General features: G+C 51.3%; 5 protein-coding genes across 6 annotated transcripts; 2 read left to right on the forward strand and 3 right to left on the reverse strand.

Moving 5' to 3' along the window:
- The first annotated feature begins 4461 nt into the window (after positions 1 to 4461).
- On the forward strand, positions 4462 to 19151 carry DBH (dopamine beta-hydroxylase). The gene is given in 13 exon segments (XM_009821994.2): positions 4462 to 4530; positions 4533 to 4895; positions 7212 to 7358; positions 8793 to 9050; positions 10467 to 10643; positions 11089 to 11191; positions 12724 to 12890; positions 13625 to 13768; positions 13883 to 13921; positions 14842 to 14901; positions 15528 to 15655; positions 16261 to 16420; positions 19017 to 19151. Coding segments are annotated over 13 exon segments (1950 nt in total).
- A 3039-nt stretch (positions 19152 to 22190) lies between these two features.
- On the reverse strand, positions 22191 to 46488 carry SARDH (sarcosine dehydrogenase). The gene is made up of 20 exons (XM_059828857.1): positions 46173 to 46488; positions 45397 to 45575; positions 44694 to 44873; positions 43966 to 44089; positions 43694 to 43794; positions 42146 to 42250; positions 41546 to 41675; positions 39205 to 39291; positions 38987 to 39077; positions 36781 to 36922; positions 35050 to 35133; positions 34139 to 34252; positions 33453 to 33591; positions 32732 to 32845; positions 31037 to 31184; positions 30578 to 30671; positions 25461 to 25623; positions 24966 to 25134; positions 24405 to 24540; positions 22191 to 22369 (listed from the first exon to the last, which is right to left on the reverse strand). The coding sequence occupies exons 1-20, from the start codon at positions 46486 to 46488 to the stop codon at positions 22244 to 22246; spliced, it is 2742 nt and encodes a 913-aa protein (XP_059684840.1). The 3' UTR covers positions 22191 to 22243.
- A 4432-nt stretch (positions 46489 to 50920) lies between these two features.
- Positions 50921 to 202821, reverse strand: VAV2 (vav guanine nucleotide exchange factor 2). Of its 2 annotated transcripts, XM_059828640.1 has the most exons (30): positions 202618 to 202821; positions 167907 to 168023; positions 104602 to 104660; positions 90322 to 90390; positions 80956 to 81058; positions 79308 to 79322; positions 78533 to 78631; positions 76966 to 77034; positions 76244 to 76344; positions 72609 to 72708; positions 70947 to 71042; positions 70395 to 70463; positions 67610 to 67696; positions 65700 to 65785; positions 65308 to 65440; positions 64585 to 64599; positions 64032 to 64141; positions 63318 to 63419; positions 63124 to 63212; positions 61728 to 61744; positions 61352 to 61373; positions 59932 to 60059; positions 59673 to 59747; positions 58988 to 59040; positions 58158 to 58274; positions 57963 to 58050; positions 57745 to 57868; positions 56655 to 56741; positions 54433 to 54587; positions 50921 to 53763 (listed from the first exon to the last, which is right to left on the reverse strand). In XM_059828640.1, exons 1-30 carry the CDS (start codon positions 202819 to 202821, stop codon positions 53716 to 53718), a joined length of 2637 nt encoding a protein of 878 aa, XP_059684623.1. In that variant the 3' UTR covers positions 50921 to 53715. The 2 variants fall into 2 exon arrangements, with proteins under 2 accessions (XP_059684623.1, XP_059684622.1); XM_059828639.1 differs by lacking the exons at positions 56655 to 56741; positions 64585 to 64599; positions 79308 to 79322.
- A 7154-nt stretch (positions 202822 to 209975) lies between these two features.
- Positions 209976 to 211466, forward strand: BRD3OS (BRD3 opposite strand). Its single transcript, XM_059828835.1, has one exon. The coding sequence runs from the start codon at positions 210552 to 210554 to the stop codon at positions 210819 to 210821; it is 270 nt and encodes an 89-aa protein (XP_059684818.1). The 5' UTR covers positions 209976 to 210551; the 3' UTR covers positions 210822 to 211466.
- Positions 211467 to 220002: 8536 nt separating this feature from the next.
- On the reverse strand, positions 220003 to 239586 carry BRD3 (bromodomain containing 3). Its single transcript, XM_059828678.1, has 11 exons — positions 239329 to 239586; positions 237050 to 237187; positions 235919 to 236066; positions 234171 to 234385; positions 232123 to 232494; positions 225530 to 225658; positions 224922 to 225113; positions 223845 to 224080; positions 223024 to 223316; positions 220988 to 221116; positions 220003 to 220230 (listed from the first exon to the last, which is right to left on the reverse strand). Exons 1-11 carry the CDS (start codon positions 239527 to 239529, stop codon positions 220115 to 220117), a joined length of 2169 nt encoding a protein of 722 aa, XP_059684661.1. The 5' UTR covers positions 239530 to 239586; the 3' UTR covers positions 220003 to 220114.
- Between the last annotated feature and the right edge of the window lie 8806 nt (positions 239587 to 248392).

A 248392-nucleotide genomic window follows, 5' to 3' on the forward strand; every position in this document is an offset into this window, starting at 1 on the left:
TGTATCCGGGGTTGTTAGTGGCAATGAAAGGCCATGGTAGTTTTAGCACGTCATGGGGACATGCAGCTTTGCAGAGGATGGGGCTGCTGCCGGGCTTCGTACGGCATCCAGCACAGCCGAGCTGGCGCCTGGGGGACACATCTGAGCACTGGCCATTAAAAATAGCCCTTCTCCGGGGGCTGAAGGCATGCTCCAGGTATGCCCTGTGCATTACTGCACCCTTAGCTCTTTTCTGCCAGGGGGTTTGGCAGGCTCTGCCTGGAGCAGGGCAGGGAGGTGTGCGGGGACACCTGAGTTTCATCTCCAGCACAGGATGCTCCCACGCTAGCACCAGTGCAATCGTGCCGGTGTTAGCTCCGGCAACAGCTCGCAGGTGGGCAGAAAGCCATTGCCTCTGCTCTGCCTTTGAGGAAAGGGGCTGAACCCACAGCTCCCATCCCGCAGCCCTCCCGGTGCTCCTCCCGGCAGCTGGCCCGCGGGAAGCCGCTCTCCGTCAGCCCCGAGCGGTCAGAGTTTCGGAGTCAGGAAACTGGCATTTCTATATCTCATTGAAGTCTTAAAATAAACAGCCGGAGCAATGAGTGGAAAGCTGGATCCTCGCTCCTCGCCTGGATTTATGAGCAACTGGGGAGAGACTGAATGGGGGAGAGAGAGATATACATAATTTTTTTCTCATTAAATAAATTCTCACCGCTTATCTTCAAAGTTCAGCTGTTTTCAAGCTGACCTGCCCGTGTTATGCTGTTCCACCGCAAATTCCTTCTGTACAGAAAAGCTCAGGAGCTCCACTTGCACACGCCAGCAACCTGGGGTTTCATCTCTAATAGATGGAGGCAGAACTTGTTAGCTAAGGACCCCCTCCCGCCCCCCGGTGAGGATCATTTGCCTTCCTGCCATGCTGGCAGCTCAGCTTCTTTCCCCTTACAATGAGGAAACAAAGCCAAGAGAGGAGGGGAAGTGGGTGAATCTGTGCTTGGAGGAGGTTAGAAATGGGGCAAGGCAAAAATCTGTTCCCAGGGGCTTTCGTAACGCAGCCAGACGTCTTACCCAAGCAGCCAGGGCTGGAGGACGAGGGACATCCATCCGAATCAGATCTCGGAGCACAGCCGGTCCAGGAACGAGCCCAGGAGCCCCAGGCAAAGGGGGTGGATGCTGCCTCCTCCTTTGGGAAGATGAGCGGAGCTGTGGATCGGTTGAGCTGTGGAGGTGCAGACCCAGCCCGGGGCACCGCGGGGGTTCGGGTCACACCTCCTGCGAGTACGGCCCCAGGAGCTGTCAGGGTGGGAGCCTTCCCAGGCAGCTCTAATGACCTCCCACACGTTAAACTATCTGCACGTGTGCTTTTAAAGCTGACACCAGCAGCAGCAGGAGGGCTGGTGTGGGGCCGGACTGTGCACTGGGGCCACTGCTCCCACCGGGCGCAGGATGGGGCTGAGGGCTGTGCTGGTCTGGGAGAGCCCAGCTCTCCGGCTTTCTCTCTGCTTTGGCCTTTTGCCTGATAAAGCTGAACGAGACACCAAAACCTCTAACCAGCAGGTCACCCCCGACAAGGAGAGACACTCCCGATCAATTGCTGCGTTCCTGGGTAATGGTTGTGTCTTAGGACAGTAAAACCTCATTGAATTTAACATAGAGATGCACACATTGATGATTCATTAAAACACCCGGGCACTGAGCTGAATCTATTTCCTCTCATTACACAGGACAAGGAAACATGGATCTGCCTCCGTGACATTGCTGCAAGGACCACGAGTGAAACCCAAGACCCAGAGGGGACCGGAGGGGACTCCGCACCGAAGGCATCTGAGAGCATCGCTTGTCACGTGAACCAGCATTAATAAAACAAGACCACAAACTCCGAGACTAACGCAAGGCAGTGTGTGTGTATCAAAGAGCTTCAGGCGGTTCATTATAATTCCAATTAATGCAGAAAAGTTAATAACCAAAAGAGAATACATCAGACTTTAAACAAATTAGAAGCGGGAGGGGGAGAGACAAAAGGTATCTTTAAACTGGAACCAAAGTCCCAGCTGCTACAAAAGCAAAGAAATAACAAATATTTAACACCTCCAAAGGTCCAGGCAGGCAGGACCTTCAATGGGAGCCAAACCAGGGTGGGAGAGGAGCTGGGCTTTGCATGGGGATCTTTATTTTTGCTTAAATGCTGTGCTGGGTTTGGAAGGTCTGGAAATAAATCAGAGGAGGAGAGGAGAGGAGAGGAGAGGAGAGGAGAGGAGAGGAGAGGAGAGGAGAGGAGAGGAGAGGAGAGGAGAGGAGAGGAGAGGAGAGGAGAGGAGAGGAGAGGAGAGGAGAGGAGAGGAGAGGAGAGGAGAGGAGAGGAGAGGAGAGGAGAGGAGAGGAGAGGAGAGGAGAGGAGAGGAGAGGAGAGGTTTCATTTCTGGCTGTTTGAGGGAAATCAGTATTTTCTCTGGCATTTAGCTTTGCAGGGGAAATATTTCAAACACCGTCAATATTACTTAATGCCTGGGAGCTCAGACAAGCCCCTGCTCACGATCAGGGCTCCTTTGTGCTAATTGCATCGTTCGAAAGCAGGACAGCAAATCTCAAAGCCTGCAGCCTTTCCCATTTGAAAGAGGAGCACATCCCAGGTGCTGGCCAGCCGGTGCTAAACTCTGTACCACACCGATGAGAAACTCCCCGAAGGAAAACGCAAGCAGAGAGGGACATTCATCCACACTTGGGTCACCACGTCCTCAGCAGTGGTGGGACCGGAGACTCCGGGGCAGCACCGCTGGACTCTTGTTTCTCCCAGGTGCTCTCAGGGGTGAGATCCGGGCAATGCCACCACTGCAAAGCCCCCGGGCTGCCGGGGCAAGGGGGCCATTCCCTGGCGCTGCTGGATGGGGGAGAAGAGCAGCCTGGAGCGGCTGGGGCAGGAGGCTGAGAAGGACTGAGTCCTGTTCCCACGACAGTTATTAACCAAAAATGTAATTTTCCACCTGGAAAAGCAATTGAGTCCCTGAGGTGCCCTCCACAGGCAACACATCCCCGTGGGTTATTTTGGAGGAGGATAGGAGCAGGAGTTCGCACTCTCCAGCGACACTCGCTCGCTGCAGTCCCCGGTAGCTGCCTCCTCCAGCCATCGCGGCTGAGTCCGTTCCTGCTCCCCGCGTCCTCCCATGCACTCCGATGAACGATACAGTGCGCTGCTAATAACCTGCCTTTCATTCTGATTTTCTTCCCCGATTTCGCTGAGCATTAACAAGCTGGGGTGACTCTGCTCTGGTTTGTACCCTTTCTGTCCCCGGCTGCTGGGAGCCTGTGGGGCTGTCTCCAGTGCTGGGGTGTGCAGGAAAAGACCCCGTGAGATGCCAGGACCCCAGCTCAGCACTGCCAGGCCGACTCTACCCTGCTAAAATAAACTCTTGCAGCATTTTCCTGGAGGTGTGATCACGATTACATGCAAAACTATTATTAACAGGTTAAAACATGGTTGGAGGCTGAGATGGGAGGAGAACAGCCATCTCCCACACCGTCTCCGGCTGAGCTATCGGGCTGGCTCACTGGAGCCGAAGGCACTGTTGCCACCACCCAAAACACAGGAAGGACATGTCCTCTCCTGGGACCCTCCCTCTGGACCTGCTCTGACACCTCCGAGAGCTCCAGCAAACGACACCGCAGTCGGTTCAGGGAGGTTAATTTTAAATCCAGCAGCGACTAAAGGGCCACGGGGCTCCGGGTCGCTTGACTCGGCTCAGCTTTTGGCAGCATCTCATGCAAACATGTCCCTAGGGAGGCCAGCCTCCAAAAATAAATAAACCCAGAACCAGCTTCCCGGGCTCCGTGCCATTGGCAGGACCTCTGGGAGGGAACGTGCAGCCGGACGGGTCCCCAGGGTGCAGCCCAGACCACGGCACAGCCCGAGCAGCGCACTGCAACAGGGTGGGGGGCAGCTGAGGGGTCCCCAGGGTGCGCTTGGGCCAGCTGATCTGCAAGCCACCGACCTGTGTGGTTACTCAGAGGAGCAAAAAGAAAACAGGGATGCACAGAGTGATCCCCCACCCTGCACCCAGCAGAGCGTGGGCAGGGAGCGGGACCAGGACTCTGTCCATCAGGCAGCTGACCCTGGGATTTGATCTCCCCCTTGTCTGGCCACCTTTTGGGTGGTAAGTGATGCCAGGCTGGGGACTTGGGGGGCTGTGGCTGGGATTGCTCCTGGGGCTAACCCGGAGCTTTCGCCCTGCAGAGCTGGGCGAGGGGCATCGCAAACAGGGCAGTGCGTGTCCATGCAGGGCTCAGCAAGAGCAGCTTGCGAGTAAACAGCCCTTTCCAGCCACTAAGGGAGATTTAAGAGTGAATAACATCAGCCCAGTCAAATTCAATTGCTATTGATAATGTCCATGTGCAATTAGAGCCAATTAAGGGGAGGCAGCGAATGACAAGTGTTTGGCCAGGAGGTGGGGGGGGGTCAATACAACAATCCAATTTCCCAACAACCAAATGCAATTAAAGAGTAGCGCTTACCCGGCTTGCCCAGGAGGGCCAGCGCATAAATGGGCAAAGCCAGGCGCGCGGGTGCTGTCCTGCCCAGCATGCAGACCTCCGGGAGCAAGCCCTGCCCCTGCCCTAGCTTCAAGCTGCGGGAAGTGGCATCCATGTACTTCACCATGATCGCGGTGTTCCTGGTCATCTTGGTGGTGGCCCTGCAGGGCTCGGCACCCCGTGGGAGTGATTTTCCCTATAAGGTGCCCCTTGATCCCCAGGGGTTGCTTGAGCTCTCCTGGAACGTCAGCTATCCCGAGCAAGCCGTGCATTTCCAGCTCCTCGTCAGGGACCTGAAGTTTGGGCTCCTCTTCGGGATGTCGGACAGGGGTGAGTTCGAGAACGCGGACCTGGCTGTGCTCTGGAGCGACGGACACAATTCCTATTTTGGGGTGAGTTGCTTGTGTGTTTGCATGGCTGCTTTTGGGGTTACCTCCCCGCGTGTGAATCTGGCTCGTGGTTTGAATGAGTGGGTCTGGTCCGGGGCACGGGGCACGCTGGACCGCTCCCACTGCTGAGGTGGAAGGGGTCCAAAAGGGCTTGGGGGTTTCTGTCCCAGAGGGAGCCACAGATCAGATCTACACTATGGGTTTGGCGTAGGATCTTAAACCCGAAGAGTAAAGAATAAATACAGTAGCACATCAGCAAGGCTGAGTGGAACCAAAACCTGGATGTCTCTGCTATGCTTAGCTGCATAGAGCTCCCGCAGGCGGTTGTACAGACCAGCTCACACACACACATATGCAGGACGCATCAACAACTCAGTTCACTTGTGCGCTGCTGTCAGTCACGTTAAAAACTAACCACCGCTCCCGTTAATGACTTTGAGACAGTGCAAAAGTTAGCAGCCCGAAAGGCTGCTCCTGCCAGCACCAAGAACCCAGCTGCGAGTCGCGTTCGACGCTATCGCAGAGATCAACGGGAGACGGGAAAACACAACCTGACGGCTGCCTGCCAGCGGCGCGGTGTTATCGGAAATTAAACATGCAAATATATTTAGGCGGTATGTAAACGCCTGGTGGTAGCAGCCGGGGAGGGAACTCATTTCTAATTTTGCCGTTTGATTTTGCTACTGCAAATCGCTCTCTTTTCTGACGCAGTCCGTTTGTCCAGGTTCTTGTTTGGTTTGTCTTTCCACCGGGGCTGCAGTTACAGTAACTACCCCTGTGCTCTCCGGCAGCTACCTATCCTCAGCCCACCACGTTAGGCTTATTGCAATTGTGCTCGGCTGCAGAAAGCGATTCACATTTTTCCCCATGTGAGGCTTTCCAGTAAGTTAAATTTTACCTCTCTGCTTACTTCAAATTAACCATTAAATACATTCTTTCACAATCAGCCGCAATGTGATCTGCAGTGTAATGAAAGGATGAAAAGGAGGGCTTATTATCTGTACTGTTTGCCTGCTAATTACCAGCCATTCAGGATGTGTGGTGGCCCAAATGCTACAGTATTTCACAGCATCATGTTAAAAAGACATAAAGGATCATTTCTGATTTGCCTTCATGTGCTCACTGAAAGACAAAGGGCGTTGAATTAAACACCGGGCAGCGTTGGGGCTTTCTCTTTCAGTTGGTGCTGAACAGCATCCTGCAAGGAGATTTATAGAAATCTCTCCAGTCCTGGTTTTCTCTCTCCCAGCAGCCTTTCTTCTGGATAAGTATGTCAGCTGTTAAAAAGATCCAAATTTGCTTAACCCCCCATGTACTACGAGATTAATTTGCACACCATACTCCTATGAAAACAAATGTCATGCTAGCTTCATGTAGCTGATTTTACTCTCCCCCTCTAAGAACAATATGTTCTCAAAATATCGCTCTATACTTCTGGCTGAAGTGATGCCAAGATGCTTTATTCTATTTCTTCTGTTTTTTTCCCCAAGATAAGAGAACCGGTGCCACTTGTGTACGTACAGCAAGGTACTTCTTAGGTGCCTTTTCTCAATAAACAAAAGATATCAACGGGAGATGCAAAAGATCAAGAAAACAACACTGTTCAAATCCAAATTATTGCAGGATTTTATACTCCAAACCTTCAAATTCTTAAGCACAGGAGTAACCTACTGCTTTGCTTCTCAGCGTGGCTTTGTCACCATCGTCAACAGTGAGCAGTTTTTGGGAGGCCTTTCTGGGCTGCCGAAACAATCTGGTCACAACAAATTAAGGATTTTGAAGAGGGGGAGAGATTTCTAGGGCTGACACTACAGCTCAGCAAGGGTCTGATCTTAAATTGCAAGCAGCAGGTTTGTCGCAAGGGTCTTGGAGAGCACATCACACCCCCCCCAAGAAGGTCCCCTCAGCCAAATACACCCAAAACACAGCATGGACCGATGCAACACTTTCATATGTCCCTGTGGGCTTTCCTCCCCCCGCATCCTTTCCCCAGTCGCATCTCAACTTGTAAAGGTCTTTCTGCAGACTCTTAATGCTGGGTCACGTATTTCACAGGTCTGCCTGTGCCGAGCACCAAGGGTCTCACGGCAGGGGCCACGCTGGCATGGCTGTGCCCACGGGCTGATGGAGGCGGGCACGGGGCAACCAAAAATACAGGCTCCCTCCACCTCCAGGACACGGAGGGTGAACCAACCAGAGAGTGAACAGAAGGAGGACCTCATGACCCGCGGTACTGCTGGAGGTCACCGCCGTGGGCTCCTCGGGCTGAGTGGGGCCAGTGGAGCCTGCCAGCTTAGCAGGGTGCTCTTCCTCCCGCAGGATGCCTGGAGTGATGCCAAGGGGCAGCTCCACATGGACTCGCAGCAGGACTACCAGCTCCTCAGAGCTCGAAGGGCTCCTGAGGGGCTCTACCTCCTCTTCAGAAGAGCCTTCAGCACCTGTGACCCCAAGGACTACCTTATAGAGGTATGGCATCACCCTCAGCCTGCTATAGCACTCCCCAGCCCCGTCCCAGAGCTCCAAACCCCAACCTGCATGGTTATACCTGACCGGTGTTTTTTTGGGGGGACAGCATCAGGTATTTGCACTGTCTAGGGCAGAAAGGAAGCATGCTATGGATGTCAGCCCTGGGACATGAGTAATGTTTGGCATGATCTATTTACAACCGCTTATGAACCTCTATAAAGTGTAGATTTTAGCTCGTTTGCATCATCCACTCCTATTAAACACGTTAGGTCTATATAAATACCCTCCTGCATCATTCCGGTTTGCAGTCTGGAGCCAACTGTTTGGAGTGTTACAAAGAGATGTTGGTGTTGGTCAATGGGAGGCAAAGAGGAGGGTTTTGGCAGGAGCCAGAGCAAAGGGACAGCAAATAGAGTCACAGCAGTGTGCTTGTGTGTGGTTCGGTCAAATCTCTCTGGGTCTGCATTCACCGCTCCTCCACGAGAGGGGACTTGGGGTAACCTTCCCAGCAGGGATGTTGAAGAGCTTCGGGGTCTCAGCCATGGACCCAGGGTGTGGCCAGGAATCACACAAGACTCATTTCAGATGAAAGCCTTTGGTGGGCAGAATATTTTAAAGCCAGTGTGGGCACAATATTTTAAAGCCAGTGTGGGCACAGAGAGTCCTCGATTTTTTGTTGCTAGTTTTCAAAAGCTTGTCTTGAGGTGAGAAACGTCTACTGTCTGCCAAAACATGGAGAGCCCTGGAGGAAAAAAAAATCTGTGTGTGAACCAGGAAAAGACTTGCAGGTCTTTATTCTCTGATCCTTTAAGAGAAAATTATTCTCTTTTCCTTTCTTCCTTATCGCCTGTGCAGAGCTCACTGGGTTCAGCAGCACCTTCCTTGCTTGCAGTAGACTTTTAGCAGAGCTTCTCCCGCCAAAAGAAACAGGGAGAAAGGGAGGATTTCAGGGAGAAGTTAACTTTCTTTTGTTCCTCCCCAGGCTGTTGCCCATGGCCATTGCTGGGGTTGGGCTGCGGGGTGGGATGAACCCTGAACTGACATGGTTGTCCCAGCCCAGAGCTCAGGAGGGATGAGGGGCTCTGAAGAAGCAGAGAGGAGACGTTACCCTTATGGGCAGGGCAGAGGTGTGAGGGCAATAGCATTTACTTCTTAAGTTCAAAACCGATGCCATCTAGGGAAAACACTTTAGACTCTCCCAACTGGTAGAGAACCCTCTGTGATCATGTCAGCCAAAGAAATGCCAAAGAAATCTACAGTCTTTCTGGGACAGACCAGCAAAGTGAGCTACTGGTGAAGTCAGGGTGTCTTCCCATGTGGGGATGGGTCAAAAGGCCCATTCCTGGATTTACGCCACCAATACTGGTGCTAATAGTCCATGCAGTTCACGTTCCTGCATGAAAAACTACCTGATACACTTTGCTCTCACTTCAGGATGGCACCGTGCATCTTATCTACGGGATCCTGGAGAAACCGGTCCACTCCCTCCAAGCCATCAACATCTCTGCCATCCACAGGGGACTGCAGAGGGTGCAGCTGCTAAAGCCCAACATCACCATCCCTGAACTGCCCAGTGACATGAAGACCATGGAGATAACAGCCCCTGATGTTGTTATTCCCAGCCAGGAGACGACCTACTGGTGTTACATGGCAAAGCTCCCAGACGGCTTCCCCAAACATCACATTATCATGGTAAGAGGCAGAACAGGGTTGCTTTCCCTGGTGCAAATCAGCAATCGTGTTCACGTTCAGCCATTCTGCAAAGTCTACCTCTTCCCTGCCCTTTCACAGGGAAGCTTTCAGACCCATACATCTATCCCAACATGGTACCAAAACATCTCCCAGAGCCATCCCACCAGCCAGTAGCATCCTCATGTCTCCTAGAGAACCCGAAATCAGAAGTTTCTCAGCAGGAGAGAGAAGGGTGGTGACTTTCCACCCGGCACATGGAGCAAGTACTAGGGCAGGCTTAGAGCTGACCCCCTACAGAAGGCAGAGCTGTAGCCATCAAGGACAGACCGGTGGCAGAATTATGGCACACCATGAGCCATGAGGAATATATAAACACAGGGAAAAAAAAGGAACAAGGCTGGCGAGAGCAGGGCAGAGCAAGCCAGGATATGAACTGGCTGCTAAAAGGTTAGGCATACTCCACAAAAAAAAAGGGTTACAAACATGGGTTACCACTTGTGTGCATTGCCCCAGCGTGTTGCACAGGATTGGGTCACCTCCCCTATAGCAGAGGCAGAAGCCTGCAGGCAGCCTAGTGCCGGGGAAAGGCAGGCGTAACGCCAGTCTGACTGCCCGTCATGAGCTGCTGGGAGAGCATCGTCCCGGCAGGCGCGGAGGTGGCTCGGCAGATGACCTGGCACACCCAGAGTCAAAACCACACCACAGGGAGAGGGAAAACCTGACACACGAGCCGAAGCGAGCGCTTAGTGATTTATAGGGGAGAGACAGCGTTGCAAAGGAAAACTCAGGAGGAGGATTTTCTCTCCAACAGATGGTGTGAAATGAATCATCTGTGTGTAAGTAAAAAGTGCGTAACTCCTGATACCTTCCCGCTGCTGCAGATCATTTCTACAGCTGGCACTTTTAGCCAGAGCTGCTCCTCAGGCTCGTTTGAAGTCACTCAACCCCAAATCCCCCTCCTTGTGCCCCAAGCAGCTGTTGGCTAAGAACGAAACCCAATAGCTGCAGGCAGAGCTGCTGCAACATGGCCAGGACCCTCCTTAGGAAAAAGCAATGTCCCCAGGGTCACCTCAGCCCTGCAAAACTGGCAAAGGACTCGATCACACCAAAACAGACCAAGATTTTCTGCTGATCAGGTGCATCTGTTGCTGGAGAAGGGCTGAGATGTTTCTCTGTGGGTTCTGGTGGAGTCTGGGTTGGTCCCAAAGCCAACCAAGAGCTTTTGGCCCTTGGTGCCTCACGCCCAGAGCAACCTTCCCTCCCCATCACATGGCAGAAACTGTCTCCCATTCAGTAACGGATAGCAGACATACCTGCCTTGGGCTCCTTGTGGAGCCTGCACAGACAGCAGCCCCCAGGGATGGGCTCTCAGCCAACGGTCTTAATGTGTCCTCCTTCTTGGGCACTGCTTTGCAGTACGAGCCAGTGATCACGGCAGGCAACGAGGCCCTGGTCCACCACATGGAAGTCTTCCAGTGTGCTGCCGAGTTTGACAGCTTCCCCCATTACAACGGGCCCTGTGACTCCAAGATGAAGCCAGACCGGCTCAACTATTGCAGGCACGTGCTTGCAGCGTGGGCCATGGGAGCGCAGGTGGGTGCAAGATGGGACCCACCACCCTGGGTGAAAGCTTTGCTCCTAGGCGCTTTCCTGCTGCCTCCCAACCCTTCCCGATCCCATCTTGGGATCGCCCCATGCGGGCTGCCCCTACCCCAGTCTCTGCTGGGGTTTGTGTCCAGCCCTGTCTGAGCTCCCCCCACATGTGTCTGAGCTTCCACCTCACCCCAGCCCACCTCCTCGGTGCTACACATCAGTGTGATGCCCCTACTCAGTGGATATGTCATTGCATGTGCATGCCGGCATGTGAGAAGCCTTTGGAAGCAAGACCAGCTCACCAAGCACAACCAAGAGCACAAGTCATGTCCTTCAGCCCACGGTGGGGGTCAGGATTATGCCCAGACATTTCCCTTAGGCTTTTCAGCCGTGTCCCCAGGAAAGCCACCCCACCGCTCCCCTAACACTCTCCCTCTGCTTCCAGGCTTTCTACTACCCTGAAGAAGCAGGTCTTGCCTTCGGTGGCCCAGGCTCTTCCAGATATCTGCGCCTCGAGATTCATTACCACAATCCCCTGGTGTTCAAAGGTGAGTGGGTGCGTGGCGATGCCCCGTGCCTCCCCAGCGAGGCAGTGGCAGGAGAGCTGGGTGAATGCCAGGCACTGCCACCCTGCCCAGGAGGGCTCTTTCAGTAGAAAACTTGGCCAAAATCATAGCCCTGTTTGCAACTTTCCGGAGACCTCATGGTCCAGCTGTCCTAGCGGGAGGAATACATTAAATCCCCACCATGCTGCTGCTTTTCTGGTCTCAGCAAAGTCATCCTCACCAGAGGCTGGACCCCGTCCTCGTGCATGCCCAGCGGTGGGGAGGGATGCTCGGGGAAGGGAGCCTGGCTGAGCCTGCAGCTCCCCAGGAGGAAAGCTGCCCCTACACATCATTCCTGCACGGCCACGGCCCAAGGCAACCCTGATATTTAGTTGGGCTGTCACAGGGTGTCCCCCAATTTCTTTGCAAGGTTGTGGTGGTGGGTCTGAGCTCAGATCCAAGAGCAGCAGCGGTGCCGAAGTCACCAGAGAGACAGCACCAGCCTGCCTGGGCATGGGGGAATTTAGATGTTGTTTTACTGGTACTCCTGCTTCAATAACATTGTCAGGAGACACATTTAAAAAAAAAAGGATTCCAAACAACCCAGTTTCTTCATTTACATAAAAACAAGTAGCTTCTTGACTACCCAAGTATATTTTTAGGAGACCGGAGCATATGTACTGTAGATCAATCATAGCACATTCGGCAACTCGAGAAGAAACACGTCTATAAATACAGAGCTCACGTCTTTCGTAATTTCTCTGCTTTTGCATGTTAACCAATAGTGTCTCCCCCGTCATTCTTATCCCTGGGTGGGCTCCAGCCCAGAGACAGAGGGTTCAAAGCCAGCCTGAACCCCTCCTGACCTACTGAACCTGCCCTTTCCCTTTGCTCGCAAAGCCGGGTGGCAAATGAGAGCCAGAGCTTGGCTTTGCATCTCAGCAGAGCTCACTGCTGCCTCTGCCTGCCCCGTGGCCAGCATCTGCCAGGGGCACACCATGGGCACAGGGGCTTCTCCAGCTCCCACCAGCTCCTTGGGGGAGGTTAAAGGGAGCAAGCTCAAATGCGAGAGGCCAGAAGCTTTCCAAATGCAAGGAGTACTCGCTCCATATGCGTTTCTCCTCCTGGCAGGCCCCCAATAACAGCATGGTCTTAGTTATTCGGACGTATCAGTTAAAGATGCAATGAGCCCTATTTCTGAGGGAGATCTCCAAAGCACCCCATGATCTGTCCTCCTGCTTTGTCCTCTCCAAATGCACTACTTACCTCTCTTGGGAGCAATTCAACCTCAGGTTGGTGACCTCTCTAAGGGGACCAGGCATGTGTGTTTGGGGCCGCTCAGTGAAGACTTGCATGAAAATATCTAGGATTTTAAAACAGTAAGAACTTAACACATGAAGAAAACTGCAAGTGAGAGGCTGGAGTGCCTCTCCCCACACCCACTGCAGCACAGCATCATTTTTCATGCCTGACCTTGTCCCGGCAGCCATCACTTCTCCCGCGGTGGCTTGCAGCCTCATCCTCTTGCCCACCAGGTCGCCACGACTCCTCAGGGATCCGCCTCTACTACACAGCCACCCTGCGACGCTACGATGCTGGCATTATGGAGCTGGGCTTGGTCTACACGCCGGTGATGGCCATTCCCCCAGGAGAGGATGCTTTCATCCTCACGGGGTATTGCACTGACAAATGTACCCGGCTGGTGAGTGCCCATCCTCTCCGCCCCGGCTTCACCTCAGAGAAGAGAGGTTGTAAATGGCTTTTGCCAGGTTCCAGGCAGCAGTGATACAGCACCGAGCTTCGGGCTCCCAATTCCCAGTTTTGAACTCCCCGAACCCCTTACCACAAGGCTGTGCTGGAAAGAAAAAAATCTGCTGTGTACAATAAACAGCGAGCAGCTGGTTGGGATGCGCTGAATCCCCCTCGAAGCAGCTCTCCTGGGGAGCCATCTGCTCAGGCTGCCTGGGGTACCATTCCCATAAAACTTACTGCTGAGCTGGCTGTGCCCCAGCGGTGCTTTCCCCCACGGAGATGGGAAGATTGGCCTCTGCTTCCAAGGAGCTCATCAAGAGCTCTCTCAATTATGGTTTCAAAATGCCCACCTCGCTCTCAGGGAAGTTTTAGTGGTTATTTTTGTAGGGCCTACCCAAAAGGAATCATTTGTGTCACTACTTAATGAATGCAAGGAGGCAAGCGGCATCTGTCTCAGTTGCTCCTGCTGACTTAGGGCATGGCAGCACATAAATTGGATTTGGCAGCAGACCGAGCATCTGTCCCTCTGCAGGGAGCTCACGCTGCCCCAAGGGTACAGAAATCCCCAAACCCCCACATGGGAGCCAGCGCAGGGACAGGCAGTCCTGAGCATGCAGCAAGGGGATGCGCGGGAGGGGAGCAGGACGGGGTCAGGCATGGAGGCTTGAGCCGTCCTTCCCCCAGGCTCTGCCCACTGCCGGCATCCGCATCTTCGCCTCCCAGCTCCACACTCACCTGGCAGGAAGAAAAGTGGTGACAGTGCTTTCCCGGGACGGGAGAGAACGGCAGGTTGTGAACGCCGATGGTCACTACAGCCCTCACTTCCAGGTACAGGGGTCTGCAGGGGTAGTGGGGGGGTCCTGGCTGGATGTCACCTGTGGGGCTGCCCCGAGCACAGCACCACGGCGTTGCTCTGATGTGGCCCCTTTCCTTCTCTACCAGGAGATCCGCATGCTGAAGGAGGTGGTTGCAGTTTTTCCGGTGAGTGGCTCTAAAGACCATGGTGGCTTCCAAATACTGTAAGACCTTCCCCTGACCCCGCAGCCCTGAGACCCCCGGCTCCTTTACCTCATCCCCTCCACCACCGGCAGCCCCTGCCCACACACAGGCACCCACTGCCATCTGGGACCTCCCGGGGGCTGCAGGAGGACACGCTCCCCGTGGTCCCCAGGTCGTATCTGCCACCTCTGCACAGATGCACTGGGGACACCGGGGCGCATCTCATATGGCACAAAACCAGTGTGTGGGCAACCGAACCATGCTGGGAGCTAAATTAAGCACTTAATTTAGCTGGGCTTCCTCTAGCAGAGGGAGGCTCCTCGGGGGGTGAGGGCAAACTGTGCACGCACTGGAGGTGCCCTCTCCCTCCTTGCTTGATGGAAGGAGAGGAAGAGATTCGGCAGCAAATGTGGTAGGAGTGGGTGGTAGAACAGAGGCTGAGCATGCCCCGGGGCTGTACGGGTGAGGAAGGACCCGGCTGCAAAGCGAAGGGCACCTACGGGAGCCGTCATGCCCCAGGAGGCTGCTCAAAAGCCTCAGCACCTATTGAAACCATACTCAGGGGTGTCCCGCAGGCCCTGGCACCAACCATGGAAGGGAGGCAGTTGTGCCCAAGTTGGACACAGGTTTGGCAATTCAAAATGTTGCCTAAGTGCATTTTTTTTAGGTGCTTCAGCCCTGCAGAGATTCGTAAAAAGTGAGGAAAGCAGGAAACACCGTCCCTGGGATACGGCCCTAGGGAATCTCCCCAGGGGATGAAAGTTTAGCAAGTGCTCCTGCCACACGGCTACAGGGAGCAGAGATCTGCTACGTTACAAACTCCCCAATCCCCAAATTTGCTGATCGGAGAGGGGAAACTCTGCACTCTCACACCTACACGTGTCTGTGTTCGAACCCTCCAGGGCGATGAGCTCATCACAACCTGCACATACAACACGGAGGACCGGAGCCGAGCCACCGTGGTGAGTGCAGGGGCGAGCTCACCCGCCCGCGTGGGGCTGGCATGTGTTTGCACCCCAGGGTTGGGGGGCACCCACAAAATGGGCATCTGCCTGAACCCGGGCTGAATCACAGCCAGAAACCAGAGGGAGGGTGGCTCTGCCTGCAGCGGGGATGTTAAGGTGCTAATTGAGAAGTAGCATGTGTCACTCTAATTCCCATCACAAACTGTTCCACTGGGGATTAACTGTAATTAAAGAGAAGTGGCATTTTTTGACAGTGCATGTTATTTTCTTACATAGACAGCAAAAAAAGAGCCTGTCAGAGGTACCATCAACAGGGACAAAGCTAAATATAGCAGAGGGATTATAGGAAATCTACGTTTTGATGTAAATCACACGATCTAGCCTGAAAGTCTGTCCTTGCATAAAGGGCGGATGGGCAGATGAGCAGGATGCTGCCCATCCCGTGCACCTGAAGGGGTGGGTGTATATATATGCATGTGTGTGTGCACATATGCATGTGCATGGGTGCACATACAGGTGGGAGCTTTGTGCCTTTACAGCCCCTCTGCCCTCCCCGCTGCCTGTGCAGCCCTGGCAGGGCAGTGCCGGAGCCCGTTGCCAGCACGTTTGTTTCTGTGCCGCAGGGCGGGTTTGGCATCCTGGAGGAGATGTGCGTGAACTATGTGCACTACTACCCCCAGACGCAGCTGGAGCTGTGCAAAAGTGCTGTGGATCCGGGCTACCTGCACCGGTACTTCAACCTCGTGAACAGGTACAGTGCTCCTGCACAGCGCTGCTGAGGGGAGAGGGACCGTTGCAGAGCCCTTTGCTAGTAACACCAGAAAAAAAGTTCAAAAAGTGGGGTTGGAGGCGCTGGCTGTGAGGTGGGTACGCGGGGGCACTCAGGCGGTGCGGGTTGCAGGAGCTGTGGCTGCGTGCCCTCCCCTGCCCCAGAGCAGGCAGCCAAACCCAGGGCTTTAAGGATGGCTGTGTAGTGAGAACCGCCGGGAAGGGAGAGCATTCCCAGAGAGGGACTTCCCAGGAAGAGTCAGTGCATGGCCAAGTGCTTACGTGCAAGATACTTCTTATAACCCAAGGCAGACGCCAAGCATCCCTGCCAGAGAAGCAGGCTGCAGCTCATTCACCCGCGATGAGAGGGGCGAGATGCTGACCTTGCACAGGGTGTCCTACTCACAGGCAGTCCGGCTGGCCCCAAATCTTCCCCCACAGGTGCCAGCTGCTCTAGGCTCTCCCTGCTCCCAGCGCTGACTTCGGAGCCATTCCAGGCCGAACTTTAGGCAGGGAGCAATTAGACAGATCCAGTGCTGAAAGGGGACAGCACTGCTGCATTTCAGCGTGGCATTTCTCCTGCCCCAGGTTTAACGACGAGGAGGTCTGCACATGCCCGCAGGTCTCTGTCCAGCAGCAGTTTTTCTCTGTCCCCTGGAACACGTTCAACAGAGACGTGCTGAAATCCCTCTACGGCTTTGCTCCGATCTCGATGCATTGCAATAAATCCTCAGCCGTCCGGTTCCCGGTAGGTACAGCTTCCCAACCAAAGCTTCACAGCAAAACTCCCGGACGTAGGTATAAAGCAGCTCAGCAGAACTGTGCCGCAGGGTGACCCCGATGAGATGGACCAGGTCTCCAGTGCTCAGGACGCGGCTGCACCCGGCGGGCTCAGGGCAGGGAGCTGGAGCTGCCTGGGGAACCCCGGCGTCAGCAGGAGACTGAGCCCAGCCCAACCTGGTGCTTACAACAATCCGGCACAAGCCCGCTGTGGATGTGCTCGGCCAGATTCCGTTAGGAGACGTGCTTTCATAAAGCCATTTTAAGGCTGCTTTCCCTGAGTGTTAAAGCAGGGCTAGCTCCAGAACCGAGGAGAAACATGAGGTGGTTTTTTAGGATTTTGGCAAAGTACGTCAGGTCCCAGCAGAGCGAGCTCATTACGCACGGCATCTGTGCAGTCTCCAAACACAGTGATCCAGCAAAACGTGAAGGATAAAGGGCCATGAGATCTTCAAAGAAAAACCAGGCCCAGCCATAATAGTCGTGACGATGATGGTGATGAAGATTTAAAACCACTGATGGTCCCTATCACCATCAGCTCCTGACACTGTTTATAAGTGTAATAAGCTCACACGATACGTTCTTTCTGGATCCAGCGTTATCCGCTGCAGCGCCAGAGGATGCCAAGCTGATTGCAGGGAAGACCATCAGCTTTCTGCCCCGGTAAAACCCCTTTAGCAAAGTCTGCTCTGGAGGGGGAAGAAAGCTTTCCAATTCCCTGGAACTGGAGAGCCAGCACCTCTCGGCCATGCAGAGAGAGAAGTGGTGTAGAAGTTTTGCGCAGCAGCAGAATTATGAATTAAGCCTCTTAATTACGGCCCAAGCAACTCTATTGATTTCAGAGAGGTCTGGGGAGCAGTCAGGAAGAGACATGAGCGGAGCAGAGCCGACGCCGGCATAAAGTGGGTCATGAGCATCACAGCGAGGGCGAAGGAGCCGAGGTGCCCCTCCTGCTTTGCTGGTGTTTTCAGAGCGAGCCCAATTTTAAGACATCTCATTTATTCCACACTGTTTCCGCCAAGAGAAAAGCACCGGCTTCTAATTAAGCTCGTGTTTTTGCAGTTCAGCGATCCCAAACCTGACGAGATTTCTGGAATGACTGAGTGCTGTTAATTATTGAGCAAAATCTCAAAGTAACACTTGTGAGCGGCTGCGGGGACGTCGCTGCCCCCAAGTCCCCTGCGCCTCCAAGGGCTCGCAGTGAAGTCTCTATACTCTCTATGTTCAGATTTCCACTCAAAAGCATTGAAAACAACAACTATTGAGACACTCCAAATCCCTTTGATCTACCCCAAAAGCAGGGTGCTGGCGAGGCGCGAGCACAGGGTTTGGGATGGGTCCGCAGGGCAGACTGCCGCAGCAGATGGGCTCAGGGCTGGGGCTGAGCCCTGGAGCAGGCACATCCTAAAGATGCTTAACAGCTCGCTAAAGCTAGAAGGTTACAGGAAAACAATCGTTTCTCCAGCTGGCGTTCCCCTGCAATGCTGTCCCCTCTTCGGTTGCTCCCCGTGTGCTGTGGGACGGTCCCTCCATCGCCCTCCAATTTTCCCCAGGGTTTTCCTGGTGCCGGTGCAGGCTCTGACCCGTTTCACTTGACATATTACCAGGAATTTTATCTGAAAACATAAATTCAACTTTCATCTTCTTGCTGATGACTCACGGCTCTACCTCTCCTCTCCAGACCTCCCTCCTCCTGCTCACGCTGCAGCTCAGCCTCTAGCTGACGTTTCCGCATGAGCGCGCAGCCGACAGCCAAACCGTTGCATCGCCGAACCAGAGCTCAGCCCGGACTGAGCCCCCCTTCGCCCTCGCAGCCCCTGCTCGTATCTCACCCAGCCACTAACCCAGACCAAAATGTCACATCTGAGCTAGATCCTGCCCGGCGGGCTCAGCCCTCGGCACTGTCTGACCGTGGCAGATTGCTCCTTGCAGGGAGCGTCCCCAAGACAAGGTGTCCCCATGCATGCACGGAGCTGGGGGCTTTGTCCTGGCCACGGTCACCTTGAGCCCCGATGGCCGTGACAGCTCTGCCCCACGGCACCTCGTCCAGGCTGCTGTGGCTCTCTTGTTTAGCAGCAACTAACTGCACATGAAATCCATGCTGCCATGCTGCAAATTCTGCCTCTAACCCTCTCATTTAGCAGCAACTGCACATGAAATCCATGCTGGCACACTGCAAATCTTTCCTCCAACCAACCTTCTTGCCAATACCTGGTAGAGAGCATTTTTCAGGGCTGGGCTGAGAGCACGGTGGGTCAGTGGGACTCCCTGGTTTGAGTTGTCTCCATCTGATTTGGTGGGTAACACTTTTTGGGGCAGAAACTCCCTAATTGCGGTGGGTTTGTGCAATGTGGTGCACCACAGATGTCTGCGCCTCTACGGGGATGCGTAAGTGCTTCTGCAATACAAATAATTAGTAACGTCTCATAAGAAAACATCCTGATTTGGGCTAAAACCACTTCAAATATTAAAGATCATTTCATTTTTACAAGTGGGGAGAAACACGGAGTCTCCAAGTACCCGTAAAGCCCGACTTGGTCTCATGGTGCCAATCTCTCTTGCAGGGCGAGTGGGAGAAGCAGCCGCTTCCCACCATCACCGAGAGGCTGCGGGAGCCCATCCCTCGCTGCTCACCCACCCCGGAGCCTCGGCCTGCCGCCCCTGTCCCCCTCAACCTGGGCAAGCTCGGGAGGGACTGACCCGATGCCTGCTCCCTCCACCACGACGGGAAGCACCTCCAGGCAGGAGCATCCGCAGGGAACGTCATCCTGTCGCTCTCCTGGCATCCCTGCCCACACAGCGATGCCGGCCGGTGCCCTGGCCTCTGTCTCCGGAGGGGGTTAGGGCTCACGAACTAGAGTTCAGAAAGTACTCTTGAGATGGAAAGCGCTATATTTAGTGCATTATTAGCAATCCTGGCTCTGAGTAATGCTGCTTTCCGCCCCCAGAATAATAATGTGGAGGTTTGCTATTGTGTCGAACCCAGCGCAGCCCCAGGGAGCGGGGAAGAAGCCTGTTTTCCCACAGGGAAACTGAGGCACGGAGCAAAGACCTGCGTCAAAGCAGTGTACAAGCCTTCCCAGTGCCCCACGGTCCTGTCTAGCTCGGGGAAGCTCTGCAGGCGCTTTCCCACGCCGGCACCCGCGGCGGGGATGGAGGAGGGAGGGATGCCGCGACGCCCACCCGGCGCTCGCCTCCCCGCTGCAGGGACTGCAGCTCCCCGCCGCACTCCTCCTCCCACTCCCCCGCGCTGCGGATTATTCGTCTTGATGCCACCAGATGCCAATGGCCGGGAACAAATGATACCTCTGCGATGGGGTTTGGAAAGGGGGAGGGATGGGGGGGAGGGACACGGGGGGGAAAGACAAATCTTTTGGCAGAAAAATGATTCCATTAAATACCTAAATGTAAAAAAAAAAAAAAAAAAAAGAAAAACTCGCCTTTTGCTGTTGAGCTCCGAAGGGAAAATACTCAGGAGGAGCAGAGGAAGGGCTGGTGGTGCTGCCCAAGAGCCCGTCCATCCCAGCCGGGCGCCTGCCCCTCGCTGCCCTGGGGCGGGTGGGATCCAGGGCAGGGTGGCAGCCGAAACCTGCCCTCCCGGCCTCCTTGGGTTTAAGGGAAAATCTCAGGTCAGAGCACTGCGGATCAGAAAGGCTTTTTTGAAGCAGAACATTATCTTCGCAGGCACGCAGCGGATCCTGGCTCAGTGGGGAGGCAGCGTGCTCCTTGTGCATCTTCCCCTTTACCAGCTCCTTCATTTATCCCCAGGACAAATGGACAGGGCTGCGGCCACCCCCTCCTGTGCCCTCCTCCTGGGCAGCATCAGGGAGTGCAATCACCTCCTATTTGGAGAAAATATCACCCCAACCTTCTTTTTTAATGTTTCCAGTAAAATCAAAGCATTTGAGAGTTCAAACTCTTGCCCGTGGTGCTTGTTCCATGAGGCTAAGGAATTGAAATCAGCTCTAAAGAGAGTATAAACGAAGCAAACCTAGTCGAGGGAAATAAAGTGAAAAGCATGCAGTGTGATTATTTCTTCAGGCGGGTGAAAGCTTCAGCAGAGATCAGGCCCTTGCTGCGCTGCTGAAGATGGAGCCCAGCAAGGGACCAGAGCAAGGAGTGATTATGGGAACGGGCTGGGAGCAGCAGCCCCTTCCCCTCAGCAGCGGGGGGTTCACAGGCTGCGTGCATGCGATGAAAAACCTTCCCCGGCACCTCCGAGACCGGCTGTGTGCTGCTGGAGGCTGCGGGGCTGGCAGCACACAGCTCAGCCTCTGTGTGCATGTCCCTCTCCGTCAGGAGCCGAAAGGAGCCACCTCCAAGGTGGCCTTCGGGAAGATGCCAACAGAGCAGACGGGACCGTGGAGCTGCCGGGGGCCAAAGGCAGCCCTGGTGTCAGTGCCCCAGTCAGTGAGCTTACACCACAGTGCTGAGCTGGTCCTGCCGGGACCGGGAGCAGCCCAGAGGACACACAAAGACAAACTGTACCAGCAAAGCAGCTGAGGGCCAAATCACGCTCATCAAACTCTTTTTCCTTCTCCTCCAAATTCAGAGGCTACACACACACACACGCAGCAAGGACCCAGATTCCAACGGCGCTTGCCTTCCGGAGTTTCTTTTATTCTCTGGGGCACAACACGAGGATCTCCCCCCAGTTAAGCATCAAGGGGCTGCACGGCACCACCGTGTTTTCCTCGTTTCAAACCCAGGGGCTGACACAGGCTGCCAGCGCTCCCTGGGCACCCACACGCTCCCGTCGCCACCGCCAAAAACTGGGACTTGCCTTTACTCTCGCTCTCCCACAAATGGACAAGGTCATCGTTCAGGTCTGGGGAGGATTGACCCTCCCCGCCTTCCGCACAGCCATCGCACACTGAGGCAGCCTTTGAGCACCACGAACAAAATCAAAGCAGGCACTGAACATTTCGCACCCCAGGGTTGATTTTTTTAAGGGGCCTCAAGGTGCCAGTGAGGGCGACAGAAGTTGGTGCTTAAAATCCCTCTGAACTTTGGAGCCACAGTGAAGCATTTCGCCGAAGCAGGACCTGAAGCTCCGGCTGTGACCAGGGTGAGACGGGATGGAGGGACGAACCTGTGCTTGCAGAGGTGGGAGGAACATGCCTGGAAACCCCCTGGGTAAAGCCAACGATCTCACGGTGCAGAAGCACCCTGCAGCAGGCAGAGCACCCACAGCATGAGCCTGGGCAATGGCCCTGGGCACCCTGCCCCTTCCCTCCACGGCCCCCACGAGTGCTCCCACCCCAGCACCGGGTCCCCAGGGCACAGCCAGGACGAGGTGACACCCATCAGAGCAGGGACAGATGCAGCAAAGGACCAGAGAGACAGCAGGTTTGGAGACTACAGCTGTTATTAACAGCAGAGTTAGTTTAAAAAATTCATTTCCAGGCAGCGTGAAACTACATTTTCGGGGGAAGGGTTTCCAGCAAAGTCAAAAATTGAAACCACTTCATTTGCAGTCGAGCAAAACGCTGTTTTCAGGCCAATTAACCCATGGAAAAGAATTATTGCTGTAGTGGTACTGCTTCATTTAGAAAACAGAGCAACAAAACCTTTGGACTTTTTGGAATATCTTCCTCCTTTTCCCCTCTAATTTAATCCAAATTTTCTTGCTAAGTTTGCTGCAGATGTTTGCCCAGCTCTCCCAGCAGACCCTGGAGCCAGCTGGGGCACCCAGGGGCCAGGAATTTGGCCGGCAGCTCCTAATGGCATCTCCCTTCTCCCCATCCCAGCGTCCGCAGCACCCACTCGCCGGCCCCACGCTGCCGCACTCTCAGTAAAAGCCCTTCACTCGCTTGTTGTCGGGGTCGAACGGGGACTTGGTGTGTGCTCGGGCAGGGTAGGTCACTCCCATCCGCTCCAGCTGGTAGCTGCCACTCTTCACAAAATCCAGCGAGACCTGCAAGGCAGAGCCATGGCAAAACCCCTGTTAGGTGCTGCGAGCTGCGAGGCACCGGTGGGGCACCAGCCCCCTGCCAGCATCCCAGCTCCGTCCCTGGGCAAGCTCCCACACCGCCCCGCAGATCTGCTTTCCACAGAAAACCCGGCTCTGCCACCCCAGGAGGATGCACGGAGAAGACAAAAATAGATTTTTAAAAGCACTCAGCTAAAAAAAATAAAAAGAATGCAGTATTTAATTTCTTTGGAGGTGGGTTTGTTTTTTTCCTGTGGATTTTTTCAATGGCACCCGGTGCGAGGTGCACTTACAGCCAGGCGGTGGGAGCTCATGGCCAGGGGGGCCAGAGCAACCAGGCTGGGTGGGGGGATGGCCCACCCAAACGGGGTCAGCCCTGGCTGCAGGAGGGGACCAGGGTGGCAGCCAGGATGGTTTTTTGTGTGTTTTTATCAGCTGGAAATTGTCAGTGATTCAGCAACAGCATTTTTGTTTCTCTCCTCTCCGCCTCACCCCTTGCACCTCTTCTGCTCCTCTGGCTCTCTAGCCCTGATGCCGCAGAGACATCCCCACCCTGGACCCCCCTTCCCAGAGCCGGGGAGCATCACAACGGGTTGGCTGCAGGGCTGTATCCATGGGAAGAAAACTAAAGGGCCACATGCAACGCAGCAAGGCCCTGAGCAGCCGTGCTGGGCACCCCGCTGCCGGGGAGCTGGGAAGAGGGGGGCTCTGCATTCCCTCCTCCAAGAGCTCGGGGATTGTGTGGGGTCTGGGTCCAGCACCAAGCCCCCGATGGGGACAACATGGGGCAGGGTCCCGGTGCAGGTCCCCCAAGGGATCTGCCCTCCCTGCACAGCAAAGCTCCCCCCTCCTTCCGCAATTACTACCCAAACCAAGTGGGAGTTATCCCAGGGAGTGCAGAGATGAGGGCTGCACGTTAACATCTGCTTAACGAGCGCTGCTTCCTGGCTGCAGCCAGCCGGAGCGGCTACGCAAAGGAGCTGGCAGGGCTGGGGACCCCATGTTGCAACCACCCATATGTGGTTCCTCTCCCCATAGCTGCCATTTCGGCCTCCCCGACGCCCAGCAGGCAGCTGCCTGCTGCCAGCCCCGCTGCGTGCTGCGGCGGCAGAGCTTTCCCTGCAGCAGGTTTGCGAGCGGGGAGAGTGGCGTGATGGATGCACCCGGCGGGGATGCACTCAGCACCGTTCTGCTGCATCGGTGCCTCGCTGGAGGCAGGAGGGGACTGTCCCCCCCGCCACCTCCATCCTGCTGCCTCCATCATGCTGCCTGGGGCAGGCGGGGGTGGCCGGGAGAGTGGGATGTAACAGGGAGGAGAGAGAGAGTGGAAAAGGGGGAAAGGAAAGTCTAGGGGGGAACGTTCACCATGGGGAGAAAAGGTGGTCCCCAGGGGCTGAGGGGACAACTGGAACACAAAACCACTTGACTTGGGAGTCTTGTGCTGATGCAGGATTAAAAGTCAAGGCAAGCAAGAGGATGAAAGCACGAGCATATGCACTGCTCTTGGTTTGCAATGGGGAGGGTCCCTGGGGACGTCATCCACGGCCCTCTGTCCCCACACGGGTTCCCTGGCCTCTGCCTACAGCACGCTCCTTAATGAGGGCATCTGATTTACTATCCAGGAGTCCTCCAGGGTTAATTAAGAGCCTGCTGCGCTCCTATTGGCCATTGCTCCCTATAACATAAGTTAATTCACTGCTGCAATTAAATACTCGATTGCAATTAACATCCGAGGCAGCACTTGAGCCGGAGAGCATTGCTGGGACCACGCAGAGCGACAGCCGGTGAGATCGACCTCGCCGCTGACCCGTGGCATCCCTCACCCTCCAGCCTCCCGCGGGGGAAGCACGAGGGGGGCTGCTCTGTCTCGCTCCCCAGAGGACAGCAGGTTTGCAACAGGTTTGTGCATATGGCTTCAAAACCAAACAAGCGCTACGCTCCCCTCCTGGCAAGCCTCCGCTGCGGGGAAGGAGGTGCAGCCGTCCCCGGGGGCTGGCGGTGGCGGGGGTTCTGTACTCACCGGGCCCCCCGTGGGGTCACAGATGTAGCCATAGGCGATGGTTTTGTCGATGGCAAATCCAAAGTCTGCCCGACGGATGTGGCCGACCACCTCACCGTCCCGCCAGACCGCCTCCAGGCCGAACATCGGCACCTTCCTGCGAGGCGAGGGCAGAACTGCCGTCAGCAAAGCCCCATGTTGGGACCCCATGGGGGAGAGGGGCTTGGGGGGGCTTGGGGGCTCCCACAGGTTCATTATCCTCCCTGCACTGATCCCAGGTGCTGGCAAAGCCCCTCCAGCCCGATTTGCAAAACCTCCCGCTGCTCTGGGTGAAACAAGATAAACCCACTCCCTGTCACACCATTTCCAGCTCCCATTAAACATTCAGCAGGGAATTTGCAGTGGGATTTAAATTAGAGACGGAATTAGAGCATGGAAAACAGCCGAGCCAGCTTGCAACTGAGCTCCACGTGTGCGCCCGGGCGCAGGGGTGGATGGGGATGTCTGAAGGTGCTCGTCCCAGGACGGCCATCGGCATTGGGTGCTGCCCGGCGCTGAGCGGAGCCCGGCAGTGGTACTCACTCCTCGGTGGTGAAGCAGACGAGGCGGCGGAAGATGCCCTTGGCTTTTTGAGCCTCCACAGCCTCCCGGCCCAGGAAGGGGATGCCGGACTTGAGCTTGCAGGTAAAGGCTAAGCCTGCTTCCAGCGGGGTATCGTCAGGGCGCAGGTCTGCGTGCCAGTGCCTGTACCCTGCAAAGAGCAAGCATGGGTCACCCAGCCTCTCCCTGCCGTGGCAGCAAGCCCAGGGTGAGGAGCATCAGGAGACCAAGACATCACTCCTGCCTCTTGGACATCCCTGTTGCCATCGATTCACTTGGCCCTGGACAAAGTACCCTCAAGCGGAGCCTGTATTGGGGAAGTCTCAGCAAGGAGTGCTGGGGGTGGTAGCATCTCTGCTAGTAGCTGCCAGACCTCCAGGCACACTAACCCACCCTCGAAGCTGAGAATAACTCATTTGCCCTGGTCCCTTGGCTGGAGGGAAAGCAATGAGTGCTGCTGTAAGGAAAGCAAGAAACCTTTCTCAATGCTGAGGCTGTCAATGGCTCTGTAGCCGGCATTGGTAATGCCGTGCCGGGCACCCGCCTGCATCACCGCCTGGTAAACCTTCACGCAGTCCGCCTTGGGCACGTGCAGCTCCCAGCCCATCTCGCCGACGAACGACAACCTCATGGCACGGACCTGTGAAATGCAAGAGGCCAGACATCCTTGCGGACAGAGCCGGGATATGCAGCACAGGAGAGGCTGCAGAGCCACACGAGGTCATGGCATGGGGAAAGCTGTCTGGCCTGGGAACTTTGTGCAAACGCCCTGCTTTGGTGGAAGGCACTTCTTTGCTCTCCCTAGCGCACAAAGCCAGGGTCAGGCTGAATTTCTCATCTCTGGACAGCCCAAGCTCAGCACCTCAAACCCAGCTATGGTCAGCGCCCAGGAGGGATGGCCAGCGGGCGGAGGGGGCTGCGTTCAGCATCCTCTGGCCACCGATCCCGGGGCTGTCGCACCAGCCGGGCTGGGGTTAGACGTGAAGCTCCGGCTCCAGCCGGGCTTTTGTCTCCCTCTGCTGATCCACCAACGCCAGAAGAAAGCTCACAGGCACCCCCAGCCCTGCGTCTCCCCAAATCTGCCCATCAGACGGGGAGGCTGGTCCTCACAGGACTGTCCTCCTTCATGGCACTTCGTCCCCCGGGGATGTCCCCCACTTGGGATGGTGCTCCCACGGCAGAGGCACCCAGAGGCCCTACGCTCCCGGGCAAGGGCTGAGCCTGGCGTCCCAACCCGCGTCCCGCTCACCCCAGGGGGATGCTCAGGGGTCCCCCAGCAGAGGCTGTGCCCCAAAGTGTTACTCTCTGCTGCCAAGTTAACTCCACACTGAATGCATGAAGCTCCAAAAAGGAACGAGCAGATCAGCACCGGAGACGCAGTGCTTGTTAGGGGAAGCCTCATCCTTGGAGATGTGCCTGCCTGCCTGCACTCCTGGGGGCACAGACCCCCCGGCCGTGCTGGGACTGCCCTGCCCATGTCCCCCCCACTTCTCACCCAGGCAGCCTTGGCTGCATCCTCCTGTTGTCCCTACTGAAACAGTCTGCATTCCCAAAGCTTTCCAGGCCAGTTGGGGCCACCCCAGCTCAGGCACCTTCCCTGGAGAGACCCCTTGAGCCTGAGCTGCATTTCCCTCTGCTTCATCTCTTTGGATTTCTCTGCTTCCTCCCCCACAAAAACCCCTCTGGTTCATCCCTTCGGATGCACATCAACTGCAATTGCATAGCTTGCTTTGGGAGAGAGATTACTCAAGAGTTTCAAGCCAGATTGTGATCTGCAGTCTTAATAAAGCAGTTTTCAGCTAGGAAGAGACTTCCAGGCTGGTTCTGTTGCCCAAGCACGCTCCGCAGCTTTGGGGCTTCTTGCCCATGCTGGCTCTGGATGTCGTTGAGGCAGAAGCTGCATCTTGCCGTTTGCTGAGCTCTTACTACAACCAGGAGCTGGTCTCAGCTGTGCTCTCTAATCCCGGGTACAAAAAACAACGGACCACAGCAGCCGCTGCCCAAAACAGCAGCGACAGGCACGAGAAGTACCAAAGGGATGCCCGGGCTCTCCACTGCAAGGACAGCCAGCGGGCGATGGCTGAGAACCCCAAATCCATCCTTGCTCTCCCCAGCACCGCCGTGCTCTGCGGGCACTGCAAAAATAATGCCCTCAAGCAGAGCTCAAGGCAGCTTTTAAGACACCTTAATCTTTACAATAGGAGTTGAGAGGAGGAAGGAATGCCATAGGTGTTGGGAATTTATTTTGAGCCTCCTCACAAGAAGCCGTGCTGGGGAGCCATCCCTCCTTCGGTCCCCGCCACAGCCCCGCAGCGAAGCACAAAGGCTGGCAATCGCTTTTTGAGGTGCACAGACACAAGGGGTGTGGAGAAGCTTTTCGCTCCACACAAAGGTGTCATCTAATTAGGGAACAGCCAGAGATCAAGCCGCTGCAGCCAGCTACTATCTTCATAGCGGCAGGAGATGCTCTGGGGATTGACAGGCAACTTCCCAGCTCATTAACCCTGCCTGCTACTCAGCAGCCAGCGCTGCAGCTGAAGTGCACTTTACTTTCAGGAGCAAGTTACTACTGGGAGAAACTTCCCCTCAAATCACCCCTGCTCCAGGGGAGCGAGCATCCCGGCAAGAGTGGTGAGGCAGAGTGATGCACCATAGAAAACAGGGATTCTCAGGAAAATTAGGGTGCCAGTCTTTGCACAGGCAGGGATTGGGTTTGCACCCAGACGTGCAGACCCCAAGCAGGGGTGGGCACCCCACCACGGAGGCCAAGGGGGATGTCAAGGGCTGGACTCAGCCGCTCCTGCCAGCTTTCTGAATTCCCCTAGGAACAGGTTTTTCTGTTAGATTTCAACTGGAGCTATGAAATAGCATCAATTCCTGGGTCTTTGAGCAGCAATTCAAAAGCATTTTAAGTATTCTAGAAAATGAAAACCTGAGCTTTACCCTGTATCCAGCAGTGAAATTCAAAGGGGCACCTTTCTCTGCTGTTCAATACAATGAGAGACGCTATATATAAACTCACAAACCAATCCATAATTTCCAGAGTCATTAGCTCTGCTGGAACTCTCCTTTCACTCCAGCTGATTTTGTTCAACTACTGAGTTAATGCATGAAAATCTCAGTGATAACTTTTTAAAGATGTTGGGTTCAGTTTAATCCCCCTGGAAGGCGATAATATCAGTGAAGGCTTCAGCCCGCTGTCCTGAGAAACCCTCCTGCTCTAATTTTGGCGTGGGATGGAGACCCCCGTGCTCGTCGTGCAGTGGGGTGAAAGAGACCTCCCGAAGGGTGGCCCCGGCAGCAGGCAGGGAGTCCCCCCCTTGCACACCCAAGCTTTTTTCTTACAGTCAGGTCATTTACACCCAAAAGAGCCACGACATTTCTACCAGCTATTTCTTCCGCGCAGGACTGGGTTATTTTTTATAAACTTGAAGCAAAATGCAAATAAACTAATCACACTCTTGAAGATGGGAACATTTATACACCTTTCCCAGGGGATAAGTAGATTATTACGAGATGTTATCAGTTCACCACAGGCACGACAGGGGAGGACATGGGGAGGGTTATAACTCACCGGTGGAGACTAAAATGCAACGTATTGGACAACCTGCAGCAGTGGGTTGGCCTTTGGGTCCCCTGTGCCACTGTCATCCCCTCCCAAGGGACACTGGACACACCATGGGTTTTTGGCACCTGGGGCACAGGGCACACTGATGGCGATGGTTTGGAGGATTAATCTGAGTTGGGCAAAATCTGTGGCTTAGTTAAACCGCCCTAAACCCTGGCTAGGCTCTTGCTCTCAAATCAAGAAGCCTTAATTTGATTTAGCAGCAATCCCTTCAGCAGCCAGCTGTATTCGAATTAAAGCCACTTGAATTCTGAATGAAAAGTGGCCATGCGCGTCTTAACCCAATTTCACTAATATCCAGCCTGCCTCCAGCTCCCTGTTTTCCTGCTGCCTTTTTCAAGATTTACCACTGCACATTCACCCCCTTCGTCTCCCATCAGACACCGTCCCGAGAGCCAGCGCAAACGCTCGGCACAGTCCCTCCTGCCAGCCGGCTCCTCCGGGCAGGAGAGGGATGCTCTGGGACCGGTGCCTGCCCAGACTTCCCATGGGAAGGATGGGGTACAAAGTCAACCCTCTCTTCCAAAGGGGTGTTTTTGCAAAAGCAGGAATACTTCATATGAGGTAAATATCAATAAGAAACTGAGGCAGAGCTTCTGGAGCAAACCTTACAAAAGCTTTTTCCCCGTACCAAAACTTGCCAGCAGCAGGTTTGCCCAGAATGTTTCTCTTTTGACAAAACGACACTTCATGGCCACCAAATCTTCACTTTAGGGTGTTTCAAGCAAGCTAAATCAGCAGCTTCACGCATGACAAAACTCCCCAAAGAACTGTCATCACCCCTTTTCCCCAGGGATAACTTCAGACCACGTTGATCTCTGCCGTGTGAGGCAGGGGAGAGATTTAAGGCACTTTTCTCACTGCCCTGCACCAGGCAAGACAGAGTGGTCCAACCAAGCAGACAGCACTGCAAAACCTCACCGCAGACCCCAGGGACTGATCCGCCTCTTTGCAACACAGCAAAGGACACCAAACCGCTTTAGGCTGAGCCTTCCTTCCTCGACACCTCCGAGCAATGCCATACAATGTGTTAAATCCATCGCTGTGGGTCCTGGCAGAGGGACCAGCCTGGGCGAGGTGCATCTCTCCCGTGGCTTGCTGAGGACTGCCGCACTCAGGACAGTTTGCACATGCCTGCCCTGTGCTCTGCAGGCAGGCAGCAAAGGCCAAGCGAGCTCACCTCCATCTGCAAAATGCCGCACCGGCACTGCCTCCCCAGGCAATGATTCGTGGGTGCAGGAGCCAGCCAGCACCCCCCACCCATGACTCCCCACCAGGCACCCAAGTCGGGCAGCGGTGCTGGTTTCCACCACCGCCCCGAAGGGCTTCTCATCCCCTCGCTGCGACACTGAGGGGCTTAGCCCGAGGTGTTAGTGCGGAGCGTTACCACTTCTGCATTTTTCTTGCATAACCGCTGACGCGAGCCCTGAAGTCTGGGCAAACGCAGGGTGATCTGCGCTTGTACAGAAAGCTTAAGGCTGTCTGACTTCTCCTGTGATCAAATACACCGGCTCCGCAGGCTGCCCAGCCCTTGCTGCCAGTACTTGACATGCTTTACATTAAATCGTCCCTATGAGTAGGGGAAGAAGGAGGGGATCTAGAGTGTCAAATAAATCTCTTTATCACCACTGCTCACCCCTAATCTGTGGGAGGTGTCTCTTGTTCCTCTGACAGCATTGCAAAGCCATAAGTCACCATGTCCCTTCCCCAAGCCCTCAGTCTGGGCTAGACACTGCTGGGGGGGCTGAGAGAGCAGGTTGGCACCTGGCAAGAAAATGGGGAGGAAAACACCCCAATTTTTGGCCTTTTCCAACAAAAAAAACCAACAAAACCTCCCAGCTGCCCCTTGCAGCAATGTGGAGGCAGACGGGTTCCCTAGCAGAGGATGCTCGGCTGCGCAGGCTGGCGGGCGGTCACCCCAGTGAACAGACCTCCCCGGGGAGCTGGAGGGCCGGACCCATCCTACCGTGCATCCTGCGACTGCGGCGAGTTTGTGGGTGGAGAAGGGGAATGCCTCATTGCTGAGGTCGGTGTCGAGCACTTCTTGGAGGACGACGCGGCTGTGGGGAAACAGCAAAGCGGCCGCGGTGAGAGGACGTAGCTCGCCAGCGTGCTCGGAGGGTTATCACTAGAACTTGCTTTCTCATCTTGTTGGCAAGACAGACCTCCCCCTCTGAAGGGGAGCTGACGTGGGTGATATGCCATGCTGTGAGAGCCTCGAAAGGAATGCCAATTCCCCAGCAAACAGAGCATCGCTCTAGCCACACCATCACCTGGTGCTGGGGGCTCACACCCACCCCTGCCCGACACGGGGACCTGGCCTGCATCTGAGGCATCCCTCCATCCATCCCTCCATCCTTCCTTCCATCCCGTTCTCCACGGTCAGGGTGCAAGGAGGGGGCCGCCACGCTCTTCCTGCACTCACCTCAGCGGGCCCTGGATGCTCATCATACCCAGCTCCTCTGAGCAGTCGAGGAGTTTGCACTGGAGCTTCATGTCCTCCAGCACGGCGGTGATGTGCGACCAGTTGTGCTGAGCCACGGCCCCGCCGATAGCCAGGTAGTAGCCGTCCCCTGGAAGACACCCCCCCGGCAGCCTTTCAGGCTCGAGAGCATCGGGCTGGGGACAATGCCCAGCTCAACTCGGGGCTGGTTTTGCTCTCCAGAGGCTGAGCTGCAGCCCTGAGCCCTCCAGCTTTCACAGCCCAGGGGCGACCACCAAGAAATGGGGGGGGGGGGTGTGTAAGCAGTGCTGGGGCAACGGAGGGCTTTGGGGCTCTGCTAACATCCACACTGTCTTTTAGTTGTGGTGCTCAGCACAGTGAAAACCAAATGACCATTAAAACCTGAAAGAATAAAAGGTAGAAGAAGCTATTCAAGCCCTGGAGATGCCTGTGCGTGAGCATCATGGGAGGAGAAAAAACTCTTTATCCCTTGAGACCAACAGCAAAAGCGTCTGCTCTTTTGTCCCGGAACAGAGCGGATGCCAAAGCATGGAGGGAGCCGGGAACTACAGGAGGGAGCAGGGAAGGGTGCAGCGACCAGGCCATAACCAGTGCAGGGGCTGCACTGTGTACAAGGAGGAATTTCATCTCATCAGTAATCCTGGGTGGAAAAATCCCTAGGGAAGGGGTTTGAGAGCTGATTAATATGTAATCAATCTTCCCTCTGTCTTTTCTGCCACTACAAAATTGCTCTCTGATAATCTGTCATAACGATAATAAGTGCAGCCACCTACTGTAATTGGAAAAATAGACTTCGCTGCGATTAAACTCCTCCATCGCCCGACAAACCCTGCAGCTCTGCCACCCGCTTCCCGTCACCCTTCTGCCCATGGCAAGCGCCCCAGACGAGAGGGATACAGGATTTGCCCACGGGGAGGGAAGAGCTCACTGGCACCCGACCACCCCAGGGCAAAGGCGAGATTGCACCCACAACACCCACCACCCCGGGGCCGGCGCTGGGGGCTGCACCACCGCAGGGCTGGTCCCTTCCGAGCAGCAAATCTGAAGGTGGCACTGCATGGGGACGGCCACCCAAGTGCAAACCTCCCTGCTGGTGGCAGCCCCGGTGCCACTGGGCATGGCGCTTGGCAGTGCTGCCGGGGAGCAGCTCGGTGCCCTCCTCTGCTGCTGCTGCTGCCTAATGCCACCTCTGCCCTCCGGGCTGGCTGCTCTGCTCCATTTCAATTCCTCTTTATTGCAGTTGATAAGGACTGGGGGAGATGGCAGAGCCGCCAGCCTGGGCTGGACAAACCCAATAACAGCGATGAGCAGTGCAGCGCCCCGGGGACAAGGGGGATAATCAGGTTACAGGCACCGAGGGACAGAGGTGGAAAAAGCCAGGTGGCTGCCATTAGGTAAATGCAATCACCCCCACGCCTGCGGCCCCCCCGAGCGTGGCAGGGATGGAGCAGATGCTGGCGGGCCTTGGATGAATCTGCCGCCACGGCTTCCCAGGACTGGAAAGGTCTTTGCGTGCATTGACGCAGCTGAAAAAGGCAGTGGGAGAGGCTGAGAGCCGAACTGCGGGAGGGTAAACCCAGCCAGCGATCCCCCCCAGCCCCACAGGGGCTGCAGAAATGGGCCCAACTCCAGCATCCCTGTGCTCAGGGCTTTTACCTTCAAAGGCAGGGGCCAGAGGGGAGCCCGGGTCCCCGGGGCTGATCCGGCTGACGGTCAGGTCGCTCTCCACACCACCCCGCTTGTTCAGCATGCAGGTGTACACGGTCGAGCCTGGGGAAGGAGATGGGCACCGCTGCCCATCAGCCGGCCCCGGCACAGAGCCGCGGCCCCGGCAGAGGGAGGTGGGTACCAGGAAAATTAGTCCTCATCGCTACATCAGCTGCCACTGCCTGGGTATGCCCTGATGGACCCAGGATGTGCCAGCACCAGGAGGGAGACAGGAGCTGGGCGTTTTCCCCCGGAGATCTGCGTGGGGAGCTGAAGCTGCATCCTCGGAAATGCCATAAGCTGCCTCCCAGCCCCAGAGAAGAGGGCAGCTTCTCCCCGTGCGAACCGCGGCTGGCGAGGGTTGTGCTTGATTTACCCATCGCATCTCCAGCTGTGAGCCACAGCTGGAGCGAGTGGGCCAGACCCCCCCTCCCTCACCCCCCAGCTCAGAGCACATTTGCCCCTGTGTAAATGAGAGCAGAATCCAGCCTCCGGTGAGGAGAGGGAAAGCAGTCGCTCTCACACGCTTCCCATACCCTCTGCAAAAGCAGCATTTAAAAGAAAAGCCCGTTTGGGTCCCCCACGGTTTGTTTTGGTGTAAGATGTGATTTCCCAGGGCAGCGCTCGGCAGAGGCAGCGCGCAGCCGAAATAAGGGGGCTGAGCCGGTACCTGGTGCTTTGCTCACATCGGCAGTAAACAGCCAGTTCGCCGCTTTTGTTGCTTCAGGCCCAACCAGGTAGAATTTCCCAAAATAAGACATGTCGAAGAGAGCCAGGGCATTTCTGCACGTTAAGCATTCATTCTTGATCTAAAATTAAAACAAACACACGGCTGAAGTTGAGGCATATTGTCACTCCACAAAGGGAGGCACATATTAGAACCATTTATGTCATGAGAAACAACACCAGGAGACTCGCCTGGTGCCTTTAAAGGCTGCAAGGCTTCAAAACACTCCTGAAAAATCAGGTATTAAACGGAGTAAGTCTGACAGGCCTTCCTGTATGCTCAATCCCATTCTTTACGCCACTAACACAGTGACAATCAACAATAATACTTAAATTTTATGAAATTGTGTGTTTTCCCTAAGGCAGTCTCAACTCTTTCATTTGGGAAAGCAGCAGTAAAATCCCTGTGGCCTCTCCACCGAGGTTTCCAAGCATGGGCCACAGATTTCTCTTAATCTTTTTGGAACATTTTTCCCAGTTTTGGGCAAAACTCGCTGCTTCACCTCCTTCTGAGCCTCACCAACTCCACCCAAAGTGGCGGTGTGGCACGGGCTCTGCTGCCTCTAATCCCCCGGCTCCAAATGTGCCCAGCGGTTTTGGCGGGGGGGGGGGCTGCCCCTGTGCACTCACGATGTCATGGTGGGGGGGGAAGTCGAAGGTGTACTCGTCCCCCAGCAGCCGGTTGTAGGTGTAGTCCCTGTGGCGCTCCTGGCCGTACGCGCCGTAGTAGTCGTAATCCAGGACCTGGGGGGGGAAGCGGGAGGTTGGGGGCAGTGAGGAAGACAATGTGAGGCTGAAGCCAAGGGGCTGCTCCCAGCCGCATTCCCCCCATGCCAGGAGAGGAGTGGGTCCACGCAGGACCTGGCTGTGCTGATGGGTCCCCACCCCAGCATCTCTGCCCATGGTGATGGGTCCCCACCCCAGCATCCCTGCCCATGGTGATGGGTCCCCACCCCAGCATCTCTGCCCATGGTGATGGGTCCCCACCCCGGCATCTCTGCCCATGGTGATGGGTCCCCACCCCAGCATCCCTGCCCATGGTGACAGGTCCCCACCCCAGCATCTCTGCCCATGGTGACGGGTCCCCACCCCAGCATCTCTGCCCATGGTGACGGGTCCCCACCCCAGCATCCCTGCCCATGGTGATGGGTCCCCACCCCAGCATCTCTGCCCATGGTGATGGGTCCCCACCCCAGCATCCCTGCCTATGATGATGGTTCCCCACCCCAGCATCCCTGCTCGCTGCTCTCTTCAATGTATAGAAATGAGATCAGCGCCTGTCATTTGGGGACATTGCAGGCAGATGCTACCTGTTGCAGAGGGACAGGCAGACAGATACACACAACACACACACACACAGATCACCCTCTTACCTCTGTTACAGTGAATTAAAGCCCAACAGCTTTTATGGACCCATTTTGGGGACATGCAACTGCTTGCAGTATATTGCACACCCTGCACACGCAGGACGCATCCTACGCACGCTGGGCATGGCCGGTACCCTCTGGCTGAACGCCCCCCGAAACGCGTGCCGTGCTTACCGGGGCTGCTCCCCCGGGGCTGAACCAGCCCGGCCTCTCCCATCCATGCCGCTCCTGGAAAACGCAGCCCTGCCGCAGCAGCTCCTATGCCAGGGAAGCCAGAGAAATGGGAACAAATGGTTAAAAAAGAGCCTTTTCGCTGCTTTTTGAGCAGCACCCAGGCTGCCCTCCTGGAGCGCATGCTCAAGACCAGGCTTGTGACCCCCTTGGCTTTGGACATCAACAGCCAAAATGAGCTCTGCAGTTTGTCTTTTAAAACGGTGGCAAACCCCAGCTGCCTGCAAATTGCCTGATAGTTTTGTCCCCCCAAGAAAGCTATTTGCCTCAACAGCAGCCGACGGGCAGGAGTCCGGCAGCCCAGCTGTGCACCCCACCAAAGCTTGCACTACGGTGCAGGAATTACTGACCGGGAGATGCTAAATCCAGAGAGCAAGATTCCCCCCAATGTTTACAAGAGTAATTATATAACAACATTTAAGATTTATATGGCAACCTCATTCCTCCTCTGTGCTCTCAGGAAAATCTCTCTGCACGCAATTAATTAGGGATCCATTAAGATATTTTTGTTTGGTGCCTCGGTTCGGAAAAGAATAGATTTTGTTGAACATTTCAGAAATGATTCAGTGCCTATTTATAAAACACAGCACACGTTCTGGAGCTGCATGTATAAATACCAGGCTGTCAGTCAAATGGGCATCACTTATTAGACATGCTATTAAAAAATAAATTGCATCCTCAGTGACAGAAAACAACTGAGCTGTCAACCAAACACTGGGGGATGGCAGGGAGGGATGTCTGTTTTACTGCTTGAGCCTCTGCTCTTCATCGGAAGAGGACTGGTGTGATCTGAATTCGCGACGAGCAGAAACGGGCGTGAGAAATGTGGCTGCTGCTTGCTGGGGCTGGGGCTGGCAGTGACGGGGTGGGACAAGGCACCAGCCCTGGGTCACCCCGAGTACCTCGGGAGCGGTGGGTGATTTTGGGGGCTCTGAGCCACGGCTGCTGCAATGCTGCTTGTGCAGCAAACTGCTGGAAACTGGATTTTTTTTCTCAAGTGCTGCATCTTGAAAGCATTCACCTATGGAGATTTGTGCAAGGAAGCAGCTGGCGAAGGTGGGAGCAGGGAGGAGCCCTGGCTGGCAGCTACAGGGAGCAAAACCAGCGGGGACTTAGGGAGTGCCGGCAAAACCACCTCCAGGGAGGCACAGCTGCTCCCCACTCTTCCCGCATCCCTCCCCGTGCCCCAGCCTCGCTCTGCATTGCGAGACGCTGTTTTGGGGAGGAAAAGCTGCTGCTGAGCTGCGAGCGAGGCATCGTGAGCCCGGGGGCAGGAGATCATCCAGCATCCCACAGCCCTCGCAACTGCCCCCGAGCCGGGCTGGCAGTGAACGGAAGAAGCCTCTGAGCCCTTCCCTCCACTTTTCCCTTGCCCAGCGACTATCACTGGGCTCTTAAGCCATATCTGCTAAGTTAAATACTACGGGAATGCTTGGCAGCTCTACCATTAAACTGTCCGTGGCCTCAGCACCCTCGCAGCGTGCACCTGGCGAGCTTTGGGATTTGGCAGGGATCTTCCCAGGATGGATGGATGGGATTAAGGATGTGGCACGCTTCTTTGGGGACCGATACGGCTGCAGCCACGCCTTGATACCTCTTTTTTGCTGCAAGGATGGTGTGAGGGTCTCCCACCGCTCCTCACATGGCAGCCTGGGTCGGGGTGCGGGTCCTCACCTCATGCAGGGGATCCTTCCTCACGTTGCGCCCCGCCAGCGGCTCGTCGTGGGGGAAGACAACGGAGTAGTTCTTGGCGTACGACTCATGGCTCCGCTCCCGGATCCAGCGGTTGTTGTCGGTGAGAGAGTGGTGAAACCTCCTGGAAGGCAGGGAGAGGGCAGCATCCGGATAAGCCCACCAGCTCACGGGGTGCCTCCTTCCCCGGGCATGGCCCTCTTGGCCAGATCCAGATATGGGTGCAGCTGTGGTGTAAAATTGCTATTCCTGCACCTGCTTCACGGGTAGGAGAGCAGAGGAACCAAGCGGGACTTGGTGCTGGCCATGCTGCAGCACTGCCCATCGGAGCTGGGCGCTTGCCGCAGCCCCCCCCGAGCTCCCCAGCACTGCTCCAGGCACATCTACCCCAGAGCAACTGGGAGCAGAATACAGCCCTGCTGGCGGAAAAAAAAGTAGAAAAAGAGGAGACTTGAGGTTAATTCTGCTCCACTTCAGCATGGGACCAGCCTCAGAGCACGCCTCGTGCAGTTTAAATGCAGCCCTGATGAGGGAAAGAGCCCTGGACATTCCTTACATTTTTCATCCAATTCTCCCTAGGCTGAAATATAAATAAAACCCAAAGCATTTTAAATTTGTTTGACATATTTTCATCTTTCAAACAGAAAATCTCCTTGAAGGAATGTGCCAGCTCAGCACACGCTCGGGTTGTTATTACCAGAGACCTATAACTCACAGAGAGCAGCCCCAGGTGCCGGTGGCACCTTTCCCATCCTCCGGCTTCGGCAGGCAGGGGAGCACGGCTCTCCGAATTACCAGCGGCTCCTCTCCAGCCCAAAGCCCCCAGGTCTGGAGAAAGGGAGACAGGCAGCAGGCAAAAGGCAAGACAAAATGTCACTTATAGTGCCTTTTACAATAATACTTTCAGCTTCCCTCCCTGCTGCCTGGGTGCGGAGGAGAGGCAGTGCACCGGGGCCGAGCCCTGCAGTGGTGCAAGCAATGCAAGCAATGCTTCTCAAAAGCAGCCGCGGGCTGGCTGCGAGGGCAGCTGCCTCTTCTGCTGGCACGGGACAGGCAGCAGGTGACACATGGCATGTCACCAGCACCCCCGGCCGCCCCGTCACCCCCAGCCCCTTCACCGACACGCTGAATTTTTGACAGCAGCAAGAGGAGCAACAGCTGCCAGATGAAATATTTGCAAGCGAGTGTTTTGAGAGGATAAATATTTAAATGTGCGGAAAAGGGAGTTATTTAAAGAGGACCTTAGTAATCGTCACTGAAAGAAAAAAATAGGACTGACACCAGCTTGATGATGGGGCAGACGGGATATGGGGGATGCTCAGGTAATCCAGATGCAAGGGTTGGAAAGTCCCCAGCCACTCTCTGAGCGGGGCTGGGGTCCCACGGCGCAGGTCAGCCCCGCGATGGCTGCGGTTGTGCCAACCCGCCCGTCTGACGGCGCAGCAGTGCCTGCCCAGCCCGGGGGTTTCTCCTTCCCGGGCTTGGCCCATCGCTGGCCCGGCTGCAGGGCTGGTGGAGGAAGGCTGTTGGAGGCATCTCCCGCTGACCTCTGCAGGCACCAGCACCCACTCCCCTCTCCTCCCAGCCCGAGTCAATGGGGTGTTTACCAGCTTCGCCACTAAAGCAACATGATTTTAAAAGCTTTGTCCCTGACAAGGTGGTTGCTGTCACTAGCAGCCCTGTAAGAAAGCCCAAACCCAATCAAATATAATCAAGCAAGTCAAAAGCAATTACAGAGCCAACATCTGCACAGTCAAAACTCCTGGCCCGTGTTGTGCTGCAGATGGGGGGGAAAGCTAATCCTTCTCCTGTTGAAATCATCACCCCCGATTATTAACTTAGAGGATTAGGCACGGCACTAATTGAACAACAACAAAACCCAAATGTAATTACCCTGTCCTTTCCCGTCACCGCAATCTCCTCGTGTCTGATGGAAGCTGTTTGCGTGGAAGTGGAATGAGGCAAATGAGATAAACCCCACGTGTAAATTCATTAAAGCCATTGAGTGTAATTGATTCCAGCTCCTCGGAGGGACACAGGCTGCGGCACAGATGCTGCCTGGACACCCACTCCCGATCCAGCATCCAGCCCCACCTCAAAACCCATCCCCAAGGACCACCCAAGGATGAGGACTATCAGTGAAGGAGCCCACAGCCTGCGGGGACCTGGGGCAGCCGGGGTGACTTGCCTGATGTCGTAGCCATACATGTCCTTCTCTGGCCGCCCGTGGATGATCCAGTGAGCCAGCTCCCTCCCGCAGCCGCCTCCCAGCATCATCCCTGGGGGAAGAGGCAAGGAGCCAGATGAGGCCAGGAGGCCAAGAACGGCTGCGGGCGCTGTGCTCTGCCCAGGATACGATGCCCGCATTGGGACGCCCGAGGTGTGATCCTTTCAGGTCTCTCTTACCGGCGCTGTTGAAGCCACAGCCGAGGAAGAAGCCTCGGACTTCTGGGGCTTCTCCCATGAGCGGCTTGTGGTCGGCCGTGAACGACTCTGCAAGACAGAGAGGGGCATGTGCCATCAAGGCCAGGGCAGGCATTTTGGGGACACATGATGCACTTTAGGAGCAGGGTTCCTACAACTTCCCATGCTGACCTTGTCCTGCTCCCAGAGAGCCAGAGTTGGACAAACACTGAGCACTTCCCCGCATCTCAGCTCAGGCATCCCCCACCTGCGCCTCTCCAGCAGCGCCCAGGTAGCAGAGGGAAGGCTTCCCTGGTACTGGGATGCCCAGCATCATGCAGGGGTCTTGCGCAGGCTCCTGAAGCAAATATAGGTACGTATATAGACATGTATTTGCTTCAGAAGCTTGCACGAGCATCCACATACGCATGCACACACACATACATGCACACCGCACTGCCGGTGGCAGAGGCAGGTGCTGGTGGCACAAGGCAGCTCCTTTGCAGCCCTGCGAATTGCACAGGCTGTCCCTGCACCCTGGAGACCCCGGGCTCGGGTTAACTGTGCCCTCCATGCCCCGGGGAGCTCGGCATGCACGCCAGCACTGCAGGGGGAGGACCTCAGTGTTAAGGTTTAGATTGAAAATTCGTGAAGCAGAACAAATCCCCAACGAGAAGGTGCACGAGGCACTGCAGCGGCTGAAGCAGCCTCTTTCTTTCTCCCACTCCCCCAGTCAAGGGAGCTGCACAGACCAATTCATTGCCTCTTCAACATCTGGGCCATATTTCATTTTTATGACTATTTTTCACCTTCATTGATTTCTGCTGGGAAATTTCATGACTTTAAGCTACTTTATTCAGCTGAGGGATTGCTGCTGATGTCGCCCAAGGCTCCTGTGCTAACGATGTCTCATGCTGCCAGCTCCTGCTCCCCACAGGGCTGTCAGCCACAGTCCCTCTGCAAATCCCTGCTACGGAGGACAGAGCAAACCACCCTGAGAGGTGTGTAATCCTCCCCCGTTTCATGGTGGTTCATCCATCCGTGTGAAAGGAGAGAGGGAAGACAGAGTTCAGTCTGGTCCTTCCCCTGCCCAGCAATGCCCAGCTTGTTTCCCAAGATCTCTGTGCTCAGGAGAAGGAAAGAGGGAAGTCAGAAGATTCTTTCACGCCAGTATATCCGTACTGATAAGCCAGGCTACAAATTCACTGAGTTAATGGAGCAACACCCAACGCACCTCCCCTTCACCAGTGGTGCACACCAGCCCTGCTGACTTTGCACTGGGACGGATGCTGAGTGCTCACACGGGACCTTGGCCCGCTCGGCAGCAGGGTTGGATCAGCAGCCGGAGCAGAAACAACTTAAACCACCCCGATTTGGTCTGCTTTCATCCCCTGTGCCTGAAGCACAGCGCCGTAGCTGTTCTGGTGGTGAAATATTTACCGCGCAGCAGAAGGGACAAGTGTTTGCTGTTTGCTTCAGCCCAGCGTGACTCGGCTGTCGCAAGCAAACCAGCTGCTGGTTTAAATCAAGAAGTAGAAAAGGAGGAGCACTGACCCCTTGGAAATTACATTACTGTACTACAACTACTAGACATAGATCTATAAGAAGCCAGCTCCCCACCGGAGGCCACCAGCTCTGCTTACACCACGGTTTAACCAAACCCACCGTACCCAGGGCCAAGACCTCCGCCTTGTACATGTCATGTTTTACCTGCCGCGGGGCAGGAGATGTGCCCTACTTTCCCCTTGTACAGCAGCACCGCTCCCTCCCCGAGGGCCTCGAGGGTTTCCCTTTAAGTGCTTCAGCAAAAAGGAAGTTTTAACAATTTTTTTCTTTAGCATATGGTGGATTTCAAGGCCAAACTAAGTGTGCAGGGCTCGGGTTCGATGGCTGGCATGACCTCCAGCTGCCGCTGCAGCAACGCTATGGCCTTTAACGCCACACCAGACAGCCTGAGATGTAAATCTGGGTAAATCTAATGTCATCAACCCAGAAGCAAGTAGTAAAAACAATAATATAAGATAACACTTAGTATAATAATGGCCACTGCTTGAAAAAAAAATCTGCCCCTTAATTCCCCAGTCCAGCGGCCACAACATCGGCTGTAAATCTGTGCTAGCCACTCCCCAGCTTGGACCAAGGCAATAAGCTCCCCGGGTGTTTCTCCACCTAGGCTAAGCCTGGAATGCCACCCCTCGGAAGATGACACCATTGCAGCCAGACCGCTGGCGCTTTCTCTGCGTTCAGAGAATTTTTCTCCTCCCCAGGTTATGAAGTTTCCCCTTGCCTCCAGCGAGACCCTTGGAGGAACGCAGCCGTGGTGGTGCCACCGCCGCCTCATTACCTGGCCCGCAGACGGTGGATTTAATGCCCGTTTTCTCCAGCACTGGCACTCTGTTGATGGCACCTTCAATGTGTTGCATGAAAACATCCCAGTCCAGGTCAAAGAGGCCAAAAGCAAATTTTTCAGATACCTAAAGGTGGGAAACAGGAATTGGGACACAAAATAGAGTACAGCTGAGGGTGTAAGAACTTCTTAGCTCTGGCAGCCTTGGTGGCCCTCGGAAATGGAGGCTGCTTTGCAGACTCTGGCTTCTTTGGGTTTTCATGAACAGCCCAGCCAAGCCAAAGGTCTGGGGCAGAGCCCGAATTAAGACACCTGCACCCGGATAAAGGGATGATGCAGCAGGGCAGGGACCGCACGGTGGCCTTTAAATCCCCCCAGCCCAGCCTTTTCATCTCATTCCTCTTGCCTCGGCATCTCGTATCTATGCCACAGACAGACCCAAAGGGAAGGTGCTGTCCTGTGCTTTCCCCACCGGCTGCGCAGAGGTTGGTACCCGCAGGAGCCGGGGGCTGAGGTACACAAGCCTGCACCCACCCCTCGGAGACGGGTTCCCTGGAAACCTTTCCTTCTCCCGGAAAACCTCCTGGCACCACTCACCTCCTCCCAGAAGATGGGGTTTGACTCATATCCACCCACAGAAAGGGCATCGCCTTGGAGACGGAGATACACCGAGGCGTCATGATCGCGAACGTTTGGCATGTTCTGAAAAAACAGGGAGGGGGAGCGGAGGGGTGAGAGGGGACCGAGAGCCGTGGGGAGAGTCCGACTCCGCCCCAGCTGCACCCTGGCAAAGCTGAGCGGGATGAGCTGGGGATCTGGGGCACAGGGTCGGCGCCTGCAGCAGTGACCCACCAAGGATGGGAGCAGCGGTGGCTCCGTGGATGTTTCCACAGCCCTGAAGCTTGGGTGCCCGCGTGCCCCAAGAGGAAGGCACCCAGGTGATGCTCCAGCAAACCTGGCCAAACCACAGGCAAAGCGGCTTACGCAGGCAGCGATGCTGCGGGCAGTGCGCCCGTTCACCAGGCCTGAGCCCAGGCACCCGAGCTGGAAGCCGAGTCTTGCACAAATCCTGCCTAATTAGCAGCTGGCAAACCAAGGCTGCGGGCAGGAGCTGTGCTGCGGGTGCATTTGCACAGGCGGCAGGGCAGCAGCACCTCGGCTCTCCGGCTGCTCCTCCGTGGCACAGGCAGCACTGGGGATGCTCAGGGGAATAGGAGCAGCCGCTGCGGTTGATCCCAGCTCGGGAAGCATCACGCATCTGCTACCAACCTCCGCAGGAGGATGCAACAGCACAACACGTGGGCAGCAGCGCGCAAAGAACAAGGGATTTGTTCTCGTGAATAATGGATAGAGAAACATTTAGATAGCACGGAAGTGATGGTGTAGGACCTACTGCACTTCATGTTGACAAATGGAATTAAGTGGATTGAATGGGAGGCAATGGGGTCTGCAAGCCACAGCCTCTTCTCTGAAAAGTCTCTTTCTCACTGTGTTTGTATGGCAAAATGGAGTTACTGGGTTATAAATGTAATCGTTGACACCAGCACTTTTTAAAATGAGGCATCTTGGACTGAAAAGTCAGACACAGACTGTGTCAGTGGGCTGGAAACTAAATAATGTGTCACCCTCAAAGCCCTGGTGCCTGAGTGAATGAAGTCTCCTTTGACCCCTGAAAAAGTCTCCGCAGCCGGATGGCAGGAACAGATTTCTTGGGAGACTTTAGAAATGCTTGGGGAGCTACACGTCTGCCTGCCAGGGACTGGGGCTTGTTCAGAAAGTGTTTGGCATCTTTATTAACGCTGCTATCAGACACTAAACACACCAGAGACCCTATAATTCTACCGAGATAAAAAAAAAAGAAGAAAATTATGCTGCTAGTCACAACATTGTTAAATATTAAATACGACTCTATTAAAGGTAGTCTGATAGTCCTGCTAGGAGAAGAAGCTGCGGGGTGTGCACTTCCCCAGCTGCAGAGCCTGACCTGGCAGCACAGGCTTGCGCTGAAGGCAGGAATGGGGGGGGTCCCGCAGGTCTGGGGGTCCTGGGGGGGTCTTTCCCACCTCGCCCTGCTGCCTGCAGGGGGGCCGGAGCCAGCGCTGTCCTCCAGAGCAGAGGAGCTGATCTGCAGCTGCGCGGACTGACCTGAATGCCCTCGATGCGCTCGGTCACCACGTAGGCGTGATGCATCCCCACCAGCGGCACGTGCACGCCCGCCAGCCGGCCCAGGGCTCGCGCCCAGACGCCTGCGGAGAGAGCAGCCCTGCGCTGAGCACCTCTCCATCCTCCAGAGACCTGTGGTGGTCTGGGGGTGACAGCCAGATGGGGGGACAAGGACTGATGCAGACACTCCGGCTCACGGGATGTGGCCACAGCCCCGGTCCCACACCTTCCCCACCGTTCTTTGCGTGCTGTACCTGCACAGTTGACCACGCAGGGAGTCTGGATGGTCCCGTGGGCTGTCTCCACCGCATACACCCTCTTCACCCCGAAATCATCGGCTCTGACCTGGATGCCAGTGACCGGGCAATTCTCAATGATCTGGTGGCAGAGGAAGAGCAGCAGAGTCATGGCAGGGGCACAAGGGCAGTGGGACAACCCGGCTCGCCTGACATCTACCCCCCAAATCTGGGAAAGGTTGAATCCAAGCGGCGGTCTGGCACTGGCCATCTCCCTTTCCCAACAGCTATTACTGTTACCGCCGGTAATAACATCCCTCCCTTAACTGCAGGGTTAAACCACTGCCCTGTGCACCTGCAGCTGAAGAGGATGCTTATTATTTACACGCACATGAGCGAAGCAATGCTCCAAGGACGGGCTGGTAGTTCCTGCCTTGAGGAGTAGACTGTGTTACCTGACCCTAAAACCTCTGCTCTCCCGAGTAACCTGCCTTGGGCACTGCCTCGTCTTGCTCCTAAAGGTCTTTTTTTCATCCTGTATTTTCCCTGCATCTCGTGGTTCCTACCAGCTTTGTTGCTCTGACCCAACAGCCATCAAAGCCAAACAGGACAACACCCTTCTTGGGCAAAGACCTTATGCTGCAGGAGCAGCTCTGCTCCAGTGGGAAAGGAGGAGATGGGAAAGGCAGATGAAATCTCCTCCAACGTCAACAGGCATTAATAAGTTAGTACTAATTAGGAACTACCGTAGCGCCTCTGGCAGTTGCTGCTCTGGCAAGAGTCGAGCAGGTACCAGCTGGATCCATGGTGCCGTCCTTGGGGACATACAGCGTGCCGTACAGGTCATCGATGTTCATCAGCGGGTACAGATCCTTGGTCTGCGACGGAGTCAGGACGTAGGACTCCACGCCGTACACCTTTCCCAGCTGCCAACCGGACAAGAAAACCGGGAGCTCAAGCAGGCAACAAAACCTTTGCTCATCACTTGCTGCTGGAGGAGGAGGAGACCCCCAGAACACGTTTAGCTCCCAGATGAGGCAACTGCTACCCCAAGGCAAGCCCAAAATCCAGCGCAGGGTGGGATGGTTTGCACAGATTTCAGGGAATATGGTCCTATATTCCCATGCAAGCTGCCTGCACAGCTGGAAAAATGATGCTACCACCATCTGAAAGGGCAAAAATCCATGGCTGGATTTGATTTTGCCTACTTTGCCAGCATTTTGCCTGATTTCAGCAGCCTTACAGATGCCAGGAGGCTGCCCTGGAAGCATGACCCAGGCCATTCGCAGCTCTCTGGGTGGGAAGACAGGGATGGACGGACCATTCGGAGACCCGGGGGCTCCGCTGCCCTGGGACCCCCCCAGCCCTGCTCCCGTGGGCAGGAGGTAAACACCACCTCCTGCAGCCCACCCGGCCGGGGAGGGGGGACACGGAGGGGCTTCTCCCTACCGACATGAGCCTCTTGTACTCGTCGAGGCGCTGCTTGTTGGAGGCGATGAAGAGCCCCCCGTTCTCCACCCAGCCCGTGTGCAGCCCCGTCTCCGCCGGCAGCTCCCGGCTGACCACGTCCCGCGTGTGCGCCAGCAGCTCCACCTCCACGTCGCTGGGACGCAGCTGCCACAGCAGACCTGGGAGGGGGACACACACACACACACACGACACAGCCCACGGGTGGGACAGGCGGCTCCGCCACCCCTCCGCTGCGGGGTGCGGAGGGGGCCCCGCCGTCCCACGCGTGGCGGGTGTCACCCTGGCAGGGCTTTTGCTCCATCTCGTGGCGACGTGGGAGTGCTACAAATCATCCGTTTCTATTTTCCTTGGGCATGAAATGAATGGGAAAAAAGGGTTTCTGGAGCAGGCTACTCCAAAAGAGACAAAACCCCCAAAAAGCTTCTTGAATTAACCTCTCCTAGCTCCCCGCTCCCTGCCAAAGGAGCTTAAAGAAGAAAAAAAAAAAAGGTGTGGAAATAAACTGTTCCCCTTTCCCGTGACCACATAAAACTTTTTTTAAAAAAAAAGAAAATTTGGGGGATGTTTCCTTAACAAAAAGTTATGCCCAAAGGAAAAACAGAAACCCTGAAATTCTCCCCATTTAAAGCCAAAACTCTCCGACACAGGCCAGAGCCAGCCTGCGCAACGGATCTGCTCCATGGGCAATGCCATGGGCACCCCCGCGCCCGCCGCCCCCACCCCAGGGAGCACCCACGCTGTGCCCACCGCCTCACCGGCCGTGTGCCAGGTGGTGCCCGAGGTCAGGCGGTCCCTCTCCAGCAGCACGACGCTGGTGACACCCTGCTTGGCCAGGTGATAGGTGGTCTGGCAGCCCAGGCTGCCCCCCCCGACCACCACCACCTCGGCCGAGGATGGCGGGGGCCGGCTGGGCTCCCCGCTCCCGGAGCCTTCCTCCTTCAGCGTCTTCTGGTACGGGACGCTCTTCTTCGCCGTGGGGCCCGTCGCGCTGCTGAAGGACCGGGGGCTTCTCCATGGGGCTGGCAGGCGGCGGGGGGCAGCCGCCCGCAAGGCACAGCTCATGTAGGACATCTCCGCCTGCAAATCCCAAAAACACCTCGCTGGCACAGGTGGGGGACCCCCCCGGCCAGCCCGGCTGCTCGCCACTGTTTTGGTGGCAGCAGCATCTCTGGGTGCTGTGCAAGGGGCTGGAGCGAGCCCCGGGGCACATCCCTGAGCGGGCTGCTGGGACCCCCTTCCAGCGGGGAAATGGGATCCCCACTGCACGCGTGTGCACTCCCAAACACCCTTCGGAGGGGCCCCGCTTATAAAAGGGGCTTGGAAACACACAGGGCACGGCAACGCCTGTGCTCGCTCAGGCCTGCAGAAGCCACTTTTTCTTTTTTTTCCTTGTATTCAGGAGCTGTTTGGCCACAATGAAGGCGCAAGGTTTGCTCCCTATCAAGAGGGCGGTGCAATGGCTGCTGGTGGGGGACGGGGACAGATCCTGCCTGCAGATGCCCCAGCCCCTCCGCCCAGGGCTCATGGTCGGGGACACGGCTCAGAGTTTGCTCCGAGCACATGGTTTCGGGTGCAGCGGGGTCTCACAAGCCAGCACCAGCCCCCTCCCACACGAGCCACAGGCTGTGGCTGGGGGCTGTCCCAGAGCTCACCCCACTGAGACCCCCCGCTCACTGCCATGTGGTCTCCAAAACACCCACTGTTCCCCCACCGTCCCCCGCAGCCCAGCAAAGCTGCAAACTCCCGCTCGGGAAATCCCGCGACACCCGCAGCAGTTTCTCGGACAGTCCGCAGCAGATTCCCACCGCCCGCAGCCGCCACTCGCTGGGCTCCACTCACCGACAAGGCTCGCTCCGGGCTGGCTTTCCCTGCTGCGATGGCCGTGGGGCCCCTGCCTTCCTCTGATGCTCTTCTCCTCCTCCTCCTCTTCCGTGCACTGCCGTCCCTTCGGCCCCTGCTGCAAAAAACATTAACCAGCGCTGGAGGCGAGCAGAGCCAGCCCAGGCGGCTGGGAAATAGGGGCTTACCTCCCTCTTACCCCTTCTCGTTGCTCTGCTACTTCCCGACGATGAAGAAAACTCAGGCAGAACGGAGAAATTCGAAATAGGGAGGAAAATTCTGCTTTTCTCCCCGGCTCAGTGCCCGGCAGAGAACAAACAGCCCAGCTGGGGCCAGCGGGGGCTCGCAGCCTCCCGGGCTCGCTCGGCGCTGGCTGGAGCCGTCAGCTGGATGCCAGAAAGCAAACACGGCGAGGAAAGGCACCATCTGACCCTCCTGCCGGAGTTCCCAGCAGTTACTTTTTAAGAGCAGAATTAAAATAAATTTACACATTTCCTAAGCCAGACCCGACAGCTCAAAGCGAAGGTGGGAACACTGAAAAAATTTAATTTAGAGGGGGTAGGAAAGTAAACGTTTGATTTAAATCTCCCAACCTGAAGGTTTATTGTTCCTCCTGCCCAGGACTCACCCCTGAAATTAAGGCCTGTTTGGGCAGGATACGCAGGTGACGCAAGTTCTTTAAAGGCGGCTCTGAAGGGCCTGATTCAGATATCTCGGAGAAGCAGGGCTCGGGGTGGAGCCAGGGTTTGGCTGGGGTTGGGGTCCGAGCAGCATCGCGGTCCCCACCATGTCCCCATGGTGGTTCAAGGCAGCCCCTGGTCCCACAGAGCCCCGAGCAGCCCAGGGATGGTGTTTTGGGGGGCTTTTAGCATTCAACAGCACCGTGACCCCGGGAAGTGCCCCCCGCCGCTCCCCACCGCCCCATGCCATGTTGAACACACCGCGGTACCCAGTCTGCATCCAAATTCCCCCAGTTTGGGAAGGGTTTGGATAGAAGCAGAGGGGTTCGCTTGTTCCAGCATTAGCCAGTGTCTCAGACAGCATTTCTCCCAAAGATAAAATCAGTTTCTAAGTTTTAAAAAGAGCCCCAATTCCTCCAGACTTCTCCGCGGACTAATTGCTCAAAATCACCAAAGAGATGCAAACAAGTCTGAACTCCTGTTTGCAGTGGGGTGTTTCTGTTTGACAGGCCAGAACCATTTCATCAGCGTGTACTAATTACAAATACGACCTTTGGGTTAGACCAGACCTAAGACAATATAAGTCCAAGTACGCATTCAGCAGCCCAAGCCGTTCTCCAAGCTCAGGACTGACAATGGAGAAAGCAGCCGCAACTTCAGTCCCTCCAAGCCCCGGGCCCTGACGCAGCTCCAAAGCAGGAATGAGGGTGGTTATTTTTATTCATGGTCAACCCAATGTAGAGGGAGCCTATGCCAGTTCCATCTTTTCCCTGTAATTCTTAGATTAATTATAAAATAAAAGGGCATAGCGGTTTGTGTGCGCCAGCTGGAGTTTTCTAGGTCACAGAAAACATTACGGCTAATGCAGGAATGAACTAGCCAGGCGTGCTGCAAAACTGCAGCTGATCATTGCGTGCATGAGGCTGCAAGTGTGTGCCATCGCCATCGCTGCTGGGTCCCGCACAGGCACACGTCCCGAGCTGGCTTCGCTCACCCCTGCACTGCAGTCTGAATTTGGTCTTGGGAAAGCATTACCGGTACATGCTCCAAAACCAAAAGCAGGCTCGATCCTTCACAGTCCTGCTGGGCAGAGCTTTTCTGAGCTCTGATCTTGGCAACCCCCTGCCTCAGTTTCCCCATCCCGATTGCACAGCGGTTTGAACCCTTGTTTTGGGGTCCACCAAGCTGGGCGGCATGGGAGCTTGCACCCAGCCAACGTGCCTGCTCGCGGCATGGACCGGCTGAGGTGGCGGAGGGAGGTGGCCACGTCCCGGCCGGCCACAGGCCAGCGGGGCCACGGGGCGTGCGCCAGGCCCAGCCACAGGGACGTCGCAGGGCGGCTGTCATACTCTGCGGCACGGAGCAGGACCTGCTGTTTGCAGAGGGCAGCCAGCAAATGCAATCACCTCCAGCACCGTGTTTGCTCAGAGCAGAGGCAGCGCCCTGGCGAGCCCAGCTAATGCGGGAGATTATGTCAGCAGCTGCTATGCTGGGGAAAAAATAATAATAAAAAAAGAAAAAGAAAACCTGTGCCTGGTGCATCCCCCCTCCTGGGGCAGGCCAGGATCCGTGCAGGGCTGGAGCCAACTGTGCTGGCCCTGGCTGGAGATTTATTCTCCTGTTAATGCCTCTAGGAATGCTGCTCCCGGTCTGGTTACAGCACCTGGCCGTGGCTGGGCATAGTGAATAAATGCCCCGTTTATCCCCGAAGCGTCAGACCTCGCCTTGGTGCAAACCCCAGGGGCAGCTTTGGGCCTTCAGCTGAGCAAAGCCGGCTGTCGAGGCACCCACCCAGCCGGGGCTGCAACGCTGCCGCCTCCAAGCACCCCCCGAGGGTCCGATGTCACAGGCTGCCACCGAGGAGCCAGCCCCTGGGGTGGCAGGGATGTCCCCACAAGCAGGACCTTGCATGGAAGCAGATTTTTGCATTTACCTGTTCTTGCAGCCTTCAGTCGGTTCCAGGCTCTAGAGCTGCATTTTTGCAGCCCAGCTGCGCCGTGGGCATCTGACGGCAATGCCTGACCCACTCGGCACCAGGATGATGCTCGTCACCGGTGGGAGAGCACCCAGGTACCAAAACCCAGGTATTTCATACGTGGTGCATGCTGGAGAGCTTCCCTTAGACTGAACAGCAACAACGGGGAAAGGGTTTGTCCCAGGCAGGGGTCATCACCTCGCCCAAGGCTACATATCCAGCTGAGCAGCATCTTTCCAAATCAGCATCCCAAAGTTAGTGCCCAGCTCATGTCCTGCTTCTCTGAGTAAAACGCCTCTGCTCATTGCTACAGCCCCTTTCAGCTGACCCTGTGAAAGCTGAAGCGAGGAGAAAGCACTGGGGGCTCCAAGAGCACAAAAAATTTAATATTATTAATTAAATGACACGGCAACTCACAGTGACATCTCATGTCCCTGCTCTGGGGCGAACCCTCCAGCCATCCCTCAGGTCTTTTATAAGCAACTGTGCAATTTCTTTTATTGCTCTGGAAAACGCTGCTGCCTGCAGGGCTGAGTGGGATTCTGGAATATGATACTCGGGAGTGACTAAAAGCCGTGGAAAATCACGCTCCTTCTCTCACCCCGCAGCAATTCGGCTCCGGCAGGGCGAGGAGCCCCAGGAAAGCCGCCCGGCAGGAGCGCGGGACAACTGCGCGGGAGGCAGCTGCTCCAGAAACAAGGAGAAGGAACTCGACAGGCGAGCAGTCGGCTTCAGCGGCGCCTCACTGCAAAGAGCCGTGTCTGGCACTGCAGGAAGGACTTACTCTGAGTTTTGGAAGGGGTACGAAAACTTACCGTTCATGGCAGTGATCGGAAAGGATCCGTCCCCGTGAGCACGCGTCTCCCCTGGACTGGCCAAGCCAGCCCTCCGGCCCCAGCACAGCCAAGGGGGCTTCAGTAACAAGAAGCCCGACACAAGCCCGAGCCTGAGCCGCAGTAAAAACCATGGCTGGAAAAAAACCTATCAGCAAAATTACACTTTATTTTTTCGTTGTGGAATTTACTTTGATGTATTGTAACTTAAAAAGGTCTGGAAAAACCACATGCAAAAGGGTTTCTAAGTAGCAGCTAAAGTTTCTATTCCAGCATTACAAGCTATTCCAAATGATTTCCAAATTCCCAACTATAAACTATTCCATAAACAAACAGTTTTATCTTTAAACCCCCTCCACCCTACCCCAGTTAGTGCAGTGCAAAGGAAAAACCCAAGGAATTTACATATTATTTTCCAACGTATCCCATTCCAATTTTGAATGATCTGCGATGAACTAAAATATATATACAATTTTCTCGCCATCATAAAAAAACATTTCCCTTTCTTATTCACAGATATATATTGTGGCAAATGGCTGAATAATTACTTACAAACAAACCAATCTTTTTAACAAGTTTCTTACAACAGTAAACACAAGAGGGAGAGCTCTCCGGAGGAAGGGGGATTTGGCAGGGCCGGGAGGGGAGCGCAGGCAGCGATGGAGGTCAGGGATCCCTTTGGGGCGTAAGGGAGAGACGGTGCCACGGTCCCCGTCACAGAGTGCATGCTCTTCCAGCGAGGATGCCCTTGCTGCCTTACAAAATGGGCCACGTTAAACAGGAGGGTTGCGTAAGGCTTTAGAATCTGAGGCGCAACACGAGCCATCGTGAGTTTGTCTCGGGTGTGTGCGTGCGTGTGTCTCGTCCACCTTAAATACACCCTCAGCTCCGGGAACCGGAGCAGGGCCCTTTGCTTGGCGCAGGAGGAGCAGGGCATCGCCAGCTCCCTGCTGGCTGCTTCCCCTCGAGTGTACCCCGAGCTGAGCACCGAGGGGCTGGCCGGGAGAGGTTAGCACCAAACAGTACCTCGGGAAAGCCCCAAGCCCCTTCCGCGTCCCCGTCACCTTGCAGAGCAAGACCCCAGTGGGCACCCATCCCACTCCCCCCATGGCATCGAGAGCAGAGGCACTCGCAGGGCTCCGGGAGCAACAGGCAGGGAAGTAGGGTGGCTCTGGGCTTGTCACTGAGCAACAACACTTCATTTCCAGGTTAATATTTTTCCCGTTTCCTTGAGAGCTCCAAACTCTCCCATTTAACATCCCGAGCAGGGCACCACTGCTCCGTTTGCAGCAAGGCTTCGGATGCAGCTGTGGTACCCCCGTGCCAGGGACCGAGGGCATCAGCACCGCTCACCCACCCAATGCTGGCATCTCCCAGATGCCAAGAGCCCACACCGGGAACACAGTGCCCCACAGCAGGACCACCCCAAGACCCAGGGGAACAACATGAGGGCATGGAAGCACCAGCTCAAAACACCACTTATTCAGAGAGGCTGGAGGGCATTTCCCGGGCCTCAGAAATCAGATAGAGGAAAGTTGTTCCCTGGCACGTATTTGCTCCCACACATGTATTTGTTCGTATTTGCACTTTGGAAGGAAATTCTGGAGAGCAAAGCCAGTGCCTGGCAGAAGACGATGGCTGCGATTTCCACCCGGCAGCTCTGCCTACCAACTACGGGGGCTGCACTTTGGAAAGAACTCAGACGGACGGTGCTCAGGACGCAGCGGCAAGCGGACCTTTACTTGACAGCAGCAGCAGTAACAGCCTGTGGGAGGAAGAGAGGGGGCAACGCTCACAGCCCCCAAAAGTGCACACAGCTGGGGAAGTAGAGATGCTTTCACAACTTAGCGAGAGAAATCAGGTCTTCATACCGTAGCCCTCATTCAGGTGGGTTCGCTCCCCCGAACTCAGTGAGGTGGCACATGTCACCACTGCCAGAAAGATCAGCCTGGCTCGGGGGAGTCCTACCCGCAGCAGGACCAAGCTGGGAGTGAGGGCAGGACAGACCCATGGACACATGCTCCTGTCCACTCCTCTGCATGTACCTGGTGCCTTGGTGGCCTCCAAAACCCTCGCGTGGCAAAGCGAGTCTCCAGTCCGACAACACACCGAGACCTTCTGCTCACCAGTGGTACCAGTCGGCACCCTGGGCTGACCCCTCCACCCGCAGCAAGGCTGGTGGGATCAACGGTGGTTGTAAAGAAAATGGGCTTGGGATGCCAAAGCAGCTCTTTTCCGTCCTGTCTGACCTGGAGGTCCACTTCCAGCCTACATCTGATGGTCACAACACGCTCCTGGTGTCACAGCTGGCATCCTTCAGAAACGAGCAACAGCCGTTTCCTCCTCCCGGGTCGGGCGTCCCCGCTCTGCCCCCTCGCCCCGGCCGCAGCGCGGTGCTGCCGGACACTGCTGCGTGGCTGCCAGGGAAACTGCCGAAATCCTGACCCGGGCAGCCCGCCCGAGCGGTGTGGTGGGGGGTCCGCATTGTCCCCTCGGGGCTCAGTCACCCCCTCCCCTTAGAAACCCCCAAATTCTCACCTTGGCACACCCGCGCACCAGCCCAGGCACAAACCTTCAGCCTAACCCTCCCGCCACCATCACCACGGTGGCTTTTAAAACACCTTTACTAAAAGGGGATTGGACCCCATCCTCTGGTGGGCACCGCTCAGAGTCTCTCAGCTCTGTCCATGCACGGGAGTGCGGCTTTCCCGGGACTCTTCTGCAGCTGCTACACGAACGTTATCCGACAGACCATCAATCTTCTATACACGTAACAGGAGCGAGGCCACCGGCGGCCCCGACGCACAGGCGCACACACACTGTACAGAGGAACGGATTGCTAAAGAGTCTGCAAGAGCAGTCCTGGGAGGCGTCCGGCCGCGTCTCACGGGGAGCCGCGGGCGTCGGGTGTGCACGGTCTGCAGCGGCTCGCTCTGGGCGCTCGACGACTTTCCATCAGACATCCCCACAGTCATTGCACCCCCTCCTCTTCCACGTATGTCGAGGGAAACCAGCCAACCTGTCGGGGAAGCGGAGAGGTGAGCTGGAGACCGGGAAGCTGGAGGGACCTTCTGTCCCGCCACCGGGTCTATTCCCCCCCCCGGCCACGCGCTGTTCCCAGTGAGCCATTTGTACGGTGCCGGATGCACCCGCATCCCAACGCACGGTGGTGACAGGGACGTGGAGCCGCTGTTACCCTAATTTGGGATGGCACTAGCAACTACACATTGCTTTGGACACGTGAGTTGTCTGCATATATAAAGGATCAGGGCATGAAGAACCTGTCCCGAGGGCTACAAACTCTGTGGGACATCAGGTCAAGCCATCAGCCCGCTGCTTTTCCCCGGGATGCCGAGCCTTTCACCTGCAGAGCCGCCCCTGCACAAATCCCCCACGTGCATGTTTAAGGAAGAGCAGACTCGGACATGGCCTGAGCTGGCGTGTGCGCCTGCCCACCACATACACTGGGTGTCGCGTGTCACTGTCACACAGCACCGATTGGCAACACAGCGGTGGCTCTCATGAGATGACAGCCCATCCACGAGCCAGAAAAGAGCAAGAGGGAGTGGGATGTGTTCCCCTGCCCTTCGCTGTCCTGACAGCAGGCTGCGCTCCGGCTGGGCAGGTTGAGAGCACGGAGGACCTTGCACTGCAGAAATGGGACCGGACATTATCTGGATGCACTCACTCTTCCGTTAGTTTCCCCCTTCCACCATCCCTGGTCCCCGCCAATCCTGCTGTAGATCTTCACCACGTCACCCTCTCGCAGTGAGAGCTCCCGCATGTCCCGCGCCGCAAAGTTGTATCGTGCCACTGCTGTCCCTATGACCCGTGGGGTGAACACTGCAAGGGGAGAAAGCAGAGGGAGTCGGGAGCTGCCCCGCCGTGTGGGACCGGCCAAAGCCTGGGGAAAGCTTGGTGAGGTTCAACCTGGGTTTTCCACCACGGTGCTGGCTCCCATTGCAACGCCACGACCCGTATCAGCTCGGATGGCGGGGCTGGCCTCATCCGAACTGCTCAGCCCCACACGGACTGGGGCGGTCAGGGGTACACTGGATTCCTGCTGGGCTTTGAACAGCTCCATGGGCTTGGGAAGCCCCTCTCTGCTGACGGGGAGAGTCCAGGAGGGGTTTGGTGGGGATTGCTGGGGTGAGGGGCACTTTTGTGGTAAAAGAAAAGATTTCACAGGAATACACAATCATTAACAATGAAATCACGGAAAAATCCCGTTCCACTATCAGTATCAGGTCTGGCTGCCACACAGCTCCCAGCACCTGATGGGACCACCTTGTCAAAAGATTTCACAAATCAACTTGTATTTAAACTACTTCAAAAAATTGAGTTATTGGGACTGGATTCTCCTAGAGGTGCTGAGCAAAACCTGTAAGTTTTGCCGTGAGGAGGAACAAGCTGCTGACGCGGTATCCTCCCTGCTCCTGTCCCTGCCAGGGAGCAGCCAGGGAAAACTTGGTCCCATTACAGACCAAAAGCTGCAAAAGCGCCCTGCAAACCCTACTGCTGACTAACACCTTGTGATAAGAAGCATGGCCCCCTGAGCCGCCCCGGGACCCGGCCTCCGCCAGCACCGGCACGGCCCCAGCACCGCGGATCTCCATCGCTTCAGGCAGGGGATGCTCGGGGAAGGCACAAGGAGGAGCAGCAGCGAGGGGGGAAAGGCAGGGGCAGGGCTCAGCTTCCCCGCCCCGGCACCTGGGCAGGGGGAAGGAGGGTTGGAGAGCAATGGTGGGAGGGATGGGATGGGCAGAGAAGGAGAAAAATGCACCTCCTCTGAAGTTTGAAAAATAAACCCCACCCCGAAGGGACGTCGTGTTTCGGTGAAGCTGCCCTTTTTGTCCCAGAAGTTTCGAGGATTACTTTCAATTTTAAAAGTCTGCAAACCAAGGTTGAACTAAGTTTGAGGAAAAGCTTTGCCCAGGTTTTCAGCTCTCGGGATGGAAGGAAATGAGGATGGCGATGGAGACGGTCCAGACACACAACGTGCAATTACTGGAGGGCTCGTCCGTCCTCGCCAGGCAGCCAGGCTGGAGAACGGAGCGAGAATCATGGCAGCTTTGAAATCTTTCATCAGGAGCTTGCTCAGAGCCCGCTGCTGCACAAGTTACTTTCTGCAGTACTTTCTACGCAGTTAAAGGATCCCAGATTCCCAGAATTATGTTCTAATACCCTGAAAAGTTAAGTGTTCTTCCCAAACACGGCAGTAAGGAAAGCAGGCATGGCTTTGCCAATGATTTTCCCTGTCCAGCCTAAAGAAAATGCTGAATGGTAAAAGCTTAAACGGGAAGACATGAACTGGCACGGTTTTGCTCTGATCCCTGCCAAACAGACACCGGTCTGTAACACATTTAAATCGATGGGGTTCAAACGCCAGAGCACCACTGCACTCTCTGCACAAAACAGATTAGACAGCGCAGGGTTCCCCGCTCCTCAGCAAGGGGCTCCTGAGCAGCCTCAGATACCAGAGCTCAAAAACTGCCAGACATCGAGATGTTCTCCTTGTACAGCAAGGAGAAACGGTCTGGAAGACAGTGTGATGCCAATGCTCATTCGGTGAAACACATGGGATAAGCAGGTCGAGCTTGAAGTACATCATGAGATCCCAATGCGCTAGATTCATTTTTTTGTTAATTTTAGCCCCCTTTCTCAAATAGTGACAACTCCATCTCCTCCCTGCCGTGATTTTGGGGAGAGGGGGGAGTGCGTTTTGCTTCCAGCCAAGCCACGGTTAATTGACGTATTTCCAGACTGTGCCCCAGGGCAGCTCTGGGGACCCCCTGAACTGCCTGCGGTGACGGAGGGACAGCGGGGACCCCGCAGGTCCCGCTGGCGATGGCTTTCAAGCTGGGGATGCTGCAGCCTGGGGAAGGCGGCAGGTCTCTCCGGCACTGGTACCTGACCAGAAGGGACTTGAGGAGCTCTGAGAAGAAAAGTTGAGGCCCTGAGGACTGAGAAAAGAAAAGTTGTAGGAAGCACAGGAGGCTGCAAAGAGGTTAGAGAGAAACAGAAAGAGGCAGAACAGGCATTAAAAAGGAAATTAAAAAAACCCAAAACTATAATGCACAACGCTTTAAAAGCCAACGAAGAAATACAGGGCAAAGCATGCAGAAGGTTTTGCACAGGGGCTCAGAACTGGGACAACCAGCGGCAGGTCCACCCGCAGCCCCACAGCCAGTGTAGGGGCTCGAAAGTCATCCTGGGGTTGTATTTTACTGGAAAAGGTATTTAATCAACATTTAAAAACTACCTTCCTTTGGTATTCTTTTTAAAATATACCACGGAAAAAGTTTTTAAAGAATGCATTTTTCCCCACAAAGTAGTTATTTCTGCACTCAGGCTTTTAGACAAAACGGAACACTTTGCACTAATGCACGTTTTTCTTTCTGTTTCTTTTGTTTTTTTATTTTTATTTGAGGCACAGACTTACCATTTCTCCCATCACCTCCATTAAAGGAGTCCCACTGGGATACAAACCATCACAAGAAACACTGGAACTGGATCCATTAAAACACAGGCACAAAAACTCACGTGCGCAGGTAAGACACGATATATCCCGCTAACAGAGCATCACATCTCCGCTCACTACCCAGAGGCGGACAGCCTGCCCCTGCAGCCGCAGGACTGGGGGGTGGCAAACCACCCCCGAGCACAGGGTGCAAAACCGCAGGAGGAAAAGCAGCCTCCCCCTGCAAAAACTCTCCCTGGGAGGCTGCACCGGCTCCGCGGAGCCGCACGAGCTCGGGGGAGCAGCAGCAGGCAGCCCCAGCTCGGCCGGACCCCCCCGACCCCTGCCACCTCCTGCGAGACCCGTCCTCAAAATGCCACCAGCTGAGCAGGAGACTCATTTGCAAATCGGGGGGCTCAAGCCCTACAGCAAAGCTATAAACCCCTTTATCCAGAGGGTGCTCCTACACCTTGCTGAAAGGGTGAGATTTTCCATCAGGGGTTTAACAGCGCCCGCTCGCGCGGCTGAGCTGGGTTTTACCTGGAGAGCGGGTGAAGGTCCTGGAGGTAGAGCGCTCCCGAGATTTATAGGGGTATTTCAGCGTCGTGTCCAGCTGCTTGAAGCTCTCCTTCAGCGAGTGGCTCTGGTAGTATTCGACCAGCTCCTGCGGAGGACAGAGGGGCACCCGGCTGTCTCCGCTGTCCTCTGCGTGACTTGCAGGGACAGTGCGCACGCTCAAAGGGGCTACAAAAACCCACCAGCAAGCTTTCGAACTTCTTGGCTTCCGTGATGTGAATCCAGTTGTCCTTCTCCACCACCTTGATGTGCTTCACCTCCTCGTTGAACCTGCAAACGGCAGCAAAGGCACTCAAGAAAACGTAGCCGCGTGCTCCAGCCCCATTTTGCCCTCCGCGTGTGAGTAATACTAAATTACTAAATTAAGTATTACTCACTTAATGCTGATGGCAAAGCGCTCAGCCTCGGCCGGCCGCTCCCGGATCAGGTAGGTGCCGCTGACGTGAGACTTCAGCAGGTTGTCCGTCTGCTGCCGCTCCATGTTCCCTGCGAACCTAGAGCCCACAGATTAACGAATTAACTAAAAATTAATGCATATCTTTAAAACAGGCACATTTTAGACAAAAAGATACATCTTTTTTAAAGGGATGAAGGTTGGGCAAGTAGAGAAGCAGGTCTCATCCAAAACTTCATGAGCAGAAAGGGAAGTGCCCAGAGATATACAAGAAGCTGCTCAGCCACTGAACAGAGAGAATGAGGGATGCAGAGTACAATCTCTTCCCTTTAAAGTCTCTTATGTTTCCAGGGCACCTAGAAAATCCCACTAACTGGGAATTGGTCCCCAGGTGAACAAGGCTTCAGCAAGAGCTGGGGAGTGGGGATAATTTAGACTCATGAATTTGCAAACCTGGATGGAGCTGGAGGGAAGGAGCAGGAGGCAAGCCAAGTGCAACCTCTCCCACCAAGGCAGGAATTCCTTCCTTCCTCCCAAAACAGTTTTCTGGGCACAGAAAACACAGAAAATGGGAAGAGAAACCAGCGCCCCTCCTTTTGCCTCTGACCTTCGCCATCAGCAAAAAAAATCCCCTCTGATGCTGCCAGGGCTGCACCAGGTTTCAACACCCAAATGCCACTGCAGCACCGCTAACCTGCACTCATAATTCAGTATTAGAGGGGATTCCTGACAAAGTAACAATTAAAAGGCAAAGTCGATATATTTTCCGGCCAGAGGAAGGCACACTGCCGAGCGGCAGGCAGGGCGACTCACCACGGGTACGCCGTGTAGTCTATCTCGCGCGAAGGCGGCCGGCTGTTGGGAGGCTGCAAAGAGAGCATTGCTTATTACTGGTGAGCCAGCGTCTCATCAGGCTATAGATCACGTGCGAGATACTCCTCTCCACGGGAGGGTTATCGTCTGCCAAGCCGTTTCTGAATTATTGGCTTCGGCGGCGGAGAGCAGTGTTGTAGCTGAGCACTTCTCTCTCAGCCTCCCAGCTGTGATGAGCATGCTGCATTTTTTCATTTACCGGAGAGTTTTTTAATTGGGAAGTGGCTGACAGTGTTACAAATCAGAGTGAAAAAACCCAAAAGTGCAGTTTTCCTGTACTGTGACTGATCTCAACCGCTCTGCTCCCGAATCAGCCTCGCAGAGGAGGAATGGGGTCCAGACCTGGTCACGCCAACCCCAACCTTGGGAACAGGGCTGAGACCAATCTGACCAGACATTTGCAACCATGGGATGATGGATCCACTTCCTCGCTAATTCAGCCACTGTAAAAGGCCTCATTCAAGGTCCAGGGACTTACTGGAAGGACCAAGGTCTAAAGCAGAAGGCTGAGAAGAGTGACCGGCACCGCCGGAGCAGCACATCCCATGACAGCCCCCAGCGCCCGCCCCAGCGCTCCTGCAGCACCCGCAGGTGCTCCCGGCTCCATCTCCTCTTCGGCACTTACCCTCGCATCAACTGGGCAGGGCTTCACCGACGAGCTGGGAAAATAACCTGACTTCTTCGTCTGCAGCAACCGCCCCTGCAAAGCCAAGCTGGGTATCAGACTGGGGCGCACGTTGGGGAGCAACGTTTTTGCCGTGCAGGGATGGGGATGGTCACCGCTGCAGCTCCGGGGCTCCGGGAAAGCCCACAAATAAAAGGGACGATGCAGAAGTCAGTTGTTTAAAACTTCCCGGGAATTTCCCAAGGGGAATCGCTCTCACCTCCCACCACGGCGAGTCGGGGTCCCCCCTCAGCAGCTCGATCACGTCCCCAATTTGAAACGTCAGCACCGGCTTTCCGGGGGGGGCTGGGTTTCCGTGGTAATTCTGAACTGCCACCATTTTAGGACCTGGAACAGATGCAAAACAGTTTCAGCACCTTGTCCCAGTTAAGAAAAAGCAAAACAAAAATACCCCCCTCAAAGTCTGTTGTTCCTTATCCTGCGAACCACAAACCCAACGGCACCGGCAGGCAGGATTTGGGGTAGAAAGCATGAAAGCAGAAAGGAACAGTGCCCACAGAGAATGCTCTTGGCTCCTGCTGTTACATGGATGGCTGAGTTCACTGAGCAAAAATAAACCCATGAAGGACCGAGCCAAGCCAAAGCTCCGACTCCCACCCCTGCACCTGGACTTGAACCTCGCCGAGGCAGACCGGCTCTCGTTAGGTGATGCCCGGTCAGCACCAAACCCCGCCGGGTTCAGTGGTGACACCCGCGATTGCCAAAGGGACGAGCAAACACTCGGCTTCCGCTGAATTTCAGCTGGACCTGGGACCCAAACGCCCCTGAAGCTCATAGTCAAAGTCCAGCTCTCGCCAACAACTGCACGTTAAATAAGCTTCCCCAACCGCACTAAACCCACAGTGTTTATCTGCAAAATGCTTTCCCACCTCTGCCTCTCCCTGCCCAGCGAGAGCATTCTGTGCGTTCTTTTTTTAACCACCAATTTGATTCAGGTTTCTTTTTGCCAGGCTTGGCTTTCCTTTTAACAGAAAAAGTACAAACACAAATTGTTCCTTCTCCTTCGAGCCAGCGCATGGGCAGGGCAGGCCCAGCACTCTTCAAGGCTAGTTTTAAGCAAAGGAAAATAAAGAAATATTGTGACAACGGTCACGACTAATGGCCCCATCAGAGGGCAGCGCCTGGAGCTGCACATCCCCGCAGCGCGCCAGACACATGTCGGCGGGAAGATGCTCCCCATCAGCAACAAGCCTCCCAGCCAGGACGCCTTTGGTCTGCCCTGAAGGACAATCTGGCCCAAGGAAATTCGCCAGGCTCGCCTCCAGTACTGGTGTGGCATGCAGAAGCTTTAGCCGCACGGCAGAGCAGGCCAGGGGCACGAAGGCACCCAAAGAAACGACGGGGTGCTGGCGGCTGCAGCGGGCGAGGGCTGAGCCCAGGGAGGAGCCGGGTCTTCCCGCAGGAGACCCGAGTGCTGCTTTGGGGAGCAGGGACAGGAGAGACCTCGGTGCCCCACTGCTTGCTGTGAGGGTGGCACAGGACCCTTCTGCAGCTACTAATGCTGCTGTCTGGTTTTGGAAGGAGCTTCTCCCTCCCACGTGCTCAATGTTAGGGACACCTGCAGCCACAATCAAGACACCATCTCTACTTGCCCTTCTGCAATACAGTCATGCCCTTACCAGGTCCGGCACTCAGCGAATCCTGCAAAGAGAAAGGAAAAAGTCTCCATGAGGACATGGCGGTCTGGGCTCCCTCCACGAGCACCTGCCTGAAGCCACCGCGACAAGAAACCCTCTCCTGAAACCTCCCTGGCACCTGGTGCTCGCCCCAGCTGGGTGCTGGCACCTCCCGCGGGCCATGGTGCTGCCCAGACCGGGCCAGTTTTAGGCTGGAGGAGAGGCCATCAGTCTCTAGTCCTGGCCCCCAAGTTACTGGGACCCCCCCCGAGGCCGGTACTGGCTCTCCCCATGAGCTGCCCACACCTGGACCGGGCAAGGATACAGGCTCTGCCCAAAGCAGAGGGGGATGCGGGAAAAGGGCCATCAAACAACGTACCTGGTCTGCTGAAGAACCTGCAAGAGAAATGTTGAAATAAGCGGTTAATTTAACAGGCAACAAACCCCGTTTTCTGTTTCTCTTGACGCTGTGAGTACCAATAAACCAGCATCAGTGCTTGAACTTGATGGAGGGAGCACAAAGCAGAGGCTGGGGTCACTCGAATCACTGCTCTGCACCGGGTGGGCAAGACCCAGGGAGGGACTGGAGCCCAACAAGGACATTTTCTCACTTACACGAAGTTCCATGATTTTGTTTCTTCCTCCCTGCGCTGGTTTTGGCTGGGATAGTTAATTTTCTTATAGTAGCTAGTATGGGGCCGAGTTTTGGATTTGTGCTGGAAAGAGTGTTGATACCCAGGGATGTTGTCCTTACTGCTGAGCAGCGCTTACACGGCACCAAGGGCTTTCTGCTCCTCACCCCCCCACAGCGAGCAGGCTGGGGGTGCCCAAGGAGTTGGGAGGGGACACAGCCGGGACAGCTGACCCCAAGTGACCAAAGGGATATTCCATAGCATATGATGCCATGCTCAGCATATACAGCTGGGGGAAGAAGAAGGAAGCGGGGGACATGTTCGGAGTGATGGTGTTTGTCTTCCCAAGTACCTGTTATGTGTGATGGAGCCCTGCTTTCCTGGAGATGGGAACACCTGCCTGCCGATGGGAAGGAGCGAATGAATTCCATGTTTTGCTTTGCTTGCGTGTGCGGCTTTTGCTTTACCTATTAAACTGTCCTTACCTCAACCCATGAGTTTTCTCACTTTTACCCTTCTGATTCTCTCCCCCATCCCAGCGGGGGGGAGCGAGTGAAAGGCTGTGTGGTGCTTAGTTGTCAGCTGGGGTTAAACCACAACACTCCCTCCACTCCCCACCCAAAACCTCCCCAAAGCCACCTATGACACTCCCCTGCACCAAGCAGCATCAGGGCTCTGACTGGAGCGAGGAGAGGTGAGTCACAGGTTTGCCCAATTTAGATCAAGGATGCAGATTTTTGCAGCGCTGTGGGGCATTTGGGATCCAGAGATAAGGTTTCTCCTCATCAGAAACATGATTCCTGGCACGGACCCTCCTGCTTTCACTAACCAACATCTGTTGATGAAGAAATCCTCACCCCTCTTAAATGACCTCCCAGCACGAGGGCTGGGTGCATCCCACCTAGTCCACAGAGCTGCTGAGATCCTCTGACACACACGGGATTCAGCTCATTGTTTTGGAGGGTTTTGGTTGGTTTTTAAACCACCAGCCACTGTGAATTACAGCCCTGGGAGGTGGGTGGGAGCGTACTCAGATTTTGTTATGCATCAACAAACATCAGTGCTTTATAGAGCCCATCTTTCAGATCATTCACATGCATCCACCTCCTTGGCACAAGCCGCTAACACTGTGAAATAACTCACCCATCTTGCAGGGAGGAATGATCTCCAAGCACTCCTTATGAGCACCCGCTCCACATTTGGGGCAAAGATAGCCCTGGTAGAAGGTTCCTCTGTGCCAAAAAAGAAGTCAGAAAGTCCTAATTCAGCCCCAGCTTTGAGATTTTTCTTTCCGTGTTTTAATGCAGATGCAGAAAAGCTGGAAGGATGTTGCTCACCTCAGGAACATCCTGCAGGCTTTGCAGTTGGTAGTCTTTTCAAATGTGTACATCTGAAAGTTATGGTGATTTGCATTGGCTTTCTCTGGCTTTATGTTGGACCTAAGGGAAAGGACCGGGGGGTTATCAACCTGTCCCTGTGAGCCACGCTGCACTCGTGACCTGTCACGGCAGCTGCGGTTTGCATTTCAGTCAAAGTTTGGAAATCACATGGACAGATAAGAAATCAAGTGTGGAAGCAGACTCGGGGCTTGACTGCTGCAGCAGAGAGAGGATTTTGCCCATCAACCTTCCCCTGGGACAACACTCGCGGATTTGGCCCTTGCCCGAGTCAATCAACAGCCCAGACCTGCCCGCGCGGGGCCAACCCCTGCTCTGCTCAGGACCAGGTCCCCGCAGCAGCAGCCCTCCTCCTGCAACGCCTTCCTCCAGCCCCAGCTCAGTGCTTCACGCATGGCCTGACACCACGGCAATCACTGCAGGCGTCACGTCAGAGATGCACCACGCGGATGTTGCTGCAGACGCTGGGGGTAGAGGATTTCCCGCTGCACCCAAGCTCCCTTTGCGCAGGGACCCGTCCAGCAAGCCCATGTGAGCTTCCCCATCACAGGCTTTGCTGTCGGAGCTGGTCTCCAGTAGCCTGGCCGGTCCAAGACGCTGTCCCCCCGTGCTTGGCGACTGCACGCCAGGGCTAGAACAGCCACTCGTGCTCACATTGCCATTTCAAACTGCTCCATCCACTTCCTCTTCATTTCCTCTGTCTTGCAGAAGAACTGGAAGCCCTGCTTTCCCTGAAGGTGAATTAGGTAGAAGCCGTACGACCACTGCAAGAGAAAACGAGAGAGCTGATCGGACTGCTGTGCTCCCAACGCCTGAGCAGCAAAATGTGCCGCGCTTTTGTTCACGTATCTTAATAACTGCTCTCGGTGCCTGTCCCCTTCCCTGCTTCTGAAGGACTGCTGAACCTTTGCAAAGCTAACAGCAGGGAAGGAGGAAGAAGAGCTCCGTGTTTCCCTAACACATCACAACTAACGATGCCTGAATCAGCTGGGCGCCGTGCACCAGGGCCAAATAGGTTTTTATGGTGGCAGACGAGAGAACCCGGATTTTTCTGCTCCAGTGGATCCCCCCCAACCATTATATCTCTCCCTGACAGCAACTGACAGCCCAGGAGGAACATCTGACCTGCCCAGTGCACATATGCTCCGCCTGTCTCGTTACAACATTGCACGGAAAAACACGAGAGAAAATTGTGTGCTTTGCTTACCATTTTTCCATGAGACTAGAAAGCATAGGAGAGCAAAGTGGAAATACAGTTCATTAAAACACAAAGCTAGCAGCATTTCTTCAGCATCCAAGTGGTAAAATTGGCTATTCTTACCCAAATGTCACTTATCCCATCTGTACAACACCCCTTCCCCTTGCATGTAAGTGGATTAAGCTAACGGGTCTCTGCTAAACGGATAGCTGGGAGGTTTTCCTTCACGGCTGCAGACGAAGCCCCAAACCACTGAAAAAATGATGTTCCCTCAGTGGCAACCGTGTTCCGAGCGCTGATTTTGGCAGGCTGGTTGGCAACACTCATGCTGCCTTTGCAGGCTCCTCCGCCCCGCGACTCGTGGGAGCGAGAGCATCCGGACGGACCTTCCCTCCCTGCCCTCCTCTCCGCCCCGTCTGGCGTTTGCTCCCTGATGGTCCCGCACTGCTGGCAGGCCAGAAAGCAGGGAGCAGCTTCCTCTCTCCTAACCCAAATCATCCCAGCGTCTTCAGGGCTGTTTTGCAAGGATGGAGGTCAAGGATCAAGCCCAGCCCCACATTAATGAACATTTCCCAACTCTCCGTAAGGCTGTTCTGAAATCTGAGCATTTATTTTCCAGCATTTTGCAAGCTCTGTTTCTATTTTAAAAGGCTAATGGGAATGTAATACCCAAGGATTGGCCCAAACAGCTCAAAAATGCTCTCCAGCAGAGCTAATCCCTGGTCCACCAACCTTCTTAATGTCCTTGTTGTTCATAGGGTCATCAGTCATCTTGTGGAAGAGCAGCTCAATGATTTCTTTCAGCTCATAATTGTATCCTTTCCTTTTGCAGACGATCACCACTTTATCAAATAAAAATAAATACCTGCCCAAAGCAAGCAAATAAACAAGCAACCCAGTCAAACATCTCATTAAGGTCCCCATTCAAGGGAAAGTATTTGGAAAGCTCTGCAGAGCTTCCCAGCCAGCGCAGCTCAATGCTCTAACCGCGCTGCAATTTCACACTGACGGTGATTTCTGTCAGCGCAACTCTAGGCAATCACTGGATAAATGAGCACAAGGGGAATCGCCAAACAAAGGCACATTTATTTTGGGAAAACTTCTGAGCGCCGTGGCTCACTCACCTGTCCTGCTTGGTGTGGTTGACTATGGAGCGGACCTTCAGCTCGCCATCGATCTTCGGCCTCCCGAACTCCTCCAGCTTCACTTGCTGCAGAAAGCAAAGCAGAGCTAAGATCCACAGCCAGGGCTGGGACGATGCTTTGGAGGCTGAAACCCAAACCTGCCCGGATCGCACAGCGTGCGGGCGGCATCCCCACCAGCCCTGCCTCGAGCTGCAGAAGCTCCTGGGAGAAGCATCGCCAAGGAGAGCCCACGCACGAGCACGGTGCCGGCACCAGGAACGGGACCATGGGAGGTCCCTGGGGCTCCAGCACCAGCATCCCAGGGCAAGGCTCAGGAGTCAAAGCATTTTTGCAAGGTTTGGGATCCAGAAAGCAAAACCCCCACAACATAAGCTATCTTCCAGGGGTTTCTACAAAACCAGAACCAAGGCTATTGTAGTTTTGATTCCCATCCTGAACCAAGACTGGAGATCTTGGGGAGGCTGGCACCCAACCCAAGGGTTTGGTCAGTTTGTCTTTCTGCTCAAAAGCCCTTGCGAACGTTGCTCGGTGCAGCACAGCTGCTGAGCCACGGGAATCAATACCCTTGCACAGTTCTTACAGGAATAAAAAATACTGTGAAGCACCACCGCAGGTCAGGAAAATAAATATTTTACACAGCTGTGTGTATAGTCTGTAATAATTTCATTGCCGTGCCATGTGGGCTCTGTATACACAACACCAACCACTCCACAACGTCCCGCACGGTGCAATGAAAGGAAACACGGAGCAGAACGTGCGTGGGATTGATCTGCAGACAGGAGTGACTGCTTTGCTAACATCTCATCTTCCGCTTGTCAAACTTGCTCTCTGGCTGCTGAAAGGAGGAGGAGTGGCTGCTTAATGCCCCCATTTACATTCCCCTTTTTAAGGAGCATGACGTCTGATTGTGCGCACAGATCAGGATTATCCTGGCTGCTTCCATCAAAACCTGTGAGCCACAACGGCCCATAACCCACCGGAGAATTTTTGCAGGTTTCTCTTAAAAATTAAGGATTTTGTCTCTGTCTGTTAAATAACCATCAATTAAAAGTTCATTGTTTTCAAATGAAGTCGAGGCTTAAACCCCCCAAACCCAGCACCCCTCCGGGAAGCCCTCGGGGTGAGCAGCCCCCCCAGCACCTCCCTCCATCAGCCCTTTTGAAGCATCTCAGGTGTCAGCCCCCAAATTGCATTACCCCAGCGTAAAGCGTGACAGCAGAGCAGCTGCGCCCGCAGCTGACCAGCCCTCCCCTCCCTCCCACCCCCCAGCAAATGTGGGAAAAAGCTCGTTAGCTTGAAGCTCTGCCACTGAATATTAAATTAATGAGCTGCTTTGGGGCTAAAGCGAGTGATGGGTTGCACAGGGTGGGCTGATGCACAGGAAAGGGACCAAGTGGTCGATATCTCTGGAGTTTGAAGGATGAGATTCTCCTTAAAATATCTGGTTGAGATTTTGGGAATTAGATGCATATTACATCTGCCCTTCTCCTCCAAGCGGGCCTTGGGACATTTCAAGTGCCAGAACATTTAGTTAACTTCTCTGTCCTCTTAACAGCAAAAGAAAACCCACTTTAAATAGCAGACAGGAAATTAAATAGCAGATTTGGGGAATTCTTGGGTCCCCCCTACACTAGTAACATGAGAAAAAGTTGGAGAAACGATTTCAGTGTAACACCACCACCAAAAGCCACCCTCCATCACAGCCAGACGGGGTTTGTAATGTAGCAACCACTTCTGGACCATCAGCAAAACCAGCCAGCGATCAGGGAGTGCCCGAACGCACAGGGATCCTTCTCGGGTAGCACATCAGATTCGGTAGTAATCGCACAGAAAAAGCAGATATGTTAATAATAAATTAAAGTAGGGAGTGAGAGGATTTTCCAACTTACCAGATTTTCTATAGAGCTCTGAAATTCACTTATTTTCTTTAAAGTCTCTTTGTCCCTCTTTACTTCATTTATGTACATGGCCAAGTCCTTAAAAGAAAAGTGAGTATGGATTTTTATTTTCCAGATAAAACTAGTACCTTCCCAAGGCAGAGAAGACACAACCCCGGCTCCCCGAAGCCGTGCTCCCCTCCGCTCTCCGGAGTCGGACCAGGATTCAGGCAGCAGCCCGGGCCAGGGGGAGCACAGGCTTTTTGTGCTTGCACTGCTGAAACCAGGCAGGTGCTGCAATTTTTATCATTTCCCAGAAGAGGGCAATGCATGAATCCAGTGCAGCACAGCAAACCAGACCTGGCTTTTACCTGGAGAGAGCCCAGGCCAGCAGCCAGGCATCCCCTGCCTTTGCGCCTCTGCCCCGGCAGCATCCTTCCCTCCCAGCTTTCATCACCGTAATTCCCTTCATCCCCGCCCCAGATCCAGAAGCTGCGAGCCAGTCTCTGCTGTCAAAACATCCACGTCTGTAAAACAATTGCTTTGGAGACCCAGCTGCACCTTAGCTGGGAACAGCACTTGACCTGGTTCTGCCCCCACTTGCTTCCAGCTGACCTCCCTGGGTGCTCCGGATCGCACCTGAGCTGGTGCAAGCGCTGGGATGCTCACGCTCTGTCCTCTCAGGGGACAGCCCGCGAGAGCGTCCCCGTCTCCAATATCTCCCACCACACAAAGGCTACCGTGTAAAATAAGGAGACACTCGATGGAGCTTGTTCTGCCCTGAAAAACTCCTTGCTGACCCAAATTTTGACCCATCAAAGAGAAAGAACCCTATCCCTTCCACTAAAACAACGTCTTACACCCTTGGGAGCGTATTTTCTGTGCCTGTTTGCTTCTTCTCTGCTCCCTGCCTCCTTGTCCTCAACAATAGCTCTTGTCAACTTGGATTAAATCTGAACATGGGATTTTTTTAAGACATCCCCTCTGGGTCAGACCTTCCTCAGCTTCCCAACATAAGAAGGGTTAATCACAGATGATAATCACAAATCTACGTGACAATACTTATAACATCGCAAAATACCCCAGCGGCCGGTGGCAGGGATGGTGATGAAGAATGACAAAACCAAAAGCCTTATGAAGTGGCATCTTCCATCACGCTTGAGCATTTGCTCCCTGCTGCTGAATAGGCCGTGTCCTACGCAAACGGGAAACACAATCCCGGGATCAACTGCGACTTGAAACAGCGACAACAACGTGCAAACTGGGGCTGCGGCATTTAACTGGGGATTTGCTTTGCCCCCACCATCGCCCGGGGGCTCGGTTCTGCGCACGCAGGTGGAGGGTCGGTACCTGCACCAAATACCCTCATGTGCAATTTTTTGGTGCAAATTGTGTCCCTGCTTTGTGCAAACAACTACCTGTGCAAAATAAAAGGGAGACGAATCCCTTTGGGAAACATAGCCCTGGCTGTAGATATTCACCCCCCTGCACAGCTCTCGCCCCAGACGGCAGCAACATCCGCCGCCCACCCACGGCAGACAGAAAGGCTGGATTCGCGATGAAAAACATTACTTGTAAGATAAGCCTTGGTTTACAGATCAATTAAAAACAAACTACACGCCTTCCTACGCCCCTGCTGAGCCCAGCGCAGTCTGAACTGCACCTGCGCTCTCCTGGCCGTGGGGCAATGAAACAGAGAAACCTGACTGATGGCTATGGGCAGCTTCCTGCAAAAAGTGCTGAGTCTGCAGTGTAGCCGGAGCATATATACATTTATTTATTAGCAGTGGTATTGGTGGGTGCCGTATTATGAGGCATAAGCAGGGTTTAACAACCGCCACCAGGTTTAGCGTTCATTTGAGACCACGGCGATGTGTTGTACAGCAGTATGCTGTGAATGCAACGTCCTTCAAACAACCTTAACTTTAAAGTGACCTACATATTGGCTCTGGATCCCCGGGCTTGCAGGGATAATGGCTGAAAAGGTCACCCAACTTACGTAAGTACTAGGAACCGTGGTGTCATTACAAAAGCTGTGGCTCAGAGGTAGAAAACAAAGTGACCTAAGAACACGGGAGCGAGCCCAGGGATGAATCCTGCAGTGCTCCCCAGAGAGAAAACCTGGGTTTAACGATCATCCTCAAGTCAGATTCTGCTGATGATGGTCCCGCTGTGTGAGTGTACGGGGGAGGATGTATCCAAGTCAGAAAACATTGAGATGATTTATTTTTTGTTGCTGATGGTTTTCCTGAGATCTTGGGGGTTTCAGCTGAAAGCTCAAAAAAACTTTAAACCGAGCAAAATTTTGACACCAGAAGTCTTCATTTGTGGAAAGAGAATTTTCTCCTTAATAAAAAAAAAAATACTTGGATAAAAGGATTCCCAAGCAGCGCCTGGATAACAGCGTGCAGGCAATGCTCCGCACAGACACAGGCTCCCATTTCTGCAATACTCCCCGACGTGCTGATACGGCTGGAGTTCCTCCAGCTCCCCCCTAGCAAAAACAAGAGCCAAATCTGGCACGGCCTCTTTGCACACAATAGCAATTAGTGAAAAGTCATAACACGTCAACAAATACCAGCTTCCCCAGCTGCTTAAGGAGGAAGGTAACAGCGATGCCTACAGATCTGCTGCAAAGCAACCTCATCAGATGGCAATCAATACACACATGCATGTCCAAAAGGAGGAGCTGCTGCTTTCCTTCGGGCTGTTGGATGGTTTTTCTATCTAAGTTTTGGTTTTACAGAAGCAGAGAGGTCCCGCGCTCTGTTGCACCATCGCTCTCATCCCCCCCTACCTGCATCGCCTCCAGAGCCTCCTTCAGCTGTTGCTTCTCTGGTCGGTCTGATGAATGGCTGAGCAGCTCCTGAAACGAAAAAATAAAAATAAAGAGTTTGGGTGTGCTAGGAAAGCTGCCCACACCCTGCCTGCAGCAGGCAGGCTACGACCCGCGGGCAATGGCTGCCAGGGTGGTGGCAGCGACGGCGGGGCGGGCGGCTGCCGCCGTAGGACGGGGAACACGCCAAGCGGCTGGTGCTCGAGAGATCTGTTACACGGAGTTGACGGGAGGAATTTCACACATAATCAGATTATATGCAAGCTTATTTTATATTCATTAACTGCCTCTTGTGGCTAACAAGTGCAGAATTACCCTAGGTCACTGTACTTTAAGAGACGGCACAAATATTATATTGTGTTAAGTAGCTCTAGTAATTATTTCATCTGAAGGGCTGGGCGGGGGGAACCCCTCGCTCTGCATTTGGCAATGATTCACTCTCCGCTGTAAAAGCCGAAAGATGCTGCAGCGAGGATGGCAGCTGGAGAGAAGTGCCAATGCTGAAACACTTACTTTTAACAGGAGATGATATTTCAAAACTCTTTGCATTGGAACCACCAGCAGATCTTGCAATTTAAATTTCCCGTCCTGAACCTTCAGTGTGCATTCCTATTAAAGAAATCAATACAGCAGTGGTGAAGGGGGGAAAACAACAGCTGCCCCACAGAAAAAGCCTCCAACGTCCCCCGGCTGTTACGTTTTGCTTCTGCAAACTCAGTTCGGATGAGAAATGGCTCGTGGTCCCTGCAAGCACCCAGCTGCTGCCAGGGCCCCCACTGCAGAGGTTATCAAGGAATAAACCACAGGGCCTGGACCCTAAAATACAGACATTCTCATGCAACTGAGCTCCTCCAGCTTAATGAGATCCTGCTCATTAGGGGAGCACACGAACGCTCTCAGACCTCGGGAAACGCATTAGCTTAACTCACCTCCTCGACGGTTTGAACTAATGCTTTTTATTTGCGAGGGGCTGGCAGCAAGCACGCAGCCAGTTGCTGTGGCTTCGCTGATAAGCGTTAAATCATTAAGATGAGCTAATGCGATCGCAGGAAGTTTTGCGAGTGCTACCTTCGCCCAGACCCATTTAGATACGTGGCTCTGCTGCGCTGGCTGAGACCCCCAGTGTGCCCCCCCGGAAGATGAGCGGAGCTGCCACGAGGGAGGGAGAGAAAGGAAAAGGATGGGAGCAACAGGATGTTACAGCAACTGGCTTGATGCAAGATTTTAAAAATTATTAAATGCAGTTTTGTCCCTGAATTGGGTTGCTACTTTTGCACGGAAAATCAAAGAGCGTTTGCGAAAAACGAGGTAACGTGCACAGACAGCCCAGCAAATTCACATTAGCATCAAGACCAAAGCAGGAATTAAAGCTGGGTAAAAACAGCAGCTCAAACAATGCATCCCTTCTGGGGCTCCTTTGATTTACTTAATATCTGGATCAGCCCCTATTTACACTAAGCCTTTACGCTGGGGACAGGGGGGTAATCCGGGTGTTCGCCTGGGGACTTGGCCTCGCCCCTGACCGTCCCTGATGCCGCCTGTGACCTTGGAAAGCCACGCGGCTCCTGGCTTGGGGTGCTCCGTGCCTTTGGGTCTCCCTGCACGACTCAAAGAGGAATTTGTCCACAACCAGTCCCGCTCGAACAAAGTCACCGGGCTTGTTTTAACTTGGATAAACTCGGGGGAGGAAGGACAGAGAGCGTGTCTGGCGGGGAGATGAAGGGGCAAGCAGGGGATCAGGACAAGCTAACCCCCAGCTGCGCTCCCTCTCCGGGCAGCACAGACTCACCCCCACATCTCTCCCCTCTCTTGCTAAATCCAACATTCCCCACACGCCCTCAGCTCCTGCAAGTCCTTCCAAAACCCGTGACGAGGCTCAAGTTGTGCCAGGGGAGGTTCAGATTGGATATTAGGGAAAATTTCTTTACTGAGAGAGTGGTGAGACACTGGAATAAACTGCCCAGGGAGGTGGTGGAGTCACCATCACTGGAGGTGTTCAAGGAACGTGTGGACGTGGCACTGCAGGACATGGTTTAGTGGGCATGGTGGGGTTTGCTGGTTGATGGTTGGACTCGATGATCTTACAGGTCTTTTCCAACCTTAGGGATTCTGTGATTCTGTGATTCTGTGAGGCGGGTGGGCAGCGCTCGGCACCAATACCCCCTGCCCACTCACCTCCACCTTCTGCCTGACGTCCTCCCTGTTGGCCAGGAGATGGTTGAGTGTGTTCTGGGCGTACTCCATGTGGCTGCAGTATTTGCCATAAATCAGCAGCCTGCAGAGGGGGAAGTCACAGATTTAATCGGAAACACTTGCTGGCAGTTATAACCTGTTATAAAAGATATATATACTTATACACAGTGAAAGGACAAGGCAAACAGCTATTCCCCCATATAACTGCTTAGCAAAGTATTAACACTCTTTTACTGCACGGCTTTTTAACATATAAATCTTTTGAAGTTTCCAGAGCTGGAGCTCGTGGGGGTGATTCAGCTCACGATGAGCCGAAGGGGCTGTGGCCAGAGGAGCCTGTTTTTGGAGGTACGATGGCTCATCCCTCCGCTCCCGAGTGCAATATATTTAATCACCGCTTCCCAAGAGCTGTGCTTTCAAAGCACCGCGATAATAAAGAGAAATCCAGCTCCACACTGAAAGACTTTCCCAGAGCAGGTTACAAAGTGGCTCTACAAGAGGTACCCGCATCCCAGGTATGACAGCCCAAATATGAAAAGAAACAGCGAAGAGCTGGGACCCCATCCCTGCCCAAGCTGCCGGTCACTGCCGGCGCTACCGGGGAATGGCTCTGACCCCAGCGAGGGTCTGCAGATCAACTAAAACACGAGGAGGGGGCGAGCACTGAACCCCTACAATCCAACACTAAGCTCCTCGGCTGCGAGTTGGCTTTTTCTTGCAACTACACCATCGCCATAACCCCTCGATGTCTCGATAGGCGCCGTGCCGCCGCCACGATGGCCACATGCCAGTTTTTCGGCTATGCCACGTTAGCACCAGGGCTTGTGAAGGCAGAGCAGGGATGCACTTCAAGACCAAACAACAACAAAACCCCATTTCCTGACAGCATTTCCGAATGCAGCTCACTCAAGCCCATGTATTAATCTCCCAAAAAGCCTTCATTTCCCGAGTCACAGCTGCTCAGAGCCCAAAAAATGATTGCCATCACCGTGGCTGATGTGTCCCCCTCTCTCTGAGGGTTTCTGGATATTTCACCAAGTAAGGAAGGCGGCAAGAAACTCTTGATGCTTGAAATATGCCTAGATTGGACATGGGCGATGACAATTTGCACCTCATCAGAGAACGAGAGGCTTCAAATCACCTTAAAACCCAAGGACACATTTTAGAAAGCTCGTTGCTCCTTGCAGGATGGGCCACCAGGACCTAGAGGTCAAGAGCACGTGTAATTTGGGAAAAGAAGGTTGTCACAGCCTTTGGAAACACAGTGAAGCTCTGTATGGACACCCCGGGGCTATAAATTCAAACACCTGACACAAACAGAACAGTTTTGCTGTGGATTCCCCCTTTTTCCTCCACTTCCACTCATTAATCCTGCATGACAGGTTTGGGTTCCCCCTGCTTCTTTGTCGTTAACTGCATTGTTGCTCAGACACATATTCCATCACATGCTGCAACTCATCCATTATTACGGGGCCTCGTCTCTCGATGGAGACGATCTGGGAGCACCTGACCCGGTGTCGCTCCGTAAATGTGGGACTCTCAGACCCTGGCAGGGAATTGAATAGAGAGATTTATGGGAGCTGCAGTCCCTGGCGAAGCAGCAGCCAATACAGATTATTCTTCTGCCTTCTCCCCTTGACAACTTCTGAAAATGCACAATAATATCTACCTTGCCAGCACTCGGAGAGTTTCAAAGATGCTTCAGAAGCATAAATTCAAACCTTTGGCTTTCAGAGAAAGATATTTACAAACTATTTCCTTCAAAATAAAAAAGAAACAACCCGCAAAAAAAGCCCTGCAAAGCAGAGGAACAATACATCATTTTGCCAGGATGTCTCTGAAGATGGGTAGGGAAGCAAGAGCTATTTGTCATGGATACATTTGATGGAGGAAGGTCTTACATACAGGGACCAAGCCGGGACTCTGGAGGTCCCTTCTTGGTGGGGCAACACCGTCTCCCCCAGGTGAGCTCACTTTCTCCTCCTGCACCCCCGTTTCCTTGCTGTAAAATGTGGTATCATTGTCTTTCCTGAGGTAGGAAAGAACCCTGCCTATTTAGATCAGGTTGCTCCAAACTCTTCATCCCTGACAGCCCAGTTTTAGGGTCTTCTCCAAACCAAAACTCCCCTCGAGCAGCAGTTCCCCATGACACTGAGGTCCCCGAGACCCCCATGGGCTGAACACAGCTTCGGAGCTGCTGCCGCGACCTCGCAGCCATCGGTCTGGCTCCTTCATTCGCCTCTCAGGAAGGCTTTTAGGTCCTTTAAAAAGCTGCTTGCAAACTCCCTTAGGAACCGGGCCGGTTCGTTCACCCGTCTGCATGAAACCCATCAGCTACAAGCGCTCTGCTGCGCTCCCACCAGCAAATTAACAGAAGCAAACATTTATTTAAAGGCTGTCAGCCCCAAAACGAGCCTCGTGCTCCAGCACAGCCAGGCAGATCTCCCAGGGGAGCAGTGCCACCTCCACGACTCCTCCCGTGTCCCTTTTGTGCTGCCCGCGTACACAGCTCTATCCCGAGCACAGTCAGCAGCAGCTCGGCTCAGGATCGCTGCCCGGGGATGGCACTGCCATGCACGGAGCCAAGCCAGGAATTAGGAGATCAAAACCACCTAAGTGAATTTTATGAGTATTTTTAAATTATTTGCATTCTTCTTTGGAAACTTTTTTTTTATTTAATCCAGAAAAGATTCCCTTTCGAAAAAGAGGCGCTGTGAATGATGGAATATCTGACCTTACGGTGTATTATTAATGCAGATGGTATTTCTGGAGTTATTGACTTCTGAATGGCATTTCTGTGTCTAGACACTGGTTTAATCACAGTGAAATAACACCCTGGCATGATTCCACAATGAATCAGGCCTTTGATTAGTATTAAGGATATTAAAGGCTTTTATTAACCTTATCTTTGCGTTCTGGGGACTCCTGCTTGCAGCTGCCAAAACACAGAATCTATTATGTTTGCGAAAGCAACTTTTACATTCATTCATCAGGCAATAGGTGCGGGACGACAGCAGTGCCAAATACGCGATTTTTTTTGAGTGAGCAATCACTTTGATCTAACCAGAGCGAAGTCTCCCCTGCAAAGAAGTCATCCCACCACATCACAGGCCCTCTAAGCCCCGCTGCTGCTTGCAGGAGAAGACTACACTAAACCCTTGAAGGCGAGTGAGGTTTTACTCCATTCTGGCTCGCCACAATCATAGCGTTCCCATCTTTAGCCCCTCTGATACACCCCTGTAAACGCATTTTATGTTCACCCTGGAAAACAGCCGGTCCCATACGGTAGGCTGTGAGCCCAGCAAAATTCGGCGGCAGACCAGGGCTTGCAGGAACAAGCACCCACCGGAGCCACACGGATTTAGCCAGGTCAGTCAGAGCGGAGATATCCCAGCCTCTGCCCCTGGGTGACCTGACACAGTTATGGCTGGATTTGGTTGCTTAAGCATCGGCATCGAGCGATGCTTCGGCTGCCTGAGAGCATCCAGCTGCGGAGGATGCAAAACTGGTCCGCTGCAGCAGGCATTTCTGTTCCAAATTCTGAGATGGGCCCTCCAAAAGTTAACCCATGGCTGTTAAAACTGGAGCTGCCTGAAGACTCAGTCTCCTTTACTTACCTCTCTTTGAATTCCAGAAACACTTTTGCCAGGCTGCTTCCTCCAGACATCATAGAGACGTCGATGGCTCTCAGGAAACTGAAGTGTACTTTAATTAGGTCCTGAAACGAAGAAACAATCAATACTTTAAACACATCCAAAGCGATTGGGCAAACGGAGCCTAAAGAAATGCACATTCACTACTTAATCAGGCAGTCATTTTCTCTTCTTTTTTTTCTCTTTTTAGTTGTTTTTAAGTCATTCTAGTGAGATGCAGCCCTAAACGGCCAGGAGTGCAAAGGTGTAATTCCGCCAGGAGGTTGTACAGTGATAAATGCCCCAGGATTTCCAGGTCTATTAAAGTCCTTTTTTGCAGGTCTGGAGGGAGTGGAGGAGATGGGCAGGCTCCGACCCAGACCCCGTGCGAGCCAGCATAGAAAGAAATCCCTTCATCGCGGCGTACCCAAACCATCTCTAAGTACAGCTCAAATACACAGCCCCAGCCTGGAACAACCTCCGTATAAAACTGTTTTCTTACCTAGAGTTCATGTAATCCCCAACTCTAAAACTGAGTGTTAAAGAATACCTCCTAAACCCGTTCAAGCACCGCAGCACATGAAGGACTGAACCTCTACAGGTGAATGCACAAATCTAAATGACATCTGAGTCTTCCCTTAAGCAGGAAGGTGGCTGAGCTGCCGTGAAAAGAACAAAGATTTAAGCCATAACGTCTATGCCGTTACCTCCAAATTGATAAAAATAGCTTCCATGTCTTGGGGAGTCAGTACCAGCCTCAGAGGGTTCATATAGTTCTGCAAGAGGTAAATGGAAAAGGGATTGAAATACCGGAGAGGAGCGAGCAAGGTTTTTTGTGCAAGGGAGGTATTTTTCCCTGCTTCACCAGTTGCATTGACCTGGGCAGGGCAAAGCCAGGGTTTAATGAATTTAAGCACTTGCAAAGGCAGACGAATGACAACACAATTCTCAAGACCGGGCTCTGCCAGGGACCCAAGCGGGAGCCAGGAACCCCCGTGGGTGCATCTTCCCCCGAGCTCCCCTTGGCCCCCGCGGCACTTCCAGGCGCGGGAAAGTGCATGACCCCCACGGTTGGTGGGCACAGACCCCTCTCCTGCTAAATCTACAGGGAGAGGGATTTAAACGCACACGGTTTCTTCACCTCGCTGCAGTTGGGAAGAGCTCTGAAGCATCTTTTCAGCTCCTCGGTTATCTCACTAGAATTTTGCCCTTGAAAAAGCACCGACGATGTGATTACATTGGAAATGCCTTTCTGAACAAATACATATTAATAGAAACAGCTACACGACTTGTAACTACAAAAAACCCCCTGATGCAATGCACCAAAGACAGGACCCTCTACCCGTAACACGCCGTCAGAACCTACTAAGCCTTTGCAAGCCTTTTTAACGGATATCAAAGCGATAACTTAACTCTTCCTTTAGACTGAAGCAGAAGGGCCGTGGCTGTTTCCGAGGAACAAGGGCTATTTACATAAATGACATGTATGCCGGGACATTTTTATAGAAAACGGGAAATGTTATTCTACCGTGCCCGTTTCACTCACAGCTTCTTTGCGGAAACTTTCAGCAGAGAGAGGCAAATAATTGCAAAAGGGGAGGAAACAAAAGCGTTAGGGTGATTAGAAATGGCAGCTTGATTTTCACTATTGTTCTTCATTCCTGCTGCTTTCCTCGGAGCACAAACCACCTCCAGGCTCCAGCCGTATCCACGACTCCACTGTCTTGCAGAGGTGTTCGTTTTTATTTTTATTTAAAAGAAAGGCACAACAATAATTTATCAAAACTAATTAAAACCCATGAATTCAAGCAGCAAAATGTTACTTTTAATCCAATTAGTTTCAATGACAAGTCAGCACAGCTTCAGCACTTTTGAAAAAAACGCCCAGAATAAAGAAATTATTCTGTAGCAATCAAAGTGATAAGATATCTGCAAATACGGCTCTTATCAGCGAGACCGGCCTGGCTGAGCGAGGAGAGGGCGTCTCTTACCCTGGGGTAAGGGGGACACAGCAGGATGGTTTTCAGCCTATTTCCAATACGCAGCGATCAGAAAAAATATGTTGTTTGGCTCCTACCGTTACAGGCTGCACATTTGTGCTTGTCAGTACGGGTTTTCTGGATCCCCCTTCTCCCCAATTTTACATGTGAATGCATCGATCCTGCCTCATCACATCTGCCAGCTCTCGCAGCAAGAACTAATACAGTGAGATTAACGCAGGCTCAAGTGATGATGTGGAAGGTGATGGAAGAGAAAAGATGGCTCAGTTCTTACCTTTTCTATATCTTCAAGTGTTTTGTAGTATTTCGCCTCAGTTTCTTGGATTTCTAGCAAACAGCAATTTCTTTTGTCATCTTCTGTCATTCCCATTTTCTAGAAAAAGGAAAAATAACGTATGGTCAGATACTCTTAAGAGTGGTCCAGCAACCTGCTTGTGTGGAGCGGAGCTCCAGTTCAGCCTTCGGTGACAGCAAACTCAGAACAAGCACAAGTTTGGGAAGTCAGGGGAGTACTGTTACTGGTTTATGTTAAAGGAAACTATTTTTATCCAAAAAAATTAGGAAGGAGCCCTGGCTGTACTATTCAGTATGTTTCAACATGGCAAGCATTACATTTTTTGCATTTATTATAGCTACATCACCAAAGACTATCAGCTAAAGAATAAATGAGAGATAAATGCTGGTTTTCCTCATTTTGTTTGCTTAAGATGAAACTCACAACAGAGACTAAGTGGGTCATAAATAATACGTTAGACTTCTACAAATCCCCTGCCAGGGTTGTCAATTCTCATGATTTTAGGTGGAATCTGGTAACACATGCTTTTCTCAAAGCCCCAACTCCTGGAGTCACTTCTCTTGCTCTTACATCTGTAAAGTGGAGCTGAAAACACGTGTCGGGAGGTGCTGCAGTCGCTGAACTGGGGAGGTGATTCAGTGATGAGGTTTTAATGATCATGCACAGGAACGGACACCCTCTGTACACCCCCTTTAACTCACAGCTCAGACCTATCAGCTGGATGGAAACCAATATTTTAATCAATGCATCTTACCTGCATATATCTAATCTGAAGCATGCAGAAATACAAGAAAGCAATTAGCATTACACACTTGCTATTGCAACAAACCTTAAAAAAAATAATCCAGTATTTAGACAGATAGGTGAGTGCTTATATTAATAATAGACTCTTTTGCTCAGGGACACGGAGGAAAGGGAGTCAGAGCCATCGACTCCATCACTGCTCAGTGCTGCTCAAGAAAACATAAAACATTGTGGAGGGAACAGTGAAAAATTGCCAATTCCGCTGACCAAAATCCTGCACTACCCGGCTGCGGGGTACCCACATGGTGGGAGCTTTCCCCCATTTTTGCCTTTTATACAAGAAATTCCTACCAAAACCTTCCCAAGGGGCAGTTCTTGGGCCAACTGGCTTCTGCAACTGATGGCAACACAGTAAAAAGACTGGTGGCCAACAAGCTGGGCTGACTTCGGCATTGCTACCGGTGTCCGTAAACAGCTCCAAGCACTTTGGCAGGATCAGTGGGAATATTTTGTGCCCAACTCCTTGGTTGAGGCAGTTTTTCGGTGTGCAGGGAGCTCCTCAGGCTGCAGAAATCACCACGTGGGAATTGTTGCCACACGGCTCGGCTCATTTGCCGGGCTCCGTGAGGTGAAGCCCTGCCTCGTCTGGCACAGCCACACGCTCCGCTCCGGGGATTTAATTGATCAGTGAACTTATCCATTGATCCTGCTTTGGTACGGAGAGGTATGTACTCTTTGCAACCAGGAGACAGTAATTAGAGCCTGAACAAAGCCTGGGGGTGGCAGATATCAGAGGATGGGAGAAAATTTGGAAGGTCACACTCTGGTGGAAAGGTCTTTTCCAGCTCTGTGTCAGCAGAAGCCAGGGCAGCCCATCTCCCCAGCGCTGGGGACATAGGTAGCGAGGGCAGCTGTGAGCACATCTGGGGAGATGCAAGGGTCACCAGCGCCTTCCTGGCTCATCCATGGAGCACGATACTTGCACCAGAGCCCTTGGAGTTAATGCAACTCCCTCCACGAGGCTGTGCGTGCTGCACAGCCGGGTTTCCCCATCACTGAAAGGCTTTTACAGATGATGAATGGGGTTGGCTGCTTGTCCCTAAAGCCACACGGGTCCCCGCTGCCCCAGAAAGCTCCACTGTAAACATCTACCTGCTCCGAGACACCCAGGCAGGAGCAGCAACAGGCACAAACAAGAGCTGAATCCTCCACGCACAGATCTGTCAGTGCTCGCCCCGATCTAAAAATACTCGAGGCAGACACGGCACATCTGGCTGATGGAGCAGGCAGAGCCGCCGTGCTCCCCCCTCCCCAGAAAGGGCTGAAGGGACACACGCTGCCTTGGCTCAGCAGCAAATTGCTATTTTTAGCTTATCTTTTAGGGCTTATTAGCTCTTCCTTTCCCTTCCGCCTCCTTAAACTCCTTCAGATGACAGAATGGGCTGGGAAACTCCTCGGAGAACCCCCTCCAGCCCAGCGCCATCCCAGCTTGGCTTACTTTTACCTCTCTCGAGGCAGCTCAGTTTCGAGGAAGGATGCAAAGCGATTCGCTTCCCCGCAGCATCACCTGTCATTGGCGGATACTTATTTATGTAGTTGAATCCTCTCCCTTCCCCTCCCATCAAGGTGTAGCTTTAAAAATGCATAGAAATTGTTACCATGGGCTGCTGAACTTCCACTCTGATGATATCTTCATAGATATCATCACCTTCATCTTCACAGGGGACGCAGTCATAAATATCCTCCCCCAGATCATGTTCGCTGGAACGAGAAGGAGAGCGATTTAGCGATAATAAAGAGGGTACGTTCACTGTCACTTGATCAGGCAAACCAACAACTGCTCTGGCACCAAGGAGGGAGGATAACCACGACAATAAGAAAATCCTCCTGGCCCACAGCATTGACATGTTCAGTCCACGTTCTCTGTTTGCATTAGGAGTCTCTGGTTTTCCTGGATCGGTACCCGCTGCACATCTCTTTCCGCTCGCTGGAGGCTGGAAAAGGCGAAACGCCGCTCGACACGAGCGGGGATGGCAGCCAAGAAGCCGCTCCGAGCCCCGTGCCAGGCACGCCTGTGATGCCCAGCCTGCCACGGTCTGCCAGCTCTGCCCCTGCGGATTTTTTGCTCAGCGCTAATCGGCCCGGCCGAGACGGAGCCACCGGCCAAGCGCCCCGGTGGGACCATCTGAGCCACCGCATGCGACCAGGTCCAGCTCCACCTGCCTCCCGAGATGCCCGCAGCCTCCTGTTCATCTCCTCCCTCTCCTCTTTAGGACAAGGAGCAGCTCTCGCGTCAGTGACTTTAACTATATTATAGCCGGAGAATAAATTTTAACGGGTTGGATTTTGGCATGTTTAAGGCACTGCACTCACTCTTGGTCTGCTTTTGCTTTTTCTCACAAAAAGGCTTCCCTCGCGGCAAAGAAATCATCCCCATTCCCCCCATTAGGGCTGCAAACTGCTGGAGGAGCTCATGTCCATTCAAAGCAGTGAGCAATACTAAATAATCACTCGATGGCTGCATGCAGCAGGTAGAAGCATCCCAGCCCTCCCGCCACGGGCACCGCCTCCAGATTTAAAAGTTCTGGATCCAGTTTCTCGGGGTGATGCACCGACTCCCATAAAGCACAATCCCTGCCCTGATGGGCAGCTGGCTGATTTTTAACCTCACATTTCGCAGAGGAGGAGGAGACTCTCCTGATCACCATAAGGCAATCTTGCCAGACGCTCAGCTCGGTGATGCTCAGCCCCAACGCCGAGCAGAGCCCAGTAATAATATTTACATCAGAGATAAATTAAGCAGCAAAAAAGTCACGTTTTCAGAACTGCCTGTATCACTTAGGGATGCCCCTGCAAGCACAGGCTTTAAAAGGCATCACCAAGGCGTAAGTGCCCAACTTGTATTTAAAGGTGATGGTGCTAGGTACTTAATTGTCGTCTGAGCCTTTACAACCCCCCTCAGGGGCTCCTAAGTCTTAGAACACTTTTGAAAATTCAACCCATAATAAATACCAATTAACAATAATAATTTTAGTGCTTAGATCTACAGGTGCTGATTGCTAATGGCTCCCACTGAAGTCAACCCCGTGGGATCAGGACAGCGTGAAACGCTGGAATATCAAAGAGCGTTCGCATATTTTACGAGCTGTCTCTTTCAACGTGGGTATTAATTACATACAAATATATTTAGGTGTAAAACCATGCTCAAACTGTAACACTTGACATCTCTATATTATACAGCATGGAGCAGCAGAGCACATCTGTTTGCAAAACTGGGCTTTATTTCTTTTCTAAATGCAGTTCTTTCTATTTTTAAAAACAGATTTATTTAATAAAAGTTTGGGGATTTTAAATAAATACACTGGCATGATGTATCCATCCCATTCTTCCAGAGTGATGCATTGCAGCTGCTGTAATAATGCCCACTAATAGCTGGTGATCCATCTTCCCCTTCCCAAGCGTCGCCGTCACCGTTATTATCTGTACCAATATTTATATTCTCAGCTCCGCTCCTTATCCAGAGCGAGCAACTCCTGGTTCCTGATTAATCTTCCCTTCCCGCCTGCACCTCTCGGATTGCTGGCTGTCTCTCCATACATCATTTCCCTGGCTCGCGGGTCGTTAGGAAACGTATGGTTGGGTTTATGTCACAAGCACGAGCCTGGCTGGGTATGATATGACCACGGCAAGTGCCGCGGTGATGCTGCTGCCGGAGCAGAGCTCGCTTTGTGTGATGGCTGCTCATCACCATCAACGAGAGAGCTCAGCAACTGTTTTGGGCTACGTGCAGAAAGAGAAGACAGCATCTTGAGGTGTCCCTGGGAAGCCCCGCATCCTCAGCATCACGTGGACCTCCTCTCCTGCACACAAGCACAACCAGGCACCACGTCCAAGCCCCAGACCCCAGCATCGCCTCTCCCCAGCCTCCTGCTGCGCGGGGGACCTAGCCTGGACAAGCCCTCCTTTTCTCCCCCACCGAGGAGCCCCGAGCTCCGGACCACGGCCGGGCACGCAGCAGGACATCACTGTGACAAACCCAGGCGGCAGCGTGGGATGCTGAAGGGGCTTTGCTAAATCACGGGCTCCCTGGACCAAGCCTGGAGAAGGAGGGGTGCCCCACGGACCCTGCCCAGCCTGGCCCTACCCAGAGCTCCTCTGGGCCCCCCAGGAAAGGGGCAGGAACACCTACCAAGGGCAAACACAGCGTATTTGCTCACAGAACTGCCAAGAGCCATCTGACACGAACACTGTACCCATCACGGCAGCCACATCCTGATGGTGCCTTGCCACTCTCATTGCTCTAACCAAGGGGCCAAGCCCCCGCTGCTCCGCTCGTTCCTGCTCATCAGCACCGGTACAAGCCCTTCCCATCTCCGTTTTCTGGCCTGAGGCAAAAAAAAAGGGACAACTCCCTTGTTCTGAGGCCATCTGGAAAGACACCTCCATTTCAGAGCTCAGGGGAGAGGCACTATTGATGCTCAAACCCGACAGCCGTGGTGGTATTAAAACAACAATACCTTTGTCCAGCAGACCCTTATTTATTACAGCCCATTCCTAGTACGTCTCTGAGAAACACCAGCGGCTGCCAGTTCTATGGAGAGCAGCAAAACGTGCAGATCAGCCTCTCCCGGAGCAGCCCAGAGGCGGCCGAGCTTTGCGGGTGCGTGTACGGCTGTTGACGCCGCTGCTTTGCACACATTGATTTTCATCAGTCTCCGCATTTTGTCTGTCAGAGTTGAAAATACATACTCTCCCCATCATTAAAAAAGAGAACAGGCATCGGGATGATTTTAGCAGTGGCAGCCTAAGAACACACTAAATTCCAAATGCCATAAGGGGAGGGAAAGCAGGGCAGTTATTTGCCGTGTTTAGCACAGTCCCCTGCTGTGGGAGGCAATAAATTCAGCATCCCAAGCAAGTCACGCGTAGACTGAACAACTTGAGCAAGGAAGGCCAGATCCTCACCTCTGTCTTTGCAGAAAAAAGCGATTTACTCCTTCGATAAAAGCAGCAGAGTCTGCGAGTTACCCGTGGGTATCGGAGCCTACAATCTACTGCCTGGATTAGGAGATTTGTTGACAGCTCTGGGTTTAGGAAAGGGATTTTATCCGCCCTTCAGACTTAACGCTGGCATTTGGAATTGCTGTTATTAGGATGGATGTAACCAGCTTTGGGCTGGCAGCATCTTGCCTAGCCAGGAAAGCCCATTCAAGGCAAGGAGAATAAAGCTTTTCATATCTAAGGCATTTTCAGGCAAAACCAGTGCTTTTGGCTGAGCTCCTCCTCCCTGGCAATGCCCGCTCCATGCAAATGCCCTCCCAAGCAGGCAGCAGCCATGCCAAGGAGCAGCTCTCTTGACAGAGGGACCGATACCAGGCTGCTGCCTCGGAGTAAGGGACGAACAGGGACATGGAAGGAGCGAGTTGGGGAAGGGTGGGGGGGTCCCTCAGGGACGCCGGGCACCTCCGCATGCAGCAGTTGCCTAAAGCGCAGCCGAATTTTAAACATATCTTCCCAAATAGGATGCCAAAGTTGAGTTAGTTTGAGGAAGAACCTCAGTGCCCTGGGGGAAGGCACTGGTCCCACGGTTCCCACCGCTGGGAACCAGCCTTCCAGAGCTCAGTGCTGGGCCAAAACAGAGGGCACAGTCTGCATTTGGCCTTTGGGAGAAGATGAGCTCCCGACTGGGCTGCCCGCACCAGGGGACGGGCGCAGACGGCCCGCGATGCCCTGGTAAATAGTCTATAGCAGGTCTGCTGTGCTAAGGGGATGCTGCACATCGCCTTTGCAACCGACACCGTGGATGAGGAGGGCAAGTGGGGAAGCTCTGAGGGACTCAAGGGCCACTGAAGGACCTCTTCATCCATAAAAGCTGCTCCGGGAAGTTGAGGAGTTTATACCAGACTCAAGAATTCAAGGACAAGCCCAAGCGAGGCCCTCAGGGCAAACCCATCACACCAAAACCCTGTCCAAACCACGGTGCGGCTTTCACTCCGCTGATGAAAGAGCCAGAACCACCAGGAAGAGCAAAAGAAAGAGGAGAAGGAGGGAGAAGGAACTAAAATAAGACAACCAAAAGACAAACCCAAATTTCCAGCCCTGTGGCCAAGGTTAAGAGCCAGAAGACCTCAGAGCCACCGCTGGGTCCGGGCTGGAAGTGCATTTGCAGGGTCCGTGAGACAGCTGCCCAGCAGCTGCGAGGCTCCAGTTCGCCCCAGTAATCCTCCACTTTCTCATTCTTACTCTGCACTTACAGCTATAAATAGACGGTTCATCCGACCAACCCCCTCATTCACGGTCTCCGTCAGACGAGGACAAGCAGAGTCCTATATTTGCAGCACATCTGGCAGGCTTAGGTTTCAGGGTGAAGGAGTGCAAGATGTGCAGTGCAGAGTCGAGATCTTGCAGGGTTTTAATTAGCCAGATTGTACTTGGACGGAGACACGCGTCTGGAAATAGCAAGAGAGGCCTTTTGCCATCTATTCTACTTAGGTCGTACGTTCCCCATTCAAAGTGGAACATTATAATTCCAAGAATGAGCCTCACACTGTTATAGCAACTAACATGATCCTAGAGATGGCACACGCAGGACATATAAAAATCTTTACTGGTGACAAAGAAGAAAAGACACGTTTACAAGTGCTATGGCTCCAGCGCCTTGTACCACGGAGCCATTTATTTAACTGGCTAGCGTGCGTGGTTCTTCCAACACAGCAAAAATAATGAGAAAAGTGGCAGCTAACTTATCATCTCACCTCGGCTCCTCTATTCATTACGTTTTTTAATGCACCGGAGAATTTCTGCTGATCATATCACTATTTTGGAAGATATGAGGATGCAGTGCTGGTGACAGCAGTGAAAGAAGTACGAGAAACTTCAGTGAGAAGCTCTTGGCAGGAGACAGGTTGTTGGCAGAGTCTGTGCCCAAACGAGTTGCATCACTTGAGAAATTGAGGCTAGGCAGGAGACCTTCTGCAACTCCCCTTCTCTACGATGAAAGGTTCAGAAATACACCACTATCCCCAATAATTTTGTCGGGGATAAATCCCCAGCAAGCTCGAAACAAGACCAGGGGACACCGACCTGTGGGATGAAGCCCCCCCGGGTTTGGTGGGGAGCTGCTTTGCTTAAAACACTTTCTTTTGTCCTTTTTGCAACACTACAACTCCTCCCCTCAAAGCAATTCACTTTTAAAGGAAAAAAGGAGGTAAAAGTTATGCAAATTAAATGTTCCGTGGCAAATCACTCACAGCACTTCTGCCTGACTCTGAATTCTTCAAATAGCTACCAAACAACCCAAAACCCACCCTACATGTAATCCACCTGAGCCTGCCGGGCTTCGTGCCCGCGCAGAGGGACAGTGCCATGAAGTGGAGAAGGTTCATGATAAAGAAGGTTCTGGTGCTGTGAAGAGCACCAGGATTAATCGCTCTCATAAATTTAATGAGACAAAATAGCTGGAGAGAGCTTAAGTGGCAGCAGAGAAAATTTAGGTTAAACGTTAAGTATAACTTCCGAAGTACCAGCATGGTTTGGGGCAGCTGAAACGGCCATCAGGAGAGATGGAAAAGCGTTCGGCAGGGAAGATGCTCAGCAGTAAGGTGGATAACTGCCGACTGCATCAGCGCCCAGCAGCCATAGCCGTGCGGGAGGCAGCGGCTCACATCCCTGCAGACCCATGGGAGCTTCATCAGGACAAGGGTCGCTTTGATTTTTGGGGGCAGGTTCCAGCGAACACACCCACATTTTGCTGTTGCAAACCCTGCTCGTTTCCTGGGCAAACTCCCCCAAAACCAGCTGCTGCTTGAGGGTCTGGCACTAGGGCACGCTGAAATAAATCAGGCCGCAGAGGACAAACGTCCCTTTAACGCTCCTCCCAGTATCGATCAGGCACCACTTGCAAACCGGCCAGCCCTCGCCATCTGCCCGGGCTCTCCGCAGGCTGCCATCTGGCCAACGGCAAAGCAAACCGAGGGGCCGGCGGGCTGAGGAGAGGGCATTTGAGAACTTTCTAGCTCCCCTGATACCCTTTTAGTTTCCCCTCCCCTTTCCATCACCAATTGTTCTTTTGGGTTTTGGGGTTTGCCTTTTTTTTTTTTTTTTTTTTTTTTTTTAAATAAATAGCTGTTTCCAGGCAATTATCTGCCTTGTTCTGCTGGATGGCTGACCCAGCGCTGGGGGGCTGCATGCAGCCCAGCATAATCTCTGCAATACCCCAAAGGTGAACGCACAATGGGTTCACCAAGGCATGAGCATCCTTTCTACACACCAGCTCCCCGCGGCCACCTCGTGCTGCAGGCAGACAGCTTGTTTCTGCAGCTCACGTAAACGGCCCTCATGGTGCTGCTATTGATCCGCTCCCAGCTCCGGCGCTGGCTTTTGTCCCCGGCTGCTGCGGCTCCTCTGCGCCGGGAGAGACCTCGCTGCCCGCCGGGACAAAGGCGCTCACTCTTTAGGGCATCATGGGGACAACGGGGACAAAGCCCAGTTCCTTCTGCTTCCCAAATCTGCACCTCCATCACAAATACGCTTATATTGTGAATGTTTTGCAGAACAGGAATTCACCCAAAATCTCAGATGGGGGCCACTGAACCGCTCCGTTTAAGTACTTCAGGTTGAAATGAAGCATTTTGACATTCTCCAAAAATCCCCACTTTTACCAACCCCCAAAATGTCTTGTTAGAACCAGCTCAATATTTATCCTGCGCTTTTTATCCCAGCAGCACAATGACCAAAGAGAGCTCCCTTTGGGAGACTCCTCTCTCCCGGGGGGTGACTTGGCGGTGCTGAGCCCACCGGGGTTGTCCCTCCTCACCTCACCCCGGCCCTCCGAGGCCAGCGGGGACAGCAGGCTGGGCCCTTGCAGCAGCACGTTTCATAGTGGTTTTACGGACAGGACCGTGCATCCCTCCAAAATGATCCAAAGGCAAAAATAATCATTCGGATGCAGCAAGTTAACGTGGAAAAAACCACCCAGAGATGGAGGGGTCTCTCTTGCAAAAGGGAGGATTTGCTGCGTCTGGTCGGGCTGTTCGGTAGCGGTTCCTTCCTCGTGTTGGGTCACTTCACCGCTTGCTGTAAAAATCATTTCTTTGCCTTCAATAAAGCATTTTGGATGCACTCGGATCTTCCCAAGGCTGCTGGATCATCAGCAATATTCAATGCAAAGATGCTGGATGGAGTGAATCATTCCCAGCTCGTGAATGACGCCCTTGTTCAGCTGTTTGGAGATCGGCAGCAGCTAAGAAAGAGCTTTCTCATGCGGCCCCGCCGTTTGCCAGCGTCCAGCATCGGTGCCCAGTATGCACCATTGTGACCAGCAAATTTCCAATGAAAGTTTCCTTGTCAAGCACGGAGAGACGTTCCTTGTCAAAGGGAGAAAGGGGGACTATTGCCGATGTGTCTCCAGGCAGTGGCAACACTCGTGCTAAGGGACTCTCCGGGGCATTTCTGGGGTTTTTACAGTAACGGGTGAATTACGTCTCCATTTCGTAGGTTGTCATTCCTGCACAACCTGGCTGCACCAGGAGGGCAGACCTGGATGCAGGAATTTGTGCAATATCCCCGTGCTGATCTACACATGCCTTTCCCCAGTGGTCCCAACTACAGATGCAAAGAAGAGGATTTTGCAAAGAATGGGAAAAAAGGGAAAGTTAAAAGTTGGAGACAATCTGGGACAGAACAGGGCAACCAAGAAGAAATAAACCTCTAAGCCATCTGAGCACAGGACTTGGGCATCTCTGCCCCTCTCATAGAGGGACCAACTCGCAGCCATGAGCAAAGGTCTGAGGAACAGTTTGGGAAGCTTCCACCCGGACACCCTGCGGAAGCTGCACCGCTGGCAGCAGAGCAGTTAAAGCTGGGACCCCATCTTCAACACCAAATAACCCCCTCTGAGTGCACCGCGCCGAAACCCCGATTTCTAGGAGAGGGCTGCCATCCCCACCGGCGCTTGTGTGCGAGTTCACCCACAAACCTTTCTCCAATTAAAAGCATGCCTATGTGTGAGAATCAGGAATTTTAAAACCCAATATTAAAGGGATTTTGTGAACTTTGGGGGGGGGGGAATGTTATTCTTGAAAGGATCCCTTTATAAGTCAAAATTTTATTAAACTGTAGCTGCTGGGAGCAAACCGCGAGCGGGGGATTCCAGGGTACTCCGTTCCCTTGACTAGTAATTTATGATTTACTTTTGTAATAACTGAAGCCATAAGGAACTCATTGGATTAAGGAGTCTTATTATTTATGTTGTGGAACAATAATATTTAACTGTATAAAGCCACATATCCACCCATACAGACTTTCCCTCCATATGAAACAGACTGCACTTCATAAGTAAAACCCTGGCCGTCGGGAACGCTGCCATCGAATTCCGATAGCGCCCACGTTTCACCATACACATTGCAGTTCAAGGTTGCTTTTAAAAGCCCGTTATATCATCACCACGGGCAGCAAAACACAGACACCAGAGACCCAGATCAATATAGACACAGAAACCCCAGCAGCATCACCCCGCATCCCACCACGCCACCAGTGGCAGGCAGGATGGGTCACCTGCGAGGGACTGCTCTGGTCCAAAATCACTCATGGGGGATGCAGACCCATGTGCCAGCACCCACAAGGCCACAAAAACGCCGCGGGAGGGGTCCAGTGCTGAGTTAGCAATGGGTATCCCAGTCCCAGCGAGCAGCTCAGCTTCAGTCGGCTCGGAGGAGGAATTGCATCCCAGGGTTTTGCAGCTAACAATGGGATTTAGCAGGCGGAGGGGTTCCCCGAGGGCTTGGCCCCCCGCACCCCTCGCTGAGCCACCCATAAACTCAACCTGATTAAAAGTATTATCTCCCAGGGCTCTACATGGGAAAAGACAGACTATTGTCAGAGCACAAAAATCTCCTGGCAAGTTGATCAAAGCAGCCGGGCCGGCTCTCCGAGCCCCGCCGTCAAATGTTATCCGACTTCGCTGAACTACATTGCAACTTTTCCCTCTTCACGTCCCCTCCCCGTCAGATGGCGAGGCCACTTACTCCGCCAGCTCCTCCAAGCTCCGATACACGTCGTCATCGTTTTCCGTGGTCTCCTCCGATGGGAAGGGCCTGGGGAAGGAGAGGAATGACAGCGTTAGTGGTGTACCTCACCCCTCGCAGCAGATCCCCTGCAGCCCCAGCTGAACTCAGCCCAGCCCCGAGCATCCCGTTGAGCAGAGGGTGTTTCGGAACAAGATATTCATTGCAAATACGTCTTTTTCCTATTGAGGCATTAGCTCCCAGGAGGACATCATCTCCGCTGCTTCCCGAGGGCAGCGCTGGCACGGCAGGACAAGAAACCAGGTGGTGAGGCCGGTTCACCGCAGGGCACCATCCGAGCACCGAAGCGAGGAGCTGCATCGTCTAACAGCATCTCTGAGACCCCGTGTCTGAGCCGCCGCTCCCCGCTGTGCTGCTGCTGCACAAACAACTCAGCAGAAATCCAATTCAAGTCCGGTGTTGGACTCGTTGGGACAGAGAAAGACTCTCTTCTCCACCCGGGATGGAGCCTTTCTACCTGCGAGCTCCTGCCCCGCTCGGCTGGGGCACGGCTGGGGCACACCAAGCTGCTTCCCACCGGTGTCTCCCACCGCTGCAAGCAGCCGATCCCACCAGACCGAATGAGTCCTTACGAACCCTGGGCTTCCTCATGTTAACAACTTTGTGATAGCTGAAAAAAGTTAAAACCCTGGGGAGGAGGGAAAGGACACCAAAAGGGCAAAAGGAAGGGGGGAGAAAGCAGATTAAAAGAGAAAGGGAGGGAGTGGGGGGAATACAAGAATTCCTTGGCTCATTCCGAAGTAATAACCAAATAATGTATGAAGGAGATGAAAAATACTGCTTTAATTAAACCCAATGTATTATTGCTGGCACGGGGCCACAGTGGGCTACGGCTCTGCTGGGGCTGGATGCACCTTGCGACTATGGCTGGGTCGGGCTGGGGCTCCCCGCGGCCACAGCAAGCCTCGCTCCAGCCAGAGCGCAGGGAACACGGGCTGCGGCAGGGCAGCTCGGGCCGTCCCTGCGGGCATCGCAGCGAAGGCAGCCGGGCGTCCCCAGGCTCAGTGTCGCACGGGATGGGATGCTGATGCTGCGGGGGAGCAAAACTGGATACACGTGAACTTTTAACTGCCCCCAAGAGCAATTTCCTCCTCTTCCCTTCCACCCTCCCTGTTTCACAATAGATCGCCTCTCCTGCAAGATTTAATACATGGCCTGGCTAGCCCCTGAATTTACTATTTTTGGATTCTGTCTCTAGCACTAATTTGCCTTCCCTCCTCTGCTATATTTCACCTTTCCTTTGGTGAGCAGCTTCAGACCAAGTGTTTTGAAACAGTGCTCAAACCTGCAGCGAGTTCAATTAAAACCACGACCAGGTGGTGACCCCAGGCACAAAGCGGGACGATTTCGTGCTCCACCATCTATCAGGGCTGCTGTGCCTCTGCTCGAGATGCAAACCCACGGGAACCACGGAGCACCCAAGGTTGGTATGTCTAACCATGCCCATGTGCAAAGCGGCAACGTGGGAGGGAGGAGAGCGATGGGTGGGAAGAGCAGATGGGGCTGTGCCGGCTCTCATAGTCTCATTGCAAGGCAGGTGCCATTGGGCGATCATCCCAACGCCCCAACATCTGGCACAAACAGCTGCCCACGCGTTTGCGAGATGTGCGGGGAAGCCCATTTTGGAGAGAAGCTTCAAAGCATAAAGGTGCAGTGAGAGACCACGAGGGACCCAGGATCTTTACAAATCGTGCACGTCTGCATGCGTTTCCTCTCCTTTCTGTCCCCTGGGGATTAGTGACAAACACAAAAGCCACCGGCTCCTCCTGCACATGGCCAAGCCCATCATGGGAACCGGTCTCGGACTTCAGCCCCAACGGGCGAGGGGGTACGGCAGCTGCTGCCGCAGGGCTACACCATCCCGCACAGCTCCAGCAAGAAAGGAGAAATCGGAGGTGACCCCTGTTAAACACCACTTGTTAAAATAATCAGGTAAAAAAATCCACCACAAGGCACGACCTCCTTTCTTTTACATGCACCTTCTGCTCTTAATCTCTATTTCCTTCTCCAGTGCTCACCATGCCAGAAAGAAAGAAGTGAAAGAGCCACAAAGAATATTAAAATCACAAGCACACATTTCCAACCATAAATCTGAGCTTGAGGTGTAATCAGTTCCTCTGATAAACCCTTCCATGTAAGACAAGGAGACAGCAAAGAGAAAAATATTTTCTAATGAGAGTTTCATGGAGATGCCAGCTCCGTCAGCCCTCTCAGCTTCACCTTGACCGTCGGCAAAGCACCGGAGTGAAAGTCAGGGCAGGGGAGGAATTAATAAGCTGTATCTCCGCAATAGCAGCTAATGGCGAAACAAGGATGCACAGAACGCAATTAGAAGGAAAGTCACACCGAGGAGAGGATTACTAAATAGACCATCTAAAATCTGGAGCTGAAGGACAGCGTTTTGGAGGAAGCGTTGGGTTTGCCCTTTGTTCGTGCCTCTCTCGCCAGCTTCCCATGCCACAAGCGGCTCCAGAGAGGCTCCCCGTGTCCCCATGTCACCGCTGCGGGAGCAGAGCTGCCATCTCCCCACAGCTCCTCTCCCCTTCTCCAAAACAGGGTGCCAACCCCAGACTGCAGGAGAAGTCACCCAGGGCTGGGACCGTGCCATGGGCAGCTCTCGGCTAAACGGTCCTTGCTCTTCCCCAAAAGCCCTATGTGCAACAACAAAATTTAATTTAGCCCTACTAGTTATGGCTGTTATTTTAAATATCTCCCTACTTTTGGCTTCAGTTCCCTTATGTATCCATTTACATTCTTTTTCTTCGCTGAACACAGGAAAAATTAATCCTCCAGCAATGAGCTGATGAGGATAAACCTCCAGCAGCCAGCTATAGAAAAACATATTAAACACTTTTCTACCTAGACGTGCACTGGCACCGGGGGTCAGGGCAGTGCTGGCCGGAGACGCAGGGTGAACTGCCCACTCCAGCCCTGTCCCATCAATTATTCCCCATGTTGCTGGTTTTGCCACTTCCCATCAGATCACCTTCATGGCTCTCTGCCACGGGCCGAGCTCCTCTCGGGGCAACGTTTTCCACTTGAGTTGGCTACAGAAACAGACGTGATGTGGTGGGGAGAGGCTGGGGGAGGAGAGCCCTGCTCTCGCTCCTGCCCCACCAGATCCATGTCAAGCCAACTCTAAGAAAAGCCAGTTGGGTGAACTTTTAACCCAGTGTTTCTCAGCGGGTTTTCCCTTGTGCACGTCCCGGTCCAGCACAGGGCTTGCATTTAGATGTCTTCATGGAGATTTATCAACTTGGCCCCAACCACGCAGGGAGAAGCATCTCCATCTGTTTGGGTGACAGTGCTGCATGTTCCCCAGCCATGAGCTCCCCAAGAGCAAACGCATTGTTCGGGACCAGTTTGTATGTCGTTATTTTTTTTTTTTAAAAGAGCAGAAACATTGGAAGTCCAGGGGTCTAAAAGCTACTGATTCCCTGGGAAATTCTTACAGATCTCCAGGTGCACTGCAACTTCATACATAGTATTAAATGCTATAGCTGGGAATGCCCAACAGTAATGAGTGAAGTAATTTGTGTCCACTGAAACGGGTCCACCAACGGGTTTGCAGAGATCCCAGTTCCTTTGAAAACGTCTCTTATTTAATAACATTAGTTAAGCACCAGACTTTGTTTTTTACTCCACTGTCATGAAGAACCACCTGCTGAGCCATTTATCCTCCCAGCCCGTGCCTGAGCTGCAGCAAGCTCGATCCCGCTCAGATGAAGAGCAAAAGCCCCAGCAACATCAAACACCGCTGGAACAGGCTCTTAGAGATAATAAACCTCCCAGAGTAGACTTCTTCACAGACAAACCCCACAGCATTCAACAGCATCACTTCCAGAGATCAAAGGAGAGAACGAAAGTAGGATCGATCTGATGTGTTTGTGTCAGAGCCTAAAGGAGAAGGAAAGACCAAGTAATTTGTTACGGAGTTTAGAGAGAGCTTCTCCTCTTGAGGACGAGACTTACAGCAGATGATCGTTCTCGACATGCGATGCAAAGCACCCCCTTGATCTTACAAAACATTCAGGCTATACTTTCTGGGCTGGGGAGCTTGCACACGCACAGCACGCAGCACCCCGCTAATGCAACGCGCTCTCGCAAGGAAAGGCAGAAGCAGTCCACAGCCAGAGTACATCACACGGCGATAATCAATTAATATTTCCCCCTTCCCCTGCTCTCAGTGGTCACTCGGGTTGCCCCATGATCCATGCCACGCCGTATCCTCATCAGCCGCCCCTGCATGCTCCCCTGCAGCGATCCTCTCTGCAGGGAGAAGGTGCAGCTCGATGCATGCCTGGCTGTTCCCTCCTCTGAATTATTTAATGGGAAGAGCCAGGTAGGCTGCAATTCTAACAGCAATAAGCAGGAAGATTTATTTATTTATGAACATATTGGAGCATCTGGGTGCTTTGTCCTAGCAACTGAAGCCAGCTGTTCTCCTCTGCAGTACCGTCACAGAGAATGCAGAGGGTCAGGGATGGGTCAGCTTTAGCCTGAGAATTTTGTACAGTAGCATCTTAGCCTCAAATCCATGTGTGACAGAGCAGGGAGGATCCGACATGATTTATTTTCTATTCTCCCTGTCTCCATTCTGATTTCGTGGGGCCAAGCACCAGCCCTGGGAACAGTAAGCCTGGTGAGAAGCACGCAGGGTGGAAACGTCCCGCTCACCGCTCCCCGTCCCAAGGAGCTGTTCCCATCTCTCGGTGGAGACTGTCGGGCGGATCTGCAAGGAGGTTTTCATGACTTGTGCAAACCCCCACAGGAGGGTGTTTGGTGGCTCATCCCTTACCGGGAGCGGGACTCCAGCCTCCCAACGCCAGCATGATAATCTCCCCGCCCCGTTTTCCTAAGTCCAGTGATCACACTTCAGTGTTTTAAAAAGCAGGTGGAGTATGTGACACCCGGGAAACCTGAGCTGCTCCCATCTGCTGCCCCTTCTGCGAGGGATTTCTTCATAACCGGAAAGGACCAGAGCCTCAAGCTGCGGCAAAGGAGCTTCTACAGCTCTGCTGGGATGGACAGGGCTGTGCTGAGCCTTCCTGGCTCAGGATCTGGCAGAAAAACGTTTCCATAGCATGGTATCTACAGACCGTAATTACACCTTGCAGTAACTCACAAAACCCATGGCTGGGTATGCAGATCCACCAAGAACCCTGTTTTGAAGAAAGCATCGTGGCAATACAAAGAAAACCCACGTGAGTCTGCGATTTCACCAAGATTTTGGACTTCAGGCTGTGCTTTCCGTGCGAGTTTGGGTGGGGGGCTGGCAGCGGGCTTCAGCTCCCGTGCTTCCAGATGAGCCCATCTGTCCCGCTGCTGAGGTTTAACACTGCTTCAATCCCAAAATGTATTTCTCCATGGGAAGCGCTCAGACCTCAGCTGTTCGTAAGATGTCATTTTGATAGCTGCAACCTTGCCCCCTTTTTTTTAAACTTCTCTTTTTCTCCAGGATGGCAAACCACTCCCTGAGCATGGGATCACCCTGTCCCCATGGGTCCCCCACCAGCCATCAGTTCTGGCACCCCAGAGCCATAGCGGGTCCCCTGGGCATGCCATCACGAACGCAGCACTCCTGGACCCGTCTAAAGAAAACCACGTGGTTCTGCAAGACGTTTACACGCAACTGAAAATGCATTCATCATTGGCTTCAGTGGGATTAGGCAGATTAAAGCAGCATTTAATTTACTGATGTACCAAGAGGTGGCTGGGAGCTGACCAGGCGCGAGCAAAGAGGTGACCTTGAGCTGCTTCTTCAGCCCTGCTCTCGACCCGGGCAGCACCTCCAAGCTTTGGTTCCCATCTGTGAAATGGGAACAAGCGTCACGGAATGATTTTGGTAAAGTGCTGCGAGATGGATGAAAACCACACTATGAATGCCCAAGAGTCGTTTTTATACAGCAGAATGGAATCAATTCTCTCCCTGCAGAACAAGACACATTGGAGCATACCAAAAGCTGCTGAATTTAATTAAAATCATACTATTGTGTTACATTACTCATCTCTGGAAAGAAGCACCTCATGCTGTGCCAGATTTTAGACACGTCCTCTGAAAAATTATGATTTGCTTTTGTTTGTGGTCTGGAACTTGCAAAAATTCTCACAGGATTAATTCTGATAGAAATTCAGTGGGGAGACAGCAAGCTACATCATCAGATAACACAAAGATGATGATTTTGCAGAAGAGCACTTACAGCATTTAGCACAGTGCCCAAGGGTTAGCTGCATGCCCTGCTTTATCTCTAGCTCAAATCTGAACCAAGTATTTCTGGAGACTATGAGACAAAAAAATAACAGCTCGTATAATTTTATGTTTCAACACATTATCGCATTTTTAAAAAATTCTCATGTACCAATGCTTCGCTCAAGAAAGCAGTATGATTTTCTCCTCACTTCAGCTCCACGTTGACAATAACAGATGGATGAAATCAAAAGGGGAATCCAGAGACATCTTTCTCGAAAAGAAAGGAAGAAAACACCCCTCTGGGGTAACAGCACAACCAATCACTAGGAAATTATTTGGCCCAGGTCTCTGAGTCGGAAAACAACTAGATTGGAAAACGCCGTGGCTGAAAATCAATGGCAAGCGTAGTGAGCAGGGAGACTGGCAGCCTTCCCTCCTGGTGGGACATCCCGGTGGCCCTGGTTCCACCAGGAATGCATGAGCAGCAGGTCGAGGAGGAGGGAAGATGCTCTTGCAGCTCAGACACCGGCTTGAAACTGCAGCAGTGCCCTGCCGAGCCCAGCACCGGGGCAGGGGGTTTGCACCCACCACGGGGGCAGACGGCCAGAGCCCTCGCCCCGGCGAGCCACTGCAACCAACCCAAGCAGACGGCACCCATCACCCGGAGGACATAAAAATAAATCACAGCCAGGACGTAAAGACCTGGGACGCACCCCACGGTATTTAACAGCATCCCCACAAGGCTCTGCAATTGCCCAACTCTGGAAAACGCTCTGTTAAAAACAAAAACCTTGAAACTTCCCTGGTTTTAACTTGTAGCAAAGCAGCACAAGGAAAACTTTTAGCAGTCTGAGCAGCAGTTTCTCTGGTGCACCTGAGCAGCTGTAGTCCTATGAGACGCATGCCAATAAAAACAAGTATCTGCCTAAATATATATTTCTGCCCGCTTCCAGAGCAGCACCAGCACTGCGGGCTGTTCGCAGGAAAGCACCACCAGCGTGTCCCAGCCCAGCGGGGTCTGGCTGGGCAACATAAGCCAGACCTAAACGGACCACCTGGGCTGAGCCGCACTTTCTGTGGTCCACGAGGAATAAAAAGACGTGCACTTCCCCCTCCCCGGTGGGGCACAAAGAGACATGGTTTTTCCTAGAGCACCTGAGTACACCTCTCTCCAGGCACAGCCCATGGTGGTGTCCCCAGCCCTGAGCTCCCCGTCCCCCAGCACTGGGAGCCCCCTACCTCCAAGCCCCCCGTTTTGGACCAGCCACGCCTGAAGCCCTTCTCCAAACCTGGGGTGAGGACCGCATTTCAGAGAGACCTTGCCAGCACCTTTTCCCATCAACCTCTGCATTGACCCTGAACGGGAGAGAAAGCCTTATGCCTTGCTGCTGCACCCAAAGGGGAGACGGTGCGAGGGTGGCCGGTGATACAAGAGGGAACCCCAAGGGAAGCACTACACGGGCAAAGTCGATGAGCAACGACAAGGCAGGTGCATCCCAAAAACCAGCAAGCCCCACGTGTGACCATTAAGCAGAGCTGTGCACATCAGAACTGTATCTTCTTTATGCAAAGCTGCTGGTGGGGAGGGGGCGAGAGAAACTGCCTTTGCTTTCATTAGCAGATGCTTACGGGGTGACCTCAGCATCTCCCAAGCCTACAAAGCAGCCGCACAGGAAAACATGTCAATGATATTTTTCAGACTCTCTTAGGAGCAAGTCTGTGAGGATACATACGTGCCAAAATAAATGTGTTAAAAACGTTTTTAGCTGGAAAGGAACTGCTTTTAGCCAAGGATCCTGCTTATTGACAAAGGAAGAAGCTTTACAGTCACTTCTAAAGAAGGTTTGTCCGTGTCATAGGAAACCACCGCCACTCGAACTCCGCTTGCGAGGTCTGCGGCTGAACCTCTGTGGCTTTGTGCTGGTCAGGAGCGGTGGTCAGTCCCAGGACCGGTCCCAGTTCCAGACTCCCTGGAGCACCGGAGAGCACTGCATAGCAACCATACGCGTTTCTAGACACAGATTCCTTCCACAGTCTTCTCCATCCATTCTACAGCAACACTTAAAGCACGTACAACGGATACACAGTGGCAGTAAAAAAAAATAATGGGCAGAGTGCAATTACAGAGAGTGCATTGGCAATGAATAAAACAGTCCTTGTAAAACCAACCTTACAGGAGAAGAGGTCCCGTAACTACCTCCTCACCAGAAGACACTTGAGGACTTAATCATTAACGACTTTAATTGCTTGCCATTTTCACACACGGCTGGATCCGCCTCCTGTGTTGAGCTACCATCCCCAGGGGCGGGAGGAGCAGAGACCGAATCTGATCAGCATGAAGCCTCCATCATGCTGGAGAATCTTTGCAAATCCCGTAAAAGATTTCCCCTTGTCTCCCTTCTCCAGGACAGCAAGGGGAACGTCTCCACAACCAGCTACGCTAGGGCTTGTGCCATCCCATCTTTTGCAAGGAGTGGGTTTTGCTGGCAGGATCACAAAGTCTCCTCCACCAGGTCACCCCCACCGCAAACATAAGGGTACCCCCACAGCGCAGTGGGGCTCAGTCAGACTGGAAGTGGATTAAAGTCACGAAACCTGGACAAAACCGGGTTTAATTCTGAATTGGTAGATGGAGCGCGGAGGAGTTTCCAGGTCAAACACAGTGAATGACACGCACTGGGAGCAGAGAGACATGCACCTTTTGCAGGGCAGGGGCTCAAGGCTGCCCGCGCAGGTCCAGCTCCCTTTGCCCCCCTCCCGCGGGCAGGCAGGCAGGGCACCGCCGCGCTGAGGAACGCTGCTCGCTCAGCGCAGTATGACAACCCCTCGAGCGGCGCAGGCGGGACGCTTGTGACTCTCCCTTCCCATCCCTCCTCCCTCTCACCCCCCCACACATCCTGATATTACTGGCAAGCCGTTAGGTACAGAAACTCCAGGGATGATAACGCTGCAGACCTCATTTTGAGCACGTCACTCTGTTTTAATAGTTTACCTGGGCAAAGCTGAGCAATGCTGAACCTCGTCGGCAAGGCACGGGGTTTGCAGGCAAAGCAGGGTGGGAGGAAAGTCTCCTCTGGGTTAAATCCCCACTGATGGGAGGACGCTGGTACAGACCCTTTAGCTGCCTTGAACTTGACCGGAGCCAGCTCCAACCTGGGCTAATCCCAGCGTTGAGACTCTCTCTTCCCAAGTCATCATCTGCGTTGTAGAGATGGGCAAACTGGAGACACGATGGCCTGGACGGTGGTCTGCACTCAACAGGGTGCCGGTGGGCACCCTGGCCCTGACATCCACTCGGCACGGGATCTGCAGGGGAGGGGTGGGCACCCAGCGGGTCAGACAAGCACCAGGACCGACGCCAGCCCCTACCCTGGAAAGCCAGGAGGGTTTCTCTCCTCTACTGACATGTCCAGCCTCCTGTAAGCAAAACAGCAAATCCCGGCTCCCAACGTATGGGACTTCCAGGGGATTCCCAGGCATCGGAAGCACCGTCACCTCTCGCTGAGATCAAAGCTGCCCTGCAGCCACAGCCAAGGGCTTGTCCTCCACTGCCAGCAAATCTGCTTTGCCACCTCAGGGCATCGATGCGTGGAGGTGAAACGCCAAGAGAATCATTTTGTCTTCTATTTATTCATTTCTTTAAATGCAAGGTAAACTTCAGCCCAGGGCAAGGGGCTGGCATAGCTGTGTTTGCCTGGAGGTAAACCTAATGTCACTTATTCTTCCAACAAGCCTGGACTGGCCACCGACCTGAGGGGCTCCTGCCTTGGCCCCCAGGATGGGGAAAACACAACCATCCCCTTCCCTTCACCGCCCGGAAAAAGCACCACCGCTGCTCCCACAGGAGAAAACCTCCTCTTGACAAATAGGATTCACCCCTCCTCCCCATTTGCAAATTTTTTTAAATCTATTTTATTAACTGCAGTGCCTTCCAAGGAAAGTCACTGAGAGGTTCAGTTCATATATAAAGGATTTACTTAGATTAAAAGTCTCAGTAAAAGGCCTTTGAACACGCTAACTCCTTCCCGTTTTCAGACGGTTTCACTGTGCACACATTAAAAATGCATGCAGGCAGCATGAGCCAATATTCCTTAACCTCCTGCTTTGCTTGCAAAACTCTGCTTCCAGGAAAAACATATATCTCGGGGAGATGAAAAAACACATGTCCCCTCTGCTCACAGCTCACATTCAGCCCGCGGAGCTCACTCGCACGAGGTGGACGACGGCTGGAGCCCAGAGGACACCGGGATCTACCATGGGCAATGGAGAATAACCTGGGCTGCAGCAGGAATGTCTTAAGGAGAAAAAAGTTGGTTTAATGGGACCTGCAGCAAGAAGTCCTGTCGTCCTCCAGAGAGCTAAGAGTTTACTCGAGAAAACTTGGAAAGGGAATGAAAACTCATGCTCCAGAGCGCAGGAGAACCTTTGCACACTATCCTTGTAAGACCGTGCTGCTTCTGTCTGCTTCAAGATCCTCGCGCCTGACTTGGAAGCATTTAGTGCCAGCCCCCATGAGAAATGGGGTAATGGACTTAATGGGCCCTGAGTCAGGTCTGCCGTGGAAACTCCGGGCGTCCTGGCTGTAAAATAAAGGCTCCTTGTTCAGAGACAACCACGGGTGGGCAAGGAGCACGGTGGTAACTTCTCACCGCGGCTGCTGACAGTCCTCCAGGCAGATGGAGGAGAGGGTAAGGAACAATAACAGTTAAAAAAAAATAAAAAAACCTCTTCTCCTTAGCTGATGGGCAACGCTACACAATGAGGATCTTTTCTTTGTCCCCACATACAGCCTGTAAAATGACACACGGCTGAAAACCCCAGGAAAAGGGTATTATCACATTACCGCAGACCCTGCGCTCCCAAACGAGATCAAAAGGCAGCGCTGCCGGAGGCTGCCTGTGCCCACGCCAGCAGGCAGGTCTTGTCTCCAGCAAGCCAGGTGAACAGAGGCATTTCTACCTCCCCGTTTCTGAGAGGGGAAAATCAGACCTACAAAACGAAGGGATTTGCCCAGGGCTGTGTACGGCACCTGGGACAGAGCCGAGATCCAAACGTAGTTTTGTGCATCCGCTTTCCCCTCAGCACATGTCTTTAGCCACAAAACCATCTTTCCTCTGAATGCCTTAAATTAAAGAAGGAAAATGTGCCTTTTTCTAGGAGGCACCAATAAGCCTCTTATCATCCAGGGGCTTGCTACGCACGGGGCACTATCCAAAAAATAACCCAGTGTGGCGGCGGTGGTCCTTGCAGCTACACGCTTCTTTAATTAGCAGGGAAACATCATCTATGCTGTTTGCACAAACAGCCTCGTGCAAGAGAGAAATCTATTTTTGCAATGCACCGTGCTGGAGGGGGACACTGTTTTCTGCAGGACTTCTGAAACCTGCAACTAGGACTCGAACAGAGCAGGAGGAGGGAAGACGCAGCACGCGCTGTAGCTACAGCTGCAATAGATTAAGCCCAGCCTTAGCAATGGGCTGCAAACAAAACATTGCATTCAAGATCATTTTTTGCCGTGTTTTGCTGCTTGTAGCTTGTTCCTTGGAAGAAACACTCTGTCATCTCAACATAGCTAGCCTGATAGCTATCTGGTTTACTCTATGAAACAGGTTTTCTCTGACAAGGTTCATGTATCCAGAAATTATTAGACAGAAAGACTATTTTTATTTTTCACTGAATAGCATACAAGATTGATTTTTATTTTTCTACCCTACATGCCATGAAATTTATTTAAGGACAAGTAATAGGCTTGCGGATTTATTTCATTCTTAATTTGCGTGATCCTGAAGTCTTAGACCCCAAAATAGGGGTTGGAGCAGAGCCACATTCATGCTATGGGGCTGAAAACCATACAATCCATATACAATCCTAATTGCACTGTATTTACCATGTTTTTAAGCACTGTGCCTAAGCCAACAAGACTTTTCCCATTTATTTCAATGGCAGCATCTTCACTGGGGGAGAGGAGGGTAGGGACCCCAACCGTCGGTGGGGACCCCAGCGAGCTGCCGGGCAGCGGTGGCCGATGTGGCCAGTCCATTCACGGAGCCAGAGCTGCCCCTGGTTCCCACAGCTTAAATTAATTCATCTGAGATTAGTTTCTGTCATTGAGGTTTTTGTGATGGTGTAGCAAGAAATCATCTCATTAAAAGGAAAAAACGTCCAGCAATGGACAAAGCGAGGGCTCTCCGCCTGCAGGGGATGGGGGGGTGGAAAGGGACATCCCGGGGGGTGTTTTCCAGCTAAGGGGAGGAAGAGCATTTTCTGTTCTTGCAGAGTTGGCAATGGGGAGGAGGAGCAGGGTTAATACGCAGGAAAACAGAGTTAGAAGCAAAGACCCACTAAGCTCTGCGCTATTCTTGTGTAATTATGGTGCCAAAGGCTTCCAAGATAAGGGATTTTAGTGGGAACCGTAAATGCTGGTTGTAAAATGAATGAGAAAAAGCCGCGTATCCACAAGAATAGCAAAGCCTCCCTGCTCCTGGCTCCCAACTACCGCCCAAGCCGCCCACCCCTGGCAGCGGGGACCTCAACAGAAACACCAGTGATTCAGCCAAAGCCTTCCCCGAGGAGGGCCAGCTCATTCATCCTCCGAACGGACACCAGGACCTCCCTGCCTAGGGAAGGGCTTTGCCAGGCGTGACACCTCGCGTCCTCTTCCAGCAATGCCCCGAGACTTAAACCCAGCCCTGGCAAAGGTACCGCAGCTTGTGCACATGGGTCCAAACGCCTCGGATGCTCTTTTCCCTTAAAATAATAACCACTGCAGGCTTCTCCAGGACTCAGGGCTATTCTTAACAATAAATAGTCCTTAACTTACAGCGCGTCTTTTTTCCTCAAACCGTCATCCCCTGAATCTCCCCCCAGTCCTGGTGGGATCTGTCAGATTTGTGTTTAACAGATGGGAAGGCTCCGAGTTTGTTTTACACGTGAAAAGCTGTTCCCCTCCAGCAATATCAGTGCAGTTAAAGCAGTGGAAATAAGTTCAAGCAGTGGAAATCGTGGGGTGTGGTGGCGGGGCATGGGCCGCAGGGCTAGAAGTAAAGCAGGCGCCCCATCCAGCCCGCACCCCCCCACCCGGGCTGGCGCTGGCCCCGGGATGCAGCCGCAGACCACTGCCATGCTACACCCTGACCAGAATAGCAGCAAGACACGTTCTGCGGAGGAAAAAAAGAAAAAGCGTTCTATAGCTGGGGAAAAACCACAACCCCCCAAAAAGAGGAGGTAAGGGACTTCAGGCTGAGAACTCTTCCCAGTTCTACCTGTGGTCCTAATGAGAAGATGTTGCCAGATTAATAATAAAAATGCACACTAACAAGAAAACCAACTGCAAACCAATTTTGTAGGGAATTGAACAAAGACCAGGATAACAGCTCTGCTTAATAGGGTTGTCTGCTGTTTTTAATTCCTTCTCCATTGCTCCTTCAATTAGCGGAGGAGGAGCAGCCCCAGCAGCCAGACAGCCCACCCTGGGTGCCAGGGCCAGGTCACTTATTAACCCCCATTACCCACTCAGCGCTGATGTGCCTTTGTCAAAGCCAGGAAGGAATTTCCCAGCTGTTAGTGGCTTAAAAACCACCTGGGTGCTTCTGCACAGCCCGGGGAGTGGGGCAGCTGAGGGGTGGGGACAGTGGGGTGACACCACAGCTCCGCGGGCAGGACAAAAGGGACGGGCATCGCTGCCTTTCCCGGGGTCCCGGTCCTCAGCTGCACAGCCCCTGCAGAGGGGACCTGAGCAAAACCTCCGGCAAGAGACGCTAAACCCCACCCTGCCACCCTCCCCAGCAGACATACTGCACACAACCTGTTACATTTTCACTTATTTTACTTGTAAACTACTCCTGAGCAGCTGGTGAGGTGCTTTTACATGTACCCTGCCTACATCCCAAAGGCATCCTTGATGTCTGTTTAACCCTAATATATCCCAACCATATTAATGCTTCTAAAGAGTCTGATGTGATGACATACTAGGAATATGGATACGGAGAGAGAAAAACATGATTTAAAGCATCATATTGAAAGGATCTTACCTAATTCCTTTGGTTTGAGCAATACTGTGGAAGGAGAGTCTGGATACTGCAGAGATCACCTGGAAATGAGAGAAAAAGATGCTGGTGTGCTTACTGAAGACAGAGGAAGGTTTGGTGGGAACTCGGGGACCCACAGCCCAGTATTTGCACCTGAACACCCACTGAAATGGATGTGCTCTAGTCCCCCCATCAGTGCCACAGTACGTCACCATCAGAGCTTGGAGGACACTATCAGCACAAACACCGCTCTTGGTTTTACCAATGAGCACAAAAGACATTTAACCCTCAGCTATAAAGATCCCCATTCAACAGCATCATCTGAGGAAACTTCATCCCACCGCTCATATAATACATCCAGACCTGCTCCAATAGGTTTTATGCAACACTGAGAACCATTGAAAAAAGCCTCTTTGTATTTTATTACTCCTTTCGTCTCTCCCCACACAAAATGATCTTATTGAGGCAAACTTGCCAAGACCAAATGGTTTTGACTTCTTGCATTTCAATAAAGATGCATCATCAGTTTGTCAGAGGTGAGTGCAGACCATCGCCCTTTTCTGGTGGAAAACAGCCAGTAGTGATTCAATAACAAAATATTTTCATCAGCATCGTAATGAGGAACAGTAAAGCCACCAGCTTTTTCTGAAAACTCCCATTTTTGATGGATGTTTTAATTGCTACGCCGAATTTTCAATGAAGAGAAACAAAGAATGGGTTTAGTCGCTTATAGATATAAAACATGTTTTACTCTTGCTCATAGTCATCATTTCAAAGCTAGATTGAAAAAACAAACCTATTATTTTTGGACTAGTTTCCCGTCCACTGGAATGAATAGAGATGCCTGCGTCCAGGACACAGATAAAGGACTTTTTGAGCCGTTCCTGCTGTCCACGGCCCCCAACCCCAGCTCTCCTCCAGGCATACAAACCCAAACACAGTGGGGGCTGTTGCTGCCTGGAGGTGCCCCGTACCCAACCCGGCCGGGAGGCACCCGTTAGCGCTGCTTTCTTTAGGGACCACGTGCTCCCCCCCGCTGAGGGATGCTTCCCTGGCTTGTTCAGCCACCTTCGCATCAGTCACCCCAGAGAACACGTGCCCTAAGCGAGTAAGTGCCTGACTTCTCTCCTGGGACTGCTGTTGGTGCTTGAAGCCCCTCTCCCTCCCACGTTATTATCCCAGAACGTCAATCAGAGTCGCATCGCGGATCCTCATGCAAATCCTTCCCGCTGCAAGAGGCACAGGCAGGCACCAGGCTCGGTTTTGGGCGGATGCACGCACGGGGCTCCGTGGGACTGCCCTGGAGCCCGAGCTCCTCCTGCCGCGGCAGATCCTGCTCCAAACCCTCTCTTCTCCTCCGCGCTTCCGCAACTTTCATCCCTCTAATTTTTCTTTTCTTTTACCATCGCCACCAATTCCAGCCCAGCTGTCGGCCGCCAGTGCCCCACGCGTGGACCCGAAGCCAGGGCAGCAACAAAGGAGCTGCCACAGTTTGGCACTTAGCCGTTGACTTTCACCCGGAGAACAAAGATACTGAATTATTCAACAAGGCCTTCGAGACTCCACGAACGTCAAAACTTGGCCAAGTTTCTCCCTGATATAAAATGCCACTAGCGGGAGTCCAATGCAGAAAGGAGCTCCAGAGCAAGAGGGAATTTTCCTCGCACCTCGGAAGCCTTTATTATCCCCAAGCAATGCTTCTAGCAAAAAAGGGCTTTACCAAAGCATCCTTCCACATCTTTTTTTTAATACGTTGCCTCTGACAGTTTCCTCTAAGCAGAGGACATGGATAAGGGTGTGGGGGTTTTTTTATTAGACAAAGCATTACTTTTGCAACCGCTGTCATGAGAATATTTTGGCCTATTTCTCACTCTGAAGAGCCCATCTGGATAGCTACCAGACCACCACCCCTGGCACGGCTGGTTTTACAGGGATGCCCTGGAGCCACTGATCACACACCATAATTACTGTGCAACTAGAAGAGAAACTGTAAACTTTCTCAAGCAGAAAATTAGTGCCACAAATGTAAACGCAGCAAAGTTCCTCATTTTACTGCAATCTAACCAAAAAGCAGCACGGGGAAACGTTGGTCGCTTCTGGAAAAGCTGCTTGAGCCACGTGCTCTCCTGCCAGTGAGCTGTAAGCTCCCAGCGCCAGCCGGCGAGATTCCCACCTCCGTTTCGGGGAGGTGTCACGCAAGCCTGGCTCTCCGAGTCCCTCTCACACCCCTACCTCTGGCCGGTCTCTCGTTTGCTCTGGTTTTGAGAAGCGTCAAGCAAAGACGTGGCTTCTGGTAATGTCACGCTTCAATGAGCAAATCTGCTCCGGAGAAAGCGAAAGGGGCTGAGCCGCCTTGGCAGGAGAAGGCAGCCCTTCCTGCGAGCTCCACGCGAGCCACGTCCGTCCCAGCGCTCTAAAGTGCACGCTGTCATTTCAGTCTGCATTTTTAAATGAGGTTGGCTTTGCCTTTAGAAATGACATGAGCAGCAACAGGAAAAAGCAGGTTAAAACATAACCGGGAGTCAATGAAATGAGGTCTTACTCCCAAAATTGTCAGCAACTTTAAAGACTACTCTGGTCCTGTTATTAAATCTCTGTACCGCAGTCTCCCACCTATAAGCTTCTCCCCAGGTTGGGAGAGGGGGTGGGACTGAGTCCATTAGCATCCATGAAAGGCTCCAGGGCTCGTCAAGGCAGAGCCGCAGCGCAGAACATCGCTGCCGGCGAGCGGTACCTGCAAACGCCGAGCCCAAACGGGGTGCGGAGGCTGGCGAGCCCGCTGGCACCCCTGGTCTTAAAATAGTCCAAGGAAAGTCCTAGACTGATTGAATGAGTCTCTTCTGCGGTCTATTATTAGGCTTCTAAAGCACAAAAATCAGTTTATGAATCAGACGGTTATACCGCAGGGTTTGACTTCCAGGGAAATTTAAGAGAAAAGCGCACTGTTCTCTACGCCAACAATTTTTGCTTTGTTCTTTTATGAAAAGCCCCAAGCGCTGAACATCCTGGCACATCAAAGCCCGGGACCTGGTTCCAGCAACGAGCCAGCATGCACAGACGTGCTCGTCTACGCTTAGGCTCCCAAATCGATGCTCAGGTACGTAAGCAAAGCGACCCACTTTGAGGGATCAGGTACAAAAAGCCTCCCCAAAGCTTGGCATCTCCAAAAACAACACCGCAGGGTAACTGTCCCAATATCAGGGAGTATTTTTCCAACAGCAACTCCTGCTGAGGCAGTAGCCAAGGGCAAGAAAAGCCAAGTGCAACCCCAGCTCCTCTTACAGCTCCTGCGCGCCAGCCCCCAGCCAGGGAAGTGCTTAAGCACGCATTTAAGGATAAGTAATCCTCTCAATTTCAACAGGATTAAACAACATTCTTAAAAGTAAGTCAATCCTTAAGTGTTTGCTAAACTGTGTCTCATTTTCCCTGCAAGGCAGCTTCTTATTTGCAGAGAAACCTAATAATATTTCCTGCCACTCCCAGCTATCATTTTCTATTAGGCCAGGCGGGATCCGCGTCGGTACGCACCCACGCAGCAGTTGGCACAAGGGGTCCCTGATCTCATCTGAGGCTTTTCGTCGCTTCTGCAATACGAGGACATATTAATACAACTAATACAGATATGAGGCTAAGTGGAATTACAGTTCAGTGGTTATTTATACCTTCCCTTTCTTTTATGGCAGCCTGGAAATGCAGACGCTTTGTTTCCCAAGGCAGATGGTATAACCAAAAAAGATTTCTTGCCGTGGGCTATCAGTTCCCTTCAGATTTATGCTGATGATTTCACAAGCTCAGATCTTTGGGTTTCCCCTCTTAAAACTAACCCACTGCTCAAAACTGGGAGCTGCCAGAACTGAGGCTGCCGCATCCTGGACGTGCTCCTGGAGCACGCCGGGACCCACAAGCAATAGCTTCCGACTTTGCTGGTCCCTTGAACCGTGCTTGAAAAGGCTCCAGCGACCAAAACCGCGCCGTGCCACCGCACCAGCTGGGGTAGCGCTGGGGGCTCTCCCGGCCCCGTCCCGGGGGAAATCACCCTGCTCAGCACTGGCAGACGAGAGGATTAGCAAAGTCATTTGAAGATGCTGCTTGGGAAAACTATACTTTTATCTGTGCGTTTGTCTTCTGGGAGAAGGAGGGCTGCGGGCTGAAACCACAGGGGCTTATGCAGATTATTATCACTTCTTCACCCATTTCTCAGCGCAATTTCCTCAAAAAAACCTCCATTCAGCATGCAAACACTACCATAAAAGCTATATGTAACGTCCCGCTGACAATAAGATGCCAGAAACAGAGCTATAAAGGTATGCGGTGCAGGTGATGAGCAGATAGACTTTCTCTACAGTCGCCCCGCAAAGGGTCAGTGGGAAATTTCTGGTAGTTTCACCGTGAAAAGTGAGGGATGCCCTTCGCATTCCTGACATTCCAGTTTGCCTTGTATTTTTACACATGAGCTAAATCCAACCACCCAGCTATCATTTACCGACCAGCACGGGGTGAGATCACTGCTGGGAATCAACAGAACCAGAAACGGAGCACGAGGGCCGTGCACGTGATTTCAAGACTGAGCATCAGAGGTCTCGTGCAGACCCTGATTTAAAAAGACACCAAGTTCTGCACTTCTTAGGAAAGAGAAAGAAAAGAAAAAAAAAAAATCAAGTCTTAAACTGGGTTCCTCATATTCACTGTTCACTTTGCAAGAAGCTCGGCTGAGTCAATAAATGGGATTTTGGAGAAGAAAAAAAAAAACACCAAAAAACCCCAAACCTAAAACCCCCACACCAACACCATATGAAATCCACCACTATTCTTCTTCTTACTACCAACGCTTTCTTTTAGGAACTACGGATTTAAAAATAAACTAAAGCAAAACAAAAAATAAATTATTATGCTTACTGCTCTTCTGTTTCCTCCAGCATTGTTTACTGCTGATGGTATCTCTGTGCATCTAGAAAACTCTCAAATAAACTCCCTCCTTATTTGAAAAAACAAACTGCCCCAGCTGGGCTGGAGAAGACTTTGCATAGGAGGAACTCCCCGGCTCTCTGCGCTCCGTGAGCGTGCCTGCGCAGCCCGAGCGAGCCGCAGGGGTTCCAGCCAGGCTCGCAGCCCGGGCCGAGCCCCAGCAAGGTCGTGCATTCCCAAAACAAACGAATATTTGCTTCTAAGCAAATCAGGAGCTCTGCACAGCGGCGATAAGTCTGGGCAGAGACCTCGATGTTGCCACCTCTGCACGTATCCTTCTGGGAGGGAAGGTGGTTTCAGAGCCTGAAATTACACGGAGTAATTTTCTGGTTTGCCCCTAAAATCATGAAGGGCAAAAAAGATCCAAATATCCCCAGTGTCTCTGTGGGCAGGATCCTGACCCCAAATTCAGAGACAAGCTGGCTAAGTTATTTCAGAGTCAGATAATGGGGTCCAATAGTGAAAAAACTGATGTGAAGAGGCCCAGGGACAAGGCTGCTAAAATAAAAGCATCGATGACAGCAAGTAGGATTTGCCCCAGCTGCCTCCAGTCTGTGGTGCTGGAGAACCCCGTATGTTCTCCCACCGTTGCACTGGCGCACGTGGCAGTGGGTGCTGAGGTGGCCGCTCAGCTCGTGTTTGCTCTTCTCCACCTGCGGAGGAGCATCCCTGCCCGCCCGGGGCATTTCCCAGCGCTTTCCACCCAGCTGCACACACACACCGGGCTGTGCGCAACCAGCATCTGATACTTGCAAACCAACGTGTCACCACCACTTTCCAGCCTCCCATCTCCTCCGTTTGCATATGCCTCTCCCACGATTCGTACCTCGGCTAGACCAGCCCTGGGAAAGTCAGTGTAGCCAAGCCCTGAGTGTGAGAGCCAACACAAAACACAACCTGCTCGTTCTGGATCAATTATTTGTGCTCCGTGCATGCTATTGCCTAGTGCATAAATCTGCAAGACCTTATAGCATGCGTGCAGCGAGCACAGCACACGTTAAACCTACAGCTGCCTTCCAGCCCTCTCCTCGGAGACCACGCAACCAGGGCTGCTGCCGCTACAGCATCCCACAGATGTTGCTGGGAATTCCTTAAATCAACATCTCCCGATACAACCTGGTACCCGAGAAGAGCATCGCTGCACATGGCTACGGCAGGAGAGCGGCAGCCCCTGGCCAGGCAGGAGGAAATCAGACTGCGGTGATTCATTTCCTTAGGATGCCAAGGGCAGACAGAGCCGCGTTATGGGATCAAATCAGTTTGAGTTTCCTACACCCAGGGCTCTCTCCTCTCAGCTGGATCTCATCCACCCAGCTGGCTGCTGAGGATGAGGGCTATGAAATAATAATCCGTTTGGACAACTCTGTTGAGCCTTTCCAGTGCCTGCCTGAACAGTTTCCCCCGCGGCTTCTCTCCGCCCGCCCGGGGATGCCACGGCTTCGCCTCCTATTCCCACTCGTGCCAGGCGGAAAGGCAACGTGCCGGGGAAGCGTGGTGTTCGCTGGCATGCAGCGTTTGGAGAGACGCCAGCTGAGCGTATTTCAGCTGATACATATTTGATAAGGATTTTAAATCAAAGCCAGGGAAGTTCTCCCCTGACGATGTGTCCAGGCTTCTCTCGCTGTATTTCACTACAAGGACCACGCAACAGACGGGGAACTCCATGATGGAGGTATGGTAAAGGCTCTTCCCTCCTCCAACAAATACCCATTCCAGGGATCCTTGACTGCCACTCCCTTTTGAGTTATTGAAATATCAGCAACTTGTGACATTGCTATGGAGCTACAGATGAGCTTTAGAGCACCCATCAAATCACAGGAGATGGAAGAACCAGAAATGTAAAACAAAACCCATTTGCCAGAGGAGATGGGGAACAACAAAACTGCCCAGCTTCCAGCACCCCTCTGCGTTTGCTGCTCCCTTGGCTTCAAAGATGTGTGCGCAGCATTAAGTGCTGTTCTCAGGGAAGCAGTAAATATCGTCCTAAAGCCCAAACAGTGGTTCGGTGGAGAGCTGGCCGGGGACGCCAGGACCGCGTGCCTCACCGGGGCTGGGCTGGACTTCCAGTCTGCAAACTGGACACAGGAAAACCAGGTACAAGCTGGATTTTGCTTCTGAAATGCAGCAAGGAAGGCTGGACGTACAGGCTCCTTCCTTTTCTAAAGGGATCCTTGGTCATGGAAGTGGCAAAGGGTTAAAATAATCTCAAGTGAACATCTGACACAGATTGTCCCCGAGATCTCTTAGCCACAGTTCAGCGCGCTGTGTCAGGCTGCGTTATGGTTACTGCTGCGTTACAGGGACAAGCGATTACATCTCTCAAGATAATGAGGTTAAGCCCTCTAACGAGAGCCCATCATCAGAGATGCACTTTCCGGGCAAAAGCATCGTTACCAAACCCAAAAACTCCTCTGAGAAAGCCTGAGGAACAGGCACCAAAGTTTTGCATTATTTCCTTACGAGGCAGCTGGGGAGGGAGCGACCCCCCAGCAAGGCTGCCTCCACAGCAGCATCTACCACCGAAAAGCTGGAGTACGTATGGCAATTTTTACAGATCTGACTAAAAAGGTGTAAAACGCATCCCCAGCCAGCCTGGCAGTCCTCGCCGCGTTTGGGCACCAGAAGTGTTTCCCATGCCCACGGCTCTGCTCCCCAGGGCCCCAGCACCGAGCCCCACCGGCGGCATGGGGCAGGGGTGAGCCTCACCGTGCTGGGGAGGGAGCTCAGAGCATCCATGTCCCAGACCAGAAATCCTTTGCAGTTGCAATCTGTAGCTGCCATGTCCTCAGGGGACCCTTGCAAATCCATATTTGATAAGCACTGGATTACACTTCTGTATAATGAGGGTGTAAGTGAGCTCGAACCCCCTCACCGTCCCCGAGGCTTCAAGAGGGCGAAAGGGGCAACGCAGCCGGGGGAGCACCCGTACCGCCCGCAAGTGCCACCCTGCTAGTGCTGGGAAGCATCACCTGCCATAACTGCAAACACAATGAAAGCCCAAAGCTCCCTGGGGAGCAGGAGGAGTCAGGCAAAAATTGGTCTGATGCAGAATGGTCATCCCCAAACAGAAGAGAGAAAATCCCCAAGGGAGCAGAGAGGGAGCGAAGGGGAGAAGCAGATTTTTCTCCTGGCTCCTGTGCTCCCCATGGTGCCGTGGGCACTGCCAGCAGCTCTCCACGGAGCAACCTCCACCTACAGATCAATCACAGATGAGAAATTACATTAGAAAAGAGGAAAGGAATAGGACCCTGGGAAAAGAAAAGAAAGGGAGTTTCTGGACCTGATCCTCAGCTGCTGTAAAATCACCCCCACTCCTGTCAGCTGCTCTGATTTACAGCCCGGACTCTGCCTGTATCAGGGCTCTGATAACTCGGGATGTTCCAGCGCTATGCGCAGCTCCTCCGTTTCCAGAGCACCGCTGCGCCGTGAAGCCCATTAGCTGTAATGTGCTGCTCTAAGCACCACTGCCATTACGCTGTATGTGTTCGGCTGGTCTTTTTAAAACAAAGTTATTAACCCTAGCATTATTTTGCATTAAACCCATGATTTGGTCACGTTACGTGTTGGGGATGCAAATATTAAGTCACTGGCAAAGCCTCTGCTGATTTCCAGTGGGAACAGGACTTGTATCATTTCAACACGTTTATTTTGAGCTCTTTGGGGCCGGCATAAGATCTGCAATCAGCAGTCACTGCAAAACCAGCAACATCCCCTGACAAGGAGGAGAAAAGAGTAACTCAGGTGGATTTATAGCTACTGCTAGAAAGGCTCTGCACTGAATCACACCATCATAAGCTTCCCAGATGCACACATGTCCTCTCCCATATTTAAGACACCAATCTGTCTTTTCTTATTACAGAGCAGCTGAGTATCAGAGGGAACATTGTCACACGTCTCTTAGGGGACCCTAAGCCCCGACGTCTGCGCGTAAGGAGGTGTCTGTGCACCTCCAACCCCTTTGTGATACGGATGTCCCCATCCCACAGCAAACACACCGAGCCAGCACCAAGGCAGAGCGGCGTTCCTCACCTCCCCAGGACACGGAGATGATGCAAAGGCAAGAGAGGGCAGAAGCAAAGCAACCCGACACGCAGAAGCACCAAGACCTGCAAACAAGCCTGACCGTGGTCTCGCTGCGCTGCTCCCCACGCCGCCCACGACTCCCGAGCGCAGAAATTAATGCCCTGAAACTATAGTGCTTTCTTTATGCTGCTGAGTTGCTTTAATACAACAGCAATAAATACTTATTCTGCTACTTAACGGCCTCTCTCCTCCGACACGGATGCTGAGCTGCTGTCTCGTTCGGTTACTTTTGCTATCACTATCTGATAGCCTGGCAATGACTAGAGTGAGGAGCTGGCTTTGATGGGACTTTAAAAGCCTGGGGGGGGGGCACCCAAGCAGTTTCTCAAGTGAGCTAACACCAAAGCCAACAGACGCAAACTGAGAAAGTGCCTGCTGCTGCACTTCCAGCTGAATACGGGAACAGAGGTTTCCTCTGATGGCCCCGGAACGCTCAAAAGCAGCAAGCTCAGCCCTTAGGGAGAGCTCAGCAGCACCCAAGGGTGCTGATGAGAGCTCAGGGCACAGGGCGAGAGGATGGTGAGGGCTACGCTCAGCAAAGCCACTAGTTTGGAGGAAACTCAATAGCACGGTAGGTGCCACCGCACGGCATGCCACAGACACCCTGGGCTTGGAGAAAACGCAGACACAAAGCCAAGGCGAGCGCATGGCCTGGAGGAAGCTCTGGGTGAAATGAAGCAACTGGTTTCCTGTAAATGGCGGGGATTCACGGGGCGCGGATGAGCTGTGCCTCCTGCAAACACACCCAGCTGCCTGCGAGCTGCCGTGCGCGTCCCTCCTGCCTGGGAACAGCCGTCCCCTGCTCCCGCTCCAGGGCCAGGGCGAACCTACCCCATACCAGGGTTCGGAGAGACGCTGCCTCTGCAAGCATCTTCTCTGCCAGGCGGGAGAAGACAACAGCAGAGACAGGGAAATCGCATCTTTATGCTGGGAGTCAGCAAGAAATACCCGGTGCTATTGCAAAGGTCCTGGCTAAGGATGGGTCAAACGATGAGCTTGCCCATGGCAGCAGACTACGAGAGGGTCCCCAGGACCTCTGGGAACTGCCGTGCACATCTAGTCCTCCAATACCCAGCACTGCTACTAAAAAGAAAAATATTGAAGTGCTCAGTGGGAGCTGCAGGGGTGAGTGGCCATGCACACCTCCTCCTCCTGCAAAATGCCTCCCTGCATCTCCACTGCATTCCCCGGCTCAGCTTGGCCCCGTCAATTTGCACAGAACTTGCAAATAATGGGAAATAAGACAACTGTTAAGCACTGGTGTAAGAAAGGAAGGAAAATGAAAAGCCTTGATATCCAAAACCTATTTATGGAAGAGCTTGTTAGCACCTCTGAACGCTGATTTGGAAATGAGTCATTAGCCTGTGCCACAGCTTTGGGGTTTAAGGTAACACCAGCCAATCTCACATTTCTGCATGATATGGAACAGCATTAATTAAATATTAAGCTAAACTATTTCAGCACCGGTGTGCAGCAGTGCGTGAAACTGAAACCAAGGATCAGAGGGACGTGTGATTAAACACCAGGCTGGCTGGATGCTCCGTCTCTCCATGGCACTCCACGAATGAAAGGCAGAAAGCACGTTCTTCGGTTGTCAAAGCCGGCCATCGAACACCCCTACGGGACAGACCACAGGAGATCCAGCCCCAACTGATTCTAACAGAGGAATTGTCCTGTCTTAGGTTTCAGAAGGTGGAGGAGAAGGATGCAATGTTTTGCATATGTCGATGTTGAGATTTTAACTTTATTCCCACACTTGCACATTTCTGTGTCTCACAGGACCTTCTGGAGAGCTGTCCTCGTGTTTCTCTCCCTCTGGAAGTACCTCTCCGTGTCTTCCTGGGGCTCCAAGATGCCACCACTGCCCGGGGGTGCTGCGTCACCTCCCCAGCTTTGCCCAGCACCATGACCCTCATTTCTCATGCAACCCCAGTGCATCCCAGCATACACTGGCTTTGGTGACCTGTGAAGCACAAGTCAGGCAAATTTTGCCTTTGCTTAGAGCAAGAATCGAATATATTTGGGCAAAGGGAGCCAGCAGGGAGAAGAAATGAAGAGCTTAACTTTTATTGCAGCTGGGATTTCAGCATCCTCCCGACGGATACCCAGAGACAAGGAGGATTCCTAGAAACGCCTGAGCACGGGGAGTCCGAGCTGAGGGCTGGCTGCCTTCCTCCAGACCAAGGATATTGCAAAATTGCCTCTTTAGAAACAACGCAGCTGTAACTGGAGCGGGTTCATTTGCATCACTTTGCAATAGTTACAAAGGCTGGCGTGTCCTTCGGGGAACAAAGGTAAGGAAGCCAGGGAACTGTGCTTTCCTGGAAATTAGAGGGTGGGGAAAAAACCCACAAACAAACTGGCCACAGCAGGAGTTTGGTTCAGGTCCCTGGAGCAGACACTCAGGTTAAGCGCACAGGCACCGAGCAAACCTCCCCGGCCAGCTGCGACGGCTCCATCGCCACCGGCACAGCACCGGCACGCGCCGGAGCTCCTCGCCTCCATGCGGCTCTCCGCTCCATCCGGCCAAGCTGGCTCCTTCCCCCTGCCCCCAGTTAACATTGCAGCGGATCCCTAATGACCCTGCAGAGATGCCGAGAGCTGAGCAGCAGAGGATGGAGCCGAGAGCGGCGCGGCGGGGAGGCAGGGTGCTGGGCACGGCCGCACGCTCCCCTTCCCCAGTCAGGCACCACAGCGAAGACACATCGACTGGGGAGCTCTGCCATTAGCTTACCCCGAAAGCACAGAAGAGGAATCAATCGGCCTTTAAAGAAGAAAGGAAAAAAGACTTGCTGGCTGGATGTACAGGGGGCACACGAGGCCAGGACAGCCCTTTTCTCCCCAGACTGGACCCAGTGTCGGAAATGGCAGAGAGCAGGTTTGTCCCGATGCGTCTCCTTGCTGCACAGCCCTCCCCGTGTTCGGACAAGGTGCATGATGTACTACAAGAGATAAACACCTGCCTTCGGTTTTTGTAAGCAAGTACACATGCAACATTACTAATATTCCCAACACACCCAACTTCCCACTGATGCATCTTAGAGTCCAGGATATCCGCGGTGCAGGCTGACCTTGGGACAGCAGATGAGGCTCCTGCAGCATTCCTGTAACGTTACAGTCACACAGTTATCACCGAGCAATAACAAGGTGCCCAAACGAAACGCAGCAGCTCTGCCCAGTTTTGGTCCAGGGAAAGCAGCCTTCAGAAAGCACGGCCGTACCATCCTGCATCAAGTCCCCCAAAGGAGTAGGGAGAAATGCAATTAACACTTCTACAAAAAATTGTGCCTAAAAGCAAGACCAGGGAACTCAACCAAGTCCCAAGTCCTCAAGTGCCAGTTTGAGCAGTCACTCTTTTGAGTATTTTCCCGCAGTTTACTCACTCCTCCCTTCTAAAATCTTCCTGCTTTTTCCAGAAGAAGGATCCTTGCATAAGCCTAGCTGCTCAGAGGCCAGAAAACACCCTTCTGCTCTGCAAAGACATCCGCCGCCCAGCTTGTACCACGGGTTTACAGCACTTTGCAAGGAATCTGCTGCTGAACGGACGCCCTTTCTCCCCGCTGCCCCGCCGCCTTCTCTGGGGAGAAGCGACAAGCAGGAAGGAAAATTCTGAAGGAATTAGCTGGAGCGTGGCAAGACGTGAAACACGTAGGAGGACGTGGGTGCTCACAGCCCTGACCTCAGCTTGTGCAAACTGGTAGAGCCTCCGCTGAAAGCCACCAAGCTGTGCTGACTTACACCTGCTGAGCATGCGGCCCGTCGTGCTTCGAGAGGAGCGAGAACAGAGGAGGAAGGGGAAAAAAACCCTTAAACACTAATTAGCTTAAAACGCTGGTAAATAGATTTACACAGGCGGTCTGCAAAGCCCTGACCGCAGCGGCTAATTGGGGCACGCGGGGCTGCAGGCAGAGTTCAGCTTGCATCACCTCGTGTCATCACGTGGGACTGAGCCGCCACAAAGACACATTGTGCCAAAGTATTTGAGCACAGGGAAGAGAACACCAGCAGAATCATTTCCATGCAAGGCAAGGAGAAATGTCGCCGGCTGATAGCAGCGTTCATTGTGCTTTTGTGCTTCCAGGTGGTCCGAACCCCGGCCCTGCTGCTCTGGATCTCTACAGGGTTCGGAGAACCTAGAAAAGCATCTCTGTCTTGCCCCCAGGGCTCGGAGCCTACCTTGTGCTAGGCAGGGTGGTTGTAATTATCATATCTGTGCTATGCATGGATATAATAATCAGGAAAATTCAGGGGAAATGGTCCCGCAGCTGACTCCTGATTCCAGAGCACTGAAGCAAGTATCAGAAATGACAGGATGGTCAAGCCACCACGCTACAAAAAGCGGCTCCAGGCAGAGAGGTGTTTGTCTCACACCATGGAGAACACCAGGACAGGCTGAACTTTGGCCAGAAACTAGTTCCTTCTGCTAAACATTGGCATTCACAGAATCACAGAATAATAGGGGTTGGAAGGGACCTCCTCCCCAACTTGCAGGGTGCCTGCTCCACAACCTCATCCCCTCCTCGTGCTTAAGGGCTCAGGGACCTTCTCTGACCCCGGTGTATAACTCGTGATGCCCAAAGTCATGCACCTAAGCAAAATCCCTCAACCTATGACTCAGAAAGAGGCACCCCAGCTTTCCCGGGGGGTAAAGCCCCCATCAGAGGTGGCTGTTCCTACAGGGACTATTTGCACCCTGCCTGCAAGCATTGCTTAGCACAGGCAGAGCACGGCAAACAAGCAGCACACCTTAATTCGGGCTGGGAGAAGGTGAGACAGGCACGTGGCTCTGCTCACAGCATGCCAACTGGGGTGTCTTCACGAGGTGTCCCCAGACCCGAAGTTTTGCTCTGGACTGGGCTCTAAATGAAAAAGCTGCAAGCCAGACAAACACGCAGGCGCACGGTAGCAGAGCGACGCTGTTTCGGCTGTTTAACCAGCTCTGCCTTCAGGTACCCGCCTGAGTTCCAGCCAAGGGGATTGCAGAGGGCTCCCGCAGCCCCGGGGGGACGGCGGCTCTGCACAGCGGGCTGCAAGGAGAGGTTCTCCCGCGAAAGCATCCTCCCTCCCCCAGTATTGATTGGATTTGTCGAAACAGATGGAAAAACCAGCTAGTCAGATGCAAAACATGGATATCCAAACCTGCTTCCGAGAAACTGGCTTAAGTCTGTATTAAGTTTAATCCCTTTTGATCAAGGCCTTAGATGTAAGCAGAAAATATTACAGATTTTCACATACCTTTAAGTTCCCATTTCCGCTCTGCTCTGAAATGGGGTTGGGCGGTCAGAGAAAAACATATGGAGCACAAAAAGAGAGGTTTAGGAACATTTTGCGTGTGCAGGAGAAATTGGAAGCATCCATATGAAACCAATCCACTCGCACAATGGTAATTTACCTACTGAAGAGAGGGGGCTTGAAATTCTCCTTGGCTTATTTCCTTCATCTTTATTCCAGCTGCTAAAGAAAAAAATGCAGCAGTATAAAAAAAAAAAAACAACACTACAGAAAGTGCTAAAAAGCCAGCTCTTTGCATTTTGCAGAGCCCCCTGACTTCTGGCATGGCCACGGCATCCAGACACGTGTTTCTCCAATGAAGTTTAAACCCCTTCCAGCCCCAGAGCAGTAGCGCAGACAGGAGATGCCCACGCCAGGAGCTGGACACGTGGGAGCAGTTACAAAGCCCATCTGCAGACCAGCAGACCACAGACAGGTTTTTCCCTCCCTGCCACATTGCAGGATTTTGGCTCGGAGGGTCAGACCACAGCCTCGCCATCCCACCGAATAAAAATACGGGATCTTGCTTCGAGCTCGAGGCACTTGCAGGCTAATGCTCCAGAGGCTGCCGTGGTCCATCCAAGCCCCTGATGGCAGCGGAAGCTTTTCCATTGATTTCTCAGGCTTTGAGCCCTGGACGCATCTTGCAGCTGCACTGTAATTGCAACCCGGGGCGGGGGGGCTCCGCTCGGGCAGGGTACCTGCAAAGCACCCGGCTGCCCCAGGGAGCTTCACGGAAGCAAAGCTCCTCATAAAGCCCTTCTGCAGCAGCTAAACCATCACAAGCTGTTTGAGACTTAGCTGTGTTTTACAAATTGGTAGAAAACTCGTTTAAGCTCAAAGAAATACCTGTAATACCAAAGTCCACAAAAAGAGGTAGGAAGCAATAGGAGCTTTTCAAGCGGACCGTAAAAGGCAGCTTTTTGAATTTGGTTGGGAATTGCTGCCTTGATTTGTTCAACGCTGGAACTGAACGTTTGCAGGGATGCGGGAGCTTTCCCACCAAGGTTGCTTTCCCCACAGCTACACAGAGTCGGGGTTTGTAGCAGGAATCCCATTCGGGCTGACAGACCTGTGGGCAGCTCCAAGCTTTCCACGCAAGCACGCATCCACCTGGATGAAACATTTTCACTTTCACAGCTTTAAGTTTTAAGAAAAAGAGGGAAAAAAGCCCAGAAGAGAAGGAAGCTGCAGAAGAACTCGATGTGCTGGGGAAAAAACCAGCCGACAACCTCCCGAGCCACGCACTCCGGGAACACGCAACCTGCCGGCTTCAGCCCCGGGTGCTGATGCGGGAGAGGGCTGAGCACCTCGAAACCCAACCCAACGTCAAGCAGAAACAGAAAGGGAGAAAAGTAGGAAGTGAAGAACAGGAAAGCAAGGATAAAGTTTATTTCATTAGCTCTAATCTTCTCCTAGGCTCCAGAGAGGAGGCAAGCACCTTGTAAACTTCGGGGGTTTATTATTATTACAAGGTGGCTTGCCAAGCAGAATTCCCCGAAGCCACCCAGTTCTCGCCTGCCTCCTCGCCCGGGATCGGCACTAACACGCCTGTTAAACATCTTCAGCTCTCCAGCCGCTGGCGACACTTGGACTCGCAGCCGAAGCCCATCACGTTACCAGGGGCTGCTCCATGACCCTGAAAACTGCTCTTCAAGCTGAGATATCTCCCAGTGCCACCGAGCTCCTGGCTTCACCTCAGATGATGTGTAAATACAAGGTCCTGGTTTCATACATAACTAATAACCTTTGAAAAGATCACCTCGAGCACTCTGCAACAGTTCAAGTGTAGGGCACAGGGAAGCAAACTTCCCCCTTTCTAGACTCATGAAATATTAATTCAGGTTACGACTTGTTTTGAGGCGAGAGCACCCGCCCCTTGATCCTGAAAGCATTGCCTTCACTGAGCTTGAAAAGGCTCACAATTCTATGCTTAGGCACAGAAGAAAACAGGGAATCATTTACCCAGCGCTGATACCGCTCTGCGAATCTCTGCAAGGCTCCAGCAAGTCTGGAAAATCAGACACATGAACTTCAGCCCTCCAGTACTGCAAATCTGGCTGCTACTATCTCCCCTTTCCAAAGTTTCTCTAAGGAAAGGAAGGAGCGATGCAGGATGCCGCTCACGGAGGTGGGCAGGAAAACATGCCCGTCACTCCCTCCTCCCATCCAGAGGGCATGGAAAACTTCACATCAGAAACAACTGCCTAATTTTTCCAGGCTCTTGAGAATCAATTAAAAGCACCACGAGCACAGGCGTTTCTAATACAGAGCTGTCCGGTTCCAAGCTAAAGCCATCACAAGGAATTTACTGCACTTGAAATAGAAAAAAAAAAACATCCAAAGGTGCAGGATGCTCTGCTCTGGTTGAACCTTTAGATGCTCCACACCTAGCGATAAGGAGAAATCTCTCGCAGGTGTGTGCCTGCCTGTTTCTAGCTACTGACTTACTGATTTCCCCCGTCTTGCACACCTAAACTGGAGAGATGTGCCAACAGCACACTGCTGGCCTGACCCGTCAGTCGGCGTGAGCCGGCCGCACATCTCCATCGCTTCTGGTATGTCTCAAAAGCGTCACCTCTGGGTTTCCCTGCAGACGTGGGAAACAGCTGTGTTAAATTCCCCATTCCTAGAAGAACAGGCAGCCACCAGTAACTAAACCGAGCTGTTCAGAAGCGCAAAGCCCGGGAGGAGGCGAGGTGGCCGCTCTGCGCACCGCATCCCTGCCGCCCTGCGACGCGAGGGAGAGCGGAAGAAATACCTCACCGAAAAACACGCGACTTGGCTGACGTTTCTAGCACCAGCAGCAAGGCAAGCAGAAATGCACCGTTCTCTTCTACCTTCTCAACGTAAAACATGATTTTTTTTTTTTTCCTAAACCATTTTGCATTCATGGCGCTGAAACCAAACCAGGATGACTCCAAGCAGTTCACAGCAGCGAGGAGAAATTCCCAGCTCCTGATGCGAGGTCAGTGATGACACCTTCTTCTGTTGGTTTGCATCATTCGGGGGGCGGGGGGGAGGGGGAATTACAAATGTTTAAATCCTTATTCTGTAAGCCTGAGAGCCACAAGCAGGGGCCAGAGCTGAGTATCAGAGGAAGGAACGTGCTCCCGCTTTTGGTGCTTTTCTTTTCCCCATTGCACAATTCCTGCCCAACTTCCCAGGAACTTTAAGAACCATTCTGAAAGAAAGAGGCTAACCTGGGAAAGGACAGCTTACAAATACTACCAAGAGCTTCTCTCTTTGCAATTATTAGATGGTTTACACAAATGAAGGCTCTTAAGACTGTGCAGTGCAGTAGGAGAGCCAGGACGGCTGTGTGCAGTAAGGATGCTACTCCTCCTCCTCCTCCCTGCCCTCCCCAAAATGAGATAAAAGGATTCTTTTTTATTTTTGTATATATTCTGCTTTGCTCCTGAAGAGTTGCTGGTGAAACACTTTGCAGAAATAAATGTTATTTTAGAAACAAAAAAGGGTTTTCCATCAACAATATTCTGACTGCAGAAATAACCCTCGGTTCCCCTCTGATGTGTTACTCAAAGGATGGTTCTCAAAACAGCAAACACCGACTTCCCCAAAACCACAAGTAACTAGAAGCTTCAGCAGAGGTTTTCAAACACGAGTTGCTATTCGGAGCACCCTCCCACCCCCCGGCAGACCGTGCTGGGCTCTGCAGAAGAGCCCCGCGCAGCCCTGGGGAGGGTCGCACCGCACGCGCCACCCGTGCCACTGGATAAAGACCTCTGACACTTACAGCCACATTTTTTTCCATGGCTTAACGCCATTATGTCAATTAATCTATTTACACCTGCAGAAAGGCAGGAGCCTGGGGCTGATGGAGAAGCAATTCACATGGTAGCTTTGCAGACTCGGATAGTCAGAAACTACCTCCCTTCCTCACACATTGTAACGGCGGATAAATATACCCATAAAGTGCTTCGATTTGACCGAGTACATTAAATTTAGTCTCTGCTCTGCCTCTGCAGACAGCATATTTACTGCTGTGTGGCTGACTGAAACATGCATCACTCACAGCATACTGCAAACTGGCATATAAAAGAACTGCAGTAAAAGATATCCAAAATATTGGCTCCCTTTGCGGGGTGTGCACGGTCACAGCTCACAAATTACAGGGCGGAAGGGAAGCTGGATGGATTTCCACGGTCACTACTGTACAGAGGGCGAGACAAGATGATCTAAGGGTCCCTTCAGACCTAACAAATCCATACAGCTGTAAAAAAAAAAAAAATCATAGATTAGATCTTGGCTGACTCCAAGAAAAAAAGGAAAGAAAGAGTCAGGCATGATGTTTTCAGTCAATGATTTAAGGAATGTAAATAGCTTTGTCAAAGATGCTCAGGCAGATTCCCCAGCTGGATCCTCCACCATGAGCTCAGCTTCACTCTCAGGACCTGCAGTGTATCAGGATGGCTTAAAACAGCAGGAAAAGCAAACTGGTGAGCCCTGGTTCCGCTGGAGATGGGTGGGAAGCATCCCACACGGAGCACTTTGCACCCCAAGGGAACAAGATCCCGATGGCCCCCGCTCGGAGTGCGGTGCTGGGAGAGTTACATCAGCTCCTCGGATGATACAGTGCGACTCCGAAAGTGTCACCAGCTGTTTGTCTACTGCTAAAACGTGAGTGTTTAAAAATTAATAGGAACAGATTGAGCAAGTGTGGAACGCTGAGAAACCAGAAGCTTCGAGGAATTTCAACACGCAACGTTAAAATCGCATGGGCTGTAAAGAGCGAGCTCCAGCCCCGGTACAGGAAAGAAATGCCAAAAATACACACACATAATCAGATGTTCATCCAGAGAGAGAGAAACGCAGCTCTAAGCACCACACGCTCTTTCTTGCAGCCCTTTAATCAGACCTTAGAGACAAAGGGCAGCCGGACAGCACGGCGGTCAGCCTTGGGTTGCAGGGGGAGGACAGAAAAAGGGCTCTATCTCTGTGTTAATACGGGCTCACTTCAACACGGACCACAGCCAGTAGTAAGGGCTCGGGTTTTGAATGCGTGTCGTTGGCAAAGGTCATCAATTTTGCAGCAAGATGGATGCGTGCCCTTGATGACGCCCTGCGTGAGAGGGAACGGAGGGTCCCCAGCAGCCACGTCGCGCACTCACTAACAGGCTAAGATGGGAGAAAATACAGCAAAAAAGGAACAGGAGATACCGGTCCCCAAAGGGCAGGTCTGCAGAGCTCTGGACAGCGTTATAAATAAAAGCCAACACCTAAAACTGCATCCCCAAAGGCCACTCATGCAAATCTGAAGATGAGATCAGAGCGACCGTTAGAGAAATAACTGCCGTCACGTTTAGGTACGAACAGGGCCAGTAATGGAGGTTCACAGAAAACTTCTCCCTGGAGCTCCTGTCCAGAACAGAGATATTTTGCAATAAAACAGGTGAAGCTGGTTTCTGCCCAGTGAAGCTCCTGGAGATGTCTGACAAGTATTTCCTCCAAGTAAGGGAAGGGAACAGGAAACTAATATTTGTTCTTAGTTGGCTCTCTTGACATTTTCTTACTGGCAGTAAGACCAGTGAGAGCACGTTTAACTTGGAGGTTGAAGTCTTATTGACTTCACAGCAGCTAACAAGCGAAGCGAGCAAGGTTACCGTTGTACACAGCATTTTACATAGCACGAAACCCAAAAACACCCAGGTCAGGGTGAGATCCTGCTCAGGTGCCTCACGTGGGGCTGAGAGAGTGGCCAGAAGCCACGCGCTGTGAAAATCCATGCTGCAAATAACCCTACGTACTTAATGGCAGCAACCGCCAAAATCCAGAGGAAAAGCTCAGCCTGGCATAAAACTCAAAATTCAGGAGTGGGACAGCGAAAAGAAGAAACGGCTTTCTGCCGTGATAGATACTGACAAGCATTTCAGTTTTGTCCAATGAAAAAAGAAAGAGGCAACGTTTCCTTTGAATCCACAAACATTCAAACAAATTATTTTCCAATTTTGGACAGAAAGGCCCAAAAATGCCCCTGAAAATTGCGTTTTAACAACTTTTTCCCCATCTGTTATAAAGGATGTTTTTTTTGTTCAAAACATCTTTTTTCCATGACATATTTTGGCCAGATGTAGATGATGTGCCTGGACTGCAGAAAAGCGCATTTGATAGCACTACCAAAAGATAACAAGCTCCGCCTAACTCCTGCAAAAGAAAACCTTTCGTTTAATGTCAGATCCCCTGCACTGAGCTGCACCAGTATCATTTCATCAGCCTGCGGAGCAAACCGGTCCATAGGGATGGATCTGAAACGTTTGAATAATTCCACATCAAAATGAACTGCACTTGGATGAGACTTCCACCAAAGCATCAAGGCAGTACAAGACAGGCTGTGAGAGGAAAGAGGGAAAATACATTCTTCTCAAAATGACATCCCCCTTAGGAGTACAATCTCCACAAAAAAGCGTTTACCCGCACGCATTGTGTTGGATTTCAGATTCGGCACTTCTGAAACACATTATACTGGGTACTTGAATAATTATGTTTGACTTATTTAACAATTTAACATTCGCACGCTTGGCTTTACAGCTGGAGGAATAAAATCACATGTTTGAGTGACTAAAAGGAAAAAAAGACGGTTAGTCAATATATGTATATTTATGCAAGCATTCCCCGCTCTGAAATTACATTTGCAAAGAAAACATTAAACTGAGCAAATTCTCTCCCTCGTTGGCTGTAAATGAGAGTTTAAGTGGTACGACTGGTCAGTGAACAGCCGCAACCGTGGACGCGGAGAAGCGAGGGCAGCAGCTGGACACAGGCAGGAGGAGCAGCTGCCTGCGCTTGAGCTGCTCCAGCATCAAACCTCCGCGCTCCCGCCGTGGCAGGACCGTGGTGCAGCCCGGCCACGCAGGGACCCATCCACCCGAGGCTGCTTCCAGACACATCTCAGAGGAAAAAACCGCTCCATGGGGTGACGTGTGTAAACCTATAAACTGAACGGGGACCCGGGCTCTCCTCGGGGCATTCATGGGCACCCAGACGGTCAAACAAGAGCTGAGTTTCTTCTCCCATCAGCAGGGTCCAGACTCGGTGATGCCTCTCGAACGCTGTAGAGGAACCTCGCGTGGGGTGGCTTGTGGCCATCAGTCAACAAGACTCATTTTCCAGCTGGTACGTGCAATGAAACAGCTCTTCTGAGCAAGCAAGGTGTGCCAGGAATGCAGGAGCTATAAACGGGGCTCTCCATCATTTAACTGACACAGGGTCGGGGCTACGCTGATCTGTTCTCCTCTACACCGCTCACCAGACCTCAAGAGGGGCAACTGGCTTAATACTTACCCCGAGGACGCTCGTGGCAACAGCCTGGGCTGTCCCTCCCTGCCTACCAAGAAACCCGCACCGACACGGCCCCGCGCCAGCTCCTCGCAATATTTATCTGTATATATTTAATTACAGGGTCTTCATTACGCTGCCTGGTACCTGACACCAAGTGGGACAATGAGTAATTAGGTCCATGGAGAAGAGGGCAGAAGAAGGGAACAAATGGGCTCAAATGCCTTCCAAAATGTCGAATCGGCGCCACACAGGTAAATTCGCCACCTGAGCCATGTACCCCGTAACTTGTTAGGATCTCCTATGAGACGTTTTCCTCCTTTCCCACTGCACGTGCAGAAACTAGAGCCTTTCCCTGGCCAATATGATCCAGTCCTGCTCCCCCCAGACCCCGCTTTGCTCCAAGCCTGACTACAACAGCAGCCCTGCCCGGGAAACACAAGCTCCGAGAAAAGGGAGCTGACGGGTTATGAGAAATACAGAAATACAGAATTGCAATCACTGCACCACCAAGGGAAAACCCAGTGAAACATCCCTGCCAGTTACTGCAGCGGGGAATACCGAGGCAACGCTCTGCTAACAAAGGCCCCACTAATGTATTTTTCATAAAGTGCTTTATTCTGCTACAGGCACGGAGCACTGTATCAGTAATAAACGTTCGCAAGCGCGATAGTAGGTGGTGGCACTGATAGCTGTAAAGCCACGGATAAAAGCTGACGGGCTGTACACCAAAACAATCCAGCATTTATTAAGACTTCTATTAATCGCCTAGCCAAGCTATGCATATTGGAACCCCTCCATTAAAATGTGTGATCCCAGCTTGCTGCCTCTCACCCTCTTTCTTCACATCTAAAGACACGTTTTGAGTGGATTTGAGCCAGGGTTATCCCAGTTTACCCCCAGTGAAGCCCCAGTATGGGCAGCATATCATCCTGCCCTGGCACCAGCACTGCTGTGCATCGGATAAAACACGGGATCTCTTCAGTTCTTCATCCCAGCCCCGGACAGGGGTCACAGCACGCCAGCCCCAACCAGAAGAAAGCTTCCATGGTACATGAGCAAAAGATGGGACACGTCTAAAGCAATTAGACCCACAGATGTTTCAATGACTGCTGAGCACAGTCATTGATGTCTTCACTCCCTTACGGCCCCACAGCTGCTCTCCCGCTGATCCCTGGGGATACCCTGATGGGAAATTCCCGCCGAGACCCGCGTACCGCCCAGCGCAGGCGACGGCGCTGGCACCGCCGGGCTGGCACCCCGCCAGCCTCCCCCAGGTGACTCCGGCAGAGCTACCGGGGCCAACCTCCCCCCCCCCCCCGAGCCAAGCTGGTAACTTCATGATACAAACGAGCTAAATTAATTAAACATCCATCTGGCAGAGGGAATATCCCCTCCTGTTTCCTTGCCCTACTCCCAGAGTGGGGTGCTGGGGGTGATGCTGGCAGAAGAGACTGACACAGCTATCGGGTACGGCTGGGATTTCCCGGAAAAGCCTGGAAAGCCACCTTGGGGGTGAGGAAGAACGGACATCGCAGCACCCATGGGTGCCCACAGCTGCCAGATGCTCTCAGAGTGCTGTGGGAGTCACTTGATGCAGCATGAGAAGAGAGTCACAGGGAAGGGGAATATATGGGGGAAATGAGGCACAGGTAGATGAACCAACTGAGCTACGTGTGTCGAGCCAGCTCCAGCTTAACCAGTGGAGTTGCACCAGTTTCCAGCAGCACGACCCAGCCGGTGTCAAGGGAAGCAGCAAATCCAGCATCGTTGCCGTGCGTGGCTGCACGGCTGCGTCCCTCTGTACGGACACTGCTGGCTACGGAGAGGATGGTGCTCAGATCGATCGATCTCTTCCTATTGACAGCCTTCCCAGCAGATTTTGCACAGCCGCTGCCAAAAGCTCCCAGATGGGATCCAGGGGACAGGACCCTCCTTGGACCACCCTTGTGAGAAGAGCCGTCGGGTGCCCCTGGCCCCTTCCCTGCCTGGACCCGCACGCGGCACGCTGGTTTGCTCCAGCTCAAGGACCCTTCCTAAGACGCCGCGGCACCTTTTCTGTATGAGAAATGAAGCTGCCAAAACACGAACCCACCAGCTCTCGCGTCACCCCGCAGCCACCCCGCACCAGGGCAAGGGGTCTCAGCTGGTGTCACCCAGAGCAGCACAGACTCTGCTGGGTTTCATCCCGAACAAAAACACACATCCCAGAGCTTCCAAGAGAATTTTAAATGAAGTATCAGAAGAGGAAGCTTGGCCAGGTCTGCCCGTGAATCTCGCAAAGCAAGCAGACATCCTATCACGTCTTTCCAAGAGCATCTCCCAAACAATCCCGGAGAGCCCAGTGCTGTTCACCAGCCACCTCCAGCTCCAGCGCTGGCTCTGGCTGGGACCTAGGAGACCCGTATAAATGCACATCTCTCCGGATCTCCTCCGCTGGCTGCTGGCTCTAACAGCACTTCTGCGTTTCTACCTTCGTCTGCGCTGCGGAGTGCCTGGGGACACATCTGCCCGAGAGCGGCGGTGCGAGCTTCTCCCGCACGGCGCTGCGCAATGAGGTTGTAACTGATACCGCGCTCCAGGACAAAGTTAAAATAAATAAAATTACAAATAAATAAGCAAGGAAGCGCAACCTGTGGTGTTACAAGCCTGTTCGTCACCAGAATTTTAACTTCAGAGCATTTCGCTACCCGGACAGAGTCCAGTCACTCGTGAATTTGCATTTACGATATAAATACGGAGCACCCTGCTGCTCCATGCGCCATTCCCCGTCCCCTCCCCAAGCCCAACGTAAAGCTGCATGACGGTAAGACAACAGAGCAGAAAGGATAAGCTTTGATGGGGAAAAAATAAGCAGAAAAAGGAGCAGAACTATATTAAACTATATTAAAAAGCCAGCACGGAAACAAGTTCAAACAGCTCCCTGTAAAGCAGCCCAGCTCTCTGGGGCTCCATTTAACAGACATCCTTTTATTAGAAAGTCACTGAAGATGACTGTTTAGCAGTTCCAATAAAGAATAGGTGGATGGGGAGGGAGGCCTTTTTTTCCCCTTAAGATTACAGAAGGGCCCTGAGGCAGAAAGAAGGGAAAACCTCCAGATCCAGGATTTGGTTTCTGCCCCGTGAATTAACCCACCCAGTGAGCACCAAGATCTGAACTAGTGGCAGGCTGGAGGGTTCTTTCACTTGGAGGGTGGCTGGAGTCCAGGGTGGGTACACCAGTCATTCAGGTGGTTTTAGCTGAGACGAGGAATAGGCATACGGATGATGCAAATGAAAAAGCCAAATGTCAAGGAAAAAAAAAAAAATGGATGGGAAGTGAGACTCCACAACCAGCGTGGCATTTTCCATGCACCTCTGACACAGCTGGCTGGCACACTGGGTGAAGGGCATGACACCTTTTACCACAGAAACCCCCAAACAGGAACACAAGAGCCTGGAAGAAGTCTCCAGCTACACCATTTTGCAGAAAAATCTTTCACATCTTTTTATGAACAGAATCACAGAATCACTACGGTTGGAAAAGACCCATAAGATCATCAAGTCCAACCATCAACCCAACCCCACCATGCCCATTAAACCATGTCCCACAGTGCCACGTCCACACGTTCCTTGAACACCTCCAGGGATGGTGACTCCACCACCGCCCTGGGCAGCCTCTTCCAGTGCTTCACCGCTCTCTCAGTAAAGGAATTTTTCCTAATATCCAGCCTGAACCTCCCCTGGCGCAACTTGAGGCCGTTTCCTCTTGTCCTGTCGCTTGTCACTGAGTAAGCCAACGTCAACCTTCACCCTGGTTTTTCATTAAAGCGTTAAAGGACGATGCAACGTGGTGTTTTATATCAGAGAAAGACGACCAGAGAGGCCATCTGTTTTTAACCATCTGACAGTTTCTACCCACGCCCCTGTCTCCAAGACAGACCCTTAGATGTGTTGCATTATCTAATCCCAAACATGGCAAAAGCAGGCTGTAGATTTTAACAACGATGATCACATTGCATGGCTTTTTCCACTTCGAATATGAAGAGAACAGGAGTTGTGACATAAAAAATTGCACTGTTAAAAATAACATTAAAAATGCATCTATTTTGGCCCTAAGGCCCACAGAGAAAGATGTTTCATTATCCAAGTTTAAGAACATAATCATGCTTTAATAATGTTCTCAACACAAAAGGGAAGTCTTTTTGGCTTGCTCTGCTCTTCTAAAGCTGCACTTGAACGGCAAGCCCGAGACGAGCACCCCTCCAGCCCGTTCATCTCCTCCAGGATCCAACCCAGGGCTCACTGCAGCATCACGGACGATCCCCCGGTGCCGCGGGGGCCCTCGGCGCAGCCTCCCCCAGCTCTCCACCCCTCCGCGTCCCACGTGCATTTAGAAACGGAGCATCAGGATTCCCTCTGTGCAGATGACAGCCCAAAGCATCTCCTCTTCCCCTCCGGGCAGAGGCGAGATCCTCATTTCAGCAACAAAAATAACCGGATTATCAGCCTTTAGGAGATCCGACAAGTTCAGCATCACACCAGCAAGCCGTACCCCCCTTAATTTGGCTTCTCCAGGCATCAGGGCGAGCCTGCCGCGAGCCCCCCGAGCTCGGGGTGGGTTTTATCACCGTTCTCGCTCAGGCCGGTGTGCAGCCGGAGCCGAGTGGTGCCGAATCCGAGCAGCTCGCTTGGCACTAAAATCTGGTTTCCATAGAAACAGGTAGATAGCGCACAGGAGCTAAATCTTATTTACTCAGTTAAAGAAAAGGGCTTTCCAGGCTGTAATTTAGACCTAGGGGTAAGCGCAACCTTGCCGGGAATACAAAGATTTCACAACGGCAAAGAACGCGGCTTTTAAATAAACAACGCCTGCTTTTTTCTTTAATATCCATTATTATAATAAGACTAACATAAATTGACACACACGCCCTTTAAGAAGTCCCACATCCCATTGGCTTTCCTAATAGATACTTAATTTTTTTATTAAATGCTACCAGTTCTTAGAATATTAATCTCTTTCCCCTTCCTCCGCTCCCCCAATCAGAAATAATCCCACTGACAAATGAGGAGATCTGCAGCTTTGGTAACCTGTTAGTTATTCATTGTAACTTGGGCATAACCATCATTTAAAGCAAGTATCTTGACCTCAAATCCAACGAGATACCCTGAAACTGTAAGCTCTCACTTTCTTTCAGTAGATTCATTTAGACCAGACCAGAACTGGAGTAACCTGCACAAATCACTTATTTCTCCCGTTAAAAGTAGAGAGACACCCTGAACACCTGAGCAGCTTCACTGCAGCACAACACAGCATGGCTGGTTTCCAAAACGTTTAATTTTGGGTGCATCCCTTGCTCTCTGCCAAGAGAAACAGTTAACTTGTGTACCCCCCAAACACATACGCACACAAAAGCTGTTAGTGCTTTGAACGTTAAGATTTATAGGTTGGAGATACCCTTAAAATTACTCTGCCTTGCCCTGCACAATTGCAGAGTTAGAATATGTATTATTTCGGATGAATAATACATGATGGTACTGTAAATCTAGTCCCAGCTGAGAACGTGCTCTCCAGCAAGGAGCCAGGAAGGTTTCTGGGACTGCACTGTGCTGTCTGGAGGTAGCATTTATCTCTTTGCTAATGAAGGGAGTTGCTGCTCCAGCACGGAAAAGGGGCTGCAAAACTCTAATTAATTAATGGTATTCAAAAACCACGCACATCACTCTCCATGACAGCCCAAATCTCTTCCCACCAGAGACCCTGGGGCTAACTCCAGCCCTTGCTACTGGGAACTGGGGTCAATTTTGAATAAATAAAGCACTTGCAAACATTTCCTTACCGAGGGTGGGGGAGCGGGGGGCAAAACGCATCGCTTAAGAAAAGGTCACTGAATAAAGATGACCTGCAAAACTTGGGGAAGGATTAAGTTTAATCCCGTTTAACGGGGCTCAGCCATCCTCCTGCAAAAGGCACAGATTTTGCTGAGTCCAGAGCACAGTGGGGGCTGCCTCCAGTCCAGCCCCGTCCCCAGGCCAACGGGGACCGTCCCTGGGACGTGCCACCCCGGGGAAGCCACATTGCCCGTCCCACATCAGCCGTCTCACTTGCACAACCAAGTCACGAAACCACGGCTGCTTCTCAGGCCGGCGTTTCTCTGTGCCGGCCCGGCTCCCCCCGAAAGCGTCAGGACAGGCATTTCAAATAGTTATTTTTAAAATGACCGTGGAAGGGAGTTTTCAAGCCAGCCTGGCAGCATCTGATGTTTGCTCATTAGCTGAGCCTGGGATGACATTGCTCATGGCTCTGCCAGGGTAATAAAGGAACCAGCTAGCAAACAAAGCAAAAATCAATATGGATGAGTGTAATATTTTTCATAACGTCTTCATTGTGTACAGCCGTCCTCACGCAGCTATTATTAGACACACTTTCTCTTCCTTTCGCAGGGAATGAAGAGATGGGAAATGTTCTTATTCACAGCTGCCACACCAGAAAATCCTACACCGATTTCATCATCCCCGAAGAGTTTATAAATTAAACCCAAGTAACAGGCCAAATCAAATATCCACCCTAAATGGTGGAGCCGGTTTTCCAGACACATCCTGAAGCCCCGGGTCCCCTCCTGATGCTGGCAGGAGCCGGGCAGCCACGGACATCCACATGGCACCAGGTCCCCCCAAAGCTACGGAGCAGGATACGGGCTGAGCCCCTGGATGCTTGTGGTACGAGAAAAGGAAGAAAAACTACACTTGACAGGAAACTTTGCTAGCAAACGCAGCAGAATCGCATCCTTTCCAAAGGCATCCTCTCTGTGAAAGCAGTGACCCCAAACGACCGATGCCAAAGGGAGGTGGGGTTTTGCCGAGCACTGGGCGTGAAGGCTCGAGGCCAGAAGGAAAAGGTCCCAGTACGACAGGGAGCTGCGCTATAAACTGGGCGAACAGAGTGGACTGATGGTTTGCAATAAGGATCATTCTACCCCAAAAAGAGCTGAACACGCAGGGAGGAGCGGCACTGGCTTGGGGAAACGCTTCCAGGCTTCCACCGCCGCCAACCTCAACCAGAGGCTGATGCATCAGACACCACCTCCCCGCAGCCGGGCTTCCCGCGTCGAGGAGTGCAGCACGGGGAGCTGGAGCCCCGGGTCTGGGGGGCTGCGCACCCCGGGGTCTGCTGTGCACCAGCCTTCTCTGCAGATTGGTATTTATTTGAGCGCAGAGCTCTGCTCTGCCCTGGCTGGTCCCGCTCTGGCATTATCAGTGGGGCCACTCCAGTTTGCATTTCTTTATTGCAAAGCGGGTGCTGCAGGATAAGCATGGAAACATCGTGATTCCCACGCAGGAGGACTGGACAGTGGTGCTGCCGCCGCAGCAGACATCTCCCCTTTCCTGCCAGGGACTCCCACCATGCCGAGCAGGATCAATGTCTCCCGATATTGATTAGATACTGTGAAAATTACCTTAATTACGCACACTGAGCCAATGTTCCGCCAAGGTTAGAGCCGGCTGCGCTTTCACACTTGGTGTGTGGAAAAGCTCTTGGACACGAAGGTGAAACCACTGACGGCAAAAGCTTTGATGCAAAGCAACGGTAGTTACCTGCCAGGCCCGAAAAGTCACCGCCACCCTCTTTTGTCCCCTGCGTCACCTCCCGACAATCCTGCTCCAATTGCTTTCGCTATTTTCTGGCACATTGCATTCAACGAGAGCAATGTTTTCACAAGGTCCTTCAATCTATGAGCCTAACCCCACTGTCAGAAGACACCTGGACACTTAACGGCACCTGGCTGGATGCAGATGGGGCTCTCATATTTTAAGATAATCTTGTCCTGCTGCTGTCAGGACAGCGCTGGGCTGAGCTCACCAGCAAAGTGAACCGGAGGCGAAAGGTGCAGCTGCAAAGTCCCAGCCCCGCTCGCAGCCAGGCACCAGAAACCGCACCAGAAACACACCTTGCTGCTGCCATTGGATTTTACTTTGTCCCGATAACGGTGCAGCTGATTGCCTCCGAAGGCAGCCGTGCAGGGCACTCGTTGCTTTTTCTGTGCAACTGGTTGGGTTGAAATGGTTGCACAGAAAAAATGTGCACCAGGGCTTGCACCAGGGCTGTTGAATTTAGTAAGGGACAAAAGGAAAAGAAATAATTCCTCTCTGGCTTTGCTCTTGGTGAGTAAGCAGAAACCATTGATTAAAAATGAGAAATGAGAAGAGGAAGTGCCTCTCTGCTTCATAAACAGCTCGGGACACAATGGTTTACACTGGACATAATTTAAACAGAGGAATAAATAGCCTCTTCTTGGATACTGGCCTAAGCAAAATGATGGCAGGATGGAAGCAGCGCTGCAGGAACGGACCATCTGCACTAAACATGGACGATAAGATCTAAATGAGAAGGACAGACGAGAAGATTTTACCTATCTCAGGATCAGTCAGGCTCAGCTCGAGGTACCCAGCCAGGCTATGGGAGCAGCTGCCTTTGCTGAGCCCTCCGCTCGGGCTTCAGCCGCGGCAGCCGTAGCCAGACAGCCCGGCATCTGTAAGACATCGGCAGCCTGTAAGACGAGGCATAAAAAGCCAACGGCACGCACTGACCAGAGCATTGCAATGGGAAGTCTGTAAAAAACATCAATCAATTCTGCTATGCCAGCAGCCCGGGGTCTTCCAGCCTTGCTTTCAGACGCCTGCGGCACACACTGATGTGCTTTTACCTGCAGAAAAAACCCAGCACAGAAATTACGGGGAACATGTGTGTTCCTCCAGAAGAGCAAACCTGCTTTTGTAAAGATTCCTCAAAGTTGGTGCTTCCAGCCCGGACAGCGTTGAGCTGCTCTGCTTTCAGTTAGAAAGAAATCAAAACGCTTTGGGAGCATTCTGCCCAGCAAGAGGTCCTACACGCACCCTGCTCAGTCCCACACACCACTAGCACTGTTATCCCCAGCAATTCTTAGCACCAAACATTTTACAGCCATTAATTAATCCTCACAAACCCCCTGCAAACCGTCAATGCCATTTTTCAAATGGCAAACCTGAGGTCCAAAGATGCTCGAGCGGTTTGGCCAAGAGAAAAACAGGAGGATCGTGCCTGGGCTGCCTTTCGCACGTGCCACGCTGGAAGCCCCAAGGCGGGGAGGAAGCCAAGCCATGCCCGGAGCGGCCAAGAAAAACCGAGCTGTATTTATATGCACGAGCATTGAACAGCAGGTATAAAAGCATAAAGCTACGATACAATACAGATCTGTACAAAGGGGAAACGGGGGTTATACAGAGCCATGTTTTTAAGTAATATTTATTACATCCATCGCGGGCGTGACGCTGTGAAGCACCATGGGCTTTGCAGCCAGCGGTCCCATGGCCATGCTAAATTGGAGCGGGCAGCGCTGGGCACCCATGCCAGGCAAAGGGGAAATAAAAGCTCAAGGACAAGACACAGCCTGTTAAAGGTATTTTCTCCTGCGCCCTCGTCCAGATTCCCACTGGGAAAACCTGAGTGCATTCATTCATTGCACCATCAGGTCCGTGGGGGAAGCGAGTCGCAGAGGCTGAAGAGCACTTGCTTTTGGCAAGCCAACCTTCGCCGTTGTGCCAACCACTTTGAGCCTAGTGCTACAGCCAGGATCCCAACCGTATTATTGTTGGAGAAGGCAGAATAAATCTCCAAGAGCATCACTGGAGAAAGGGGGGAATAAAAAGAGTTTTAACTCTTTGGGCGGGGAGGAAAAGAAGTATTGAAAATAAACTTGAGGACCCATAGCATAACTCGGCTCCCTCTCTCCTCTGCGCCTGCCCCTCCCCTCGCTTTCCCCAGCAAAATGTGCACAAACACATCCTGTGGCCAGGGCTTTTCATCTGCTGCCAGGGAGATAAAACGAATTCCCGCTGGCTCGGGGCGGGAGCAGCGCCCGGTGCAAGGCAGTGCCGGCCCCGGCCAGGACCAAGGCGGGTCGGAAAACACGGCGGCAGCCACGCACCCCGCTCTGCACTGCGAGGGGACGAGGGGTCCTGCCACTGTCCCCCGGTGGCACCGCACTGCGAGGGGGGACAGTCGCTGGCCTGGAGATTTGGGCACAATCTCAAACCATCGCTCCTTTAGATGGGCGATGGGAAAAAGCCACACGCACCTGAACCCCGCCTGGCACGCTTGTGCGAATGACAGGGGGAAAATACAGTGATATGTCAGGGCTAAAGGCAGGGGACCCAGCCAAGGGACAAAGCAGGGACAGGCAAGGACAGCACATCATGCTGGGACCGAGCTGGAGTCGTAGGCTCTTTGGTGTAGATGCTCCAACTTTTGGCATGGATCCACAAACAAGCCCCCATGCAAGTGCCGCCCAGGGATGCTGGGGATGAGGAGAGGTAGGAGCACTGTGGGGACAGAAAAGCCCAGGCAAGGTGCGCTGCGGGGTCTGGTACACATGGGGAGAGCGGCAGCTGCCCAAAGGTCCCAACAGAAAATACAAAACTCAACGTGGATTGAAGGCACGGGGTCAGGTTTGGGGAAGGGTCCAGCAGCACTCAGCTCCAGAGCTATGGGCTCTGGTCCTGCACCAGCATCAACCCCTGAAGGCTCTTCCCAAGAGGACCACCACCCCACACACCTCCCTGCAAGCCCGGGACGGTCTGGCTGCTCATCTCCAGCTCGAGAAACAGCTGTAAGCTTTGTGGGATTTGTCTGGAAGCAGCATGTGATGGAGGCAGGCACCATGCCTGGGGGGGGGCGAAGGAGGCGTAAGGAGAGAACAAAGCAGACGGACAGGAAAGACAGAAGGGATGGGGAAAGGCTGCAGACCGGGGTGTTTAAGCCTAACACGTCCTCTTCAGGATTTACCCCAAAGTAGCTAATCTGCACTAACAGGAGTAAAACAAAGAGGGATGTTACCAACTCCATCTGCTTCAAATTTGCTCCTACATCTCCCTAATCAAAAAGAAAAAAAAAAAAAATCACCAACATTTGCTAAATGAACCCAAAGCGAAGCAAACACCCCCACGCATACACAAAACGCCATTCTTTCTAACCAGCTAAAAATATTGGCACTAATAACCTCACAGGCGTCCTGGCTGGTTATAAATACCGGCGGAGCGGGAGATGCGGCAGGACGGCAGAGGTAAGGGCACCGGTGGCAACCTGCTGTCGTCAGAGATAACCGGCCCCCCCCGGGATGCCACACCAGTGAGCACTGTACGGGAAAGAAAATGGGCTCCACTAATGGTTGGGGCTGATGCTCTCCGCTGCTGTTGGCCTATTAATGACTGTGCAAATGGAAAAACCAATGAAGTTGAAATCACTTTGTCACCTTTTATGAGGTTTTTGTGTTGAGTTAAAAATATTTTTTCCAGTGAACTGGGAGAGCAGAAATGAGACCGGCTCACGTTAAGGCCGTTAGCTATCGCAGCACTGCAGCCCATAGCCATTAGCCCACCCAGTCCGAGCTTTAGGGGCCATGGGGTCCGCCGGGAACACCGATGGAAGGAGAATCACCCCAGCAGGGCCTGGCAGAGGGGTGGATTTGCTGAGGTTTTGCTGTGTGACGATCCCAGCCTTTGCCGGCTGTCCTCAAGCCTGGCTTTGCTGGCCTGCAGGCAGGAACAAAGCTAACGTGGTGACAGCAACGAGATTCGGCTCCAGATGTCGAGAACGCAGCGAGGACGGGCCAGGCAGCACTAACGAGCCCGTAACGGGCAGGATACCCCGGTTCTCATGAGCCCTAACCCACGGCAGCTCCGGATGCCGAGCTGCCCGTGACGCACCCGGCGTGCCCGCGGCACCGAGCAGCAGCACCCGTGCTTTATGGGGGGAACGCTCCCTCTTCACCACATCTAAAAGGTTTCCCACAGGCTCCCCACAACATCGTGGAAAATTTAACGAGGGCCCAAATGAGCAACTTCAAAGCCCAGGGGAGGACACGAGCACCGGGGTATGCTCGGGCTGCCAGACTCGCTGGTGGTCTGACCCCAGGGTACCATTTCTGCCCGTTTCAAGTAAAGCTGAACAATTTCCCAAGCACGATGAGCACTGCGTCAAGTTAACGACCGGCTCAAACCCAGGGAGCTGAACCAAAATTTTAACGCAAATAGAAGAAAGGCTGAAAAAGTCCAGCAGATGTGCTGGGTCCCTTTCACAGTCCAGGGGTATTCGGCAAGACGGGAGCAGGCTCCCCGGGGAGTCAGGGTTTGTCCAAGCACCGCTGCTGCTGGCCCAGCCCCGTAAGGAGACAGGGTCTGAGTGCTCCCTCCATCACTGCCCCCGCAAAACTCATTTGGCTTTATATATAGACAAGATTCGATCTCCCGTTGCTGTTCCAGGACCTTGCAAGCCAGTAAGGACCAAACCCGGAGCCATGGCAGCGTGTGCCAGGTTCAGCGGGCTTCATCCTCAAGGAAGCTCGGGAAGCACCGGCAGCCCCACGTGCTCCCAGAGCACGGGTCTGGCAAACAAACATCCATCACGAGTCTGACTACAGGGAAAAAAGCACTCGTTCCTGCCTCGGTCCGAGGATTTCTCTCACATGGCAGTCTCTGAGAGCGTCTTACTTTAAAATCAAGAACTTACCTCCAAGCTTGCCTGACAGACAGACATCCGCGTGTCTGCGTCTGTGAAAGGCAGCGGGTATAAATGGGACACTGGTGCAGCTGGAAACCTGAAAATCAGGGGAGATGCACAGCCCTGGAGAGGATGCTGCACTGGCAGCCCAGCACCTGGATCCTTCCCCAAACTACGGCCCTGGCTCCCCAAGAAAACCTGAGCTCTGTGTTGCAACCCTGCTCTGCGTTGCAGGTTCTGCTTATTAAAGAGAAAGGAAAATTGTTTTTCCCCCCTTTGCAAGGTGTTCTGGCACGTATGGATTCATTACAGCAAACCAGCACAGCGTGAATGCCAGGGATTTCCACAGCAACTCCATAAACACAGGGCTCGTATCTCGTCTTGAATGAGGTTTTCTCAGCCAAGCAGAAGGAATCACTTAATCCAGAAGATGAAGGAGAGAGAGGACATGGGAGGTTTCTAGGAGAGGATTCTGGGGTCCACAGAAAGTTCAGGGGCGATGCAGCAGGTCCTTTGTACAGGTCTACATTAGCTCCTCTAATCTTTCAATTAAGGCAGAAAAATGAAAGAAAACACAGAGAATCACACAAGCGTGTGACGAATCGCCGGTGTGTGCGAGGGAAGCTGTCAAGGCACCTCAGCTGGGGGAGACAGACGGCGGAGCAGCAAAAGTTAAAGACAGGAACGGCAATTCAAAACGACGCGATGTAAAAACGATATTGCAGTCGACGGAGCTTGAACTAAGTTTATCCCAGTAGCAATCTGGCACAGCGTGCAAGACAGGCAGCCTGGCAGGTAAGGGCTCCCGCGCGTCCACAGAAAACGCATCCATTTGTCTACGTTTCCAGAAGCTGAAACCCAACATCTGGGCAGGGGAGTGCGGTGCTGCCGTGTCCCCAGCCCGGAGAGCAGCCGCTGCTCCCGGGATCGCTCCTGCTTCTTCCCCCAGCCCTGCTTGCAGCCACGACATGGCTGACCTTCTCCTGAACAGCTAAGGGGTCACAAAAAATCACTCAACTTGGTTATCTAGCACAGCAGAGGGTGATGAAGGTACAGTTTTTCTTATGATTTCCAGTATTTCTGCACACACTGTTAACCACTGCTCCATTTACGATCAACAGCACCCAACAAGAACATGGCGAGGAGCTACCACAATCTTTGCCCATAGAGGTTTCTGCATCCGACTCTGCAGCACGTCACATCAAACCATTTCAAACCAGCTGAGAGGTGGATTTCCTCACTTCCAACCCCCCCTCCAGCACTTCTGTGCATCAGCCGTCCCAGAGAGTGCCCCGGGAGCCCTCACATGCATCAGCTGCTCACACGGTGCGAACGCTCCCAGTGCTGAGATTGCAAGTCCAAGCAACCCAAACATTTCCAAAACCATCAGTTGTTTCACAGCCTGAAGCAAGTCCTCATAGAGGTCTGCTAGCTCGGAAGTGCTGACACTTCGATATTCTCCAAAAAACTCAGCGTGGGGCTTGTTTCCTTAAATCACAAGCCATTTCAGACCCTTAGCTTCCTAAAAGCTTGGACCTATTTAATTTTTTAATTGATGTAGTAAGGATACAGTTGTATTTCAGCAGCTGGTTCTTCTTCCCCAGCTGAAAACCCCTTCCCTGAATGCATCCCACACAAACCGCCTGGCATCAGCATTTGCCCAGCCCTGCATCCATACGTCGGAGAGCAGCACCATAATAAAGCTGCATCAGCAATGCCGCCATACAGGGCTGCTGCTCGACTACTTTAATTTCCCAGACTCACACAGCTCCTTTGGAACTGATTTATAAGTATAGTCTAAAACCTCATTGGAATCAAAACTAATTTATAGACTCGAGAGGAAAAAAACTGACATTTTCTAGATCACACACCGTTGCCATAAATCAATTTCCATTTTGCGCTCCTGGTGCAAGCTGCTTCCAGCCTTGGTAAATAAATGCCAAGGGTAATGAGTTTTGAAACAACCAGCCTGAAAGTAACAAAGAAAATGACAGTCACTGAAAAATCCTTATATTGCCAGGAAACCCCAACTGCAAATTAAAACGATTACCAAAACCCAAGTGACAAGGCAGAGGAGACCAAGAACTTGAGCAAGGAGCTGATTTTCTGTCTTTTGTTTATTTTATCGTCCTCCTCCAAACAAAGTCATGGAAGGCGTGCGGTGCTCTCTCCTCGTTAGCGACTGCTCCACAGGAGGTAATCACTTGTTGGCGGAGGATGAGCTGTGCAGACTGCACAGCGACTTTCTAATGTGGGTAATGAACCTCCAAGCGGTTTCAGGCAGCGAGGCTCTTGGAAAGCAGGAGGGGCCGAGTGCCAGCCCTGTGCTAGGAAGGGATTTTACATGGAAAGAAAAGGCAGCTGCAAAGAGCAACATGAGCCCGTAACGCAGCCGTCACTCGCAAGCCCATCATGGGGTCAATTATCAAATTGCAAACTGTAATTTCCTGGAGGATAACTGTTTCCTCTCGGTTTTTTTCCCCACTTTCTGCCCTGAAAGGCCTGTGTCATTGCAGTTGTGCAAGTTCGAGTTTGAAGATCCCCTTCATCAAGGACGCGATACCCTGCCTCGAGATTTGGGATCTGCGCGTGGCAACTGCTGTTTCGCAACCGAATTGTACCTATTACCCATCCAGCTGGAGAAAAACCAAACTTGGTGGCACCACAGCGGGACATTAAATGCACAACCCTAACCACCTCACACACAAGCAGCACTGGAAATGCCGCAAAGAAATACCTTTCTCAGTACGCTAACCTCAAAAAAGCACTGCGTAAAGCGCAGAGGACTGGATGGACCGCAGTAAAGTCGTTTCGTCGTGCTGCATCCTTCGTATCAACAGGAGCAGAACCATCCAAGAAATACAGTTTGCAAACGTCCCTTCCCCGGCAGTCCTGGCTCGCTGTGCAGTAACGACACAAGCATTAAGCCGCCTCTCCACGGCGTCCCTGCTCGCTGGTTGACTTCAGGAGCCCTTTCCACCTAAGTGGGAAGGTGCGAAGCTGTCGGCAGGAGATGCACATTTCAATAAACACCTGAGAAATGGCTCAAACCAGAGCCGATACCCTCTGCCAGCTCATGTTAAACAAGAAGGAAGGGTGAGAAACGCTTTCATAGGAAACAAAAACCTCCAAGAGACTCGACGCCAAGCCCGCAGCGCCCTGGCCGGCATCGCCCCACAGGAGCACTGGGACCGAATCACCTTCGGCACGGGATGAGGTGGGAGATGGGTGCGCCTGAGGTCCCAGGTTTTGTATGGAGTAAAAGAGGAGGTCTTTGGAAAACCTGAAAATCATCCAGGACAACCACGCGCCCATCAAGTGTGACCTCCTGTGTTTTATCAGCTCTGCACCAAACCTGGCTGTCAGCGAGCGAGATGCTCTCAATGCCATCTGCTCTTCGTACTTTGAAATCTCAACTCCACGGGGAGTGGTGAGAGTCTTTGTTCATTAAACCCGAGGGACTTCACGTGCTTCTCAAAGCATCTCCTGGTGCTAAGGAGCATCGCTTGCACAGGGCAGGAGCAGCCCCTGCCTCTCGGGCCGCGGGCAGCACGCTCCCTTCGCAGAGAGCAGTTAACTGCTCACATGAAGCTTTAGGATACTCGAGGAGGAAAGGCGAGGGATGTAAAGTCATTAGGTTTTATTATTACAAAAGAGTAAAAGCCAACAGTAAAGGCTTGCGCTGACAGCAATCCATCACTCTGTAACCTCCAGACGTTGTTACGCTCAAAGAAAACAGGGAAATTATACTTGAATAAACTAACAAGAAGGTGCAATTACCAATGAAAGCGACGCCCAGGTGAGACTTCACACGTGCTCCCTCAACCCGCAGCTTCAGAGGCACATGGCGTGGGGATCAAACATCTCCCGCTGCAGATGAGGTGTCACCGGTGGCTGAGGACGCAGCCGCTTCCAGAGGCGTACCTCGCACTCGGCATTTGGGTTTGGGGTTTTTTATTTTACATTTGCAAAGGAGCTGGCAGCTGCAGCCCAGTCGGGGTCAGGAGCCAGCGCATCTCCCCGGGCCCTGCCGCCGAGCATCCAAACACCCCCTGATAAGAAGTGATCCTCTGACCAGTGAAACCTCTCGATGTATGAAAGTAATTTGAATTTATGTAGCAGAAATGCAAATTCAGCCCTGAGGCCATTCTCCTGCACGTGGTCCGGGAGCCTCCCGGCACACACACACGCTTCAGAGGTGAGTTACTTGGAAAATAAGAGCGAAGGTCATTACTGGTCCCAGTGCACTAAAGCTTTTGTTACCGTTCAGAACAAAAAAGACTGATGCAGAAAAAAAACCAGAGCGACTCATATTGGTCTTCTATTAAGAAAAGCCTGGATAAGACAGATCTTCTGCATTCCAAGAAACTAAAGGAAAGGCCAGGCGCCATTAGTCCTTGTCTGGCAGCAGACACGCCGTGCCCACGGCGGTGGGGAGGATGCCGGGCGGGTGCCAGGGCAGGATCCTGAGGGACTCCCCGAACTGCCCGCCGGGTCCTCACACCACAGCTCTCCCAGCCCCGACTCGCCTGCCTGGGGCTGGGTGCCCTGGGATTTATAAAATACCAATGCGTAAGGAATTAGGAGAATTTCTGGAAAGCAGCCGGGCTTCTTGAAACAGAGATGCACAGCGAAGGTGGTGGGTTATCACCAGCGCTGGTCCCTGCTCTCTGCTCCAGAGATGCTGCACATCCAGGAGCCCGCCCAGACCACTCCACGCTCTGAAAATAACTTTTTTTAGCAAGAGAAGAGTGGTAAAAGACACAGAGGTGATGTAAAACCTTGGAGAGCCAAGACTCCCAGCAGAGCGGCCACCAGGCAGAGAAGGCAAACGGAGCAGAGAGAGAGAGCATCATCTCAGGATGCAGAGCAACACCGACACATGTTTTCCCAGAGGGCGAATTGCATCCCTGGCCGTGCAACCCGCAGCTCCATTGTCTCCTACTGCAGGCGATGGGGATGGATCCCCCCGCGCTCGCCCTCCCCGCTGTGCCACTCCTGGAAACGCACCGACAGCGGCTGCAGCATCCAAGGTCAGAGCAGTAGAACCAAGTTGGGCCGTGGAAAAAGAAAAAAGTTTGCAAACAGAAGCTTAACAGGGATGATTCACACTTCCCTGCTACAAAGAGATGTCCCTATTTGCCAAGTACTTCACCTTGGCTTGGAAAAGGACCATCAGCCAGAGGCACCTAAGTCACGTAACCTCACCATAAAAGCCCTGGCACAGAGTAAGAGCAATATTTGGGTATCCTGCTCAAAGAAGGGCCGAGAGAGAAATGGAAACTCTGTATGGCTGCATTATATATCTAGCAGCTTTATATATTTAGCTGGCCGCAAAGGGAAACGTGCGGCTGTTGAGAACAATGATACCAGTTCCTGACACCGCGCCGTGCCCCAGGAGAGAGCTGTTTACAGGAAAAAGCCTTTGCCCAGCGAGCCCGGCCAGCCTGCGAGGAAGCGAGCAGATGGCCAACAGCCCACGGCGGGCGCCGACACGCACCCCGGCCACGCGGCAGCTGGAAAACAACATCCCCAGCTTTGGCGGGGCTGTGGGAGCACGGCCCAATTCAGCAAAGGCTTTAAGGCACCGAGCCCCGATGACTTTGCAGGGCTGCTCTTGGCACGAGCGGAGAGGAGCTTCGCTGCAGCCCCGGGGCCAGGCGGGGTGGGGAGTCGGGGACCCTGCATCGCTCTGGAGCTGCTGGAGTAGTGCCGGAGGGTCGGCAGCTCCAGCAGCGCTGCTGACACGAGATGACCCAAACTACCGGAGCTTAACTGGGCCTCCGGCTCGAGCAGGAGAACAAGTTGCCCTGGCAGGAGGAAAGGCAGCCACGCACCAGCATTTCTGCAAATCCCAAACACATGCATGAGAGGTGTTTGGTGCCCGGCTCCCATCGCCCGGGCCATGCTCAGCACCGTGCATGCAGCCACAGGCCGACTGATGGACGTACGGACGGACTCCCGGACTTCTGGCAGTACATCTGCTCACGTCCAAAGCCCATCTGCAGAGCGGCACGGGGAGGCAAACCGCCTTGCGAAAAGGAAAGGAAGTGGAAAGGGAAAGGAAAATGTCTTTCACTCTCGTCAACAAAACAAAAGCCACTGACGATTCAAAACACGCCACAACATCCAGCCTACACACAGGGTTACGGCGAATCTTGCTCAAGAGCCTGCTGTGAAGGGACAAAAGCCGCCTCATCCGGCCGCTGCAAACATCCCGGCGCACGCAGCTTTATTGTGGTTTCCTCCTGGGATAAAACCGCAGCATCTTCACTCCTTCCTGAGCCCACCACAGGCTGAAGAACCAGCCCTGAGGTCTGCCCGAGGCAGCGCTGTCGGCGGCGAGCCTCCCAGCACCCTGGCATCGCCGGCGCCGGAGGAGCAGCGAGGGCAGGGGAGCGAAGTGCTCCTCCAAGGAACGGCTCGCAACCCGGAACGCTCCCATCAGGCGCATCGCCCACGTGCTGCGGGAACAGAGCCGTGGCCAGGACCCGCAATGAATTCATGAACAGAGAGCTCGCGTTTGGGAAACACGCTTTATGCCGCGCTTCAGTTCCAGGCTCTGAGAGCATCCGAGAAGCACAGAGCAACCTGCCAGCGGGGAGACTCGCGGCTCCCACTGCCCCCACACCCAGGCTTCCGATATCTGGCAAAGAAATAGATATGTGCAGTCCCTGCACCCGGGCCTCACCCCAGTTTTACAGGCGCAGTGCTGGTTTGGGGACCCGCCGGTGGGAAATCACAGAGTGCTGGAGACTTTGCATCTCCTCCCTCTGCAGCCGCTGCTAACGAAGCCAGGTCACTTAACGTGCACGAACCTCATCGCACCTAATGTAGTGAAGTACAATATACCTAAACACACAGTGACTTTTTATAGTAAGTACAGAACACACTAGCACAAGCACGAGGAATTCAATGTAATACAGTGATGTGTGCACAGAGGGGAGGAGAAAGTGAGGACGCTTCTCCCCACTGCCCTGTTTGATAGTCTGATATATCCCCTAGGTTCAGCTATGGGACAAGAGGACACACACTAACTTGCATTACTACTCTCTCTCAAGTCTATACCGATAAAATATTCAAATTTAATTTTTTAATTTTTTTAATGTTTTTTTTATTAAAAAGCTACTGCCCCCAGTGCTTGTTTGTTTGAATGAAGGAGAAACCGCACCTATGCAAAGTCTGGCAGAAGTGAAAAGGAGACATTTTCCTTGTGACTGACAAGATAAAGCCTCCAAATGATTGACAGGACAAAAGACTTTTGTTTTCAGTTGATAGGCAATGCAGTAATTTTCTTTAAACGACATCTTTTCTCCCCAAGCCTTTCTGGAAAAAGCACAAACCACCAGACAAACCCCCATATTGAGCTGTATCGATCCCCAGCCTGGGCGAGGTGGCTGAAGGCCAATTACCGCCGTGTTTTCTATGGTCCAGAGCCTGAAGAACCCAAGTCGATCAAACACATGCTTGAGAGCCAACCCTGCTCCCCTAACAGATGCAGTCACCCTGCGAACGGGTGGCAGCAGCGCTGCGCAGCACCAGGGAACATCCTACACCATTACACTCCGGGTAATTCTATCCTATTCTAACAAGCGCCTTCCCTGAAAGCAAATCCTATCACACCCCGGCCTGTTTTCCTCTTTTCCCAAGCTCCGACCCTCACTAGCTTCCCTTCCCCAGCAAAAATCAAATCAATGCACATGACGTGTATTATGGTGACAAACTGAAATTATGGTTAGATGTGCTGTACTGATAGGCATCTTGCAGGGAATCAGGTTTAGCCCTTCCAGAGGAGCCGGGATGCTCCAGGAGACAGGCAGATCGGCTCAGTGAACCCCCACAGACATTGCAGCACGATGCCACCCAGTCACCTCTGCCACCAGCATCGCTCCTTTAGCATCTCTCATGGTGACCAAGCCACGGGCTTGCGTTCAGCCCCCAGAAACACCCGTCTGATGACACGGGTTACTTCCAGCACCGGACGTTGCTCTAGCCAGTGCATTCCCAACGCGCACCCCAAAACACCAGAAGACCTAATCCTGCAAACACTTGCATGGAGTTGGCCATACGGAGCAAGAAATTCATCCCCCGTGGCGTAACTCTTCCCTTCGTGAGTGATCTTTGCTCGCACAGGGTGACGGCACGCTGTGAAATCCAAGGGCTGCTAAAAAGCGGGTGTCACCCTGCTTATGTGACCCTCGTGGCAGATATCGGAGCGGTACGTGCAGCCTCACTGCGCTGTGAGCACCACCTGAATAATTCATATTGGGGGGGAATGCGATGGCTGCACAGCAGGAGGGAAGGAGAGGGTGACCCGAGCGGGGTTTGCTCTTGCTGTTCCTCTCTGTACACTTCCCAGCGCCGGGTGGATCAGCTCTCAGAAAAAACTAACCATAGATTAAACATAATTTTGTTATTAAGCGAAGAAAAAGGATGCTGTGTGAAAATAACGACATGAATCTTCTCAGAAATTCATTTTCAGACAAAATCATTAGCTGCACTTCAGCCAAAATTAGGAGTGTTTCCAGTTAACAGTTTGTTTGGGGGAGGAATAAATAAAAAAGTTGAGAAAAGCCAAGCTACCAGCGCCTTTCTGCCCTGCGGTAACCCACTGGCTGCCAGCACGGTTGTGTCAGCGGGAAAGACGCTTTGCTCTGCTGTGAGTGCACGAGGTGGTCCACGCAGGGGACGGGTCCCGGCACAGCCGATCCGCACATCTCCCCCGGATGCCTCCAGAACTACCTGCAAAGCAAAGCTCATTCCCGTACACCTCTGCTGTTTATGCCAGTATTTGGGAATACCACAAAGTCATTTACCAGCAAAGTGAAGTGCAAATGGAAGCAACTCGGAGCATCGGCCCTGAGTCTTGGCAAAAGCCCCACCGCGGTCAGCTGGAGGGACAAAGATGATGGAGATGGGACGGACCCATTCGACTCTCAGAAGTCAAACCTGATCATCACAACAAATATACATGTGCAGGAAATAAATACATATGTGCAGGTCTGTCACCAAAAAAAAAAAAAAAAAAAAAAAAATCACTGTATCCCACAGAGCCCATTTTACTGAGTCACCATCCAGACTGACCCCAACAAGAAGCAGAAAACATCTTTGTTTGCCAGCAGCAAAACCCCAGCAAGCCAGAGGTAGGAACTGCACGATCAGCTTTCTGTGATATAATCACAGCTGTGTCCCAGATACAGTCTTCTTTTTAAAAATAATAATAATAATCTATACATGAAAAGAACAGAAACGTTATGCTTTGCCTATGAATAATGACTTAGGACACCAGGAAAAAAAAAAACCCACGCTTGTAAAATGACATGGTTGTGAGACCATCTCGCATCTGTTATCTGTCTCCGTCGCTCCTCATTTCTCTGGCTTTCCCGAGAAGTTCATACATATTTAAAAAGGCCAATAGCTCCATTACTCCTCACTTCTTATAATATTGGAAGATTAGAGTCCATAAGGGAGAGAAAAGAAAAGAAAGCATCACGAGGAAAAATGTCACCACAGTACCGCTACACTATTTACCCCTAATCCTGTGTCTAAGGTGGTTTTATTTGGAGCAGGGCTGCCCGGCGGGAGGCACAGCCCTGGGAATACAGATGAAGGTGACTCGGAGCAGGCATGAGGCTCAGACTTTGCCAGCACGGACCCGCTCTCAATGTCCCCCTTGTTCTCCCAGCAGAAACAGGCTGGAAAACTATTAATTATGAACCAGAGCTGGCGTGCTCCCTTCACAGCAACGGCGATGGAGGAAAAGATATCCCAGCCCGCTCCGCTGCTTTGGGTTTGCTCTGGCAGTAGAGATGCAACCAGGGCGGTGGGCAGCACCGGTGACTTTGCAAGCACGTTTTTGGGTGGGTTTTGCTTTTTTTTCCTCCTTTTTTTGCTTTTACTGACAACCAATTTCTTTGAGAAGTTTTGCTTTTTTCTGAAAAAGCGCAGAAAATAAAAATTTGAAGCTTCAGTTTGTTCGTTTGTGACCCAGAGAAGAGCAGGCACTGAGTTTCGGTAACTTCCCCCATGAAGCCAGAGCTGTAACAGCTTCGCACTCGTACTTACCCTACGGGAGGGCTTGACTTCACTTTGTAATCCTGAACCCAGTGCAAAGAAACCCAAGGCCAGCAGAAATCTCACGCTCAGGCTTTGATCCAACCGTAAGCATTTTATCACCATTTCAAAGACCGCTAAGGTGTCCAAGCCGGCTCCCGGGGGCATCACTTTGCAGTTTTGGGGGCATCGCTTTGCATTTTTGGGGGCATCGCTTTGCATTTTTGCCTGCCTGCTGCCAGAGAGCAGGATGGACCTGAAGGTCTCCTCTGTACCCGAGTCAAGTCGATGGCACTCCTCGGTAGCTGGCTGTGGTTGGGGGGCTGGAGGGACCCCGCTGGGCAGCGGGAGGGGAAGCACGTCCTCACCAAAACACCGTCCCGAGCAGCCTTGCAGCAGCATCACAGACACCTTCCCTGCATCAGCCCATCACTCCTGATACCTATTTATTATTTATTTATTTATTATCTATTTATTATTTATTTATTATTATTTATGATATTATTTTCTTCCTGCCCACACTGTCATCATCCAGTTCTGTGAAAACTTGGTGTTTAAGCATGTTTTCACCATCAAAAATGTAGGAGGAAGGGGAAATGAAACTACCAAAATGCCTCCCAGTTACCATTCAATATCCAATACCCAGCAAGGACTCCAGCCGAGGCCAGCACCGCTTTCGTGCTGTACGAAAGCCCACAGCCTGCCCGCTGCCCTGCATCTAGCGAGGCGTTTGTAAGGGAAGAGCGAGCAGCCGGCAAGCGCAGCTCGAACCCCGCCACCAGCCCCTGACCCGCAGGACAGCCAGCGCGGCCCCAGCGCTTCCCCGGCTCCCACCTCTGCTCCGCAAATCTCCCGGCTCTTTGCCGAGCTTTCAGCTCCTCATCCTTCCCCAGCCGACAGCCCAGAAGTCCATATCCTTGATTACCAACTCTTTTGCCTCATATTTCTATGCAGGAACCACAAAACTTCACAGCACAGCAACTAAAATATTAAAGCAATAAATATTTGTATATTTATATAAATCTTCGCATAAATATTTTGGTCACAACCTGCATTGATTATTTTTTTTCCCCTCACTTCTTGCTGCACTTAGGCGATATTGATGTGGTGATATTTTCGTGCATTACAGGAACATTTTTACCTCTCAGAAGGAAATGGATGAAGAAAGTCAACCCCAGCCGCGAGCGTGCCGACAGCCACACCGCGAGTACAGACTTCCTCCAAAGGCTGAAGAAGGACAATTTTATGTGACCTCATCATAATTTTCATCTTATATTATTTCCTTGGGTTTGGGACACATTCAGAGCAGCCAGTGAAGCTCGCTGGAAGGTAAAGACGCTCTCCATGAGGTTACTCATGGGTACGTGCATATCTGAACATTTCTACAATGTCATTACTTAAAAAGCTCTATTCTTCACCCTGACTGGGGCTGACGATTACTGTAAACCACAGCTCCCCTCCCAGCCCCTCGAAGCACGCTTGCTAGCACCCAGGTGTTGCAAAGGAGGACTTGCAGATGACAAGTCATTAACCCCAGTTTGCACTGAAAATCTTGCATAGAAATCTTGCTTTTGGGGCTTTAGCAAGTTGGGTGCAGGTTGTACAAAAGGACACGGCTTAAGGACACCCACAATGCTGAAAATCACAAAAATAAATGCCACTACCCACCCGCTCATCGCCACTGCCCTGCGGGACAGAGGGAGCTCCTCCGCGGAGCTTCGTCCTTACACGTAGATGCGAGATGACAGAGGCGTACATCGTCGTGGCAAAGGCAATGCCGCAGCGGAGCTCTCCCCAGACCCACCTTCACACCAAGAAGTAGGAATGAAGCAAAGCATGACCACTGCTGCAGTGGGGAGAGCCCGGCTGCAGCGTTTCTAGCACATCGGGAGGCACACAAATTTAATTTATTAGGGTCAACTCTTTTTTGACCAGGGAATAGCCAGCTGGAGCAGGAGGGGACAAAAACACTGATTCTACCTTAATTTTAAAGCTGTTCAAAAAGTTACTGCTCCACGCTCTTGCGCATCCACACACGGCACGTGCAGCTCTTTGCTCACTGCTACGCTCCAGCGGCTCTTCTGTCTTTAGCAGCTGGGGTCCTAACACTGCTAACCGGGATTTAATTTGCTCTTGCTAATATTTTATCCGTCGTATTAGGTCATGTTTCCCTTTCCACTTAAAAAGCATCTCCAGCTTATTGGCAGCAGTGAAATTAATAGAGAAATCATTAGAAAGCATAAGGCTAGGGCTGTGCAAATCACACACCACAGAAGATTATTTCCAAACAATAAAATTAATTGGTGTCATCAGCTACTAGCAGAAACACAGAGAGAGTTCGCATTAAAAAACATAGAGGATTATTGACAGCCCGTGCCTCCTCATACATAAAACATTTGATGGCATAATTTTATTTTATTATTTTCTATGCATGAAGGCTTTCCTTGCGCGGAGCAGAGTTGAACCAGACAGCAAGACGCATCTGGGACAGCGATACCACAGCAATGCCCCAGCTCTCACCTGCACAAGGTAGCTGCAAATCATCCGAAGAGCTGGTGGATTTGGTCGCATGGCTTGAGGCAGTATTAATGACACTGATTTTCAGAGGACATGCGCTCAACACCTTTTGCAAGTCAAGCCCTACAAAGATGGGCTGTCTGGACCCAAATTTACTCATTTCTTTTGGCTACCTGGGACACAAGGACTTGCCTGTTGCAGGTACTTCCAGGGAGCAAATCCCACAGCAAACTACTTAGCCCGGATGCAACCTGGGGGTGTTGGTCTCTTCTCCCAAGTGACAAGTGATAGAAGGAGAAGAAAGGGCCTCAAGTTGCACCAGGGGAGGTTCAGCCTGGATATTAGGAACAATTTCTTTACGGAGAGAGCGGTGAAGCACTGGCAGAGGCTGCCCAGAGAGGTGGTGGAGTCACCATCTCTGGAGGTGTTCAAGGAACACATGGATGGGGCACTGCAGGACATGGTTTAGTGGGCATGGTGGGGTTGGGTTGGTGGTTGGACTTGATGATCTTACAGGTCTTTTCCAACCTTAGTGATTCTGTGAACCCCCGTTCAGCTCCCGGACCCTGAAGCAAACACCTTCCTGATCCTCCAAGGTTCAGGTTTGGGTTCACAGCATCTTCCTGAGCTCTCCCATCACACTGGGGTCTGGCCCGCTGGTGACCCCTGGAAGCCACACAAGCAAGAGCAGAGGATTTTGGCCCTGGCTACAGTATTTTCCCCCCAGTATTAAAAAATGGCTCCAAAACAGTAAAACCCATACACTTGAAAGAGGCAGATAAGGTCATCATCTGAGCAAAGCAGAGTAAATACTATAATGCTGCCATTGCCACGGTGGTAAAAAGAGAACGACTAATTCCAAGCCTCGAAAAGGCATGTATGAATTTGTTTTGTTTCGGAAGAAAAAGAATAAATAGTAGCCTCAAGTCAGGATAATATTTATTCACATGCTTCACTTTGAAGTTCAGCCCCTGTCGACTTCACGTGGTGTGTGCACATGCTAAATCTGCTCGAGAAGAGAGCTTTCCGAAACCGCAGCCCTGAGCAAGGAAAGGAAGAAAGGAAACTGTTCAAACCCAGGTATTAACGACGCAAAATACGCCTCGGCACCAGGGGAATTATCACTGCCCCTCCAAAATACAAAGGAGAATTTAAATGATTTTATTATTGCACCTCCCTCAGATGGTGCAGACCTGTAGAGCAATTGTCTTAGGTTCAGGGAACTGAATTTCATGGCAGGAAAAGCAAAACAAGAAGAGCTCAGTTAATCTCCAAGATAAATCCCCATTCGCTTGGTTCCTGCCATAAAGGGGGATTTCTCTATACTGCTATATCTTTCTGACATTTCCACACTTGCGTGAATACCTGGAGAGCTTTCGGCAGGGAAACGGGCAGGAGCAGAGACGTATCAACAGGCAAAAACATGCTGGGGCTGGTAGCAACGCATCCACAGCCACAGCAAAGCCGTGAAAAGCACCATTACATCCAACACCCCCGCGGGAAACCCCTTCCCAGCCCCACTAGTAGGAGCTGCCTTACTGAGACACGAGCTTGTCTCCAAGAGATTTCTGTTTTCTTAAGGAACTCTGGATATTTTCCTTCTTCACGCATGTGCCTCGAGCAGAAACCACCGGCCCCGGGCTGGGCGATGGGGTGGCAGCTTTCCGCGCCCAGCCTCAGCACGTGAGCTCCAAATTTCAGGTCAGGCTCCAAATTGCACGCAGTGACAAACCTTTATGGACTTTGCAAACATTTCAGTGCAGGTTTGCTCAGCACATGCCAAGGAGCAGAAAAGCAAACAGCCCTGCCTTCTCCAAACAGAGACACCACGAGGGTCACGAGCAAAGAGCCGTGGTTCTGCTCCTTTCCCCCCTCCAAAAAGGCAACATTTTTTTTTTCCAAAATTCCAAGCGCACCAGAGATAATCATCAGTATCAAAATCCCTCTTCCACTTCACCCACTGTATTGCCCAGAATACAGACACACAGAAAAGGAAAGTTTCCTTCTAAATATCTTGCATCTCTTATCTCCCTCCATGGGTCCTCTGACCAACTTTACAAAACACGCGCATAAACCAGGACTCTAAATTACACCCCGATACCCGTAACGAAAACCACTGGGTAATGTCTCTTATCTGACCTTTCTCTTAGTTGGGTCACTCGTATTTATAGTCAAGCTTCATTTTCCTTAAGCGTGCCCTTGTTATGGCATTTACTCATTTATGTTTCAGAAGAGAACAGGGTAAAAACGGATTTAATGGAGCTAGAAATAGAATGGAGCAAACCCACAAAAATGTAAAGATCTGCTCGTCCTTCAGACAGCTTACACGAACAGGAACTCGCTGCGACTAATTTTAATCAATTGCTGCCTCTTTACAAGCCTTTCTGTGGCAAGACAGAGCCGGAGAAGTACCTGGGAGGAGCAAAGTACCCAAAGTTAAATGGTTTTTGGCTGTTTTACACCCCTGTAACACCCAGTGCATGCGTGGAACTGTGACTTCGCGGCACCGGCACAGCAAAATCCTGCCTTCCAAAAGTTTTCTCTAGCAATGCCACCAGCCAGCCCACGTGGCTGCACCTCTGATTACCTGCTTCCAAGGCTTTTGGCACTGTCTTTGCCCTGCGTTTTGAAGGTCCCTGCCACTGTGAAAACAAGAAGCCCAAAGCTGAGCATCCCTGGCCACGGACCATCCACCCCTGGTGTGTCCCCGGCCAGCTTCTCCTAGTCCAGGGCAGGTTTTCTTCACCTTCCCTTGCTTTCCAAATTCTCCCTTCTCGGGGTTAAAACTGATTAGCTGACAAAACAGTGTGATAAGGCGGTGAAGGTGCAGGCTCTATTGCTCCTCTGAAGGGTAACTGCTCTTCTGTGAGCCATTGACCAAGAGGCACATTAGAAGAAGCCGGAGGTGTGCCAAGTGCTCCTGCAAGGGACAATTAAACCCTTTTTTTGCACCAGAAAATGGCTACAGAGGTGGGAGAGGCTGCCCACAGCCCTGGCGAGCCCCGGCGCATCTGCAAAGGGGAGCTGAGCGGCACAGACCGCGGCTGGGGCACCCCTCTGCCGGGTCCCCTGCCAAGGAGCATCGAGGAGTAGGCTGTCATCGCACCACGGCTCTGTCCCCTCCATGCCCAGCCTGGCCACCAGTCCCGGTCCCACGCAGGGGCTGGCAGCCACGCCAGTGGCGGTGCAGAGCCGTTGGGATGAGTTTTGGTTCCCCGCTGGTTCAGTTCCTCTGACGAAGTCAACTGAGATCCAGCCAAATGCCTCTGCAGCCCATAGTCTATCCTGCAGGGAGGATTCCTGGGACGTTTTATGATAAAGGAGGAGACTCCACGGTAGCCAAAACCACCAGTGCTCCAGGCCAGCCCAGTCCGCAGGTCCTTTGCTGCAGAGAGCACAACCCACATGCAGTCCCGGGGAAAACCACCTCTCCAACCCACCCCTGCTCCCCTCTCCAGGACCTGCTGGTCCAGCTCCCAGGCTGCAAACGCAGGGGTGAGGGAAACCCAGACGGAAGCAACCCGTAATTTCACAGCACAAGTCTGCTGCGTGGACCTACCACAAGCGCTCTGGAATCAGGAGATGGTCCAAAGCTGCCTAATCTCTAACGTTATGAAAAAAACCTCCTCTTCGGCATTTTTCTTAAAGCCTCAGTCCCAGGAACCTTGCAATTACTTGCTAAGTGAGCTTTCAGTTTTATTTTTCAGGTTTTTAGCCCTTCGCAACTGCAGAAAAAGCCCGAAGCATTACTCAAGTGCTCCCTACTCACTTAAAACAAGGCCTCTAGAAACAACCCTACAGTGTTGCTGTTTTTAGAAGAAATGACTCACTTTGAGAGCACATAAGCCATACCCCCTGAATCCTCTGCAACATCAACAGACAACTGCACAGGCACAAGAGCACAGGACCGCAAGTCCATGCACCCAGCCGGGGAGCAGAAGGTCCAGGCGGAGCCAGCAAGCCCCTTCCTCAAGGGACAGCTATCATGGGAAAGGAAAGACCATGACCACATGCAGGCAAAGTACCACCACAAACATCCCCACTCCAAGCGGGGTTCAGAGCTCAACCTCCCCGAAATCCTCAGCCTCACAACCCTCCTGCAAGCCCTTCCCTGAGTTACCAGCTGAGCTGCTCTGAGAGCCTTGCACCCACAGCCATCCCTGGCTGTCCCAGTTTACCCAGTAAACTTCAATGTTTGCACCGCCGCACCGAGGCAGAGATGTCTGCAAGGCCAAAAGGGCACCCCAAAAAATTACATCTGGCAGCTCATCAGGAGAAACAGCACTGTGAAAACACACACCAGCGGGATCTCGGTAGACAAGTGTTAACCCTTCCTCCTCCCCCAAATCCATCATTTTCTTCCCTTTTTCATCTCCCGTTGACATTTATGATCTCCAACCAACGTGGTAACTAGCGTGTCCCAGCTTGCCCGGGAAGGGTGGAGGAGAAGTTTTCATCCGAGGACGGGCTGAACGTGGCCGGTGCTAATGGCGAGACTGCAGCGAGGGGAAATTTCATCAATGCACAAATGGAATTTGCCAAGAGGCATTTTAAGAGTCAATTCTTCACAGTCCAGTAATTAGAACAATATTATGAAAAAAGGCGAGGGGGAGGGCGGGAGGCAGCGCACACACTGGGACTTGGCTGGTGGAGGAACCGGGCTGAGCAAACAGAGTCAAGTGAGGCCTCAAGGCAAGAGTCCTTCACGTGGTTCCCTGAAGGTTGGATTCAAACCAACAGTTTATCCGCTTCCCAACCGTAGATTTTTCTAGGCATGCTTGTTTTTAAATAAAACTTCAGATTCAGATCAAATATGGGCTAATGACCCTGACCCAACTTCCTTCTTTACCTCAAAAATACCACCAAGGTCAATGGGGTTTTTCCCTTCCAGGCCAATACATTCAATTTAAAGTCCTGCTACAGACTCCCCTAGTGACTAATAAATCTCTGTGCACGATCTAAGATATCATAAAAGTCTAACCCCATTAGCACTCGGTCCCAAAAATCAGATTCCCGCAGAGTAGCTGTCATCTGGGTCTACAAAAATCAGAACACCCCAAACTGTTGCATTAGCTGAAAATGCTCAAAATGAGCTTCCCATGCAGCATCTCCTATACTGGGATCAAACATCCCAGCTGAACAGTGAAACAAAACCCAAACAGACCTCCATGCTGGTGGATCCATCTCTAACACCTCCCTGGCTGCCAGAGCAGCCTCTCCGGGGAACTGGTGGACTCTCTTTGCTGCTGCTCTCCAGTGTCCCATGTTGGTGTGCCCGTAGGCAGAGCCCTCGCAGCCAGCTTTGCCGTGTTACGTCCAGGAGCCAGAAAATTCATTTTTAAAGAAAAGTTAACTTGCTGTGCAAATCTAGCTTCTGCAAAGACAGCCTGGGAGCAGAACTGATGTGTGGGGTTCAAGATAGACTGACGCTGTACAATGGTCATTCCTATCTGCTGAAAGTGGGACTCGGCCAGTTCAATTCACATCTGCAACGAACTGTGATCTCAGCTCCGCTTCTGAAACACAGAGGTCCTTTTGATAAATCTCTATGTACAGGGACTAAAGCACTATTTCCGCATGAAAGAAATAAATCCAATTTTTTTTAATAATCTTTACAGTCCACTGGCTTGGAAGACGGAGTTTCTCTTTCCCATCGGAGAGCTGTTGCACCCCATCAGGCTCAGGTACATAGCTGGGCCAGCAGACAGCAATGCCCCGGAGCCCGCTGTCTCGCACCCCGGCTCTCCAAGCACTTCTTTTAAATTAGTCCTCCCAGCACCACCTCGGTCGCTTTGTCTTTGGCATGTGCCCAGAGGAGATCAGGGTGTCGCAGGAACAGCCCTGATATCACACCCAGTGCTTGCACGCAAAATCCCCCCAGGATCCTCAGCTCTGATTTAATTCTCAGTGTACACTTGTAGCACCGGTACTGAAAGGTCTGTGTATGGGGGAAGGTCTTTGCAGAGTTTTCTCAAGGAAAAAAATGAGCAGAGCTTTTCTTTGTCAAAGCTCCACTTCTGCATCAGTTCTCTCCAGATATCTGTATGTTTTAAATGAGATGCACAGAACCAAGAGAGAGATAGAAGAGTACACCTGTATGAGAGCCATTACTTCGTGTATTAGTGACATCCATTGCATCTTCAAGGACCGTACAATGCAAATATCAGTGCGACTGTCTCCCTACTGGTATCAGTAATTAACTGTCTTCAACAAGATGACTCTTAAAGAATGTGGGATAGCAGCAGGTCAGGGCTCAGGACTGCTGGGTCTGCCCCTGCTCCACTGCCACCGTTCTGCAGAGCCTGGACAACCTGCTACTTCTCAGGCCACACCAGCTCTTCAGACAACACAGAATCCATATATTGTATAAGTTGTCCTCACTGCTCCATCATATTCAGCCTGTGACAGAGCAACCGGGCATCACACTGCACCTTTGAGACCCTTCGCGTGCTTCAAGTCAGGTAGACGCTCCAGAGCTTCCCGAAGTCAGGGTGACCTCGGAGGTGGCAAATGGAAGAGATGGAGAGCTGGAAATAAGCTCTCCCGCGTGGCAGGAGTCGTGGAGAAGGTGCTTTTCATCAGTAGCTGGCATCAACATTAAGGAAAAAAGATGAAGCCTTGCCCTAGGATTGGGATGGGAAACACCATCATCCCAAGCCCCAGAAGAACACGCAAACTGCTGGCTCCGATGTAAGTGTTACTTCCAACCCATTTGCACATTGCTCCTTCCCCTGAAGTATTAACCACCTTTTTCAAAACTTAAGTAACAGGCTGTGAAATCCCCACCATCTGTTAGCCAGGGAGGAATCTCCACCACAGCTAAATCAGCCTCTCCCACACAAGCCTTACTCATTAGTAGGAACGACTGCAAACATTTACCAAGTCCACACTGGCTCAAAAATTCCTAAAATTACAAACAAGAGGCCCAGGATAGGAAACCCTGACAAATGGCACTAAGTGCAGTGTGTACACATCATTAGCTTTACCCAGGGTGCATTAAGGCTGCTTTCTTGGTACCATGATTATGCTTTAATACCTAATTAGTAGGAAGAGAACGATGTGGAAGAGGAGAATGTCTCACTTACATGCGCACCATTAAGGCTGAGAGCACTGCAGCATCACCACCTGAGGCTCATTAACTGGAGCAGCAAGGCACGGAGGGCGAGCGAGCATTGCTGTCCCGCTGCAGGTATGGCAAAGGGCTGCGCAGCCGCGCTTGTCGCAGTCGCCCCATCTCCCCTCCTGCACCAGGCTTGGAGCCAGGCAAGGAAAGGTCTGCAAGAGCTGGGAAATACAAAGGTATCTTTCCCCAAGAGAAATGCTCGTGCTTTTCCAAAGGGAAATTGATACCGAAGATAATTACACAACAACCCTTACAGACGGTTTTCAGATGTCTCGGGTCATCCCGGCCTCACCTGTGATGGTTAGAGAGATGCTTTTTAAAACCCATTCAAAGTAAATTGTTCCCTACCAACACTGCAGCTGCAGTCCAGCCCTCCGATCCCGCGTTACCGCCGGGCTCCCTGTCTGCAGCACCCAGCACAGCCCCTGCACACAGACAGACAGACCGACCAACCGACCTAACGCCCTGCAGCTCCAGGATAGTTCTCACCAAATTTTCCATCCCTTTCTCTCTCTGGTGTGTGTGCACACCGTCATCCAGCCCGCAGCAGGCAGGTGGGAGGAATCCCGAATGTACAGGGAGTTTTTGAAGGAATATTTAGTTTCTGAAGGAAAAGGGAAAGAAAAACACCCTTCCTGGAAGCCCTCCAAGAACAAACAAGCAGCCCATTCTGACAGGCAGTGGAACAAAATAGTCCGAGATGCTTCCCCCCCCGCCTTAACTTTCCCGCATGAAGAAGTGTGGGAGGGAGAGGAGAAGCCCCCCCACCGTCCCCGCGGGAGGGCAGCCCTGGTTTCTAAAGCTCTCCTTGCAGGCGGACAGGACCCGCTGGTCCCTGCCTCAGCGACCTGAAGTCTCTCCAAACACGGGAGACTCACAAGAGACAGAAACTGGGCGAGAGACAGGGGTGCGAACAGCAAACCTTGCCGAAACCACGCTCTGCTGAGACCAGGGGTTTCAACACCGGCCATGCCGGTATTTTCAGGCTGTTTTGCTTTTTGCCCATTCTGCTAAACCACAGTTACACCAGCATGTTAATCTGTTTCAAGAAAAGTTAATCATTATTTGTAACCAAAGCATTTGGCCTTGGGACAGTCTCATGATGAGACGCTGCAGTTCCAAGAGGCTGAGAAATCTGCAGAAAAGCTCATTATAGAATAAAAAATTCCTTTTATTCCAAGACTCCCTTAAGTGATATTACCTGGAATGTATCTCCTTCCTTCCCCAAAGCACACGCACACTGAGCAGTTAAGCTCAAGTGATGGCAGCTGAACTGATTGAGCACCAAGACATACAAAGACTGACTTTGCTTGTTGACATCTTTCAGTCACGATGATGCTCCCTGCATCATTACATCTCAAACATCCGATGACATGATAAAGGAAAAACATCTCATGGGGTTCAAATGAAACCAGGCATTTTTCAAAGAATATGCAAAAAACTGTTGGGTCACCCAAAAGAGCCTGGCTTCTTCCCCCCTCCCCTTTTTGGAGACATGGACTGGTAAATGTTCTACCACTCACAGGTTTTACAAGGGGAAAAAAAAAAAAGGAATTATTTTCTCCCTAGTTTTGTCTAGAATTACCACAAGGAGAGCTCAGACAAATCAAGGAGGTAAAGGAAAATCAATTTCATACACATTAAGGATATGCATTTATCCATGTCCTGATCAATACCTCGGATTCCTTGCACGTGAAAACACTTCAATCACCATTTAAGGCCCAACAGCAGAATTCTCCCATCCAGACTATGGGAGTTACGAAAGATCCTGCCCATACTTGTTTGATCTGAAACATAATACCCCTTAATGTGACCCCTTGGAAAAATACTGGGGAAAGCAGCCAAGGAAAAAAAAAACAAAAACCAAAGCTTCCCAGAATGAACATTTCTGGCTCTTTCAGTTCCACTGAGAAGCTGCACATTATAAACAGAGCAGATTTGTAAGTAGGGGAGAGAGGAAGGGCAAAAAGCAGAGAGAATTTGCCACAGCACAGCTAAAAGCTGCTGCTGCGGTGAATCCCAAAGGGCCACCAGCGCTGCTGCCCAGCTCCTGCTCCTGCTCCAGCCCAGGGGCCGGGTGCTGGGACGTTGCATTTTCATCTGCTCTGCTCGGGGACCGGCTCCCGAGCCCGTGGACGGTGCAAGCCTCACAATCCCGTGTGCGTGTGCCTTACAGAGACCTTACAGCACCTTTCCACGCTCCCAAAAATCAGAGCAGCTTTGCAAACGGCAGTAACTCCCACCGCGGTGTTTACTCGTGCTGCTCCTCACCTGCTCAGCGACGCACAAAGTCCTCGGCAAGGAGCCGAGCTCCTCACCGGGAACGGCTCCCGGCTACGGCAGCTTGGCGAAAGGCTCAAGGGGCGCCCAGCCGGCATCGAGCCGAACATTGCTCCGGGCCAAGGAACCGCAGGAGCGGGTCTGATGCCACAAAGCGTTTCTTGGCAGAGAACCCAGCCCCAATAACCAGAGACCTTGGGTGAACGTGGGTGTCTGCTTTCGGCCGTGCAACGTCTCACCGGCCCTAATCCCAAGCAGAAAAAGCCGGCTGTAAGCAGAGACTCTCCTCCCGCGGCACCGGTGGGAGCCCGCCGTGTCCCCTCTCGTGTCGGGCAGTGGGACAGGAGGTGACACCAGGGCCACAGCTTGGCGGTTCAGCCTCCAGCGACCCTGCCCGGGCTGGCTAAACCCGCTGTTTCACACAGGGGCTTGCTTGAGGGTGCAGCGAGCGACTAACTGCATTTTATCAGCAACTTGTTGCCTATGCACGATTTAGGGCTGTGGTGCTGTTACCGGCCCCATGAAGACCACAAAAAACACCAGCGTGGCCCTTTCGACATTAACTGCGACAGGCAGCTAGGAAGATTCACAGTCCACCAGATATTTCAGGGCAATATTCATAGCAGAGCAGGGAGAAATGGCCAGGATTTGGAGCCTGAAAATATACATTACTAGAGATGCGGCAGCACCTACCACATCCCTCGTGGCAAACACCGCCCGGGTGACAGTCCCGCGCACGGCACGGCGCTACGCCGCAGAAAGCACCGTCTGGTACACGCTTGACTAGCTGCAGAAAGATGTAATTCATCTGCCCTCTGTTTTAGGGAAGTTCAGCGTCAGGGTTTCCTGTACATACTTTTAGTGTTCCGGCTGAAAACATCTGCCGGACACACTGCACCTGCTAACGCAGCCCCCCCATGAACCGCAGCTGATGTCCTCCCGGTGCCCGGGAGCAGGAGGATGGGAGGAGGGTCCCTGCGTCACCCCACGTCTGACAGCATCACCCGAGACTAACACTGGAGGGTCACGGGCAATACAGAGCTCGGTACACGTGGAGCGTGAGACAAGCAGCCCCAAAGTCCAAATGAACCCTCAAGCTGGCAAAGGGAGGCAGGGGTGAGGAATAAATCCAACCCACGCTGTTCCAGTCTGCTTTTGCCATTTGTGGCATTCATCCCAATCTCCAAGTCTCCAGTACAATTCCAGCAAGGCCATTTAAAACACGGGTGGCCAAATACCAGCTGACCTAACACCGGCTGAGCAATGTGCCAGCCAGCACGGAAGGGACCAACATCACCCGCAGCTCCTGCAAGCAACCGGGGAGTTAATCATCAACTGGCAGACGGTGACAGTCTGCACAGGCGTGCCATGAGCTGTAACAGCAGGGCTGCCTTCCCATGCTCTCATACACTTCCCGGAGCTGTGGCTTCTTCCTCGGGCAAGGACTGCAGCACCCAATGGCTCTGGGCAAAAACCAGTGGGCAGCATCGAAGTTGCACGTGAATTTTCAGCTTGTTGGCAAAGCGCTTCGGTCGCTTCTGAAAAAGCACAGCGGTGGTCCATAAAGCACGATATTGCCCTACAAGAGCTGTGCTGCTGTGCACAGGCATGCGGAGGGCAGTGCGAGGGAGATCGTGGGCTCAGGGTGCACCCACGGCTCCTTCTTCGGAGGGGACAACATCACGGGAAGCACCGGGCAGGCACGGGGTTAAGCAGGTTGCTGGTTTCTTGCATGCAATCACATGCACAGTTCTCTTTGCAGGCCAGTTACTCTACTGCTCTTGGGAATTAAAAAAAAAAAAAAAGCCAAAAAACAATACACACACCCTTCTTTTGGAGAATTCTTCTCACTTCCCACCCCACCCGCTGCACACGCACTGTGCGAGTTACACAGCAATTAAAAACGTTTTCATCTGCGATAGCATCCCTTTCTTGACACACGTCCAACCGCCGCGTCACAGCCATCTGAGTAACTGGCACAGAGGACCACAACACGGAAAGGTCCATCCGGCTGCCCGGTCCTCCGGGGGATTTGTAAATAATCGGGAGGCGAGGCACAGCCGCCGGCACCGTGGAGCCGTGGATGGGATGCTGTGCTCGGCTCCCGGCCGCTATCGCTTCATGCACTCAGGGGTGCATGCAGAAAAACGCACCGCTTTTATTTTGTTCTTGGCTACAAGAGGTCAGAAAAAAAAACCCAAAAAGTCAAGAATGGGAGAAAGAGAGCTGCTCCCCCCACCAGCGGGCCAGCTGCGGGAGGGCAGGCGTTGGGCTTGCTCTGTTACAGCACCAAAATGCAGTCGTTTCTCTGAAAGCCTTGCAATTTTCAACTGCCTGTATTATTTCATACAAATCTCCCCCCTTCTCCCCTTTATATGCCCAAACTGTGCTAAAAAGGCAGCCTTTAAAGTACTGCTGCAGGGATATTGACTTGTGCATGAAGTTTGAGATGATGGAGGGAGGGGAATTCTCAGCAGAGAAACAGAGAGAAACACAAACCACCAACTCTCAGTTATTAATCCCTTAAATAATTCTGACAACGCTCCCCACCCTCCCATCTGAAACCAGGCAGAAAACTCTGGTTTCTGACTCTCTGGCAAGAGGGTGGGGTGTGTGTCAGAGAGGGACCAGGGGACGATGGCAGTCCAGCCCCTTCCCAGCTCTCCATCCCGATGGCCGGCGAGGTGGGACCTCTCCTTTTGCCGATTCTCCCACCGCAGGGTGCCGGTGATGAAACCGGGGGACAAACCTGCAACAGCGTCCGGTGAGGACAGCCCGGATCCCCCCGGGGCTTTCCAAGAGTGCTCCACGCTGGCTCCTCGGCATGAGGAAGGGGATGCCTTTACACCAAAAACTACCCTGAAGACACAAATGCTTTACAGAGGGCACCCATCCTTTTAACTCTGATAGTCCCAGGACATCCCCGGTTTGGCATCTCCCCTGTCCTCTCCCACCAACACGGCGGCTCTCGCTGCAGCCACTCGGGCGGCCGAGCCCAGGGCCACCCTCCCCACCACGCACCTCTCCTCCCCGGCACTTCAGACATGCAAGACAAGCCACGTCCCAGCCCTCCGTCAGTCACCCGTGAAGCACACGCGCCAGGGAACCTCGGTGACTCCAAAAACTGCGAGGGAGGATTGATCCAGACCCCCCCTCCTCTGAGCCCTGCTCGAGCTGTGAGGTCGGTGCAGTTCTCGCCAGCCTCTGGACCAGAACCAACAGAGTGAAAAACACTACTGTAATCTCAGTATTGCTATCCCCTCATTTTTCAGCTAACCTGTGAACCGCTTCCCTTTTTCATTTTTAGAGCAGCATCATTTTGTATCCATGGGTCAGGGGAGGAAAGACCCCTATCTCGCAAAAAAAGCTTTTTTCAAACAGTGCAGGAACTTCCAAAGAAAGTCAGGACAATTAAATACACGCCAGGAGAGCAGAGAGGAGTGGGAGGCTAATAAATGGCACGCTCCACAGGTTTATGAATATTTGAACTACATTTCTCAAAAAAAAAAAATAGTACATTACTGCAAGTTATTGAAAATGAGTAACTCCCTTTAATGAACCTTGCTACCATCATGCTGACTAATAGAGTGATAAAGAGTTTAATCCATATTTATGTACATTTTATCTCATTACAGTTGGTGCCAATAAATTAGCGAGTCCAATAAGAGTTACGTTTTATACCATCACTGCTATTAAATGTGCATGAAGTACTGTGCAACAGCGTACATGAGCACTAGCTTTTTATTTTCTTTCTTTTTTAGGAGCCAGGCTGTACTAGCAGAGACCGCACAGCACCCCTGCAGAGGACCCCAGCGCTCACTCCTGCAAGATCAGACCCGAACTAGGGACAAGGCAATATTAACAGGGGTTTTCTTCCTCGGAGCGCTGCACGCTGCGCTGCTTCTGCATCCTGCGGTGCAGACACAGCCATGGCAAAACACTTCTGCAGATGTCACTACTGATTACGGATAGCTTTTGAGCCACTTTAAAGGAATAAGATACAAAAAAAAAAAAAAAAAAAAATTAAGAGCCAACTTGTAGAAAACAATATAACAGTATAGTCTTTTACGGTGTCTTAAAGGGGCACAGCTAGAAATACAGGCGGTCAGCATCTCGGGTCACTTTTGGAAACCTCCGTTATGAAACACGGCACGTCCCTCCTCACAGCAGGATTGCTTAACAACTGGACATCGGGAAAAAAACCTGGCTGTGAGCAATTTAAACTGGCCTTTCGACTCCCTTGGGTGACTGGGAAACACTGCAACCAAGATTACGAGAAACATGACGCATCTATTTGGCAAAAGCCTGCACTTGCCAATTACCCGACATCCCACGAAGGCAGAGATGGAGCCTTTCAGCTCCACAGGGATTTCGGCCGGAGAAGCCCACATGGCTCACGATCCCGTTTCACCAGCTGCTATCCCGGTGCCAATAAGGAAGCAGGAACTTCCCAAGCTTAACACTTAAGGAAGCAGCAAAACCAGGGATCAAAACCCACGTTCCTGGACTCGAGCAGCCCCCAACCACACTTGCCCCTTTGGAGGAGGCTCCATCGATCCTATGGCAGCTCCTCCTTGCTGAAGCCCTGGCTCAGAAGCCAAAGGGAGCTATGGAAAACTCTCTCGGAATAACAGCTGGTCAAGGCAACACTGAGGGATGTGATTTTTCTTCCTCTTCGAAAGCACTAGTGTTTTTCTTACACTAAGAAACCCTGAAGGACCCTGCAGATTCCAAAGGACAAGTCCTTTACGTATAGGTCAGCACCACATAAATGCAAGCCCCTGCCTTTCTACTCGGTAATTACACCGCAGCAAACCCAAATGCTATTAGTAATTGCTGTCTCACTGGCCTTCTGGTTTGGAGGGGAGAAATAACTACTTCAGTGGCATCCAGAAAGGAAACACCCAACACCGCTCCACCAAGGTTCCTATGTAATTAAATGGTCGACTGTTACTGTGCTCCGTTCAGACACGTCTCCTACACGGCATAAGTGTCTTGTAACCAAAAAAAGCTATTGATCTAAGTAATGAGTAGCTCCAGGAAGAATTTTTTGTGTGTGAAGTCTGTGTTTGGCCAGTGGGAACGTGGATTAGAGACTCCCTTTGCTCTCACGGTGACTCAAAACGGAAAGGCACTTTGGTCAACAGCAGATTTTTCCCTGTTTATTTGCTTTGCCACTGTTGAATGCAGATCTGAGGATAATGTGGGAATGAAAGGTGGCAAAGACAATGGGGATGTTTTGACAGGCTTCCAGAGGGATTTAGGGTGGTGCAGACCTGAACAGCTGATACCCCCACCAAACTGATAACAAACTGCATTGGGAAAAAGATCAGCAAGGTTTTTGTATAGAGAATCTATGCCTCCCAAATCTTATAAGGTTGTATATAAGGTTTGAAGATGATGATGCGCATGAAAATAAGCAAGATCCAGGCAATTTCCCAGAAGTTTGTGACAAGTTTCTTTTCCAAAGTCTCCTAAAAAACTAAATTGTCATGGGGTAAGAGGGAATGGCAAATCATCTCCCCTTCCCAAGTCACAACCCTGAACGTCACCCCAAAAAGTGAACAGGAGGAGGAGGGAATAGCTGTTCCCTAACCAGACCAAAAAGGAAACCAAACCATGTTCAGCTGACATGCTCCAGCAGTGTTTAAACGCCAGGCTCTATTAACAGGCGTCTTAGGCAATTTGAAACAGCACAAAGCAAAAGACAAAGTGACGATAAAGCAGCATTTTAATTAGCAGTGGTTCTTTCCCCAGCCCAAAAGGTTCCTTTTGTGCATTCATATTCCCAGAACAACGAAAGCCTTCTTGTATTTCATAAATCAAAAAACCTCATAAAACAAGCCCCTGCAATTGCACATTCCAGATAATGGTCCAGAAATAAATTAGACCATAAATATCAAATAATATATCCCGATCAGCAGTAAAAAAAAATCTACTCTTTAGATAATCAGAAGAGAAGATGCCTTCCAGCAGCTTATGCCTGGTACCTCAAAATAGGTAAAACAATAGAGAGCTTTAATAAATCTTTTAACACCTTTTCCACTGAAGAATATAGCAACTGTCCTGCGTAATAGCTTCCCTGAACCCAGTATCCATCAGAGTAACAGCGCAGCCCTGATGCTGTTCACGTCAAAAGCCAGGGTATCAGAACAACAGCCGCTTGTCAAAATCATGCAGGATTTTCCTCCCTCGCAGCTGGGTCTCGTTCAGCATTCGGTGCCACCCATCAATTACAGCAAAACACAAAAACGCGCTCTCTCCTCTCCCGTCTAGGAGACACACGGCACACACACAGCCAGCACCTAGGAACTGCCGGGAGGAAAAAAACCTCCAAACACCGTTTTCAGAAACACTCAGGGGACTAATTTCACCCTGGCATGAAGCTTCCTGACCCCGCCTGGAAACTCACTGGCCACATTACAAAACCGATGGCCATTTTGGTAAATCTGTCTTGCTCGTAGCCGTGCACAGAGGCAGCAGCTGGGGAAGGGCTGTGCGAGGTCTGCACCCCGTGCAGGGTCTGCACCCACACCGGGGCAAAACCAGAAGCGCTGGCGGACGAAGGGTCCTTGTCCCAGGGGTGGTACAAACCTGCGTCCGGGCTTGCAAAGATTTGTGACGCTGCTAGAGAGAAACGTGCTGCTGGGGTTGCAGGGTTCAATCCCCCAGGATGGTTTATGCAGAGCAGGGATGATGCTTAACACCGGTTTGAACGTCCTTGTGCTTACGGGGAGCTCCCGGGCAAGGAGATGGTGCGGCTTTGCCCCAGTCACCCAGCGAGGCAGCTGGAGCTGGAAGAGGACCCGGAGTCCTGACCCCAGCGCAGCACCCAGTCCCCAGGGCTACAGCCTCTTCCAACTGCTCTTATGACCACATAGACACAATATCGTGATTCCCCCCCAAAAAAAGACATTTTTCCTGTACTTTAGAGACTGATCCCAGAGTAATCTAAAGCAAAAAGCTTGAAGGCTTGATCACCCCTCACTAAGGACACAGCAGAACCAACCCCTAGATATGCAGGCTACCACGAGCATAGGGGAACAGGCGCCCAGTGCATGGGTTAAGGGTGCAGAAACTGCTCAGAAAAAAAAACACAAAACCTTCGTATTTTCATCCAAAACCCGCAGTACAAGTCCGGAGAACGGCCCCAGTGCCAGCAGTGCCAGAACCATCACTTGGCAGGAGCTCAGGAGTGACTCTTACCTTTCCAAAATCCCGTACATCGAAGAGGTCGAAGGGATCAAACAGATCGCTGTTTCTTAACCCAAATTTGTCGTGACACACTTTTAGGAAGGTTCGGATGTTCTTCAAACAGAGAAACTGGGGGAAACAAAAAAGAAAGGGAGGGGAAAAGTGAGCAAGACAGGCACAAATTTTAACTGAGATTTACCGAGTTGAATCGACATGTGAGACAAGTTAACAGGGACTTCAAAACCTGCAGTGAAAAGCCACACATTAGTTTATTTGTTGTTACTGAAGATGTCAGACTCCTCGTGCCCTGGGAGCGCTCCTGTGTTCTCAGCTGCGCACCAGGAACAAACGCCCTTTTGAAAAACAAGTTTCACATAAGGTAACATTGCAGAAGGGCTGGAAAACTCAAGCCAGGACGTTTCCCTTTCAAGGTCGAAGCCAAATATAAACTACAGCTGATGTTCTACAGAAGCCCAGTGTTGAACTTTTAACCATTTCCAGCGTGATCCCAGTCGGTTCCCTACAGAAGGGACACGTGTTACAGTGCCTATTGTACATATCGCTGTACATCCATACGCACGCATGCATATACGCATCCCAAACAAAAGATCGGGACAGCGAAAATGAGGGTTTTTTTTGCTTTGGGGTCTGAAACAACTGACAGCTTATTCAAGTCACATTTGCTCCCTTACCCTCGCACCTCCCAGATGCTGCGGGCATCACAAAGACTACCAGACCCACGGAACATCAGCCAGCCCCGTACGGCCCCTTTCCAGCAGGCAGCTGCCAGTCGCGAGGCTCAGCCACGGGAGCTGCTCCTGACCCAGCTCAGATCCCCTTCCCAAGGCCAGGGCAATCCCTGGGACTGCTTCCACAAAGCTTTGCTCATCTTTAATCTTAGCCCATGTGAAGAGGCAGAAATCTCACCCCTCTAGGGACCACCCTCGGTTATTCAGATAGCTCAACTGGCAGAGCAACATTATGTTTCTCTTTCAAGAAAATCCTGTCTTTGGTTACAGCAATAATTGGTCATTTGTTTGCGAGCGTCAGGGATTTTGAAGTCTGGGGACTCCAGACAGTCTCGCTCCAACGGTGACGCCTGGCAGCACAGGGACTGACAGGAGAAGAATAAAAATCTGCTTCAGTTTTGCGACTGCATCACCTACATCCTTCATCAGGATGGACTGACTCTGCCGAGCAAGCAAAATTCATTTCACTTCTTTCCGCATCCTCATGCTATTCCACAAAATACCTTTGATTTATCGCTGTGTTTTTAAACTCTTGGGTTTTTTCAGCAAATTCCTCACAAATACTGGTAATTCTAACACCTTTGTTACATAAATCAACCCATTAAAGGAGTGAATCCTCCCCCCGTGGTGAAGAGGCCGGGATGCAAACTGCCTTTTGGGTGGGTTTGCACGGAGGCGGTCAGTGTGTGTTTTATCACGTGGCACTATCGCTGCTCCCCAAGTTGCCATCAAACCAACACCATGCAAAAACACTGCTTGCAAACTTCACCGAGAGTTCAAAGCAACATAAAATAGCTTAATTTTCTTTTAATTAAAAGAATCAAAGCAGAGTCTTTGGGGCCATCGCATCTCCATAGACATGACCGCGATGCAGCTTGTCGTTATCATCGCATTTGGGATTAGACGTGAGGTTTGCGGCAATGGATTAGCAAGACCACCTCATTAACGACAGGCTGATTCACCTTTACAAAGGAAAAAATAACCTTTTACCCTTCTCCCCCATTCCAGCCCCCTCTCCGTGGAGCAGCAGAGCGACAGCAGAGCTCCCCAGCACAGGACATTCCCATCACATCGGAGCCTTCTCTTCAGACAAGCGAGTGCCGGAGGCAGAAATGGAAAACAATTCTGTTTTTCTAAGGCATTCCTCTATCTCACATAAACACTGCAGTAAATATAATCCGTCTAGACCAAGAGGTTTTTTTGGAATTGCTTTACAACCTCTCTCACCTATACGGGTTATTTCATAACTTTATCTTCTGGGTCTCTGCAAGAATTTACACCCTGGGCAAACCGGCTGCTTGCAGCAGGGATATACGTTCTGTTGCATTGCAGTCTCATTGATTTCAAATTTCCAGCACGTGTTTACTTTAAATCCTTTTCAGCCTGCAGATCTGAAAGTTAATGACACAGGTTATAGCCATAATTACACACAGCAAGAGGCAAGCTTCCTCCGCAGAACTGCCCTGCCTTTCTGCGGCGTTTGCTCCCCACCTCCTGCCCGTCCCACGGCCGACGTGCTCAGGAAAGATGGACTTTCCCAGCGCCGATGTTCAGCCACGCGAAAGCCACCCGAGGGGGCTGAAAACCTGAACCCTCTGCACGATGTGTTTGTGGGTCAAATTCCTGAAAAGCTCGAAGTTCACACTACCTCGTTTCTGAAGGATCGCAGGGACATCGCACATCCAAACGAATGCCTCGACCTGACAGCGTGTCTAACGGGGGGCAAGCCCTGGCTCCACCATGGGTTTAGAACGGGCTGAGCTACCCCCTTCTCAGCTTGGCCCCGGTGAGCCAGGACGGGACCAACCACTGCTCAACGCCAGCTGCACCCAACTGTCTTTGCTCATCCAAGTCAAAGCGGGAAGCCACCGCGCCACGGGCTGCTGAATGAGCGCGAGGCGCCTGCAGCAGTGCCACCGCCCTTCCCGCAGCGCCGGGGGACGTCTGCGAAAAGCCACCGGGCACTGCCGCCATGCAGCCAGCCAGTCGCTGAGCGCAGGCGGACAACAAGCATCGAGGAAGAAGCCAATAATCTATTTAAAGAGTTGCTGAACAGGCCTGATGTAAAACACAATAAACCAAAGCAGCCACACCACGGTCCCGCTCCACCAGCGAGGAGCTGGCAGCAGAGCAAAGCCACCACGTTGCCCACAAGAAAAGCCACCACTTGGGACGACAACTGCAGCTCGGTTTTAGCCCCACTCTTCATGCGCAAGAACACAGGGCGGGTACGACCCACGCGTGGGTGCCAGTGGCACGATTTGCTCCTGCGCTACGTGTCTCTCACCGATCTGCAGAATATCTCCTTGCGCTTTTGCTCACAGGCGTTTCGAGGCTGGTTTGCTGTTGATGGAAGGTCATGAATTGGTGGCTTAATAGTGTTACTCACTGGCCACATGTTAGAATTAGCTACAATTGAATATGAGCTGTGCCGAGGCCATTTTATCTACCAGTCAATCACACCTTTGGACAAGTAAACGCTCCACAGGAGAAAGAGAGGGAGAGAAATCAATGTTCTCCGTGGGGCTCATTCACCACCTGCCAGGCCCAAAATCAATGGTGTCATTTATATGCTTCGAGCGAGACCAGCACCGAAGCAGGGTCCTGCGAACTCCTTCAATGCACGGGCCAGCAAGCGCCCAAGCACCGCACAACCTGAGTCCTGGCATCGCCCTCCTCCACACCCAAAACCACCTCGGTACCCACCAGCCATCGCTTTCCAGGGATAGACGCCACCAGCAACCAGGATGCTCGGTTCTGGAAGCAGACCCCAGAGTCCACAGCACCTTCCGCAGATACCAGCATCTCCCACCGTACCACCGGCCGGGCTCTAAAAGCAGCCACAGCACAAGTGCTCGGCACGGGGAGAGCTCCCCGGGCACTGCAAAGCGCATCCAAAGCACTTCGGAGAGGGAAGTTATCAAAGCCAGAGCGAAGAGGCAATGGGGGCAGGAACGGGACTGTACCACAGGGAGCAAGAAACTCATCCGGTAAAACAAAATACCTTGAAGTGGGCCAATAGATAAGAAAAGTCCATGGTCAGCTCTGACCCAACCCTCTGAGCGTTGCAAGGAGCCAGCGCTATAGAGAAGCAGCGGCGACAGCCCGGCTCCTGCTCTCGGCACGGCAGAAGGGCCCCGCCACCTGCACTCATCAAGTTTCAGAACAGCTTTGCTTATTTTTAAACACTCTGCAAGGCCGTAAGGTGAATAAACTGCTCTCAGCCACCACCCGTCCCGCCCCAGACCGGCAGAAACCCTCTTTGCAAAGCAGGGGGGGCGGCTGCAATTTCAGCAGCACCGCCTGTGCCCTTGCCCAGGCAGGACCAGAGCCACACTGGTGCAAGCAGGGCAGCGAACAACCCCCAGCACCTGGGACATGCTGGAAACTCCTCAGTAGCTTCTGGGATGTTCTTTTTTAAAGAGGGTTTTCACAATATTATTTGTTTTATTGAATTCAGTAAGTTTAGAGACTCCTTGGGTGATCACTGTGCATAGAGAGGATATTGCTGCCAAGTTTCAATGCAACCCAGAGACTTGTCCTGCAAACGTACAAATACATTGGAGAATCACAGAATCACTAAGGTTGGAAAAGACCTGTAAGATCATCAAGTCCAACCGTCAACCAAACCCCACCATGCCCACTAACCCATGTCCCGCAGTGCCACGTCCACACGTTCCTTGAACACCTCCAGTGATGGTGACTCCACCACCTCCCTGGGCAGCCTCTTCCAGTGCTTCACCACTGTCTCAGTAAAGGAATTTTTCCTAATAACCAGCCTGAACCTCCCCTGGCGCAACTTGAGGCCGTTTCCTCTTCAGTGGAGCTTTCAGTGGAGATGGAGAAAGGGACCATTTGGTATTGGGATAACCCCAGATACTTGGGCACTTGGGGTAACCCCACTTTGCACAAGGACACTGGGAGCTTAGCGGGGACATGCCTGGCCACCCCAAAGCTCTGCTCCGGCACCCCCGGAGAGCCCCCGGCCAGGAAGGGCAGGTCAGATGTTTCTGCAGTCGGAAACTACAGCTCCGGGGGCAGGAGGGGAGCCCAGGGGAGGGTGCACGGCGGCTCAGCACCTCGCTCCTCCTCACACCCCCGTTTTAGTTACCACCGCCCCTCCCTGCGGTCCCCGTATGACTGGGCGCCCGCGGCACCTGCGCTGACTAGACAGCAGCCATTTCCGATGCAAATTCGTAAGAAAAGATCCAACTACTCGAGCACGTTGGGGTTAGGTTGGAAACCGTCCCCGGGCCTCAGCAGAGATGATCACAGGCTGGAAAGCCGCGCGGGTTCCTGCCTCCCAGCAGAGCTGCTTTACTAAAGGGAGATGGCAAAGAGGCAGACAAAAAGCTGGTGAATGCAGCAGCATTTGCTCAACAACCAAACTGCCCGAGGTGGGATCTGGAGGACGTGTGCTCAGAGCAGTCCCTGGTCCCTGCATTTGGGATGGCACAAGGGAGGGAGGTGCGAGGCTCGGGAGTCTCCAAGAGACATTTAATAGCGTGATAAAACGTAGGAAAAGGAAAGAAATGGGGCAGATGATTTTGTCCGGCGGTACAGGATCATGCAACAGCTCATAGCTTTTCGGAAAGGGCCTTTTGGAGAGGCAGCAACCGCCGGTGCCTGGGGTTAGTGCTCCAGGGAGGAGCGGGGCCGCACACAATAGCACCGGGCAGGCAGCCACGCGCTGAACCGTGGCCAAAGCCGTGGGCTTGAAATGGGTCCTGCAGCATGCAAGGAATGCTGCAGCTTTGCCGTTTGAGATAACCCATTGACGAATGACGAAAGTAACTTTCTTTAGCGCTTCCTGACTGTGATGTCAGATTTCCTCTTATCTCGCTGCCGGCACAGCTCGAAAGCATCAGGCGAAAAGTTAGTCCCCGACAGGGACCTGTGAGCATCTGCTTATCACAGCCTTTGCAAATGGGGAAGGGAGAGTCTCTCATTGAGAGAACACATCATTTGCAACGATCAGTGGGGAAATGGGTATCCTGTGGCGCAAACCTCTCAAGAAAGCCGAAGGATGCATCTCCGAGTCATGTTGCGTTCTCCCTGAGCTACTCTGACATTGCAAAAGGGCATCGAAGCTCCCTTTGCTTGCCCCAAAGTCAAGAGCAGAGAGAAAGTCCAAGAGCATCCAAGCACCCAGCAGGAACCGCCTGGCTGCAGCCAACATAACCCTGCGCTTACAACTGCGCAAATGACGACCTTTATCTAATCTCTCCCAATGGCTCTGCGCGATCCAGCTCACCTGCACGTCAAGGTGTTACCAGGAGAGTTTTGGGAGCCGTAATAAGAGTCAAAAGGACAACCGGAGCTTATACCACCCTCCACCAGCAGCACCAAATCTTCCGTGGCTTTGTTCCTTCTCATGCTTCGCCCCATTGTCTCTGGTGGAAAGGAGCAGCCGCAGAAACGATATAAAACATCTCTGCAGAAAATTTCCCTTCCCATTCACATTTGGATGCAAGTCGCAGCTCATCAATTACTTTAGATGGACAGATTAAATTTCGGGTTGTTGGACAGCAGATTTATCTATTGAGAAGGAAGAATGAAATTATTTCTCAAACAATTTAGTGCTATTATTTCCCCCCCATTTCAAAATCATTCCTATCGCAGAGTGCTCACGGGCTGGGCAAATTCCACTTAGCAAGACTGATTAATGAGCGCGAAACGCTGATGAGCACTGACCTCCCCACAGCTTTTCCTTCTCCTCACATCCACCCACAAGCAAGGATTAGCCCAAGGAGAGTACCTGAGGGAGAGCAACCATTTATTTTAGCAAACATCCGTAGCTCGTGGAGGACGGAGGAAAGCTAACCTGCAGCAAGCAAAGGTCTTTCCCAGCGAGGAGCAACAGCCAGAGCTCAGAGGGGCTGCAAACCTCCTGCACGAGCTCACCAGGAGCTTCCACCTTGCCCAGCAGAAGCACAACACGGAGCCAGGCAGCACTGCTGGGAGGCTGTTCGGTGGCGAGCCCGGCACCGCAGCACGCTGGGGCAGGCTGCCGAGCCCCGCTCTGGTTCCTGCTCGTCCTCACCCCTTTGCTCATCATCGCTCTCCCAGGGGTCAAGCAGATAAAGAGCTCCCAGATACCTTACAGGGGGTCCCCATTGCGATGAATGGGCTCTCAAAAGGAAGAGGTCTCTCAGATAACAATATTAAGCTCATGAACTGGAAGCTGGAATACACATAAAATTGTAAAAACAATTAAAAAAACCCAAGGGGAGGTCCTGGAGTAACCTATTAAAGACACTGAAGTCCCAAGCCTCAGCCCCAGCGGCAGAGGAACGGCTCTCAGCAGCGCTCAAGTCAGACTCGGCACAAACATTAACCAGAGCTCCTGGATTTCATACAAGCCACGAACTACCGAAACAAGGCGAGGACCGGAGGCAAACACCTCCGAGGTGGCAGACATTAAGAGGACGTGGGAAGAGCGAGAGACAAAGCATAGGGTCAAATGATTAAATCCCAATTAGTCAGAGGTGCAGAAGAAATGCTCGGCGACATATTAAAGTATATACTGAAGATGTATAGGATACAACCGCATCTGTGTTTTCTCTGCTTGCAGGAGGAGCCTGTGCAAGGGCAGCAGCATCGTGTCCCCCCCGGGGTTGCTGTCACCCCGCCAAGCAGCGCTGCATGGGCCAAGCCCAGCACTGCGGCAGCTCGTCCTATTCTATCCCAGGCAAGTTTTGCTGACCCCGAACTCCACCCGAGGACCACCAGGCTCATTTCCTCCATTACATACGCTCCTTCAGAGAAAGAAATGGGAAAGAAAAAACAAAATACTAATCCAGAGGTGTGGCTACAACCCCCATCAGGCAGCTGATGAGTCCAAGAGGATAACGCAGGGCTGGAGAAGGGGACAAGGATCAAGTCACGTCCCCCGGTTCGGAGGAGGGAAAAGAAATCACAGGAAAGCCCAGATCCTTGTGTCCTCCGAGGTGAACTCCCGACAGCAGCAATGACCTCCCCGAAGCTTAAAAACCCGCGCTGAGCCCTCCACGGCGGCACGGCAGGAGAGGTTCGTTAAAGCCAGCAGACCCCACATCTCGTGGCGGGCGGCCCCGCCGGGAGCGCTTGGCTGGGCAGAGCACAGCCGCTCAGCGTCCGTCCGTCCCGGCGTCCGTCCCGCCATCGTAGGGTCACCCGGCGGCGCGCAGGAGCTTTAAATGAGCGGAAGGAAGCTGCAACTTCCCAAAGAAAACGGCGGAGCTGCAGCCGATGACAGTACTTCCCTCCTTTGTGGAGCCCTCCGAGGGCTGCAAACGTAGGGCTCTGCTGAGAAAGCAGGAATCGTTAAGGTAAGGGCTTTAATTGCAATGCCTGGGAGCGTTTTATCAGAGATGGTTACGGGGTCTGAAATTCTCTGCTCACACACCTGAGGTCTGGACAGCCCAGAGCATTTCCCCAAGCACCCAAAATCCAGTGGGTCCAACAGGTTCAGCACAGGTCCAAACCCCAGCCACAGGTTTGTGTAACTAAAAACCTTGGCACTGAGGTTTTGGAAAAGCTTAATCAAATTCCCTGCATCACATCAGGCGGCTGGTTGTACTTCAGAGGTTTCTCTTTTAGACGTTTAAGTGCTCTGCAGAGCCGTTCCCAGGAATAACAAGAGCTTCTTGCAAATCCCGGTGGGCACAACCCTCTTTGAAGGCCCTGGTCTTCACCAACTCCTCCTCTAAGAGAGGGAATTTCAGGTTTCCCTGTATGAAGGGCAACACTGCTTTGAGCCGTGGGTCGTCTTGCTGTTACAAAATGAACGCACGAGAAGCAATACCCCCTTTTTCTTTGCTACCCACCTCAACAGCATTTCGGGAGCTGGATGGAGAATACAGGCTCCTAGACTACATGAAGGAAGGACAGGGTCCCTAATGACCCTGGAAAACCCTGATGCCCTTGTGTTACCCCAAATCCACATCTGCTGATGTGAAAGTCCCTCCTTGGATGCTCTCCTGCCCCAGTGATCTGCCCGGACAGTAGCGGTGAGCCGGACCCTCGGCAGTGCTGCGGCAATGCCCGGGAGAGACCCGTGTGTTACATCCCTACATCCCTTGGATGAGACCAAACCATAAGGTCGCAGCAGAGCAAGACCATGTGCCTGCTCTTCCAGGTGCCTGCTCTTCCAGACACCCTTCTCCATAACCATATGCATCAATATTTAAAAAAAAACAAACGCAGAGCAGCAGTTTTCTCTGCAGGTCCCAGCCTGCCCTAGAGCCGCGTGGGGCTGGCTGCCGGGATGGGAGACGATGGGGCAGGGAGCAAAGGCTGTTTGCAGCCCGAGCTATGGCTAAACGTGGGAAGACCACCAGGTATCACCACCATGCTTTGGAGAAGAAACCCAGCTCGACCTTTTGAGGCCCATCAGTATCACAGGCAAATACAACAAAGGGGTTTCTTTGCAACTTCCCCGCACAATCCAGCGTTAGAGCCTCTGACTCCTGCATCCCAGATCCGGGCTGTCTTGCCGGTCACTTACCAGCAGACTGCCAAATCCAGGCTTGGCTTCAGTGAGGAACAGGATCTGAGACTACATAAAGCTTGGGAGCTGGAGAGCTTGGAAGGATTGCTCAATCTGCCCACGTTTGGCATCCTTAATAGAGAGTCCCCTTCCACGCTCATTAAATCCAGCCTTTCCTCTTGCTGGAAGATATGCAGTTCTATCAGGGGAACTTGGTTAAGACGGGTAGGGGGGGAAAAAGGGAAAAAAAAAAAAGAGATGTCTTTGCTTTTACTATTGACATGAAGTCCTAAACTCATGTTTGCCTTACCAGGGCTCAGACTTCATCACTCGTAAAACAGGACCATAGGTAAAAGACGGGATATGTAAAAAAGAAAACATGATTATAGCTGATCAAGAAATGGGATACCTTCCCACGCACTGAGTTTTCAGCACAGAAAATTCAAAACATTTTGGCCAACCCAAAGCTTTAAGACGGGACTTGACCTGAACCTTGACAATCAAATTATAACACAGAATTCAGCTGCTGTTAAAGAAAATGAGTAATTGCGTAACCGCATATAGCGTTACACTGTAATGATACGCTTACAGAAGATTTTCCAAGCAGTCATTGTTCTCCTGCTCTTCAGGCTGGCGCAGGGAATCGGACCATGATGAACTTTTGACAGGACAGCGATGAGAACTGCTACAGTATGTCTCCGAGATGAGTAAATAGCAGCCAAGTCAGGAAATAAAGCCTTGTCACGTCGTGTATTCGGGCCAGACCCGAGAGAGGAAGCTCCAGGCAGTAGCCTGCAAGCCTGGGCTAGTTCAAAAGCTTCACAGAACTTATTTTTGTTTATTTAAAACCAAGCTTCCCTATAGAAATGCTGAAGAGACAAGCTCTGCGGAGGCAGAAGTGAGCCACGGGGCGGGATCTGAGGCAGGTGCCTACAATAGCTGACTCCAGTATCATTTATGCAAAACTGTCAAAACAGACTATTATTAAATAACCAAAGATGCATGTTGCATTAAAGACCTTTATATCAATTTTATAAGAGTCCCAAATGAAACCCAGTTTGAAATACCCGTTGGTATCTCCAGACCATCCCTGAGCTGACTGTGCCACAGGCTGTCACTGTTAGACAGAGGCACGTCCTCATTTCAGGGCCCACACCAGTCTCACCGCAGACACTGTACACTTTTCTCTTTTAAAACATCCCAAGAAATCTTATTTCAAAAGTTCTGCCATCAGATCAATGGCATGCAATCTTCCAACATCCAAAAGACTTTTCTGGCAAGAGCTCATACGGATGCCCTTGCATTATTCATGCGTCACAGGTATATGCAATTTTTCTCCATACAGTCATGATTTTGGGTGACTCACTTCCAATTAGACTCACTTCACTTTCAGAAAGCCTTGGAAATTACTACCAAATGTGTTATTTTCCTCACTGCAAGAAATGCCAGGTTACCTGCCAGGGAGCAGAAGTGCTGAACAAACCAACCTCCCGATCCATTCGTCCCACCGAGCTGAAGCAGCACAGCACGCAGAGGGAAAGCACGACTGAAAAGCAAAAACTCAACCATGAAAAAATATTTATAACGCTGCATTTGTTGCAGCTTTTACCTTTTAAATTGGCGATGGAGGAAATAATGGCCCAGAACAATTGCAAACTTCCGTCATCGAGATTTGCACAGTCTTGTGCTCCAGACAAGATCTGGAAATGATAGTTCAGCTTCCAGATCACTACTGAAGGACCCAAAGCTGTAGCTGGTGCTGGCAGAAGGAGAGTTATGCATCCCAGAAGACGGAGATAGCCTGCTCATGGTGACGGCTGCTGACACGCACCCTGACACCGTTACGCCTGGGCTGCGTTACACCTTCCTGGACTGTTGCCCAAGTTGCTATCTACCCGCAAGGCATTGCTGAAATGAGGCTGACGACGGGTTCAGTGAAAAACAGTTCCCAAATGTCACACCGGGGACCGGGATGGCGTTATTAGAAGCAGACAACAAACGCTCAGAAAACTCTGCTTAATGGCACCAGGTAATGATGCTGAAAGATGTCCCCCAGCTTCTTCCTAAAGAAGTAATTAAAACCAGAACACTACTTTTCACATTACGGATAACTGATGCAGACCTGCATATGAAATCAAGCTGCATTTTGCAAGATTAAGCCCACAATCTGCTTTTAATAGGTCTCTCGATGCTCCTCTGCCTCATGGCAGCACGCTGGGGCTCTGCACCGACATCAGCTCCTCGCCGCCGAGATGGGGCCATCTCAGAGCAGCTCAGTGCCTTCTTCACCCCCAAAAGCAACAGGAACGGGGTCGTGAGGGTGCTCCTGGGCCGGCCCGTGCATCGCTCCTCTGCACACGAGCTCCCGGCAAGGGGAGGTGGGAAGAGCAGGCGGTTGGAAAGAGGTAGGAAAGGCAGACCTACACCTCAAACCCTCTTATGCAAGAGGGATTTCAAAGGAAAAAACTCACACGTATTACAGGACCTACTAGCCAGACCTTGCTTGCAAGCCAGAACGAGCAACCCACCGTAGACGAGCTCTGTTGAGCCTCCTGGGTAATCGGGAAGAGACAAGCATCCATCTACCATTACGGGCAGCAGCAGGAGCTGAACCCGATGCTGCCGGAGCCGCGAGACGGGGTCTGGGGTGCCTCCGCCAGCCAGCGTATGGAGGCTGCTTGTCCCTGGGGACAGGGAATGGACAGGCAGCCCTGAGGTCCCGGGAGTCGCTCGGGGCTTCCTCCTCTCCTCAGTTTTAAATAATAAATGTTTTGTCACGTTTCAGCGTTGGGAGGAACCAAGGATGTGAACAGACAGTGTGAGCTGGAGAACAGGAAGGGCTTTTGTTTTTACCCACGGTTTAACTGAGGCTCATCAAGTTTTCTAGCTCCAAATTTCTTCTGCAGAAAATAAAGCTGAAGCAGAGTGGCAAAAGCAGGAGTAAGGAGTACCACCGCCTGCAAGGTGACAGCCTGCCAAGAGTGATTCAAACACGTGTGCAACGCACAGAAAATTGCTCTGGGTAAACAGGTTATTAAAAAAATCTTAATGGAGGGAAAAATAAAAGGTCTTATAGCTTAACCGCTTCGGTGCTTGTGTTTTGGATACAGGGACGAAGGCTAGATAGACACACGTGCAGACATGCACCAGCCCCTGGAGCTCTCTGCTGAGCATCTGTGCCTGCAGGACAGCCAAACCAGACCCAGGGCTCCGTGCGCACGTTCCCTGTAAGGATAAATTACCGTAACACTCACGAGATGAGAGGCAGGACATCCCCCGCCAAGGAGCGGGAACTTTTGGTTGGCACATGGCAGACTGATCCCAGCCTGAGTGGCTCGTGTTATACAAAGCCCCTGTCATCGCCAAAATGAGATGGGATCAAAAAAGACACCTCCAGCTTCACGCACACTGCAACTGCCTGCATGCTTTTGATTAAGATATCCGTTAGCAGTACAGCCTACCACATATTCAGCCCATCTTTAAGAAGGGAGACCCAGGGAACTACAGGCTGATGAGCCTCACGTCCGTTCTGGAGCGTGCCCCTCTTGGGATCCCTTTCCCAAGGACAAGATGGTAAATCAAGAACAGTCAACACGGATTTAGCAACAGCAAGCCTTGCTTGTCCAACCTGATTGCTTTCTATAGAGAAACAAGGGGGTAGACAGACGAGGCTGGAGCCGTGGATGTGACATACCACCTCCCTTCCGCACCGAGGGACGGCGCTGGCTGGCAGAGCCCCTGCTATCCCGTATCACCCGTATACCAGCCATGTCCGGGAGAAAACAGCTAACAAATCACCTATCTTAAAAAGCAAAGGGGAAGTGGGGGTGGAGAGAGACTAGCTGGGATGAAACGCCCTGCATTATAACTGCCCCCCAGTAACAGAAAATGTCAAACCAAGTTTCAAATGATAAAACCACAACTGGGTACTGGGAACTTCCCAGGCATCAGGAGAAGCCCCATGAGTCTTCAGACTTCAACAGGCTTCACAGTAGGCTCCAAAATCCCACTTGGCGTTCTCTTGATGGCTCTGAATCCATTTCTGTGAATCAGGAAAGGAAAACCCATCCACAAACACAGACATTAACACACATTTTTCTTACTACCTAAAGCGCTCGTACTGCCTTCTGTGATTTGCATTCAGGGTATCAGTTCCTCTCCCTTTCAACATTGCAAGGAAATTAATTAACTGAATAGTAACTGTAAGTATCAGCAAGTTCGGGAGGCCGAGACAGGAAATCTGAAGGTTAACCATCACATTTAATGTATACATTAGATAAAAATCAGAATGAACTTCAATCAGGGGAAGGATGCGGAGGCCACTGGCATTACTGTGATGTTGATTGTTTTGGTTTTTTTTTAAGATTAAAGCCTATATTTTATCTTTATGATTTCAAATTAAGCATTTTTCTCCCTTCTGGAGAGAAGAGAGGGGTGTAATTCCTTACTACAGAATATCAAGCATCATTCCAAATCACTCAAGCCTTGTAACGAAAGCCAGGTGAAACGCAGAAGAAAAGCCACCGCGCCTCGGTCCTGGCATCGTAACTAAAGGAAACCCCGGTTCTGGAAAGGATGCTCTGCTCCGAGCCACAGCAGACGCGGACCTGTCCTAACCAGCTCCACGTGTAGGTGCACGCATCGTGCCTCGCTGCATGGTGTGCGTGCGCAACGCAGCAACCGTCCTCTAACAGCAATACAGGAGCGCGGTATTGCTGGGAAACCGTACGGGGCAGCTATTCCATCCACCCTGCTTCAACCCTGCCTGGCAGATACTCCAATACTTCACAAACCACTATTCTAACAGTCTTGGATGCTCAACTACATCTATATTATTTTCCCCTTTTCATTGAAAGAATGGAAGGTTTGAAACCAAACTGCTCTGATCTACCCTAAAGTGAGATGAGATTCTAGTCAACGGATAAGACTGAGATTTTTGCCTTTTTTGAAAAAACAAACAAACAAACAAACAAAAAAAAACCAAACCCACCAACCAACCAAAAACCCTCAACACATCCAGTGGACACAGCACAGAAGGACAAGCCCCAAAGTATCTATGCACCCAATTTAAACTCCCTGCAGCAGGAGCCAGGTCCCTTAAATCCATTAGCACACGTGGAACCCACAGCCCTTCTAACCCATATTTTGACTCACACAACGAGCAGGAATTATTAGTTACGAGATCCTGGGACATGTGGATTAGAATCGGGGTGGGAGATGCCAGCCGCTGTCCCGCTCCCCGGCTGGGGACAGCCCGGCACATCTTCCCCCAGGTGCCTGGAGCACGCTCGGCATCGTACAGGAGCCGCGTGGGGCTGACGCACCAGGGCAGGCTCAGCATTGGATTTCCAGGTGGATACCCAGTAAAACGAACAACCGTGCGTGCATGCTTTGGGAATGCAGAATTTGGGCTTTTTCCTGGGAGAAAGAAAGGAGGGAGAAGGCAAGTGCCACGAACGCCGTATGGGATTCTGGTTTAGTTCTACAGCTTGTCAATTATCCCAATTCGCACCCCAGGAAGAAAACATGCTAAAAAAAAAAAAAAAAATCACTTTCCATTTCAAGTTATATTTGCAAAGTGGAATTTAATGAGAGACTCCAGCCAAAATTAATGCTGTGCTGTAAGGTTTCCCAAAAGCGTAAAAAGATTTGTTGCCAGAATGAATTAAAGACATCTTTCCGCAGCGAGTAGTGCCGAAAGTTTCAAGCATCAAACTTTGGCAGTCCCGGCACAGGCTCCGAACCTTTCTGGATTTGGGTGCATCCCCATCCCTCACCTTCACTTCAGGGAGAGGCTGAAGCTGAATTAAATGAAGGGGAGCTCCATTTCTGACCCACTTTATTTTAAATCTCTCCCTGAGGATACGAGTATTTCACCTTATCTGGAACATCTGACTCTCTCTCCCAAGTTCAAGAGGCAAAATTTTACTGCCGTAGCGCAGCTCCTACAGCAACTCAGTCCAGTCGCTCTTTTGCCTGATGAAAACAGGCTACAGAAAATTAAGCTACCGGCAACTTAATTTGTAAAGCTGCTTAAAGAGGTCAGATCCGCAGCTCCTAAGAACCACCACCGAGAACGGATCCCAGAGATTACGGGAAATAAGGGTCTGGATATTTCTATAAATTCATACTCGGGGAGTATAACAAGATCCATAGGACCCTCTAATTCCTACATCACACTCATTGCGGCTCGTAACGCTGCTTATCTATTACAGTAGGTGTTCAAGGAACATGTGGACGTGGCACTGTGGGACATGGTTTAATGGGCATGGTGGGGTTGGGGTGATGGTTGGACTTGATGATCTTACGGGTCTTTTCCAACTGTAGTAATTCTGTGACAAGGGTGGACTCAAAGCTGGCATCCGAGGCCAGAAAGGGGTTTAGAAATCTTCCCAAAATCTCCTGTACGTTTCAACTGAATAGTTCCCAGCCTGGGCTTAGCGTTTTTTAAGGCAAGTCCTCCCTTCTGAGCCAGACTAACAGGGACTAACATGCGCTAGCAGGGATATATTTCAGCCTACTGAAAATACAGAAAAACACCATTTTGTTGTTGTTTTGTGGGTTTGGATACTTTTTTTTAAACGATGCTCTGTTAAATGATTTAAATAGAAAGTTTAGTGTGGATATGTAATCACAAACAACACTCCTGTGATTCTGGAGTTATCCCTGATTTACTCTCACTTCAGCAAGAAAACCGAAGTGGAATTTCTCACTGCAAGACAACGAGAAAAGCCAGTTATCTTTGGGAGCTGATTTTTCCTCTCTCCATCCCTTCATTGACTTGGGTCTAGATATTTTCCTAGGACAAGCATTTCCCCTGGAAACAGAATTTAATGATGTATTTACCAGCCAGACATGAAGAGTTACACCAGACAGCCTAGATGAGCAAAGCTTACTCTCCTAATTGGAATATCTAAAATAAACTCTGTCTAACAGCGTAATTGCATTTGCAGAGCAGGGAGCGTTAGGGAAGGTTGCGTTGCTTTTGCTGTGCTGGTCTAATTAATTTGGTACAACTTGATCAGGGCGATAAGGCCCCAGGGACGTGTTGGGCTGGACCATTAATGCTGTATTTCAGCAGGAGGGGTTAGGAGGGGAACTGGAAGCAGCATCCGATTCCTTCCTGGGCTCAGCTGTTGGGCTCCATCTCCTTCCAAAGCCACCCACTCCGCTTCAGCGGGCTGAAAACGATCTGGACGCGAAAGGACAATACTCGGAGCTCCTAATGGGAGAGGATCAATACATCTAAATAGGCAGCGGCCCTAAAAAAGCTCACTGACCCGTAAATTAAAGTTACTTTATTGACACAGTTAAGACAGTGTCAACATGCAGTTAAACGCAGACTCTTCATTTCCCCTTTTTTTGGCAGCAACCCTGTCCTATTTTCCTAAGCGCCACCCAATTTAAGTTAATTTTTACTACTTCAGCTGCATATAAAACTGAAGAAAAGTGATCTTTCTTCTGCTTTCAATTAATCCTTCTCTTAGCAACTGCCTCCAACAACACATACACAGTGTAAGGCGTATGGAGAATTTTTAAGCACAGAATTAAGGTGCAAGAACAAGCACACAGATTTTAGTCAAGACTAATGTATGCTGAGCTCTGCACAGCCCAAAGCAGAAGTTATTAAGAACATTTGTTTAGAAGCCAGCACGACACTTTTTAAAAGGCATACAGCAAACGTTAAGACAGGTCTGGCTGCTGTGGAAATGGCTATGGAACGTATTGGGCTGAGCTGTTCGGAATAAATTGCTCCTATGCATACTGCAACCGAGACAATACAAAGAAAAAAAAAAAAAAGTGAAGGCTACGTAGTATTTTACAGGGCCATAAACACCAAGGGAAATAAAACATCCTTCTCTGAGGTGTAGCTTCCGATGCAAAAAGCTCTTATTCAAAGCAGCGCTTCCTCAAGCTCCACGGAGGAAAGGCTTTCCAGCTGCTGAGTGCCTCTCAGGGAGGGGAGCATAAATAACATTTCATGTAAAGTCATCATGACCCATCACTTCTGGTTTCATTCAAGCAGCAGCCTGTGACTTTTTCTGGACCACGCTCCACCATGAACAGCATTCCCTCGCCAGGACTTGAAGAGTGACCAACATCTGTCTGACGCACATCTGGCAAGGGGCTCGCATCCCGGAGAGGATGAGAAAGCCGAGGCATTGCACAGCCTCCCTTGCTATCGGATGAGTAACGGAGCCTTCCAGGGAACAAAGCCTTTCCACCTCCAGTTTTGTAACTTGACTCAAAACGCACAAGTAGCCCACCCCAAGTCAGCCCATGGTGGTTCTCCCCAGACATTCTCACGTTCAGACCCCAAACCGCTAACTCAAACAAAGTGTGTGCTACCAGCTACAGAGTAGAGACCGAGATCCTGCGTACAGCTGACCCCCTTCGCACGCCTGGCCTCGGGCACCTAGGGGTGTACACACACTTCTGATGCATTATTCCCCAGTTAGGCAGAAGGGATCAAAGAGATTTAATTGAGGGTTTAGTCCTCCTCCGCTCCCAAATACAAAACTCCTTCAATTCTAAGAAACTTTCTTAATATTGCCTTGAATAAACCACGGAACAACAAATAAAAGTTACGCAAATCCACCCACGATCAGAAAAGAAATTGCAGCTCCAGTTTTGGTTTCCAGCCATCTCAACTATTCCTTGGTATCGAGCTTCTGGTCTAACTCAGACACTCAACTTTTGAGCTTTTGTCTCTGCTCCTCACCACAAGGAACGAGCTCTCAGCTGCTTCGTACCCAGCCACAGTCTGGTCAACCACACCTCCGTATCCGTAAAGAAGGACTTCACGGTTACGCAATCGCCGGGATCGCATCCTCCTTCCTCACCGCCACAGCACACACGATGCAGATAGGGCGACGTGAGAGCTGAGAACGGCACCGCTCACATTTCGCCACGGACAACACAAGCTCCCAGGAAAACAGCGGCGCTTTCTTTGATTACCATGCCCAGAAACTGAGCAGGACGGACAGTCACACAGCGTCCGTAAATTACTGGTTTTACCTTGCACCGCTTCATTCTTTAATGAGACCATTTCCTCCATGAGAAGCTGTAAGGTCCCACACCAGGTCAGTGTGCCCCACGGACCAACCCAGCCCCAAATCTGCTCGTAAACCCTGTGGAGGGCTGAGAAAAACCACCTCGGCTCTCTTCTAGCAGCCAGAAGCTCCTCTCCAGCTGCCACCTCCGTTAGGCTATGAAATTAGGGAGCGAGCACGCAACCAGCTCAGCTGGCAAGCCCGAAGAAGGGGCAGCATCCAGCCAAGGGATGCTGTGGAGCAGACGTGGCAGTGGGGATGCTGCGCGGCTCTCCCAAGCTCTCTGTAACTGGAAGAGGATGCACAGCATTAGCCCGGGGCTTTTGCTCGCACAGAAGCGTCACAACCTCTCCCCAGTCAACCTTCCAACACCAGCAAGACTTCCTAGGGTAGGCCAGACGCAAGTCAGACACGTGTCCCGCCTTGTCCTTGTGCAACAGTCTATGGCAGAGGGAAGTGAAGCATCGCACCACGCTGGAGTGTGGAAGGGTCCAGCACCACCCAAGCCTGAGCCCATCAGCCCCTGGAGCAGAGCTGGGAGGAAGAGGAGGAGCACACACCACCCTCCCCTCCCCTTCCCGCAGCCACCACGAAAAGCACAGCTTCGGCTGGAGGGGTAACCATAAACCAAGCAATATCACAGAATCACTAAGGTTGGAAAAGACCTTTAAGATCATCAAGTCCAGCCATGAAGAAAACAAGTACTTGATCACAAAATCACAGCCCATCTGCCCCCCGTCAAACACCAGCGAGGCAGAGGGGTGGCGAGCCACTCTGCCCCACGGTTCTTCTCAGCTACAATAAGGAGACTTCAGTGCTTTGTGTTCCCAAATTATCTGGATAACCTATTGCTCAGGATTAATGTCCCTCTTTGCAAAGGGCCCAGTACCAATTAGAGCTTGGTCCTGGAAGTCCGTAAGTGAATAAAAATAATGCAAACAATAACATCTAACTGTCTGGGGGGTGTTTTTTGAGCACTCATGTCCACTGCTAAAGGAGATTCCTACAGAACCAGGGTCTGGAAGCAGCCCACACCACACACACAGTCCCGCAGCAGTAACTGAGCACTGGGGTTTTTTTTTTAATGATTGCCTTAAACCCACAGAATTGTATTAGCAACACCTTATTTTTGCGTGTTAGATATTTATTTTGTTTTGTAAGCCACCCACAGTAAAGTTCTGCATACACTTCCCAAAGAACAGTGGGAATAACGATCCCAAAACACCCAGGGAGAGAGCTCGGAGCTGTGGCAGCGACACAAACCCAGGCTGCGCATCAGCTCCAGCTCCGTCAGTCCTCATTACCCCGCTATGTCCCAGGGCGCGGCCGCGGGGATGTCCGAGAGCCAAGGAGAACAGGGTGGGAAGCTGAGAAACTGGAATATATCTCCAGCCTAATGGACACCAAAACCATTAAAGCCCAAAGAAAGAAATGAGCCAGAAAGCGTTTCGCCGCTCTCACCCCTGCGCGATACGGGGCCACGGGGCGGGAAAGCCAACCATCGCCAAAAGGCATTTTTTCCAATTTTTGAGTAAAACACTAAGTGGGTGGAGGGAGGAGAAGTTCTGCATTTATTCTTCAGCACTCAAATACATGACAAAGCCTGGCTGCTAACGTGACAAAGACAAAACCAAGCACTTATTAAGTTACCTTGTGCACAAAGACAAGTTAAATACCCCTTTTTGTCTCCAGTTTCCTCCCGTGCTCCATCAAAGAGAGCTCCTCCTGCTCCTGCGCCACCGGAATCAGACTAATAACAGCCCTGCTTGGGTGAATAACGGGTTTCTATGGAGCGATAACACTACCTGATGCCTCGTCTTTATTATATGGGATCTTCACACCATGACACTGTTATTAGGAGAGCCGTCTCTCAAAAAACCTCCAAATCACAGAAAAAAAACCACTCGGGAAGGGGATTTGAGGAGTTCCTCCTTCCATGCCTGCACAAGAGTGGTGGTCAGTGAAACACGGCTTTTCTTTCTGCAAAACCCGGTGGCTACGGGGAAGAAGTCCTCCCCTCTGCTCCGGCTCAGGAGGTTTAATACCCGTGCAAATGCACGGCCTCGTCTTCGGCAAGTTCCTCTCTGCCCCCATGGAATTGCGAAGCTGCTTTACACCTCTTGAAGTTTTACTCTCTCTCCTTTTATTTATACCCAGTTAAACCAGATGTTTAACCCTACTTAAGATTATTTTTTTCCATACATGTAAAAGATAATAGTATTCACTTAGTCAGCTTTTGTTGGTGGAGCCCAAAGCTGAACGCGGGTTGATTTTGCGTTTTTTTCTTTTTATCATTTTACAAGGAGGGGAATTCAGAATATCACCTACTCATTCATCAGTAATCGTCCTGCTTTGCATTTCCCCAAAGTAAGGAAAGCAACAGCTTCCACGCCTGTTTGTCTGTCCTCCCTTAAGAAGAAATTAAATTCTTAAATCACAGGACTCCAGGAGCTGGGTCTTCTGGAAAAAACACCAGGGAAGAAAAGTCACAGAAATACTTAACAACACTGCCAATACCTGCTGGCAACTCAAAGCTGCAGGTCAGGAACCTGCCCGGCAGAGACAGCGGGTGAGCACAGTCCTGATCCCCAGGACTGATGAGGGATGGAGCGGAACCAGCGCAGATGAGCGTGCCCCGGCAGTGCCGACACCAACCTGCACCTCCCGATGACCCCAGCGAGAGCCAAGTTACAACAAAAAGACCTTTATTAACAACCCCCAGACACTCGGCAGGACAAGCTAAGGTGTCACAGCCAGTTTGGGTACCACACACCCACTGGCCTCGCCAGGGACCCCCTCCCCACTTCACCCCGAGCATCCGCTGCCGCTCCTCTTTGTCTTCGCATCTGCTCCAGCCACGACGGAGCTGCTGTTTCACGAAATACCCCCCTGCATTTCAAGTAGCTGCGGGTGGCGCAGAAGCAGGGGGGAGAAAGGGGGAGCAGGGGTAAGGCACATCTGCTCGGTCACCAGCCAGGTGAGCTCCTCTCCGGCTCTGCTGGGTCCCGGACTTGCACCTCTCCTCTCCCTAGTTTCACGGTGCACGCTGAGCTGGTCCTCGCCAACAAGCTCAGCCCTGCACAGAGGTGGCAGCCTAAAAAAACCAGGGCCGAGCCACCCCACACCACAAGAGCCCACTGAGACGCTCCTGTGTGCAGAGCATCCCCATGAGATGCTTCAGCTCTGGATCCTGCGAGCGGAGCATCCCCCATCCAGGAGAGCAGAGCTGTTTCCAGCAGATATCAAATATTCACCCCCACCCAGTAAGCCCAGCTCCACCCAGGCAACAGGACCCATCTGGGGGATTTAACCATGCCAGGGAAATGTAAAGACTTCAAAAAGAACCCAAAGCAGCCAGAAGTACTCTTGGCTTTGGGTGAGGGCTGAAACGATAAAACAAAGGACACTCAAGTCTTAAACGTACATTCAGAGTCCCACGCCATGGCATCATCCTTTCCTATTGCAAAAGAACAGATTTTGCTCACGCTGCCAAAAATCACCAGGAACTATGAAAATGCAATGAGGCTTCATCTTCCATCAATAAACTCTTTTTTTTTTTCTATAGAGACTTTCACCCACCCCGGCAGCTGTATGCTAATTCCCCCTCAGCACTGCTTTATTATCACTTGGAACAGATGTTACAGTTGCTCTAAAATCTGGAGGTTACAAAAACTATTAACCTAATCTGGGCGCCAGGCTGAGGGTTTGTTGCGGGGCGTTTAGCAGCGAGGGGAAGGGCTCAGCACCGTCCTTCCGCCGCGGCGGTCGGTGGACGCCGGCAGCAGCACGGTCAGCAAGCCGGACCAGGCTTTGCTCTCCCTGCAGCTAAGACGGCCGCTTCTCCATTGCGGCACCCCAAAACCAATCAATAGCAATGACGGGATCGAAAACTAATTGATAAGAATAACCCCAAATGTTGCAAAATGAAGATGGAGAGATCAAGGGAAAAGATGTGATTTATAGGTTCGTTTCAAAGACTCAGGGAAATTAGCTACAAGATCCCCGTGGGTTTTAAAAACTTGGGGACAAATGTGGATGGAGTAACTTTTTTTTTTTTGGGGGGGGGGGGGGGGGGGGGTGTCTGGCTTTGTTGGGGTGTCTGTGCAAACAAGGTCGTTTCAACCACAGATAAATCCAACTGCGAAAGGTTTAGCATTCCCCATGGAGCAGATTTCTCCAGTGCAGCCCAGTGTGGCTCCTGGAGTAATTAATGCCAGAATCTATTTATGACCTTTGAATAAATGGTTCTTTTCTGAAGGGAAAGCTGTTAAACACGTTAGCAAATATAATTAAGAGGGAAGGAGGGGGATGACAAAAATCTGGAATTAAATCTCTCTCTAATTAGAAATGCTTCTTGCAACAACCTGGCTCAAACAAACCCCGCTCTCAAGCAGATACTGTAGTTTCATTAAAGCTTCCTCATTATCCTTCCTGAGATAACCGGGCTGTCAATACAAGGGAAATTTATTTCTAACCTTTGTCACCCCTAAGAAAAAAATGTTTAAATGTTCCTCCATGTGGGTAAAGCTCGGCGACGTGCACCCGAACACGCCGAGGCTGTAAAGCCTTCCAGCAAGGCATGAGCGCAACTTCTCTACAGCCCGGCTCGCCTTTCCCAGCCAGGGCTGCTTTATCACGGCCGCATCGCTCCTCCTTCACCTGCCTCCCAGCCACAGCTCATCTTGCAAGGAACAGGTTTTGCTGCCGATAGCTCGGGACATTTGACCAAGTTTGCCGTGTCTCGGACTAAGTGCTCATCAGGGAGACGGTGATTGCATCACGCGGAAAGACGGTGGGCAAAGCAGGTGGGAAGCGGCGGCGATTAAAGCTGGGAAGCCCCTTGGAAATGTCCTCGCTCCATCGGCGTGAACATCCCTACTCCTGGCCGCTTTGGAGAAGCCAAAACTCAACTGCTGTACGAGAAAGGGTAAAAGTTAGATAACAGGTCTGCACTGCTATCCAGCACCCAGCCCTTGCCACTGTTAATGTGACAACGCAGAGGGCAGGACGAGTCACATCTGGCAAGATCCTAGATGTGGTGTTGGTTTTTTTTTAATTATTTTAGAAGGCCCATCAAAAACTCCAGTTTTATGTAAAAATATTTGCGCTCAAGTAATACATTCTCTGACATCTCCAGGCGGTTTCACAAACAAAAGACGACCTACGCAGCGAGATGCTCGGTGAATCATCGCGGTCACAGGGAGAGGTGCGCAGGGGCAGGCGGTGCAGGGATACCTCCCCGGGAATATCAGCTCCCAGTACAGACCAGTCCTGGGCAGACAGGGCAAGTCAGCAAACCTCAGAGCAGCACTCCCATTTCACGTCCTGCAACTTCGTGCAGAAAAATCCACCCTTTTTGGAGGGAGCCCAGAGCTGGGCAGGCAGACCGCACGCCCAGCCTTCCTCCCAGGCTGCTCGCCGCCGTGCCGGCTGGCTCCACGCTCCCGGTCCCTTGGCGGTATTAAGTTCTTAGGTCTGTTTTGTTGCTTGAAAACTGCCAGTTTTGCTAAAAGACACCTGCGCCCATCTACAAGACGGCACATCTCCCCCAGCTCATCCTGCAAGCATCACCCGAGAGCTGGAAGCCGCAGGCTGCCACCAGCACCATGATAACACTTAACCCCGCAAAAACCCGAGCGCTGCCATCGCTGTGACCATCCTGCTCGAGACCTTGTGGGCTCTGCCCAACACCGCTTGGTCTGGTGCCAGATGGCCAGTTACAAAGCCACGTTTCACCGTGCAGAGCAAGCATCTGCTTCCAGAAGTGGCGTTGAAGGAAAGCCCTGCGTCCAGCTCGCCCGTCCCGAGGGTCAGCGGGCTGAGCCTGGAGCCACGCTGTGCTGAGCGGCTGCTGCTCCAGCAGCAATTCCCACAGCCCAAAACCCCACAGCACTGTTAAAAGAGAGATATAGAAGTTGATCTATAAGGGGGTGGGGGGAAGCATAAAACTCTTCAAAGTAACATACTGGGTTTACTAGAAAAGTTTTTTGTTTATTTTCTATTTAAAGTCACAATTCTCCCACAGTAACATAAGACTTGCCTTTTTTTTTTCTTCTCCCCTCTCTGAGGCTTACCAGTGACCTTCTCATGTGAGTGATCTTCCAAGAAAGTGCTTCCCATAAATGCCAAGGGTCTCGATAGGCACACAAGTCTGCCCCGAGGCTGTACACATTTCCTGTCCTGGGGACATGCCATGCAGCCTGGGATTTCCAGTGTTTAACACACCCCAGTTCTTTAAAAAACTATGGTTTTTTATTTCTTATATATATCTCCTATTCTTGTTGCTTTTGCCACAGAGGTGAGCCCAACCTCTCAGGAACAGGGCTCTGCTTTAGGGAAAACCTACATCCTTGCATGAACTCAGATGCTCCCAGCCCAGCTGCAAACACTTCAAGTACCTTATAAACCCAAAAGGAGCCAAACAGCCTGTCCTGGAAAGCAAAACCAGTTTATATAGCACATCTCACTTCAGAGCAGCCTGGGCGACGCGTGCTCAGCAAGGACACGCCAATGGGTCCTGCGCAAGGCATTGCCACGGGGCTTTCCCGCAGGGACGGTGGAGCTTGTCCCATCCGCAGCTCTCACCCCACACCAGCCTCGTCGCAGAGCACGGGGGACGCCGTGCTCCTGGCTGCTCACGGCTCGGGCATACGTTTGTTTTCCATGCGGCTGAATACTTTCGTCATGCACTGAGTTCAGTGGATTTCACAGATAATTCTGTGTTTGCAGCAGTAAACACAAATCACTTCTCCCGCTCCTCCCCTTCTTGATCTACAAGCCTCCTCTGTTCTCTCCTCAGCCCCTTTCAAATACCAGATGTTCCATTTAGCTGTAAACCACTATAAAACACAACAAAAGATATGAATGCTATAAAAGGGCCAATTTACTCCCTCCTCCATCAGTACTGAAGCGTATGCTTGAAGAGAAAGAGTAAATCCCCTCTATGGGAACCTTTTAACCTTCCCCCTCTCCCCGTTTATCAAACCCCGCTCGTTCGCAGGCAGAGCTAAGGCCCCGATGCAGGCGAGCGCAGGCAGCTGCCCCACGCCACAGTCCCCGATGGAGCCGGGGCACGGCGCGAAGCTCGCTGCCAACCGGAGGATTGCACGGCCCGGAGAGGCACGAATCCCTCCTGACCCCGCCACTCTCATCACATCCAAGAGCAGCCGTCAGCATCTCCCTTTGCCAAACCAGGTTCACCACCCGGTCAGCTGTCAGCACGGACTGGGAGAGAGCACGGAGCCGATGCCGGTCCTGACAAGGGCGCGCAGGGCACCGCGCAAGACGGGAGATGCTCCCCAGGTCCAGCAAGCCTGACAAATTCAATCCTGAGAAGTCAAGTGGCATCGCAGCAAATAAAAGCTGATTTACAATTGGGTCTCTACCACGGGCAACGCTACAGAGACTACTGACGGGGGAGTTTGCTAGATCACACCACCGAGGAGCCAAACGAGCAGAGCAAGTCAGGATATGACTCAGGCTGGTGGCCTTCCAAGGAGGCGAAGGAGGACCTTCCAGCTGAATCCTTGCTGTCCAGACGGGGCAGGCCCACGGGTTACGAAACAAGAACAACAGATTTCGCACTATCTCTTGCCACCCAAGCAACAGTGTGTTGGGCAGAAGACAGACAATAGGCAGCCGGCATCCTTTGTTCTGTGCTGGGAAGGGCTTGCAGCCCTCACATCAGGTAGAGCCAACTGCTTCGGGGACTTCAGAAGAAAAGGGCTCTCAAAACTAGAGATGTTCCAAAACACGTTCTGCAGGGCTTGTTAAACAGGTTGGGAAATGTGATGGCCAACATACTACTACTCTTCAGTGACTTCTCCTGAGGATAAGTGATTTTTCTTGGTTTGTTTTTGGGTTTTGTTTTTTTTTTTTTTTTAAGAGCAACAGGGCTTTGACCCTACACACAGATTAGCAACCTAACCCATCTGCACCTGTATTTTTTCCAGTTCTTTCTATGGTGGAGTCCTTCTGGCTTTTGGTAGAGCAGCAACGCTCTCCGACACCACAGGAGAGGACACAGATGGTCCAATTACCTGTTATAGATGTATCCCTGTGAAAACCTTTCCAGTTAGGGCATCTTAACTAAACCTCACCATTAACATGGACTGGACCCAACAGGTCTGAGCGAGTCCAGAATGGGATCCCAGTCAAATATCCCCAGAAGCATCAGCAGCACAAAACACCCATGCACTGAGAATAAGCAGATCACAATCACGGGGCTCAGCAGCTGCAAGGTCACCAATAAACCCAAGCTGTAAGAGACCTGGGCAGCGGGTGCTCAAGCGGCACGGTTTTGTTATGCACGCAGCTCCGTACTTTACTTGCTGGTTTGGCCAACCTCCACCTGCAGCCAGCCCCAGCCCTGCCTGCCCTTGGGCTGCAAACACGGGAGGCTGCGAGCCATCGTGGAGGGTGGAGGACAAGGAGTGGTTGCCTTCGAGTTGTATCATCAGATGAAGCACAGCCCTGAGCTGCAACCAAAGAAAACATAAAGGGGGGGGGGGGGGGAGTCAGTTTTATTAGAAACAGACCTTTTTCCAGGCTTTTTCTTGAAGTGGAAATACAACACTGGGAAAAGTAATTTCATTAATGCCGAGTTTGAAGTTGTCAAATGCAGACAGTAATTAGTAGTTGGCCTGTAAAAGAAGGTCCTTCCCCCTCCTTATAAAAGGAGCATCGGAGGGCACACAGCTTAGAATAAGGAAGCAGGACACAGCACGGGAGTGGCAGGTGAACCCAGGAGGCTGCCATACAGTAACAGGAGAGTCACCCCAAGGACGTCCCCAAATTAGAGCCCTCGGGCTAATCCCGACAGGAGAGCTGGGGGTGACTCACGGCAGGCTGGCAGCGGGGACACGACCTCAGCACTCACCGAAGCGGCACCGGTGAGCCCCGCGGGTCCCGGGATGCTGCACGGGCAGCTGGGCAGACAGATGGACTCAGCATTAACGCGAGAGCGGGTCACCCTGAGGGGGCACCCAGCAAGTCTTTGGGTGGGATCAGAGACCTGGGAAGCTGCGCTGATTGCCGAGAGAGCAGCACAGGGTCCATTTCAAGATCGCTGAGATTCCAAGGGATCCCACTGATGTCAGGGGTAGTGGGAGGAAGGGGTGGTGGAGGGGAAAAAGCTGCTGTGCCACTCAAAGAAGGTGGATTCACGCTTTGAGTGCAACTCAAAGAAGGTGGATTCACGCTTTAAAAAAAAAAGCAGAGCCAGTCTTCACTCCCCAGAGGTGTTGCCAAGCCCACTGTACTTACCCACCTCCACGATCCCTCCATGTGAATCCTCTGCACCCCAACACGCACACCTCACACATGCGGTAAGCCCTCCACCCCCTCATTTGCACTGCGCCCTAAATCGATGGGATCCTGGTGCTCCCACCCCAGCTGTGCCCAGAGCACCCCGGCAGCCCCAGCACGTATTGCTGGGATGTGTGGGATGAGCATAGCTGAGAGACTTCTAAATGCAGGCTTAGGGGGGTCAAATGGACATGTATTGCAGGGAAAAAGCTCAAACACTGGGAGAAAAAAGGTTTGTCTCTTTAAGAAGCAGATCAAAAATTTGCCCTCAGGTCAGTCTGAAGCAACATTTCTGTCAGCGCCAAAAATCAGGTCCCTTCTGGCTCCAGATGAGCTGAAGAAAGCAAAGGGTCCGCGGCACCGGCCAGGGGCTCCCCACCCAACAGCCACGACACAGGGTGATGGGTCAGCACCATCCCGCAGGGCATGGGTGAGGTGGTGACGCTCAACCCTTCGGTATAACCACAGCCCCAGCACACACCTTGCTTGATCCAGCCTAAACTTCTGCAGCCCTAATTCCTAACCCAACTGCCTCACTCAAACGCAGCCGCAGGAGTTAAGCGTCACAAGTGCCATTGCCAAAAAATTGCCTGTTTCTCCCTGGAACCGAGCAACAAGGTACCCCGTTTTCTTGGCGGTACACCCAGCACGAAGGATTGCCACCAAGAAGGATGGACAAGTCAAGCATTTTTTACAGTTCATCAACATGCTGTTGAGATAGAAGGCAGCTTCCAAGCCCAACTTGAAAAGCGACCAAATTGCCTGGTTTTTTGGCTTTGTGTTTTTAAAGGCATCTATTCATTCAAGAGTCTGTTCCTGCTAGGTATTTAATGCAGGTATTTAACTGTCAGCAATCGGTCAAGGCGGAGGGGGAAGTTTTCGCTGCTTTTCATGCTTCTTGGCACAGCCAGCAGAATCCATCTAACACTTTCCGCCTTCTTCTGCCCCAACAGAATACACATGAGCCTTCAGCTGCAGGTTCAGTTACATCTTACAACCTCGCCAAACAGCAAAAAAGAGGGTACTACCTCTAGCTAACGCAAGGTTTTAGGCTGCTCTTTGACATGCAGGAGGCAGGAAGGGGGGCTGGGAAGAAAGACTGCAACCCGTCCCTATTTGCAAGGGGCTCACGAGTTTGGCCGTACAAGACAGAGCACCTTTTTTCCCTTTGTAAAGCTCAGCACATCCAAACGGGAAGTCACTGAGACACAGTAAACAGTGATATGTAATAAGGCCATTTTTTATAGCCGTTTTTGGAACAGAACTCAATTTCAAGAAGCAGAGAGTAAATAAAAAGCCAGAGGAGCTCAGCAGGGTAAATTGGAGAGTAGCTATACAGACCTTGCTCAAACAACCCACCTACCCAGTCAGCTCTGATAATACTGAGTTACATTGAACTACTATCGCGACATATGGAAGTAATTACAAGCATTGTATCTATAAAGCCTTCAAGCAGCACATTAAAAAGTCCCAAAGCCTTGTGAATAACTACTGGTACCAAATACGCCAACGTGCCTTCATCTCCCATATACCTGGGGGAAGCAGTTGCTACAAACCACCTGCTCCCAGTTGTAGGCACTCATTTGCCAGGACATCATCAATAAACAGGACTGTGGTACCGAATTATCGCCATTCTTCATAAAAAACAACAGCCATCAAGCCATCTGACAGTTCAGTCAGGTGTAGGGCATTACACCCATCAACCGAGGGACGTCAGTTGTCTGCGTGCTTCCTTAATAAGAGCAAAACACAGCGGTGGGCAGCCAAGTCATCACGCCAATTACGTTTGCTGTGTCTCATCAGTCTCAAGAGCCCTAATAAAAACCTCCAGGCGCTGCAGACCGAGATGCATTACCTCTAGAGAGATGTCAATATGCTTCAAAATAAGAATCCTTAATGAGCTGACCATTACTGCTAACCTAAAGTCTGTGCACACACAAATACGCACATTAAATATGTGGCTGCTTCATTTCAAGTATCGAGGAGATATTGAAGCAGGAAAGAAAAGGAGTATATATATATATTTAGCAGTGTCCAGGCCAATCTTAAAGGAAGAACGAATGCAACATGATATTAACAGGGGTCCTCACCTTACAGCAAACCACACGATCAGGCCCTAGAAGTGCACAACTGCGTCAGTATAGGTACCAATTTCCATCTGTCTAAATCCACGGAGAAATGTCAATGTCACGGCAGGTAACGCTGCAATAGTGTGCTCAGCCAGCCAGAACTGTTAGGACATGCAGGCTAACGGAGATACACAGCACTTTCCCCCAGAAAGCTGCCCTACCACCGCCATCCCCTGATGTTCACACCAGCTTTCCATCAAAGTGGCTTTCTGAGTCCCATGTGGGTCAGGGACCCGGGCACTGGTTGGGAATCTGGCTGACCTACCCAGGTTATCCAGTGACTCAAGCACAACTGGTGGTCGCGCTCCTGCAGTTTCTCCCTGGCTAATTATTGCCAAAGAGCCAAGGAAACAAGAGCAGGGTTTGGACGGGGGCAATGGGAAGATGAGGCGGGAGTTTGGGGGGTTACTGCTTTTTTCTTAGTTGCTCTCCCTTGAAGGAACCCACATTTCCTTCAGCTGCAGAGACTGAGGAGCAGAAACGCTCCTGGAGCCGGGCTGGAGGGCAGAGCGCAGGCTGAGACCCCTCGGATATGCTGGCGACGGTGTCAAGCCCCCCGCCGCACCTTGCACACTGGCTCACTTTCCCCCGCTGCTTCCCAGGCACCTGCGATCCAAATGCTTTGCCAAGAGGCGTACATTTCCATATAGCCCTCCACAGCATCACCACAAGTGCCAAGAGGTTGAACCAGGTCCGCTAGACACCAGGGGAATGAAGCCGGGCTGCTGGCATGCCACCGGAGAAAGGACAGTGACATGGCACCCTGCATCTTCCATCTTCAGGGATAATTCCCGATCAGTCCCCCACCTGCAAAGGTGTCCAGCACAGCTGATCCAGCCCCCGTCAGGTCTCTGCCCGCAGACCTGCCTGCACAAGGCACACTGCCCGAGCGGGGAGCAGCCTGCAGCAGGGCTCACCCAAGCTTCCCTACCAACATCTGTACACATCCAAGTCCCTGTCAGGAAGGATTAATTTTATCTAAGACAAATGTAAAAAAAGTAAAAAAAAAAAATTAAAAAAAACACAAATAAAACCCACACCACCAGATGTCAACCTCACCCAAATGCGCAACTTTTTATTGCGCATATTATTTTTTTATGCCTCACCATGCTGAAACACAAGTGAAGAGTCATTTAATTTGTATTTGACCAGAGACTTAACAAAATTACAATTCAAACCTAATTATCGATGAAAATCCAGAGCTCAGAGATGTCTACCTTACTCACAAAAGGAGCTTGGGATGCAAGAGCAGCTGTACCACCCAGTGCCAGAGGACTGGAAATTCGTGCCAGCTACAGGGGAACGGGGAGAGAAGCGGGGTTCTGGAGACGGCTCCGTGCGGGGATGGGGGAGAAATGCCATACTGGGAGTTCTGCACAGGGGACTGGGATTGCGAGCCTGAGGGGTGCTACATTTGCGAAGGACATCTTTATTTGCATCACACTCTCTCAGTTGCCTGGCAAACCAGCTTGAATTACACCCCCCAAAATCCAATCACGGTAATAGACATAATGATCAATAAATACCGAGGGCAAATACACACATCCCACTTCCCAACTCTCCAGAAACGGCCTCTACAGCAAAAGCAATTAGCAGAAATGAAGTTTCAGTCCGGGCTCATCAAAACTGGCCTCACGTCCACTAAACTCTCAGAAGAGAGCTGGGCTTTAAGACTTATTTTCCTGCTTCATTTGTTAGCCTCTGTGGAGGTTCAGTAGCTTTGAGTCATCCCACCCTGCCAGGCGCTGCCAAGCTCTGACTCGGGTCGCTGGAATTGAGCGTGAAAATAAAGCAAACTTGAGATCACAGCCTAATGAAGCTATTTCACTATTTATTTCAACGTCAAGTAGCAGCATCAAGTAGTAAACTACTGCTGTGCGGCCAGCCCGGCCATTTCAGCAGCCTGGTTTCCCTGCCGAGCAAGCAGGGGAAGGTTTTAGGAGGACGATGGACACCAGTTCACCTCTCCACAGCAGGGAGCACAAGTCCCTGCAGACCTCGCCATGCTGCAACCAGGACCGATGCTCTAACCTCACCAGGCAGCACACCTTCGACGGCTGCGGGTAAAAACAAATCAGCACGGAAGGGGATAAAAAAAAAAAAAAACAACCCACCAAACAAATGCACAACAGTGTCTGGATCTTAAAGCGTTTCTTCGCAAAGAGATGCTATTTCACCTCTGGCCTTTGAAATGATGCTCACCTTGGGCAAAAAACTGTTTCCCATTACACACCTGCACAAGCCCATTTAATTCACTGAGAAAGGTGGGTGACAGAATATTACTGGGTGTTTCAAGTCTAGCGCAAGCGTCTTGCCCCCTGGCATTTTGACTGAATAATAATAAAAAAAAAAAGAATCTCTGTAGTAAGGCAGACGGCTGGTTAGCCAGCCCAGCCAGTCCGGCAAACTGCATTTATCATCAAAAACAACCTCTGAAGTTTCTAGGCACACTCCGTCTTGCACAGCCCTCCTGCCCCTGAGCCTGAACGCAGCGCAGCTGCGTGACAAAGATGGGTTCCTACACTCTTCTTCTGAGATTTGGCCCGGAGCGACTAAACTGCTCACTGATAGCGGCAGCGAGGCTGCGGCACGGCGGGGACGTTTGTCCCCATCCCGGCTGGGCTCAGCTCCCTTCCTCTCTCCTCCCCGGGCTGCCAGCGTGGCGGATGCACGGAAGGTAAAGAGCAGCAAGATGCCTCCTGTCTTTAGCTACCCTGGGGGAGAAGCCAGATTCCCAAATTCAGGAATTGCCAGAGACACACCAAATACATAAGAGCAAGAATAAGGACTCCAGTCTAGATTGATTTGGGTCCCATCCCGGCCGAGGACGGGCATCGGCTGAGCCTCGCCAGAGCATCCCCTCCCACGCCAGGCGACGGCTCCGCGCATCCCCGCCGGCTCGGCTTTGGCCAGGCTGTGCCGGTCCGCTCCGACAAGCGGCTTCTCCCTGAGGTGACCCCCAAAGCCATCCGATTCAGCCAGTTCCCTTCACGCTCCTCCTAAAGCCAGGAAAGCAGCCAGGTGGGGAGGCAGAAAGGAGTTTCATTCAGGACAGCTGGGCTGTAAACTCTCACCTCCGGCAAGCGACATGTGCCTCAGTAAGGGTGGCAAGAGCTTCCTTTCCAAACTACAGCTGGGATCTTCCCTAGATGGCAGCTACCATTTTTAAACCCATTCTTAATTCCCCGCAGGGCAAACATTGATGCACAATTAGGTTTGTAGGGCTATAATATTTCCTTAGAAGAAAAAAAAAGCATAGAACATGCTGAGAATGGCATAGTGAAAAAGCACCACTGCCTGCATATCTACAGCTCCAGTGCGACAGTTTATATTTGGAAGCATCAGCTTGTACGGAAGACAGTTTGATCAGTTTATAGCCTGGAAAGCTAAGAGGAAATCTCAGAGCATTGTTCCACCCCGGGAAGAAGCGTCAGGACGTGTTGTTATTTACTGAGCGCCAGCAGGTCTCACGCGCCAACGCGAGAGCTGACACGGGCTGGTTTTCACCAGCCGGTTGGGGCTTCCCGCCCCGGTGCTCTGCAGAATCAAGGTCCCCGACTCTGCAAGCGAGCAGCGACATCCTCGCCTTCGCTCCCCAAAGCGCGGCTCCGAGTTTCGGGCCCGAACGCCTCGCAGGGCTGCTCGGGGCTACCCGCTGTCCTCAACCACAGCGCCGTCCCCAGCGCACGGGGTCACGTCTTGCTGGGCGAGGAGGCCGAACAGATAAAAACCACCGCTGCCCTGGAACGGTGGAAGAAAACTTTGGCGGAAGAAGGGAAAGGCATTTGCCAGATAAGCAGCGTGCTTGCACAGCACATATCCAGCGCTCAGGTTAACACTGCACATTATGTACCTTTGAATGCTTCAATAAAGTTAAACGGAGCCTCACGTGCCCTTGCTACTGGGAAATCTCCCTTCCCTGTCACCACCAAAACCTGTTGTTGTTCAAAACCAGAAGACAAGTTTACTGTCCGCATATCAGCGTGTGGGGCAGGGCGGACACAGTGCCCCGTTTCATTTGTTTCTAATTGATTTCACTTCCCATTTCCCATGCAAATGCTGCACGGCTCGGCTGGCAAAAACACAAGCAGAGCATTTCAACCCAAACCAACCGAGGCTGATGCTTATTTTAATTTTTTTTTTTTCGTTTGTTTAAGCCTGCTTCCACCAAAACAGCCAGAAACTGCCAACACTCCCAAGGAGGGAGCCCTAAAGCTTGAGGGTCCCCAGACCCGAAGGCCGTGAGGGGAGCGGGCAGGCGGGGGAGCCGGCGCAGCTGGGGCCGCTGAACCGGGGCCGCTGAACCGGGGCCGCTGAACCGGGGCCCGAGTCACCCGCTGCCCCCGCGCAGCTGCGGCTCAGTCGGGGCAGCGGCCCCGGGAGCCCCGGGGCGGGGACGGGCACCGCATGGCCGCGCTCTCCGCCCCGCCGGGCTTGGGACGGCCGCGCACAGCACCGGGGGTTGGGGTGGGTTGCTTTGGTTTTTTTTAATTATTATTTATTTGCTTATTTTGCTTTTAATCCTTCCGGCCGAAGGGCCGTCCCGCAGCCCAGCACCCCCCCGCACCGCCGGCTCCTGCGGCACATCAAAGCCCAACTACCGCCTCGTTAGAAACCCCGGAGTGATCCCATCCCCTCCTCCGAGCCGCCTCGTTTGCTTTTGTTTCGCGATGACTGTAAACAGAAGGGGGGAACGTTTCTCTCCCTCTCTCCCGGGGTGGGTTCTTCTCCGCCCCGGAGCCCATTCCCGTGCGGCCGCCGCTGCCCCCCCCCGCCCGCCGGGGCACGACCGGCGGGGAACCCGGGAGCTACAGACCGGGGCGGGGGGGGCTGAAGGGCAGTCGGGGGGGGCCGAAGGGCAGTCGGGGGGGCGCTGAAGCAGCCGGTCTCCCACGCCCCCCCTCCCCAAACCCGCTCGCCTTCACGCATCCCACTAAGTTTTGCGAGCGCAACACCCGCAACCGGGGAAGGGGGTGCCGGCGGGGTTCCCCCCCAAACCCACCCGTCCCCTCCTACCTGGGACATCTGGGGCCTGAAGTTGATGTCCTTGAGGTCGATGGAGCCGGGGGAGAGGTTGTGGAGCAGCTGGCAGAGCAGCACCCCGTCCCGCAGCGCCTGCGCCAGGTCGAAGACCACCGCCGAGGGCCAGACCACCCGGTGGTTGGGGGGCAAAACTTTGCAGTCGATGAGCCAACGGCCGCACTGCCGCCACTCCTCCATGGCCGCGGTCCGACGGGGCCGCCGCCCCGCTCACACGCCCGGCCGGCCTTCCTCCTCCTCCTCCTCCTCCTCGCCGCCGCTCAGGGGCAGCGGGCGGCTGCCCGAGGGGCTGCTCTGCACCGCGGCGCCGCGCTACCGGTCCGCTCCATCGCCGCCCGCCGCCCGGGGAAGCATCGCTCCGCGCCGGGGCTCTGCGGAGGAGGAGGAGGAGGAGGAGGAGGAAGGAGGAGGAGGAGGAGGAAGGGGGGCGGCGCGGAGTTTTCCGGCGGAGGGCTGCCCCTGCCCCCGCTGCGGCCCCACCGCCTCGGCCGGGGTTAGGCGCGCCGCATCCTCCCGGGAACAAAGCGGGGAGGGACCGGGGGGACGGGACGGACACCGAAACCGGGCACGGCGGGGCCGCCCCCGCGCAACTTCGGCCCCCCTGCCCCGAGGAAACTTGCCGCCGAGGGGCCCCACCTGCGCTGCCGCGGAGCTGGCGCTGGGGATGCCGCGGGTGGGAGTGCTCTCCCCCCGCCCCGGGCCGGCGGGAGGAGCTCCCGGTCCGCCCCCGCCGCCCCTTTGTCTGCGGGAGCCCGGGCTCGGCGCGGCCCCGGGCGGCGGGGGGAGCAGGGGGCGGGAGCGCTCCACGCCGCCCTGGCTCTTTTCCCAATAATTTCTCCCCCCCCTTTTTTTTGCTTCCCCCTTTTTGTGTCCCTTCGCTCCCTGTTCCGGGGAAACTGCGCGGCTGCTTCACCCTCCCCGCCGGCTCGGGGGGGGGGGGGGGGCAGAGCTGCGATCCCCACTTTGCAGCCCCCCCCACACCCCAGGGGACCCCCCCGCTCCCCCCCGCCCCTGCACAGCCCCGTCCAGGGCTCCTCGGCCCCCCTCTGCCCGCACACACAAGACCGCGCTTTGTCTGACCGTGCACTCCCACTCTCCATCGCATGTTTGGGTTGCAAATAATGCAGGGGAGATGTTTAACCCAAACAAGCTATCGTATTCCTTGACTTTCAAACACGAAGACAACTCCTATAATTAATTACCAGTGTATTTATTAAAAACCTCAACTCTCAGCCATTAGCTCCTTGGCAGCAAACTCTTGAAAAATCTCTAATTTTCACCGGTGGCTTCCATCCAAATCAGCACAGTTTAGAACGGCCTCTTTTCAAATCTGGTCCGAGTTTTCTTCCGAGATCCTCTCCCCAGAGTTTGTCGATTCATTTCCAGCCCGGCTTTCCAGATAGCCAAAACCGGAAGCCGAGACTGGGACGAAGGGAAGCTATTAACCTGGATGTCAAACAAATGCAACGCTAATCTCTTCCAAATGTAGCCAAGTAGAGATAAAGAAGAAAGAGCGACTCTACTGGCATGATCCCTCATTTTCAACGTAGGAAGAAGGATCCCTCCAAAGAATGGAAAACAATTGTTTAATACTCCAAGGAAAGTTTGGTAGGCTTTTTTTTTTTTTTTAAAGAAGGCACTTTGTTCAGCCTGATGCGCTGGCACTCAATCTGTTTCGGGTCCGGCTGTGTGCGATGCCCGCCGCAGCCCTGGCAGGGCAGGGGAAGCACAGTGTGATCCAAGAGGGAGCAGCATCCGTGTGCCCCGATCCCACAATCGGAGCTACACCCTGCCCTGGGTGTCCGCAGGAGCGTGCTGATTTCAGTCCACAGTTCCCCGTGCCCTGCGGAGGTGATTTCTCAGAATAACTTCTCATTCTTTTAGTTCTTCAGGAAGCTTTTCTTTCTGGTCTCCCGCTAGGTCTCCAACAGCACCCACTGGGCAGGAATCACAAGGCTACTGAAAGGACCGGAGTGCTGCCAGGGCTAATTTTGGCTGACTGTACTAGTCTGCCTTGTGAGGTCAGGTCTGTAGGTAGAGGACAACAGAGGAGTTTATTGCATGTGTATAATTAAAGCTGCTAGCTACAGCCTGGCTTTTTTACTGCATAATAAAAAAGCGTACTTGGCCCCTGGACACTTAGGAACAATCACTGCAGCTGCAAAGCCAGCCTCTGTATGGGAGGTGTTGAAGCAAGTACGCTTCTCACCTACCTCTGCAACAATCAAAACAGCTGATGGCAGAGAGATTTTTGATAGCAGCAAAAAAACCACCCCAAGACCTATAAGGCAAGGCTCGGTGAAGAGCATGTATCCAGCACACAGGCTAGTGGGCTGCGAGCTGCAGATTCCACAAATGTCCTGAAACAGGATGGGGTACACAGGGAGGACCTAGACACTGCTTCCAGGATGTACCTAAAGCTAAAAGGGAGCTTGCATAAATTAAAGAGGTTGAATTTTATGCTAGAGCTGGTGCTCCCCTTTCCTGCCCCTTGGCACTGCTGGGAATGACAGCCTGGGAATGACAGCCAGGGAATGACAGCCAGCCAGGGAAGGACAGCCTGGCAGAGAAGGACAGCCAGCCAGGGAAAGACAGACAGCCAGGGAAGGACAGACAGCCAGGGCTGAGGCTGCTGGCCCACAGGCAGAGGCTGACACTACCCTCTGCTGGGGACCAAGCGTGGAGCTTCTCCTCTCCACTGCTGGGCTGCGCTGTATGGGCTCTTACTACTTTCTGGCATGAGAGAAGCCTGAAAGCACTAGAAATAGAGTAACAGAAGGAACATTATGCTTTTTCATCCCAAAATGTCTCAGTAACTAGGTACCAGGAGACTGGCAGGCCGCTATTGCCAGAGGGCGGCCGGCAGCCACCGCAGCCTGGGTCCCGTTGCAGAGGGGTGTGAGGGGGTACATGGCTGGGGAAGCAGCGGCTCTTTGGGAACGTCACAGAGCTGCGGGGGAACATCGCAGTCCAGCCCAGAACAGGCAAAACTAGTCATTAAAGAAAGGAAGACAGAAAGACAGAAACAAAAAGGAAGTAAGAAAGGAAGAAGGAAGGAAGGAACGAAGAAAGAAAGAAAGAAGAAAGAAAGAAGGAAGAAAGAAAGGAAAGAAAGAAGGAAGAAAGGAAGAAAGAAGGAACAAAGAAAGGAAAGAAAGAAGAAAGAAAGGAAAGAAAGAAGAAAGAAAGGAAGAAAGAAGGAAGAAAGGAAGAAAGAAGGAAGAAAGAAAGACAGAAAGAAGGAAGAAAGAAGGAAGAAAGAAAGGAAAGAAAGAAAGAAGGAAGCAAGGAAGAAAGAAGGAAGAAAGAAAGGAAGAAAGAAGGAACAAAGAAAGGAAAGAAAGAAAGAAGGAAGAAAGAAAGGAAAGAAAGAAAGAAGGAAGAAAGCAAGCAAGAAAATACAAATGCACAAACATGTGCAAGGAGATCGTACCTTACAAATCAACCAAAACATACCTGGGAAATGGCCATGTTTCACAGCAAAGTGTATTTTCTGTAATGTTTGGTATTGCTCTTGGGAGAAGAGCTGACTCCTCGGTCAGCACATGCAGAGAAGCAGCCACCACGCTGCCTCTTTGGAGCAGCCATCTGAAAATACCCCTTAAATACAAGGACCATACCGCCTAGAAATCCCCATTTCCAAGCCAGCGTCTATGGATTGCCATTGCCACCTTCTGGATCAGACCAAGTGTGCAGCAGCCTGTCCCAAACCCGCTGCTGGCTGCCAGGGGCCCAGCGGACATCTGTCTGCAGCTGGAGCCAGGGTCCCCCGAGCAGGAGCCGTCACGGCGGCGGTCACAGCAGAGCTCGGGCACTGCCAGCAGCTGTCAGCAGTTCCCTGTGCAGCCCGTGTGCCATGTACATCACGCCCTTAGATTTTGTGATCTCCTTTCACCAACTATTTTAGGAAACCCGTGCAAGTCAGAACTCAGCAAACACGCTGCTCAGCTGTAGCCCTCGCTCGATCGCCAGTGAGGGACAGGTCATACAACTATTGAAGTGCTGCGGTATTAAACTACTAACATTCACTGGGTACAGACAATAAATTCTCTGTCTGGCTCATCTACTGCTGTAAACACCTGATCTACCTGCCCAGGCAACTCGTACCCTGGAATAGTCATTGCAATTATCCTCCCGCTAACGGCCCTGCACTCCTGCCAGGAATGCTCATGCCTTCTCCCCTGTGCCCAGGCACGCCGCCTCCCGGAGCAGGCGATGTGGGTAAAGGGAGAGCGGGAAAATTAACCTGGTGCAGCTTGATGCTGGCAGGAGGGATGAACTGGATTCTCTTGTACTGGTGGATGGACAGCCAAAAATATTCTTTGTTTAGCTTGGAAAAAGGCAGCACCTGAGGGTGCAGCTCCACTGGAAAAGGACTCTCCACCCACATACCAAGGAGACGGAACCAGCACTTTCCTGGGCACTTGTCCATGGAAGAGTCTCATTTATGGGGCCCGGGATGCCCCAGCTGTGCTGAATACAAGTAACACCCTCTTCCCAACACCATCATCGCACGGCCGGGACAGCCTCACTAACCAGCCCTCCTCCACCGGAGTCCACCACCAAGAGCTTTCCCATCAAAATCACATAGACCCAAAGCGTATCACAGTCCTAAGGAGCTGAGTAAGCAGAAAATCGCCCACCCAGCCCAGCCCTGTACCGCAGCCGTGTTTTACAGCAGAGGTAAGGCCCGAAGCAGCTCATGGTGAAAGCAAAGCAGACACGGAGATATCCTTGGAGGAAGGAGGAGAGGAACTAACCCTTGGCTGGGCAGCACCGGGATTTCACCTCATCCATTCCACTGCTGCTGCTTCCAGGGTTTATTTGGGAAGGGTCCTGTTGGCAGACGTCTCGGGGACTCACAGCGAAGGGTCAAGTGGACGGGCAGAGACAGTCGTTGACTTTCAGAGGTCTGCAGTTTCCAGCCCTCCTTCTTGCCTTATCTTGGCAAGGTAACTGCTCCACTTACCGGCTGCTTCTGTTACGCTCTGAGTTTCATGATGACAGAACCAGTAATTTTTCAGAGAAGACCAAGACACCTCATCTGTGTCAAAAAACTAAATCTGGTTCCACTAAACGACTTTGCATTTTGCTCTGCAGCTTCCACAAGGTGGGGCCTGGGCTGGCTCCTCCATGCTAGCGGGAGGCGGGTTAAGCAGCAAAGTCAGGACATTTCTGGTAGTAAACATTTTAATAGCGTATCCATTCTTCTTTTTTTTTTTTTCTTTCTTCCCTCTTCTTTGTGTTTGGTCTAAATCTTCTGGGAACAGGAAATTGCAGTGTGCCTTCTATCTGACAGAAGTAAGCCACTGCGTCTTGCTTGTGTCCATGAAGGCCAAGCGGAACGGCAGCAGCGGCTCGAGTAGCTCTGCAACGGGTAAGTGTCTCGGGTCCTTAACAGGAGATTAGATGGCGCTGCGTTCACAGCAGATAAGAAGATTGAGAGCTTAAATTTAGCATCATCAGAAAAAGAATAAGCCCCACAGCTCTCTTCAAAACAGATTTCTTACTGCGCTTGCCAGGGGAGAGTCGGGCTAAGGAAATGTGCTGGAGCAGACAGTGATGATGAGCGGAGGTAGAGGAGGTGCTGCTCAGTCACGCTCCTTTTCCACGCAGTCCACCCTATAGATGTGCCCGTGCAGCTGTCACAGCGAGGGTCGCGTGAGGCTCTCAGCACACACAAGGGTGTCCCCTGCGCACCTTCGGCCCACGGACGGGCAGTCACTGGGGTGCCTGAGACAAGTGAAGGGGTATGAAGGGTATCACGCACCCTCCCAGCACAATGGCTGCTACACCAGTCACCCACCAGAAAGGAGACTGGGCAGCAAAACGCTCTGCCTTGGCTGTAAACCCCAGGGCCGGGACCCACCCCGGCACCTTCAGCAGCAAGGAGGGCTGCTGTCCCCAGGGCAGCTCCGGATGGGGTGGGAGCAAGCTCCCCCCGTTCCGCCCCTGTGCTCCCATGTACCATGCCACAGGCTCAGCTCATGCAGGACTGGGTGTCCCTTTAAAACACTCTGTGCACCCAGAGGGTGCTGACACCCGTGGGTCCACCCAGTGTGGGGAGCCCCACTGCTGTGCCCTGGACCCACGCACCTCTCTTGGGGTGCTCCATTGCTGTATGCTGGACCTACGCACCCCTCTCAGGGTGCTCCATTGCCACGCCCCGGACCCATGCACCCCTCTCGGGGTGCTCCATTGCTATACCCCGGACCCACGCACCCCTCTTGGGTGCTCCATTGCCATACCCCGGACCCACACACCCCTGTCGGGGTGCTCCATTGCCACGTCCCGGACCCACGCACCCCTCTTGGGTGCTCCATTGCCATACCCCAGACCCACGCACCCCTCTTGAGTGCTCCATTGCCACGTCCCGGACCCACGCACCCCTCTTGGGTGCTCCATTGCCATACCCCGGACCCACGCACCCCTCTCGGGGTGCTCCATTGCCACGCCCCGGACCCACGCACCCCTCTTGGGTGCTCCATTGCCATACCCCAGACCCACGCACCCCTCTTGAGTGCTCCATTGCCACGTCCCGGACCCACGCACCCCTCTTGGGTGCTCCATTGCCATACCCCGGACCCACGCACCCCTCTTGGGGTGCTCCATTGCCACGCCCCGGACCCACGCACCCCTCTTGAGTGCTCCATTGCCATACGCTGGACCCACGCACCCCTCTCGGGGTGCTCCATTGCCACGCCCCGGACCCACGCACCCCTCTCGGGGTGCTCCATTGCCACACCCCGGACCCACGCACCGCTCTTGGGGTGCTCCATTGCCACACCCCGGACCCACGCACCCCTCGCGGGGAGCTCCGCTGCGGTGCCCGGGGCTGCAGCCCGCCCCGGCCCGCGGCCCCCCCGGCGGCGGCTCTGGCTCCTCCCGCCGTGATGCGCTCGGGAGGCGCCTCCGCGGCTGCTCCGCCGAGCGGCGCCGGCGCCGGGGCCGGGCCGGGCCGGGCACACAGGCACGGTGGGGCCGGGCAGCGCCGGCGCGGGGCGGGGGGCGCGGGCGGAGGGGCGCAGGGAGCCCTCGGGGGGCCCGTAGGGGTGGGGGGTGCCCCACGGGGGACGCGCAGGGGCACGAGGGTGAGGAACCCCCCGGGAGGCCGTGGGCGGTGCGCGGTGCCGGTGGAAGGGGTCGGGGGGTTTGGGGGGCGCGGGTGGGAGGTGGGGGGCACGGTGGTGCGGGGAAAGGGGCCCTCGCAGGGCAGGGATCCCCACTGCCAGGCCTTGGGGTGACTCTCGCCGTGCCCCCCAGGTTGAAGACCTGAAGCAGTGCCATCAGGAGGTGACGGGCACCCCAGTGCGGGTACCGTGACCGGGCTGGAGGCAGCATCCTCTCCTGCAGCCCTGAGTACCTGACTCGCCAAGCTCCCGTCCGTCAGTCTGGCATCAGCGTGAAACACAGGTGGAAAATTCACGCACGGGCCTGGGCGCCGGTGACCTCGTAGGTCTGCCCTACCCCTTCGGGATCCAGTCTTCAGGGAAGCTCAGGCCGCTCAGCCCGTCCTGCCCTGCTGCAGAGCAAGCCCACCGCCGTGGAGCCACCGCTCACGCCTATCGAGGCACTTCATGGACTCTCAACCACAAGCAGCTCATGCGCGTGTGGTCCCTTCGCAAGATGAAACACATAGCAGCGTCGCCGGTCGATAAGCTTTCGGAAGTCCTGGCTTGTTATTTAAGCAAAGCCAGGCTGCCCGTTGTGATTTTTGGGCGCACGCATCCCTGCTCCCTCTCTTGAGTGGTGCTTACACCGACCGACGGCTTGTGGGTCCCGAGCACTGTGCCCCTGGGGATGTTCTCCCTTGAGCTCAAAGCAGCAGCTGTTGACCTGGACCGACCCAGCGGGGTGTATTTTGGAGCTGCCGGGAAGGAGCTCTCGTCTTCGGAGCTATCCTTGAGCAGATGACTGACAAAGTAATGAACGGGAGGGTGCCCCTGCCTGAAAAAGCCTTGTCCGAGGGCTACGCCCGGCTGCGGTACAGGGACACCTCTCTGCTCATCTGGCAGCAGCAGCAGCAGAAACTGGAGTCGGCCCCCCCCAACACTTACCTGAGCCGGAGTCGGAGTATGTGGTACTCGCAGTACGGCAACGAAGCCATCCTGGTGCGGGACAAAAACAAGCTGGATGTCTCCAGGGACACGGGACAATCTAAGTTTTGTGCTATTATGTAATTTCGGTGGTTTTGCTTTAGAAATTCACACGACGAGACAAACCGGACTTGCATCAAGCTGGGGGAGGTGGGTTTGCACCATCCGCACTACAGACCTGCGGCTAAAGCGGTGGGTGCAGGATAGGCCAGAAAGGCTGTCTGAAGTCTACGTTTGTTTTCCCTGTTGGTAGCATCAGATTTTGCATGTCATTGAGCTTGTGTAACCAAAACGGTCTCACTCGGGCACTCATGAGCCTGTGTTTGCTGCCTAGCATCTTGGCAGGGGCCACGCTGGACCACATGTTGCTTCTAAGTGGCTTGTGTACCATGAGAAACACCCGCTGCCATTTGGGAGCCGTCCCCAGCAGGCACTTTTACTTGCTAGTCCTTACGTGTTGTCAATGCTCTGTAAATCCTGGTTGGAGAAAGACGAGCGCAGATCCATTTCCATCAAGGCTAAGATTTTAGGAAGGTCATCTCCAAAACTACCCGGCCATGACTTGTTCTGCTTGCCCTGTTTCCCTTTAATTACTGCCCTGGAAGTGGTCTCTTACAACCAGGTAATGAAGTGATTTATTGTGGAGGGAAAGATGGAAAGAACATCTGGAGAATTTAATCTGACCTTCAAAACACCTGGCAGGAAAACTGCACTGCGGTTTCATTCTGTGCAAAGCATAGGGTCCTCTCTGATGCCATAGTTCCCTTATTTCCATAAGGAAATAAGAGACAGGGCTTCTGGAGTTGGTGGAGCTGACTGTTCACACAGGTAGATTCCCAGCCCACGCTTCAGGAACAGATCACCAAGCGAACCACCTGGAAGGGAGGGACAGGCCCAGGAGAGCAACAGGAAGAAAGCTCCTGTAAATCCACACATCTCCTGCTAAGGGACAGAAGGAAACTCCTACGCGGTGTGCTCCTGCCCCCAGAGAGCAGTTGCAGAAGAAACCAGGCTACTGAAGTTTGCTTTGCGTTTAACTTTTAATGCATGCAGTAGCGTGGAAGGGTTTATCTTCTAATTCGGGTTGGATAGTAGATTGGGTGCATGTATTTTAAAAGTTGTGTCTGGGAGTGTTTGTTTCAACTAACGGAAGGATGTTAGGAGGGAAAAATACTACAATTGCACTTCTTGGGAGTAGAGACTGCTTTGAGATTGTTTCCATTAAAGCTGAAGCCCTAACTTGCTCAAGGCAAGATCAAGCTGAGAAACCCAATCCAGCAAGCACCTAAATCTTAATTAAAACCAAAGCAGTACCACTCCCAGGGGTGCTAATTACATGGCCAGGGTTCAGCATTAAAGTACAACATTGGGCTTGAGTCACAGACCCCCTTTATGGCCTGCCTAGGATGTCCTCCTGCAGCCCTGGGTGCCTAATCCAGCAGCACTTAGGCGTAGGCTTAACTTCAAGCAAATCAGTATTTGATGTTGACTTCAGTATGGATTATTTACCTGCCTAAAATTAGGTACAGTCGATACTTCTATTTATCTAAAACCTCTTTTGCTTTTTTCAAGCACTTTATTTATATATATTTTTTTAATACAGTGAAGAATCTCTTCCACTTCTCCCATGTGGGTTAAACGCTACAACACACACACTAAGTTTGCTGAACTCCATGTGCTGAGCAGAACATACCTGTTTTAAGGTGAGATGGTAGAGGTTTGATGTACTCAGCCCTGACCCGTAGCACATGTATGCACTGCAAACCATAGGCAGCTCATTTTTTTTTTTTTTTAAAGCACTATTTATGCATGTGTTGATGTTTGGTACTTTATGTGTGTGCTCATAACTAGACCTGCTGACGGACCTCAGTGCTTTGCAGACCTGCGCATTGCCCTGCACACTCAAATAGTCCTCTTGATCTAGCCAGGCTAGCTCTGGATGGGAAATATTTTGGTGAATAAATGTTTTTCAACTGGGGAAAAAGCCTTCAACGAGAGTCACAAAACCAGCGAGACTCAGAAAGCTGCCGGCAGCCGTGCTCCTGCACCCAGCGTGCTGTTCAAGGTAGAGCGTTGCCTGGGACGCATGACCCCCCTGGCTCTGGTTCTGGGCAGTGAGGAGGCCAAGAAATACAGAAACAGGCAGGAAGCTGCTGTGAGAGCTCCCCTGGAGCTGCAGGTAGAAGCGACCTGGAGGGGCAGGAGAAGTGGGTTCAGGGCCTTTCCAGCAGCCCAGGGCAGTGTGTAAACTCTGGGAGTTTAAGGAACCACACATCCCCAAAACCAGCTGTTCATTTTCTTACAGAAAAAAAAAGTAGTTTGTTTTTTTTTTTTAATTTCAGTAAGAAAGCTGATTATTTTGGGTATAATCAGTCTCTTTTTGTTTACGTGGCTGGTAAACCAAAATTCAGTTATTTGAAGAGTGTTAATGGAGCTATACAAGAAAAAAAAAACTTAAATATGTGCATAAATTGTTCCAGGATCAAAGCTGAACGTGACAGTGCAGGAAGAGTGTGACTTGTTCTTCCATCTCTGTGAATGTGACTGTACTATTTTCCATATCTGTGTGTCCTTATTAGTCACAGCAGGTTTGTGGAGTGGCTGCTACGAGCATTTCTGTAAGCCAGTTGTGTAGTGTTGATGCACTTGTTTAAAATGCTGTTGTAGCCTCTTTGATAAAGTGCATTAAAGTGATTTGAATGCGTCATCACGAGGAGCCGTTTTCCTTCTGCACGTTAATCACCTTGGCACACGTGAGGATTACTGCTGTTATCACTCCCAATCCCCTCCCAGGCAGAAGAGGGGAAGCTCAGCAGACAGGCAGTTCCTCCCCGTTGGGAGCTGCCTTAGTTCCTGGTGGGACTGCGGGTAACCTCCCTCCCCGCAGTCACACCACTTCACCTGTGAAGGCTGTCCGTGTCTGGAGGAGGCTGCTCCAGGTTCCCAAGCCCAACAGCCCTTACCAAGTCTCAGTAGTGCATTCAGGGGTGAGGAGAACCTCCGATGTCACACATACAATAACCTCTATTGCTACAGATACCAGCATGAGCAGAACCTCTGCGTTGTGCCTGTCCTCAACCAACTCCAAGGCTGTAAGAAGAATACTAGAAGTAACTCGCTAGTAAACGCTAAAGAAAACATCCTCCTGTGGGGCAACTGCCTCACAGGAGATTTTCTGAGATAGGTTGAACAAACATTTCCTTTGGGGGTATCATTGATACAACACACAGCTACACTGGTACAACAGCTAAGCAAAACAGGTTTCCTGAAACCTTAGAGAGCATGGCTTTCAAATCCAGTGAGCAGGAACAGGGTTAAAGATTAACCCTGGGGAAACCTGGCTGTTGTAACCCTTACCTTATAAATAAACCACGAGGCATGCATCAGAGAAACCTAACAGCAAAACCAACCTGAACACTCTCCAGTGACCAAAATAGATTTTGGCCACCATACAGTAATGTTAAGACTCTGCCGTGAATGTGACCAGCCCCTCTGGGCGCCCCTTTCCCAACTGTGTCTGCCACGTCCCGGTCACCCTGGGCTCGCTGACCTGCAGGGCCAGCACCGGCCACGGGAGCAGGTGCTGCTGAGAAAGTCCTTCTGGTTCCTTCAGGTCTTGGTGGCTTGGAAGTAGTCAGCATTACACCTGGGTGAAATTTTCACCTCCTCTTTTTCAGCTGAACTTACCTCAATCAGATGCGATTCTCAGATAATTTAAGATACCTTCAGATTGTAGGCTTCTAGGAAGAGTACAAGTCCTTCCTTGGCTGCCCTGGTGCACTAAAGCAGCCCGAGTGTTTCCCTCACCAACAGAAAGGTGTATTTAGAGCATGCCTACCCCAGGTACTGAACTGCGATTTGGAGACCCCAGGCCAAGCTGGCAGCACCCCAGACTTGCCCCCTGCTCCGAAAGCAGTTTGCCCTGTCAGTGTGGCACTCCATCAGCACTAACAGCTGGACTTGCAAAATTGTTTCCAAACTACTTCAATTCTCAGGGCAGTAGGACTCTTAGTATATTTATGTTTGTCTCTTGGCAATGCTACTCAACTGACTGCTCGATCAAAGCCCTACAGGTTTTCAACTGGAGCAAGTGCAACACCTGAAAAAGGAGATGAGGAAAAGGAAAGGGAGAGGAGAGGGGAAAATATGGGATCAAACTGCACACACAAAACAATTTTTCTTTTTATTATGAAAACAAAACAAATGCCCCAGGACCAGGGTCCATGATTACCAGTAACATCAAAGATCACTTTCTAACTCTTTTTTTAATTCTGTTGTGTTTGAGGCCAGCAATTTGCAATAAACAAGCTAAACTACTTACATTGACTCATTTCTTTTCAGTAACTGACATTTACAGGAATATACTAGAAATGGCACTAAAAAGTTTTAAGAAAAAGAGTTACGGTAAATTTGCATGCACATCATACAGAAAAGTAACATTTTTTTAAATATTAAAAAAACAAAAAACCCAAAACAAAAATACAACAACAAATCTTTCTGGATTGGTTATGCCAGTATCAGGGGTAAGTTCTAAGTGGCCTGTGTCAAATCCTAGCTGGTGGTTTATTTATTTTTAAAAATGACATTTAAAAAGATATGCAAATACCATTTCTTTAAAAAAATGCATCTCTGTTTTACAAGCAAGATAATGCTGCTCATATAATGAATCCTCGCCCTAAATTTATCTTCAACAATGCAGAGCCTGCCCACAGTTAGCCCTAGTGGTAACTGCTCATGTTTGAGAATACGTCTTTTTAAAATCCAGTACTAAAAAGGTTGTGGTTTTATTTTGTCATGCCCCAATCCCTTTCCCCTAGCTCCAACCCCAACTTTAAAAAACATCGTTCCTTTCAAAACAAGGAAAAAATTAAAAACTGGTCTAAGAGTCCCCAAAACAGAGAAAGAACTAGATTAGGTAACTGCAGTCTGCTTCTACCACACAGAGAACATGGAAAGAGACCTCACTGGATAACTAATTTGTATATATACACGCACACACGTGCTTGTGTATGTGTGGGTGTGGGTGCGTGCATCTATTACACACACACACTCACAAACAACAGTTACATAGTCCTGAAACATCAGTTCTACAGTTACAAACCCTGTCGGTAGGAAAGTTTAAAATCGCATCAGTACAAAACTGAAATGATTTTGTATAGACAACATTTGGTTAGCAGTGAACTGTCGTACGCAACAGATTCCTTTAGTAGATGGATCAGGGCCTGAGCCCATGGGATGCAGATCTCCCTCTGGTCCCACTGAGCCTACATCTGATGGTATGCCGAGAAACAGGTTGACCTTACAAGCAGATAAAGTTTAACGAAGTTTTTAAAGGTGCAGTAATGCTGGTTGATTGATAATAGGCCTGGTCAGATATTGTTTTGTCAAAAAAGGAATTCCTCAGAAAAAACAGTTTCAATAAAACTATTTGTGTGTATGTATACATATGAAATCATACTGATTTCAGTGACGTTTCCCCTGGAAAACAAAGTTAAACTTTGTTCGTTCAAGAAAAATTCTACCATAAAAATTTCAATTTTTTTTATTCTTAAGTTCAAAAATGTTATTTCAAATGTTCTATGTTTGATCATTTTAAAGTTACTTCATGACATCCGTACTGACATGTCATGCAATACAAACTCAGTTAAATAAATGCTCTATTGTTTCAGTTTCCAACTCGTTAAGGGCTGCTGCTACTTACTATGGACTGAAAACATCTCTTCTTTCCTGGAGACACTCTGATCTGGAGATACAAGAGGCACCACTACTGACATGTCGGGAGATAATGAGCACTACAAACAATACGAAAATGAAAAAGTGTAAGCACAACATTTTGAAATGAAGAGTCACCAGTTTCTTTCCTGAAATGAAGGTCATGCCAAAATGGATTTCTCCTGTGAACTGCCATTTCATAAGGAACACCTTACTTTCCATGAAAAACAAAGTTTCCCACTAAAAGGTGGCGTGAGTCGCAGCTGGGAATATCAAAGACATGCAGGTGGTTCTTCATATTCCTTGGTAGTTTGGTTGGTTGTTTTCCTTGCAAATCCCCAAGCTAGGACAGGTTTGCCAACTAAAATAGGGATCCTCCTGAAGCGCTGCAGACAGTCCGAGGCCAGGCCCCTTTCCATCACTTCACGCTTGGTCCCCAACCCTTTGGTGCTAACCCTTCCACTGATTTCGGTGGGACAGACCTATGCGTCCTAGAAGAATGTCTGTACCCTGGCCATGCTCAGCGGGGTTGTCCCCAACATCGAAGGATGGTGGCATGCTGCAGAGCCAGGTCCCCGGGCTCTGTGTGGTGGTGATGCTGGTGAGAGCAGCTGCCAGGCAGGCTGCTATTGCCTCCAACACCGGCTGCGCTTTGTTCTCCACACAGGAGCAACCACCACGTTACATCAACGGCATAGCTCAGGTTAAAGCACACGGGAAAAGGTTTCAAGCAGGGAAAACTAGGAGCTTGTTTATCCAAGTTGTCATGATATTGACCTGGTTGCAGTTATTTTAATTAAAATACTAGTTGGTTTTGATAATGCAAGTCTCAGACAATAGGAGAAACACAGATGAAACCCAACCCCATTAAAAAAACCTAAGCTCTTAATTAGGTGTATATTACATTTCCTCATAGTAAATTCTGAAAATATATTACCAAGGATCTGTCTAGGGGAAGATTTTTTTTTAAGGGCAGAATTAAAAAAAATATAGGAACTAAAAATAACTCCATTGTTACTGGGAAAAAACCCACATTAATTTCAGTAAGAATGGGAATACCCTAGTTCATCCACTTTCAAATACTATGGGAAGCTATCTGCAAAGACTTGAAAGCCTTCTGCCAATGGGCCAAGCACCCCAGTGACTGCAAAACGAGCCAAAGATGCCCAGCAACTCAGAGTCTCACAGCAGCACAGCATCGCGCTCTCAGGCCTTAGCAAAAAAAAAAAAAAGGGAATTATTTTCTACAGCAAACTGTGGAGAGTGTGTTATTGTCACTACACAGATAAGACACAGATAGAGGCATGTCAGAACACTCTGAAATGCTGATCTTTGAAAGATAGATTTTTTTTTTTTAAAGACAGATGCATCGACCTCAGTCGATGGGCAGTAAGTGACTGGCAGCCGAGTGTGGATGCAGTTAGAAGTGCAAACGATGGAGTGCTAGTAACAGGCTGGCCCCGCGCTTCCCCGGCTTTCCAGCAAAGGGACATCCCCCAGACACCACGCATCCCAGCACACAATCTCCTGTCCTAGCTCTTGGAGGTTGAGCATGCAATGAAAATCGTGTGCTGGGGCTGAGGAGTCCTCCTCCAGGGCCACTCACCTAGGTGAAAACTAAAAAGCTGGTGCAATCTGCACCACAGGGCCTCTGGCAAATCACTAATAGAGACCGCAGCAGGGTGAATTTTAGGGCTACCCCTCAGTAGAGAGGCAGCCTTAGGGGCTGGTGCTGGGGGAGGGAAAGGCATAACTTTCTGTTAAACTCTGTATATTTTTTCTTTACAATAAAAAGTTAAGAATTTATAATAAATTTCTGCCCCTCAGATTATAAATTTTATATAATTATAGAACTGGCGTTTTCCTAAAATTGGATTATAAAAGAAAAAAACACTGTTATACAAAAAAAAGACAAAAGAGAGGGGGAAGAGACCTCTGGAAATACTACAGAGAAAATACTAATGTGCTGCATCAAGAAATTTTATCTACCTGTATGTCTCCAAAATCTGTACAGAACAGGAAAAAAGGGGGCTGGGGTGAAAAGATAAAGAAGAGAGAAAACAAAACTAAAAATGAACACAACAAACATGACAGAGCACCAGAGACACGATAGACTGGACTGTAGCACCTGTAGGTATAAAGTCCATTGGATTGAAATAAAGTCTCAGATTTATTTGCCTTTTTAAAAAATCTGGTTCAAACCACATTAAAAGTCTGCATTTCTGCTGGTCTGCATAATGCAGCTTTGCTTTTGTTATTCTCTTAGCAAGTTTTAAATGACCAATGGTGTTTAATAAATAAAGTACTTGTATATACATGAAATTAGGGACAGTGAAAAACAGTGTATTGCAGTAGTGCAGGTCAAAACATTAGGCTGGACTTCAAAAATTGCAAAAAAAATTGTATCTTTTCTTTTTTTCCTCCCTCCCCTCTTTTTTTTTTTTTTTTTTTTGAGGTAAGCATTTCAGTGTCTGGAAACCTGCACGACACAGAAGTAGCATTCCCTTTCTAGGAGCTCACTACTGAAACAATAAGGAGAGAAAAAAAACCAAACAAACCCAAACACACACAACATCCCTCTCCAATTCCCCCTGCCAGCTCAGCCTCAGCTGGAGCTCAAGTGCTCCTTTATTTTAAGCCCAGACTGAGGTGCTTGTCATGGAGAAAGTACTTAAGCATGTGTCTAATAACAAGCACATGACTTGCCTTGGTCACTCTGCAGGGATCACTCTGAGGTTCAGCTGAAAACTTTCAGCCAAAAACTGTTTTCAATTAAATGAAAAGTTTCATAGAAAGTGTCCATTTCCTGGAAATTATCTATTTGATGTTAAAAGTAACATTGCCAAGAAACTTGAGTGCCCCTCGCTCCCCTCTTCCCAATGTATTCCCCAAGAAAAATGAAAATTGAGTGGAAAAACAAGAAATGCAACCACTTCTGTTGCTCATGTGCTTAACGTTAAATTCATGCTTAAATACCTTCCTGAACAGGTGCCTATGCCTCTACCAAGATTAAAAAAAAAGCATGTTAGCAATCCACAGTACATGAGAATTTTTTTTTTGTTTTTGTTTTTATGTAAAAAGATGATAGCATCTGACATTTCATCACACTGTAGACTTCGAGATTAAGAATACTAGTGCTAATAACAAATACACCAACTAGTTCAAAAGCTAACATCTTTCAGATACAGTACCATTTTACAGAAAGTTCTTTAAAAAAAGATTTTTTTTTTTTACCTTGTGTGAGCCAGGCAGGCTTATTAAAAGAGAACATTCTGGGGAGAGGGAAGGGGCGGGAGGGAAACGTACTACAAACCTTGCAGAACTTCCTATTTATCTCCTGCTAAGAGTTCAAAGTTCTTCCATTTTCAACCAATCTTCTTCAGTTAAAATGTATTTTAGAGACTTTATGCAAAGGGAACCGTTTGTCATAAAGTCTAGTCACACACACGCAAAGATCTTTGACCTATTAAAAGAGCACCCCCCCAAAAAAATGGAAGATAACTTTTATAACACTGAATTAAAAAATAAAATTAAAAAATCAGAGAAGGGGGAAAAAAACCTGACCACCGTGGAACAAGAGCAGTATACTAAGGAGAGAAAGGAACACTGCAGAGCATCTGTGAAAGTGATGTCCATTTTGTGGTTTGTGTGTAAGTGTCCGTAACTCATTCCGAATCGCTGCTGTCTGAGCTGGAGCCACTGGAGCTGCTGCTCCCAGACTCGGAGGAGCTGCTGCTGCTGAGCCGGGAAGGGCCTCCGGAGGGAGCTGAGCCGGATTTCTCTGCGGGGAAGAAGGCAGCAACGTGGTTACTTGCCAGGAACTGAACCAGAGAAGGTTTACCCACAGCCTTCATCCTCTGTGGCTTTGTTCACAACTTTGTCCTGTCTGGGCAGCTTATTTACCCACAGCCTTCGCTTGCTGCAACAAGGCCTGTCCCAGCAGTGGATGTCAAGGTTTCTCAAGCTGCAGGTGACCACGAAAGTTTGGGATCTGCACAGGAGAACAGAGCACCTGGAGAGCTATGTCCACAGCCTTGCATGCTTCAGCGAAACCTCTGAACCCAAGAAAACCCTGCTTGACTTGTGCGAAGCTGGAAGAAGCTTAGTTCATGCTGGAAGAACCTTTTGTACCATTTTTCACACTATAGCACTCTGGGGGCTTGGGCTTTTTTAATCCCACAACGGAGAAAAAACATCTATTAGATGCTCTGTGCTACTGGTCTGTATGCACCATCCGGCACAGGCTAACACTGAGGAGAAGATCCTCCTTCCTCTGAAGGATGAATTGCCGCCAAGACACCTCACATTTAGAGCCCAGGAGAGTTTCCACCTGGACAGGGACCAAAGCAGCCCCCACACAGAAGCTCAGTGCCCAGCAGTTAACTCGCTGTGCCCCTACCCTAGTGACCAACTGGGGTAACTCTCACAGAGATAAACCCAAGGCTACAAGAAGGCAGCAGTTTTGCCTCACTGAGGAAGTCTGTCTACAGACACAACTCTTTTGGGCATTGTTAGCGCAGTAAAACCAAAGCCATTACCTTTCTTTGCGGGTTTCTTGTTGTTGTTTAGCTGCCCACTGACGTCCTGTAACCGTTTTTCTAGTTCTTTCTTCTTTTCCTGAGCTAACTCTTCTTTTGACTTTGCTGCTTGCTTTTTGCCACTTGCAGCTGTGGAGGAGGAATGCACAATTTCTGAAACTGCATGGTTGCTGGCGGAAAAGAGTGGACATCACTATTTTACAGGGCATGTAAATCTGTGCAACCACTCTGCAGTGACACTGCTAAGATCAAGTGACCACACAGCAACTACACATCCCAGATAGAGGACAACACATGAAGTTGTCTGGGTCATCCAATCACCATCATCCTGTAACACGCACTTTTTAAGAGAGACCTTCTGGAAAGTCTTTTAGAAGACAGAAATATCCATGTAATAACCTTGTAGTTACAGATTACTTACCAGCCAGTTATATGGTCAATAGTTACACATTTATAATTACAGAATTGTTACATGTTTTTTCTGCCCTGTAAAATAAAGTGTCCCATTAAAGGCTGTCAGAAGTAAGCATCTGCCGTTATAACTTAAGATACCGCATGCAAGAATATACTGTGTTTTATGTTGCTTTAAACATAAAACAAAACAAAAAGGACAAATTAAAAACCAACTGAGGCAAAGGCTGGCAGACAACAGGAATGTAGCTGCATCAGTTAGGATGGAAACGGTGAGAAGTACCAGCAATACTCATACTTCTGAGCAGAAGAAATATCCCTCCAAAGGAGGAGTAATTGAACACAGGTGTTGGCCAGCATCAGAAGCACAAGACAGGGGCCAGACATTTTGCCTGATCCAGCAAGGAAATACCTACATTTCTGTGCACTGTTTTAAAGCAATGATTAAAAAAAAAAAAAGAAGAAATCTGGAAAGCACAGTCCTAAGAGTGTACGCCCCTGAAAACTAAGCACTGTAACAGAGAGCAGACAGCAGGAGAGTCCAGCTGAGGTCAGGCATGCCAGCCTCAGGGTGTACCAGTCTCAGAGGAGTGGACGGACAGATGTCTGAGGTTGTCTGCATTACTCTATGCTTTGGTTCCAAAACAAAAAGATGCTTCTTGTTCCTAACCAATCTGGAAAATCTTTTCCTGAGCTATTCCAACAGTGAAGGACTTGGGGGGGGGGGGGGGGGGCAGGCAGGGGGGAATCAAAGCAGTGTATTCAAAGCAAAAAGAAGGGTCAAAGTCTGAGCTTTGTTTAGGCCTACCTGGAAGTCTTGTGGTGAGGAAATGGAGGTGCTCTGCAAGAGTTAAGAGTATAACACAATAGCTACTCACAACAGGACAACTCCCTCTTAACCAACAAGCAGATGGACAGAGCCAGGACCACTTCAGGTAAGTGATCCTATTACTATTCAACTGGAGCTAAACTCTCAAGGGGCCACAACAATTCACTCTCTGTGGATGAGGCACAGAGAAAAGTCTGGCACAGAGAAAAGTCTGTCCCATACTGTACCATACACGCGGCAGCGCGTTAACATTAATCCTCTGCTCTGACAGAGACAGAGGGTAATGTGGTGATCACGCCATCTAGGAAGAGCAGTTTTGGGGTGCATGTACAACTCAAGACGCCCAGAATCCACAGGTTGCCTGGGTGACTTTGTGCAAGTCATTTATTCCCTTGGTGTTTTGGATCCCAACCATGCTTTTTGTTTCCTTCCTAATTATATGCTAAACTATTCAGGATAAGAAACTGATCCTTCCAGATGTGTGCACGTAACACCTAACACAATGAGACTGAAACCTTTATAGTTCCTTCTACATTCTAGATAAGTAATAAAGGTATCACACAGGTCTTGCAGAGGAACACAATAGTCCTCCAGGTCTCCACAGCATGTCATTATGGGAAGAAAGAACAGAAAAAATAGAAAGTTTCCATACATTTTCTTAGGAGAAAAGAATCTCTAAAAATCCCTGCCATCACATACCCAACAGCTGGATAAGAGAATCCCAACACACACGCCCTGACTCCAAAGCTGAGCCCAAGAGCTGGTGGGGGAACACATGCCCCAGGAGGTAACTTACAAAATGGTTTCCTTTGTTTTTTCTGTAAACAAGATTTCACGTATCTCTCCAGTTCTCGTAAAGTTGTGGGCTTCAATGTTTCAAAATCTATTTCTATCTCGTCAGGATTGGAGTCTCTGAGGGAAGGTTCCCGTGACTGGATGATGTGCACCACCCTGCCTAGCTTCTCCCCGGGCAGGCGGTTGATGTCCAAGCTGAGTTGTCGTTTCTCATCATAGGTCATGGGCAGACCTTCCTCCTCCTCATCCGAATCGTAGGTTGCAGATGCTTGTTTGCCTCCTTTCTTGGGCTGCCTGGGGGTGGGTTGGCAAGCATGGAAACATTAATGGGTATATAGAAGCAATGAACTCTTTTTTTCTACCCCCCTTGTAATAAACATCCCAACGCTCCTGGCTTTGAACCTCTAGCCAGATGGCTTGAACAGCACCACAACTTCTGAAAAAGTTCAGAAATCTGAGATCAGCTGTTCTACTCCTATTATATTTTAGCCCTGTGAGGCATGACAACAAGCCCATGTAGCAGCAGGGAGGCAGCAACGAAAAGGCACGTTCTTGCTGGCTATGCAAAAGGCAAAAAGCAAAACCTTATCTGAGAGTGATCAGGCAGGGATTCTGAGAGAGTTGGACAGTGGAAATATGATGGTTCCACCGCCAGCTCTAACTTAAAGACTCCCTGGAGTTGTCTGGGAATGGGGACACTATTCAACAGCAAATTAACTGCTCTGACAACCAAGCTTCACCAGGAATTCAACAGGACAGGAGAACTGGGCTGGAAGCTCATGGCATTCCCCTTAAGGCAACTTGCAGAAGGCAAGTTCTCACCTGTTAGCTGTGGTCGTGCTGTTTGCTTTCTTAGCTGGGGCTTTCTTCTGTTGGGTTTGTTTTGGTGGTTGAGCCACCTTGGGTTTCTTCTCCTCCTCAGCTTTTACTTTGTGCTTTTCTTTTTCCTTCTCTTTATCTTTCTTTTTCTTCTCTTTTTCCTTCTTCTCTTTTTTTTTCTTTGGTTTGTTCACTGGCGCTTGTGACAATGCGGCTAGCTGCTCATGGACGGCCTTTAGCTGGGGGAGAACAGTGGAAAAGTAAGTAAGACTTCAAGGCAAGATAACTGATGCCTCCACATACCCTTCCTCTACATCCCAACATGTAAGTATATCCTAAAGTCAGTGATGAAGCAGTCTAGTGATTGAACTCAGGAGACTTTGCTTGATTCAAAATTCTTTAAGAAAATGCAGTGCAAGTATGCAGAAGTTGACTCAAATGAAAACACCAATCTTGTTTTATAGGGGCAAACAAAAATTAAGCTTAATAGCTCCCTCTAGAGTGCTAACAACTTGGCCTCTGAAATCCCGGGGTCACTTCTTGGCTCTCCGACTAGCTTGATTTGAGACACCAGATAAGTTATTTTATTAATGCTTCGTTGTATTACAGTAGCACGTGTAAGCACTGTAGCACTGGCATTGTATATCTGCATAATAAGAAAGGCCATGGCTTAATTGTCTGCAACCACAATAGTCAAAACAGCTCACTTCTACAGACGGGGGTACAGGACGACAACGTCCCACAGGAACCTTGTGACAGATTTTGTTATGCCTGAGCTCTCATACAAAATCTGTCTGTTCTTCCCAGATCCCTAGTATTGTCTGCACCTTCATTCATACTCTGGGATCCCAGAAGGAAGCACAGCCATTCTTGGTGCTGATGCTCTATCTCAAAGAAAATCAACGTTAGATCAAACATGCACTTACTTCACAGCTGAGCATTTTTTCCCCTTTAGCTGGCAGAAGGGGAGATTGCTTTATTACATCCCAGCCTAGATGGGATTTTTAAGAACAGAATTAAACCCCTCCTCCTGCTATGCCCTTTCTACTACACGGACGCACAGCTTGGACATTGCAATACCTGCTCCTGGAGCTCCGCCAGCCGAGTCGCTCGCTCTTCTTCCGAGTCTGAGCTGTCCGAGTCAGAGGAGCTCTCCTCACTACTGTGACTGCTCTCTGTGCTTTTGCTCACTACTGGTGCTGTTGGTGGAGGCAGAGGTGGGGCCTCTGCAGGCTCATCGGGCATTTTCGCAAACCTCATCTCAAAGACATCCTACAAAAAGGGGGAAAAACTGGTGACAAAAGGAGCTCAGCCACAAAACCCTCACTCTGGCCTTTTAAGCACACCAGACACCCCACCATGGGTCAGGGTCTTACTGCACTACACAAGGTACTGTACAAGTAAATAATATACAGATGGGCATACATATTCTGTAAGCCCACGAAAATTCTCCCATTGCTTTATACAGCAACGATTCTAACATTTTAGGAGTGGAACGTGGCGTTGGGCCATGCCATGTGAAGAGCACAACAGTTCTGCTGCAGAGAACATGGCTCTTCCCAAGGGCTGCAGGAACCACCGACTCTCCCTTGTCGGTGCCAAGAGCAGATCCACGTTTGGATCTCTGAATCAACACCTTGCAGCTGAACTAAACGTACTCTGGAAGATGCATTTGCCAACACCTTTACCTGGAGCTTCCTGGCCATGGCTACCACTTCGTGGTCTGGAGGATTGTACTTGTAACAATTAGAGAACATTAACCGAATATCTGCTGCAAAACCTTGTGCATCCTGGTATTCCCGACTGTCCATTTTTTTCTGCAAACAAACAAGCCAAAGGGAAAGGGGAGAAAAAGCCATAAGCAAAAGGCATTTGTAGCAACTGCATGGAGGACACATGCATCTTGGAGACAGCTCAGAACAGCCTCAAAGATCACATTTGTCTAAGAGAACCATAGTTTGTTCTGGCTTATTGGTTCCTAAGTAACGTTCAGAGCTTCTGCTTTTTAAACCAAGCAAGCAAACAAACACCAGACAACCAAAGAAGTTGATACTGCTCCATAACAGTTTAAACACTTTAAGATTCTATATTTGGGCTATTTTCTTTTTCTAAGTAGTACTATATAAATCTGTCAGGGTCCACATTCTATTAGAAAATTGAGTCATTTAGAAAAAGGGTTTGCTGGATCAGAAACTAATGTAAACAAGGATCATGGACAGGAAGGGCAAGAGTCAAACAACCAAGTTACAATTACAGGAATACCTTAAGCATCTACTTCTACAAGCTGCTTGGGTATATTTGCCCTGTAAATCCGAAAGGGCAGAAAAGATCAAGACCGTCTAACTCTGACTTCCTGCTAACAAAGGGCGTGAATTTCGCTTAGCGATTCCTACAGCAAGATAGGCATTTACAGTTAAACTACAAAGCCTACTCTTGATTCAGAAGTCCAACTGATAGAGAATTGATACAGAATTCACCCTTTATGAACCTATTCATAATGTTATTTCCTTGTGTGGTGAGGATAAGTATCAGGAGCTAAATATTTGCACCTTGTTCTTTTCTCCTATTTTTCAGCTCTCACTTTCGTCCGTTCCTCTTGCTGTTAGGGACTGAATGACTTGAGTTTAGAGAACAGTTTATAGCATTCCTAGAACCTCATTGATTTTATGCATATATTACTACTATGTATAAAACCTTAGCTCCAATTACTCCTACCAAAAGGAAAAAGCAGCTAACACTAGACTTCATTTGCATTTAAAAGACCTGGGTTTAAAGCAATTCTCTATTTGCCAAGTGCTTGCAGGCCTCCCTTTTGTATGTCTTGTGCACCTGTATCCCCCAGTGAAGGGAAGGGGCTGACTGGCAGACAGGCTGCAAATGTGATCGGGGAAGACACATCCCCTGTCTAAGCAGCAGGCAGGGCTGCTTAGGGTCAGTAACCCATATTAGAAGCCTTAATGCAAGCAAAATTCCCATTTCTTCAATGGAAGCTACTGATATTTCACAGCTACATGGTAGACCTCGTAACTATCTTGAAACACTGCAATGACTCCTAAAACTGTTTTTGTTCTGAGGAAGGCAGAATTTCACCTCCAGGGATGCAGCTTCGGAGGGACTTGCACACCGGGTGGTGACATTCCTGCAGCCTTACTCCCTGCTGCACTGCAGCGAGACATCTGTCAAACTTTTGTCACAAAACCTCATTCTCTTGGTGAGTAAGTTAGGAGAAAGCCTCTGAGCCACAGCACAAAGGCAGAAAGGGAAATAGGTTTGTGCTTCTCCTGTCTGAAGGAGAGCCGGCCTTGTTCAAAAAGCATCTCAGGCCAATTCCAAAGCAAAACATATGTTCAAATGAAAGGGCCCATTTATTTTAAAATAAGTCTTCCTGCATCAAAGGCCTTTTTGATGCACTTATATTTGTTTGGCACACTCAACGGCTGATTGATTACTGCCTATGAAATACATTCCAGTGTCTGAGGCTTCGCTTTCATCCAAACCCAACAGCTTTCTAGCCCAATAGTTTTAATCTGTGGATTTTTATTTTGTTTTCTTGTAAAGAATAATTAACTTAACAAAAGAAAAAAAAAGGACTTTAAATTGGTGGGCTGGAATATCTTTGGTTACAAATTCACTTCGAGATATCCAGCTGCTTAAAAGAAGTTATTACATTTACAATTGCAAATCAGGGGTCATAGACAAGAAGGACTGGCAGAGGTGCTGGGAGGCCAGTCAGTTCTTTCTCTGCCCCACGCAATATCTACCACAGCAACCTCATTTTTCCCCTCAGCAATGAATTCAATTGTTTAACATTCTTTAGTATTCAGAGGTTTGTTTCCCAATGTCTAATGTGTCTCTTGCTCTAAGGTAAGCCTTGTCCTGCGCACAGAGGATACAGAGAAAATTTTGTTCCCTCTGTTCTTGCAGCAATCTTTTACACATTTGAAAATCTAACATGTCCCCTTTCCATTTTCTCCCTCCAAGACTAAACTGGACATCAATCTGCCCTCAAAGCACATACCTTGGGCAGGGCATCAGGGCAGGTGCTGACAAGGGACAGGGCCACACAGGTCCAGCGACTTTAGCAGAGAAAATGCCATCTCTACCAGCTAATGAGGACTCGGCCCAATTTCTGGGGGCCTAATTGCACCTTACAGAAACTGCCTCAACAAGAGCAGCTGCTTTGTGAAGCTGCATTTGTACCCTAAAATAGGTGCAACTGAAGAAATCTGTAGAAATTCCCCCAAAGAATGTCTCCTCACTTTCAAGACCCTGAGCTCAACTGCTCTGAAACCACAGCAATTCACTTCAAGAAAATTAACTGGTGAGCATAGTTATATCCCTGGAGGTAGCACTTTATTCCAGAAGTAAACACCTTGTACAAATCCTCTTGCATAGCAAGGACTGTTGCTTGTTCACCACTGAGTAAACCAAGGGCAGAGACATCCACATCACTGCTCCTGTGACCCAGAGGGCAGAGGATGGAGTGAGAAAAGAGGTGCTCCAGGTTCCCCCCAGCTCCATTGTGGGCACAGCACCCTGCCTCCCCACACAGAAGCTCCCCAGCATCAGAGAGGGGGACATGAATGTACCGCAAGTGGGCTCTGGCTGCCTGTGGACAGGGCAGCGAAAGCACAGTGCTGCTACAGCTTCATAGCAAGCATTTCACCTACTATGGGGTATTAGGGCTGCTACCTCTTAGCGTTTAAAGCATAACCCATGCCTCTGCCTCCCTCTCTCCCCATGCTTTCTTCCTTTCCCCTCTCTACTCCAAGCAGTTCTGCTCTTTCCCTCTCTGTGATGACTATCAGAGAATTGAGGTGGAGATGAGCTCACTGATCCTGTCCCTTTGCCTGTTCCCGCTCAGTCCTAGCTCCAGCATGGCACTCCAGCACACCCCTCTGCTCTCGGCTGCAACAAGCTCAGCTACAGCCCCTCCACCTCTCACCTGCCACTGGCAGAGTCAGGACAGCCAACCTGCCTCCTCCACCACGCACACAGAGAAAACAACCTCCAAATCCTTCTGAAGCATGCCTCTGCTGGGTGCACAGCCTGAAAAAAAAAATGCTCCTGGACATGAGGATATTCTCTGAAGAAAATCAAACCTCTCATAACCAGAGAACCAAAGTGACAAGCAAACAGGTATTAGGGAATCTATTATAGCTGCAGCAATGCTTATGTTTTACTTTCTCATATAATTCCTTCAAGATTAGTTTGAAGGCCATTAGTTGCACTGCTTTACCACAGCCATTGTCACTTGTGCAGAATTAAATCTAAAACCTTTCAGAGCCACAGAGAAAGCCCCTGACACTGGAGAATTACACTGCCTGCAAACAGCAGGTTTCTGTTCCATGCAGTTAATGTATTATAGACTGCATCTCAGAGAAGTCACACTATGATCTGCAGGCCGAGAGCAATGATAATGAAACTCTCCATAAAAAAACAATACCAGACAGCACTTCAAACAAGTTTATTAAGAAAAATACTACCACATGGAAAGACAAATCCAGAGTCTTTACATGCAAAAGACTCCACTAGGTCTCTAGCGGAGACCAGTTTTCTGTCCTACACCAGTCTCCAGTCTTCTGTCCTACCCTAGTAAGGTACAGAGGGAGAGTATCACTTGCAGAGAAAGTGCAGAGGCGTACACTTTTTAAAAGAATGAAATTAGGACTATAGAGAGATTTAAGTGTGAAGAAGTCACCAACCCAAGAAAACACAGTTTTGCACCTAGATTTTGCAGAATACAGCACAGAATCCCTTGCAACAAGAAGCCACCTAACCAGACATGGAAATACAGGCTTTGACAAAGTCAGGATTTCACTCTCTCTCTCTCTCTCTCTAATCTTGCTGCATTCACTCAAGACTTGATCTGCAGGTATCTCTGGAGACTCACAGCATCCCTAGGAAGTCAAAGGAATGTGGCTGAGCTAAGAATAGGTCTGAAAGGACTAAGTTTACCAGCAGTCTCACTAAAGTCAGTACAGTAACTGATGGAGTTCATCTAGGACGTGATCATCTAATGACTTGTGTTCACAAGACTAGCAGAGAAAAGGCTATCAATAACACGTCATCACTCTAATGTGATAACAAAAAGAATGGTTGCACTCAGGAAGAGAGGCTTCTTCCTATCTCAGTCATTTCCACGAATCAGACATACTTTGAAATTCCTTTAAAGCTACTGGCCAGTTTATAGACTCTTAGAACAGATTTTGACATGTAGCCTATGATATGCATGAGCAAATGTAACTATGCACAGTGAACAGAACATCATATATAGAGGTTCCTGATGCCACTTAAGTATTGCACCTCTGATCTGACTTACAGAATAACCAAAAACTCCATTTGCAACCTGTTCCTGCTCCCACCGCACTCACTGGCATCAGAGGAGCAAGGTCAGATCCACTCAGCTGAGAAGGTGGTGACCCCTGGAAGGCAGCAGATCAGAGTGTGTAAGTGACCCTGCTTTGAGCAGGAGGCAGGCCTCCTGACCAGCCTGAATTATTCATTAGCTTATGATCCAAGCCATGTGGATGGACCTCCAAGATGGTGGAGAAGAGCAACTCCAATGCAAGGTGAGGTGAGCAGACCTTGACAGCAAGTCCTATAAGGAAAACAATGTACAAGGATTAAGTAGGCCTTCAGCACTGGGCATCCAAAGTGAGCAGGATGGCAAATGCGCTGCAATACCAAAACTGAGGGGAGCTTCTTCCTTCCTCATCCACACTCAAGAGCAAAAGAAAATGGAAACTTACACAAGAAAACACTGGGACCTTCCTCTAACAGCAGAACATTAAAGTCAGGTAGCCAGCTTTGCAGACTACCATGTTCAACCTAGCCATTTCTCCTGCTTTCACCACTGTATTTCAGGCTCCCTCTTGTCTGCAGCTCAACTCACCCTTCCTCTTGCCCTCTTCTCCTCCCAGGAAACTGCTGTAGGCCTTTAACACAGTTCAGCTTAATTGCAGGTCAAAAATACTGCACGTTGCACTGGCTTTTGTAAACAAAGCAAGGGCACTGCAAGCTCAGGAGAAGAATGGTCTCCAAACCTAGCTCCACCAGAGCCAGCTTCCAAAGCTTTTGCCAACTCAGAGACGGTTTTTTCTGCACAAACCCAATCAATAATAATGATAATTAGTACTTAGATAGTGCTTTCCAGATATCTGTCCTCACAACAGCCCTGTGAAGTAGGTTAAGTATTATTATTCTCCACTTTATGACTGGGAAAACTACGGCACAGAGCTGTGGGGAAACTTGGCCAGGACCATAGCATCAGAATGGCAATTAAAACTTGGACACTGGTAACTCCTGGTCTAATCCTCAATGCACAGCCCATGACAACTATTCTCTCACCACTAAATAACACGACTAAAATACTCATCAAAAATATTGCAGCTGTACTAAGAACCCTTGCACCACCATGGCTGAATGGCATGGCACATCAGAGCACAACACACTGCTTCCAGGTATGACGTAGGATTTGCCAAGGAACATGAAAGGAATCACAATCGCAGCTGCCCTTTTGTCACCTGGGCATTTAGACAATCCCAGGCACTGGCTCAGATGGCAGCAAAACACTCCTAGCATGCTAGTGAAAGCTGGCAGAAATACCTTAACTTCCTGCACATGGAAGAAAGTCTCACCTCCGCCAACACCGATTCCAATGGACAGCTGACAAGCTGATTAGAGCTAGAAAAAAACCCCACAGCTTTGCTCCATGGATATTTAGGAGGGATTCAGCGAAACCTCCCAGTTTACTGAGAAAAACACCTTTAATATTGGACCATACTAAGCTAAGCTCTTGAAGAACCAAGCATGAACCACACAAGCATTGCAGCATTTCATCCCCTCCCCGAGTACCAGGTGATCACCACGTTCTGGCTGGAATTGCTCAGCGTAAGCCTATCTGGACCACACATCATGCCAACAAGGAGGCAGGCAGCAGTTTCTGGAAATGGGATACTATCACTTGAATCCTATGAAATACAGCACCTCTTCTTCCCAGAGTGCACCACAATCCCCAGGACACAAGTTTAAACAGCCGGACTATCCACAAAGAAGAGAAGATGCCATCGTACAGTCTGCTTTGCAGGGCAAGAAAAAAGACGTCCCACGTTATGGGAAAAAGGAGAGGGGAAGGCAACAAAATATAAAAATATCCAGATGATATCCAAACCGGTTCAGTTTTCCACCCATGTCCCTTCCCCCTCCCCCAGATGGAGCCAGTCCTCTGCAACCAGAGGGCTGCAACACCCTGCAAAAGAGGTGGGAAATGTGGACGTACTTTAACAGTACTGAGATCCATGGGGTGTTTGATAATATCATGATAGTCATGTAATTCCAAGGCCTCTGCATCAACAGGCTTGTAAAAGGGCCATGCATAGGCTGCATGCTTCTTCGAGAGCATCTCCTTGAGAATGCTGTCACAGTACTTGAGGTGCTCAGAGAGTTTGCCCTTCTTCCCTGCATGCTGGGGGACCTCTCCGTCTTCAAGGTCTTTCTTTGGTGGTTTGATGGGCCGGCCGCCGCTCTCCCGTCGAGCGATGATTTTGGCCTGCTTGGGGTCCGAGAGGGGCGTGGGCGACTCGCTTCGGCTGGCAGTGATGGCGGAGGTGGTGGGGGTTGTCGTGTCTGCTTTCCGCTTCACTCCCTTTTTCTGAAACAGCAGATGGACAGACTTCATGAGTACGTGCCCAGCCCTCATGCTACCTAGTACAATTCATCCTTATTTTTGAGATCTGCCTGTCCTCTGACAGAAAATGCAATTACTTCACTGGGATAAATGGGACTTGTGACTAGAGGCTTCAACACATAATTCAGTGACTACAACACAATGTATTACTACGTGTCACCTGAGCCACAGTAACCAGCCATTTGCACATCTCCAACCCAACCCCAGACATGATGCAAAATTTGTTAGCTCTATGTATTTCACTGAGATTTAAACTAAGGAATCTTACCTCATGTTTGCCAAGGGAAAGGAGTGCGCCCAGTCGATTACTGCAGCTCAGCTGATGCATCGTGACTTAGTAAGTGTCAGTAACTTAACCACATGTCTGAGTCCCCAGTGGCAGGATCAGGCTATAAGTTCTGAACCAAAGCATATTAATCACCAAAGACCCATGAGCCCTCACTCCCTTGTATTTAGTGGGTGTGCTAAGGTAGATTGCTTATTATGGACAAGAGCAAAAATATAATTATTTTGCCTTAAGCAAATAAAACCTCTCACATAAATTCAAGCTGTGACTGTCCAGTCAGCTCTCTCACGCTCCTGTGAAGGATTTATTTCTCTGGAGAGAGAGAAAGGGGAAAAAGTTCCTTAGGGAAATCTAAGGGAAATCTTAAGTAAATCCCAAGAAGGATTAATTTTGCAGCGTATATTTGGCAAACTCACTTCTGGGTTCATCCTTGAGTTTTAAAATTAAATTGATTCTCAGAAGCTAGTTATTTGGACAGAAACTGAAGTATGTGACAGGCTTCTGAGGAGGACAGCTTAGCTGCAAGAAGATCTTACTTACAATTTCTCTAGTAATTCCCAAGCTATAGGGTTAAATAAGAAAAACAATTCTGTGGCTCTGCTGGCCCATGCAACCTCACATCAGAGAACACCAATACTGTTGCAGTTAATGTCACAGTTTAGAAAGAAAACAACTTTCTCTGAGCTACGCTTTCATCATTTTTAAAGCAATGCACAGCTTGCTAAGAAAATTCCAATTATTTAGAGCAATGTTTTCATTTACCCATAAATTAACATAGTAAATAGCAAAACACCAATGGCAACTCCCAGAAGATTACTCAGTGAGGAAGACAGAACTAATGCACCCAAAACCTGCAGGCAACATCAGTCTCCTCCAACTGGAGTGACAGGCTTGTCTTGAAATGGCTTATGGCAGAGAGGAACATTCCTAGTGCTGGAGCCTGCAAACCTTAAAGGAATAGTCCCAGTGAAATCAGGGGGTCAGTTACAGAGGGAAGAGATGCTTTGGGCTCTATGGTGCAAAATGGGGGAACCTTCAACAGCCTTCTAGTTCATGGAGCATCAGCACTGGCTAAGGCTATAGTCAGATGAGAGCTTGTAACTGAGTTGGAGCAATTACAGTTGACATCACCTCAGCTGGGGTGTGGTAAAAGTGGCAAAGAGTTTCTCAACCCTCTCAAACTCGACAGCAAGCACTTGTCTGAGCACACCCCAAAGGGACAACGATGGCCAGAGAGGCAAGGAGTCAAATGTGACGAGAAGGAATGTATGTAACCAGCAGTGAGGGGATGAAAATAAAGCACTGCTTAGCAATATTGCCTTCTGAAGAGGAAGGGGTCAAGTTCTCCATTTACCTTGACTACCGGTGGCGTAGGAGGCACCACGGGCATTATCGGAGCAGCAGGCGGAGGGGGAGCAGCGGCGGGAGGGGCAGTGACAGGCGGGACATTAGCGGTGATGGTTGGCACAGGGGTGGCAGCAATGACGGGCGTCTGAGACACGGCTGGAGGGACGTTCTGGAACGGGGCCGGCGGGGAGACGGAAGACACGGCCACTGCTTGCTGTGCTCCTTTCAAACGACAAAGTGAAAACACACTGCAATGTACTGATGGTTACAAGTGCCGACAAGACATTGGGAACAAAGTGACACTGGTGCCACTGGACTGTGCAATCGTGCACTTGGCAAAAGGCTCCCAGTCCAGGGCCACAGGAAGAGCACAAAAGGACACAGTGTGATTTGCTTGGTGCTGTACCCAGGGGTTAACAAAAAATGAGGAATCACTGACCTAAGCTCTCATACCATGAGCTTTAGGCCAGCCACATGCAAGCAAAATACTTCAAGCTTTGCACATGGAATGTGTTGCTCTGGGATAGTCTTCACCCCTCTCGTGCTCTCTGAGCAACCCTGTGCTCAGCAAAAGAGCAGGCGCTCAAGGAGAGGGAACGGAGGGAGACGGCTTTCGTGGACAGCTGCTGTCCTGCACAGACCTGAATCTGGGAGTGTGTTTACTATGCATGACAAATGGGAACAACCACTCCCCTACCGCCAGCTAAACACCCAAGAGTCCAAAGCACTTCAGATTTGCCACAAGTTATACAGTGAAAGCAACAGCTGGGAGTAGAACCTAAGTCTCCTGATGGCCAGGCAAATGTCTCTTATGCTGACCTGCACTGTTAAAGAACTGCCTACTAGTGTAAAGTTAAGGGGAACAAATGTAGTAACTAATGACCGAAATAGCAATACTCCTCTATGCAGCTGAAAAGACACATCATCACAAATTTCTCTGAGCCTGGATGAAGTTATAGCTCCATTTGGCACCTGAGATGTGGGAAAACAAAGAGGAACAGTTGACTTTCCCAGAGCAACAATTAGATCTTGTTTACAGAAAAAAAAATTGCAACAGTTTAATTCAGCCCACACAAGCTCCTTTATGAACTCTTTTACCGTGCTTACAGACATTTTAGTCCTAAATCCATTTAAAATCAGCTCTGGGTAAGCTGAACTAAAAACTTAGTTTCTACTGATATGCAACAGTCTACACAGCCTTTTGCAATGGCTTAATAAATCCCTTCTGTTGATCAAACTTTATTCTATGATGTTACAACCATGTGTGCAAAAGAAAAATGTTATATGGGATTTTGGGGATTGGCAAGATTTAAGTCCAAGACTCTGCATCAAACTTCTGCCAGGACCTTGGGTGAGCCATATAAACACAGGTCTATAATGGCATTCCGCACCATGGCCAGTCTGCTGCAAGTGACAGACATGTCTACCTACCTTGCCTCTTCTTGCCTTCGTTTCTTCTTTGCATACAGGAAGCAACAGCATCGCCCTCCCTCACTGAAGCGCTGCGTGGATGGGCAAGTCACAGATGGTAGGATGTTTGTATGACAAATGCAGAGTGCCCTCAAGACAGACAAGCCCTGAAACACTGTGTGAACACTATCTAGACATCTCGCACTTTCCTCCACTGCTTTAACCGTTAGACTACATGCTCCCTTCCTAGCCTCTTCATCATTTGCAAAGCCAGGCAGCTTGAAAGGTGGGTCAGGCCTCGGCAACAGGCTCGTAACAAATGCTGTCACTGGATCGGGTTAATACCTGCACTCTGTGTGCCCGCTGACGGCTTGCGACCTTTGCCTTTAGGAACTGGGGGTAATAATTCAACTTCCTCCTGAGGCATCTGGGCCACCTTCTGCAGAAATATCTTCTCCAGGGCTTGGGCCATGAGGACGATGTCATCTGTGGGCTGCAGAAATAAGAATACAAGCCCATGCTGTATCATCCAAATATTAGAAGCAGAGAGGTTCAAGATCAGGTTTTGAAATCTCCAGTGACTCTGCCCTTCAAATAAACAATGGTATCCAAGCTCCAACAATAAACAGACTGGCTCTTCTCCCTCCTTGCATGCTACCCTCCTGCTCTTCTATTCTGGTCTAGCATGCAATAATTACAGCCTCTAAGTACGCTGCATTCAGAGAGTTATCAGGACTTCCAGTAGGAGCCTGATAACTAGCATTCTGTGCATCAGTGTGGAAGCAGCAAACTGGAACAGATGAGCTGTCCTCCTCTGCTTGCCAGCAGGTCCAAGAGAAGAGTGTAAACACATACTCTGTGGCTCAAACCAATTAATTTGTTTATTTCAGCTTGTTCTCCAGTATGGGTCAATGATGACAAACCATTGTAGAAAACATAATACAAAGAATACGGGCTTTTAACAACTTAACAAAACAGCAAACAAGCCAAACCCAAAATAATAAGCAACCTAAAGGTGCGCAAGTATGGACGAGACGTAGGCAGAGAAGAGTTACGCTTCCTGAACTGCTCTCTGCTGCTAGGAGATACTATTTACTCCTAGACAGCCAGTGTAACACACGGCACTAATGCCCCACATAATCCCTGCAAATCACTGCACAAACTTTACCTCATCTTAAAGAATTCCTAACTGGAAACAAAAGGAGTAAAAACTTGCAACATAAACCCAAAGCAGAAAGCTACCTAAAATTAAAAGGCACATTTGCCATTTTAACTAGTCTGGGGGAAGAAACACAGAGCACAAAGACAGCTTTGTGCATTTCAACTAATGTGGTTGCAATTAGTGGCATTTCAAATCCTTGCAAGGAGGGCCTGGAGCACAGCAGAGCTGGCCCTGTTCAAAACCTGCACTGTAACAGGTGTAGGTGGGTCTTTTCTAGGCAGTGCCCCAGCTAAAGGCTTGTCTGGGCTCTTTACCTTGTTATAAATGTAACAATTTGTAAACATGGTGTTGAAATCCTGCATACATTCACTGGCACTCCAGTAATAGTTATGTTCCAGGCGCTTCTTGATCGTCCCCATGTCCATGGGGTTTTTTATTATTTTGTGATAATCCTGTTGGAGAAACAGGAAAGACGTTACATCTCCTGATATGCAGAGAGTGCTGTTCACATCTCCTTCTAGTCCCAGCTTTCTCCTCATTCCCCCTCCCAAAAAACACATCCCCAAGTTTTTGTGGAAGTCACAGATATCATCTCTGCTTTCATTTATTTTCTAATTTGTAGCCTCTTAGTCTATCTTTATTATGAACTTGACTACAAAGCACAAGAACTCGTTCCACAACCAGCCTTCCACAACTCCCCCCAATACATACTCACACACACACAAATAGCTACTTGGACACTACCAGCTTTTTATAAATACAGCTGGACTGGGAAGGCACTAAGAGTAACATGTGGAGGAAGACATGCTTTCTGAGCAGCCCTCCCTGGAAGCCGTTTGCAGCCTTGACACCCCTTACAAGGCTGCAGGTGCCATTTTGGATTGTGCCGCAGAGCGGAAGGGTGCCACACTTCACAGCTAGACTAGCACTGCAGCGATGCGCTTCATGCTTGCGTGGGACCAGAAGAAGCAGGGTCAGCACCAGCTTTGGCAGGGTGTTCAGTTTAACAGTGGACTGGCTGCAATTTGGGAAACAGCATTTCTGCCTCCCTTTTTAAAAGACTGCCTCTAGCACTTACAGTTTATCAGTGCCAGCACTGGCTAAGACTTTGCTAAAAGTTTCAGTCTCTCTCTTATGAGCATTTCGGCCCTTAGAAGGCTTCCACATGTTAACCCAGTTTCTCCCTGGACTGGTTTCAAGCATCTGTAGAGGCTGTGATTAGCCTGGAGATGCTCTAGGCATGCAAGGTTATACGCTGTAATTTTCTCATTCTGGAGCAGAGCAGCAAGACCTCTCGCTGCAGGTGCACACAAAGCCATGCACAGCCACTGGTCACTCTCCGAGTCCAACCCTTGAGCACGACCTGAGACACCAGTATTTCCAGGCGAGGCATGCTAGGGCAGAAAAGGCAATCCTGCTGGCTACTGGGCTTGCGCAGATTTAGGCCACATGTGAAAAACAACTATCCTTCCAACTGACTCCTCCTTTAAATTTTCTGGTAACATGCCCTAAAAACACTTCAAAATGCCTCACTGAGAAACTGAATCCACAGAAAGATGACACAAAGGAGCACAGACCCAGAGAAGTATGATACAAATGTTAAGTGTTTTACTCTCTTGGCTAGCACTTTAAGTAGTACCTATCAACAACATTACAGAGTTCAAAAGGCTCCTGATCCAGTCCATAAAATTGGGTTATAACCTGCAGTAACTGGAGCTCTCCTGACCTTACATCCCAGAACCACGCTCCCTCAAATCCTACATACAACCTTCTTGCCCAAAGCAGCCAGAGTTACTTTGCAGTGGGCTGCCCGGCAGAGCAGACAGCAGGGTGGATGGGAGGGGGTGTCTGTATTTAAGTGAAGCAGGTGGGTAGGGGTATGCCTCCACTGCTGAGTTTTTACACCTACAGGACCCCTTTGAAGGGGTGAAGAGGGTGTGGCTCTGTTCCCTGCAACAAAGCAGCTTAGTAAACTTTGGTCATTTACGAATAACCGGGCTATATCTTATACTATCTGGTCTGACAGAGACAGGGTATATATCATCAGGCACAGGAGGCAGATGGGTAAATGCAACTGTTCTGTTATTTTTACTTCCAGTACAGCATTTGAAAATATCTAGCTCCAAAGTATCCTTGGCAATTAGCTCCTCCTGTCTTCCTCAACACTGAACTCAGTGACAAATCCAAGAAAGCCTATCGGAAACACAAGTTACATTGAGCACATGCCAAATGCTCAGAAGAGCATAGGCTTCAAGGTTCTCACTCAAATTGGACAGAGGTGGGATAAGGGGTGAAGACACATAAAAGTAACCAGAGGTAAGCCACAAACAAAGCACTACGCTTCAGATGCTCTAAGGCCGGTTGCCTGTGTGTTCTTCTCTTCCCTCACTAAGTGAGAAGCACTTTTTTTTCCTTCAGAGACTTGCACCTCTCCAGCTCTGAAAGGTATCACCTTTAATTCAGCGAGTCTAAGAGCATTCAAGGAAATCCCCAAAAGCGACCTAATCATTCTGATCCAGTGATCAGAAAACTGATCTCACCAACACAAAGCTTTTAAGAACAGAATACCAAGCAGAAGACGATAGATACGTACCGGCAAATTCAATTTAATTGCATCAACAGGTTGGTAGAAAGGCCAAGCAAACTGATGCTTCCACAAGGTCTTTACCACAACATTTTGCATATATTGCAATTGGTTGGTCTTCCGGCCAGGCTTATTAGGATTAGTGACCTCCGGAGGCGGCGGATTCACAGGGCCCTGAGGAGCCTGGATTGCTGATGTGACTGTCGACATTTTTCTGCTCTTGCTCTCACTCGCTGTCACAGCAGCAGCAACTGGGAGATTTTCTTTCTTCCTTTATGCTCCCTGAACGGGACTGACATCCCATTTCCAGGGTCCAACCATACAACCTACATCAAATGAGAGGAAGAGGACAATGCGTAAACACAGATACTTACTTGAAGTAGGCATGTTCAACCAACAGCAGAAGTGTCTTAACTCAGGCTCTTTACCCCCATCTGCTTTGTTCCCTTGTAACACACTTTATCTTGATGACGGGCACAGTTCAAGACCCAAGAGGCAGTGGAACAGCAATTCCCAAATTCAAAGCCTGCAGAGAGACAGTAAGCTCTACAGACCTAGTTCTTGCTGCATGTGGCTCAGAGCATCTTTGTGCAAAGAAAACACATGGGGTAGCATAAGAATACTGTTAGGGAATACAGTTAGGATGTAATGCAGAGATTCCCACGAATGTGCTGATCCAAGCTAGTAAATCCATAGCTTGCAGCTCCATGTAAACTTAACTGCATTGTCTCTAGACCCATGCTGGCTGGCACTGAGTCAGCTTATAAGTCTCTACACTGTGCAATGGTTAGTCTAAAATGCCGTAATCAAGAGCGGATGACAGCTGTTAGAGGACCTCGATACAGAGAAATAAAAGAAGGGGCAGAAGGAGGTGCTGTGAACAATTGTGAATGAAAGCTGTCACCAGAAACATCCTAACTTGAAGGGATCTGCACTTTGAATCTCATAAATGTCTTACTATTACCCTTACTACACGTGACTGGGCCCTCAGTTTTGTACGGAAGTCTCAAGATACAGGCTCAATATAAATAATAATTAATATTATACCTATATCCCATGACCTGGCTAAGAGAGCCCTGTCATGCTCTCTCTTAAAGGCACATATGAAATACAGAAGAATACACAAACTGCATTATCGTATTCTTTTTTTTCCACAGCAAACTCCAGGGAAAAAGAACGGTCTAGTATCACTGTGTCTTGTACACCATATGGTAAACAGCTTTGCTATGTCATCTTCCATAAACATTTGATATTTCAATTCACATCAGGACTGAAGCTACTCTTCTCATGGCAAACAGACCACAATCACTTTCTAGAGGCAAATTATTTCAAATACATTCAGAAAGCCACACAGATACTTTCACTGACATATGCTTTTTGGTTGCACAGAGAAACATGAGCAGAGACAGAACCTGCAGTAACACAGGAAGGAGAGAGCATTAAAAAATCCTAGGGAAAAAACCCATCTTCTTTAATACATCCCTAATCATCTCTACTGAGTATCTGAACTAAATACAGAACATAAACTTACCCTTTGAGTTCCTGATTAGATGATGGCAAAAAGTAAACACATACCTAATTTGGGGGAATTTTACAAAAATAGATGTGTACAAACATAAACAGATCTGCAGCGGAGAGGGATGTTTAAATATCTGTCTTCTCAGGCTTGCCCAGGTAGCAGAGGCATTTGCATTACAGAGGCCAGCTGCTGCCCCAGCAGCTCTGTAAGGAGAACACTCTGGCACCCTGGCGATGTTGTGGCACAGGAAACTACACCATAAAGTGCCTGGTGCTCTGGGTGCCACAGCCATCAGGGACACCCGAGTGCTTCGGGTGCCGCGGCTGCTGGGCGCAACTTGCCATGGACCAGTTTGGCTCGGCTCACAGGTGTCCCTGGCTCCAGAAGCCAGATCTGGTTTTTTTTATAGAGTTAATTGTATAGTTTTTTGTGGGGTTTTGGTTTTTTTTTTGTTTGTTTGTTTTTGGTTTGTGGTTTGTTTTTTTTTTACAGTGCTTCTATGGAAAATGAAATTGTTAAAAACCTAAAACAAAACTGCGCGTGAGTGCACGTGCTTATGTGCGCAGGGAACAGACAAGACCAGTTATGACTCTGCTACCACTCATCCATGAGACCCATTATATTCCAAGGATGTAGAAAAAGCAGAGATGACAGTAGGACTTTCTTGTGCCATGTATATGGCACAAGTAGAGATCCAGAATACGGTCTCTGGTCCTTATTCTTTGACAACTCAAGAGCCCAGCTTAGTAGTTCAAAAAGGACTTGTTTCTGTTCCCCAGCCCTCTCATCTGATCATGCTGGTGATGCTGCTGTTGGCAGGCAGGGTGACCACCAAGCAGCCAAGAGGGATGCTGGCATCCTTTGGGCAAGGAATTTCAAAACTAGGATGTTACTTGGGACTTCAGTTTCAGAAGAAACTGGGGAAACATTTTCTCCTGATGTTCCATCAACTCAAAACAGCAGCGGAAGTATTGCAAAATACATTCTTCAGACCAAGGTGGGGGGAAATAGACAAAGAATTAAAAAGAAGAAAAAAGATAATTGGGAAGTTTCACCCAGTCTCCTTCTGGGCAGCTCTCTGCATGGATTTCAGACCCCAAGGCCATCATCCAAGTGTATGCAATGCTGACAGCAGGCTCCTGATGACCACCATTGAAGCATTTTGTTTGCTGTCTTCTTGATTAATAAACTGAATCGAATGCAAGGAAAATAAAACACCCACAGAGAGCAATTTCTACTGCTATAGAGCATTTCAGTCACAAGTTTGAAACTATGCAGTGTAACTTATGTCTTCCCTTTAAATAGTAAGGTTAAATACAATGATTCTCTTTTCATTTGAATTTCCTGATTTCCTCCTACCTCTCAAACTCCATTTGATAAAGATTTTTAATTAATTTTTATTAAATCCCAGAACAGTAATTCAACAAACACAGATCTAGCTCCCGCCTCTCTCAAACTTCCTCTTTGACCTTAGCCAAGGGACTTAGTATCTTCACAGAACAGCTCCTCAGCTGTGCCGTGGAGATAGCGATAGTTCCTTTTCTGTCTTCATGTGCTCCACCCAGCCAGCCTGCAAACTCTCTGGGACATGCACTGCCTCTTCACATGCACATTTTGATCATCAAGCTTAAACAACACTTGTTCAGTCCCCATAAGAGAAGTGTCACTGATGACTGTTACACGCAACTAACAAAGGATTTAAATTAAGAACATTACCCAAAAGTAGGAGAGGCAGAATCATGACAGTCAACTCAGCTAGTCCTCTGACAGCTGATCCTCTTTAACTCGCATGCTCCAACTCATTGGTTATTACAACCAAAAGGGGCTATAAACCCCAAACCTCTGCACTGCCATTTAAATGCTGGATCCTGCAGCTGAAAGACAGGAATAGCTACCTGGGCTATCTCAGCAGCACTGGAAATATCTGTTCCTGGCATAAATGCAGCTTTAATGTACATGTGCCTCACTGCACCCTTTTAACACTTGGTCCATCAGCTTCCTTATCATTTGCTGGGGAAGCTGCTTTGACATCAGATCATTCCTGTTTTAAAACAAAAAATTTGTTTCTATATCCATTCTTCTACTTCTGAAGTTTCAAAATAATCTGATTTTGAGAACATAAAAAGCAGGATTATGAGGAAGGTGAGGGTGCAAATGCTTTTGAAATGTCCAGAAGTGTATGACATTGAAGTCAGAGAGGCTGTGGCCCTGCCTGAGAAATCTACTAGTTGTCAGACCTCATTTATCAAACGAGGAAAGTTAGAGGCATGACCACCTGACATCCCAACTTACCATACAAATCATCCAACACAACACTTAAGCAGACTCACAAACAAACAAAAAAGCCAGCTTACACAAATTGTCCCATAACTACAAAAAGAATCAGAACACACAGCTCTAGTCTAGGCACTTCAGCATCTACTGAAATTGCATTAGTATCATAATTATTTAAACTATTAGGGAGCCCAGTTGTGAACCAGGACATCACTGTACAAGATACTGTACAAGCCTGGAACGAAGACTGCCAAAACAAGCCTTGGCACAGACGTCATGTGCATGTTCCAGTGAGGGCCTAAGGTTGGACTTCTTTTAGCCCTGGAGTAATAACTTCTTAAATTTAAATTTTTATATTACTACTTATCCTGTTCCTCAGGCCTGTAATGTTCAAGTAACAGAAACTGTTCTTGATTTTCCTAGCTGCACATGTACAGTTTTGATATTACAAATTTAAAGTACACCCTTCTGCTGTCATACATGAAGAGCGTACACTGCTTCCCACATTGTGCATTTCTTCTCCTTCTTACTCATCCCAGTCTGAGACGATAATTAAAAGCAAAACCCAAACCCGAACTCTCAAATAAATCTTGCTTCTCTGAAGTTTAAGTCTGTCCTTTTGTGCTAAGTTGCAACCTCAATGCAGCATCCAGCAAAGCTATGGGGTTTGGCTTATCCCTCAGCCAAACCAGTCATCAAAAAAACCTAGCTAGGTTGGAAGGATTTTTTTTTTTTTTTAACTTCTTTCATTGAGTTGCTTGCATGGGTCAGCCAGTGGAGAGACAGTTGGCATGGAGAAAACATGTTAATAATTCCCTGTACTAGCAGGATAACATTTTACTCAGCTGATGCAGCCCACAGACTGTCTGCAGTGGTGGAGACTATTTTAAAAGAAGCTATAAAGCCCCGTGAAATGCACACTGTGCCAGTAAGCCTGCTGCTTCAGCTAACGGTTCTGCCACTTCCTTTGGCAGGGCCGAACATTTAACGGATGGCTCACTCCCTTGCTGCTGTTTGTGCAGGACAGGATGGTTATTTGTTTTGATTGCAAAATTAGAAGGTAGCAAGCTTTATGTTAGCATGTGAGCCCAGCAACTCTTCCCCCCCCCCCCCTTGGTACAGTATTTCTGCATGGTTACTTGGACACTGATCAAAAACTGGTGCAATTCCAGCCCAGCCTGAAACAGCAGTATAAATCTTCCCATCAGGGAAAATTATCAAGTTTAAGAGATGTTCCTTGACCTCATCTTTATCGCCACATTATTATTTACATTACAGTAGCACATGGAGGCTGTGCAGAGACCAAGGTCCCTCAGCACTTAGCACTCTACAGACGCACTGTAAGACCCTGTTCCTACCTCGCAGAACTAGCACTAACAACTTACGCTTCACGCCGTGGTGTAGTGACCTGCCTGGGGCCACCCAGCGAGCCTGCGGCAGAGCCGAGAACAGAGCCCTGAACCCCGGCCAGTGCCTGGCTCTGGTTTTGTTAGTCAGCCCGTCGGAGAAAGAGCACCTCCAAAGCAGTGCTGCTCAAACAGGCATGAAAGGCAGCAACTGAGCCTTTCTGAAGGTAGGATGGAGCCAGCAGCCAGAACCACGCTGAGACAGCAGTGCAGCTGGAGCAGGCATCCTCATGCTGCTGCTCCAAGCATTACTCCCCCGCATAGGCTCCTTGCAGCCACCAAAGCAGGCGCTCAGTAGTCCCTTTTTCCCTGACAGCAGCAATAGCTGGAAGCTTGTGCCACCATATGCTACTTCCCATCTCAGAGAAGCAGCAGGCCTCTGATCATCTTGCCCAGACTTTCTTAAAACTGCAGGAGAAGTTTAGTGTACTACCGCTACACCTCAACACAACCTTAAAGTCAGGTAAGATTATCAATTGAGGATTGTACTCATTTCATTCTATGGCTGTAGAAAACAAGGGCTACACTACCGCTCCTCCAGGTTCCTCAGAAGGAAACAAAGCTGGTGGGTGTCTTCCTTTTCTTCCTACTCTGCCTTCACAGCCCCATATAGGAATTGAACTTCAGGAAGCTTTCACTACCTACTAACTCCACGTCAACAGGGATGTTATCTTCAAACTCAAGGGATCTGTGATTCGAGACCAAGACTTCAGGACAGACGAGTTGCTTTATCAGCCAACATTGCCCTGGCAGACACACGCACGCTGTACACAATATGCCATCCCCTCAAGACCTGGGGATGAAGCATTTGCACTTGGCTTCACTGCAGGAAATGGGAATTTGGCTTGCAAGTGCCCTTATGGCACACGCCAGCTTTGCACTCTGAAAGTCCATTCAGCTGTCCTCGTTCTCTCCTACATCATTAATTCCACACAGAGATTTGCTTTTCATGCATATTATTTTGAGCACAGCCCCAGTAACATCCTGAGACTGGGAGATGCAACTGTGTCCTTAACTTACCTCTGCATGAGGGAGGGAAAAAGATCACAGAAGATTAAGTCAGGTCCTTGGCTTTTGACTTGGTTAGTTTAATGCTCATCAGATTATGCAGATGGATTTCCCACCCTTGGTCTCCCCTTGGCTATTATAAGAGCAGGTGTTTCCTCAGTAAGGAGCCTGTGGGCTCCTAACCAGTAGATAAGAATCAGCCAGAAGTAGCTGGTAATTTCAAGGGCCTTCAGTTCTGACACATACTCAGCGGTCCCTGCAAATCAGGCTGCTTTAAGATGTCTCACATCACGCCTTCAAACTCAGGTGTACCCAAAAGTCACTTTATCTTGACTATAAAAGCTCTGGGGACTTTTATAAGCAGTATTCTAGGCACCTCAAATAAAAGCACAGTCTTTCTGATAATTACAGGCCAGAGTGTTTCCCTCCACCAAGTTGCTAACACCACAGGAAGCACCTCCTGATCAAGTCTGAGCAAGAATTTAGATGCATGTCACATACCTCCTGCAACACACAAATCATATGGGGCTCACTGCTTTCTAAAGGCTGCAGTTTCAAGTGCAGGGAGTGATGTTTCACACTATAACAAGTTCATTCTCACAGCTTTGTATTTGCTTTTGAGAACAGTTTAAATAACCAGCACCAGTAATGAATTAGGTATGGTTATTCTTGTTTTGGAGTGGGGAGAAGGACAGAACAACCTCTGGACATTTTTTGCAGCCCTACTTTTTGTGGTTCTCTGAAAACATGGAGGCAAAATTTAACTCAGACATATGTTGGTTTTGTGCAAGCTCTGAGTTACAGTTTTGTTAACAAGGCTACAGGAGGAAGGAAAAGTACAAGTGGTTAAAGAGCTTACTCTGTGTTGGATTCCTGACTGGGGAGTTCAGCCAGCTTTGAGACCCGACTCTGCAGTAAGGATTGGACTGAGATTTCTGAAATAGTGTGAACTGCACTTGCAAAAAGTCTTCCAGAAAGTACTTCAGCAAGTTAACTGGGTGATCTATAATGAAAATGTTAACAAACACTTAGTTGTAGCAGTGGAAATAAGCATCTATGAACAGGTTTCAGAGTACATAAAGCAGCTGGTGGCTTGCACATCAACACTCTGGGAAGACAGAGTCAAATCAACAGGATGGGAATGGGTAGGTGCTTCACAGGAAAATGCCAGTGGTTGTGCCTCTCACAACAAGATACACCAATTATACCTTTGGGGCAATGGAAAAAAGTGTTGGGCTGTTTTAGCCTTCATTTTCATAACAGAGATTTGGCACAGGAAGGAAAGTTACTGGGAGAATTACATGCCTGGGCAGCGTCTGCTCGTGCCATTTCTTCCTAGAGGGGAAAGGTGGAGATGCAATGAAATTACCTTGCATGACCCATAGGGTTGAACCCCACAACAATCTCATAATCAGGGGAAGAGCCACAGAGAAGCCAGACAGCAGGCAGTCAAGGTTTACAGAGAAAGGAGAAGGTGAACCTGCTTCTGAGCATATGCTCTATCATCTAGTGCGCTACAACACACTGAATTCGGCAATTTCTAGCACTTGTAGGGGCTACTGCAGTCCCCCAGAAGCCCATGTGCAGCAAAAGCCCTACAGCCTTGGACATTAGGCAACAAGGAAGCGCTGGAAAGGTGCTGGCACAAGGCCACATACCATACGAGCTCCCAACATGTCAGGAGCAGGATGGGGGGCGGGGGACCTAGGGGAGGCAGGAACATGGCTGAAGGCACATTGGAAGTATGGTATAAACCACAACACAGACAGCAACTCAGTCCTCCTCTGTGATTCAGCAACCACTTCAAGCCCCATCCTGCAAAGTGCTAAGCAACTTTACCCTCTCGTTAAGCTGCACAGTTTCTGTGGCTCAGCGCCTCTCCACAGAGGGTTTTGCAGACTTATCACCTACAAGATACAATTAATTGGTCAATCAAGATAAATCTCTTTCTAAGGAAGGTTTAGGCAAAGACAGAAACAAACTCAAGCTCTCCACACTTTTTGGCCCCTCTACCTGGGTCAACCCCTTCTCTAGCTGTCCATTAGGGAGAGATAAAATGACAAAGGAGGTTAAGTGCTAGATATCTGGGGCTGGAGAGTCTAGTCAAACTGATCAGACTTGTGGATGCTCCCATTGTTGCAGTTAAAATAGCTATGATAGCTGATCTAGTCAATGCTACCCAGCCCTGAAGACACATCCTCTCACTGCAGGATTGCTGCAGAACGTGATCCCAGCTAGAGAAGTCCCATTGTACAAGCATAAGGTGTGCAAGAGCATGGAGATCTTGTTCTCTTTCATCACGTTTCCTAAAGCACCACAAAACCAAATCGCAGCCTAGTGAAGAAGAGGAATCTCCATGTTTACATGAAAGTTGGCAAGGGAGAGGGAAAAAGTTTGATGATCCCAAATTCAAACCTTGCTGAAGGGCATAGCAAAAGACTGTACAGACTCAGCCACAATTTCTACAGACTAGGCAATTCTGCAAATTCAGAACTGGAATAAACGTCCAGATCAATCAGAACTACAAACCCATTTGCTCACTTGGGTTTGAACCACAGCCACCCTTTATTAGCATCCTTCATGTCAGCATTCCCAACTGCTCTGTAAGTGGGAGGATGAAACTGTGTGACAGTCTGACATAACAGGCTCAGTGGCAGGGGATCTTTCAATTCCTGCTTGCCCAGCCATCAGCCAATACTGCCACAGCACACAAGGAGAAAAGGAGGAAAATCTCACTTGTGAGAGCTGCTAAGAAGAAAACATACATCTGAAAGTCCAGGAGCAACAGGTCGTTTCCTGGACACACCACCAAAGTGACCAGCAAGCAGGGCGAAGCTGTTAATCATTTCAGTACTGGATGATGATG

The sequence above is a fragment of the Gavia stellata genome, chromosome 24 (assembly GCF_030936135.1).
Source record: "Gavia stellata isolate bGavSte3 chromosome 24, bGavSte3.hap2, whole genome shotgun sequence".
Classification (NCBI taxonomy): Eukaryota; Metazoa; Chordata; class Aves; order Gaviiformes; family Gaviidae; genus Gavia; species Gavia stellata.

Excerpts from the sequence above, each read along its gene's own strand:
- SARDH (XM_059828857.1), bottom strand. The coding sequence starts at position 46,488 with ATGTCCTACATGAGCTGTGCCTTGCGGGCGGCTGCCCCCCGCCGCCTG. Across the intron at positions 39,292-41,545 it reads ATCCACCGTCTGCGGGCCAG|AGTCGTTCACGGCCGACCAC; the intron begins GTAATGAGGCGG and ends TCTGTCTTGCAG. Across the intron at positions 31,185-32,731 it reads TCTGGCCCCTGCCTTTGAAG|GGGACGGCTACTACCTGGCT; the intron begins GTAAAAGCCCTG and ends GGTGTCTTCCAG.
- VAV2 (XM_059828640.1), bottom strand. The coding sequence starts at position 202,821 with ATGGAGGAGTGGCGGCAGTGCGGCCGTTGGCTCATCGACTGCAAAGTT. Across the intron at positions 90,391-104,601 it reads GCTCAAACCAAAGGAATTAG|GCCCTTCCCATCGGAGGAGA; the intron begins GTAAGATCCTTT and ends CTCCTTCCCCAG. Across the intron at positions 60,060-61,351 it reads TTCGCTGAGTGCCGGACCTG|GTCCTAAAATGGTGGCAGTT; the intron begins GTAAGGGCATGA and ends CATCTGTTCCAG.
- BRD3OS (XM_059828835.1), top strand. The coding sequence starts at position 210,552 with ATGACTGACAAAGTAATGAACGGGAGGGTGCCCCTGCCTGAAAAAGCC.
- BRD3 (XM_059828678.1), bottom strand. The coding sequence starts at position 239,529 with ATGTCGACAGTCACATCAGCAATCCAGGCTCCTCAGGGCCCTGTGAAT. Across the intron at positions 237,188-239,328 it reads CAATTAAATTGAATTTGCCG|GATTATCACAAAATAATAAA; the intron begins GTACGTATCTAT and ends TTTCTCCAACAG. Across the intron at positions 220,231-220,987 it reads CAAGAAACCCGCAAAGAAAG|AGAAATCCGGCTCAGCTCCC; the intron begins GTAATGGCTTTG and ends TCTTCCCCGCAG.